The 288,358-nt window shown below is 38.8% G+C and overlaps 9 protein-coding genes, 1 long non-coding RNA gene and 24 other non-coding genes across 40 annotated transcripts in view; 15 read left to right on the forward strand and 19 right to left on the reverse strand.

The window, feature by feature from the left end:
- Positions 1 to 6,216: 6,216 nt before the first annotated feature.
- Positions 6,217 to 12,326, forward strand: LOC148416963 (fizzy-related protein homolog). Of its 2 annotated transcripts, XM_088426078.1 has the most exons (15): positions 6,217 to 6,340; positions 6,816 to 6,834; positions 7,161 to 7,246; positions 7,313 to 7,420; positions 7,761 to 7,824; positions 8,121 to 8,251; positions 8,344 to 8,420; positions 8,516 to 8,699; positions 9,020 to 9,085; positions 9,507 to 9,609; positions 9,920 to 10,104; positions 10,566 to 10,799; positions 11,422 to 11,526; positions 11,617 to 11,709; positions 11,781 to 12,326. In XM_088426078.1, exons 3-15 carry the CDS (start codon positions 7,178 to 7,180, stop codon positions 11,820 to 11,822), a joined length of 1,461 nt encoding a protein of 486 aa, XP_088282204.1. In that variant the 5' UTR covers positions 6,217 to 6,340; positions 6,816 to 6,834; positions 7,161 to 7,177; the 3' UTR covers positions 11,823 to 12,326. The 2 variants fall into 2 exon arrangements, with proteins under 2 accessions (XP_088282204.1, XP_088282205.1); XM_088426079.1 differs by lacking the exon at positions 6,816 to 6,834 and having other exon boundaries at positions 6,220 to 6,340.
- Positions 12,327 to 13,220: 894 nt separating this feature from the next.
- haus5 (HAUS augmin-like complex, subunit 5) lies at positions 13,221 to 21,044 on the forward strand. The gene is made up of 19 exons (XM_088426076.1): positions 13,221 to 13,319; positions 13,424 to 13,486; positions 14,007 to 14,039; positions 14,272 to 14,296; positions 14,383 to 14,515; positions 14,597 to 14,756; positions 14,859 to 14,952; positions 15,767 to 15,852; positions 16,103 to 16,157; positions 16,235 to 16,362; positions 16,453 to 16,534; positions 17,504 to 17,658; positions 17,750 to 17,912; positions 17,986 to 18,066; positions 18,160 to 18,305; positions 18,951 to 19,047; positions 19,285 to 19,423; positions 19,541 to 19,673; positions 20,769 to 21,044. The coding sequence occupies exons 1-19, from the start codon at positions 13,222 to 13,224 to the stop codon at positions 20,866 to 20,868; spliced, it is 1,971 nt and encodes a 656-aa protein (XP_088282202.1). The 5' UTR covers position 13,221; the 3' UTR covers positions 20,869 to 21,044.
- Positions 21,045 to 21,379: 335 nt separating this feature from the next.
- On the forward strand, positions 21,380 to 37,785 carry sin3b (SIN3 transcription regulator family member B). The gene is made up of 19 exons (XM_088426386.1): positions 21,380 to 21,851; positions 22,898 to 23,004; positions 23,218 to 23,371; positions 26,250 to 26,618; positions 26,756 to 26,911; positions 27,054 to 27,182; positions 27,286 to 27,375; positions 27,448 to 27,566; positions 27,978 to 28,191; positions 28,294 to 28,410; positions 28,829 to 29,067; positions 29,699 to 29,882; positions 31,084 to 32,002; positions 33,306 to 33,475; positions 33,554 to 33,727; positions 34,690 to 34,782; positions 34,862 to 34,956; positions 36,055 to 36,253; positions 36,729 to 37,785. Exons 1-19 carry the CDS (start codon positions 21,735 to 21,737, stop codon positions 36,963 to 36,965), a joined length of 3,882 nt encoding a protein of 1,293 aa, XP_088282512.1. The 5' UTR covers positions 21,380 to 21,734; the 3' UTR covers positions 36,966 to 37,785.
- Positions 37,786 to 40,022: 2,237 nt separating this feature from the next.
- LOC148416966 (small nucleolar RNA U3) lies at positions 40,023 to 40,237 on the forward strand. Its single transcript, XR_015867094.1, has one exon. It is a non-coding gene; the product is annotated as a small nucleolar RNA U3 (small nucleolar RNA).
- Positions 40,238 to 40,764: 527 nt separating this feature from the next.
- On the reverse strand, positions 40,765 to 40,878 carry LOC148416967 (U5 spliceosomal RNA). Its single transcript, XR_015867080.1, has one exon. It is a non-coding gene; the product is annotated as a U5 spliceosomal RNA (small nuclear RNA).
- Positions 40,879 to 41,793: 915 nt separating this feature from the next.
- On the reverse strand, positions 41,794 to 41,906 carry LOC148416968 (U5 spliceosomal RNA). Its single transcript, XR_015867086.1, has one exon. It is a non-coding gene; the product is annotated as a U5 spliceosomal RNA (small nuclear RNA).
- Positions 41,907 to 42,978: 1,072 nt separating this feature from the next.
- LOC148416969 (small nucleolar RNA U3) lies at positions 42,979 to 43,191 on the forward strand. The gene has a single exon (XR_015867100.1). It is a non-coding gene; the product is annotated as a small nucleolar RNA U3 (small nucleolar RNA).
- Positions 43,192 to 43,773: 582 nt separating this feature from the next.
- Positions 43,774 to 43,887, reverse strand: LOC148416970 (U5 spliceosomal RNA). Its single transcript, XR_015867081.1, has one exon. It is a non-coding gene; the product is annotated as a U5 spliceosomal RNA (small nuclear RNA).
- Positions 43,888 to 45,741: 1,854 nt separating this feature from the next.
- On the reverse strand, positions 45,742 to 45,854 carry LOC148416971 (U5 spliceosomal RNA). Its single transcript, XR_015867088.1, has one exon. It is a non-coding gene; the product is annotated as a U5 spliceosomal RNA (small nuclear RNA).
- A 421-nt stretch (positions 45,855 to 46,275) lies between these two features.
- LOC148416972 (U5 spliceosomal RNA) lies at positions 46,276 to 46,388 on the reverse strand. Its single transcript, XR_015867091.1, has one exon. It is a non-coding gene; the product is annotated as a U5 spliceosomal RNA (small nuclear RNA).
- A 420-nt stretch (positions 46,389 to 46,808) lies between these two features.
- Positions 46,809 to 46,921, reverse strand: LOC148416973 (U5 spliceosomal RNA). Its single transcript, XR_015867092.1, has one exon. It is a non-coding gene; the product is annotated as a U5 spliceosomal RNA (small nuclear RNA).
- Positions 46,922 to 47,343: 422 nt separating this feature from the next.
- On the reverse strand, positions 47,344 to 47,455 carry LOC148416974 (U5 spliceosomal RNA). Its single transcript, XR_015867093.1, has one exon. It is a non-coding gene; the product is annotated as a U5 spliceosomal RNA (small nuclear RNA).
- A 1,257-nt stretch (positions 47,456 to 48,712) lies between these two features.
- xpr1a (xenotropic and polytropic retrovirus receptor 1a) lies at positions 48,713 to 118,609 on the forward strand. 3 transcript variants are annotated; one of them, XM_088426359.1, is made up of 15 exons: positions 48,713 to 48,764; positions 65,138 to 65,189; positions 98,745 to 98,846; positions 101,553 to 101,773; positions 102,667 to 102,816; positions 102,888 to 102,971; positions 103,296 to 103,377; positions 103,493 to 103,680; positions 103,758 to 103,937; positions 106,608 to 106,776; positions 107,716 to 107,916; positions 113,694 to 113,860; positions 114,957 to 115,096; positions 115,289 to 115,510; positions 115,583 to 118,609. In XM_088426359.1, the coding sequence occupies exons 2-15, from the start codon at positions 65,150 to 65,152 to the stop codon at positions 115,638 to 115,640; spliced, it is 2,004 nt and encodes a 667-aa protein (XP_088282485.1). In that variant the 5' UTR covers positions 48,713 to 48,764; positions 65,138 to 65,149; the 3' UTR covers positions 115,641 to 118,609. The 3 variants fall into 3 exon arrangements, with proteins under 3 accessions (XP_088282485.1, XP_088282483.1, XP_088282484.1); XM_088426357.1 differs by lacking the exon at positions 48,713 to 48,764 and adding an exon at positions 56,958 to 57,066; XM_088426358.1 differs by lacking the exon at positions 48,713 to 48,764 and adding an exon at positions 59,823 to 60,271.
- On the reverse strand, positions 49,197 to 49,309 carry LOC148416976 (U5 spliceosomal RNA). The gene has a single exon (XR_015867087.1). It is a non-coding gene; the product is annotated as a U5 spliceosomal RNA (small nuclear RNA).
- LOC148416977 (U5 spliceosomal RNA) lies at positions 50,823 to 50,936 on the forward strand. Its single transcript, XR_015867089.1, has one exon. It is a non-coding gene; the product is annotated as a U5 spliceosomal RNA (small nuclear RNA).
- Positions 51,509 to 51,622, reverse strand: LOC148416978 (U5 spliceosomal RNA). Its single transcript, XR_015867084.1, has one exon. It is a non-coding gene; the product is annotated as a U5 spliceosomal RNA (small nuclear RNA).
- Positions 53,341 to 53,553, forward strand: LOC148416979 (small nucleolar RNA U3). The gene has a single exon (XR_015867098.1). It is a non-coding gene; the product is annotated as a small nucleolar RNA U3 (small nucleolar RNA).
- On the reverse strand, positions 54,169 to 54,282 carry LOC148416980 (U5 spliceosomal RNA). Its single transcript, XR_015867083.1, has one exon. It is a non-coding gene; the product is annotated as a U5 spliceosomal RNA (small nuclear RNA).
- Positions 54,651 to 54,864, forward strand: LOC148416981 (small nucleolar RNA U3). Its single transcript, XR_015867096.1, has one exon. It is a non-coding gene; the product is annotated as a small nucleolar RNA U3 (small nucleolar RNA).
- On the reverse strand, positions 55,447 to 55,560 carry LOC148416982 (U5 spliceosomal RNA). Its single transcript, XR_015867085.1, has one exon. It is a non-coding gene; the product is annotated as a U5 spliceosomal RNA (small nuclear RNA).
- Positions 55,931 to 56,144, forward strand: LOC148416983 (small nucleolar RNA U3). The gene has a single exon (XR_015867099.1). It is a non-coding gene; the product is annotated as a small nucleolar RNA U3 (small nucleolar RNA).
- LOC148416984 (U5 spliceosomal RNA) lies at positions 56,757 to 56,870 on the reverse strand. Its single transcript, XR_015867082.1, has one exon. It is a non-coding gene; the product is annotated as a U5 spliceosomal RNA (small nuclear RNA).
- Positions 57,241 to 57,445, forward strand: LOC148416985 (small nucleolar RNA U3). The gene has a single exon (XR_015867097.1). It is a non-coding gene; the product is annotated as a small nucleolar RNA U3 (small nucleolar RNA).
- On the forward strand, positions 57,976 to 58,189 carry LOC148416986 (small nucleolar RNA U3). The gene has a single exon (XR_015867095.1). It is a non-coding gene; the product is annotated as a small nucleolar RNA U3 (small nucleolar RNA).
- Positions 118,610 to 119,474: 865 nt separating the features above from the next.
- acbd6 (acyl-CoA binding domain containing 6) lies at positions 119,475 to 149,753 on the forward strand. The gene is made up of 8 exons (XM_088426686.1): positions 119,475 to 119,949; positions 120,056 to 120,120; positions 120,407 to 120,503; positions 124,409 to 124,485; positions 128,506 to 128,611; positions 130,355 to 130,444; positions 146,267 to 146,297; positions 149,151 to 149,753. The coding sequence occupies exons 1-8, from the start codon at positions 119,671 to 119,673 to the stop codon at positions 149,303 to 149,305; spliced, it is 900 nt and encodes a 299-aa protein (XP_088282812.1). The 5' UTR covers positions 119,475 to 119,670; the 3' UTR covers positions 149,306 to 149,753.
- A 7,698-nt stretch (positions 149,754 to 157,451) lies between these two features.
- lhx4 (LIM homeobox 4) lies at positions 157,452 to 173,844 on the reverse strand. Of its 2 annotated transcripts, XM_088425816.1 has the most exons (7): positions 173,800 to 173,844; positions 170,323 to 170,718; positions 167,277 to 167,448; positions 165,552 to 165,754; positions 164,392 to 164,546; positions 164,076 to 164,247; positions 157,452 to 162,709 (listed from the first exon to the last, which is right to left on the reverse strand). In XM_088425816.1, the coding sequence occupies exons 2-7, from the start codon at positions 170,399 to 170,401 to the stop codon at positions 162,321 to 162,323; spliced, it is 1,170 nt and encodes a 389-aa protein (XP_088281942.1). In that variant the 5' UTR covers positions 170,402 to 170,718; positions 173,800 to 173,844; the 3' UTR covers positions 157,452 to 162,320. The 2 variants fall into 2 exon arrangements, with proteins under 2 accessions (XP_088281942.1, XP_088281943.1); XM_088425817.1 differs by lacking the exons at positions 170,323 to 170,718; positions 173,800 to 173,844 and having other exon boundaries at positions 165,552 to 165,913; positions 167,277 to 167,403.
- LOC148416989 (uncharacterized) lies at positions 162,633 to 171,014 on the forward strand. Its single transcript, XR_015866995.1, has 4 exons — positions 162,633 to 163,175; positions 165,536 to 166,201; positions 167,298 to 167,455; positions 170,538 to 171,014. It is a non-coding gene; the product is annotated as an uncharacterized LOC148416989 (long non-coding RNA).
- Positions 173,845 to 179,316: 5,472 nt separating the features above from the next.
- Positions 179,317 to 211,055, reverse strand: qsox1 (quiescin Q6 sulfhydryl oxidase 1). Of its 3 annotated transcripts, none has more exons than XM_088425792.1 (14): positions 210,482 to 211,055; positions 209,156 to 209,256; positions 208,291 to 208,339; positions 207,129 to 207,231; positions 206,006 to 206,096; positions 205,775 to 205,920; positions 200,783 to 200,917; positions 200,577 to 200,706; positions 193,546 to 193,668; positions 192,160 to 192,298; positions 189,686 to 189,862; positions 183,354 to 183,515; positions 182,043 to 182,279; positions 179,317 to 179,559 (listed from the first exon to the last, which is right to left on the reverse strand). In XM_088425792.1, exons 1-14 carry the CDS (start codon positions 210,924 to 210,926, stop codon positions 179,498 to 179,500), a joined length of 2,100 nt encoding a protein of 699 aa, XP_088281918.1. In that variant the 5' UTR covers positions 210,927 to 211,055; the 3' UTR covers positions 179,317 to 179,497. The 3 variants fall into 3 exon arrangements, with proteins under 3 accessions (XP_088281918.1, XP_088281917.1, XP_088281916.1); XM_088425791.1 differs by having other exon boundaries at positions 181,716 to 182,279; XM_088425790.1 differs by lacking the exon at positions 179,317 to 179,559 and having other exon boundaries at positions 179,589 to 182,279.
- Positions 211,056 to 213,672: 2,617 nt separating this feature from the next.
- On the reverse strand, positions 213,673 to 239,738 carry cep350 (centrosomal protein 350). The gene is made up of 38 exons (XM_088425830.1): positions 239,504 to 239,738; positions 236,234 to 236,319; positions 236,101 to 236,144; positions 235,769 to 235,877; positions 235,509 to 235,659; positions 234,526 to 235,133; positions 234,348 to 234,449; positions 234,156 to 234,263; positions 233,662 to 233,778; positions 231,750 to 232,489; positions 231,527 to 231,645; positions 230,023 to 230,972; positions 229,756 to 229,882; positions 229,213 to 229,334; positions 229,009 to 229,142; positions 228,683 to 228,815; positions 228,210 to 228,373; positions 227,963 to 228,073; positions 227,787 to 227,861; positions 227,552 to 227,670; positions 227,373 to 227,444; positions 227,083 to 227,294; positions 226,778 to 226,968; positions 226,337 to 226,615; positions 226,099 to 226,248; positions 225,831 to 225,991; positions 223,464 to 223,586; positions 221,756 to 221,994; positions 221,433 to 221,623; positions 221,166 to 221,301; positions 220,535 to 220,695; positions 220,311 to 220,444; positions 220,179 to 220,237; positions 218,396 to 220,092; positions 217,521 to 218,057; positions 216,851 to 216,997; positions 216,637 to 216,759; positions 213,673 to 215,846 (listed from the first exon to the last, which is right to left on the reverse strand). The coding sequence occupies exons 2-38, from the start codon at positions 236,313 to 236,315 to the stop codon at positions 215,691 to 215,693; spliced, it is 8,883 nt and encodes a 2,960-aa protein (XP_088281956.1). The 5' UTR covers positions 236,316 to 236,319; positions 239,504 to 239,738; the 3' UTR covers positions 213,673 to 215,690.
- Positions 239,739 to 267,042: 27,304 nt separating this feature from the next.
- The window catches only part of cacna1ea (calcium voltage-gated channel subunit alpha1 Ea), a 64,544-nt gene continuing 43,228 nt past the window's right edge, over positions 267,043 to 288,358 (forward strand). The window contains exons 1-3 of the mRNA XM_088424894.1: positions 267,043 to 267,311; positions 275,521 to 275,626; positions 275,704 to 275,843. Coding sequence (XP_088281020.1) covers positions 267,043 to 267,311; positions 275,521 to 275,626; positions 275,704 to 275,843 — 515 coding nt within the window. The remainder of the gene's footprint in view (positions 267,312 to 275,520; positions 275,627 to 275,703; positions 275,844 to 288,358) is intronic.
- On the reverse strand, positions 280,745 to 280,817 carry trnar-ccu (transfer RNA arginine (anticodon CCU)). Its single transcript has one exon. It is a non-coding gene; the product is annotated as a tRNA-Arg (tRNA).
- trnar-ccu (transfer RNA arginine (anticodon CCU)) lies at positions 281,258 to 281,330 on the reverse strand. Its single transcript has one exon. It is a non-coding gene; the product is annotated as a tRNA-Arg (tRNA).
- Positions 281,551 to 281,623, reverse strand: trnar-ccu (transfer RNA arginine (anticodon CCU)). Its single transcript has one exon. It is a non-coding gene; the product is annotated as a tRNA-Arg (tRNA).
- On the reverse strand, positions 282,153 to 282,225 carry trnar-ccu (transfer RNA arginine (anticodon CCU)). The gene has a single exon. It is a non-coding gene; the product is annotated as a tRNA-Arg (tRNA).

Below are 288,358 nucleotides of genomic sequence, written 5' to 3' on the forward strand. Positions count from 1 at the left end.
TACATTTTTTAAGTGAACAGACAATAAATTTGTAAGTAATAATGAAATAATAAAATAAATCGTGATCGGTGTGAAAAATTCCATATCGGTCGGGCCCCAGCGGGGACTTTCTTGAACCTGCCAAAATCTACCTAATAATGCAGCTATTATCGCAAGGGAATTACAGAAGCCATCAATACTCGATGAACATGTAATAGAACAGCATGCAACTGTTCTACATACCTGCAAATAATCTTGAGTAGGGATGTTTGATACAACTATTTTATACGAGTATGAGAACTCAACTCTTAAGTCATCACCGATACCGATAACAAGCACCGATACACTCGTACTTATGCTATATAATACGTGTTTCCCAAAAACCAATGACTTATAAGCAAACACAAAATGATGCCCCTTTTAAGTGTTTTTCTTTGAGACGACACAAAATGAATGGCGATTTCCTATTACAATATCTTTTTCAATTTCTATACATATATTTACGGAGGGTTTTTTTAGTTACCGATCTGAGGATAAGCTGAGGAAGGCTCCATTTTACCTGCAACTCTAGTGAGGATAAGCAGTATAGAAAATTGATGAGTGCATTCTTTATTCAATGGCATAAAGATGAATTCTTCAGTTGAATTTGCTCATTTATCTATCAGACATAAGAGTGTCAAAGTGGAAATAATAAAAAATGTAAACAAGAGGCAAAAGATTATTAAGCAGAAAAGTGTTGGAGAGAAAATGATGGGGAAGCGGAGAGGAAGGTGGTGTTGAGGGGGGGGCGGGTCGTCGGAATTAATGATGGAGAAAATCCCCCAATTAGAGCGTTTTCCTGTGTTGCAGGATGAGTTCAGTGCGGGGTCCTTTGACAGCCCCGGGGATTAGTACCCAGGCCGAACCGGGCCGGGCCAGGCCTGAACGGGCACTGGCTAGCCGGACATCTTGGCACTTCTCGCTTGGGGCCCACTCGGGGCTGTGATCCCAGCCAGGGGCCGGGGTAGGCATGCGTTGAGACGCACTTAGTGGCACAAAAGAAAAGCATGGGAAAATAGCAACAACACTAAAAAGTAATTACATTTAACCTTTACTTACTGCTCGGCTCATATCTAACCCGTTTCGACATTTGAAAGCAATACAAATACATTCGATGTTATTCTGAACCAAAATACACAAAATTGTAAACTTTTAGAACACCATTGTTTTGTACCTCTACACTTGCTTCACAGTTTGTGTATTCTGAGGCTCTACTGGGTCAAATATGACCAATGGCCATTACCTTATTCAATCCAAAGATATTTTTCTACGTTATTTTTAAAGGGTCCTTCTTTTTAAAGAGTACTTCTTTGATTGTTTCCCATTTGTTTGGCTATAGGAAGTTCCAAAAAAGGCAAGTATAAAAATGATACAAACCCTAACGTAATCAATTCCTTTATGAAATGAATCAATTACTTTAGTACAGGCGGATTACCGATACCAAAGGGCAGTATTGGGCTTACTCCTGGCCTTATTTCAAAGTATTGTTACTCGCGATGGAAGCCAATAGTAGTATCAGCTGCTCTCTTAGATCAGTTTTACAATCACAGACTACAAATGACAAATTAGAAAAATATAAAATTGCCGTTAAATTCATGACATTTTAAGGACATTGCTATTGTCATTTGACTTGCCTTTTGGCGATGAGGGAAGAATTCCTAGTCCTAGTGGTATCGGTACTTTGTATCAGTATTGGTGACGACTCAAGAGTTGAGGACTTGTACTGGTATTAGTTTGGAAAAAAAAAAGTGGTAAGCATTCCAAGTTTTCAGTGCCAAATATAGAAAAGCGCTAAATAAGTGAAAGTCCATTTACCATTTTACCAATGTAGCAAATAAATTATACTTTCCCCCAAGCTGTTAATATATTTTGAAAAGATCTATAGTTCCTAATTAGATTCAGACAGAGCAGTAGCCATGTCACGTTTTTTTTTCTTGTGTCTGTTGCATACATTGCATTCATTGTTAGCTCTTACATCAATCACAAGCATCTTGCGTCTCCAAAACAATAACTAATCCTATCTGTACAATGGCACTGATGGGAGGATCAATTTGTCGGCTTATTGCGTCTTCCCATGCGCAAACTGACTTTGACTGCCTGTGGCCATTAGCGAATGACTTTCAACACAAAGTAGCTTTTACAAGAGTACACAATGGCACAGATGATGGGTCCAGCCTTCTGTCACAACAGCTAAGGCTCCGGCCAGGAGATTTCTTTTGACCTTGACGAAGCCCGTGCGCGAAACAACATGAGGTTATCGGTCACCATATGTCACACGTACGCTCGCTAGACTTTTCATTCGGTACACCCGCAAGTTATATAGATCTAAAATATAAGATTTGTATCACCATGTCGTCCTTTACAAAGAAATATGGAAATGATCTCTTTTTATTTAGGCTCTTGTTTACGATGGCGAATCAAAACTCAAAATGTTATTATGCAACAGCTTCAAGTAAAATTAAAAAATGTAATTCTACCAAAAAACTAAAACATCTTAAATAAGCCTGGACTTGAGTTTGTTTTCTATTTAACTGCACTTAAAATGCCTTGATGAATAAAACAAACGTTTTTTATAATTCTTAAAACATACAGTAATCCCATTTTTTCCGATATGATATGGGTACCAAAATTGTTAGTTCATTTTCAGCAATGTTTATAACAATGCCCTACTTTATTTAATACAGAGATGGAAATAAGAAACAAGAAATTCACTACCATTGACGGCTGTAGACGTCAAAGATCAATTTTTACCGGTCAGGCAATTAATAAGTTGATAATTAATGTTTGAATACTTAACTATTTCAGTTTTCGTGTCTTTTTTTTGTTTGGTTTGGGATGAATCACTTTCCTCGCATTACATAAGAATTATCTAAACTTTCGTTTGTATCTGTGATTATCCAGTGCAATCGTTACATGCAATTAGCTAGCTAATTAGCTAGCTACCTATGCAATTCCACTTCAACTGGATATAGACGAAAAAAATCGAAAGATCTGTCGATTGTGAAAATACTATTTAGATATTTGAACGCAATAATTTTGAACATTTGCTCAATAAAAACATAATTTCTCATTTATTCTATTCATTTAAATCCCTAAACGTTTCGATTATTGACTGACGTCAACAATAAAAATAATGTCGCGCAAAATGATTATCGCACTGGTGCCGGCAGAAAGTTAGACTAAGTTTTGCGTTTGACAAAAAGTGCCATCAAAACGCCACACTGTAACTTGGAGCCAGTTTATCATTCGGATTTCATTTTGACTGTTTCTAGTCTAAACATAAAATTGATGCCAATTAGACTGAAAGCTTGCTGACTAAAGTGTAAATAGGACAGCCACTAACTAATCCCCACAATGCACAACAGTCCTTGTGTCCATCTAGAACAACAGCATCCCTAATTACTAATTGATTAATTGTGCGGTCCATTATTTCACTCCGATGCCCGAGCAGATCTGAAAGGGCCGCGGCTGGAGTTAACAGTCTTATTGGGAAGACGCGTTCCTCGCAAAGGATAATAAGGGAAAATAGCGGAATTAATTGGGTTTGATTAAGAGAGCTTTTCAATGGGACGCAGCTTTTTCGCATGACATAATTAGAGGTCACTTGGGGGGTGAAGGTGATGATGAGGGAGTGTGTTGGGGATTTGCTGGTTGGCGCCAGTGTTGCCTGGGTGTGTCTGTGACAGAAAAAGAGGAGGAGGGGCATCATTCACACTTGTAGATCTGTGCATTTTCTATAGCCTCACTCACCATAAAACTTACAGCATAGTTCATTGGGTTCCTTTGTGCAATTATTATCACTACACTTGCTACCGCCAAAGATGTAGTGACAGTCATTTATGCTTGTGCATCACAAGTGGGTCGTAATGCGTCACATTTACTCCCTTACAATTGCCTATGTAACTTTTGGGATAAATTGGAGTTTCCGGAGTAGTTGGATAGAACATACATTTTTTCTTACGTGCATATTTTGTTAAGGACAAATGTAATTTTAAATTTGTTACACATTCTGCTACCAGCTTTAGTTGCATCAATGAGTATTATTATTTTTATTGTTTTATAAATTACATTATTCCCTCACTATAACATGGTTCATCTTTTTGCGGATTTTTTTTCATGATTTTTTTTTAAACAGTTTATGCTTTGTGTTCTGCGCCGTCATTGCTAAAAAATAGAAACCGTTTTTCGTTGTAAGTCATTATTAGCTAGGGAATGTTGGTCATTGTCAGTCATTCTCCATGCTATATCAGAGGAACAGTGGAATACAGAGCATGAGTCATCATCAACAATTTCCTAATTTTATAAGGGTAATCATTAAAAGAGAGATTTTTGGATCAATTGTAATGGGGAGACACCTTACTTTGTGTTTTTCACGAAACAGTCTCGTTGTGTGCAGTATGCTTGCACTCATGCAAATCACAATTGCCCAAACTTATTGTGAACCCTGACATATAGACAAAAATTACTGTATAATTATGTATAATAAAAAAAACACAAATGAAAATATGTAACAAACAAATAAAACTCTATACAAAAATGATACAGTATAACACTGAAAAAACTAAATAAAGGGCAAAAACATATGATGAATGAATAAGCAGTCATAATAAAAACACACTGTACATGAAAATATAAACAAAACAAATGAATAGCATATAGTAAATGGGAAATAAGAGAAACACTTCGAAAAATTAGTAGAGTTGTCTTTTTCTACTTTAAATAAAAAAAATATAAAACAAATGAAAAGCATATAGTAAATGGGAAATAATTCAAACGTTTAGAAAAGTTAGTGTTGTCCTTTTTTTGTTTTGCACAGAGACTTGTCCTGTGCATTGTCACGTGACTGGTTCAGGCTCTTGTTTGTGCATCTGTAAATGTATAAATTTTGGTTTTATATTATGTATATATTATTAGTAGCATTATGTCTGTCTCTGGACTTTGAGTATGTAAATTAAATTGAATTAAATTAATTACCTGAGTTAAGCTGTCGATTGATTAATGCAAGATCGATTTGGTGATCATATACGTAAGCATCATATTACCATGAAATATCAACTTAAAGCTTAACTAAGAACTATTTGGTAAAAGCATGATGAGTTCGACAATTTACCTCATCACTGGAAAGCACGGAATGGAGACAGTTAGGTTAGCACGCCACCTATGCGCGAATAAGAGACATGACATGTTTCAAGATGGCAGAATTAAAACCTCTTTAAAAAGAGAAAGTGTGCATTACATTAAGTAATATCTGATCTGAAAGTAATCTGTATGAGTTGAAGGATTGATAGCTTTCAATTGATAATTCATTATACTTCATTACAAGAAGAAGATGAGCAAAATTGCATTTTTGATAACGGGGAGTTATGCATAAAAAAGTGAAATAATGGGTTTTAAAATTATGTTGATTTTGATATAAAATAAAATGCTGGTGGGGCTTAACTGCTGCAACACAAATTTCTGATGTATTTTATAGCACACTACAGCACCCATGTGGCAATGTCCCTTATTGGGGTTGATTTAAACAGCGATTTCAAGTAATAAAGCACAGGGGAGATGCTCAATATCATCAAATAAAAGTAACGACAACAAACCACTTTAGTACTGTAAAAGTAAAGGGTCCAGGGTCCCTTTAGTATTCCACAAAATAAAGGTTCAATGCTTTTGCATGTAATCATTAGGAAACGTTAGCTTTGGTTTCGAGGAAGCTTTAGTTTTTGCATTTTTTTTTATATGCAATACGTTACATTTCGATCATTATTTAATCACATTTTTATTTTCAAATATTTATGCAGACTAGTTATAATATTCAAACTATTTTACTTTCTAGGAATTAAATCTCTGCCAAGGTTTAGTTAACACATAGGTCTGGCAATGCAACTGTGTTTCAAAGTGGTATTTTGTTAACAGAGACCAGAGCATTCTTTATTTTTTTCATGGTGTGAAATTTTTGAAAAACACAATACAGGTAATAGTAAAATATTATGTATAGTATTATGCACTGTAACTTCAGCGGTACCTGAAACACGGTGACAAAAGTTGTTTTACAAACAAATATAAATAGGAATAATAGGGTTTTAAATATCCAGCAAAGGCTTTAACTTCATTCAAACTATTTTTATGATTTCGTCTTGATCCGGGCTCTTGTGACTAAAAACTACTCGCAAGGGCTCGCTTCCGTGTTTACGTCACGTGGGTAATATCCCACGATGCAACTGCCTGTACCTCGCCTCACGACAACGCAATCTTGTTTAAGTCGTTTGGAGTTTTGGGGCTGTTTGTATTTCTTGGTGATGGTTCTGGGGATGGACTCTACACGTTAAAGGTAGGTGATCTAAAAGTCGTAGTATGTTGACACGACTACCCGCGCTATGTAAGATAAGGTTAGACTCAGTTTCTTTACTTGCCTGTAGCGAGCTGCTTCTTTGCATGCACGTACGCGCGCGCGCGCGCGCACACACAAGCGCACACGCACACGCACACTGTATTTGAATTATAGTTAGCTTAACCCCCATGTGGTCAGATTCTAAAGCTATGCAAGCACATTAACTCTAGGATCTAACTGTTCGATTTAAATACACCCTATGGTTCACTATAGATATACAGTACTGGATGTAGCACATTAACAAAGTAAAGACGTGCACGATGCAAAACATATTGGTTAAGTGATTATGTTTTGGGGAACCAAAAATACATTTATAACATTATCAACATCTTAAACCGCTTCGATTTAGGAAAATACAATAATATCGATTTTAACCATGTGAAATAAATAACTGTGGCATTTGTTGTTGTTTTAGCTACTTCTGAAGAAATAAGGTGAGTTTATATATGTATTTATTTATTTACTTACTTATTTAATAAAGCTAGAGTTGATTTTTGAGTTCTATAAGCCGTACTGCACACGTTACACGTTTTGTCCCTTATCTAATTATTTGTGTGTGTGACTTCATCACGTTATAATTGTGGCCACCTTATATTTTTATTTAAACAATTTTGATTATGGATAGGTTTGAATGAACATTCAGGAGGAATTGTGACAGGCTTTCCTTTAATGCATTTATGTATTTTATAAGCCTTGAGAATGGTACATTTCCTAAATATTGTATTAGATGATATTCTTTTATTTTTTTATGCATACCAAGGTCTCTCGAACTTGAAGATGGATCCACAATATGAATGTCGCCTTCTGCTCCAAATCAACATTCAAAATGACAACAGAAGTTTTACTGTGAGTTTCCCTGGCCTTATTACAGTTGCAGTGGCAATTATTGTATGATATATCTTGTGTTTCCAGAACACACCTCCCGCTGCTTCCTCAATAATATCACCTTGTAAGCTCGGAGACAGGTTCATTCCTTCGAGGGCAGAGGCCAACTGGGATATCAACTTCCGCACGCTCACTGTATGTACTCATCTGAAAAATATAGGAAGACATAATCATTACAGCATAACTCAAAGCCAAGCAGCTCCTGTGAAGAATCACTGAGGTTATGTTTGTAGTCACTCCCTATCCACTGTGTGATTATAGTGCCCCGTATAGTGAGGTTAACTGTTTGAAGTGCTGTTTGAATGCACGGGTTGGTATTGTTTATCTACTACATAATGCCCTCAATGCTTCTAAAATGAAAGTCAAATTTATCTCACAATGTATTGTGTCAATGCAGAAGCAATGTCTGATTTTTAGCGAGGGACAAATTCATGAGTTATGATCAGTGATGAGTGTCTCCTTTGTTTTCAAATAGGAAAAGAAGCAGTCAGCAAATCAAAACAGGAACGCCAAGGAACCATCTTCTGGTATTGTTAAAGGTGAATATGACTTTTCGTCATCCCGAGCAAACAATTCCATGCCTCTTTTTTGTTTTTTTTTTTAATTTTTAGATTTCGGTGGAACCTCCAAGGTTTAATACAACCCATTGCAGGATATCTGAGCTTCTAGGTAGTGAACTGATTCACATTTAGAATTAATCTAGTTCACTTCATGGTGTACATTCCATTCTTGATTTATATTTAGGCATGAGTGAATGCTGATATTAGGTACAAACAAGGAACAAACAAGGGAACGTTCTATATCATTATCAAATTCTAATTGTGCTTGAATTCAGCAGATTGTTTGACATACACTGCTCTGCTGAAAAATGAACTGCTTGGAGCAGGAATAGAAAGGATCCAAAACCCTCAGACTGAAGACAATCATTTGCAGCCATTGACACCTGAAAACCAAAGACTCTTTACTGTATGAATATTATATCATCATATGAGTAACACATCACATCCGACACTAAAAAGAAACCTTAAAAGAGATTCTTTCCTGTGATTTCTTTGCAGTACACACTCAAGCTCCAAAGGGGAGCCATTGTGACCAAACCCTCTCCATTTTCATTATCACCTGTCAGTAACAAAAGGTAAATGATTTTTATTTTATAGTCTCAAACTTGTAGAAAGTATACCATTTCAAGTTGTATGTTGCCTGAACATTTGGGACTTTCCTTCTTTGCAGTCAGAAACTGCTGCGATTGCCAAGAAAGCCAAGCCGAACAATTCCCAAGATTCCCTTCAAAGTCTTGGGTGCTCCGGAGCTGCAGGATGACTTTTACCTTAATTTGGTGGACTGGTCATCTCTCAATGTGCTCAGTGTGGGCCTGGGCACATGTGTTTACTTGTGGAGTGCCCGTTCCGGCCAGGTACACCTGCCATTCAATTAAAAGCTTTTAAATGCTTGAATATTATTTTGCTCCAGATTGCTAACTGAATCTAAGAATTGTAAAACATTGTGTGGTTAACATTTTTTCTACAATGAGGACATTTTGACCTTGGAACACATTACAGGTAACTCTGTTTCCATTATTTTGAAACGCTAAAGTGATACATTTTGATTATATTTACAGCCTGTATTTCCTGTGTGATGCCCCATAATGCAACAGTGTGTAAAGTGGGCTGTAGTTAAACTAGTATTTAGTTACGTAGTCAAATATATTAATCTTTTGAATTGTTTCTTTCTTAGGTAACAAGACTGTGTGATCTCTCCGCTGAGCTGGACTCAGTCACAGCAGTTGGATGGTCCGAGAGGGTAAGCACCAATGTATAATACCAGTCAAAAGTTTGGAAACACCTGCCAATTTATTTTATTTTTTTCAATATTTAACCATTTCCTCTATTGGCTTAAGTCATTGAAATTATGAAGCAGAAAATTATGGCGTATTTGGTCAATTATTTTTTGTTGTTGTTATAAAAACAGAATGTTTTATAATTTAGATTCCTCAAAGCTTCAAACCTTTTGCTCAGATAACAGATTTGCTCATGTTGGATGATTTATGACATGATATGACTTTCAGTTCATTGCAGCGCAGTTTTTAAAAGTTAATCGCTTGATTTTCTTCACTTTATAATGTGTTTCCAAACCTTTGACTGGAACTGTCAACTTGGACCATGGAATAGAGAAGCTGGTTGAGTTAGGTCTATTTTGCTGAAAGTATCTTTCATATTTTTAGGGCAACCTGGTAGCAGTGGGGACTCAAAAGGGCTATGTTCAGATCTGGGATGCTGGCAGCGGGAAGAAAATCTCTACCCTGGAAGGACACTCAGCCAGAGTTGGTCAGAATATTTGAGGCAAAATTAAATGATAGGCAGTATTCTAAGGATGGGTTGACACTGTACGTCCAAGGCCCAAATTCCAATTTATTGTCTATGTCGGCCTTTATTGATTTGATTTGATTTTTCTCTGCTTGTTTCATAATAGTTACACTACTAGTTAACCATATTTAGACCTCATGAAATTGCTTTGGATTTACTGTGGGTGTTTTTAAATGTTTTCCTAAATGTGTCACTTAGACCATGTTCTGTAAATTCAGCGTCACTGATGTATAGTCGTTGTTTAAATAACTGACTTTGTGTGTGTCCTCAGGAGCGCTAGCATGGAATGCTGACCAGCTCTCATCGGGTAGCCGCGATCGCATGATTTTTCAGAGGGACATTCGAACTCCTCCGTTCCAGTCGGAGCGACAGCTTCGGGGACACAGGCAGGAAGTGTGCGGTTTGAAGTGGAGCACTGATCATCAGATGCTTGCTTCTGGCGGTAATGACAACAAGGTTTGTAGTCACATTTTACGGAAATATTTGTTTACTAAATTGTTGTTTTCGCAGTCAGCCTCAAAATCTGTGATCTGGAATGACTTTTAACTCAACTTGATTTCTATAGCACTTTAAAACAGGTCTTCATGTGTTTGTGACCATGAAATTTGAAGCAGTTTCCCAACTTTGAACTCGTACTGTATATATACAGTATTCTGAAATATATAATTCAATATTAACATTAATTCTAAGTAAAGTCAAAGAGGATTAATTGTTTTCGCGTGAAAATAAACCGTTTTTCTCTTCTTTTTTTTTTTTTTAACCTAATCAATTAATGGCTTGTTTCTATTAGAACACAAATGCAGCCTTTGAGAGCTCGAGTTTACATGCTTGTTTTTCCATTGCTCTTATTTATCTCTTATCGCGTTTTTAGTCAGCCTGAGCATTTATTCTCTGAATGCATTCCGGCTTCGTTTCAGTTGCTGGTTTGGAATCAGTCCTCACTGAGCCCTGTGCAGGCTTACACAAATCATCTGGCTGCAGTGAAGGCCATCGCCTGGTCACCGCACCAGCATGGCCTGCTGGCCTCTGGGGGTGGCACGGCTGACCGCTGTATTCGTTTCTGGAATACGCTGACATCGCAGCCGCTGCAGCGTGTGGACACAGGCTCACAGGTCTGCAACCTGGCTTGGTCCAAGCACACTAATGAACTAGTAAGTCATCCTGAACATTTGAAATTAGCTAGGTTCATGAAATTGTAATTTAAATAGATTGAATGCACCACCTTCCATATTGTTATGCAAAGTAGTGATCCAAGACATTTTTAGGTGTTAATAAACTGAAAATAATCTTTTGTTGCATTTGCCGCATTTGGAGTTTTCATTTGCTGAAATTAAAATCTATTTAATTCCCCCAAAAATTATAACAGCAGCTGACTCAAGAGGCGTCAGTGCTTCATCAGGCATGAATCTCATCACAAGTCACTGGATGCAGAGAGTGCATGCACAAAATGTTGACATGCTATTTCATACACGATATAATTTTTAGTTGACAGCAAGTGCAATAATGTGTTTTCAAAAGTATTAATTGTACATGAAATATAATTAAGTAATAAAATTATTCATTGGTGAATTACTTAAGTGGACTATCCCTTTAAATGGCACTAAGTACTGTTGATGTCAAGGTATTTCAATGTTTTTGTGAAATAAGCTAAAAAAATAAATACATGCTTCAACAAATATAGCTAGGTTTTCAATATTGGGGTTTAAACTCCCCGCAGCACATTATGTATTCAGATTTTTTTTTTTTTTTTTGTCTTATTCTCTTTGCCTCCAGGTGAGCACTCATGGCTACTCTCAAAACCAAATCTTGGTGTGGAAATATCCAACACTCACTCAAGTGGCAAAACTCACAGGGCACTCCTACAGAGTTCTCTACCTGGTTGGTTCTTTTTATTTTGTCTTTTCTTGGGATGACGTTTGATGTGATGCCTTATCAACAATTACTTATGGTTTTCTGATGAAATGTCAGGCTATGTCGCCGGACGGTGAAGCGATTGTTACAGGAGCTGGAGATGAAACGCTACGCATTTGGAATGTGTTCAAAAAAACAAGATTTACAAAGGTTGGTGAAACATTGCTTTACAGATTATATCTGCCAGATAGCTCACTTAGTTGTTGTTCCTTTTCTTTCAGGAATCTGTGTCGGTACTTAATTTGTTTACCAGGATTCGGTGACATTGAACATTTATTGCCACGTTTCTGCTGCTTAACAGGTTATTCATGCAAGCTTGGTCTTGTGGAAGTAGTTGAACATAGTTGAAAACAAAATGAAAAAAATCATTATAATGCATATAAGTAAATGATTTTCATTTTGCTTTCAAACTATATAAGGGTATTATGTTATTTACTTGAATTGTGGAAAAAAATATACAGTTTTGAGAAAAAAATGTCATTGTGAATCAAAGAGGGAACCCTTTTATTTTGCAAACACGGTTGTGGGGATTGTTTAACCCATTTGAAAAATCACATCACTTAACGTTATTACTCACTTTTTTTTTGCAATTTGAACATTGTTCACTGAGATCCTGAAGTCTGGGTTTAATTTGTCTAATGCTGTGCATTTAAATCAATTCTACATAGTTCATTCTTTGCAGAAAATGAATAATATACTGTATATTTACTTTAAATTATCTGCAATATTTGTTGTTGCCTGTGGGAAATACAGTTAATTATGCACAACTTTGTACTTTTGTTGATTTTTTTTCTGGATTTTTCAAGGTGCGTTTTAATTGTTATCAAAATTTGAATCCTCAAATTTTGCAATGGTGTTTGCTTATTTAGTCCCATAAACAAAAAGGTACATAGCGGCATTGTCTGTTAAAATATTAATTCAAATATTTATTCATACAAATGAAAGGAACCATGGCAAATATTTTGGTTCAAGCAAAACATTTTTATACCGATGTCCTTTTTAAAATTGCGTTTGTAATCAAACAACATTTGCAATATTTTGTATTCTATTATTTGCATAAAATCGATTTAGTCTGTATTTAATTGGGTGAATAAAAAAAGCAAATAAAAACATTTTAATGAACCAATTTGCGGGAGAAAGTGCTACATTAAGCCTTAATGTAACATCTTCCCCTCCTAATGATTAAGGCAACATATATTACGTTGACAGGGTTGCCTACTTGCCGTATGTGGCTCGAGGCCATACGTTAAGAAGCAGAGTAATTGAAATATTTCAACACACCGTCGAAAATATTCTGACTAGAAGTGGAAGAAGTCGAATCATAGGTTGTGTAATTTGACGATATAGTTGAGGTGTGCAGTCTCCAAACTGGTAAGCTTGGTAAAAGAAAATGGGCAGGGCCGTCCTCATCATGTGACCATTACATGGCCGTATCCCGGAAGTGGTGTTTTGGGCGGGAACTTGAAACTTCTTGACTTCCTTAACTTAAAAAAAAAAAGTTTAAAATCCGCCTAATTGTGTATATTGTGTTTTCCGTTTTCAAGTGCGCAAATAAGAACCCACTGCTCAATTCGTTTCTTGCAACTAATAACTAAGAATGACTCGTCGATAGTTAGCTTTTGTAACTGCCGGCTACTTCTCTCGATTCCGACGACGATCAGGATGGCGGAAAGGAATCTTGTGCGGGATTTGAAACTTTGGGCGATAGAGGAGTTCAATCTTCCTCCAGAGAGATTGCCGCCTGACAGCTACTTCAAAACGTCAGTGTCATTCTAACTTTATTGTTTCTTCTTGTCACGGCTCATTTTTACACGTTACCGCTTAACCGTAATGTTATTTATTATTATCAATTTTTGCTTCCTAGGCTGTGTGTTGGAAAAGGAACAGCCATTTGGAAATATATCATCAATCACGTTTTCCAACAAAGGTTCGTCTTCAACATTGAACATTTAAGTTTATCTATCTATCGATCTATCTATCTATCTATCTATCTATCTATCTATCTATCTATCTATCTATCTATCTATCTATCTATCTATCTATCTATCTATCTATCTATCTATCTATCTATCTATCTATCTATCTATCTCTATCTATCACTACTTTGAGTGCAATTACAAATAACTACACTAGCACACATAGTTTTGCAATGCTAACACCTCATACCATTTTACATTTTTAACATGTAAAAACACATTTTTTCGGATGGTACGAACCAAGAATCAATGATCTTACTGTTGTCCTGATGGTTTACCACAGAAGAAGTACATTGCTGTCACAGCAGAGAAAACACTTCAATATCATATACACTATATTTTGATTAACTTAATATTTTAATGTGATATGTATTTTTTTGTTTGTAACATTGAAATCATAAAAAATAAATTTCATATGGCTGCAATACACTTCCATAATGCACATGAGCTCATTCACATTGTTTTTTCTAGGACTGTCAAGCTCAAGCGAGGCAATCTTCAGTGGTATCCTTTTGACTGAATAACATTATATCCCTTTAGGAACCACATAACTTGATTTGTGTCGTGTGACAACGTCAGTGTTTTTTAATTTAATTTATGCTTTCTTACTTTTTTATGTCATGCTTTTTATGTTGTGACATTTTATTTTAAGTCCTCCAATTTCCTCCCAAAAGATTTGTTAGATTTATATATATATATATATTGTGAAGTTTTTTTCTTTGATATTATAAAAAAGGTACAAAGTGCTACAAGACAAAGAGGTATGTCACAGTATGGTTAAACCTCCATTTATTGTCATCTCGGGACCAACTCAAAAGTGAAATTTCACATTATTTTGTGGTCTCAGGCAAAGCAGTGTGAGGGCCAGAGTGTGGCTGCTAAGCAGAGTGAGCTTCAGAGAAAAATTGAGCAACTCCGAAGTGAAATAGGTCACCTGGACTCTGAGATCACGGCAACTGAGGAACAGCTGGCCACGCAAGGTCAGTACATTGCTACAACAGTCAAGTGTATTAAAGTGTGAAGCGGTTACCCTCTCCCTTTCTCCCCCCCTCCCTCCACAGAGCAATCTATCAGTTATACCTGGGCTCAAGTGGAGGACAGTCAGCACAGGAATTTGCTTCTCCATGCTTTCAAGCAGAATTGCTTGTCTGGTCGCAGGATACTGTCAAGAGACATTCAAGAGATCAGTGGCTACTCTCAGTCTCTGGAGCAGATGGCCAAGTAGGCAGAAATAATCTTCAGAAAAGTGACACTCCCCATGTGAAGCAATCTTTCAGTTGCTTCTTTTTTGGAATGATGGGCTTTCATTGTTCTAAATTGCAGGAAAGCAGAGGTTGCAGTGCTGTTTGAAAATCAGCTTTCCAGCAACTGTGATGTTGAGTCACTCTTCAAAATACCAGTGGAGCCACAAGTTCTGGTGAAGTTCTTCAAAGTTCATTATTTAGGTCATAGTTTATCTAGGAATTAAGAATAGAAAACTCACCATTCACTCACTTTATGCGATTATAACCAGTGTTTACTTTTGTAATTTTAGATTCCTGTGTTTTTTATAAAGTCAGAACGTGCTGCTGCACCGGTTCTGGGTGTAGCCTGTCCACTGCCCAACAACAGCTGGGATAGGCTCCAGCATGCCTGCGACCTTAGAGAGGATAGGCAGTTAGGAAAATGGATAAAAGAATGGATATTGCCTGGTTTAGGAATACTGTATATTGTTTTAATCCATCTCAGGGGGTAGCCATTTTGCCTCTTGTTGTCAACTGTAAATAACATCACACTTGTTCAGAGCTCAGGTAATGACCAATCACGAGCTTAGCTTGTGAGCATAACATGATCGAATGCCGAAAACAGTAAAGTCAAGATTGGTTGTTCGCTGAGCCCTTAGCAACTCTGATGCTATTTCTAGGTGGGAGCTAGTGACAAAATGGCCATCCTCTGACATGGATAAAAACAGGTGAATTTTGCTGCTTTATTCGTGTTCCACAAACAAATATTAATCTGAATGTCGTTTTCCTTTGATAATTGCCAACCCAATAATTTTGACCCACTGTGGGTCCAGACAACAAATACATTCTTTCCATCATTTTGATTTATTGATCTTGTTTTAGAACTTATTCTAGTATTCAATTCCTAATGTGTGTGTGTGTGTGTGTGTGTGTGTATGTGTGTGTGTGTGTGTGTATGTATGTGCCTGACAACACTGCACTAACTAATGAAATGGTGTCTTTCTTTAGCGTCAAGTGAGAGAACTGTGTAACGACAGGGTTCGATTTTATCAGTCTTTACAAGAGAATGAATTGAAAGCAGCAGACTGTGGACGGTAGGAGACACACGTTATACTACATATATTTGTGTGTGTGTGTGTATATATATATATATATATACACACATATATATATATACACATATATATATATACACATATATATATATATATATATATATACATATATATATATATATATATATATATATATATATATATATATATATATATATAATTTATTTATTTATTACACACTGTATTTTCACCTGCTTTTTTACGGCTTTTTTTTTTCCTCTTGTCACAGTATGACCGGTGGGCAAAGGACTGCATTGTTTCAGTACTGGTTAAGTTCTGTGGAGGTTGGTACTTTATGATTACATATGCAATATTAGTGTTCTTACACGAATATGTGGAAAAAAAAATCTCATGTGTTTAGAACCTGGTGGAGGTTTATCCCTCAAATCACATCCTCTCTGCATTGCAACATTTGGCTTCCAAAGAAAAGAAGGCACTGGAGGAAAAACTGTCTTCTCTGGATGTTACTCAGGATGTGAAAGCTCTTGGGTAGGCAAAGCAATAAGTTCAATGGATTGTATTTTAATTGTTTTTTAAGAGTTTTCCCTTATGGATTCTGATTCACTCTTTCTATGATAGGTTCCATTATGAAAGCAACCATCTCCTCGACATATCCACAGAAGAGGATGACGACTTGCCGTCCGTTAAGTCCCTCCTACAGGTGGTTCTTGCAAATGCAGTTAATAACAATATGGGTTACCTTACTTATGAATACGAGCTATATGTACTTCCCTAGCCAATTTTAATTATTGATTTATTATATGTCTAACCTTTTTTCTACTACTAGCTTGCGAGTAATTGATGTATCTGGCCTGCTTGGCCAATAGTGTGAAATTATTTAAAGGTACTTCAAGCCTTTTATTGAAACTTCGAGTTAAATTAAATTAAAATTTTAAATTAAACGGAGTTTAACGAGAATAATCACCAGACCCCAAATCACGAGCTTAATGTCAGTGTAAAGTGCAAAAAGCCATAGGCAGGTTAAATATTTGCAGATTTGTTGCAGCGATTTATAAATCTTTGAACAACTTGTATTTTAAAGAGCATACAATATTACCCACGGGAAATTATTCTTTTTTTCCCTGAATAATTTTTGCGGTTCAATGGTTATCAACCTTTTTGGAGTAAAATATTTTTTTTCCAGCCAATTACCCCCTAATCAGTGTAAAGCATTTTTGGGTGGAAAAAAAAAGGCTTAAAACAAGACTGTTGTGTAATCCATGTCTGATATTTACATATTAAACTTCGGAACTACATTTGTTGTGTTATCTCATATTTTATTCAGCAATTCCAATCGATAGATCCTGTAATATCATCTGTTTTACTTCTGGCTCGTCTGCTGGAAAACGATAGAGTAGTATGGCTCTATAAAAAAAAGGAAAACAAGGAATATCACATTTTGCAAAAGAGTCCCTATAACACAATGTAACTATGCTGCATCATGTTCAAAATAATTTGAAAAGAAAAATGCACTATTCCTGTCACAGCATAAAACCCTTTGAATTAAATTTGCTGATACCTGCAGAAACTCTCATGTACCTGAGGTGCCCTCGCATACGCCAAGGTGTACCTGTGTTAGTGTTATAAATAAATTGTAAACAGTAAATAAGTGTTATTTGTATGATTGCAGGTTGCATGGCAGGAAGTAGAGGAGTGTTGTGTGGAATTATCTCAGACTCGCTCCAGAGTACAGCAGCTCCAGAACCAGCTGGTGGCTTGCAGGAAGCAGGCTGACCAGAAGGTGTCCGGTTTAGTTGATTACCTCCACAATGATACATTGGCACTGTAAGTTTACGCGACAGAACGCTTGTCTAACTGAGTTGGAGATTGTTTATCGAAGTTTATTTATTGATAAGTTCCTGTTTTTTGTGTGTAGTTCAGCTTTGAAACTGGAACTTCAGTGCGTGATGAAAGCTGCAACGAGGGATCATATTCATGAATGGTGCAATCAGCTTGACCAGCATGCCAGAAGCCGACAAGAGGCTCTCAGCAACCTTCGCAGTCAGTGGCAGAACGTTATGGACTTCAGACAGCTAGTGGTGAGACTTGATGAACAAAGTTGAGATTTGCCTGTGTGGATGCCCTCCAACTTGTGTTGCTACGTCTGGCCAGGTCCTCAGACAGGAACAGATTAAAAGTCTGATTAAGGGGAATTCATCAGCTAAAACCGAATTGATCCTGATGCACAAGCAGGTATCCTCTCCATCTATGATGGCACACTTTAGATAATTCACATTTTCAAAAAGGATAAGCTATCAATGATCACTTTTACTGTCTTTGATTTAGCTACAGGAAGTTCTGGAGGCCAAGGTGGTGCCACAGTGCAAAGATGTCACCGATGCTGCCAACAGTATAAGGAACTCCATCTCAAAGGAGGTTAAACAAATGGGCAACATTTCGCTTCAAGCTCTTGACCGGAGGACAATTAATGGGTAAAGACATGTGTATAAGCACTTTCTGATATTCACATCCACACCCATGAACACTGTGTCACATACATTTGAACTGTGAGGTGGACGTGCTAACCACTCTGCCACTGATCTGTGAGAATACAGTTTAAATAAATACGTTAAGACTTTAACATTCATCTCCTTTTTTTCTACTCAGCAGGTCATAGTGTCCCACTGTTTTTTGAACAGACCTGTAAGTTCCTTGTGTTGTCTTTTAGGCTAACTAGTACACACTGGCAACTGCACATGTGGACTTTTTTTTTTTTTTCTTTTGAAGACTATGTGCAGGCTTCCATCTAACTGTTTCTTTCGTCCTCCTTCTCCTTGCGTGCTAAGGAGGAATAATTCAAGGAATGCTTTTACTTGTTGAGATGACCAGTCATGGCTCTCCTGTTTTCTGGATTGATCATGTGATGTCCGCAAGCTTTTTGTCATTGCCTGAGCACATGTGATGTCATTTTTGGTCAAGTGGAGAAAACACATTTCTGGCGGTATAAATTGTACGGTAAAAATATTGAACACATTAATGACAGAAAAACAAATTACAGCACTGGTTTGGAATGCAAGTCATCTGTCATCTTCCTGAGTTTCACATAGTCACATTCTCTGCGTATTTTTTCACTTCAGAATGCAGAGAATTCCTGCATCATGGCTGTCCATCCATCGCTTGCAGTCACCAACCTTCCGCAGCCTGTGTCAGAGCATGGCGTTCCCTCGCTACAGGGTGAGCGCACAACACTTCCATCTGTTGAGACCAACTATTTGTTCTCACGCTGCATAGCATTCCGTAATTTGGATTCATTAGTCAGCGATTTATAACATGACTCAAAAAAGAAAATGTATGATGTCGTGCCTTGTCCAATAGCTTGTTTTGAAAAAATTCATACAAAAAATATTCTTCTGATACTGTATGTCCATTTTACACTTTTCTGTAATCTAATTTGGTCATTATTTTATCAAGGCTCCAGAAGAGCTGTGCGCCAAAGCATGCAGCGACCTGCTCGAGTGGCGTTTTCTCTGTCAGTTACTCCAACTTCACTCTACAACCCTGCGGAAATCCAAGGAAGAGGAGGCCCAGCTGCTTGCATCCGATCACAAAAGTAATCAAAATAAAGCAATATGAGTTTTATTGAGATGCATACTGTGTGCATTTGTACTGGTGCTAATATTTTTTAATTGCCCTGTAATTATTCTTTTTCTTTGTGCATTTTTTTAAGCCTTGCTGTCCAAGGTCAATGAGGAAGATGGGAAATTGCTGAACTCTTTGTTGCCAAGGGCCAGAAGTCTCACCCAAAAATGTGCAGAAAGCCTTTCGAATGTGGAGAAGTTTCAACTGGCTATTTCTGACTGGTGAGACGCATTGCTTGGTATTTATTGAATAAAGCACTCCACTGAATTATAAAGCAGAGGTCACAAAACCTGTTAAGAACTGAGAAGCTCTTTTTGGTACCTGTTTGATACACACTTTCTAAATTAGCTCAAATGTCCTTTAAATTTGTGATACTATTAATAATGAATGATATTCATCTGTGTGAAGACACTAAACATGTTAATGATTTCTCACAATTACCGGTATTATCCACAATGACATAGGGTCAGAAACAGACGAATGTCAATTTGCTACACTTTATTACGTAGCTCTACAAGTGTTTAAATATAAACTTACATGATCAATATTGACTTAACGTAGGACTGCGTGATATGGCTTAAAAAAAATTCTCACAAAAAAACATCTATTTTAACCAAAGTAATAATCCCAACATTTATTTACAAAATAAATGTAAAATAAATTTTGTGCACATTTTTTAGACAGCAGTAACATATGATTTTCAAAACATGTTTTAACACATACGTAAGATTCATAGGTTGTTTGCTTCAATGTCACAATAAAGAAAATAGTAATTATTGTAACCATGTCTAGTAAACTACCCATCCAGAATTGTATCACTTGCGCAAAACCTTGATTTTACAATTTAGCTACATTGCCAATTTTTAGATGAATGAATTCATCAAACTAATTTGAATTAGTGCAGAGTCCTACAATGGACCACTTACATTACTGTACTGGGTAAATCGTCCCATCTTTTGTGACCTACTTTTAGCACTGGCCCATGGGCTACTCATGTGGTCCTTGGGTGCTACCTCCATTTTCTTAAAGCATATTTCCATATCAAGGCAAAACATTTGAAGTTTGATGGATGTAAACAGAAAGAAAACGTTTCATTTGTTAACGTGGTTAAAACACAATCTGATCAATGATTTGTTATAGGTTGTCATGTGATCCATAGTTGAGTGAAAAATTGCGTTAGTGGTATATACAGTAATTGTAATCTTCACTATCATATAACATTTCTTTGCATTGTCTACTGCATGTTGTCATCATGAGTGTTTGCTGCATTTGTTTAACTCCTTGGTGTGTGTCTTTGTGTGGGTTCACACCCGTAGGTGGGATCAGCCAGCACAGCATGTCCTACCTGATGTCCGCAAGGGAGGAATGACTTTTCAGCAGTGGCTACAGAGGTGGAAACTAGCTGCCAAAGCCTAGATGAAAGACAATTACAAATCAAAAGTAGCAAACTGCTTGGTGGTGTTGATTTAAAATAAAAAATGCACAGGTTTCTGTAATTATCTCTCTTGATTTGTTTCGTCGTGTGTTGTTCGTTTTCTGTTTTGCCCGGGTGACTTGACGTTGTGCTAATAAACACGTACGCGTCGATCATATGTTCGTAGTTTTTTTTTTTTTTGGAATTAAGTATGTGGCAGACTTTCCGTATGGACCTGTATAATTTACGCACACTAAACGTATCGATGGTTTCCCCGAGTCGATGTAGTTATCGGTTCGTTGACAGGTTTGTAAACGGGATGTGTACGCTCCGATTTCTCAAGTGACACGGCTCTTTGTAGCAGTGTTGGGGGGAGTGGAGCTTTCTCATTCTTGCGAATTCAGTCCTCCCATGGGGGCGCATGCGCACTACGATTCTTCACTCCCTTTTTTTCCTCTCACTTGACTCGAGCTTCCGGACGCCGAGTAACGCCGCTGCCGCCGAATTTAAAGAGACAGGCGATAGTTATTTTAAACACGATAAACGGCAACCATTGTCCCTCGGCTTTTTTCCCCCCCGTTCTCGGATGCGTTTCGACTCCACTCGTTCAATTCGACGATGTTTGGCCAAAGTCTCGTCGAGTAGCAGCTTGTCTGTCATCTGCCTCCACTCGGCTGGATTTTCCGTCCGTTAGCGCCGTGCGGAGCGACATTGCCCGGGCCAGGCAAAGTAGGGCTTGCTTTGCTCACTGGTGGCAGGCTGGCTCCCCGACCGAGAGGACGCTTTGTCGGCTAGCCAACCCGCCGAAGCGGCACCGAAGCTTCCCTCGCAAGTTGGGCTCCCGCAGCCTCCCGTCGTCGCCGGGCTCATGGCGAAGATCCAGGCGCACAGTACGGCGAAACAAATCAACCAAACTCAAGACAAACCTTTCGTTATAACACAAAAGCAAGTGCAGCAGCAACAGCAACACTTCCAGAAGCTCAAGGTAAGGAAGACAACGGCAAAAGGGGGAGGAAAAGTCCCCCTCGGAGTCACAACCATTTTGTTTTATTACACCGGGCTTGCCTTGTTTCAGGCACCCAACGTCGAGTCGAGTCGAGACGAGTGAAAGCGTTGTCGGCTAACCCCGCGGAGCTCACTATTCATTTCTCAACAGCACAACATCCATATTCAATCTTAAATGTTGAAAGTGTATTTTGTATGAGTGGGCGTCACAAGTGGCAGTCGAGTGACACAGTTTTGCGCTACTTTCCCATTTAACTATGTCATCGGCGGCCACGGAGAGCAAATGTGAACTCGAAAAAAGCTCGCTTGTGGGAAGTTCCTTCTTGTTCCTTTTTTCAGCCACCCTGAACAAAGTGGAGGACGCCAGAAACGCTAGCCGAGAGAGGCTACCCCACTTCAATAGCAGCTTCTTAACACGTTCATACAAATTGCAGTGTTCGCATTTTTCTCCCCGCGAGGTTGTTAAAATGGGCGACGAATAAACATCGAGTGTACAAATGTGCATGCGTGTGTAGGTGTCGGAGGACTTATTGTCGTCATTTGACTGGCTAATGCTAACATGAGTAGCCCTGCAAATATATCTGCCAACGCTTTGTGCGAACAAACACTATCTTGTCGCAACATAATCCCAAACTTGCTTGTGGCAAACGAAGGAGGGCACAAAGCAGCGAACAAAAGCATCTTGGCGTGTTTTGGTAGCCACACATTCATTCATTTATTTATTTATTTACTTGCTGTACACCGCGTACGGCTGTTTACTTGAGTATTTGTTCAGAGATTTCGGATTGGACAACGACAACATACGCCGTGTTCGAAACATGACACAAGTACCATTGACAAAATTCCGCTGTGCATTTGTGTACCTACAATTCGTCGCGGTCATTTTCTAATGGGGCTCTCTCGATATCAAGCGTACGCTGTTGAACTGCAGCAGAGCTGATTCAGCATCCTGCTTCGATATTTGACCGTGTCAAAACGCTTCTGTAGAATGCTTAATGTTCCAAATGTTCTTGACGTGTGTTGCAGGTTGAAGATGCCTTGTCATACCTGGACCAGGTTAAAATACGTTTTGCAAACGATCCTGGCATATACAACAAGTTTCTCGACATCATGAAAGAGTTCAAGTCACAGAGGTATTTCCCATCTGTCCGCTCCCCAGCATCGTATTTAAATGCAAACACTTGGGATTGTTATGTTTGTTTGCAGATCAATGTTTACATTTCATTTATTGCAACATTTAAACGTTATATATATATATATATATATATATATATATATATATATATATATATATATATATATATATATATAAATTTTTTTTTAACACCCTCTCTTCTCCTCTGCAGTATTGACACCCCAGGAGTAATAAATCGCGTGTCGCAGCTTTTCCATGGACACCCTGACTTAGTATTGGGTTTCAATGCCTTTCTCCCACCTGGGTATCGGATAGAGGTCCCAAAGAATGGAATTGCCTTCCTCCAGTCACCCTTCTCCTCACAGGTGAGAGAATAGTTAGATGTGTGACAACTGGCAATGTCATTGGGTTACCTTCAACACACGTGGTGTGGGTAGTGACTTGTGAGCCTATCTATCTGTACACGGGTCCCGAACTTCACACTCTGTTCACGACATCTGGCATTCCACCTTAACACTTTGGAAATTTTGCACAAATTGAGCTCCATATTCTGATTATCTAAGTTAGAAGAAGAAACAAATGTTCTGCTTAAATGAATGTTTGACAAAAAATGTTTTTATCGTTGGTATTAAAAATATACGTCGACAGTAATGTCCCTTGCTCAAAAGTGTGCACAGAAGACCTACAATTAAAATGCGTGAAGCTGAAAAAAAGTTATAAAGTATCACTAAGAGACTTGATATTCATCAGTCCAAGGTTAGACAAAATGTTAATCAATGGCAAAGACTCAGCACTCTCGCCTCTCTCCCAAGGAGTGGTCCTCCTATAAAGATGGCATGGTGAAGAATATTCAGTGAGGTTAAAAAAAAAAAAAAGTAGTGTAAATTAAAAATCTCGGGCCGAGCAAGTAGATAAGGATCTTACAAATGTTAATATTTTTAAATCTCTGATAGAACCCTCAAGATAAGATTTTTAACAGTTTTGGCCTTATTGTGTATTTGGTCTAGACTGACTGTCAAAAACGAACTCCTTACACAAAGGTTCTGCTCTGCCACATCACTTATTATTTATCCGGTCGTCTGAGGCAGAGCTCTTGAATGATCCCGCGTGATCTCACACACACCAAGACGAACATAAAGTTCTAGGTATGCGTCGATGGTAGCAGAGTGTTTCCCACAAATGTCACAAAGTTGGCAAGAAAAGACTTTCTTTGGAAAATACTTTCTTCCATCGGTGCAACTCACTTTAATGAAAAATATGGCCATTTAGGTAAGCATGGTGAGGGGAGTCTTACATTATTGACATGCTTTGCTTCCTCATGACCTGGATCATTGCTGTCATCAATGGAAATGTCAAATTCACAAGTTTATCAAGATATTTTGCAGAATACCTAGATGTCATCTGTCCAACAGCTGAAGCAAAAAAAAAAAAAAGATGTGTTGTAATAAGACAATGATCCAAAATGCAGAAGGAAAATCAAAAATAAACATAATGACTTCAAAAGAAGCAAAGACTTGTTCTGAAGAGTCATGACGTAGAATTCCGAGTGGGACTCTTTGGCATGACCTTGAGTTTTTACTCGTATCAGAGACCAGACATTTGAGTAATCTTGCTGAACCTCAACACTTTTGTAGAGAGAAATGGTCCAAAATTGTATCCTGATGGTTGTTCACATTTGATCTGCAGGTACAGGAAAATATTTGGTTGGGAATTTGGCTGCCAAAGGAGGGGTCGTTATTTAAACCAAGTGTTTTTCTTAGCTTCTCCTCCTTGCCCTGAAAATGTTAATGTCTTACTTTCAATGAATTGCATGAAAACTAACATTTGTAATGTAAAAGTTTATATTTTTTTGCATGTTTTAGATGAAAATCAAACTACACTTTATCAATAATTTATGCAGAAATTTAAGACATTCCAAAAGATTACCATCCTTTTCTTTTTCACTCTATGGTCCTGCTGCCATTTTGTTCCAGGTTTCCTGAAATCTGAATATTTGTGTAAATACATATAATAGATAACATTCAGGATTTTTGCTAGAAAATATATTGAGTAAAAATAAGCCAACATATGCAAACTGAGATTTTACGACCGATTTCACAAACCGTCGTAAGTCTTCAATATGCAACTTGCCTGGGATGATATTTTTTCCTTCCTCTTGTTCCATGTCCAAAACCGCATTATACTCTATTCAGTCATAATATTCAGAAATATTCCCCCCACCCTAGTATTGTTCATTCTTCACTGACTTTGTTCTATTTCACATCAGCTTTTCTGTGGGATTTTCAAAAGTAAACAATTCAAATTGGCTTTGTGCAATCCACCAGACTGTGAACATGCAAAGTTGATTTCTCCCCATTTATCACAGCAAACATTTGCTTTCGTACTCTCCAGAAAGACAGAGCCACACTCGTCATATCCTTAGGGTTCTGTTGTCAACAGTCTTGTACTGTGTGGTCTCCTTCAACAGGACATTTTGGGGTCTTGAGCCTGCTCTGTGCACCACTTTGGCAGTTTGCTGTGGTAATGCTGCATTTTCAAAGCTTGTATGCTATAAATACCAAAATAAAGCAGTAAAGCTAAATATTGAGACTCAGCTACGTGATAGGGCTTTTTGACTGCAACCATAACAGCATGACACATTCATGTAGGGCTACAGTTTGCAATTATTTTAATATTTGATTAATTTGTCAATCAATAAATCAGATGACTAAACAACAATATTTTATATTGACAGTGCAATAACAAACTAAAATTCAGTTACCAGATTGGTCCATAGCATCTTAGACAAAAAGACAGAAGTGATTTTTTTTTTCTCCCAAGGTACAGGAAAATAGTTGCAACTCAGATTCAATCCAGTTATAAATCTGTTTACATCTTGGATTAATGAAATAGAATATTTACTGGTGAGAGGCTGAAATGATGAGAATTTGAACTATTTTAAATCAAATTGTCTCAAAGCAATTAACAAAAACAGCTATCAACTCATTTGATGATTGACTAGTTGCTGATTAATAGATGCAGCTCTACAGCGATGTTGGGTTCATTTCCCAGATTAATGCTCATTTGGAAACAAGACAATAGTAGGTGATGTAGTATCAAGGGTGTTAAGATAACATGGTTAAAATTGAGTTCTTTCTCTGGGTGATCTTTCACAGTCTCTTGCTTTTGTCAACGATACATATATATGTTACACCGTAGCACAGTTTCTCAGAGCATTTGGATTTCAATTTGTCATCTTTCCAGGTGTCGCCCGGCCAACAGGGGAAGATTGTCACCACCTCCACCGCGACATCGACCTCCGGTTCTGCATCCGCCACCACCTCTGAAGCCGGACCGGCCCATACCAGTGACGTGAAGTCAGCCTCGGCAGAGTCCTTATCTTCCTCAATTTCTTCAGCCGGGGCCACGGAAAACCACAGCAGACTGTCCCTTCCCTTGGCAAGCAGAGAGAATCAGAATCAAGCCGCCACTTCATCTGTGTCCCCGCCCGCCTCAGAGACCAGTCCGGTCGAATTCGACAGTGCCATCAGCTACGTAAACAAGATCAAAAACCGCTTTCTGGACCACCCAGAGATCTACAGAGCCTTTCTAGAGATTCTTCATACATATCAGGTACTACTCTGCTCTTCTTGAGTGCTGCATTGCACTCTGCTGTTTTTGCCAGTCATGTCTTTGCTGTGGCATTTTGTCTTCACTCTGAGTGACTAAGGTCCATTTTGGTAATACTCTCACTGCCTTCCACCTCCCAGAAGGAGCAGTTGGAGGTAAAGGAGAGCCGGGGCAGTCGAGGCACCAGCGGGATGACTGAAGATGAGGTCTTTTCCAAAGTTGCCAGTCTTTTCAAGGGACAAGAGGACTTGCTGGCCGAGTTTGGTCAATTCTTGCCCGACGCCAAGAGATCGCTGGTCAGTCGAGACAGAGCAATATTTAATCCCTCGCTTATTCTCGCAAAATGTCATGCTGATAACCTTGTCTTCTTAATAATGAGTTTGACACATAGCTTTCATATTCAGGCGAGCAATACATAATCCAATGTGTTATCAATAGTTCACCGGGAACTCGCTGACGGGTGGAAAAGAGCAGCTGAAAAGACCAGATGATGATGACCTGATAACCAAACAGAACAAAAAGAGGCCCAGGCCCATACTCCTTCCCCACATGTCTCCATTACTCAAGGTAGTGCACTCAAATATTTTACAACTTGTTCAACATCGATGCAATAGATGGTTCATTGGAATAAGCATGTCTGATTTTTTTTCTCTCTTTTTTTTCCATAAAGAAAAAAATGAAGTATACCTGTACCAAAGACCAATCCATCGCTTCAGTTGGCAAACATGGAGTCTTGCGAGAGTTCTCCTTCTTTGATAAGGTGGGGAATCTTTAACCTTTTTCTATGGGATGATTAGTTTACTGGTTCTATAACCTGCCGTTTGCCTTTTAGGTTCGTCGCCTGTTTAAAAGCCAGGAAGTGTATGAGAACTTCCTGCGCTGCATTGCCTTGTTCAACCAGGAGGTGGTATCAGGAGCTGAGTTACTCCAGCTGGTCACTCCTTTCCTGGGGTAAGTAGGTTATGGAAAATGACCCCAAAAGTTAATGAATCTCTAGATTTCTTTCATTTTGAAACTATTCAGTTATAAAGTGTATCAAGTATTACGTTGTAAATGCAAATCACTGCAGCTCATAGATAAAGCTCTCTACAAAGATGAGACATTTCAAAATTTTGCAAAAAACCCAAAACACAGTTTGGGTGATTTCTTTCATTTGAGAATTCCTTGGACCATGCAATTGTAATGCTTTCGCAAAAACGTGTGGTTTGTACATTACTATATTTCAGCAACAGAAAATTACACCATTTTTTTGTACGTTTCTTCCACAGCAGTAAATGGCCTAATAGTATTCGGCAAAAAAATGTAAACATTGTCTGGAATTTTGAAATTTGTCACTCATGATTGAATCCAAACGCTTTCCAGGAAGTTTCCTGAAGTGTACACACAGTTCAAGTCCTTTTTGGGAGACAAAGAGCTCTCTCATGCCATGTCGGGGCTGTCAGATCGCTACATGGAGGGAGGTGGAGGCAGGGAAGTGGATTATGCCTCTTGCAAACGCCTGGGCTCCAGCTACAGAGCGCTGCCCAAGACCTACCAGCAACCTAAATGCAGTGGGCGCACCGCCTTATGCAAAGAGGTGGGACCACATTCTGTTCAGTTACTCTTACAATCTGAAATTGATAGATAAATGCATGGTACAGAGAAACCTGTCACTGATGAGTTGCGCTAATGTGTTAAGGTGTTAAATGACACCTGGGTGTCATTCCCCTCCTGGTCAGAGGACTCCACCTTTGTCAGCTCCAAGAAGACCCCTTATGAAGAACAATTGCACCGCTGTGAGGATGAAAGATTTGAGGTACTACGTCGATATTTTTAAATATATGGTGTTTATTAATGTGTGATTATAGCGCGTGTACACTGCTGTATATATGGTACATGCACATGGAACACACACTCATGTAAGTTTCATATATAGCAAGTTTCATACATAGCAAATGCTTACAAATGTAATTTTGAGGGGAAAAAAAGTACAGATAGTGTAAGCAACCTGGCGTGTATATTGCCACTTTGCAATTTGTAAAATTGTCTTTTTCTACTTTTTTAAAATTATTGTTAAACATCCATTTACACTTTTGAGTGTTGATAGATTTTTTTTTTTATAATATACATCACAAATTACTTTTTGGTAAATCGTGACTCCTCATGGGATACTCTGCACACTATGACTGAAGACAGTTTTAATTAACAAACACATTTTGACATCTACCTGTTAGTTGGATGTTGTTCTGGAGACCAACCTGGCCACCATTCGAGTACTTGAGAGTGTGCAGAAGAAGCTATCTCGTCTCTCGCCTGAGGACCAGGATCGCTTCCGGCTTGACGACTGCCTGGGCGGCACCTCTGAGGTCATCCAACGCCGTGCCGTGTATCGCATCTATGGTGACAAGGCCCCTGAGATCATAGAGGGGCTTAAGAGGAGTCCAGCTACAGCAGTGCCTGTGGTGCTTAAGAGGTCAGAGCATCCCCCTCTTATACACAAAAAACAGCTGTATTGAAAAGTCACAAATTCATACACTATAAAACATCTGCTGCGATTATACATATCAGATGGTCTCTGGGGCGGCTTGGTGGAAGAGTAAATAGCACATCTGCCTCACAGTTAGAGGGATCTGTGTTCAAATCCATCTCGCTCTGGCCTTCCTGTGTGGAGTTTGCATGTTCTCCCCAAGCCCCCGCGGGCTCTTTTTGGGCACTTCAGCTTCCTCCCACACTCCAAAAACATGCATGGCAGGTGTATTGGACATAGTAAATTATCCTTAGATGTGATTGGGTGCATGAATTGTTGTTTGTCTTTGTGTGCCCTGCAATTGGATGGCAACCAGTTCAGGGTGTCCCCAGCCTACTGCCCAAAGCCAGCTGGGATAGGCAGCAGCATGCCTGCGACGTTTGTGCGTAGAAGCGGCTCTAGAAAACGGATGGGTGGTCTCTATACATGAGAAATGTTTGGATGTTTGCATAATGATGTAGCTTTTGAATGTATGTCTGTACTAACTGTGAAATCTGCCATCGCGGTCAATAACATACAGTAGTTGGTCACATTACCACATTAAAGTTTCGTAGTGAACCTTCGTTGTGGTTCACAGATTGAAAGCCAAGGAAGAGGAGTGGAGAGAGGCCCAGCAGGGTTTCAACAAAATCTGGAGGGAGCAGTATGAGAAGGCCTACCTCAAGTCCCTGGACCACCAAGGAGTCAACTTCAAACAGAATGACATGAAAGCTCTGCGCTCAAAGAGTCTCCTCAATGAGATAGAAAGTGTCTACGATGAGGTGAACATTTTAGTTTCTTTCTTGCATCAACAGCATCTGGATTCTGTGACAGTTTGATATCTTGAAGTTCATATTTTGTACAATGTTCAGTGCAGCATCACAGATACAACACCATAATTTAGCCATAATGGAAAGGTCTGGCTATTAATTTCTTAGCTCTTTGTCCATTCTCCAATAATATGAGCTCTTGTAGATTTCAGTTATGTTAAATGTTTTTTTTGGGTTTTTTTTGCTGTTATGGATCTACTACACCAAAGATGTTACTTTGTTTCATGTCTATTCGCTCAAGTTCACTCTGCAGACTTCCTTTTACACCTTGCATTACTGTGCTACCAGCTTCATATATATTCAGAAACCATCAGCCTCATTTGCCTCAAAGTAGTTTTTGAATTTTCAATGAGTAACTTTGCATGTATAAACAAACCACATGAGGCAGCTGCTGTGTGTTTGACCAAACACAGATTCCCATCCCAAGAGACTTCTGAATTTCCTCATCTTTGTATAATATACGCATCATAAGGCAAGAATAGAATTAGCCCTTTATCATTCCCGTTATGGGCAAAATCCGTAACAATAACAGCAAAGTGGACAGTGGCACACACAAAAACCCAAGAATAAAAAATCCCCAAATACTAGGCAATGAGAATGAATGTGAAGTAGGGAAAGACAGGTTATCTGCCAGGGCATTTATCAGTGCCACAATGGCTATATTTTTTTCAATTTATCGTTAACTTTATATGAGATCTGCAAATTCTGTTTTTGTTGAAATTTAAAATAGAGACAATTAAATGTTTAACAATTTTGTTGTTTTGAAAACTTTATTATAGAAAATTGATTAGGTTTATAATGTATTTTTAAGATGTCCTAATCACAATCAAAGGTGTGCTGTGAGTGGAAACTACTTGAACTTTTGGTCAGAATAAAAAAAAAAAAATAAGGAAAAAGAAGACAATGTTTTACCGAAAACAATTGTTTGATTAATGATGTTAGCAGCTTCCTTGGCTACTAATATTTGGTATCGGCAAAAAACAAACAAACGAAAAAATCACACGTTGATCTGTCTCCAAGGAGAATACAAATGCAAATAAACTTACATATCTTCTCACAATTCTGCTTTACAAAAGCTCCACACAATGTGATCTGATTTTATCTGAGGTTTGATCAAGGCTATTTAAAGCTCATCTTCACGCTTGTGTTTTAGCGACAGGAGCAGAGCACAGAAGAGGGAGGTGTTGGCCAGCAGGCTCGCAACGGCTCCAGTGCGGCGGTGGCCAGCGAGCCTCACATGGTGTTTGCGTACGAGGACAAACAGATATTGGAGGACGCCGCTGCGCTCATCATCTACCACGTCAAACGCCAGCCCACCATTCACAAAGACGACAAGGACCACATAAAGCGCATCATCCAGCACTTTGTCCCCGACCTGTTCTTCTCGCGCCGCGGTGAGCTCAGCGACACAGAGGATTGGACTGATGAGGAGGCGGAGCCAGACGATGGAGGAGAGCGAGGAGCGAGCGGAGCAGCACCGACAACGCCGGCCACAACAGCAGCGGCAGCAGCACCACCACCACAACCACCACCACCAACCGCTGCAGCAGCAGGGAATGCTAACACTTCTGATGCCACAGCAACTAGTGGTCAGTCTCAGCCTCAAACAGCCCAAGGTCAAGGCTCAGTCCAAAGCCAGCAGCAACTGCACAATGAATCCAGAAGGCGGCGCGGCAGCCCATCCCAACTGCCAGACACTGAGACTTGCAGCACTCCTGGCGGCTCCAGCCAAACTGTGACCACCACCGCCAACACCACATCTAACCCTGGATCCACACCAATGGAGGCCAGTTTAGGCGCCACTGCTGAGAAGGTGGACCTGCGTGACCCTGAAGCAGAGCACCAGAAGGAGCTGGACGACGTCTACAACCTGTTTTACGTCAACAACAACTGGTACTTCTTCCTGCGGCTGCACCAGACTTTGTGCTCGCGCCTGCTGCGGGTGTACCGGCAGGCCGAGCGGCAACTGTTGGAGCACCGCGCCGAGCAGAGCAGGGAGAGGTTGCTGGTGGCCGAAGGGAGGCGAGAAAAGGCATGCGACCTCGCCTTGGAGCTGCGCCTCAAACAGCCAAGTAAGTTGAAAGATAAAATGTAAAAGAAAAAAAAAAGACAAAAACATAATTAAAACTATCACAATTTAATATTTATTTTTGCATTTAATATTCTGATTTAAAATGCATTAAAGTGGCACTGTGTAAGATTTAGGTCGTTTTTCATAAAAAATGAATAAATACAATTATACATTTCAAAAACTTGTAAATAAATGTGTTCTAAACGACCAACAGTATGTTTTAAATATAATCGTAGGTCTAGGTACCATTAAATGATATTACATGGGGAGTGGCATTCCTCTGGAGGTCACATACTCCCTTTAAAGAGTATTACAAACTAATTTCCTGCCAGTTAGTTTATATACCAATTATTATTCATTTAGTATTGTTTAGTGATTAAAAAAACAACAACAATTTGGCAAAGTCGCCCAATATGTTTTAGTAATTGTTTTCTGATGGTAAAAGTACATTTTTGCAAATTTCTCATTTTTACGCAAAAAATAATCTGCCTGATATCATGGACTACAGAAATCAGAAAAATGACTGTTCAAATAATGAAATTGAAGAATTTTATAGAAACTAACTCTTAACCATTTTCAAGATAGTTGTTGATATGCTATTTTACTAGTTCTTGACGAATAGATCAAGTTTAACAGCTATCAAATATTTTTGCATATATTGGATTCATCACATTCCTACCTTGCTGTGAGGAGTCTGCATGTTTCCCCCAGTTCAAAATACATACATGTTAAAGAAACAGTTACAAAAAATACAAATTGTGCCTAGGACTTATTTGCCCATATTTCAAGTGTAGTCGCAACAAAGGAAAATAATCAAGGAATTGCTTGAAATTGTCATTATCATCTCGTTTCAGCCTCTCAGCGTTAATATTCATTCTCTTTCTGCAGTCCTTTCCAACAGCTTAGCATACGTACCGCTTTTTTTTTTAATCACAATAAGACATTACAAACATCTGGTTTTACTTCAGAAATCGATGACTTAACCAGTGACATTCAGTTTTAAAGCGGTTCGTGAGGATATAATTTGCTCTCATGTGGCATTGCTGAATTATTATTATTGTTCACTAAACTAAACCAAATAAAACATGGTTCAAGACCATGTTGGACACACGGATGCAATGTTATACAGTCGCACTAACCACTGTACCGCCGCACGGCTGCGCATTCACTTTAATTTTGGCTCGCCACCAAATGGCACGCTCCACTTTCATGTCCAAATGCTCTTGATATGTTAAGTACTTTTCCTACATCTACGGATCCCTAGTTTGAAGTGTAGTTGAGGTAAAACATTTTTGTATGTGCAGGTGAAGTGGAGTTAGAGGAGTACTACCCAGCCTTCTTGGACATGGTTCGCAGCTTGCTGGATGGCAACCTTGATTCCACTCAGTACGAGGACACGCTGCGAGAGATGTTCACCATTCACGCCTACATCGGCTTCACCATTGACAAGGTCATCCACAATATCATCCGGCAGGTAGGCATATTCTCACATACCGCACTGTGACTAAAAGTCCAATGCTCTATAACTTGAACTTTTTGTGTCCTACTCTAGCTCCAGCACCTGGTGAGCGACGAGGTGTGTCTGCAAGTGGTGGATCTGTATTTGGCCGAAAGGAAGCGGGGTGCCGCCGGGGGGAACCTCTCTTCCCAGTGCGTGCGAGCCGCCTGGGAGACCAGCTATCAGTGGAAGGCTGAGAGAGCCATGGCTGAAGAGAACTGTTTCAAGGTCAGTCGTCAATCAAGCCAATATCTTTGAACAAAGGCATAAAAACTGACATTTTGATACCACTCTTGACCTCGTTATACTATCTTCCAGCTGTTCCTAATGTCTTGACCGGCAATGGGCTCTTGGGACAAACACCATACGTGTTGAAAATGCAGTTTACCTTTTTCCAGTCAGGGGAAATATGACGACCGTGCACTCTTAGTCTCAATGTTATCTGCAAAGTATGAGGCATTAAAGCGATTTTTTTTTTTTTTTCCTTGCGGGGCATGAATGGTGCTTTGTACGTTTTTTTGGTTTCCAGGCGTTCGTGTGCATCAGATATTTACTATCATAACACATAGAAAGATTGGCAGGCTGCACTTCACCCCAGAGCAGGTTATTCAGACAAAAACCATCAAGGGAGAAAATAGAGAAGACAGAATTGTTCTGTCCCTTTATTGCTCAATTGAAGCCGCCAAGGCTGATTTGTTTGTCACAGAGTAACCAGACCTGATCAGCAGGAGATGATCAACCCATGGAATGTGCTCATGCCGTTGCTATGACAAATCACTGCTCTTGGAAAAAGTAGTTTACTAAAAAGTAAGGCGGACGTGTAATTGTTCTTACAGGAGAATTTACGTGGTTGAAAACCACAGTACTATTAAGGTTTGATTCATTTGTGAATTTGATACAGCGTATACACACTTTATCGCTAGCTTTGAATTTAATACTGTTGGCATTAGATAAGATGCACTTTGGAATACATTGATGATTGTTGTTTTAGAAAAGCCAAAGACAGTTTGTGATGATTTGTTTGGGCAGGTCCTGCAAGCAGTGCATGTAGCCATTTCAAATAACAATTTTTCGAACCCGGAAAAGACTAAGTTGGATTCCTGGCAATGCAGATTGTGTGCAAAACCACGTTTAACTATCTTTAAAGTATGGAAGCAAATGTCTTTATATCTATCTTTTGATTTTATCAGGTCATGTTTATTCAAAACAAGGGTCATGTGACAATGACAATTGAGCTCCAGGACACAGAGGAGGCCCAGGCTGATGACCCCTTGGATGTTCAGGTAAGTGCATTATTATATTATAAAGCACAACATCCAGTCATGCGATTGTCCCATTTAAGTACTGTCATTTATGTCTCAGTGCTTATCCACTTACATGGAGCAATTTGTTGGAACCGAATCGAGTCTGTGCTCACAAGCAGATGGCTACTTCTTCAAACCAGTCTTTCTTCCACGGTGAGATAGTTGAACTCACACTTTTTGTACCCTGTGAGATTTCAAACACTTTCTGCTCTCACATGCTGGTCTGACCTTCATTTCTTCACATGTTTATAACCATTTTTTTATTACAAAATAATGAACATTTTTCAATCTGTTCCAAGGCCGCTCCGTAGCAATCATAAAATCTTAATTACTGTACAGGAGTGTTTGAAGTACATAGAACCGGACATTTCACATTCATAACTGTCATTCAAGTATAAGAATTAATAATCACAAGAATTTCATTTTGTGAAAATAAAACACTTAAGTCCAACCTTTCTTGAGATGACATTTTCAGGGTCAAACTGATGCAGTCGTAAAATGAATGTCAAATATGTGACTCAAGCCTAATGGCAGTTAGATTTTTTAGCCTTATGCTGCGGGTGGCATGAACTGCAGTATTTAACTCGTCTGTCAACTATTAAGCTAACATATGCAAAAACTGTATCCTTGAATTACAACTGTAGTCATGTGTTTGTGTACTTTTTTGTGTTTTGACATGTTTTTGTGTGCGTGTCAAGATTTTTTTCTTTGTTTTGTGTTTTTTTATGTGTATGGGGTATGTGTTTTTAGGTCTTTCTGATATAATTTGGTGGATTTCCATCTATGTATTCGAATTTTCAAGAACTGGGTGAAAATAATAAAACATGAAAAGAAGTGTTAGAAGTTTGGATAGGAAAAAACAGGCCTACAATTCACAAAAATAAGAGTTTATATCTTAAATAAGAATTTTGGCTATGGAAATGTTTTTTACGCGTAAACCATGACAGGAACATAAAATGTTTTGATCACGGATAAAATTCTGGGTCTAAGACCCCTGGTTACATCACTCCTCAAGCACATAAGTTAACCAATTTATTCGCAAAATAAAATCAAATGGAAACAACATTAGTTAAATGTTTGTTTTGCGCATTTGAATGGAAACCTCATTATTGTCTATGCTCTTCATTCATAGTGTATTTGCTTGTATTTTGTGTTGTGTGTTATGTTTTATGTTAATCATATCAGCTTGTACCAGCTCTGGTTTTGAAATACCCGTAAGAGAAAAAGCTAATACTTGTCGGTCTTGCATAGGAACCTTCGTCGTTTCCGGCGCTGGCAGGTGCGTCAGGTGGAGGCCATGCGCTGCCGGCGAGAGTGGCACCGGCAAATGGGCGTGGAGAACGCTGGCAGCCTGGACTGTCGCTTCAAGCTGAACACTCACAAGATGGTGTTTGTCATGAACTCTGAGGACTACATGTACCGCAGAGGAGCACTTGTCAAGGCCAGAAAGGTATGCTTGCATGTCTTTTTTTTTTTTTTTTTTTTTTTTTTTTTAACTCTTCTCCATGGGCCTGATTGTCAACACACAGAATATCCTCCCGGGGCCCAGTCATATGTGTCCATTTATTTTTGGTGTCTAGATTTTGAGTTATCTAAGCTACTCTACTAAGTCCTTGTGTGCTCAGTAGAGGACATCCCAACCTTTCCATTGATGTCTCATATGTTTGGGTGGGATGCAAGTAGCGTTGCCCGTCTTGCCGAGACCAAATGGACACAACAGTGGACACAAATATTTGGGTCTCAAGAGGGTGTGGAAGTTGTTTTATGTATAACACTGTGGTTTTATGTGTACTATAAAAAGTCAAATTGAGGTGGTTTACTTACCACTTTTGCATTGACTAGTTGGATTTGGCTAAAAAGTTGCCCATATACTTGTTTTGAGATTGACTGCTTTAATCCATGTGGCCCGTCTTTTCCTTACCCAGTCTCAGCACAGAGTAGCGGCGAGCCAGCACGAGCGCTTAGCCAAGTGGCATCGGGGTTGGCGGACCGAGCACGTGACACCCTTGGCCGAGCGTGGCGTGCACAAGTGGCTGATGGGGGAGGACGAGGAGGACATGATCCCCTGCAAGACCACTTGCCTGTCCACAGAGCTCAAGGGCCAGGCCGTCAACAGATACCGCGTTCATTACAGCGGTGGCAAAGCCCCCGCCTCGCCTTAAGGGGACACGCATGAACATACTCACACTAAATACACAATACAGTACTTGTGTACGTTCACCCGTGTGTTCACTCGTACGCGCAGAGTGAGCATGTCGGGAGAAAATGTCATAAACTATTGTGGACTCATGGGGCCCATGAGACTCCCTCCCCCACCCGCCCTCCAACAAAAACCCTCTCACTCAGCATCAGCAGTATCGTCTGGCACTAAAAGTCAACAGGACTTGACCACATAATGGAAATAGATTCAGAAATGTGAATGTCTGTTTCATTTGTCTTTTTTTTTTTTTTTTTTTTAAATGAAAGTTTCGTGTAGTTTTTAGCTTGTAAAGCCAGATAGCCTTCTGATTGTTGGTGGATTTAATGAGCGTTTCTACGAACGAGATCATTGTATAAGCGCGCGTATGTACGTTTGTGTATCCTGTTCTTCATTATGACAAGTATGTGCATATGTATTTTTTCTATATACAGTATGCATTTACAACATCTGAAAATCATGTGGTTCTCTGTGTTTGCTGTTGGCCAACTCTTGATGTTTGCATTATGTTTTTTTTTTTTTTTTGCCCACGCCCCCTTTTTGTATCGTAGCTAAACGCGTTATTAGCGGCGCAACAAGGAGTCACTCCTCCAAGTTGATTGGTTTAATACTGAAGAAATTATGTATCATCTTGATTTCACTGAATGTTTTCTTTGTGTTGTCTTTTTTGTTTTTGTTTTGCATACTGACATTGAAAATAAAATCAAAAATATCAGTGTTAAAATAGAATGTATAACATTTATCCTGTATCAGTTATAAAAATAAACAACCTAGTTGTGACCTTAGATGTTGATGGACACGTCTTCTCAGTAACACTAAAATCTTTAGCGTGCAGGTTATTTGTTGATATTTGTTGCTGAGTAGCACAGTATATGAGTTCTTAGCGCATCTGCCTCAATTACGAGGTTATAGGTTGGAATCCGAACACCATCCCAGTTTGTGCTTCCTGTCACATTCGTTCGTTTGGTTTAACCCTTGTGTGATTTTGTCCGAACTTTGATCTTTACATCAAAACCATTTTATATCCCTGGGAAAGATTGAATTGCGTTGAATACAGTCGGGAGCTGAAATTTCACCCAAAGGTGGCATGTCAAAGTCAAAATGGCAGAGGCTACTTTGTAATCACACTGCCATGAGTGGCTTTTTTTTTTTTCAAGTCAGGCACTTTAATGCACTTGGTTGTATTTTTTTCATGTTTTAGAGTAGACTAAACTTTAATCTGTATTAACGCTGTAAAAAGTAGTTAACAGTAGTTGTTGAAGGTTAATTTATATTCCTTTTGTTAATGTTGAAAAGGCAGTTTTAGGTATCCTTTTGCCATTTTTTAAAAAATAATCATTTTTAGACTTTTTATTCTCCGATAGGGGGGTGGGCTTTGCAAAATATAATTGAAAAGCATTTTATAAGGGGAAGACAAAAATTAAATCAAGTCGTAGATATTACTTGATTTGATATATTTTATGTGAGAGTTAGTCAACGGAAGGGGGAGACGAGGAATATAATTTAAATTTGTGCAAACAGAAAACTTCCTCCCGAGTCTGGAAAGGGTCATTCCATAGATGGAGTCGCTTTGTTTATTTATTTATTTATTTATTCATTCAAAGTACAATATTTATATAGATTGATGTTTTTAGAAATACTAAAAAGTACTTTGGAGTGTGAAGTTTTTTCCTGCTGGATAAATCCATTAAATAAATTTGCTGCGATAACATAACAGGTCTAAGTTAACTGCGCATGCGCAATGAGCACATTTACGTAACCGGGATTTTACGTGATTGTAGGACTCGATTTATCTTTAAACACGACAGTTTTTTTGTTTGAATTTGTAATGAGTTCATATGTTCTATTCTTCCGTGTGCAACATGCTGGTGAGTCATTACTTTTTCAACAATTTCCGTAAAACAAGAGTACAGTACTTCATCAGCGGGTGTGTTAATTTCAACGCGATACAATTAGCTTAGCTAGTGAAAAGTTACTTTATAATGTGGTGTACGGATTTTCTGTTTATTCGTCTTTATATCGTCTTGTGCTTGTAATTGCTTGTGTGTGAAACATGTGCATTGATTTCACCCATTGAAATGATTAAAGTAGTGTTAAAGAATAACGTAACTAATTGAGTAAACTCGACGCATGTTAATGTAGTCCCAATTATATAATCCTGCCCCCTAGTGTCACATGAAGGAATAACAAGCCCAAAGCGTCTGCTGCCGTTTGGAGACTAATGTCATGTTTTACTGGTGTCTCCGATTTGACATAAAAATATCAGCTTCTTTTGGTGCATGCTTTGGTTGTATGAATTATCTTATTTTCCTTGGGGTCGCAAATGTTTTAGATTTGAACAACATTTTTACGGTACAATACTTCACTGTTGCTAAACCTTTTTTCCAACTTAACTGGCGGATCGTTTTAATGGACGCACCATGATTTTCTTTCTTCCACGTAAGATTCTAAATAATCAATTTTCTCAAATGCGTAAGTTAACCTCTTTAAATAATTTTGTACTTTAATTCCTCCTAACAATGTGGCTTCGTTAGTTTGGGGCTGCAACTCTTTTTTTTCTTCTTCTTCGGCGCTTCATTGTGTCGGAACTTCTTTATTTTCCGATTTAACTGCCGGAACTTTTAATAGACGCACAGTGGTCTTCTTTCTTTTACGTAACACCCTTAAATTAAAGATTTTTGCCAGGGGACAAGATATAAATAATAATGTAATCTTTAACTTTAATATTCACTGACATTTGGGCCAATGCCAATGGTTGCGCTCCAAAAACACATGATTTTCTTTTAAAACGAATTTTAAAAAAACGCACGTCGCTAAGCATTGTGGGATTTTAAAACTGTTAAACATAATCCGCATCTAAACTATACTAAATCGTCCAAATCGAGTTCATATTGACTTTAGCTTCGTTTTGTTTTTTCAAGTCGCTGTGTGGTAGGTTTGGAGTAAAATACATACAATGCTGCCCCCTGGGTAAAAGTAGTACTTTCACAAGTGACATTCCGACTTCGCGCTCTTCAACATCAAGACTATACTTTCAGGGATCATTTCTATAGTTTTTAACTTGAGAAATGTTTTTCTAAAGTGATTGGTCTCGCTAACTACGATGACGAGTGGCGATATTTCTTCCTGAGCGTGAAGCTAGCTGAGAATAATGACTTTGACATATGTTCTCAACTATTGATGAACGTTCAGTTCTTCATCTTGGAGCACAGAGGGAAGGAATATGTTCAGAGTAGTCAGTGAAATCTGTTAAAATCATTTCCGATCTAGTACTGGCTTGACTATATTAATGTTTTGACTATAATATATCAACAGCCATGTTGACCATACTAAGCATGAATGGGTACTGATATTTTAACCTGATGAAGACTGTTTGCACTATTTGCAATTGGCATTGTTCGTAGTTATGGACATGGTCGCCTCCTCCCATGTAAAATAATAAAACTAGACCTATGAATACAAGTTTGCAAGTTTATAAAAAATTGATTTGTTCCCTTTAATACTACAGTTCTGTCAAAACAGGTGTGTCTTTCTTGCTTTTTCATTTTTGCTGGCGGTTTCAGTCAAATGGGTCAAGTGATGGTCTTGACCACGTCTCAGTTTTAGCGCCTTGGCTAATAGTATGGAGTATTCTAAATATATATTCTAAATAGTATTCTAAAGTCTGTTTTTGTCGAATTGACGGAATGAAATTATTTAAACTGCAATTTAAAAAATTTCATGAATTGGTTAATTTCATTCTTTTTTGTCTTCACATATTAGGAAGCTCCGTTTTCACGGAGCATCAAAAAATTGAGATAAACTCTTGTTGTTCCTCCCCACGGAAATCTTTAGTAAAAGGCGAAAGATTTATACGATATGAAGAGAAACAAGAGTGAACTGCTGACCAATTGCTGAAACGAGCTTTGCCATTGCGTGCCTTACCATCCTAACAGACGGTTTCAGTCACCCTTTCGGTGACGTCACATTTATGCGAAAATTCTGAGTTAGCCCTGCCCCTTAATGTTTCGTTGGCTTGCCCCCTACTGGCGAAAGGCAAGGAGTAAACGTTAGCTTTGAAATTTTGATACGCGCACTTAACAGTAAAACTCGTGATTTTTTGTTTGTTTGTTTTAGTTGGGTAATGATGACTTTGTTAGTGATTGGGTTAGTGATTCGGCAGTTCTGAGCAATTGTGTCATGGTTTGGAAGATGTGCTTGCAAAGCAATTTTTGGCCATGATGTGGGGATGGCATGGTGCTCACATTTGAACTTGTTGCGTATGTTGTAGGTATTTTGTTTAATGTTCTGTTTAACATAAGTTTTGTAAGCTTCAACTTGTTCTGGTTTGTACTGCTGCATTCATCTCTCCTGCAGTAGACACTCATAAGAGGAAGTGTTTTGGGCAAATTGGGGGATCCTCTTTGAGGTTAAAAATGTATTGTACTGCATTGCATTACTCTCATTTGTAAATTATAAGTATCAGCCTTTTCAAATCGTAACATACCATTTTAACAGACAGTTTCACAGTCAAATGTTATCAACTGTTCTAATGTAAGGTTACGTTGGTGTTGGCGAAAAGCAGTAATGCACTAAATACACATTTTTATAATTATTAATTAAGATGTGTACTGTATTATTCCTTCATCATTTCTGGGGTGGACCTTTTATCTTACGCTGTTTAAAATTCAGATCCATTCATTTTTTTAAATGTTTAGTCACTAAAATTGCTGCCTTGTTGTAATTCCTGTCACCTGTCCAATTATTTGATTATATGGGGTGCTTTTCCTCAAATTTGTCTTTACAGTAGAACAAGCTCTGCTTTTGTAGAGCATCAAAAAATTACAATAAGCTCTTGTTGTTCCTCCCCACGGAAATCTTTAGTAAAAGGCGAAAGATTTATACGTTTTGAAGAGAATCAAGAGTAAATTTCTTAATTAGTGTTAAAATGGCCTATGCCACTGTCTGCCCTACCTTCTTAACTGACGGTTTCACAGTCGAACGTTATCGACTGTTCTACTGTAAGGTCATGACGGTGTTGACGAAAAGCACTCACACACGAAATACACATTTTTATGATTATTGATTAAGCATACTGTATTATTCATTCATCATTTCTGGGGTGGACCTGTGAAATTGTGAGCACTTTTATCTTACACCATTAAAATTCCAAAACCCAATTTAATGTAGCCCTTTCACAACGTATTCCTAACATGACCCATTCATTTTTTAAAAGGTTTTGTCACTAAAATTGCTGTCTTGTACTTCCTGTTGCATGTCCTCTTAATTGACTATATGGGTTGCTTAATATAGTCATTCCTCAGTATTGTTTTTACAGTAAGTCAAGCTCTGTATTCACAGAGCATCAAAAAATTGCAATCGGCTCTTGTTCTTCCATTCTAAAATTATTTGCTGTTTATTTCTGTCAGTTTACGAAAATCAACTTCATGTTCAAACGGGTTGATGTTATAAAAGTTTACGCAAAGAATGAACTTTTTTTGCCTGACTTAATACAGTTGTCCGTATTCATCACGATTTTTCAGGATGAGTTACACTCTATATTATGTTCTTTTTATTTTATAGTTCCTCACAAATATGTTAGTCGAAATATGTAAACATGTTTCTCGAAGGCCTCAAGATAATGTCTCTTTAATTACAGCTGTATAGAAGAAAAGAACTAACAGTATAAAAGCTGAAAAGAAAACAAGTTCAGAATTCAAATGTGGATTTCAAACCTTCTCGGTTATAGGTTTGAAAGAACAACTTTCATAGAAGTACCTCACAAATTTACAGTTGAAAAATTAATATTTAGAAACTTTTTTTTACTACTACTATTGCTATGATTATTCTTCATTCCTAAAAGTAAAATCAATTTATCAAATTTCCAATTTAAAATTTAAATGGGATTTAAATTGAATGTATGCCTGAACAATATTTGGACCTCTGAGTGAAAATGGTAGTCTTCCAGGTGACTTCCTGTCGTCTTGCATTGTGGCATTAAGACTATACTTTCAGGGATCATTTCTATAGTTCTTGACTGAGAAACGCATGCCTAAAGTGTTTGGTCTTGCCAGCTACGATGATGATTGATGATATTCCTTCTTGAGCATGAAATTTGTAGAAAACCTTGACTTCACTCATGTGTTTTCTGCCGTTGATGAATGTTCATTGCCCTTGTAGAGCATTGATGGAAGGAATATGTTCAGAGTATTATGTACTGTGGAACATGATTATGTTTACTTGTTTAGTTAATCTTGAAGTGCATTTCAAGCATATGATAATTTATTTTTTTGACTGAGCAATTTAATTGTGCAGAGATTATCACGTTCACCTCACAGTTCAGAAACCAACTGCAAAACACTTTACTCCAGCATTCCTATGTGGAGTTTGCTTATTCTTCTTTCTGGGCAATCCAGCTTCCCCCCACTCTCTGAACACATGTATTATAGGTGCGTTAGACGTACTAAATTGACCTTAGGCAATAGTTAGTATCTCTAACTAATGTCTATCTTTAAATGTGAACAAAGTAAACACATGACGGCCCCTACATTTCGTTGGGACATTTGAAAAATAAATAACAATACGCTATTCACCTTGCCTTTACAATGTTTCACACACCAATGCGCACCTCCCGAACGTTTTACAACTTCAATGCGTGTGTTATGTTTTTGTCGAATTGACGGAATGAATATATTTAAACTGCAATTTAAACAACGATTAATTAATACTTCAGCACACGTTAAGGGTTTCATGAATTGGTTAATTTCATTCATTTTTGTCTTCACGTATTAGGAAGCTCCGTTTTCACGGAGCATCAAAAAATTGAGATAAACTCTTGTTGTTCCTCCCCACGGAAATCTTTAGTAAAAGGCGAAAGATTTATACGATATGAAGAGAAACAAGAGTGAACTGCTGACCAACTGCTGAAACGAGCTTTGCCATTGCGTGCCTTACCATCCTAACAGACGGTTTCAGTCACCCTTTCGGTGACGTCACATTTATGCGAAAATTCTGAGTTAGCCTTGCCCCTTAATGTTTCGTTGGCTTGCCCCCTACTGGCGAAAGGCAAGGAGTAAACGTTAGCTTTGAAATTTTGATATGCGCACTTAACAGTAAAACTCGTGATTTTTTGTTTGTTTGTTTTAGTTGGGTAATGATGACTTTGTTAGTGATTGGGTTAGTGATTCGGCAGTTCTGAGCAATTGTGTCATGGTTTGGAAGATGTGCTTGCAAAGCAATTTTTGGCCATGATGTGGGGATGGCATGGTGCTCACATTTGAACTTGTTGCGTATGTTGTAGGTATTTTGTTTAATGTTCTGTTTAACATAAGTTTTGTAAGCTTCAACTTGTTCTGGTTTGTACTGCTGCATTCATCTCTCCTGCAGTAGACACTCATAAGAGGAAGTGTTTTGGGCAAATTGGGGGATCCTCTTTGAGGTTAAAAATCTATTGTACTGCATTGCATTACTCTCATTTGTAAATTATAAGTATCAGCCTTTTCAAATCGTAACTTACCATTTTAACAGACAGTTTCACAGTCAAATGTTATCAACTGTTCTACTGTAAGGTTACGTTGGTGTTGGCGAAAAGCAGTCATGCACTAAATACACATTTTTATAATTATTAATTAAGATGTTTACTGTATTATTCCTTCATCATTTCTGGGGTGGACCTGTGAATTTGTGAGCACTTTTATCTTACACTGTTTAAAATCCAGAGTCAAATGTAATGGGCCTTTCACAACCTATTCCTAACCTGATCCATTCATTTTTTTAAAGGTTTAGTCAGTATAATTGCTGCCTTGTTGTAATTCCTGTCACCTGTCCCGTTATTTGATTATATGGGATGCTTTTCCTCAAATTTGTCTTTACAGTAGAACAAGCTCTGCTTTTGTAGAGCAACAAAAAATGCAAAAAGCTGTTGTTGTTCCTCCACACGGAAAAGATTTATACGTTATGAAGAGAATCAAGAGTAAATTCCTTAATTAGTGTTGAAATGGGCTATGCCACTGCCTGCCCTACCTTCTTAACAGACGGTTTAACAGTCACGTTCGACTGTTAAACTGTTAGACTGTTATCGACTGTTCTACTGTACGGTGTTGACGAAAAGCACTCACACACGAAATACACATTTTTATGATTATTGATTAAGTATACTGTATTATTCATTCATCATTTCTGAGGTGGACCTGTGAAATTGTGAGCACTTTTATCTTACACCATTAGAAATCCAAAACCTAATCTAATGTAGCTCTTTCACAATGCATTCCTAATATGAGGCAGTCAGTTTTTAAAGGTTTGTCACTAAAATTGCTGCCTTGTTGTACTTCCTGTTGCATGTCCTGTTATTTAATTATATGGGATATAATTATATGGGATTTAATTATATGTCCTGTTAATTGCTTATTATAGTTGTTCTTCAATTTCGCCAACGGTGTTGGCTAAACGCACTCACGCACTAAATCCACATTTTTATAATTATTGATATAATTATAATTATTGATTAAGCGGTGTACTGTATTATTCATTCATCATTTTTGAGGTGGACCTGTGAAATTGTGAGCACTTTTATCTTGCACCATTAAAATTCCAAAACCCAATCTAATGTAGCCCTTTCACAACGTATTCCTAACATGAGCCATTCATTTTTTATAAGGTTTTGTCACTAAAATTGCTGTCTTGTACTTCCTGTTGCATGTCCTGTTAATTGACTATATGGGGTGCATATTATAGTTGTTCAGTTTTGTCTTTACAGTAAGTCAAGCTCTGTATTCACAGAGCATCAAAAAATTGCAATAGGCTCTTGTTGTTCCTCCCCACGGAAATCTTTAGTAAAAGGCGAAAGATTTATGCGTCATGAAGAGAATCAAGAGTAAAGTACTTAATTGGAGTTGAAATGGGCAATGCCATTGCCTTCCCTACCTTCTTAACAGATGGTTTCACAGTTGAACGTTATCAATTGTTCTACTGTAAGGTCACAACAGTGTTGGCTGAACGCACTCACGCACTAAATCCACATTTTTATAATTTTTGATCAAGCGGTGTACTGTATTATTCATTCATCATTCCTGGGGTGGACCTGTGAAATTGTGAGCACTTTTATCTTACACCATTAAAATTCCAAAACCCAATCTAATGTAGCCCTTTCACAACGTATTCCTAACATGAGCCATTCATTTTTTATAAGGTTTTGTCACTAAAATTGCTGTCTTGTACTTCCTGTTGCATGTTCTGTTAATTGATTATATGGGGTGCGTATTATAGTTGTTGTTCAGTTTTGTCTTTACAGTAAGTCAGGCTCTGTACTCACAGAGCATCAAAAAATTGCAATAGGCTCTTGTTGTTCCTCCCCACGGAAATCTTTAGTAAAAGGCGAAAGATTTATACGTATTGAAGAGAATCAAGAGTGAAGTACTGAATTGGAGTTGAAATGGGCTATGCCATTGCCTGCCCTACCTTCTTAACAGGCGGTTTCACAGTCGAATGTTATCAACCGTTCTTCTGAAAGGTCACAAGGGTGTTGACGAAAAGCACTCACACACTAAATGCACATTTTTTGATTATTGATTAAGCAGTGTACTATATTATTCATTCATCATTTCTGGGGTGGACCTGTGAAATTGTGAGCACTTTTATCTTACACCATTAAAATTCCAAAACCCAATCTAATGTAGCCCTTTCACAACGTATTCCTAACATGAGCCATTCATTTTTTATAAGGTTTTGTCACTAAAATTGCTGTCTTGTACTTCCTGTTGCATGTTCTGTTAATTGATTATATGGGGTGCGTATTATAGTTGGTGTTCAGTTTTGTCTTTACAGTAAGTCAGGCTCTGTACTCACAGAGCATCAAAAAATTGCAATAGGCTCTTGTTGTTCCTCCCCACGGAAATCTTTAGTAAAAGGCGAAAGATTTATACGTATTGAAGAGAATCAAGAGTGAAGTACTGAATTGGAGTTGAAATGGGCTATGCCATTGCCTGCCCTACCTTCTTAACAGGCGGTTTCACAGTCGAATGTTATCAACCGTTCTTCTGAAAGGTCACAACGGTGTTGACGAAAAGCACTCACACACTAAATGCACATTTTTTGATTATTGATTAAGCAGTGTACTATATTATTCATTCATCAATTCTGGGGTGGACCTGTGAAATTGTGAGCACTTTTATCTTACACCATTAAAAATCCAAAAACCTAATCTAATGTAGCCCTTTACAATGTATTCCTAACATGAGCCATTCATTTTTTAAAAGGTTTTGTCACCAAAATTGCTGTCTTGTTGTACTTCCTGTTGCATGTCCTGTTTTTTAATAACATGGAATGCTTTTATAGTCATTATTTGGTTTTGTTTTTACAGTAAATCAAGCTCTGTGTCCACAGAGCATCAAAAATTGCAATAGGCTCTTGTTGTTCCTCCCCACGGAAATCTTTAGTAAAAGGCGAAAGATTTATACGTAATGAAGAGAATCAAGAGTAATGTACCTGATTGGAATTGAAACGGACTATGCCATTGCCTGCTCTACCTTCTTAACAGATGGTTTCACAGTCAACTCTTCTTTTGTGACCTAACCATTGGAGGCGTGGCTCAATGTGGGGGGGAGGCTGAATGCTTGATTCCGCCCACTGTAGGTTTTTCATTGTTTAACTCAGGGGTGGCCAAGTTCGGTGGTACCCCTGGTAACTATTCACTTGGTTGTCATAATGATGTACATTGATTTTTGTGCCTGTTTCATGAAGTTTCTTTTCAATTATGTAAACATCATAATGTGTTGGGGAAAGGTTCATTAAAGAGACAATGTGTAATATTTGGACTATTATTCATTTTGAAAACCCACAAATACAAATATACGAATATCAAAAAGGTTTACCTAAATTTGTTCTTGCTACCAACATATATTTTTACATATTTGTAGATCGAGTCATTACTATTTATATTACGGGGGGCGAAGGAGGAAAATGATTTAAAATCAATCTATTTAAAATCACATTTTGAATGTTGGCTTTTGTCTTGCGTGCAGCTTAGCGAGTTTCTGGTTTGTATGTCAATCAGAAATAAAGACGTGAAAAAATGGAAATAGATTTGGAATAGATAGGTTTGTTTGCTGTCAGAGAAATCTCAGAAAAGAAGACTAGGACAAGCCTAGCTGCTTAAACAGCAAAAAGAGTAACTCAGACCAGCCAAGATTGACTTTTCTACGCCGGCGCAGGGAAAAAAGCTTGAGCAAATGTAACTCGTGGGTCTTCCAACGCCAGTTTTTTCCACTTGCCCAGCCGTTCCCCCCGGCTTTTATTGAATAGAAGCATAGCAGATTACAAGACACAACAAAAGAGCCAGCCGGGCGCCACCGGCAGCTGGGCCAAGGTCCCGGCTCACACTTTCGTGCGTCAACAGTTCTATCTAAGGACAGGGTCAAGATGAACTAGGATTGCATAAATGGGTAACAATGAACTAAGAACATAATGATAACAACCTAATATATGATTCCCTTCACATTTGCCAATCATAAATACTGTAAAAGAAGAAGGAGAAGGAGGCGCGGGGGGAAAGATGCCTGCTCGCTTCACAAGTTTCATGACTATGCAAGACGATCGGTGATCAGTTTTGGAGTTAGAATGACTAGTTATTGTACATATTTGAATTCACCCACCAAACACAAACTGCCAGCAAATACAATGTGATACAACTAGAATTTACCTTTGCCTGTAGGTTCCCTCTATGGCTGCTTGCATGCATTGTGTTGTTTCCTCATCTACCTGGAATGTTGTCCTCCATTCTACTTGACTGGTAAGATGTTGTGTTTTCATTTTATCTATGCCAGTGTTGTGTTTTGTGTGTTCCGCGCTATTATGCCGTGAAACCAATGGAGATTCCTATTTATATTTGGTGACTCTCACTCGCTTGGAGCATGCTTCCAATGCATGGATCTCTGTGATGCCGTAGTGCGCGTGCTGCATTCATGTAACACCAATATTGTGCAACTCAAAATAATCCGCAACGGTCTCTAACCCTTTAACACGACACAGCAGCCACTTTCGCCTGATAGTCTTAACAGGTAAAATGCCCCAAAACGTCTGCAATAGCTACTGCTTAAACATCACCATTGATTTCTCCAAAATTCTTAATTGTTTTGCCTAATTAAGATTTGAGAATAAAAATTAAATATGTGCGTATCATAGTGAGTAGTTCACATTTGATTTTGTTTTTACAGAACTAGAAGCTCCACTTCAGTAGAGCACCAAAAATTGCGGGTAGACTCTTACTACTCCTCCCCACGGAAATCTTTAGTAAAAGGCGAAAGATTTATACGTTATGAAGAGAAACAAGAGTAATTTGACCTGTTCACTTTGATACGGGCTATGCCTTTGCTTGCCCTACCATCTTAACAAATGGTTTCACAGTCAAGCATTCTATGTGTCCTAACCATTTGAGGTGTGTCTCAATGTGGGGTGGAGGCTAAACATTTATTTCCGCCCACTGCAGGTTGATTTATTTTCTTTGTTAAACTATTCCCATAGTGGCTTTTATGATATGCACCATTCTCATGTGATATCACAGTTATTATTTTTAACACTTTTTTGAACATTAAAAATTACATTAAAAATTCCAACCCAAAAACCAACTAATCTAGGCCAGGGGTCGGCAAACTTTAACATTTAAAAGAGCCGTTTGACCTGGATTCCACGGTTAAGACAACACTGGGAGCCGCAAACACTTTATTACATCTAAAATGTAAAAGATGTTAATAATATATTTTAGTTATTCACAATGATTGGTATTGATTAATATTCTGTAACACTAATATACAGTACATTTGACCCCCGGGGTACGACATCCCTGCATTGCGTTTTTTTTTTCCCTGCAACGTTTTTTTTGTCCCCTCTTCACAGTATTTTTCTGCCTTAACCTCATAAATAACTGTCATGACCCTAGGGTTTGGGTGTATTTGTGTCTTTTTATCTCCATCTTCAGACGTTTTTAGGTTAGTGCTCTTATTTTCTGGTTCCCATCAAACTGCCTGCGCATTACTCAGATACTGGTCTGCTATTGGTCGGTGTCACTGTCAAAATGGTAGCATGCTACGGACTGGATCCTGACTGAGTGCTTAAAACCACTATTTATTGTGCATTTTATTGCTTAATTCAAACTTGAATGGGTGAGCCATGGGTTTCAAGATTGCTAATGATGTTAAAGAGAGACGTAAGAAGATGATTTATATGGAAATGAAGCTGGAGATAATCAAGAAATACGAAGAAGGCTAAGGTAGCCTAGCCTAGGCGAGTTCTCACTAGGAAATATGGCCATAACAAGCTTGTCACATAAAGGTAAATAAATCGTTTATGTATTTTTTATTTATGATGTTTTTAATTATATACATGTATATTATATATACAGAGCACTTACTATACTGTTTTGATACTATTTTTTAATATTTAGATACATTTTTGATGTTTTTACCTGCATTAGCGAATAAACATTCGGATTTGGATTGCCCCCCATACAGCGAATTTGTGTTACGATCCTATACCATTAACCTCATAAACGGGAGGGGGGGGGGGTGGGGGGGCGGCACTGTGTGTGTGTATATATATATATATATATATATATATATATATATATATATATATATATATATATATATATATATATATATATATATATATATATATATATATATATATATATATATATATATATATATATATATATATATATATATATATATATGAGTAGCTTGATTGAGTAACTTTGATTTACAGAAAAAAAACAAACCTAGCTGTGAGACCATCTGTTAAAAGTGTTGGGCAAGGAATAAAATACCCCGGTCCTCCTGTATTCTGCAGTGCACTCTTGTTTCTACTCATATCGAATAAATCTTTCGCCTTTTACTAAAGATTTCCGTGGGGAGGAACAACAAGAGTATATTTCGATTTTTGAATGCCCTGCGTTAGCGGAGCTTATATAACTGTTAAGAAAACTATATGGAAAGCTTGCCACTTTAAGAGGTTACATTTATACATGTATAATTATTATAAATATTAATTATGTACATCTTATATTACGGGCACATACATTATACGCGTATAATTTACATGTACAATATTGTGTTGATATTGTCTTTATTTTGTGTCATCAAATACTGACACCTGCTGGACGTTAAAAATCCCTGCATGCAACCCACTTGACAAACTGACACTGATAGTTTGCAATAATATCTTTCAAGTTATTGTACTCATTCATAAAGTCATATTCATAATGTATTGTTCAATATCTTTAAATGTTAACAAACTAAAGTCATGATGGCCCCTTCAATTCGTAGGGACATTTGAAAACTAAGGAAATAACAATCAATATTCACTTTGCCTTTGAAACATTTCACATATATAAGTGCATCTCCCGATCGGATGTGTGTGTTTCTTCTAAATGTTTTAAGACTAAATACACGTCTAACTTAACATTGTGTAAAGTTGAACAAAGTTCTCGGTTATGTTCTTCGGATTCTAGATTTGATTTGTTTTCACAGTTTGGGAAGCTCCGCTTTCGCAGAGCATCAAAAAATTGAGATAGACTCTTGTTGTTCCTCCCCACGGAAATCTTTAGTAAAAGGCGAAAGATTTATGCGATCTGAAGAGAAACAAGAGTGAACTGTCGAACTTCAGTAGGACCGGGCTCTTTTAGTGCTTGCACTACTCTTTTAACAGATGGTGTCACAGTCGAGCGTGCTAGCGATTCATTTTTTTGTGTGAATCAAAGTCATTTCAATATACACATATAATGTCGCAATGCTTTTTTATGTCTCAAACTGCATGAAGCGAATTTAAACCTTCATTTAAAACGTTTTTGGCCTGAAGAATTGTGGATACGTATCGTGTGCGGGCCAATCATCTCGCACGGATTCATAAGTGAATGCATTAACAACGCCCCATAGCGGCTGAAGCCAGAGGGCAGCCCTTTTACGTTGCCACCGACATTCTCATATTGAGTTTATTTTTCGTAGGATTGTTTTTATGTCGAGATCCCGGCATGGAGCAACGAGAGCCCCTCAAAAAATCACACACTTTAGTTTCAGAGTATATCAATATCAATCATTGTGATTCGCGAATATGTTTGCATTCTGCGACAATTATTCCTAATTGGCATTGCTTACGTTTCATTTGTGATGGATCTACCATTATGCAGACCAGTCTGAATAAGTCAGAAACATGCCTCAAATCGGAGAAAAATAACAATCTTGCTTCTGAAATTAAATCTACTGAAAGCACCTTACAGACTCATTACTGAAGTACATCTCGTCACTAAATAATTTGTCATTTTTGCCGATGACGGTGGATAAATGATGTGAAAACACGTGTCAAAAAGTCCATGCGTTCAAGTGAGACAGTAGTTGGCAACGTAAAATGTCCGTTGGCGGATTCACTTCCTTTCGCAGCGAGTTCACGGAAATGTGAATCCACTCAAAAATCCGCGTCGTCGTGGACGAATCGCATGATGACGCCAGAAAGACGCGTTTTCCACACAGCGTCATCTACAGATTGGGCGATCATATTGATAGAAGAACGAATACCGAGTGATTATTTTTACGTTTATCAAAACTACCCTATTACCACCAAACGCAATGCTGAGTTACTGGAAAGAATAGCAAATGTAATAAAATAATAGTCAGTGTTGCTTCAAGCTAAGGGTTAGGGTTAGCATTTGCTGCTATATTTTTTCACAGTTAACTATATAATTGGGCAGCATCAACATATTGAATTCTTCCATTCTAAAATTATTTGCTGTTTATTTCTGTCAGTTTACGAAAATCAACTTCATGTTCAAACGGGTTGATGTTATAAAAGTTTACGCAAAGAATGAACTTTTTTTGCCTGACTTAATACAGTTGTCCGTATTCATCACGATTTTTCAGGATGAGTTACACTCTATATTATGTTCTTTTTATTTTATAGTTCCTCACAAATATGTTAGTCGAAATATGTAAACATGTTTCTCGAAGGCCTCAAGATAATGTCTCTTTAATTACAGCTGTATAGAAGAAAAGAACTAACAGTATAAAAGCTGAAAAGAAAACAAGTTCAGAATTCAAATGTGGATTTCAAACCTTCTCGGTTATAGGTTTGAAAGAACAACTTTCATAGAAGTACCTCACAAATTTACAGTTGAAAAATTAATATTTAGAAACTTTTTTTTACTACTACTATTGCTATGATTATTCTTCATTCCTAAAAGTAAAATCAATTTATCAAATTTCCAACTTAAAATTTAAATGGGATTTAAATTGAATGTATGCCTGAACAATATTTGGACCTCTGAGTGAAAATGGTAGTCTTCCAGGTGACTTCCTGTCGTCTTGCATTGTGGCATTAAGACTATACTTTCAGGGATCATTTCTATAGTTCTTGACTGAGAAACGCATGCCTAAAGTGTTTGGTCTTGCCAGCTACGATGATGATTGATGATATTCCTTCTTGAGCATGAAACTTGCAGAGTACATTGACTTCATTCATGTGTTTTCTGCTGTTGATGAATGTTCATTGCCCTTGTAGAGCATTGATGGAAGGAATATGTTCAGAGTAGCATGTACTGTGGAACATGATAATGTTTACTTGTTTTGTTTAGTTAATCTTGAACTGCATTTTAAGTATATGATAATTTATTTTTTTGACTGAGCAATTTAATTGTGCAGAGATTATCACGTTCACCTGACAGTTCAGAAACCAACTGCAAAACACTTTACTCCAGCATCCCTATCTGGAGTTTGCTTATTCTTCTTTCTGGGCAATCCAGCTTCCCCCCACTCTCTGAACACATGTATTATAGGTGCGTTAGAAGTACTAAATTGACCTTAGGCAATAGTTAGTATCTCTAACTAATGTCTATCTTTAAATGTGAACAAACTAAACTCACATGATGGCCCCTACATTTCGTTGGGACATTTGAAAAATAAAGAAATAACAATATGCTATTCACCTTGCCTTTACAATGTTTCACACACCAATGCGCACCTCCCGAACGTTTTACAACTTCAATGCGTGTGTTATGTTTATGTAGCACATGTATGTAGCAATCTCGCACAGCACGATTTTTCATCCTTTGAATTGAGTAGCACCTATTTCATGAGATGCTTTGAACTAAGTAGCACCTACTTCATGAGATGCTTTCTAATGTTTGTAATTTTCTTTATCTTTCGTGAAGCCCCGTTTTCGCAGGGCATTAAAAAATTGAGATAGACTCTTGTTGTTCCTCCCCACGGAAATCTTTAGTAAAAGGCGAAAGATTTATACGATATGAAGAGAAACAAGAGTGAACTGACAAACATAAGTAAGGCCGGGCTATTTTACTGCTTGCTCTACTCTTTTAACAGATGGTGTCACAGTCGAACGCGTTCGCTACTTATTTTAATGTCTCTGTGTGCTCTGCAATTGGCTGGCGAGCAGTTCAGGGTGTCCCCTGCTTGCTGCCTGGTCAGCTAGGATAGGCACCAGCAAGCCGGCATCACTTGTGAGTATGACTAGAAAATGGATGGACTGTTTTGTCGGTTTTTGTGAATCAAACCCCTGATCGTTATCTTGTAAGCCCAGTCACATCTTCTTTTCAATCCTTGGCAAAAGTAGGACCTCTGAGTGAAAATGGTAGTCTTCTAGGTGACTTCCTGTCATTGTGCATTGTGGTGTTAAGACTATACTTTCAGGGATCATTTCTATAGTTCTTGACTTGAGAAATGCATTTCTTAAGTGTTTGTTCTTGCCAGCTACGATGATGATTGGCGATATTCCTTCTTGAGCATGAAACTTGCAGAGAACATTGACTTCATTCATGTGTTTTCTGTCCTTGATGATTGTTCATTGCCCTTGTAGAGCATTGATGGAAGGAATATGTTCAGAGTAGTATGTACTGTGGAACATGAAATCGTTAACTTACTGTGTTTAATTAATCTTGAACTGTATTTTAAGCATTCCTTAATTTATTATTTTGAATGAGCCATTTAGTTGTGCAGAGATTATCACGTTCACCTCACAGTTTAGAAACCAATTGCAAAACACTACACTCCAGCATTCCTATGTGGAGTTTGCTTATTCTTCTTTCTGGGCATTCCAGCTTCCCTCCACTCTCTGAACACATGTATTATAGGTGTGTTAGATATACTAAATTGACCTTAGGCAATAATTAGTATCTCTAACTAATGTCCATCTTTAAATGTGAACAAACTAAACTCACATGATGGCCCCTACATTTCATAGGGACATTTGAAAAACAAAGAAATAACAATACACAATTCACCTTGCTTTTACAATGTTTCACATAGCAATGTGCACCTCCCGATCGTTTTACAACTTTAATGCATGTGTTATGTTTATGTAGGACACGTATGTAGCAATATCTTACAGCACAATTTTTCATCCTTTGAACTAAGGAGCACCTCTTTCATAACATGCTTTCTAATGTTTGTAATTTTCTTTACCTTTCAGGAAGCCCCGCTTTCACAGGGCATCAAAAAATTGAGATAGACTCTTGTTGTTCCTCCCCACGGAAATCTTTAGTAAAAGGCGAAAGATTTATATGGTATGAAGAGAAACAAGAGTGAACTGTCAAACCTACGTAGGGCCGGGCTAATTTACTGCTTGCTCTATTCTTTTAACAGATGGTGTCACAGTCGAACGCGTTAGCTACTTATTTTAATGTCTCTGTGTGCTCTGCAATTGGCTGGCGAGCAGTTCAGGGTGTCCCCTGCTTGCTGCCTGAAGTCAGCTAGGATAGGCACCAGCAAGCCGGCATCACTTGTGAGTATGACTAGAAAATGGATGGACTGTTTTGTCTGTTTTTGTAAATCAAATCCCTGATCGTTATCTTGTAAGCCCAGTCACATTTTCTTTTCAATCCTTGGCAAAAGTAGGACCTCTGAGTGAAAATGGTAGTCTTCCAGGTGACTTCCTGTCATTGTGCATTGTGGTGTTAAGACTATACTTTCAGGGATCATTTCTATAGTTCTTGACTTGAGAAATACATTTCTAAAGTGTTTGGTCTTGCCAGCTACGATGATGATTGGCGATATTCCTTCTTGAGCATGAAACTTGCAGAGATCATTGACTTCCCTCATGTGTTTTCTGTCATTGATGAATGTTCATTGTCCTTGTAGAGCATTGATGGATGGAATATTTTCAGAGTAGTATGTACTGTGGATCATGAAATTGTTTACTTGTTGAGTTTAGTTAATCTTGAACTGTATTTTAAGCAGTCAATTTATTTGTTTGACTGAGCCATTTAGATATGCAGAGATTATCACGTTCACCTCACAGTTCAGAAACCAATTGCAAAACACTTCGCTCCAGCATTCCTATGTGGAGTTTGCTTATTCTTTTTTCTGGGCATTCCAGCTTCCCCCCACTCTTTGAACACATGTATTATAGGTGTGTTAGACATACTAAATTGACCTCAGGCAATAGTTAGTATCTCTAACTAATGTCTATCTTTAAATGTGAACAAACTAAACTCACATGATGGCCCCTACATTTCGTTGGGACATTTGAAAAATAAAGAAATAACAATACGCTATTCACCTTGCCTTTACAATGTTTCACACACCAATGCGCACCTCCCGAACGTTTTACAACTTCAATGCGTGTGTTATGTTTATGTAGCACATGTATGTAGCAATCTCGCACAGCACGATTTTTCATCCTTTGAATTAAGTAGCACCTATTTCATGAGATGCTTTGAATTAAGTAGCACCTACTTCATGAGATGCTTTCTATTGTTTGTTATTTTCTTTACCATTCAATAAGCCCCGCTTTCGCAGGGCATTAAAAAATTGAGATAGACTCTTGTTGTTCCTCCCCACGGAAATCTTTAGTAAAAGGCGAAAGATTTATACGATATGAAGAGAAACAAGAGTGAACTGTCAAACCTAGGTAAGGCCGGGCTATTTTACTGCTTGCTCTACTCTTTTAACAGATGGTGTCACAGTCGAACGTGTTAGCTACTTATTTTAATGTCTCTGTGTGCTCTGCAATTGGCTGGCGAGCAGTTCAGGGTGTCCCCTGCTTGCTGCCTGAAGTCAGCTAGGATAGGCACCAGCAAGCCGGCATCACTTGTGAGTATGACTAGAAAATGGATGGACTGTTTTGTCTGTTTTTGTAAATCAAATCCCTGATCGTTATCTTGTAAGCCCAGTCACATTTTCTTTTCAATCCTTGGCAAAAGTAGGACCTCTGAGTGAAAATGGTAGTCTTCCAGGTGACTTCCTGTCATTGTGCATTGTGGTGTTAAGACTATACTTTCAGGGATCATTTCTATAGTTATTTTCTTGAGAAATGCTTTTCTAAAGTGTTTGGTCTTGCCAGCTACGATGATGATTGGCGATATTCCTCCTTGAGCATGAAGCCGGCAGCAATCTGATTTAGATTGTCGGTCATTGATGATTGTTCATTGTTCTAACAGAGCACTGATGGGAGGAATATGTTCAGAGTAGTTATAATTCTACTGTGAAAATATTTATCTTGTTAGACTGAGAATGAGTGTCACTTTAAGTTGAATTTTATCTCCAATTCTAACATTATTGTTAAGTGCAGTGTTAGGTTTCTACATCTTATGTTCCTGACATGTGATATACCATTATTATGCGTAATATATCTTGCCCTACCTACTAATAATTTACATTTTGGTCCCTTTCTTTGGTCCTTTTAATTTGTAAAATAAATCTAAATATAGATGGAGGGAATAGTAAGATAAGCGTAAAATTTGAATTATCTTTCAAAGGTTTTGAACTAAACTAGTGGGCCGGTTGGAGCCCCGAAAACTCCAGGATTGAGTACCACTTTGACCCTTGGTGTCAGCTTGGAAAATGACCGTTAATGCTAAACTTATTTAAATCCTTAAATTTAGTTTGTAGTCTTAGTTCTTTAACAACCATCAGGTGGTTTCAAGTTTTGGCGAAAATTGATACCCTGGGTGAAAATGGTTGTCTTCCAGGTGACCTCGGATCATCACCCTTTGTTGAATTAAGACTATACTTTCAGGGATCATTTCTATAGTTCTTGACTTGAGAAATGTGTTTCTAAGGTGTTTGGTCTTGCCAGCTACGATGAAGATTGATGATATTCCTTCTTGAGCATGAAACTGGCAGAAATCAATGAATTTGGTCATGTGATTTCTGTTATTGATGATTGTTCATTGCTCTAGTAGAGCTCTGATGGAAGGAGTATGTTCAGAGTAGCTAAACCAATAGGTAAAAGAAAATTTGTTAAAGAACAGTGTAAAATTTTGACTGATATGTTAATGTGTGAAAATATTTCTTTGGCTGTTATCTATGGGGATGCCTTAAAGTTGTGTGAGTCATGTGAGTATCTTGAATTTATATGTTTGCTGTCAGGTGACTCTTGGTGTTGTTTACTCACCTGTTTTTATGGTGTTTACTGGAGTAAGTGAAAATGGCTACTTATCCACAGCATCTTTCCACAGTGTCATTGTAATTTATTTGGTGCCTTTTCACCACCAAAAACATATATTTAGTTAAAGTGATTACCCAGGGGCATAAGTACCTAAGACCCTTCTTGGTCCAGCTAGAACCTTCAAGAATAAGGGCTGTAGTGTTGAGTACTGATTGGCTGGTCGAATTTAAGCTCTGTCTTTTAATTGCCCTTGTGTTATTCTTTAATACAATTAGTTTCTTGTAAGCTACAACAAAAGGCCCCCATCTGTTTCATTGTTACAGGAATTTCTCATGGTTTTACCATAGAAATATTCTCAAAACATCTAACATAGGTTTATTTCTTTAAAGTGCAAATATCTGTTTGTCTTCAAACAACTTTTAAAGTAAAACTGTCTTTCTCTGTTTTTGAGCTTATGGCTTTCCTCTACGAATGTTTGCAAAGGTAGCCGAGTTCAGCTTCCGCAGGAAGTTAAGGAGTTAATTTTTCTTAACGTTTTTCAAAATCTAAATCCTCCCAAATCTACAAAGGTAAAGCTTGATCAATCGACTTGCCAAATAATTGCAGGTACACATATCTTTGTTTGTCATAAAGCTACTGAGAAATAGTCATCCTTTTCATTTGGGCAACAGTTTTTCACATAATAGTTTGATCCTACAATTTCCCATGAAATGACTCTTGTGCTACTTTTCCTTATTTTACAGATGGACTTTATTTTGGTTCTTCGTATTTTATACTATAAAAGCATATAAAATGTAAAAAAATATATATATACATAACATTCATATACAATGATGATTCTTTGCACGTCTATAGATTGAAGCAGAAATAACTTTCACTTGAAATGTTTGAGTCGAAAATTGATTTTAAAAAGAATCCCACAATGGAATCGAATCATGAGAAAGTCAGGTTCCCATACCTAATATATATATATATATATATATATATATATATATATATATATATATATATATATATATATATATATATATATATATATATATATATATATATATATATATACATATATATATATATATATATATATATATATATATATATATATATATATATATATATATATATAAAGTGTCTTAATATTTGTCGATAAAGAGCTATTGGTCAGGCAGAATTCATTCATTCATTCAATTGCACATTTGGCCAATTGAAAAAAAGTTGCATTCTTAGCCACGCCCACCAGTACGAGAATGACAGACGATTTACGGCAACCCGGCCAGAAAACCGGAAGTGGGTTTTAAAGGAATTAAAGTAAAGTATAGTAATTAAACTATTTAATAATAATCAGAAAATACGAAACGTTGTATACACGTTGCATACAAAACGTTCTCAAAGAGTAATAACCTGTGCTAGTGGACAAAGCGCAACAGACGGAAGTAGAAGCTAGATGTCCCAAACAGCGGCAGCTTATAGCTCTGTGACGTAAACACGTCACTGATGGCGGACCGCGCACTCGCCCACAAAAACACTCTCGCCGAGGAGGGAAGGAGCAAAGTCACCGAAACGCACTTTCGCAAGCCCGTTGGCCAAACTCTTGCCGGACTGAACGCGATCCTTCCCGGGTTTGGACCGCTAGCAGTAGGACAGTATTTGAGTAGCATGCGGGACGGGACGGGACCGGTTCTGCGAGCAGAAGTGGAGTGAAGCAGGCCGCCTCGGGCTTGACATGCCCGCCGCATGTTGAGCCAGCAAGTTGACGGACATAAAAGTGGCGTCGAGGCGGAGGAGGAGAACCGGGCTCGGATTTAATATCACTTCGTGGAATCTTCCTTCCTTGCAACTATGAAATTCGCCGAGCACCTTTCGTCCCACATCACTCCAGAGTGGCGAAAACAATATCTTCAATATGAGGTAACTTTGATTTTTTTTTTGACGAATGTTATCATGACGGATAACATTTCAGTGTTTTGTGTAAGAGGCAGTTGTCAACCGAAAAAGTATATCATTTGCGCCGCAGAGTTCACTGACTCACAGTTTCTCTTTTGTATTACTGTTGGTTGATAGGATTTCATTCATTTAATAACACGTAAAACTAACAGTTGAATTAACCGCTAACGATGAATGAACGGTCCTAAATATTTTAGCGGCTTTCACTATGAATAATTAATCAGTTATTCGGCTTTTGATTGTTTGCTAAAAATATGAAACATGTCTGAATATAATTGTAAATTGACCGTTATTTTAAAATTACATTCTACATTAATAATTTTTTTTAGGACAATAATCTTTTATACGCTTGAATTTCTTGAACACAAATATTTATTAGAAATTGTTGACTTCTTTATAATCCACCACACGCACACACACACACCCTCTTTTCTTTGTTTGTACTAGACAATATAGATAGATCTAGATTTATTCAAAAAGTGTTTCAATTATTGTAAAAGCTTTTATTTAGTTGATGTGTTTTTTGTTTGTACCCACGTTCTTTGTTGTGTCTTGTATTCTTATTAAGAAGTATTTTCATATACTCACCTTACCTCTGGCCAACTATATGTGTTAAAAGCTTTGGCGCAAACGTGCAGTGACAGCACCATTCCATTTAACTCTATGAATTATAGACAAAGACCCCACTCACCTCTGTCTCAGTGGTCTACAGGAAAAGCCTTTTTGCAATTGTTTTATTTTGAAAACAACACCCTGTCATTGACTTGCTCAATTTTTAACAGAGAATAGTTGTATCAGTGTTTTCATGTGGATGTGTGTGTAGGTACTGTCACAAAAGCTTGCTTTGGCAACACTTCCACAGGTGTGAAAATATCCGATTCTTTATGTTTTGAACACACAGGGATAAAAACAGCTATTTTATTATGGCTGCAGTATGTACTATTCTTCTGAAGAGTAATATATTGTAATCTAAAGTGAGCCAACGGACAAATGTATGGTCATACAGCCATTTTACACCGTCGCTCTCCATTTTGCCACTTGCATGAGGGAATGGCGATGAATGGTTTTACAATTTTTGTGTAATTGTGCCTCAATTAAATCATATATACAGTACATTCCACCCGTCTTATTACTTATTAAACGAAATGTTTATAAATGCAATGCAAGCATAAAATCAATGATCCATTACTGATGTAATTAGGACTCAGATATATGTGTGTGTATTTTGGCATAACATTCAGCCTGACAAGCTGTAATGTTAAAAAGCCAGCGCTGTTTGCATTTGGCCATATTGGCTATATCTATAGGTTTCAAGCAAGCTTTGTTTGACATAATTTGCTGCGTAAGTAATTCAGCAGTTTCCATGCAATAAGCATACAGTGTATGTGTATACAGTGTATTTATTTATATTTATCAGCCTAATCTCCATTTATTGCCCAAAATGTGTCATTGTCCCCATTCTCGCTATGACCCGTACACTGACTCATTATTCCAGCAGCTACAAGTCATTTTAACCGTGACTCTCGTTCCTGCATAAATATGTAGTGCTGGAGTGTGTGTAAAAGCATATTTCCAACTTGACATGCACTGATTGAAAGTCTGTTTTATGTCTTCCTTTACGAGCCAGTTGGATTAATTAACCCGTGACCCAGTTTTCAATCTCCTCCTCGCTATTGTGTCTATTCTGACTGACCATGGTGTTCCCAATGGAGATAAGAAGGCTGCAATATCCCACTTTTAGTAAGCCCGGCACTGCATGTGAACACAAAGACATTGACAATGCGATTGAGTGATGGCCTAATTAGGTGTGAGCTTCATCCTATGGGATTTTAGGTATGAAGTATGGATGCGAAAAACCTTTTTGGTATGGAGAGTGTGTGCACAAAGGCCATTCTGGTGACCTCTTCCAAGAACAAAGATACAGATGGGAAGTCAATAACCTTAATTTCTAGGACGATATTTTTTCCCCCTTTGAATGAGCAAAAAATCAAATTCCAAGTAATACCCTATGGTGTCAGTCCACTTGACAACACATAGCAGTTTTGTTTGCTTCGGATTGTTTATTGCAGCTGCTTTTTTAAAGTTTTTCACATGCATTAAAAACAACCACATTTCTTTGCTGCCTGAAAATTTCACAAGCTTATTTCTGGCTCACAATATACAGTAAAATGCCATAGATGGGATAATGAATTGTATTAGTATTGCTGTGCCATATCTTTATTTACCTGACTTATTTAGCCAATTTCAGTAACAAAAAGTAAATATTGTGTCTAACTATTTTTTATTACATCTTTATTGTTCATGTACATTTAATACCTTTAAAAAATATTATGCCACTTGCTGTCAGTTGAAAATTATATCACCCAGAAAATAACTAAGCCATGATGCCATGAAAGATCATGTTTATCAAGTGAATTGTGCTTAAAATTAGTAAATAACTAAACTATCTTTTTATGCAAGCAACTTTTGAACATATATGGTGCAGCAACTCATTGAACACAGCACAAGAATTTTAGTCAAATCCACATCTGAAGTTTGTGATAAGTGCACATTGTATAAGTGCACGTTGTGTCTATCAGACCTTTTGTACCTGTTTATGTACAGTATGTGTGTGCGTGTGGGCGAACTTATGCATTTACCTCGACAGTAATCACTGGTGAACACTGACATAGTGATGATGATGAGGAGAAGTAGAGTGGATATGAAGGCTCCTATTTCCAATTCAGACTAGCAGAATGATGATATTTGGAATTAAAACAGGTGCTTTTATGACTGCAGTCTGTGTACTGTAGCCATGAATCTATGTCCACCACTGTTGTGATAAATTGCGTCTAAAGCATACATTATTCCTCATGCTTTTTGCAACAGTAATTTATCAGCATGTTGGAACAATATGCACATGATGTAGACAACAGGCAACTGCTGAGAGCCCCACCATCCCTCCCAAGCACCCTCCCTCCTTCCATCCTCACCTAGTCGTTCCTCCCCCACTGGGAGGACATCTGGTCCCAGACCTGCCCTTTCTCCCCCCTCCTCCAGCTCTTTCCACCGACCTGCCTGACTTCTTCACAGGGATCCACTCAGGATCAGAATCACTTGAATGCATCATTCTGAGCTGCAGAAGTCTTCTGGCAAACACATCATCTCGAAGATCTCAATCATTTAAAAATGATTTATTGTACCCTCATACATTTGTTGGCAGCTCAACATATCACAGAGGATTAGTAGAAAACTATGATGTTTCATTGACCAGAGACTGTAGTGTTTGGCACTTCCACAAGCATGTAATGTCCAGTACCAGTAAGCACACATTACAATAATGCACAGTCATTTCGAGCTGTGGCCCCATTAGGCTTGGATTAGTTATTGTCTACAGGTTACAACACTGATTACTGGCAAGCCTGCAGGTTTATCCCTGTTCCCCAAAGGGCTTCCGTTTCCTATCAATGCCATCACTATGGTAATGCTTCCTTCTTAATGACCCCCCCCCCCCCCCCCCCCCCCCAACTCCTGACTGGATTTGAATATCTTTTTTACTTAGATTCACTCTTGCTGCTCTCTTGATATCAGCAACTGGACTATGAGTGGTCTGATAACATCTGATTAGACAGTCCCTGCATGTTTTCATGATGACTGTTATTTGTATTCGGGCATTCACGTAACACCAGTAAAGGGCAACTGTAATTTATCCATAATGCCACTTTAACATATTTAATTTTTTTTTCTGACATGTATACTAATAAGTAAGTATTCTGGGCATAAAAAAATGGCTGGCACATTTCTTTGAATTAAGAAACTCGAGTTACTCGTTTCAGCCTTAATTTGCATGGGCTATGAATGTGAAAGTTGAAAGTCCTGTCCTGTTTTTCAATCTGCTCGGTTGATTAACTGTAAACACATCTTATTATTGATAGGAAACATTATCCAGTTTTAGCCATCATAAATTATTTCCACGTTGATTCATCCATTATCTTTAGCCATCAGTCTTCCTGCAGGGAAGCACTTAATTCATCTGCAGCAGCTGATCTCTCGCTTCAGTGTTTTGTCAGTTTATGCCAAATCTGCGGTTAGATTATTTTTGACAATATATTGGTGCATCTCATAACATAGTAATGGTGTCAGAGGAAAACTTTGTTTTTCCAAAAGTATCACTTTACAGAAAAGCTCAAATGTTGGTTGAGACACTTTGCATCGTCAATAAGAGCACACTTTTTCTATAATGTTCAGTAAGTTTCAAATGATTTTCACATTCAAATTTGCTTCATTATGAAACTAGAACAAATTCCTACTTCCCTTCTGAGTGTCATGGACAATGTAGTAAGACTGTATGCAAGCTGGCGGCGTGTTTCTAGTGTTACAACGTGGGACTGTAAACACACACCTTGGTGCTTTGGCCATTTTCCATTTTAGAAACAAAGTTTTGAAGAAAAACAAATAGTGAGTTTTATACTCAATCACATTTGTCAGTTGACTTGAGGTGCATTCAGGGACCACTGACTTAGTAGGGCATCTCACAAAATCCATTAAATATTCATTCCGCGCTCCAAACAGGAATATGCAGTCCATGAGCACATTGTAGGGGTTATATGCAAATGTTTTATCATTTATTTGATGAACCAAAATCAGAACCCCCTCGTACAATTCATTTGGGGGGTAACTACATTGCCACAACACGAAAACATAGCAAAAACATTGGTCTGAGGGTCAGTGCATTGACTGAGGTAGTGCTTTTGAAGTTTCACCCAAGATAGCATTTAACATTAACCAAGTTGCTTTGCTTCAATCTGTTTTTGCCGACATGTATATGATCTGTTTTTATTATTATTTTAGGCATTCAAGGATATGCTGTATGCTGCCCAGGACCAAGCCCCGTCTACAGAAGGTAAGAGTAGTAAACAAACCACACACACACGCATACGGTGGTGCCCAGTACCTTGTGTTCTGGGACACTTTGGGGATCCCCAAAATAACCCTTTTAGATCAGCTAAAATTAGTACCGATTCCCCTTTACATGCTGCATGCTCAAGCAACCTGAAGCTTCCCACACTATCACTATCTTCATTTGAATTGAAAAGTAAATTGCTCTGGTTCAATATAAACTTGGTGCAGTCAACAAAAATGTCTCAAAATAATGCCCAGTAAACTCAAGTGTCACGTCCTGTTAAGTCGGCATTTCACAATAAAGTGCAAAAGCTGCCAGTGCTTGTGAAAGAGGTAAAATGGTTGTAAATAATATTTGCCATTGGTCTGACAAAATGTAAAGCATTTCTTTTAATTTAAGGTCATTTTAATTAAGTTTGTTTTCTGCAAGTGGCTGGCGACTAGTTTAAGGTGTACCCCTCCTTGTTTGTACTTCCAGCTGAACATTATATAAATGTGATATGATCTGCATAGGGACGTGATGTGATACAATAAATGACGGTGTCAGAATTGTGTCGCTCTATGTGTCTGCAAGCTTCAATACTTCACACATTAGTGCTGTCTTCAATTTGTAGCAACTGGTGGGGCCATCAACTGTTAAGCTGGTTTCAGATGACATCTAAATGTTTGCCAACTTGTTTGCGTGCCTCTGACTGGAGAAATGTGATTTCTTCAATGCACACACCATGAGCTGCTCCTGATATTTGGCTTTCTTTATTTAATTGATTGAGAGCAGCATACTTATATTAGGGGCCTGGATGAGATCCGCCCGGAGTTCCTAAAGGCTCTAAATGTTGTAGAGCTGTCCTGGTTGACATGCCTCCAAAACATCACATTGTAAATGTTTTTTTTCCCCAAATTTCAAAATAGCTGAAATATAAAATTTCACTTATCTTGGTTTTAATCAAATAAAAGGCAAAAATCAGTTGATATTCAATAAAATACTTAATATTGGCAGCCGATAATCGGCCTAGCTGATAATTGTTCTTTTCCTGTTTTTATTACAATACATTCTATGCAGGCTTCAATTAGTCATTAATTACCCCCCCCCCCCCATCAATGACAAGGTTCTGATGTATTGCAAACTTCAATCACAACAACCACCACATTGTTCAGTTACTTCTCTGACAGCACACTTGTTTTGAATGTCATTTGGTTGTGCCTGTATAGCTCAGCTGGTATGATAGATTGCTTGTAATTTCTGGTAGGTGCATTGACCGTGCCTTTACCTCTTTAAATTTGTCACAAGACTGATAGTCATGTGTGGCTGTTCTGAACTTAGACTCAGTCAATCAGGAGCATATTACACCCTGTCACTCAGTTTTATGATGATGTTTTAATTAGAATTTTGACACAAGCAAAGAATACACATGCTTGAGTATCCACAATGCTATTACACTGGAAGATATTTAGAGATGTTATCTTTTGATAGATAGTAAATCCCGCCAAGTAGTTTTTGACTTGAGCCAAGCACATTTTCAGTGTCTGAGATAATGTTCCAGAAGACAAACATGATCAAATATTACGGCAACATTTTTTGCTTTTATACAGTGGACAGCGTTTTTCAAACACGATTAAAGTTGAATAAGGGCAAATTGTATTTGAAAAAAATGATATTGGCCAGTAGGTAGCAGTAATCAGATGAAACAGAAAAATACAATAAATAAGTTTCATTATACAGCAGAATGATTTTTCGGACACAGTCACCTTAATAAAATCTTACAGAGTAATAACTGCACAGGCAATTTCAAACTACTGTATACAGTAGTTCAGGGGTGCCAGTCTTTCATGGTGGATAAACTGAGGTCTCCTGGGGTACATGAAGGGCTCGGGAGCGAAGCTGATACCCCACTTTATGTCACATAAAGAAATAGCTTTGTGATTTGTTAACTGAGAACTGCAACCATAGATTATTTTAATAATTGATTAATGTGTAGATTATTTTGTTGATTACCGTAATTCCCCAAATATAAGACACACCTGTCTATATGATGCACCCTTAATTTTGGGGTCAAATTCTGGTTTTTGCTATCTTATTGTGTTTCACCAAGTGTATGATTGTGTGTCTATGCCAAAATAATAAACAATTAATAAAAGAGTCAAATGGAATACCTTTCAGTGTTCTCTAACCTGTCCATTTGGCTGCTTACCTTGCCACTCTGACCAGCTGAAGACTTCATAACTTTAACATGATACTCTCTGTTGTAGTCCTACTCTTGTGTGTGACCAAGAATGGACTCGGATGTTGGTTTAGTCTGCATGCTTCTTTTATATAAAATAATGCCGTAACAACCTCAACCAACACGGGCTGCTGTTAGCTGCAACATGCACCTGCTGCCAACACCCAACTGACGTCCTCTTCTAGCTCGTCCCGTCACGGTAATTATCGTGACAAAGAATATTAAAAACCGAGTAAAAACTCAGCTTATGTGGCAAATGGTTCAATCTTCCTTAAATGGTGTTGAATAATTGAAGTAAGTAAATAAATCAATGAATGAATTACTGTTCATCAGACTCACCCATTCTATTGGCTTTCATTTTGGGGAAAAACAAGTGCATCTTATATTTGGGGAGTTGCAGTAATCATTGAATTCGATTTATAAAACGATGTTTTAATTTCCATCTCTTCATTTAAAAAATTGACTATTTTTGTCAAATTGTCACTGCAGAAAATTAAACCATTTTTTTATTATTTGATTACAAGTTTGTCCCACTTTGCCAGAAAATGAACTAAGATATGAGCAGGGCTTTATGGCTCAAAAATAAAATCTCTCTTTTTTGTGTAGACATCCCGCACAATTACAATTTTAATCAAGATAATAAACTCAATAAATATTTATTTAAGAAAGAAAGTTAGATTAATTAAAAAAAAGAGTCTGTGCAAAACATTCAGACAACAATCATGTTTATTGATAATACATTAGTTTTAATGTCATTTAACATTTATAGCTTGTGCAAAACATAGCTATTCATAGCTTGTGCATAAGCATACATTAGTATCCATTATTAATATGTATAGTGAACCACCCACGCTTTAGCTAATTTTCAAATTGTCAGTTTTTAAAATGATGAAGTAATCTTTCTATTTATTTACTGCAGTACACATGCCAGAAAATAGGAAAAGATATTGAAAGTAGTTTTTTTTTCCAAAGAAAAAAACATTTTTGTGAAAATCTCTTTTTGATTAAACACTGTGTAAACAGTATGTTTTCATATAGGCAACAGGCTGAAATTCTGAGGCGTTGAACAATTTTAGGTCGCTAATCAATTATCAAAAATGATTATACATTAATTGGATTAACAATAGTTGTCGATTAATGGCTTGATTGTTGCACCTTTATTTCACTTTAAATGGTTGTAATACATAAAACACAAACTAGAGCTATTTTTGAATGGGTGTTTGTTCGCTCCATGTTTGGCCTTATCCCTGTTTGTGCAAGATAAAATGTTCTCTTTTGAAGAGCATTCATCACTCAGAATGCACCGTAATTAAGGGATCTTGTTGCAATCCGACGCAGACAAACACATACACATTACCGCATCCATAATCCCCCATTTAACCCTCTCGCCCCTCATTAAGACGATCTTGGCCTTCTCCCTTTATCGCTTATTGCGCAGTTGAAATTAATACACTGCTGTCCCACATGTTCTATGGCAAGCCAAATGAACGCTCAGGAACAGCTGGTTGGATCTCTGCTTCCTCCCGTTGGAAACCGTTATCATGAGTTATGCCTTTGTCTAATTCAATTAGCCCTGCTGACTATTTCCAAGCTGAGACCAATAGAGCTGCATAATTAAAACCCGTCTTTAACTGGTATCTGCCTACGAGTACACTTGCCGCACATCCCATAAACGTTTGTATTTATGAAGTGGTCCAATCTTTTAATTCACCCCCTGACTCATGTTCTCTTGTCACCGATTTATTGTGCCACTGCACAGACGCCTTCCCATATCATGACATGTAACAATGTGGTATTGCCCTCATACACATGTCTTCTGTGAAGGAGCCACATGAATGATAAGCCTTTGAGTCTCGTGGAGCCGACCAGTCAGGCCTAGCAAAAACCAAATTGTTGTGAGTGTGGTAAGTTAAAAATAAGAGTTGTAAACCTCTCCGTCTTTTTCACTGCCCTCCTGTGGCTCGTCTGTCAGCAATATTCCTTCAGGGCTTTTCAGGGTTTATGCAGTCAAATCAATAATGCTATAAAAGAGTGGAGCCATGGGTAAAAATAGGAAGCTCATTTTGCTATGTGTGCAAGGCTGTTGTTTGGCTTTATCATGTAGAGTAAAAATTCATGATATTTCCTTCAAATTTATGTTGCCTTATGTCACAACCCAGCAATTATACAAAATGGACACTCTCACTTCTGAAATATGGCACAAAATACGGGGTTGGTCCCAGTTTCAGTTATAACTGACTTGGTCCATTCTTCAGAAGATCATTTGTGAAATGAAAGCTTCAATGTCGTTAGGCCTCAAAGAAAACCTGAATAAAAACTTAACTTTTAAGGCTGTAGTTATTGAGTATTTCTGGTATCTAGATATACTACCGAAAATTAAAATCAAATTCTGAGTATTCTGATGAAAATAAAAAAAAATATATTTTTTATTTGCTTGGTAAAAAAATCAATTCTAAACATAGAAGACAATATAATACACTTTCCCTTAATAATGAATGAGATTTTTTAAAAATATATTATTGATGATAAATTCAAACAGCTATTAAAGTCTGCCAAGGCATTTGCAATCATTTATTATTTGTAAAACTAAGGTTTGTTTCAAAGTTAACAGTTATTGCTGTGATTCGATTGTCGATTTTTTTCTAACGTGGACATTAATAAACACGTATACAGAGCAAAAAAAAAATGTTGAGCAGTATTTTGAACTGAGGTTCATCCCAATTATGTTTAATGAACCAACTCCCTCCACTTCAAACTCATACAGCCATCCATCCAATTATGAACAGGAGCAGTCATGCTGGAACAGACAAAAGACGAAATAACTTTTTACCACTGAAAATGACAAACTAGTGGACTATTCCTTCAATGAAACTTCACAACAACAAGAGAAAATAAGTAATAATAAGTACAAATACGTATCCATTTACCCTTTGTAGTACATCATTATTTGAAGCTGTAGTTTTTGGAATCATTGTAGAATTGGAGAAAATAATGAATTTCAAAACAGAAACATTATGTCTGAATCATTACTTGAATGACTATGTTTTTTATGGTCCTCGTACCTTCCAGCCAGCAATGATTGAGATCGGCTATTGTTGCGCGCCTGCCATTTTGTCCCCCGATCAAAACGATGAGAAGCTGGCTGATTTGTATTCTGCAGGCGTATATGATGGAATTTTTGTTATTACCTTCGCAGTGGCACTCTTTGAGGTTAATCTTGCCTCCCCATGTAAAACAAACAAGAAAAGATTTCTGCACAATGGATTGAGTGTTTTTGTCTTATAGATGGCCATTATATTTTTTTACAATATTGTGTCATTAAGTCAGACATTTTTTTGCCGGTGGACTGTTGGACGTATGTAGTGAGACAACTAGACTCACAGGCTGTCAATCAAGTAGACCAATAAGAGTGCTCAGTAAGACAGGATCATACATCAGGCTGCATTATTGATGGGATTCTTACTTCCCATTGCTAATTGTTGGCTTCGCTACATTTCCTCAACATCCTGGTGCCATTACATAACAAGATGTTTAGAATGATGGACCAAGTTGAATGTGATGAGCCTCAACACCTTCCTCAAGACAATAAGAATATTAGGGCTTCAAAGGATTATTTTACAAAATTTAGACAATTAAATTTTATTTATTTGTTTTGAAGTGAACTTGAACTCATTAAGTCTTATCTTGTACTTGGTGTGCATATACATAAAAATAACTCTTAAAATATTTTTTTGGAGGGGGGTTTGCACTCTGGGCTTTTAGCATAATGCAATTTTTTGATAAAACTACCCTTTGTAATATTTCTGATAAGTTTATCAAAGGTTGTAATGTTTCTTTTGTCATGTTGTGGTTTATACACACACATGTTGAAGGGGAAACAACAAAATAAAGCAACATATTTTTATCTTATTACTTAGGTTAATAAAAAGTCCAGTTTTTGGTACTTTTTTAAATTTGACATTTGTTTTTGTGTTCCTTTTTTCTCATAACCAGAAAACAATGCTTTTTTTTTCTTCAATTTCCCTCCTCCGGCCATTAAAAGGTTAACAATATATTTACTTTTAACCCCTGCTATTCTTTTTATTCATTTATATATATTTTAAATTAATTACCAATCAATAGCCATCTGATTGCTAATCCACTTTATCTTTCTTGCCAATAATTGAGATCGGCCAAAAAAAAAAACCCAACAACTTCGGAACGGGCAGGCACTAGAGAATATACATTCAAGTACAGTAATTAAGCTTTTTATTCTTTTAAAGGGTAGCTTCACCATTACCAGAGCAGGTTTCAGTGCCATGGTAAAGCAAACAAAGCAGCTCAAGAGGGAGGGGACTTGTTTGATGCAGCTGTCTCTTTGATGAGGCTTCTACGGGTATTAGAGAGGAGGCGGGCATGAGAGGGTCAGGGTCAATTCAAGCCTGGAATTGCTCTACCAAGGTCAGTAACTAATCGAATGGAGGTAATGAACACTGAAAAGGTGATTGGTAATTGGTCAAAAAGCTGTCAGGCAGTCAACTTGTTTCTGTCTGATGTGAGAATTAGGTAGAAAAAATGAAAAAAAAAAAACAATGGAGAGAAATCCTAAATGAATCTCGTGGCTTCAGTGACCATTCAGGCAAAGAAAGGCATGGACCAAGAGAGAAGAGCAAGTGAGAGAGATGCTTCGGGCGTCAGACAGACAGACAGAGTGAGTGGGAGGTCCCTGGGCTCATCTCCAATGCACGTTGCCCTGCATTAGCACTACAGCCATCTTGCTTGTGAAGGAAAGGGAACCTTCAGTCTTATATCCATCCAGCAATCCATTATTCATCAGTGAATTAGATCTTGCCTGAATGAAGTGGAGGAGGAATAGCAAGGAGATCAGGTGGGGGGTAGTTGGAGTGCCGTGGTTGGCTTCAACCTTTAGGACAGAGTACGGATTTTGTAAGTTGATGTTTACCTGGTGTTTTAAAAATGAAGCCATTTGTCTGGAATGAGGGAAAGATTCACACCAGTGTAAAAGCAGGGTTCACCAAAAGGGGAGGAAAAATATACAGTAAAGGGCAGATGTGGAATCATGCAGTGATGTTGTTGATGCGTTTGGGGATTATATTGGATAGAGGTTAAAGAGAGGTCTACCTCAGAAGGTCAAGATCATACCTCTCATCTTTTAATGTGGTTTATGAAAGGTTATAAAGACTGAAGGCAAGTGTATGACTATGGGTCCTTGTTTACATTTACATCTCAGCCTTGGTTATGACCTCATCACCTCCTTATGAACATTTCACCTTATGTTAGAAGAGGACAGACTGCTGATCCCTTCAAATTGAACCCTAATGTTCTAAACCAGCAGTTGCCAAATGGGGTACACATGGGGCTATGTAACATTTTAACAAGGTTAATGCCAGTATCAGCAAATCTATTTTAATGCTTTTTAATGCTGTGACATGAACAAATTATTTTTCTTTTCAATTTAAGAGCGAATGAAGTGGAACATGAAGCAATTTATTTCTGAATTGTGGTATACAGTAGTGTCTACTTTGCAAAACATTGTATGTTTTTATTTTGTTAAGTTTTTTTTAATGAAACACATTGTCATTGTGACATGATTTTAAGGCAGATAAGCCAGAAATTAAACAGATGATGTTACACAATCTGTCTTTTGGAGTTGCTGGATAAAATACATCTTGAGATACCACTACAAATGTAGTTTATGCATGGATGACATGGGGACATGGATGACAAAAAACTCAGTTTCTAGGTTTTTTTTTTTCACAAATGCTTTGTGGGGTGCTTGGCTGAAAGAATATTTCAAATAGCATACATCATTGAAAACCACAGCTCCAGCTGTCATTATTAATTGACAAGTGATCAATTGTGATCAGCAGTAATCTTGATTTCCGCAGTCTTTCATGAATGGATGATGACACTGATTGTCGTTTGTGTTTAATCAAAATAAGACATTTGCAAACATGTGCTCTAACTTTGGAACATGATGACTGAACCAGTAAATCGGTTTCAAACAGTTTGGAGAAGTAGAATGGAACTCTCTGGGTATTTTTGTTTAGCATTCTAAACCTCTTTAAGTAGGATATCAACCTCTTCATTGAGGCAATTTATTATTTTTTTATCTGATTAATAAAGATTTTTGGCTGCTAGCCAGTTGTTGAACCATGTTCCGTTGCATTTGGCCCTTTCCAATTTTCCATCAGGTTTCATGAGCCAAAAGATCCAGACTTAAGGTGTCAAGTGAGCTCAAGCGCGACACAGATTGCCTCGTGTGATTACACACTGCTGCCACATTTCTATTTGGCAGTCCAATTCGCATTGTACAGTAAATTCAGGGACTTCAGAATTATTATTTTTTTATTATTATTTTTAACAATGAAATATACTACTGCTGGGACTTGGCATGCAACACACACAATTCAGAGTCCAGTTCAAACTTGTGCATAACGTTTTGTACAATTTTTTATAAAATTTAATTAAAAAAAAAGCAGTTTCTATGTTCTACAAGGAGCAGCACATTGAAAAAGTATAAGGAATAAAATATTACATTAAAGCTGAAGGTGTCGAGCCTTCACACAATTAAAAGCTTGTGCCGTTCTCCATGCTTTTCTTTTTGTTTTTATCTTTTCACACAGTAACTGCAAACACACGCAAACTCACTGTGTGTTACTAAAGGCGTGGGTGTGAACTATAGGTGATAACAGCAGCGCCATATGCTAAGATATTTCTGCTGCTTTTGAATATAATCAGAGCCAACCAATTAAATGAAATCTTTACAGTGTCCTCTCTGCTGTTAAGACATTGCAAGATAACATAGCATCGCTTAGCATGGCATAATAATATGTTAACATAACATATTATAGCATAACATAAGATACCTCAACATTACACACCAGACCATGATATACAATAGCATAGTTTAACATAGCATAATACATATCTATAAACATGATGAAAATTTAAAAAAGACCAAATTACTTCAATAAAATTGCCACACTGGACTACCACTGTCATATTATCTGGAATCTGATCGATCAATTTCCTTATTTCATTCCTGCAATTCAGAGGGTCTATGTGTCATTGATGGTGTCCTTCACTGCGGCATTCCTGGGAGGCTGCCAGAACCTTCTTCGCATTGGCTGCCATGCCAGAAAATGCTGTGAAAATGTACTAATGATATGAGATAGTACATGACTACATATCTTTTTTTCACCTAGTACCAAACCAATCTGATTCATTTTACTAGAAACATATTATTTTAGTGATGTACAACAGTACTGTCAAAAATAATTTAAAGATCTTGGGAATGAGTATGATTTAGTACTATACTACTGCACTATATCATACTACTTGAACCTGATAAATGATTGTGATGGTAGTTTGGTGCAGTTAATGGTAGTAGATATGTAATGATGACCGACATGGAGGCAAGAAATGAGGTGAGATTGGTGGTAATTGGAGGGCAGGAGACAAAAGCCCCAAGGGGCTCTCCTTCCCCAACCTTCTAATACAGCACAGCAGTGAGGAGTAAAAATAGAAAGAGGAAGAAATGATAAAAGGCTCTGGCTGCAGGCTTCAGTTTTGCCATAGTGCATATTTCAATTATTTCCAAAACTAACTAATAAAATTCCCCAAATTGAAGATTCTTAAGGCCTCTCAAAATACATAAATATAAAAGTATCCTTATTCTCCACTGTCACTGTCATCTTTCGAACAAGATTAGTGAGACAGATCAATAATTCACAACTGTTGTTCTCTCCCAGATTGCCTCTCTGTTTCTATATTAAATGTTGAATTATTAACAGTGTATAGAATTGGCAGTATGGACGAGCACCTCCCTGAAGCCACAGCTAAAAGCGCCATTTGATTCATTCTATATAGAAATCCGAGCACCTCTCACAACTCGTCCACGCTTATCCTGGAATCACACTCATATTTCCCTTCTTTGTTTTGAGAGACACCACTTTTGGGAAGTGTAAATCCTTCCGGTAAAAAGCTTTCTCATCCAGCTGTTCTTTGCCGCCTCGGAGAATATACATATTTCATCTATCACCAGTTTGTGGCACTGATTTCAATGTGCTTTAATGAGGGTCAAATTCTATATATATTTTCTACTATATTCAAATGTCTACTGTATCTGTCTTGAAGTGGTCTTCTCTAAGCTAGTGTATCATGGAGAGGGAGAGTCCTAAGTGTCTTTTGAGTAGAACAACAGTTGTCTCTGTTTTGCATATTGTCCTGAGGGCAAACTTCACAGCTTCCCCTTGACAAGTGCGATCTGATAATTAGACCTCATAATCACCCTATTAGTATGCAGCTCAATTGAGCATACAACTGCATATTGTTCCCCCGGCAAAGAACCGCTGACTTTTTCTAAAAGGATTATTGTCTATCTTGTTTGGGATTTCGTCACAATGCATTTTCAATCTCTGGATGCCGTCTGTAACTTCTAGAAGCCTTTTATTAGGAGATCACTGTTAGTTTCTTTTATTTCAGCTGTCACACAAAGCTGAGCTGAACTGTCTCCATCACAGTTACCATGGCACCAAAGAAAGAAAATGGAGTCATGTGAGCCTTGTTTGGTTCCTATGGTCTTCTGGAACTAAATGGAGGACTCAAGTTTGGTGTGTGAGGGTGAATTTTAATAGCCCCTGGGTAAATCATGCTGTTAACCACTCAGGAATACTCATGACCAAAATGCACCAAAAATAATTTTGTGCCATAAAATTAATTTACTCAATTCAAAATGTATTCAAGAGCTATAAACTGACAAACCAGATGGATTCTTCAGTTTAAAGAAATAAAATAATAAAATATAGCTACAAAATATTTCTGCAAAGCTATAAACGCTCGTTTCTCATTGACTTTGCTTCAGAGTAGGCATGGCCAATATTAGATTAGTTTTGAGGAAAACTATCATAGAATCTTGTTACTAAAAGTACAGCAAACAAAAAACAAAAAAACTGCTATTGCCATTTAATTATTTCCAAAGGCAGCTTGTTGAGTCAACTCTGCAAGCACGTGTGATACCAAATAACCAAACTGCACCACACTTCCATTAATGTCCACTGTGAGACACTCTAGACTTTGAAAAAAATCCTTATGCTATAATATATTTTAAAAATAACTAGAAAGCAAGTTTATTTGACTGGCATGAACATATATCTGTGTTTTTGATTTTTAAAAAAAGGAGCACTTTTTGCTACGCGCCATCATTTGATTTCAATTGATTAAACTTTTTGCGTGCTGCTGTTGGTCAGTGTACAGTATGCTGAGGAGTCCTTGAGTTTAAATTAAGTGATTTCAAATAGAAAATGAAAATCATCGGATTATTCCATCGGATTATGTGTCCGTGTGTTAATATTGGTGCACTACACATTTTTCCAAAAACAAAAATGACAGCTTGGATGACATACTGTACAGATAAAGTACTTCCCATTTTGATGTTCTTCAGAAAAAGTACTCTGATTCCAATGGATTCGGGATTTGTTGGCAAAATGTTAAAGCGAACAGCAACTACTGTTTTGGGGTGTGAGTCCAGGCCTTACTTAAGAGGTATTGAATTCATTCAAAAAGACATTTCTAGTGCTACCGAACTTGACTGCATCAACTGTTTTTATTGTACTAGAAAGTAAATATGATAATGATGTTGTCATCTTTAAAATAGAAACCTGTAATGATGCTTTTATTGATATGTATTGTTCTAGTAATCAATCTTTTTAGATTCTTCAGGTGCCATGGCCAGAGAATGTAAATCTATATACTGGACATCATCGTCATAACTTAGTGCTTTTTCAAATCCTCATTGAAAGCATACATTGATCGGTGAATATGAAGTGTCTGCTAGCATTTTCAATCACTTGATGATATTGAATGTTTGGTGGTGCAGTTCACGATCAATTTTGTGAGCGGGGTCACAAGAGAATACTGGACATATTACACGACTATATGTCCATAAGACACATGGCAAATATTTTCTGTTTACGATTATAATGAAAATGAAAAATCATTGATCGGGTCTTTAGTTGTCTTTGAAACAGTATACATTAACTGTGATTATTTTCCCTTTCATAAACAATCAAGGATTGTGTAATTAAACTTACGTGTTTCCACATGGTTATTGTTATCACTGTAAGCTCAAATAATAATGGAGCCTATCTTAATTTGATTAAATCAATCAAAGACGAGTCTACTCATCTGTAATTATTCCTCAGGACATTTTGTGACAGTTAAGAAATCTGGATGAACTTTTTGGAGTTTAGCATGTTTTGCATTAGAAGAGACACTGTGCTGGAACGACTTTCTGTCTCGCACATTTGCACGCCCATACACGCAAATCAACGACACACAAATCTCCATGATTTGTCGGCGTGTTTGTACCAAGGCTGTGTCCGAAAGATGAATGGGAACCGGCAACTCCACTGCTGTGTGTGGTGATAGAGTGTTTGTTTCTCTTCATTTCATGCTTCCCTCGAAGCTCTGTCTGTTGTTTACCTCACACTGCTGAGAGGAACGCACTCACGCTGCATGTCTCTTAGCTTGTTTGATTACAGGACGACCTCAAAACAGCAGGGCCCGCAATCATGATTCAGTTCATCAAATTTTATTTTCAGACATTATGCTCATCAAGCTTTATGCTATTAATAATTAAAATCACAACACAGAATGCAGTGAAAGAGTAATCACATGATGAAGTTGTAACTTCGTATTGTGAAACAAAGTACAAGTACTTCCTGCTCATGTAAATCACTGTAATAATATCATTCTAAAGCAGCGCAGGGTCAATATGCTCCTAATCGGATTGGGTCAGGAAATTGTTCCTGATCTAATAATGTCACGTATTGGATTGTCTCCTGCATTGCCTGAACAATAAAGGTAGAATGGACAGTAAGATGCCAAATTTGATTCATCGTGTTATAGTGATATAGGAGAAAGAGAAGATAAACTAAAAACGAAAACTTGAACTTGGAATACTGCTTACACCTTTTGTCAGTCCTGTGGTTTGGTTAAAAACATTGTGTGTAATTGTCTTTCTATTGTATATCATATATTTTTAAGATTGTGCACTGTCTGCTGTTGTGAAATATGCTGCTCATAACTTTTTTTTTTTTTTTCAACTCAAGATAAAAAAAAATCTCAAACCCTTATGGCACTCAAAAAAATCTAGATACCACTGTGTAATTATGGACCAGCCAGGACACATTTCATGGATTTAACAATAATGATTAGCTTTGAAATATTGAAGAAGGTTTCATCCCAAATATTCTTATTGTTAATTCCTCTTTTATCCCAAATTATATAACCAAACAAGCACATGACTACTGTATATGTCCCCGGCTTGTTGTAAAATGGGCATAGTTTGCAATGTTACTGTGACCTCTCACGGCTGTACTGTTTACAAAAATGCATTCAGAAATGTTTTAAACTGCTCCAAGACACCGTCTAGAATTATTCTCCTCTCTGGAGGAAAATGTCTTGTTTCATGTCAGCTAATCCGTAAGCTTTAGAAGAAATCCCATGTTACACAAATATGTCTTTTTGGACTTTTTCCTCAATCGTTTCTTCTCAGATTTGAGTTCATTTTGTCCTAAAAATGGAGTTGTTTAGTGTGAGTCTTATCAAGGAGCTGCAGCTGCTGCTGTAGCAGCCTTGAAGGGCGTCTTCACAATCACACGCGCTAATAAATTCACACACCTTGATTTTGCATGCACTGGGCCCAATGTACAACACAACCAATGATATCTGGTAAAGGAGTATTTGGTAACAGTAGAGTAACTGTGTCATTTGGTATGAAATCCTGGAAGAATTAGTTCATATAATTCTATTTAAGAAATTTGTCAGGATTTTTTTTTTTTTTAATTAATCATCACTTTTAGCTTGTGTGGTTGTCCATACTGGATTACTGCTACTTTATTTTTCAAACATTTTAGAGCACTTTTTAATGCAAATTTTCTCTTCATGAGATTGTATGTGATGATACACTGTGTATGTGGCAACACATGCTAAAGTTCAAAGCTACCCAAGCTGTCAGTGTGTTGGTGCAAACGTTACCGTTTTAGATTTTGTGTTAATGGCCTTTGTAGTTACAAGAACAATGCGCGGGCGGTCATTCCTCTTAGATTAGTGGCTCCAGTTTGGACTATTGACACAACACTTATCTTGTTTGTATTAGTCTCCGGGCTTCTATCTTTAAACCCGTGTGACATTCATGTAATAAAATGGAAGTTGATTTATTCTATCCTGTATACTGCTTGGTCAACTTGCAAATTAATCTATAGTCATTTTGGGTAATTGATTATTCATTTAGAAACCAAAATTGTTCAAATGCTCAATCGAGAATTTTAGTCTCTCGAATGATTGTCTTTGTGTTGAGAAAAAAAATTAATTTTATATATATATATATATATCCGTGTGTGTGTGAATGTATGTGTGTATGATCATATATTAATGAATATATTAATAAACAAAATATAAAAATACAATCATAGTAGTCGTTAAACATTCCACAAAATGTAATGTTGTCTGGACATATTATTTTGCATTCAACAAAGAACACAGTTGTGTAGATCCACTTAATTAGTTCCATTATTAATTAAAATGTCAATTTGTATAGCTTAATTTGTCAGTCAAATTACAGTATGTTCAAACATAGTTTGATGGTTAAGACTTTTTGTTCTGGTATCAATTACAATCCTTTTGTCCATGCCATTCAATTAAAGTCTGAATATTATTAAATCTTATGGGTACAATGAGTTGTGATTCTTGACAACTTTTTTGGTTGTCCACTTAATTGGTTCCATAATTAATTAAAATGTCAATTTGTATAGTTTAATTCGTCAGTCAAATTACAGTATGTTCAAACATAATTTGATAGTTAAGACTTTTTGTTCTGGTATTAATTACAAACCTTTTGTCCATGCATTTCAATTAAAGTCTGAATAATATTAAATCTCATGGGTACAATGAGTTGTGATTCACGACAACTCTTTTGGTTGTCCTATGTCTGTAAGGCTCACCTTAGTGATTAGTGTAAAGATATCCGTACAGTAAAGCAGTTCTGCATGTGATCACAGTGAGGCAAAATGAGAACGAGCGGGTGAGAAATCCCAACAGGATTTGCTTGAGGATCATACGCTTTGTGGGCTCGGAATGTCACAGGAGCCGCCAGACATAGTTAGGCTAACAGATTGCCTTACCCAAATATTCCGTATGTGCATTTGTGAGATACTTTGCGTCACCAGCAAGCCAGTTGTGTAACGATTCCGTTCTGGCTGCTGATTCCCACTAGAGCAAAGTGGAAATACTGCAATATCATTCCGCATTATTTTTATTTTTATGCAATTTCGCACCTCACTACTTTGAGACAGACTTATTTTTTATTATATTTCCACAGGGACAGGTCATATAAATGGCATCTGCCTCAGTCTTAGAAGAAAGTGTAGAAAGGGACATGGAATTCATAAAATTAAGTTTAATGGTTTAGAAATAAGCTCTCAGTAGCTCATAACATCAACAGAATTGACCGATTTCGGGAAATCTGTGGAGTAACAGTCGGGGAAACTAAACGAATGTGGTGCCCAGGTGCACATTGAAAAGGTCACTGCAATGAAAAATCTTGAGTGAAAGTAGGAGACGATGCTTGTGACTGGTTAATGGAGGTTAGAAATAGATGCTGATGCTAGCTGGTTGCCGTGGATACTGCCATTTTTCAGTGGCCTTGGCAAAGTGACGGGCGGCAAGTGCTCTGGCTTGTTCTAAGTGTTTTTTTCTGTGAATACATTTGCATTGTAATAATGTATATGCATTTTTTTTGTTTTTACTTTTTGTAAGCAACATTGTAGTTATTAGTACTTGGTGGGGTATTTTTCCCAGGGTTGTTTGTTGTGAGAGGATAGTATATGTTGATTTTTAAATAAGGAAAAGAAAATGGGGAAAAACTGCTCGAACTATAATCAAAGCAAGATTTCTAATGTCCTATGGAAGCACAAATAGATTAAGCAGTTAAACTTGATTGCCTCAGTGGTCAGTTGAGTAGCCAACAGAGCGTAAACAAACGTGATCCACCACAATTGGACTATGTTTAAATGCACCTATATACCATCCTTTACTTTTAACCTGTGGTTAGTCGAGAGTGTGCAGTGAATTCATGTGAATCCAGCCGTCCTTCACTTTGTACCAAACTAATCAGAATGATTTCCCATCAGCCCTTTCACTACTCCTCCGCAGCCTCCACCCATTCTTCTCACCATGATTGTCTCTCAAGGCCGGTGACACGTACCCGCTAAACCCTCGCTCGGTTACCTTGACGACTGACTATTCCCTCACTGGGTGTGGCACTGCTCCGATTCCCAGTAATGGCATGATAAGTGCTGCAATTATGTAAATCATGTCTAAGCAAAGTGTTTTTTTTTCCTAGAATAAACACTCCTGCTCCAGTTATCGCAATTCTATAAAGCAGTGGTTCTCAAATGAGGGATATGTGAAGGCACATTAGGACGTATGACAGATTTTAACATTCTCTGCAGATATCAGCAAATCTAATTGAATGATTCTTTTTCCCAAATTAAGAGCAAATTAGTTTGAACATGAAACAAATTATGGCTAAATTGCATCATGGTAGCTGCGTTTCCATTACAGCTTTTCAACAAAAGTAATATTTCGATCAAGTACAGTTTCAACATGTAGGTGTTTCCATTCAAATTTTTTTTCCACTTCTGAGGCACTAGCTATTGTGCGCAATGGCCTCTTGTGGAACAAAGTTCGACTAAGCCAGTGCTTCTCAATTATATTTTGCCAAGCCCCCCCCCAGGAAAGAGAACTTTTTGCCCCCTACCCAACTTCTTACTATAAATAAGATTATTATCCATAAAAAGTGTGTAAGTATACCTAAATCTGTATCATTTTTAATATTAACAAAAGAAAAAAGCAATATAAACAAACTATCAATAACTTATTTATTTTTTCACAGTTGTTTATGCGAGTTACAGCTCTGTCTAAAACAGGAAAAAAAATAACCAAGTGCATTAAAGTGCCTGAAGCGAAATGTATGCATTTTTTTTAAATTTTCATATGGATGCGCGTTGTTATTCATGACATAACTTTTCAGAAGATGACCAGAAATAAAACAGATGATGACACATGAGCTACTTTTCATAGTTGCTAAAAAAAAAAAATCCCACAGATACCACCATAAATGTTGTTCTGATAAGTCAGACAGGAGAAGCAAACTTAAATTGCTACCTTGACTTACAAGTTTATGAAGTTTAGTTTAGTTTGACATTGGAACAGTGTTGCCTCTAAGTCTTTGCTGTTTCACCACATCACTGGTGGTTGTTGCAGACCTTCCACTTCATGGTTTGCACATGCAGTTTCAGGAAACTAACATTAATTGTACTTAGTGTTGTATCTCCCTTAAAAACAAAGCATCTGAATCAGCCGCTGAATTGCACTCATGGGCAGGAATATTTCTTGCTAGGCAGCAATTTTGCAATGCTGATCAAATGTATTTAATGTGCTTGCAAAACACGTTAAATGCTGATGGCCTCACATCTGTCCCAATGACTCTTGAAACTACATTCAAAAAAGAAACTACTGGTTTTTGGGACGTCTTGTCGATTAAAACAGAAGGACTATAAAGACAAATCTTTTTTATATAGAATGTGTAAATTGATGTAAAATTTTAACTTTGATACAGTAGTAATATTCTTATCTCTCCTCTCCAAAGTAGTAGCTTATAAACTAAGATCCTTGGGGTGAGCAGCACTTAACTTGCTGGACGTTTGCTTCAGTGTTCTTGGGATGAGCAAAATATACACAAATAGGTTAATAAGTTAATGAGGATTCAGATAAGGTGCTTCTAGAATAATAAGGTTTTGCACTACATTTATTCGCAGTACACTTAGTTTCATTTCTGTGGCGTGAAATGAGGTGCTTGATCAGACGCAGTGACACACTAAAACATTTTGTAGTCGATTATTTGTCAAATGATCGTTGAACATCTTAATTAATTTAAGTGCATACAGAGTGTTTTTTTGTTTTTGTTTTCAGGAAATATTTTGTGGGATGCCTGGTTGAGAAGAATCATGCATAGCTTGCCAGAAACCTACAACTGATATGCCATTATAACTTTGCTCTCTGACCTTCTTGTTTTTACCCCCAAGATTGTTTGGTCTTGTGTGTGAGCTCTGTAAAATTATGGATGCATGAAATTGACATGAATATTGCATAAAGCGTCTCTAAATTATGAAGTTTGGACAAACAGTTGTGAAGAAGAGCTGTGTGTGTTTGTATGTTGTGTGTGCACATGATCTGTTGTCTGGAAATATCTATAATTTAGCCGTCTTCCATTGAAACTCACTCACCAAGTCTCTCAGACTCAAAACCGAACAAAATTCAACATAATGCTGCTGTAATGAAAAGGTGAACTTTGCTCTTTTGATGAGATGAGAAATAACAGAGAGATCCCTCAGTGCCATTCTGTACAGGACACAATGAAAGTCTGGACTGATTCAGCCGTATCCCAGGCTATAGAATGAGAATTCTGCCCATGACAAATAGTGTGTGGTCAGACACACGCTCGCACACACACACAGCTGTAGAAGTTATTATTTTATCAATATTTTCCTGGCTACATTATTTTTCATCTACATACTGTACAAGGAATACTTTTAAGAACACATTTGACCACTTGCTCACAATTGAGAATATCGTCGCATGTGCAAAGGCTCAGGTAATTGATCAATAACCAATAACCATTTTAATAATAACCATTTAATAATAACCATTTTCTGCCGTAAAATGTTAACAGTTAGGCTACGATTAATTTGACAAATACAGTATTTCTCATGTAGAATTGATACTTTGAAGTCAATAAATCCCAAAGAAGGTTTGCCGCTCTTTTCATATTCCAAACACACAATATTAATTAGCGTACAAAGACTTGTAAGGCTGCATTATTGTCAAGAAATTTGGTTGTGTTTTTAATGCACAATAGATGATGACGGAGGAATTAGGTTTATTTACTTAGGGACAGAGTTTGAACCAACATACTTTTTCTTATTCCTTCCTCTGTCAGCATCCAAACATCTCTTTAAACATCAATCAGTTTTCCAATAATTCTATTTTACCACAGGAAAAAAAAAGCACTGGATTTGCCTCAAAGTGAATCTGAAAGTTCCTGAAGTAACTCCCCCAGTAAGGTATACAAACCCTGTTTTTCTTTGCTGCTTTCTGGCTGCTGTCCACCTCTAGCAGGCCTTCAGGCCACAGTCCATTCAGCTGTAATCACTCTTACCTAAGCCTGATTGCCAACACAGGAATTTTGCACCGTCACTGCCCTCTGTTTGCTCAGCCAGATGACTTTTAAGAGCGACTTAGTTGGCCCCAGAACGTTCACAAGAATAACTTTCTTTGTGTTTACTTAAATTCAGACTGATGAGCTGGTGGTTTTGCCCCCAAGTGAGACTTGTGGGATGAAGCATCTTGTACACCAACAGGTTTACAAGCTCTTTCCTGGTGGCACACTTAAGTAAAACATTACAAGGGTGCCCCAGAAATGACCATGTGACTTCACATTACCTTTCCTAAGTGAAACATTAATAGACCCAAGCCCCTAGGCTGCTATTAGCTCTGCTACTGGCCAGATAAACACAATATAAATCAGATTGCCACAACGTTTAACAGCAAATGCACCAGTAAAGACCAAAAGTAAAGACCGATTTTCGTGAAGATCATATTTGGATTCAACACAGTCTGTTTTCTTAAAGGACTAAAAAAGTGATTATCCATCAATTTTCTACAGCCGCTTAATCGATGATTAAAAATAAGTTTTGCTTCATTTTGACGGTCAATTAAGCGTTGCTAGTCAATTAACTCATTCAAATGCATTGCAAAAAGTTAAATTTTATGTTTAAAATCAGCAATTAAGTTAACTGGCGTGTTACTGCATACTGGAGCAACCAAAAGGAAGTTCCTTACAAGACCCCCAAAAATATACTTAAAATGACAACAGTGAAATATTTAACGACAAGCAAGTCTGCCTTGATGGTGATCACAACGATGAGTCAGAAGATTCGACGTGTTGATATGGCAAGTACAAACATAACCTTCCCTGTCAGCCTTGGTGGAGGTTGTAATTCTTGTTTTAAAGGGCAAAATATTAAGGCTATGCTTGCAGTATGTTTCCGGGTGGCCATCTCCGTATGTTTTCCTGAAAGATAGGGGGACCTTGGAATTTTGACTATTTTAATCTACTTATTGTTTGTTAGGTTTTGCAAAGTTTTTTTTAACCGTATGTTGGGGCTGATAAATCGCAAGAGTTTCGACAATTTAAACTCATCGCATGGGTAATAACAGCAATCACAACCCGTGACATCAGTACCTCAACTCACAAACGTGTTTTTTGACACATGCTATACATTAATTTTTAGGTAATGTTTAACACTATAATAATGATTTGATTCAACATTTCCTTTTCTGTAAATCAAAGTTTTTATTCACTTATTTTTACGTTAATGTAATTGTCATTGCAAGCCAAGTTAATTCATTTATTAAAACCTAGTATTATTAGTGAGGTCCAATAAGATTGCTTTTAAAGTATCGAATCGATAAGCAGTATCATCATCAGAAGTAGTATTATTAAACTCTTCATGATACCTACCCATCCTTACTATCTATGGTAAAATGAAGCTGGGTGATATGGGCAGTAACTAAAATCTTGATTATTTTTTTAATTAGCTAATTCTCACAATTTTAAAATGGCAAATGAATAGAATTGGTTTGGTTTATTGCCCAGCCTTAACTCTTCCACTTGCTGTATATTTTAATGTTATTTTCAACAGTCATGTGAATCATAACCTGTATAGTTCAGATGAAGACAGAAATCTGTTTGACACAGATCGTAATTAAAAAAAAACAACATTGAAATGTATGATGAGACGACTGGCTCCATGCACACCATGAATCAAAAGATACGTTTACGGACCTTTACTCTAGTGACAGCATGTATGCTTATAATTTGGGAATAACTGTATATAAATACTCTTTTATAATGCATTAACTCACACTACCATGCATACTGGTGTGCAATTCTCTCTTGGGGCTTATACCTGTTGACGGGTTGAGCCGGTGTTGCCCCATCCATCACAATAAAGTCGTTTGTATGGAGCTCAGGTCTGTGACAATTTAGGGTCCGTAAAGGGCATTTCCAGCTTATTCTAATGAATAACGCATCAGCTTTGCGGCAGTTATAAAAGCCGCCAGAAGGGTCCTGTTTGTCACATCCATCATCTGTTGTTCAGCCCCAAAGTGCCCTCCGAGCCCAAGTAGTCTGGATGTCAGGTGACATGAGGGCTCCCTGTGTCCGCCAAGAGTCACCATGTGTAGATTCTTCTCATCATTGGGACACCAGAGGGGATTAGTAGAAGGTTTCAGCCATTGATGACAGATGAGATACGATTGGAATGAGGTGGGGGGGTGGATGCATTACGTGACAGGTTGTCCCGGACCGTGCTGCTTTGAGGGGTCTGACTCCCGTGGGACATTTGTCCATCAGCCTGACGAGCTTTTATTATGGACCTGATTAAATTCACCCACTTGCCCGTAATCTAGCTACATGTGATTTATTACACACACACGCATAGACACAAGACATGCTCACTTTGCGTAGGTGTTCTTAAATGCATATGGACACAATCACGCCGAGCTCCTGTGGACTCACGGTAAATGCCTTATTAGCATAATTGAGGTTTCACAGTAAGTGCTATTTGTCCGCCACTATACACACACACCTGCAGCAAAAGAGTGCTCCTCCAGAGATCATTATTAATCTCAGGAAGTAGATTATTTCTCGTTGTGATGCTACTACACAACATTTGTTAGTTGTCAGATTCTTTCCCAATGACATTTTTTCATAACCTGATCCAGAGATTTTAGGCTACACTCACACACTCAATCCCAGTGGGGCATTCAGTGTAAAAGGATTTTCGTGTTTCTGTGCCACCGAGCAACAAGAGTGTTGCCCTATTTATGTAACAGGTCAATATTACAAATAGAACATCATTGTTTTTGATGGATTGATTAATCATTTAGAGGATAAAATTGTCCAAATCTGTAGAATTTCAGCCTTTCGACAATAAATGTATGAAGATCTTTTTAATCCTCTTTCTGATAATTGTGTGAAATCAAAATAAGATACAGTATTTACAAACATTTGAATTGATTTGATCTGAACATATAAACAGTACATATAAACACAATACAAAAGAAAATGAAAAATATAAATGTAAAAACATCTGCTTTTACTTTTGGAAAACAATAACATTTTTGACAATATTGATAAAATGGACCAAACCAGTAAATTAATAATCTAATAAATACTCATTTTTAATTTGTACTCAGTCAATTGAGAACTTGTAGTGTTTTTAAATAAAGGGATGAAAATATTTTTCATTTCAATTTATTGATCAATCAATATTAATTATTAAACTAATCATTAATTGCAGCTAGGGCTGGGAATAAGGTTGACCAAGTTGGGTAATTCAACTTAAAAATATGTCGACAGAAAATATCTGTCTGCCAGAGCCATGTTTGCACCACTGGTCTACACGGACCTTTCTTGCTGATGACAGCCACAGAGAAAGCAGCTGCACTCTCATGGAATATTGTTGAAAAAGCATCTGTAAATGACTTTGAGGACACTATTAGATGTGTAATGCACAAATAATATTATGAATATGAACTAAATTGTAGTTGGTGTTTGTTGACCAAAAAGGGAAATTGTTCGCACACTCTTGCTAATTGTGATTGCTAAACGTTTAGCAACAGTAAATTTTGCTTGTGGCTAAAACTCTATATCTATAGAAGATAAAAAATAATGAATAGTTATACCCACTCCAAGTCACGGTCAATATTAGTATATTATTAAAAATAGAAAATGGAGGGTTGGTTACTTAATGGAATATTCCAAAGGATAATCGATTTTAAAAAGATTGGAGGGTGACAAACACAATTGCAACATTATTAGTTGCCAGTAGTCGGTCACTGTAGTGATTTTAAAGGGGCATTTGACATTCGAGTGCTGTCGACGGCTCTTTTCTTCCACTTCTTTGTGATTTTCACATACACGAAGCACACACACACACACGCAGGCCCAATCAGAAAGCTAACTATTGATTCGCAGGCACACGGAATGCAATATGTTGAGCAAGCTTAATCAACGGCTATTGATTACTCCACGCTGACCGCTTTCTTCCGGCCTGCAGTTTTGTGTTCAGCATGTCTGATATTACAAGTGTCACGTTTCACGCTGTTGTTTTGTCACTACCGCAATTTGATTGAATCTCACAACCTTTTATCATTGAAGCTGCATCTGATGCGATAATCAGCACAAACACATTCAATCATGTTTTTTTATCAAAGTGTCGTGTCCAGACGCGGGAACACCTGCTCATTGCCATGCGAGCACACAGCCACGCAGCGATGTGACGGCGATTGGCTGCCGCAGTGGCCAGGCCAACTCCCGTAGTTGGTTGCTAATGGCTACGGGATTCAGGCGAACGAGGGGGGTGGTGGGTGTCGATAATGACAATGTCACTCGCGGCCAAGCAGCCCGTTAAAAAGAGGAAGGGACACTCACACACATTTCACTCAAACATGCATGTGTTTCAGTGCACTCTCGCAGATACACGATCGTTTTTGCAGAAAATGGAGCGGAGCAATTTTCCTCCTACCAGGTGGTTGTCTGTTATTATAGCCGTCAAAAAACAGCAAGGTGCATTTGTGATTTTTCTCTTTTTTGAAGAACCAATTTTCCTCCACAATAGTCGAACCGTGTTCACATGTATTACCCTTAAATATTCATTTCCTTCCAAAGGTCAGCGAGGACGCATTTTTCCTACACCGTTTGCTTCTTTTGTATTAAGATTTTATCACATTCATTCGTTCTCTATTAGATTTTGTACTCGTAGAGAGAAACCTTTTCATTAAGTCTACTCCAGTATCTAATGGCACCTTATTTCTGAGATGGTTAATATCCTTTTTCCATTCATCAAGTTTGTGAGATCTTTTCAAAAAGCCCACACAAAATCTGAATGCTATGCCCACTAACTATCCTTTGTTCGAACATCTTTCATATCATACCAACAGTGGTGTGTTTTCGTCATTCATATTTATGATCCGAGCAAAAAGAAATGATGCAAGGCTGTGCAATCAACAGCACAGCCTTGTCATTTGTATACTTGTTCACACATTTTTTTAATGGCGCATAGTGCAAGTACAAGCTTGTAAATCACTGAAAAAGTTCTGTTAAATGTGAAGGGTAAAATTGCAAAAGCCCCAGTTTTAAGTATGCAATAGCTACGTATGTTGTGATGATGTTGGACTGCACTGCATCTTATTGAAAATAGTTTCAACTGAAGGCAAAACAAGTTCTCAAGTAATTTGAGTACCACAAGCATTTTTTTTTTCCTGCCTTGGGTACACGTTTATTTAGTGTACACTGTCAAGGACAAATCAAGCTGACAGCAGCAACAAGTGTTGATGCTAAGCATGGCAGTTACAGACCATCCACAGGGTGTAAAAGCCAACTTCAAAATAAACAAATCACAAATGGACATTAATGCCCCGATTTCTCATTTATTTTGAAGTAGAACCTGGCAGCATGTCGCTACATAACAGCTCACCTCACTCCTCATTGGCATCAACAACACTACATTGTCCTGAAATAAAGTTTAAATGCTAATGACAAATCCTCAATAAAATCACATTAATTACGCTTACATTCTATTATACAGTGCATTTTGCCAGTGATTGGCGCAGACTTAAAAGTTAGTGGCTACCACATAGGCTAGCGAAACCTGCTGGATTACATCCCTAAGGCAGTTCAATAGACGTAAATGAGAAATTACAGTTGTTGTTCCTACTGATCACTTTAAAACAAAACATGCTTCCTTGAATATGGCATTTCAGGCAGCAAAAATCACTACTGTGGTTTTAACATTTCATATACCAAATGGGGAAATATTTGCCTAAAATCTCTTTATTTCTAGAGTGTTTAAGTCTGTTGCTACACATGGTTTGAATTGAAGTAACTAATTTCTTGTTAATTTACAAGTAGGGCCGCAACCAACAATTATATTCCTGATTAATTCTTATTGATTATTTTGGTAATTATTCGATGAATAAAAAGATGTTTTAATTTCTATGCCTTTATTCAGAGCAGAGGCTTTCCCCCAAATTACCAAGGCATAAAATAAGCATGATTATTTTCCTTAAAATTTGTGCAAATCCTTCAAAAAGATCATTTTTAATACAGCAGTATTTGATCGGATGAGATTATACGTGTGGAATGAGTGTTGCCACAGTATGTAGATGTGCAATGCAAAGTGAACTAGAGTCAGGTGACCTTGACGACTTCATCTGCGGCCTCTCATCGCCGACAGGCTCCTGTTATTTTCCGTATGAATGCAGCGGGTCCAGCAAAGCCCCCTCATCACTTCCACTTGGTCGCGTGTGGCTCATTTTAACAACCCCGCTGGAGCAGAAAGACCAGGACAGTTGAGCGATGAAGATAGAGTGAAAAGAGGAAGAGGTGGATAACATGGATTGTGTGTGACAAAAAGCAGGACAAAGGATGACAGTGTAGGTTGACGATTAAATGAGACATGAAGCGCCCCGTATGCACTCGCCGCAGACAAGGTGGACATTATTATGTTTGTGGAGAGAGCAGAACATAAACATTATTGCAGTCTTAATGAGGCGTGACCATATAGACCACCACGGTTAATGAGAAAAAAACTCTTTAATGGATTCTGTCTAAACTGATCCTCATAAAGAAGTTTTCACAATTAAGTATATTGCAGCAAGAATATTTGTCGTTCTACGCAGAGGATAAATAATATACAGAATGTGTCTTGTTGTAGTGTCTTTCTACATGTATTTGTGTTCAGAGTAATAACTACCACAACGTCTAAGCTCATGCTAGTTTCATCAGCCAGTTGACGCCATTTTGTCTTGTGTGTTAATATTAAGCTCATGTCTGCACAAAAGTTATACAGTTTGGTTAAATACACAAGCTGTTATTCTCATTTAATGTTCAAACGTAAAAATAAACAGCTTGAAGTTTGCATTTCATGCCTATTTGTTGTAAATGTTACTGCCATGAATGATCCCTCATAATGCAAATCTTTGCTCGTGATTCTGAAATAAAAATCAGCTTATATTTCGAACAATTAATAAAATGTAAGTTATTGTACCACTGAGTAAAAAGATGTATCTTTTAGAGTCTAAAATATCGCTGGAGACTCAGTGAAATGCCTGTGAATTCACACCCTCCTTGAAAATGACCTCTGTGACTGACTCTCCTCCCTCTCCATCTTCCAGGTCAGCGTTATTTCTTCCTGTAAATTTCTACTAATTAAGTAATTTGATTTCCTTTCCTATAAGCATCATTTTTCCAGCCCGGTGAACCAATGCGTAATTAGCTGAGAACAACCTGCTATGCGGCCTCCTGAGGTCTGTTTCGCCATATTGTCGCATGCACTTATATCAAGTAGGAGACTTGCAAATATACTGCACAGATACTTGGGCAAATAAGTGTGGAATGCAAACTCATTGTTCCGACAGAGAATCTTTCTCTTCTTTTTTTTCCATTTATTTATTGATTTTAATCTCTGTACAGATAATAGGAATAAGACTTTTTAGATGTACCTCATGAAGTGGCCGGTGAGTGTTCATACACATAAAGATTGGCAGTGGCGGATATGCCTTTCCTAAAATCAGGGTTGGTCCGTTTGAGATTGGATTTTCTTCAACGAATGTTCAATGGGGTAGCCTATCTGTGTAATTCCTGAACTCGCTCACTGTGACATTGATGCTTATCTTCCATTATTTATTTGGCTGCCGTCACAGGGATTTAGTCTGTTTTATCCAAGCCATGCAGCCTTGTGAGGGAATGTGATATTGGCTTTAAATATCACATTAAAAGACTAGTTGAACTAGGAAAATTGGTCCTGAGATTGCAACAGTACACATTTGTTGTGGCACAGCTCTCAGGGTCTCTAGTTCCTTTCCGAGTCTAGTTTCCAAGGCTACATTTGGAGTCTTTTAGGCCAATTTCGAAGTCTTGTTTCTGAGTCTAGTTTGTGGTGCGAACTCTGGCTAGATTGGATTTTTGTGTTTTTAAAAAAATCTACTTTTCCACTCTTTCCCATTTGGTTCTGGTTCCAAATTCAGCTCCTCATGTTGCACTTTATTTGAGTTTATTTCCTTTTAAAAAGGGCTGAACAAAAGTTTGGTCCAAAAGTAATCAGCATGAATGCAGTAGACAAAAGAGAAATATGATTAAAGTCCAGGCCAGCATTTCTTCATATATTTATCTACATTTTAGTTTTATCTTAGTTTAACCTTATCAAAAGCTTTGTCTACATGTCAAACAGCTCTCCAGTAAACCTGCTGACTTTCTGCTCTCATCAAGTGTACATTATTAGGTCATGCATCCATGTCTGTTGTGTTTGTGAACGATTATTGCATGTCAGCAGAAAAAAATGCTTATTTAGACTTTACACCGAAAAGGCAAAGGACAAAAGACAGCTTTATAACAAGATCCTAGAAACCTGGCTTATGTCCTGACACCCAACAATAATTTCTTTACGTCTATCATGAATTAAGTATTAATCAATTATTTGTATTGCCTAATTGTGTATGTTTTCATGTATAAATGGCATGTATACTATAAATGAGATGAAACGTTTTGTTGAAAACAACGTTGTCATTTAGCCCATTAAGCTGTGACAATAAAACACCAACAAAAGTTCTTTCTTAGAATTTTTGTGCACTTTTTTTTCATTTGGTGTGTGACTCCATTGAGGACGGGCACCTAAAGTAAGTGGATTATTGCACACATATGCTAATGCACCACCTGTATCACATTCCCACATACACCAGACATGCAGCTATGAGCTCAATAGTCTCACAGTGCGGCGAGCATGTGATGTTGTTTGCACTTTACTTTGCCGGTTGATATTTGGGGCCTGCTGAGCTTGCAGTCTGCAGCTATAAAGAGTACACTATAAGAAGAACCGGGGGGACGCGGCTCCCGAGCCTGCCTGCGGTCTTGCCTGTCCTCTTGTGAGTGTGCATTTCTAATGCTCCCCCGGCCTGCATCGCAGACGTGATTGGAAGATTTAATTGTGGCTGCAGGGCCGAACGGGAGTTGGTGGTTAAAAAAAAAAAAATGAGACAAAAGAACAAGGGTGTGGGAGTGTGAGTTTTATGTGGTGGTGGGTTTGTTTCTTCTTTAGTGCCCGACAGTGGAGGAAGCTAAGTTAAATATATTTTGATATATTATGCACTCAGTAGGTTAATATTAGACTAGAGATAAGTCAGTCCTGCTTTTTCTTGCAGCACAGTTTATCTTTTGCTTGTGCGTGTGCAGGGAGGATCGAGATTTGGCACGGCAATGATAATGGAATGGCCTCCTTGGCGACGGTAGTATTGCCCTCATGACATAGTGAGATGCCATAAAGTGCAGTAAATGGAGGTGAGATATACAATTTGTAAGTGTCTGCAAGCACGTCATTTCATTTTGCAGGACTGAGATATATAAATGCCATTTTTCCACCCACCACAAATTGATAAATGGTATTTAATTGACCGAACCCTTATACTAAATACAACATTTGTATAAGTCAGTTGAATCCAAATATGTGAATCCTAATCTATATTGAATGCTCATGGAACCAATTGAGAATTAGAAGTGTGCAAACATGATCAAGTGCCTATAAATGACAAATAAATAATGGCAAGTTAAGTGGAAGAAATCCATTCTAATTTAAATTCTAATTTGTTTATTTTCCAGAATGTTCGGAAATCATTTTACTGGGGAGGTCATAGCAGTTACATGAAGGATTTATTTGCAAGAGAGATGGGGTCATGTGACAGAATTCCTGTATGGAAATATAAGAACCTGGGGATAAAGTGTGTATTTTTTGAGGGTGTAGTGGGGGGTGGTTTGGTTCAGGAGAAGCTGTCTCATCATTTATTTATACAATCTACAGAAGACGGGGTGAGCGAGGGAGGGAGTGGAGAGGGAGGCCAGTGCCGTCTACAACTGGCTCGCTTTGGGAATACTGGAGGTCAAGTCAAGAGTTGTTTTTTTCTGTTCAATTCTTTGTGTTTATGTGCTGCATCTGCCTGCAAGCTGTATTACATTTCTTTTTATGCTCTTACACTTGACTTGCCAATTACAAAGAATACAAACATTGATAAAAGAATGCTTAATACACTGATAATCACTGATCTGAAATAATATAATAATATATATATATATATATATATATATATATATATATATATATATATATATATATATATATATATATATATATATAATATAATAATATATAATAATGTCTTGAATTCTAATGCACCTGAAATACCCTTGTACTTAAATACAGTAAAAAAAATAAGTCAAAGTTGACTCACAGAATTTGACCCTAAAAAGTGTTAGTGTAAATAAATATGCTGAAGGTAATCTTGGGATTTAGTTGATCCAAATTTAGGGTCATCACAAAAACACACGTGAACACAGGTCAGAGCACAGGCAGTAATATATGAAGAAAACATGATGACGGCCGTCAGATGGAGTGTGTGAGTTTAAATTGTCACCACAGTACACACAGCAAGCAGGCAAAGATATATGTCACAATAAAGCCTTTGAGGGACAGAACCATTATAGTTCCCCTCTGAGACTCTTCATCATCATCACATACATACGCACACACACCAACACCGTCACATGTCCATGCACACTAGGAAACAAATACCAAGGCATTCCATTCCATACAAATTGCTAAAAACCTTTACTACAGTATTTGCAAAATTGAGATATTTTCGTCTTCATTCTCATTCAGATTAATAATTTCTTTGCAACATACAAATTAAGCGGAATCTGCATTGTATGTGATTTTGTTCATGTTACATAACTGAAGAGAAAAATAATTGAACAAAAACAGGCACAGGCACATTTTGTTGTTTAGTTCATATTCCAAAAACACAATATTAATCAAGATGCAATGTTCAGACTTTTAATAAGCACATAAACTATAGTATTTATGAATCTGTTTTATATACTGCATGCGTCACTCTTTTAATTCAACATTTCATTCATTCAGCCTGCGAAAATGAATTTACTTATGACTGCATTCCAATGTAATGAGAACGAGAATGCATCTTTCATATATCTGGTGATTAGATTGCTTTGTAATTTTTGGTTCCTATCAGATTTCATAATATTCGGTTCCAAAGAAATTAAGTAACATTCAAACTGGCGACCTCCCTTCGGTGTTGCACATGGAACTAAATCTCATCCAGCCAGATGAGTGCTAATAAGGAGCCATGGTGTGCAGCCGAAATAGTAGCTGTGACATTTACACGAAACACTCAGTTGATTCAATTAAAGATGCGCCATGCGCGGTAATCACTGCATGAATTTTAAAACTTTTGGTGATTGGATTTCATTGGATTTACGGGAACTGAGCTGAGACCAAGTAATGAACGGATGTTCATGCGTGCTCACGCAGCAGCTGAGGAGACCATAGCGAGACCATAACGGGGGCCCGTGCGCCGATTCAAAGATGACGGTCGCCTTTGTTCTTTCAAGGGAAATCTACACACACACACACACACCTGTGCGCACTGTGTGTCCTGAGGTCAGCAGAAGAACAGAGAGATGAAGCTTTCATCCTCAATTTCCTCGCTCACACTTACATAGCCTTCATGTGGGAAGGTGGTTGGAAATGTATGAATTCTTCCATAACTGATCCAGGAAATGCAGTTTACTGTTTCTGGTTTCCTCTTCCTCTCATCCAGAAAATAAAATAATATTGTGTCCTGACTGTAACATTCTGCCAATAAATGTCAGGTCGTGTGTTCAGTAGGGGCCACGGCCACTTGGCCTTTTCTTAGAAATCAATTCACCGGCTCTGAAGGTTGATCGAAAGCAATCTTCCCCAAACGTCAAGACCCCCCATAGACATGAAAGAAATTTCACACCACACAGGGTTGCAAAATTTCGGGGAATTTTTAAATTTTGGCCTTGAACAGGAATTTATATATAAGAAGATTAACAAATTTAACATGTAAATTGATTTTTTATTCCTATAAATTCCTTCTTACTTCCCATACTTTGAAATGTTTCAGGTATTTTGCGTCCCTAACACAGATATATCAATTATAGTCTAAATTTACTTGACATGTATTTTGCGTCCCTAACACAGATATATCAATTATAGTCTAAATTTACTTACAAATGGGTTCTAGGAAGCCAGGTTCATGTCAAATCAACTGCTACTTTACACTTTTTTTCAACAAATGCAAAATTAAGATGTTATAAGCAATCTAATCTAAATGAAATCAAGTTATTTAAATAAAATGACTCCGTGAGTTATAATAGCTGCTGGCCTTGCACATTCATTTGCCACGTCGGTGAACGATGGATGTCCCCCGCAATCGACAAATATTTTCCCAGTTCGTCCCTGACCATCAGGCTTTTCAGGAGGAAACGTTGACGATAATGAGCAGGGCAAGTGATATAGAAACTAAATGAATGAATGGGTTAGCATCACATTGCAAGGGACTACTTCATATCATTTAAAACTCAATATTTAGCCATTTCCTGCTGTCCTACTTTTTAAAAATCCCTGTGAATATGAACACTTATCAGAGATTCCTCCTTTGTGCCAATTAACAGCAGCAACCATCGTTCAAACCTTTTCAATACAAAATAGCAAGCTGGCCCATTAGTCACTCTGTTATTGCATATTGACTCCGTCAGCTACTTACTAATTCTACAAGCGCGTCAACTGGCCCAAAGGTCAGTGAGTGGAGTTGTTGACGAGCTTTTTAGTGCCTGAGCCTCACATTGTTAGAGACGCTCTCACTATAATAATGGTCAACTTTATTCACACTGTCAGAGATCTCATAATTTAGCATTAATGTCTATTCTGTCATAAGGCTCGTTAGCAGTTTTGATATTGAGAGATGTTTCTCATATTTTGGTTCTGTAAATTTTTATAGTCTCGCTAATCGTCCCTATCAACACATTTGCTATGCACTCTTCTCTGCTGGTATTTTTTTTTATGGTTATTTGCCATCTGTCCCATCATGTTGCATTATTAGACAATAAAAAGAGCATGCAAGGTGTGGTTATTATTCCTGTTTACGTGAAGGTGCTATCCCTAACTTCCACACAATATACTGTACTATCTGTTTATTTGAGTGTTTGTGGCTTTAAGGAAGTGGGGATGTGAGCTAGTGAGGGATGTGGGAGTCAGTTAATTCGACTTGTAAAAAGAGTTTGCTATTGTGGGCTCAAGTTTGCCGCTGACTGTTCATTTGCTAAGTGTTAGCCAGTTTGTGTATTGAGAGTAATTGTGTTTTTTTTCCCCTTATAAATTCTGAATTATTCAGGATATTTGATGAATTGTTTCGACCCTCTGTTAAAAGTAGCTTCTTTCCGTCATAGACCATCATCAGCTATTTACAATTATATCGCTAGCTCCCTGTCTCTATTTTACAACTGCACAACTATTCTCATTAAACTAATGATCTTGTTAGAATGGTGCTGCTTTCTCACTCCAAGAATACAACTCATTTGAGGTGAAAGGTTAATTTGTATTACAGCTGCTGTGTGAACTTCCCTTTTTCCTTAACCTATTAGATTTGCCCTTCTGCGATGGAGTATTTGCTCCTGCAGCTTCTTGTTTACTTTACAGGATTGAAGGCAGGATCTCATCATTTTTTTCTTCTTGTAAAACCTCTGGACTTTCAGGATGTTGTTTAATGTTTTATACGTTTTCATCAGGCTTGGCGTGCCAGTTGTATATGTGCATGCAGGGGATATTGACAGACTGCCGGAGGCATGTCTTTCTTATTACTTTGCAGAATGGAAATACATTCTTTGGAACAGTCTTTCCATTATAGCTGATGTTTATGAGGTTAGTGTTTATGAGGTGACATTACCATCAGCTCTTATGCTGCTGCTATTTTATCCTGCGCAAAGCTTTTCCTGTGGAGTACATTTCAATCCTGCCTTTATTTTAAACATGCTTCTTGAATGTGCTTTTTATACATTATTTTGGTTGATAAGTGAATTAGAGGAGAATAAAAACATTGCCTAAGAGTTGTTATTTAACATTCTGAATGGGGCAAATTTGCAAATGTATATTTTTATAGCAGATTGTTCTTACAATTTTGTTTGGTAATCCTTGCTGTAATTTATTTTTAAATCGACTTCTCACGATTTGTGAGTGTATAAGGCATGAACTGACGTGCATTTTTTTGCCTTTCAGTCACAGATGAGGACACCGTGAAGAGATACTATGCTAAATTTGAAGAGCGGTTTTTCCAGACCTGTGAAAAGGAACTGTTGAAAATCAACACTTTTTATTCAGGTAAATATAAGCAACCATCTGTCTACCTATATTTTTTTCCTCAATTAGTAGCCTCTACTCTAATAAATGATGTGCTGGTATTCATCATTGGTAGCATCATCCACTAGAAATGTTAAGATGTGATATCTTTTCTTTTTTACTAAAAAAATCAAATCAAATCAAATAGATAATTGAAAAGAAAGCTACTTGTAATTTAACATTACTAGTTAGTTTATTAATTTTAATTTGGATTCCGTCTTTTAAATAATTTGATTTGTTTTACTGCTTTATATTTGATTGTTTATATTTTTATGAACATTTTCTTCTACAAAACATCATTCTGTGTTAGTTTCATTACATTTCTGGAACTCTTCCACCTGACCATCACAGAATGTCTTATATAGAAAAAAAAAGTGTGAAGATGTTAATGCTCTACAGTGTTCATTTGTGACTAATATCTTTGAAACTACTAATCCAAGAGAATTTTGGAGACTGTTTAAAGTTGACACCAGAGATAGAGGCTGAAGTGATCAAATTCTTTTATGTGAGAATATTTCCAAATTCTGAGCATTTGGATAAGGTTAGGCCTCTGTTTAGTTTGCTAATCAATTAGTCATTGATTGATACATTGATCATTGCACCTGTAATTATAATATAATGTATAGGTGGATCGTTAGTTTCACTTAAATCAACGTAGTTCTTGTATTGGATCTCATTATACACATGAAACTGACGTGAATATTTTGTTTTAGATCTACTAGTATGTTTCCAACTTTTGACTTTTACCCATTAATACTGAGACCTTTTATGTCTGCATCCTCATACCACACAGTATAGCCATCTCTCCACATCCTCTCAGCACTGAAGAAATAAATTGAAAAGTCAGCTGGGTTACTTTATCTGATGCCAGTTAGGTGGGAGTGAGTCTCAGCAGTGAAGCCATGGAGATAAATTGTGTGCTGACTTCACATAACATTCGCACCTCTCTGCACAGCACTCTGTGAAAGGGGTTGTGACCTCTCTTAAGCTTTTGCGCTGTGCTGTGCTTAAATCTATGTCTGTAGCATGCATAACCGAACGAAAAAGCCAAAGGAAATCCCCTGAAATCATCCCATCTGTTTTTTTTTTTCTTACCTGTATAAACTTCCCTGAGAAATTTCCATTATGGAAAGGGAACTCAACCTCCTCCTGTCTGTTTGGGTTCATTAACCCATCCCTGCCTGGTCAGCTGTTGTGAATTCTGCTTTCCCACAGCACATCACAGGATCAAAGCCTTGACTTTCTCACGCCCCTTACTCCCGTCACATGCTGGTGCTGAGTCTGCCCATCCCATAATATTAGTGTCCCAATAGAGCATAAGCCAGGTAACGTGACATGCAGAGTGTGCGACAAGAGGATCAGATAATGCACAGTGCCAGCATGTGTCATACACAATAACAGCTCAACTAGAATGTCAAGGAGTTAAACCATTTATTTTTTGCTGCAATTCAATGGATATTTTGTTGCTCTTTCTGGTGAGGACAGTTTGGCCAACTGAGTCCTGTATAATCCAAACAAGCTCAATGAAATTTAACAACTGACCCAGTAAGCCACTGAAGTATTAGTGCTTTTTAACAAAGGATAAAAATAATTTCCCAATGACTATGGTTCTATTGGATAGTTACAGGTGTTGCTGCACCGTTTGTGTTCAAATGCCCATTGCCTAAAAAAGTTATAACATTGCTACACTGGTGCTTCTCATTAGCATGTCATTTGTTGTTGTGATTAAGCTTGAAAAAAAAAAAAAAAAAAACTAAAGAAAGGCCAATGACAATAATGATCCAAATCTCCAAGGTTATTCAATACCACTTTTTTTCCACATAGATACCAGCCCAAGTATGCAACGCTTGAGTCATTACTAATACCGATATATAGTAATGTTACCACAAGTTTCTTTGATAAACAAAAAATCTCCCCCCATGCTTGGTGACTTTTCAACAGTTGAGGAGTTGTCCTGGTATCGATCTGAAAAAGTGGTATCAAACTTCCCTAAGTAATATTCCATACATTCCAACCATCCATTTTCTGAGCAGAAATGATATTAACAATAACTATACATTTAATTTATAAGACGAGCCACTCAGTGTTACTATACAGCGCTATTAAAACAGTTATAATCCAATGAAATATACAGTAAACTAATGCATAAACTTAAGAATGACACATTATTAAGCAAAATGAAGTATATTATTTGCAGGATTTAACTACATGACAAGAGGACATGCAAAAATGGTCATTTAAGTCCAACACGAGGATTTACATGAGGAGAAATGCATTGGGGAGTTCATTCAATTCCATTTATCATCCCGAGCCCGTAAGATTCACCTCGTTTATCTCTGCGTCTGCATGTGGTAACCTATCTCTGACCCACATAATGATTCCTCTCACATATCACTTCAGAATAGACTAATAGTCTCCACGCTCAGGCTTCCTGGAACAGATGGGCTGAACGCAGACAGGATGTATAAAAAGATTTTTTTTTTTTTTTTGCTTTAATGGAACAGCAGTATTCATTCATACATCAGGATCACCAATGTCAAGCTGAAGCTTTATTTTACCATCTTGCTATCTAAATGTCAAGCTGAAAGTACAGTACAGAGAATAGTGACTGACAAAGTGGCCTTATACATTTCATATGTAATAAACCCACAAAGTACTGGAGACCGGTCTGTGGTTTGATCTTTGCAGAAAAGCTTGCGGAAGCCCAGAGACGCTTTGCCACCTTGCAGAATGAACTGCAGGCTTCTCTGGACGCCCAGCGCGAGAGTAATGCTCCGCCCGGGCTGCGCAAACGCAAGACGGTGTTCCACCTGTCGCAGGAGGAACGCTGCAAACACCACAACATCAAGGATCTGAAGCTTGCCTTTAGTGAGTTCTACCTGAGCCTCATCCTGCTGCAGAACTACCAGGTATCAGTGCACTTCTACGTGAACGGCAAAAAAAATAAACTGTTCAGTTCAGATTCTGACTATGCCCATGACTCATTTGTTGTATCAAGAAATCATTTAAATCTTACCTGTCAAAGTGATGTTGGCCACAAGGTTTTGCCAAGAAACATATTCTGTGGACAGAGTGACAAAACAAAAGTTTTTGGGGGTGGATTTGAGATAAAGGGAATGCCATGCCAACAGTCAAAACATTGGTGGCAGTGTGACCATCTTGGGTTGCTTTGCCCCTTCACAGCTTGGACGTCTTGCAGTTGAATGGAACCATGAATTGTAAATAATGAATGACATTTCTGATGTATGGTCACCGGTTTGCAAGTCCATTCTAGATAAGCCAAAAATAAAGTTGTGCTGCAACTAACAATTATTTCATTAATTGAAATATTAAAAAAATAATCATAATTTCGCTAGTCAAGTCACACATTTTTATTTTATTAGGAAAAAAAAAACATCAAGAGTGCAAAAACAATTATGATTTGGGTCCTTGATTGGTTTGTGATGTCAGAAAATCAGCTAAATTATTTCAACGCTTGTAAACTTTCAGTTTCATTCATTATGATAATAAATCAGTCTGCTTTCATAGAGTATGGAAAAAAAAATGAGAATATTTCCGATAAAGACACTGAAATTTTGAGCATTTGGACAACATTCGCTCTTTAAACGATTAATCGATTCACAAAAACTATGAGCGATTATTTGGCTTGAAATGTCAAATGCAAAATATGCACTAAAACAATGTTAGTTCCATGGACTGCTGTTCAATTCAATCTCCAATCAAATACAGTGTCAAAAAATGGATTGGTATTGATTTAAGGGGTCCACCAAATATTCACAAGCGTCTCTTTTGATGTTCGCAGAATTTAAACTTCACTGGTTTCCGTAAGATCTTAAAGAAACATGACAAGATTCTGGATACCTCCCGCGGGGCCGACTGGCGTGTGGCTCACGTGGAGGTGGCTCCCTTCTACACCTGCAAGAAGATCACACAGCTCATCACGGAGACTGAGGTGTGCATATACACGCCGACTGACTGGCAGGAACACATGTGGAATCTTTGATGCCTTGTTTGTGCATCCAGACGTTGGTGACCACTGAGCTGGAGGGAGGGGATCGTCAACGGGCGATGAAGAGGTTACGGGTTCCTCCGCTGGGGGCCGCTCAGGTCAGAATTGCAGCACAATCATACTGGCCAAGACCTTTTTCTCCGTTCGTGACAATGAATAGAAAATCTGAATTCTGAAACGAGCTACCACAATAATTCCCATTGGACTTCTGGAAGGAGGAATTGAATTAAAGTGTCGTTGCGCTTTTGTCTATAATTATTCGATAACAAAAATATTTTTCGCGTTCAATAGCGTCTATAAAACACATTTTGCCACTTGTTGGCGCACTTGTTGGTATTAATTGACGCCAAAAATGTATTTTTACAGATTTTTTTTTTTCTTTTTTTTTATGATGATACTAATATTTGTCTATGCTGCTTTAGCCTGCATTGGCCTGGACGACCTTCCGTGTGGGTCTTTACTGTGGCGTCTTCATCATTCTGGCTGCCGCCTTTGTCCTAACAGGTAAACTCCTGTCCACCTAAAAATGAACTGCATTTTCTGATCTTGTAGTTCTATGTCCAAGACTTTAAAGGATTTTCCGGTGCTTCCTTAACGCATTGTTTTGCATGTTTTCCAGGCGCAGTTTCCATCCGCTATGAGAACGTGTGGCCTCTGGTGCGGATCTACCGGGGTGGATTTCTCTTGATCCAGTTCTTGTTCCTGCTGGGCATTAATACATACGGTTGGAGACAGGCGGGAGTCAACCACGTGCTCATCTTTGAGATCAATCCTCGTAACAACCTTTCTCACCAGCACCTGTTTGAGGTCCGACTCAAAACATATCCGGTTACTGTAAGATTATTATTGTGGCGCAATCATGTTTGGCCTTTTTTGTTTCGCAGATCGCCGGGTTCCTCGGTGTGTTATGGTGTCTCAGCATCCTGTCGTGTCTCTACTCGGAGTACCTCTACCTCCCAATGCAAATCAACCCCCTTGTACTCTATGGCTTCATGCTGCTCTTCCTCATCAACCCCTTTAAGACATGCTACTACAAGTCACGCTTCTGGCTGCTCAAGCTTCTGGTCAGTAGACTTTCGCCTCTTGTCGCTAAACAAATATTAGTTTTGTCAATATCGATCCAGCTCTTTTTACTTAGATTTGTTGAATGCTGAGCAGCAAAAATGATCATAGACAAATAAATAGTAAAAATAAAATGTATGTATGTTAGGGTTCTTCACTAACATGGGCGACCTTCAGTAGACACTTACTTGAATTAACCCTTTACTGGGTGCTTTTGGCCGATAGTCTTAAACAGGCAAAAACGGCCTTTATTAGTCACACATTTTTCTATTTTTAAGTCCTAAACAGGCAAGAATTTCCAGGAGAAATTAGAAATTTAGAGTTGCTTTAGAATTTAAGGAATGCCTCTTACGGACACTTTTGGCTGTTTTGCCTGTTTAGACTATCGGCCAAAAGCATCCACTGTGCCCATTCAAGAGTTAACCCACTTCCCAATGAGACATCACATTTTTTTTTTACTTTTAAGTCTGGTAGTGAATGAGTACATGGCATAAATCAGGCATATTCAAAAAGTGGCTATCTATATAATTGTTGATTATTTTGTTTGTTATTATTTATTTTTAGATTACAATGTCAATTATTAATTACATTTGTACTAAATGCAATCCCTTTATTTGAAAAAGGCATATTTTATCAAATCAACAATGCAAAAAGATTTTGTCTGCTCTCCGGTTTGTTCCATAATTGTAAAAATTGGTATATATGTTGCGATTTTTTGTTCCAGTGTAAATATGTTTGCAAATGTTTTATTTTGATAATTCACAAAAATAATCTGTCAGCATTCATAGAGGACATAGAGGTCTAAGGACTGAAATTCTGGGCAGTCTGACGATTTAAGGTATCTAAACGATGATCCGATTACCATAAATATTCATAGATTAATTTTTGAATCGGTTAGTTGTCGATATTGTGTTGCACCTCGAGTTAGCTCATTCTGCAAATATTAAAAACAAAGTCCTCTGTATGCACGTTTTCTAGTGTGTTTGACAGTTATGTGGGTGTGCCTGTGTGTGTGTGTCTCAAAGATAAAAAAACTACATACAATTCATATCTGTATCTCAATTTTTATGTTAACAAAACCCTTCTATCTTGCTTTGCTCTTTGTCTGAGCTGCGCTACATGGCCACATTGTGCTTGAGCATGTGTGTGTTGAGGGATAATGCATTCTCATCCCAGGGGAGATGGGACGCTGTGACTGTGCAATCATTACCGGCATAGAGCCATCAGTATGCTGAATCTCTCAGCTCGTCCTCTCCCTGCAAGAGCCCCCCCTCATATTCTTGTCCTTTGCGTCAAGTCTCCCTGTGCTCTTCCTACGTGGTTCTAGCCAGCTAATCGTCTCCAATCCTAATTTATGACACCTGATAATAATAAGTCACATTTCATCAGAGAACATTTAGTTACATATTGTCAGTCAGGTGCTTGCAGTTGTGTGTTATTAAGAGTTACATGAGCAAATAAACATTGTGAGTGTGTGTTCATCTAAGCCATGTGTGAACTCGTCTGACAAAATGAAGCAAAGATCAAATATTTCATTTGAGGACAAACTGCAGCTCGATTATTATTATTTGCTAAAGCAATGAAACGACAGCCTTAGAGCCTTGAGACGTGCACACGCGGCGGATAGGCTCGATCAATACGCACTGTGATTGACAGGTTATATTGCTTATGTATTTGCTGACATTTTCAATGTGTCGGTGTATGTCTGTGTGTGTCTGTGTGGATTGTGTGTGTTCTTTGAGGGTGAGAGTACACAGAAAAGGTAGCTGCAACAAAATGTCACATGTGGCCCTAGGGTGGAAGCAAATTGAGGGTTAAAGCATTTTACAAAAGGTTTCAGAATTCTCCACCCAGTGGCAAATACACATCATTAGGTACATGTGATACAATACCAACACAGATCCAGTACACAAAAATGATTGACTTTTAATTGAACAATCTATAGGATTGTTAGTTTGCAGTGGTCTACAAACACACCTAAAAACGATGCCAACCCACAAGTTTTCTACCGCTCATCTGTTTTCCAAGTCAGGTCATTTGTCATTTATGAGGTAAGTCGTAATTGGTAATTATTACCTGAGCACTCAGCAACTGTAATGTCATTTTCAGTCTATAGCAAGTGTCAAAAATGGCCGCACCCTCCGATGGAAAAGAACTGTCACTTGCACAGGACTCAAATGTAGTCCAAGTGACACAAAACCATCCCCATTTAGCATGTCTTGTGGTGTGCTAATGAGGTATTCCATTAAGTGCGGTTAACTGCTTAGCACACTCTTAACAACAAGCAATCATGTGCTGATTCATTGTTCGCTACCCCAAATTGCCGTTTAACACCCTGCAATGTGAATACAATCGTATATCCCCCTAAGTACTTCAATAAAGCAATGCAATAATTAAACCGATTTGAAACCCTAAACCTAATTTGAAACCCTACTTTAAAACATTAACAGTTTGAAGGCGTTGCCATGAATAGACATCAACACTACCGAGAAATGCCATCGACTTCATTTATGGGAATTGGCGGAGAAAATGTTTGGGAATTGTATTACAAAGAACACAAATTATCTTTAAGAAGGCATTTTTTTTTCCTTCAACTGTTGTATTGAATCATGTTGGATTGTGAAGGTGTATCTAATGAAGTGTCTAAGACTGTACATCATGTGTGTTTCCAGTTCCGAGTGTTTACGGCCCCGTTTCACCGAGTGGAGTTTGCCGACTTCTGGCTGGCCGACCAGCTCAACTCTCTGGTGGTTGTCTTGATGGACCTCGAATATCTCATCTGCTTCTACATCTTTGAGCTGCAGTGGAGCAACAGCATGGGCCTGTTGCCCAAAATAAACGGTGCGTCAGTCATTCTTCCTCTTTCCAACTTCATTACGTCTAACACCTGTTGATGTGTTCTTTGTCACAAGATAACTCGTGGCTTGTTTTTGAACTGTCTTTTGTATAAATATAGATTATTGCAAAGCAATAACAGAAATACATTTGAATTGACGTACAGACATGCATGTAGCTTGTCAAAATCCCTTAATGAGGCACAGTAATATTACCGGTTTTCATTCTTTACAGAAGATAAAGAATACATGCCTGTAAGAATTGCCATATTGTCTTTCTAAATATGTTGAGCCACTTTTTGTATTGAAATAGCCACTGCTTGAAAGCTTATGACACTGTGGCACCAAAGCTGTTGATTATCTCACTAGCAATGTTTGCTAGCATTAACCAAAATGGAGATTATTAAGGCAAAGCCTTGTAGTTGTTTGAAAAACATAATGTGTAATTGTCCATGTTATATGTTTAGTTTGGCAGTAAACATTAACTTGGAGTGATAATGAATGAAGCACCTTTTCTGGTTAATTGGCTAATATGTCACCCAAACTCCTACTTGTTTTGAATTTAGTTGTGTTTACTGTCAGCAAAGAGTGCACTGATCTCAAATTTTTACTCACAATTCTAGGGGGGAAAAAATTGTCCAAATGAATTGGACAACTACTAAATAAAATTAGTTAGATCTCAAGTAGGGATGTCAGTATTAGTATTCACTCTTTCGGTACCCACTGATACAGATTACCGATACCAACATGTAATTTAACACAATGACGCAGAAGATGACTGCCACGATAAATAGTGTCAACCACTGCCAAGGAAGACTTACTCAATGCCAGATGTTTTTTTTTCTTTAAGTGTCAGTGACTGGTATCTGTAACCTCTACAAAAACCCAATTTCATAAAATAATAATAGCAAAAAGAAGTAACTGTATTTCATGTATTTCCCTTCAGATTCGGGTAGCTTTGTGTGCCACAGCTACTCGTACGGCCTGCGCGCCATCATCCAGTGTCTGCCCGCCTGGCTGCGTTTCATCCAGTGCCTCAGGCGTTACAGAGACACCAAGAGGGCCTTCCCCCACCTGGTGAATGCTGGCAAATATTCCACCACCTTCTTCGTGGTCACCTTCGCCGCACTCTATGCCACTCACAGAGGTAATAACACACACACATACACATCTGCACCATGCTGTTCATACACTGCAGCTCCTGGCTAAGATGAGGAGCGAGGCTATCCTTTCAAGCAGCATGTAAGCACACAGGCTTTGTACTGAGGTTGTGTGGGTATGAAGCAAAAGTGACCTTGAGAATATGAATGCCAGAAGTTGGCCTTCGTTCAGCTGACACTGCCAGCAGCTGCATAATATAGAAATGGAAAATGTTTGACTAATGCACCTATGGCTAAATAAGGTGTTGTGCTCAGTGTGAGGGTCACAGAGGTTACAGAGAAGAAAAGACAGACAGTTGGAGAAATAAAAGAAAAGGGAAGGAGCAAAAGCAGAAGCAGAAAAAAAAACAACATTGACAGTTTGCGGTACATTAAAAGTCAAGTCACACTCAATCACACAGCCCTGCAATCAGGCTGCAATTATTCTCATCTTGGAGGGCAATCGCTAAGGAGTTGCTCGCTTAGGATGCTCAAAGACTGGAAACGCTTCTCTTCGGCACTTTGTGTCGAGAATGTCTATCACATATTCTGGACCTCATGGCTCATTTCAAAGCATCCCGTTTTTCTCCTCTTCCGCTAAGATGTCAGTTTATAGATTTTTTTTTTTTTTCTTCAGACCAATTCGAGCTCTTCTCCTTTGGAACAAATGTGATTCCCCACTTTTATTTTCCGATAGACTGTACACCCATTTGCCTCTGCATTAGATACACCTGCAAATTCTGCCTTACAAAGATCATAATGTTCAGTTAAGTTGACGCTGCCTGAGAGGTATTGATTTCATAATGTAAATACTGGAATAAGGGAGGTAAGCTTCGGAATGAAAAAAACGAATCAGATGGTTGATGTTGCGTTTATTATAATAAAACACATATATATTTTTCTTTCTTCAATATCTGGCAACTTAAGACGATTGTACTGCTTTGTAGCCCTTAAAAATAATACTAAAAATATTAAAAACAACATTTTATTAAAACCCCAATCTATTGCCCTTGATTCCAATCAGCTGTGAGTGACATTATCAGACCCTATTTCCCATCATGTGATTGGGATTCAGACATCCCTAATCGCAATAATACAAACAGCAAAATTGGATCAAACATGGACATTGGCAAGGCTGTTGGCCCCACCCCACCTTTCACTCCAGTTATGCATTTTGATCACAGAGACTCTTCACTCTTCGCTTTTTCTCCCCCAGGTACATATGAAAGTATAAATATAGTTAAGTGTTATTGTAAAACACAACATTTATTGTATACATTCTATTGGTATGGCTAGGCAATTGCCTAAAAGATGTCACTTCTTACTTTTGTTAGAGCTTATTTGACCACATGGCTGTTATGATCAAATATTTTATTGGAACTGCATGCATAATAGTAATTGCTATTTCTATTAATATTTTGATGTAATCCCCTTTGCGAAACATCAGGGAGGAAGACACTGAGACAGGCCACTAGGTACCAAACGCAACCATTAAGTGACATCCTCCTCCCTCCTCTAGTCTGAAGCCCGTTGACTAATGGCCTCGCTTCATGTCTTATTCTCTATGAAGCTGCCTTTCATCCCACACAATATTGGAGACATGGACCTCTGGCTGGTTCATTGATGGAAGATGGTGGGAAATTGGATACTAGCACACATGCAGTGTGAATATTTGATGCTATTTCCTGCTTTAAAAAACACACATTTAATAATACACAGTCATGGAGAGATCATTTACTACTATGTTTATTATTGTGGTTGTAGTTTGCAGTGGCAGTTCTACAGCCTTGCATCATGCCGAAAGCTGGTTCTAATTTGTTGTTCCTGGATCTCTTAAACAACATTGCCACATTTATATATAATTGTGATTTGATAAAATAATGCAGCTGTATGAAAGTTACTGAAGTGTAAATAATAGCTGTTGTGTCTTTTGACTAAATGAAATCAGCAATTGATGTCGGAGAAGGCCAGAGATCACTGTTCATTTATTATCGGCTTGCCTGTGAGGACGTGTCACTATCATCGCTAAACCCAACACGGACTGTGGCGCGCGGATGCCGTTCGTGTGTGACCTCACCGCCTCGCTCCTTCCAGGAATGGCTCATGTTTATCTCCGGGAAAACATCGGAGGATGAATACTAAGAATTATAGTCTCTGTGTTCTATGAAGCCTTTGAAATAAATACTCAAATCACTGCTCTTACTATTGAATTTGACTCCCATTTTAGTAAAAAAAAATTCTCTTGCAACATACACACAAGCTTCTAACCAGTTTGATGCCAGATGAATTTAAATCTGTCACTATCTTATCTATTTCAAATCAATGATCCTATTGATTATTCCATCAAATAATCAAGTTATCGACCCCTCTTCCTCATATTTTTGTAATAATCCACTTTGGTTGACCATGGGTTTGATTGAGTGTATATTATCTTCTATACGTGTGAATTTTTAGACACCTACTAAATTGTCTATGCTAACCAGTTTGTAATCACCATTAGCATTATTAACTTTCTAGCCATTACCATTAAAGGTAAACAAACAATATTATTTAGTGTTATAAGAATGTTATGCATGTAGTAGTGCTTAAAGTAACTTACAGGCGATGCTTCAACATTATTCCATGAATAAACTTGAGTGGAGCTGTCTGTTATCTGCTATGAGGTCAATAACTTCCTGTTATTCTTCTTCCCCTTGCTGACTGAGCATGTTCCATTCATGACTGCCCCCTACTGGTTAAATTTAGAACAATTAAAAGCAAGCCACTTTAGTAGCAGGTCCTATTCTTGGATAAAACAGCCCAGCTGCATTTTGGGAAGTTCATTCATTTATTTTGAGAAGCTCCATGTGACATGCATATTTTCAAACACTGGAAAACCAACTTCGTAAAACCAGATATTTGCAGAACAGTTTGTTTTCCCCATATTTACAGTGTATTACCATTATTTTCTCTTCAATTGTTTGCAACATCTTAGTAACAGAGACCATGCTTATAGACTTGACATCACTTACTATAATATGTGAGAAGTCAATTTGTATTAAATATTCTGCTAAATACTGTGGGACAGGAGGAAGAGAGCCCAGAGGTTGAGCATGAATAGCAACTAGGCTGGACCTGGCAGCTTTTATAACTTCATTTATTACACTGAGCTCAGTAATGAAGCGCGGACGTGTAACAGCACACTCAAACACATGTGAATGAATAAAGATGAAAGACTCTGGATAAGGCCAAGCATGGTCCAGCCGCAGTTAATAATTCCGAGCCCTCTGAACCTATTTTATGTTGCAGTAAATAATCTACATGCTACTTTGCTGGAAAGTGTCTGAATTAATACATTTTGTGATATGTACAACCTCCAAAGGTTTTTAATTGTCTCAGTGATAGCTACGGGTTGCCATAGAAACAGTTGATTCCATTAGCAGTGACAGATTGATGATGCTGAGATAGAAGAGGACATTTTCGAACAAAAAAATGCCTTTTTTTTTCAGCAACCATTGCAAATTGCATTTTCAAAAGAACACTTAAAACAGATACTATGCCAGCAGTGTTTGACTTATTAAACTTCGGAACTGCATTAGTTGTAGTATCTCTATGTAGGTGTATGTATTTCATTCCGCAAGGTTAGAAAATAGATGTTGTATCATTTTCTGTTTTATCTCTGGCTCATCTGCCAGAACTTTGCGTCATTCAAATTAAAAGCATACCGAGTTTTGCAAATTAGTCACCGTGACAGTTTAGCTGTCATAATTATGATTTACTCTATGATTGGTGATATGATGATACATAACATTATTTGACCCCATATCCCACTGAGGAGCGAATATTGGCGCGTGCAGGCGAAGATAGCAGCTCTCCTCATTTTGTTAGGGTTCGATCAAGGTCACCAATGTTCGTCAAAACTTTACAAAATTTTCAGAGGTTGCCTTTTTTTTTTTTTTTTTTGTGCCGGCATAGGCGCTTTTAATCTTGTCATGGTGCATTCAAAGTTTATAAGGTTTGCCAAACTGTCACTAGAGGTTGCCAAAATGTGACCAGACGTTCACTTGTATTGCTTTTGTCGTTTTTTTTGTTGTTGTTTTTTTTTCCCACTGGTGCAGTTTGGCAAATGTTGGCGATGTTGGACACTCACCAATGTTTGCCTCAGGGGATAAGGGCTTTATCGTTAATCAGTTGTAATTTACAGTGAGCAAAATGGTGTAACGTGTAACTTCATGTTTCAGTTAATTTGCTCTTAGTTTGAAAACAAACCTGCACTTTGGGAATTCAATTTGGTATAAATTAGATGAAAAAGTAGTAAATTAGATTTGCTGTTCCCTGCAAAAACCCTGTTAAAATCTGACGTACCCCCAAAGTCCCTTTATGTACCCTCAGGGGTACTTGTAACCCCATTTGAGATTCACTGGACTAAACATTCAGGATAGCCATGTTTGTGATGTTATGTGAGCATTCCTACCACCAGTTTGAGACCCCGAACCTGACCAACATTAGCCCCGATGGCACATCTAATCGCTGTCCATTCAGCTTGCGTAACCTTTTAATCGTCCCTTGGCGGCCCAGGAAAGCAAAGGGTTAAATGCCTTGCGCTTGGCAGGAAAGAGCAAATCACATCAGCCCATCTTCTCCTGCGGCTGGAAAGTCTCAGCAGTGGTACAATGGGGACTTTGTTAGAAAAGCGAGCATAAAACGGAATCAGCGGCACGCGGAGCAGCACTGCGGGTGGGCACTGAGTAGAAATGTCAGTGTCCTGTCGCTTCTTTGGCGAGGCAGAGGACAAATGGCACTGAGGGATGGGAGTCAGCCAAGCCTGCCTATGCGTTGTGCATGCCGCAATCTGATGCAATTTTGCCAAGCAGGGACCAGTGTCGCATCCGCCGTGCTCACACCCAGATGCTCAGGTGGTGTTGAGCCAACGAGACACATTCTCGCGTCGCAAGTCACCACCGTAGCACTTAAGTGTCTTGTCAAATAAGGTGTTTTGCGGCTAGTTAGGGGGATGCACGCCTTGTTTTTTGCAGATGATTACTGTATGCAGCTGACTACTTGTACATACTACAAAAAAAGTATCTATCTCTACAATGTATTAATGCTGTATTCTTTTTATGCATGTTTTGTGATTATTTTTATTTTCAATCTAAATACCAGCATGGCTCAATAATGGGAACTCCTGACATAGAGTACAGACCTCCTCCAAGGCCTTCTTTCTCTCTCTCATTTTTTTTTTTTTTGGTTTGGGGCATATGTTTAAAAAATTATGAAATGTAAAGGCTCACTGTTCCACTTTAGTTCTTGTTGGTCAGTCTGCTACTTGGACTCTGCAAGTGGATTGAAACACTGGCAACATAGTAATGGCCAATTAGCTTCCACCTGTACAATCTGATGAGATCCATTGTAAAAGCTTTGTGAATTTATTGGCTTTACAAAGAGCTTTATGCTCATTTTTAATGAATATTGTCACAGAAGTATTCATTTTATTATTGCTTTTTTTTTCACCACGCTATGTGACTATCAAGTCAACCACTATATTAGGTACACCACCCAGAATGTCAAATCCTTCTTGACAAATGTTGACAGAGCTGACAAAAAGTGTAAAATATGTTTCACGAGCTCCTTTAATGTACATCCATCCACACATAAAAAAGTTGATTTTACAGAACTAATACGTTGATATCGATGACATGGTGGCTCCCTCTACTGGTGAACAGTCGTTGCTTGCCGACTTGTGGAGAGGAAGTAGAGATGGGATACACACAGCCCTAAATGTGTTTTCTGTCTGTGCGTGTTTCAGAGCAAGGCCACACAGACGCCGACATGTTCTTCTACCTGCTGATCGTCTTCTCCACAATTAGTTCGTTTTACACCCTGATCTGGGATCTGCGCATGGACTGGGGTCTGTTTGACCGCGGGGCTGGGGAAAACACCTTCCTCAGAGAAGAGATTGTTTACCCGCATAAGGTAAATTTGCAAGCACACACGTAACACATCCTTAGTCTAAGCGCATAATTGCCTTAAGTCTAATCAAGGCCAAGGTCAGTGACTAATAGTGTGCTGGCTCCCTCTAGTGGCGAAGTAATGACTGCCGAAGTACCGAGCAAAGCGCTGCGTAATGCAAATATAAATAAAACGTTTCTTATTTTCTTGTTTTTTTTTTTTTAACATTTAGGCCTAATAGGCTACTGCATTTTAATGTTGTTGTTTTTTAATATTTAGACCTACTGTATTTTATTGTTGGTTATCATGCTGGTACAGGGACAGCTTTGTGAATTTTGAGGTGCTACTGTAAGTCATTTTTAAACTAATGATAAAAATGTTGCCTCACCTCAAAATGTCTGGTTTACTCTGACCAGGATGATTGATGCTTGAAAAACCTAGTGTGTGTTTTCACTCAGAAATTCTGAGGACATTTTTTGGGCGGGGTGCCTTTTTTGCATGTTTGTTAAAACAATAAGTTGCTCACGTGAGAGAGTGACTATCTCACAACTTAAGTTAATTCCTCAACCTTTAGATGATTTTTTTTTTTTTTAATGAATGGGTAAAATTCACTCAAAGACCCGTATAGTAAAATTTACTTGAGTAAATAAACTTTACTTGTTTCTGTGTCAAGTAAATACCATTCCCATGTTTCAGTGTACTTCTTTGTAGATTATTCTGGAAAACCCTTACATGATTTGATATAATCTTTCTAATCAAAAGTTAAGTTATATATCATACAGATTCATTAAACATTTGGAAAGAAGTTTTTCAGATGACAATTTCCAACCATTTCTTTCTTTCTCACAAAGTGAAGTATCTCATGATTATTTTTTATTTTTTAAAATCAATGTAAAGATTGTAAGGAAAGTAAAATATTACTTTAGAAACAGTCCAAAAATATTCTTAACATGAAAATTGTCCTTATGAAAAGTCTTACGTTTGAGTCTCTATGGTTAATTTCTTGAATTAAGCTACATATTAGCAGCTATAGAAAATGGATGAACGAAAATAGATAAACCATTTTATGCTATGTGTATACTTTGAATGAGTCTAATGTCAGCCTCTGTTTTGTGTATAGGCTTACTACTACTGTGCCATTTTAGAAGATGTGATCCTGCGTTTTGCTTGGACAATCTCTCTCTCTCTGACCACTATGACCAAGATTCACTCGGTGGGCGACATCATGGCCACCGTGCTGGCTCCCCTTGAGGTTTTCAGGTACCTTTTCTCCATCAGTTTGCAACGGGGCAGACGTACAAAGTTTCGAGGTTGCAAACGATTTTGATCAAGGTTATTATTCTTAATGAAACCGTAAGGCAAGAAAAAACGCTGCCACCTTAGAAACAACTCTGTCGTAAACCGAGGACCCGTTTTTACCGGACTTCTAACCGGCGTCTCGGATCTCGACAGGCGTTTCGTGTGGAATTTCTTCCGTCTGGAGAACGAGCACCTAAACAACTGCGGTGAGTTCCGCGCCGTGCGAGATATTTCGGTGGCGCCGCTCAACGCCGACGATCAGACGTTGCTGGAGCAAATGATGGACCAGGAGGACGGTGTCCGGAACCGTTCGGGCAAGAAGACCTGGAAGAGGTCCTACAGCCTTACTCTGCGACGCCCTCTACTGTCCTCTCAGTAAGAAGAAAACACTAACTGACTATTAAGATGGACTGTGAGACTATTAATATATATATATTTTTTTTGTAGATCCAAAAAGGACACAAAGGTTCTAATTGAAGATACGGATGATGAGGCCTTCAGCTGAATCACCAGCAAGCAATCAGCATTGTATACAGACAGCCACGAAAACATGCACACACACACACACACACACATGCACACATACTTGATGAATAGTCTGTATAAGTTTGATCAAACACTTAAAAAAAAATAAAAACTTAAAAAAAAACAAACAAAAAAAACATGTCGCTGTGCAATCAAAAGCATGGAACTCCAACTTTTGTGGATTTTTGTTCAACAAAGTAAACACGAGTATAATTGTGAATTTTATATTATTTTTATTTTTAAAGTAAAAAATAATAACAAGAATATACAAGATGTCATTCTGGGAATTTTTTTCAACCTTTAACTTTGCCGTATCTTTTGTAGGAGATGCTGCATTTACCTTAATGCCTCTAAAGCTTACACAGGCGCATGCGAAAAATTTGATTATCCCTTTGAAGCTGAAAAAAGATGATTGAATGAAATGCATGTCTCCAAACGTCATGGTGGTTTTTTTTTCTTCTTAAACTAATATTGACGTTTAAATTTCACTTTATGTGGAGGTTGTTTTCAAAATATACTCTCAGATTTTGTTTGAGGATTTTGCAAGCAAATCTATAATTTGTGGATTTGCTTTTCTTTAAAAGATAACTAAATAATAAAAATAATGCCCAATCTGATGTCACTTTTTTCAGAGGAAAAACAATGTTTTTGCTTTTCACCAGATTTGGCAATACAATCCCTGCTTTTTATGGCTTTAGGTTTTCTGTTCAAAATCAAATTGGAACCCTTTGCTTTTAATTGCTCAGTGACAAAATCAATGAGGGTCTCACAAAGACCTCATATTACCTCATGTAAACACACACACATAAACACACATAACGTGGTGATATAACCTGCTGAAGCACAAACAAAGTTTTAAACTCGACTTATAAAAAAACTACTTACCTACAAACTGCCATGGTTTCATTCTCAGGGCATTGAATCAATGCCTCCCACCTGCAAAGTCCTCATCTGTTCACGTAAAACGTTTAGTTAGACATAAGCACCCTGAGATTGGTTTAAATGTTTTTTCAAGCCTTCGCTATTTCTGGGGGTTCCTCCCTTCAGCTCTTGAGGTAAAATGCATGCTCTATCGGGTTACGGTCTGGTTATTGACTTGGCCAGTCCCTTCCACACAGTTGTCATGGATTGAATGCCCTGAGAAGTAAATGACCTGGATAAATGAGAATATCCACAAGCATGCCATGGTTATCTTCCTTTCCCTTCCTTCTCTCTTTTCATTCATCATCTCCTTCTGTCTTTTCATTTTACCGTGCAACAAAAATCTAGAATATTTTTTTTTTTGTTTGTCTCCAAAACGTTACATACAATGTTTTTTTGTGTGGGTTTTGGATGAAAAGGAAAGAAATGTTCAAAGACAGCTGTGATTGGCACCAGCAAGCCCACGGCCCTTTTGAGGACAAGCGGTTCGGAAAAAGGATAGAAAAATGGAGATGAATGTTTTTCGTTGTTGTTGCACGGGTTGTGCTTTATTTCCAATCGAGCTACATCGACGACTGTTTACACGCCTTTTTGGACTACTTACAGGATCAACAGGGACAACAAGAAAATCAAAAGACTCCATAAAAAAAATACAGAAGAAACCAGAGGAAGGACTCAACATATCAGAACAAAACTGGTTTGACCTCAATAATGATTATTTTATACTCTTTTCCAGTTTTTCGTTTGTTTGTCATTTTGTTTTTAGTTGTTATAAAAATTTCAAAGTGCTGATACAATGTTGGAGGCACTTGCAGGAAAAGTGCATTTAATACACAAACTACTTGTACACGACGAGGGATGTTGCTTTGTTATATAATACTTTGATGTGCATTAATACTGTACTGTCCTAGTCCCAGTTCTGTGTCGTTCCTACTTGTGAAGTAAGCATACAGTCACTGATGGTTTTTCTAATATTTGGACTTTTTTGGACACGCGTTTCTACTCTATTTCTTGTTAAACCCCAAATCGATCTTTGCGAAATTTTATGAAAAGCTTTTTGAGCATTGAGTCCATATCCTTGAGGTCTATGTGCTAGTACACTCTTTGTCTTCACTAGTAAAACCATTCAGCGTGCTAGTCGAATGACTAGAGCGTGCTAGTAAATGACTGTTTTACTAGTGATGATTTTTCACTACTGTATAGCAGTTTTTTTTACACAGTAGTCAAACAACTTACTAGTGAGGCAAAACTGCGCGCAACTAGTGACCCCAAAAGGCCAGGATGAGCGTGCAATGTGCTTAAATGTGAACCCCCCCCCTTTTTTTTTTTTTCAAAACACAAGCCACTGCTTCCCCCAATAGTATGTTTTTGTACAGAGTTGCCTTGCCTGCATGCTGCTTATGTTCATTGATGTACATATGTTTTAATTTATTGTATTTATATTAGCAGCCATGATTGATGTTGCCATTTTGGACAAGCAGTATTTTGTAGCTTTGTTTTGCTTCGTTTGCGTGTGTGTGTATTCTAATCCTGCTTCTTTTCATGTGTGCTTATTTGTTTTTTAAAAAGACAAATCTGAATGTTTCTTTGTTTTTCTCAAGTGTACATCAGTAAATGTGCATGAAGCTATCGTGGCTGTGGCATGAGTTGTAGTAGATGGACACACTTTGACCCACCGGAGTTAAGAGGAAAGTACAGCAGATCTATTTTATCGGACACAATGTTTTTTGCTCCACCCATGATGTTCAAATGCTTCATAGTTGTGCATCTTTCCTCTTGTAGTTGTTCTCCTGTAGACTAGCTGAATGTGATGTTAGATGGATACCTAGATTGTGGCTAAATGTGATTTTAATGTAAGACTAAAAGAAAAATGAACGTTTCCTTAATGTAGATCATCCTCTTTCAATTGAGTAGTTTGTACATGTGGAGTGTAGAACACTGTTCTCTATGATGTATTTGTATTTCTGTACACACTTTGGTGATCCTGTCATATCTGGGTTTTATAAACCAATGTTATTTTTAAATCTCGCTCTGCCTCTCCTCATTTTTTCCCCCTGTGGAGATACATTTATTTCGATAGTCATCTGACGTTCACACCTTTTCCCCTGAGTCAATTATAATAGATTTTAGCATGGTATGCCGAAATTGGGATGAATGTTGAATAAAATGGGATAGTTTGGTACAATAATAATAAGTAAAATAAAACATCACTTTTATATAGCGCTTTTCTCGACACTAAAAGATGCCTTGCTATGGATACATTATTTACGCAAAATGTTTTAAGCAACACGCAATAACTACATTGAACGTGATTTTTTTCCATCACTGTAGTTAAAAAAACAACTAAGCTTTAGAGGAAAATGTAATATCTAATCATTTTCTGCCAGAGACCGCAACATCTTTTGTCACATCCGCGTCCGAATTCTGCAAACATCTCCACTAATACGTTTGAAAATGTTATGGATAGTCAAAATTCCACAATGCGTGACAGCACGAAGTCATTTGGAAGCCAACCATTTTCACTCTGCGGCCAAATTATTGCTTATGTTTATCCGAAACAACTAGCTGATGGCTGGTAAACAAAATGAAGAAATTAGTGTAGCTCTGCCTTCGAGAATTTCAATTGTTAAAATAAAGGTAAAAGGCAAAAGAAATAGTGAGAAAATAGTTCAAAGATTTGGCGTTACTGTATCGTTGGATTTATACATTTTATTTTATTAGTGATTTCCTAATGTAAAACAGTAAACACTATTACTATAGTGACTCGTGCATTTCGAAATTATTACATACTCGGGTAATTATATACACACTAAGCACGTGGAGGAGCTACAGCTGCAAAGTTAGACGGAACTTTTCTTACCAATCTGAGTTGTAGTCGGTGACATTATTCCAACGTACGGCTGACGGACCAAACACGGAAATGAACCTGACTGTCAACAATCTTATTACTATCGGTTTCTGAACCCGTCAGCAGCGCATACATTCTACAAACAACGGTCCTACCGCTACTCTGTCCTATCATTCCACAGTTTCCCCACGATTCTAAGCCGCGCGTCGTCGGTAACGGTCCACTGACACCAAGAAAAACAATGGCTTCCAGGTCGCCGTCATCTTCGCCGGACACTGCGACGGGTTCAGGTACCGACCCGGCCCGGCCAGATACCGGGGAGCCCCTCGGTGGAGCGGGTTCGGACTCTGACTCAGACTTGGGCTTGGGTAAAATCGACTACGGTGCGATGGAGGCGGGAGACCGCTTGGAGGGTGATGACCTGGTACAGGAGTTCGAGTCTGCCGCTGAACGTGTTGGAGGTCTGGTCCAAACGGCCAGCAGAGACCAGCTACTGTATCTCTATGCACGGTACAAACAGGTGAGTTCTGTCCTGTAAAACTACCGTTCACTGGCGTGGTGTATGACCTAAACCCTGATGACCACATTAAGAAATGAACATGTAAACAATATGCATGTCGTCCTAGGTTAAAGTGGGACAATGCAATACTCAAAAGCCAGGTTTCTTTGACTTCGAAGGACAGAGGAAATGGTACGTCGCTTCTTTCTCTCGCCATCCTCCAATGCTCAGGTCTTTCTCAAACACACACTTGATTTTGGTTCAATTTATACACTTAGCCCAACAGGTGTCCCCAAATGTTTTCCTCATGTGGATTTTTTGTAGTATTTTCTTTTCTTTTGGAGAACGTCCTTCACAAAATCACCACTTTGTCCAAACCATTTGTTAGTTATCTGCCAAATTTCTCCTCATTTGTGGATTGAAAAACACTTAACAATACCATTTGAAAACACATCAAGTAACACATTTTCTTTTTTAGGCAAGCCTGGAAGCAGCTTGGAGACATGGAGCCGGAGCAAGCAATGCGAGAATACATTTCCTGTGTCAATGCCTTAGACCCCGAAGGCAGCCGAAGGGTAATAATAGTCCTTACTAATCAAATTACGCCCACTGTGCTTGTAAACTATGGCGTCAAACTCATTTTTGCCACTGGCCTCCTTGTAAAGTAGTTATTAAATCCCTTTGAGGGAGTTGTGACTGTGAAATGTCCTTCTGACATGCAGTCTATTCATTTGTGTCCACTGTAGTGGAGAGTTTTTCCTCTATGTCTTTTGACTCATTTGAGCTACCTTATTTTAGGCAGTTTTTGACTGGTAAATGGGCAGCAAAGTTCTTTGTACAACTGCACAAGACAGTTTACTAAAAAGACAATGCTTAAAGTTCTTCACTGAGCTGAAATTTGAATTTAGAATATTTCAAAATGCATGATTAAAACCAAAACTAAAATAACATCTCAATCAATGGTACTAATGTAAAAGGGCAGGACTGTCCAAACACGGTTCTCTGCATGTGTTCTAGTTTTCTATCCCTGACACACCTGATTCAAATCAGCTCAGCAGAAGCCTGATAATGATTCTGATTATTTGAATCAGGTGTGTCAGAGAAAGAAATGTGGGAAACATGCAGGACGGTGGCGCTTGAGGGCAGACTTTGAACACCCCTGTTTTAAGGACTTGAAACTGACATTTTGTCACAATTTTCAGGGACCATCTCCCACCCCAGATTGTGTTTGATGGTACAGGTGTAATTTTTTATTTTTTTGTAGTTGCATAAGGTGAATTAATTTGTCTGGTTAATCAAAATGGGTGCACAAAGAGCCCTGCTATATATGACAATTTGTAATGTAAGCACAATATTCATCAAACATAATGGAAGTTGACATGTTTGATTTGTTTTTTTGGGCCACATAAATCTATGTGGTGGGCCAGATTGGGCCCCTCTACCTTGCGTTTGATACCAATGATTTTAAACCAACTTTCATGTTGTTTCAATTTAAGGTTTTTGGGCTTTTGTTTAGTTTATTGAAGAAAGTGTGTGATATGGTTGATCAGAGCATTTTTTTGTGTAATCTCAAACTAATATAAATAATAATCATGGCAGTATAGATACAGTAGATGGTTGTTCAATACAGTATGGCTGATTCTTTTTTTTTTTGCAAATAATGCAATGCATAGTTTCTGCCTTTAGGGGTCAGTCTCACTGCATTAATTGTAAAGGTTAGTTTTTGAAAAGAAATATTCATCACCATAGTTTTGAATCATTTGTCGTTTTAAATGGTGAATAATGCAAGATGTTGGCACAGAGCGTGTCTGATTGTAGTGCGACACAAGCGAGATGGTTGATGCTCTTGCGTCAGGAGAGTTTGTGTTACCACGGTGAAGGGAGTCAGTTCGGGGCAGCTGCAGACTTCTTCAGTCACGACTCACAACAATAACGTTGCGCTGTGAGGCTGCCCAGAGAAACGCTGCTCATGTCGAAAAGTGCGAGGAGGAAAATAACAAGACAATGGGAAGCCTTATAACCAACTGCACAGTATACAGTATTAGCCAAAAGAGAAATCACCCCAGAGGACAGGGATCAATTAAGTAGCCGAATTGCATGCACATATATATATATATATATATATATATATATATATATATATATATATATATATATGAAATCCTCTAATGTTTTCAATGAAATGAGTTGCTACCTTGCATTTGATCCTGTATTATAACAATGTCAGCTTTGTATTCAGAACTCTGTTGTTGGTATCAAAGAGAGTTCTCACTGGGATGCCTTTGGGAAAACTAGCAACAATAATGTGATTGTTTGTGCCTTAAAGCTCTTGGTGTGCTTTTGTTCTCTTCATGTAGACTTCAATACCTGTCCTCTTCCTGTTAATGTTGCCCCGCCCTCATCTCTAATCTTCCTCTCATTGTTTGCTCTTCTTTCTTGTTTATGTCACTTTAATGACGTCACACTCATGCACAGGACCACGCTTGACACATTCTTGTTCCCGGGAGGGGCGCGAGGGGGAATAATTGCTGACTGTGCCTCATCGCCACACAATGCCATTGAGGTGGTCGAGAGCGCTGCCTGCAAACGCACAAACCTGGAAAGAAGCTGATTGTATTACCGCGGCATGGCCATTATTTTGGAAGCGCCAGTAAATAAGTCGCGTATGGACAGAGAAACAGGGCCGAGAATAATAGCCAGAAGTCGACCTTTGTTCCCGCTTCAATTGTTAAGGGGAAACTGGCTTTAGATCCGATTATACGGCAGGGATGCGGGGACGGCGCATCAGCGAATATTCTGTTTCACAAGTGGATTAGTTTGTCCCAAAAGAGCACACGCCGTTCTTTCACTTGTTGTGTTTCTCCCCCGCTTTTTACGTTTTTACGAAATCTGATTTGTGGAGGTTTCTTTGGAAGTCAAGTTAAATCATTGAAGAATTGGCCGGGGTCGCATGAAAAAAACAAATTTAATGAGAATGCAGATGGGTGCAAGGCCAGACTTTTATCTCATGCATATCATTTTATTCGGATGCATGCATTTACCAAGACCTAAATAGTGGTACATGCATCTTAAGTCACATGCAAACCACAAAGTAATGTGCCAAGCCTCCTCTATATTTTGTAGAAGGTTTGAAAAGCGGGTATCCTCTCACAAAACTTGCAAGTTCATGAAATGGCTCAGCTGGTCTGAAGATCAAACTCAAAAATGGACATTACTTGAGCCCTGAGCAACTAGGATGTCATTTTCATTTGACTGCTAAATAGCCACCCTCTGAGTTTGATTTTGCTGCTTAATTAATCTAGTATTAACATTATTATTAATCCAATTTCTGGCTTGACATCTAATTAAAGGGATACTAAACCTTATTTAGCTATTTTCAGCTGTACAAACGTTGATATTTCGTCTATAATTAATTTCATAACATTATTTACCAAGTACAAGTCATACTTTTAGGAACAATTTTTTTTTCACTTGCTGTCGACTGAAAATGACATCACATGTGCTCAAGGCTCAGATAACAAACAGCCACGGCTCAATTTAACCCTAACCATGACCATCACCAGCCTTGAGCACATGTGAGGAAGTTTTCAGTTGTATACATGGAAAATAATATAGTTATACTGCTGAAAATGGCCTTTTAAGAGTCCTCCCATTTTAATTTTAACCTCTCTGAAGTTAGATTAGAATTCTTAACCGTATCCAAAACCCTTTTGTACCCTCAGTTGAGGCACACGTTGAAAATCACAAACAATAGTATAATACACCATTTAATAGTACAACAACAACAGAGCTGCAACAAGATGCATACTCAGTATGCGCTAATGATTAGCGTATGAATATTCTTCCTGTGGTTGTAATTCATTATTTATGAGGTCATGCCAAAAACCTGTCATGCATTTTTTTTGCATTCATCAAATATATATTAAAAAAAAGTCCTATGTTAGGGCCTGACTGGTATGTAGAAGAAAAAATACATATAAAAAATTAACTGATCAAGTGACCAAAAAAAATTGAAAACATTAATGTATAAATTAGTATTTGTTTCTTCCCAATGCGTTCCAATAGGTTTCAACTATAAGTGGACTTTCACTCTGCGTACGCATTCCCTGCAAACAGCGGTGGTCGACAGTAAATATATTTTACTGAGTCGGTAAAAACTATTTTTCAGATTTTATTACTGAATAACAAATGCAACACACAGGTATACATGAAGTGTTACCTTTGCTACTTTGTGGGAAAAAAAAAGGAGTTATTGATACTTTTGGATAAATGCACACGCATTTGGGTCATATTAACCCAGAGACATTATTTCTTTCTTGAACATAAATCACTGGTTAAAACAATATTGTGTTACTAAATAAGGCCCAGGTCAAAGTGACCCAGGAATATTTTCAAGGACTGTGGCATATTGAGAGCTTCAAATTTTCAATTTCCATTTCCCGTCCGTTAACTTAACGTGGGTGTGATATGTGTGCGACAGGAAAGCCGAGGAGCAGAGAGAAGAACGGGCTTTGGAGGAGCGGCGGTCAGCTCTTTGTACCAAGAGGAGACAATCAGGTAGTAGAATTGCACATATACAAAATCATAGCAAATTTATTTTAGCGCTCAACAAAAGAACGTAAAAAAAAAAAGTCAGTAAGGCTGCAGACTTGGCTGTGCTCACATCGCTTTGCTCTCGGCTTTGCCGTGTTTGATTACATTCAACAGAGCGTAACATACACTCCTGATTTATGTTAATGGAATATTTTCTCTCGTTTCATCGTGCATGGCGGACTTACTCAAGCTTAAAGAGCTCATCTTCTTTCCAATTGAAAAAAAGAGTTTTTTTTATTTTGGGGGGAGGGCAATCGAAATGAAATGTTGTAATCCTGCTGGTTTCTCTCGGTAATTAGTACGCGCAGTCTTCGGAGACATCGGCCAGTGTCTCCCCTTTTTAATTACGTTGGCATCGAAGGAAAGGGGGTGTGATGACGACACGGTGAGCACGGCGGAACATTACCAGAACTCCCCCCGCAAGTAACAAGCGCGGTGCCACCACAGCGTCCCCGATCGCGCCGGAAGCCGAGCAGAACTCGTCGGAACTGTCACATTGACTGCTTCGCCGCCTTCCAATTTCATCTTTGCTCACAAACACACACCCTTCAATATTCAAGAGCGACGCACCTGCCGGCGTTAATTGCATCGATCGCCCCTCACCTCGCTGGCGAGACGCGCGTTTGCGTGTATTGATAAAAGCGCCATTGATTTGCAATATGACTGCGCTCCCGAGCTGATCGGCGTGTGATTGAGGAGGCTTGGAGCGCCGCGTTTGTAATCCCCACGACCAGACATGCTGATCTACACTGGAGGCTTTGTTGCTCGCACCCCTTGAGTTATTTCACTTCTCACTGCCTCTTTATTGCGTGCGCGTTTGTGTACACGCGTGTTTGCGTGTATGTGTGTGTGGCCAGTTTGGTCTGATGGATGAAGGACATATCTTCCAGTACATCAAAGTAGACGCGCACACACATATACACAGCAAACATGAGCAGCTATTTTGATGACGGGGTAACTTGTGACCTTCCCAGCATGCATTGCTGCGCCGTTGATGTCACACTGCTTACAGGAGCCGCATTAATCATTTGTTTGTTCTGCCCGCGTGGACCTCTTACAGTGTGCAATACATTTACATGCCTTACAGATGTTACGTTCTATAAAGCTTTATTTTATCTTTGGTACTAAAGTGCACAATATAGGCGTCCCTGTTTGATCATTGACTAAAGACTGATGAGCTGGCCTATTGATTAGTTGCCGTGGGAGACGGATGGCGGCCACACATCAGGAACACTCGGGGTCACCGTGGCCATCGGGGTAAGGGGGGGAGTGGGCGTGTCCGAGCGGGAATTTTCATGAATATACATTGCGGCGGTAATCAGGAATATGCTAATGCATGAGCTCATACAAAAACGTCGCGGTGATAAAAGTGTAATGAGTTATTCATGATTCATCACAGGCTGATGGGCAGAACGCCGAGAGAGTGAGTGGAGTGAGATGAGAGAATCTGTTGGTAAAACAATGTGAAAATAGCTTTACTCATGCAACTAAATAGTAGCGAATCGATGGCGATCAATATTTGAAATGACCGATTTTGTATTCCAAAATCTGCACATCATTTGACCGGTATAGCAATTTCTCTTTAAATTGTTGTTTTTAAACTCATTCACTGCGATTCCAATTAAATCGTGTCTCTGACGTTTATGGCCGTCAATGGCAGTGAATGAGTTTATTGGTCAGTTACTATTAGTGCTGTCAAAAGGTTTTAAAAAGTTGAGCGATTAATTAAGATCTATAATGTTTTAGTTGCTTTAATTTAGATGTGTTGTCTTATTGTGGCAGATCAAAAAGATTAAACCAGTGCCTCTGTTATATTAATACGACACCTCCCTAGGAAAGAAAAAACACTTCCCCCCTCCCTCAACACACTGACTATAAATAAGATTATTATCAATAAAAATTGTATAAGTCTAGCTCATTTATCATGTGCGTTGCAAACTTGCTCAAACGCGGGGTGTTCTAGAGTTGACTTTGCCAATCATTTTTGCTATACAGTAGCTCAGATACTTTGACTGTGGCGACAGTCGACGCCGAGTGCTTTGCATTGATGTGGTTGGCTAAACTTCAACTGCTTCTGTGGTATGCAAACTCATCACAAAGAATGCTTATCACGCTACCTTTATCAAAGGTGCCAAAAGGGTGTTTCTTTTAACTTATATTAACCATTCGGACCAACAACTTTCATATGCTCTTCCATTTTCACGTCTTCCTTCTGCTTATGAATATGCCTACCCATTCACAACAGGAGCCTATTAGGTTATGCTAAACAAATTATATTACAGTAAGATGGTTAAAATCAGACACTAATTGTGACTGTAATTAATTTTTGTGGCAATGTATCTGTAATTTTGACACCCCTAATTTTTACGTTGTCATTTGAAACTCTCAATTTCTTTCGATTGCACTGGTCAACCAAATGATGTAACTTTGTTCCACTTAGTGAAACAAAGGTTCTTCAAAGGGATGGAACCTTGAAAATGGTGTCACCCGCTCCCTCCAATAAGCGAAATAACTCCACGGTTCTAAAGTGGAACGCTGTAGCTGCTGTGTGTTGGATGGGTCAAGGTGGGTTGAGCATAGAAGGTGTGGGACTGGCAAGGTTTTGGCCTTGGGGATACGGCAGCGCGTGTGTGGGCTGTCACACAATAGAGCACTAAATTCAATTAATTTGAATGGCCAGCATGAGTAAGAGGGAGGGGAAGGCGTAAAGCTCTAAATGAGATTTCGCCCTTTCTCTCCCCCCACCGCGACCACAACAGCACCCCCCCACACACACACTCACACGCACACGAGCGCGCACACTTGTCCCCAATGCCAGGAGGTGATTAGAGATGCAGAGATATAATCAGAGGTGGGATGGCGCCCCGACGTGTGTTTGTGTAGGCGTTGTACGTCAGCATTCCCAAGAGATGTGATGTGGCGTGTAAGGTTGTTGCTTGTGCCTGAGACAGACGCAGGTTGTGTTAGCTGTCTGTGTGTGTTTGATGTGATCTTTCAAGTGAGCAAACAAATCAAACATTTATCCAATGCATATGTTGGCATTTGCCTCATTGTTTTTGCTCAATTATTTGAAGAGATTCAATGATTAATTGATTTATTGACAACTAATCAATGGTCACGATTGATAATTGTTTTGATAATTGATCAGTCGTTTAGAGCAGTGGTTTTCAAACTTTTTAATTGATTGATTTGCTCTCTGTGACATTTTCTATCAGCCAAATATCCTCTAACCAGATTTTATTAGATGAAGGTATTCCAAAAGACGACATCGAGACATACAACGTTTTGCAATGGAGCCACTTTAGCACAATTTAGCGATGTTATTTCATGTTCCTATTAATTTGCTCTTAATCGGAAAAGGAAACTGTAATTGTCAAAATTGGATGCTTTAAACTTATTTTAGCCTTTGATCAATTCTCAGATTACTATAGTACATCATGAAAACCAACTCCTATCAAAATAAAAGATTTGAAAACGTTGCTTTTACTCAGGGAAACAGTGATGTTCAACATTTTTGCCTGTTTTATTTTCAGATGTTTCTAACCAAACCAGTAAGTTGCTTGTGTATTTACTGCTCTGTAGATTTAAAATATAATCTGCTATTTTTATGGGTGTTAATGGCAAAAAAACAAAAAAAATCCCCTCAAAATGTTATATCAAAACCTTTTATTGACTTTTTTTTTCTTTTTGTCAAAGTGCAATTTGTCATTTGACTTTCAATTTGACATTAGATGGGAGAATTTCTACACTCCAAAATAGTTTGGTCAAAAATAACCTAAGTATGGGTCAAAAAAGATTAGACCCACTGCATGGGTCCATTTGAGCATAATCAAAAAAAAATTACCCAAATACTCTATTGGGTGGTGTCGTTTACCCAATAATTGGTCTGTTCTTTACCCAATCTCTTTTAGCGTCTATAAGTTTAGGTAATTGCTTGGAAAATCATTTTGACTCGGGACCTGTCTTATTTTCTATTTTTCTCAGAGAAGAAGATAAGAACATCTTTGATTACTGCAGAGAAAACAACATTGAGCAAATCAGCAAGGCCATCAGCTCCCAGAAAGTGGACATCAACTCCAAAGACGAAGAGGTAATACAAAGAAACGTGGTGCACCGCAACTTGCTCGTCAAAGCAAATTCATCAGGATGAGTTTTGAACTCAAATTTAGCTGCAGTACTGACGTTTCACAGCAGAGGGCAGTAGTGAATTTTCCCATAAAGCCTAACTCCAGGCCAAGGACCTGTGACCATTTACGTTGCACTCTTCCCCACATGTGAAAGTTCTCCTTGTGAGGCTAAACGTGAAAGAAATACTTCTTGGAGGCATCAAACTTGTCAGTTTAATGATCTTGCAAATTAATCTTTAATTACTTTTTTTAAAGGTTACTTCGTGATAATTACAAGCAGCCATTTAATACAGAGGACGCCATAGCAGTAATACATCTTTAATTTTGTACACGAATATTATTAGGAATGGGGGGTGCGAACTTTTCAAAGTCATGCTTTTTGTTTGTAATGCTTAAACTCCAGTCTCTTAAACTGAAAGGAATTCTTAAATTGAGGGCATCTATGCTAGATTAAAAAAAGGTTCCTTTCTCATAATCGAGATGCTTATTCTGTCACTTTTAACTGTTTAATTTAACACCACTTCAGTACATTCCAGTATTATATCTGCCAGTTACCTTGATGCTGAATTTAATCTTGAGCCTGAGCACAGACTACTCCGAAGGGAAGTTCACTTTTTTGTTTTTAACACAATGCCCTGATTGATTCATGGTCATCCACTGCAGCCCCTCTAAAGCTCTCCACTCAATACTCACAGTACATTGGTCTGCTACTTAACTCTGGTCTATAGTGATGATGTAGGCATCATTCAGTGGCAGACACACACCTGAGGAGAGCAAGGAAGAAGAGGGATGAGAAGTGAGGGGCAAGCCAATTGATATTCTGGACCGTTTCATAAGTATTCATTCGAACACGCGGCTGTGGTGATCAATACGATTTAAGCAGCGGAATTGGACTTGAAGAGTTTGTTTTTACCTAATTGGCCGCCTGAAAAATGGACTTGATCTCGGACCGAAGGAGAGTCTATGTTTGCGTGTTGCAATATGATATAGAATGGGGGGCTGCTGACCTATGGAGTGTGGATGCACACACGCATGCGCTCACTCCACTACAGACTTGCCGTTTTTTTGTTATGGAGACTTCATTCTGCGCTTTTAAACCATACAAATGTAAACATTGTTTTTAGTTGAGATGCACCAAATTTTCAGCCACATTTATTTTTTGCCAGTTTCAGCTGCAAATTTCGCGGATGCGGTGATGATGCACGAACATCTCCCAACAAGTGTTTTGTTTAAATTTCACACGAGCACACAGGAGCAGGAGAGAGGGATCGCCTAGTTTGTACTTCTTTCTTTGAATTACGCTTGAGCCAAAAATGACTTACCAAGGAAGATAAACATCACTTCACACCACAACAGCCTGTTGCCAAGGCCAACTTCAAAATAAACACCTAAAATAACACATGGACGTCAGTGCAATTTTATTTTGAAGTCGGCCTTCCCAGCGATGGTTGCTGCGAGCTAACTTTAATTTTCCTTGCTGTTTTTATTGCCATTGCGTCACCTCTCTACCAACTTCATCATTAAAAGTATTTTCCAATAGCTGATTAAGGACACAAAAAAAAACGCCATCCAATTACACTGTCAATGTACGCTACAGCACAAGTCTCCAGCGTTAGTGCTTGCCGTGAACTACAGTACATGCTGCACACGGTGCATTCAAATGCAGTCAGACATCTTACTATGCTGACCCGTGTTTGTGTTTGCAGGGCCGAGCTCTGCTGCATTGGGCTTGCGACAGAGGCCATAAGGAGCTGGTTTCATTTCTGCTGCAGCACAAAGCCGATATCAACAGCCAAGTAGGCACTTTTTTCTTACCCCAAAACAACAACATCACTTGTATTTGTCAATTTGACAAAATTTTTGAGACTGGACAATCTTCATACCTCTTATGGCGGTCAACACACATTCAATCTTAGAGATTTCATTTTAGGTTGGCAAAACATAGCATAACAATTAAAGCTTTTCAATGTAGGTTTTGACCTGGGGAAGAATTTTGATGAAGGACGTCATTTTTATTTCTTTACACTCAGTATTGGCAATCATCAATGGGAATGTTGTCAGGACATTAAGGTCGTGCTTCTGCTGCTGTTTCTGGAGGCGACCGTCACACTTGGCTCCAATTCAAGTGCTTTGGTGACAAAGTGAAAACTTTCATTGAATCAGTTTTGTAGTATTAAATCCTTTTAACTTATAAACCAATAGCAGCAAAGCAATAATTTACCACTCATTTTGAGGAGTGTGTACCTGACCAATTTCAAAAGAATCTACACACACCGAAAATTGACATCAACTTTTGTGAGGAACCTGATGACTTTTTATTTTGTTTTGTTTTGTTTTTGACATTTTAACATTTCTGTTGTCATGGAAATTGAAAGACCTTGTTTTACTGTAAGGGCAGCACAGTGGAAGAATGGTAGCACATCCAATACACAATTCAGAGGTCCTGGGTTCAATTCAAGCTCTCTCCGGCCCTCCTGTGTGGCGTTTGCATGTTCTTCCCGTGCCCGCGTGGCACCCGGGTTTCCTCCCACAATGAAGGTCTGTTGCTGAGACACTCTATAAATTTTCCTAAGGTGTGATTGTGAGTGTAGATGGTTATTTGTCTTGATGTGCCCTGCAATTGGCAGACAACCAGTTCAGGGTGTCCCCCGCCTAGTGCCTGAAGTAAGCTGGGATAGGCACCAGCATGCCGGCAACCCTCGTGAGGATAAGCAGCTAGACACAGTGGACAGATAATTTACTGTAGAAAAACTATTGGGATCTATTGAAATGATTTTATTTAATTTTAAAACATGCCGATGACCCTGGGACCTCCCTGAACCTTTTGCTAGAATTTTACAGCCAAACTGAACATGATCTAAAAAGCATTTTTTGAAAAAACATGATGCAAATCTGTAAAGTTGTTCAAAAACATCTACAACCACCAACATTATTTTCTACTGAAAATGAATATTGATCCAAATATTTGTTGAAGGCATCCTCGTTAATCAGTAACAAACAGTAACAAAAGTAAAAAACAAAACAAAACCATGTAGGTTTATGTTATATGTGAAATGTATATGTTGTCTTTTTTAGTAGAAATACCCCGAACGTGAATAAGGAGATGCGATTGCATTTATCTCTACATTTACACGCACACAAGAAATGTTAAGCTACATTCTGTCCCTTTCCCTCTTTTTCTAACCCGAACCCCTGTCGGAAGGTCACCTTTAATTTAATGAGCCCCAGACAAATCCTCCAGAGCTTCATCAAAAAGAAGTGACTGGTCACTCGCGTAGCCTTCAGCCTCTCCAAGGTTTAGGAACATCCAGGAGGGCTTTAGCTTGGGCTGTAAGCTGGCTCAGCTGCACATCGGAGAAATTAGTCCTCTGTCTGCCCAGAAGGCACGACACAGCCACCAGGTTGCACACCGAGGCTTTAACCGTAAGGCCAAATCAATTGGAAGTAATCAGGCAAATTGTTTTACGTCGCACAAGCCACATAATCAGGACATTTCACAAATGACTTTGTGTGCTCATACGTGGCCTTTTTGTTTCCGACGATGCAGGGAGGAGGAGAGGGGGATTTGCTGGGAATGCTCCATAAAGGACTTAACTGAGGGATAGCTACAAAAAATATTAAACTGATCATAGATAGAGCATTATCAAGATACAATAGGAGATAAAACTTTCTTCTTTTATTGTTTTTTGTTTTTGGTAAAAGCAGCATACATATTTCTTGTGCTTGTCAATGGAATTTAAAGAGTGACTTTGCCGTTTCTGGGCAAAATTGAGAAGAGTCATTTTTAATCTTGCACAGAATCCTTCTTGTAGTTGACAGATAACAGCTGATGCCAATCTTCAAGGTTCTTGATAAGGGATAATTATTTGAAAATGAAAGAGAATCAATCAAAAGCCAGAGTTGTTTTATTTCTCCTTTAAGAAGTGTTTTCCACACTTGCAAATTCTCCTTACTCATGCAAAGAGACTCAGCTTTTTCAAAACCGTTTCTCCCGCTTAGCACCCAATTTCTGAGTTTGTGTATTGTACTAATGTCCATTTTACGCCATCCTTTTTTACACTCCTTAGTTAAAGAGACGCTTTACTCATGTAGCCATCTTAAACAGTAAAAGGTTTTTCAAGTGCAATGAGTACCTTCCAAAAACACGCACACACACGTTGCCATTTGCTGTCAACTCCGTGTCCTGCAATTGGCTTAGATGACTGGGATAGGCACCAGAAAGCCTGTGACCCTTCTGAGCGGTGAAGAAAGTGGATGGATGGATGAAAATAACATCACAGTTGCTAAAGACTCATTTAACAACCAATCATGGTTCACCTCCTTTCTTGATATGGCCATGTGATTTTCACATGCTGACCCGTGATTATTTCTTACTTGAGCCTTGAGCACATGTGATGTAATTTGCTGTCAACAAGAAGTTTCAAAATGCATTTTTAAAGGTATTAATTGGATGTGAAAAATAGTAGTTATCAATTATGAAATATGGACAAGTTGTAATTGTGATTGCACTGTTATTTATAAAATATATATATATATATATATATATATATATATATATATATATATATATATATATATATATATATATATATATATATATATATATATATATATATATATATATATATATTTGTCGCTAGAGAAATGAACTCAAGTACAGGGCCTAAAAGGAGCTGATTAGAGCGAGAGTCAAACTCAAAAGCGCTTTGCAGCACGGCGTCTCATTAGAGTAGATTCCAGAAATTAGACAAGCAGTGTTATTGGAAGCAGATTTATGAGGTGGCTGAGAGAAAAATATAGTTGTCTAAATCATACCACTCCCTCACAATGCCAAATTACCTCATTATTTAAAGCTTGGGGAGCGATGCCCTTCTTATTAGAACTTGCTCGAACCTCCTTTTTGTCGCTTTTCTTTTAATCAGAGAAGAGTTAATGAGAATCTGTCCTTTGCGGACAAAGTTCACGATGGCAAAAAAAAAAAAAAAAACATTTATAAGCGAAATGGAGGAATGTTTGTTTGTAGCTACGGGTAATCTCTCTTGACCTCCACCAACTGCTGAGCAACCAGTAAATAAAGATCAAACGTGATTTACGCTTAATTTGTTGATTAAAAAAAGTGGGCGGGGGGCTTTAGAGTTAAACAAAAAGTATTATTTTCCTGGCCGAGGAGGGAAATCGTTTGAAATTAATCAACTGATTGTTTGAGTGAATTGTTCCCAAACCCCGGTAACTTGCATTAAGGGCTCGTTTGATAGTTAATCCTGGATCAAGCCTGGGGGTGGGGCGCTACAATAGATGGGGGTGAGCGCGTGTGCGCATGTGAGATCATGGCTCTGCCACCTGCCAACTGTAGATCAGACCCCAGCCTCGCAATCTTGCTACTAGCCCAGGAAAAGTGGGACAGGCCACACAATGTGGGAAGTACACTATCACTTCATTTAATAATGGAAATTACAGCTTAACAACTGTACTTAAGCACAGTGGGCTGCTTAGAAGGTATTTAAGAGCCTGGATGCGACAGAGGATTCAATTCAGGGCATTTCTTTATATCACAACTGGAGTGAAAATGGATCAAATTGTCGATTTCATTAGTAATTAGCATTTCCCCCCTTGGATTTGCCGTATAATTTAAATATCATTTACTTATTACGTCATTTTATAACGGTGGTTGTATTGCCACTAAGCTTCCAAAATTCCAAATGATGCTGTCATGTTTTGTTTTCCGGATCGGTAACCTTTTACCAAGGGTCTGGATTGCAAGCTCTAATCTATATTTGTGGCCCGGTGTCAAATGGGGCATGGACCGGTGGTTGTGGAGCGTTCTTGTGGGAGAACTGGAATTGCATTCCCGATGACAAATGACCATGATTTTGAAGCTGTTAAGAAGCAAATATTTACCCTCCATTGTTGTTCTCCAAAATGGCTAAAATGTTTTTTCTTTTTTTGCTGCAAGAATACACAATACATTTTTTTTAAACTAAAACTGAATGAACTGTGATAATTATCTGACCGTGATATGCATCAATAGAACCGGTGACAATCTTAGGTGGCATCTCGACTAATGAATACAGTTTCAAAAAACAAAAACATTGTTCAACAGAAAACGATTGAGGGTAGGTTTCAGAAAAAAAATGAAAATACTTTAAGCATTACTGACAAAAAATATGGTATGTGAATCTGCGGGCGCCGTATGCTGAGTATGCTTGGTTAGTTTTAAATTGCACTGTAATATCAGCATTCACCACCATCATGACTCAGTTGCTGTTCGACTGGGTCTTATACTGCCTTAATCATCCTGGCCGCATTGTAATGTAATTACTAATTCCCTTTGAGGAATATATGAATCATATCATCCTGAGACCCAACCTATTTGTTTGTGTCCATTGTTGTGGACATTTGTTTTTGCCCAATATCTTTTCACTCATTCAAGCTGTGCTTCTAAGTCCGAGTGTACTCAGTAGAGCACACCCCTACCCTGCCTTACCACATTATGTCTCATATGTTTGGCAAAATGGACACAACAGTGAATACAAATCAATAGGTCTGTCTCAGGAGGATTTTCTATATTGTAAGTATGCCATTTTTTTGTAGATTTTTAATGATATGCAGGCATTTAAAAAAAAAAGTTTTCTCTATATGAATTTTACAAAAAAAGGACTCCATTTTTTTTTTACTTGATAAATGTTGTGTAAATGTTTCCTACCAGTGGGTATTAAGTGTATCTGACAAAGCAAGGGATGTGAATGAAAACAATGCCAGTTTTTTTTTTTTCTTGATGAAATATACTCCCACACATTTGAGAGTGAGCATTTTTAATGAATTGGTGATCTTGGTAGCCTCTCAGTTATATTTAACATCCAATGATGTGTATGTGCCTGTGTGGTCATTTTTCGGTCCGGCATTACTCAGGCATCCCACATGTACCCAACGTTTGTTTTCAGGTCCAAATTCCAGCCTCTTCACCAAAAAAAAAAATCCCAATAAGCCAGACAGTTGCCACGGAAACGTGCCCTTATTCATGGGAACTTGAGTCCCATGTTTCGGAGGCGATGCAGACTTTCACAAAGGTCGACAGCAGTCCAGAATGTATTTACACAATGTGGTACTCAGAGCGCGATTAGTGGGAGTAAGTGGCGGAGGCGCAGAGGGAAAGTTGGGATTAACCCGAGAGAGTGCAGGTTAACTCCACGCAAACACAACGGCAGGAAGAACACATTGTTCACGCCACACCAAGACGAGGCGAGCGGAAGACGAAGCACAGCAGGTGTCACATGCTCAGGCACTGTCTCACTCGCTATCGCCTTCGCCTACACTTTGTATTAAAACAACATGATCCATGAGACGGAAAGGGCGAATCACAGCACCGCTAATTCTAATTAATCCAGCGTGGTAGCGTGGCCGCGGCAGGACCCGAGCGCTCCCAGTCTATCAGATAGAAATTCATAACTTAATTGAGGTCAGAGCCCGGAGCCGACAGAACAAAAGTCTCCAGCCGGGACCGGTTAGATCAATAGTAATAAATATCTGACTGCAGGGATGGCCCGCAATTGGCGGCTGAGGAACACAAAACAACAAAATTCCACATGATGTTGCTCTCCGCCCTGCTGCTACTGAAATGAACTGTTTTTATTTATGGAGCCAATAGAGAGGCTTTAAGCTTAGTTTTAATGCCCATGATGTCAAATTGTGACTTTGTTGGCAAGATCTTTAACTTATCCAGTGACAGCCATTTTCAGACCCTCTTTGAACCTAAGTTCTTCAAAAAAGAAAAAAAAATAATAATTACATGAGATTGGAAGTCTGCACTTAAAAGACAAAAAAAAGACATACAGTATTTGGGATTGAATGAGGGGGTAATCTTTTCATCTCTCCTGGGTGTTGGTTTCTAATTATTTCACGCATCTCTCTAATGAGGCTTAATAGAGAGAAGCTAGAGAACATCAATTATACTAGGACCCTCAAAGTGTCGATCGCAGTCAACTGGTCCATCGACCAATTGGTAGATCACATGACATTGTTCCAAAAAAAAAAAAAACCACACACACACAGACGCAAACAACATGGCTAAAAGCTAACTGCAGATGCACACGTAGAACAGGTTAAATAGTACAGTATTCTATTCATTTAACCTAAAGGGCTTCTATTATTAAGAATAAGAATTTATACTTTTGAATTTATGACTATTTTTGCGTGGTTGAGGGTTCAATTAGCTTTTTTTTTGTGCTTCTGCTCGGGGTTCATTCGTCTGCCATCTTCATTTTCTGCCCCTCAACTCCACTAATCAATTTTACACACACATACATGTTTTTGGAATGAGCCACCAAGCCACCTTTTAGTCATTTATATAAATTCATAATGTTTTTTTTGTGTGTTTAACTACAATTAATATTATTTACCATAGAACAAATGAATTTGCTTTTCCTATCCCTATAATAAATATGGCCTCATTTTTAGTCAAGCATTTTCCCTTTCAGATTCTGTGGTCGCCCACACAATTACACTCACAAACACACGTACACACTAGATGATAGAAAGTCAATGTTGGAGACTTTGTTAAGGTTCCCTTCGCTCCCCTTTCCCAGCAATACCGTTTCTAACTAATGGCGCAGTCAAGCCAGTCATAACAAATACCCAATAAGATTCATCATAATTGTGTGGACCCAAGTGTGTCGTGTGTAAGTGTGCAGGTGTAAATGTGCAACCTCTCCTTCATAGCATATCCCATTAGAATGTACAAAAGGAATAAAAATGAGAAATGCACTTTGGAGAACGCGTAGAAATATCAATTCACTCTGCAATGTAGCACAATCACACATTATTTTTGTGCATGCCTTTGCTTCTGGATGTGAAATGAGCACATTTCAGCTCCCTCGGTGGCTTGACTGATTAATCCTGGACTCTGCTGTAGTTTGCCTCATACACTGTTACACATATTTAAGAGCACTCCCTCCGACTACCTCTTTATAATAGACCCAATGACAGCATTACTGTAAAATATTTCTCTCATTTTTACAAGTTTGCCCGCTTGCCGACTTTCCTCTCCTATAACTTTATGGCATGATTGCCTCTGATGCTTCCGATAAGGTCTGCAAGAGGCTTCTTTGGGGGGGAGGGGATTTGTTATGGCTCTTTTTGAGGAAAGATCATTAAGACACAAATATAAGAATATTTTTCCTTTGGATGTCCACCTCACAATTAAGTTTTATTTTATAGTCCAGTTCATGCACATTCACAGATATTATGAGGATGGAAGCAAGGCAAATATGTAAGAGTGGGTGGCCTTCATGAATGTTGTTGCATCCCAAAATGTAATCCTCACCTCTACATTCTAGCATTACATTGTCCAATAAAACCTTGTGAACTGGCATCTCTTCAGCAACAAAACCTCATTTGCATAGCTAGCCACCCTTCAGTTCCGCATCCAAGTATTCTCTTTAGCTAAAGAGATTGTAATGTGGCATTAAGAGATTATTTACCTCACTCAAACTGTGCAAAAATACTTTGAATTTCAATGTATTGCTATAAAACTCTTCAAAGGGTTCAAAGTAAAACTCCTTGTTTAAAGGGGTTTGTAGTTTGACATGTCTATGCTTATACTGTACCTCTACAGTACAGCTCTACAGCTCTACATATGTATTATTTATGATATATTTTGGGTGGCACAGTGGTTAGTACGCCCGCCTCACTTGTGGAGGTCCTGGGTTCAATTCTCCCTCTGGCCACACTGTCTGGATTTTTCTCCCTATGCCCGTGTGGGTTTTCTTCGGGTACTCCGGTTTCCTTCCACATTCCACAAAACATACGTAAATAAGTAAAGTAAATTATATTCCCCAGTTTGGGTTTAGCTCCGCAGCAAAATATATTTTCCCTTACAGCTACGATTCTCCTTCACGGGCTGTTTTAGCAAGCATAGTTAGTTTTACGAAAAATTCAAACGGCATATATCACACGTAATTTACATTTTTATGAACACATCTGTGAAACGGTCTTCTAGGATTCCTATTAAGTAGTGGCAACGCCGCTCGACTTAATGAAATGAGAGCTGTTGCGGTGTCAAAAGAGCCGTTCAGACATTCGCACGCTTATGAATGCATAATGCGAGCACTCAGAGGCCAGCGTGTGACTTGACAGTAATGCCGCCGTCCACGGACGCCTCGTAGCAGGTAACGGTCCTTGCCTTCATCGGCTCTTGTTTCTTTCTTATTGGCCACTCACTGGGCCTCGCCTACATCCTACTATTTGATTTCCATCGTTCTTAACCATCCACATAAATTGTCAGGAGCATTAAAGCTGTCCTCAGCCGCTTCAGACAGAGAGAAGGGGGTGGGGGGTAAGAGCTGGAAACAAAGTGGGTGGAAGGAAAAGAGGAGGGGGTGAGGAGAGAGAATAAACAAAGTAAGTGTTTTGCCTTCCATCAGTCTCCCGCAGTACTCAGCTTTATGAGCCCCCCACCGCCCCTACCCCCGCTGCCTTCGCCGCAGCTCCCGCTCGCCTGCCCATTGATTTTCATATTACACTCTTTTTTGCATTTATTTATTTCATATATTTCTTTTTGAACATCATCGATGAGCTGCAGGAGACCAGACTGTTGGAGGGGGCGGCAGGCATGTTAATTCCGGGCTTCAACCCTATCCTCATCTCTGATGGCCGTAATGGACGCTAAGGCGTCCCGCGGGAACAAGCGCGCTTGGTGACGCCAAGACGGGAGGGGGCTGCGCCTGGGTACAAGACGATGGATTTACAAACAAGAGCACATTCTGTTCTTTTTTTTTTTTTTTAATTGTGAAAAAGATCTAGCCAAACTGCAATTTTGCTGAACATTTAAATGATGCTTTCGCTGACTGTACAGTAGTGTTAACAAAAAAAAAAGCAGCCATTGCAACGCAATTAAAAAAAAAAAAAAAATCGTGCAATCTCTACCATCTTTAACTGGTACTATGATGTCAGCCGTAGGAGCGAGGGTGGGTGAGGGGGAGCCCCCGGGCACCTGAAGGACACTCCCAAGCAATGTGAAGGGCGGCGAGTTAGGCATCGGGCTAATTTGACCACGGGTGGCAGTCCTCACACGCTGAGTGGCAAGGTTACCGCGTGCCGCTCAGAAAGGAGGCTCAGATTCAATTAAGGATGCTCCACCCCGAACAGATCCTTTTAACACCGGGGCCTTCCCAGTACGTACGTAAAGCGTGCAGTGCGCACACACAAGCATCTGATTTCTCATTTGGAATTCCAAGACACACACGCTCACAAACAACTCAACTCTTTACATGAAGAAATAAACATAACCATTTAATTGACCTGCGTAGGAAAATTGAATATGTACTCTCAAAAGAGATGTTTGTGAATTCACTGCCTTGCTCAGCGGTAAATAATAGTCTCTGAACTGCAATTGACTTGGAATTCATCTAAAGAGGATACATAACCTGTATCAAACTAAGTAAAAACAAACTCCTTCTATTAGCGACAAAAGATGAACCACCACACTTTAACAGTGTTTAACATTTAATAATAATAATAAATTATAATAAAATCAAATCCATTTAATAATTATATTAATGAAGCTATTCATTAAATTATTGATTGTGATTAAGTTATTTATATTTAATATGATTAAGATCATTAAAACAAACAATTTAAATAATTAAAATAGTAAGTAGATAAACAAAAAATAAATAATAATCAAATGTAGGGTCTCATTGATGGACTTGGTCTCGGATTTGTTCTGCTATTGAAAACATTATTATTATCGGCTCGCATACTATAACTAAGTCAGTTGTTTTCATTAACTAGTTTAACTTAAAGCTATGCAAACATATTCAGATGTTCTAAAATTTAGCCAATGCTAGCGACCGCTTGGTTTAATAAACAAGAGAGATGAACTTACAAGAAAGAATAACAATTATTCATTTCTTTATTTTATTTATTCATTTAAGTTGTTTATTTATTATTATGCAAGTATTTATGATCTAATTATTACCATTGGTTTTTAGTCTCTAACAGAATAGATTAGAAGTGTATTAATTTGCCTAATATAAAAAAAGAGAGAGCGTCATTACCATCTACTGGAATGGATATGCAATTACACTATATATTGTTATGTATTTATTGTTATGTATTTATTGTTATGTATTGTATTGTTATGTATTTTACTACTATTTATCTATCTACTTCTTTACTGTATACATGATTGTGCTGCAACTTTACAATTACATTGCCAAAGGCTTAGGTGTGTTTAGGAGGTCAGTTCCGCAAAAAATCATAATGGCCAAAAATAGATGTTTCCAAAGATTCTGTCGTACATGGTTCCCCCTGTCATTAATCAGATCAAAGTGAAAGTAGTCTGTCATTGCTCATTGCTCGTACCTCCTTGTGTGTCTCACGGCCTTTGCAATCCATCCCAGTCACAAAAACTCACTTGGTATGTCCTGCGCTTTGGAGTCATTCATCATAAAATCTTTAAAAAGTGTATGACGCTTCATGTTTTTGGGGCCACACTTGCTGTTCTGGTTTTAGAAGGGCCCCGGTGTAGTGACCGGTATCTTCATCTCTTCCATCTTTCAGCTTTTTGATTAATGGCACCTGCTCTTCATAATGCGATCTGCCGGAATCTGCATGCCAATGATTCCAGTCGATCGATTTACCCAACACACGCGAGCGCTCCCTCCCAGCAGCTGTCATTATGAAAGTCAGAAACCGCTGCATGCATTGATCATAAATTATAATTGCTTGTCCGTTTTTTCCCCACTTGTTTAATGTTTCTGTCAGGGGCGGAGGGCAGACGGGAAATGGAAGAGTGTAAAGTTTGAAAAAGGGAAGAGAACGTTACGAGAATCTATGATGATCGCTCCAATTTACCCCCGATTACAATAGAATTTCACGACATCAAACTGAAAGCTGAATTGAGTTGCTGTTTGGTAGACTATTCACTTCTGGGTCATTTCATGCCAAACCACCTGATGGGTTTAACCGAGGCCATTTTAGTTTTGATGAAGCTCGGTGTACCCAGGATTTAGGAAGGGTAGTTTAGGAAGTTTAAATAAAAACACCCTTGAGTTTCCAATTCTTCAATGTTCAGTATGCTTTGTAACGCAATTAAATGCCTTCATGCACCATCAACTTAATGCCACCACCATGCAGCAAAATCATGTTAAATCTCTTAATTTATTACTCTATAAAAATATCACTTTATTATGCTCTCCTTTATTAAAATAATAGGATAGGCCGTTAGCACGTCGCAAACGGGAGTCGTCTACATAAAAGTGCGCACATGACCCCCCACGACCAAGAAAAAGCTTTTAATAGTACTTAAAATTGGACAACTGTCGTTACATCATCTTCCCCAAACACAATTAATCGGCCTCAATCTACCTTCGTGCCTGACCACAAAGTTTCCTCTTCACTGAACCATTCCAGCGATACGTTTTTAACCAAACGGCCTTAGTTCAATGTATCTCATTGTCAAAAAAAAAAAAAAAATGCTGTGGGGTATTACGCGTTCAAGAAATATTTTCTCAGGGGATTTTCACAATTTCAATTTGATTAATAATGCATAACCAGAACATATAACAAAGGAGACCATCAGACCACTATTGATTTGTAAAAAAAGGAAAAATAACATTTGAATATTCAAAACTTCCACCCAATGGCTATGATAGCAATATTTGCAGGGGTGCACACAATTTTTTTTTTTTGTGAGGTACTCACATGAATACCAGGACATAGTACAGTATTTGATACACACCCTTTCTTTCATTAAAAAGTTTTCTCAACGCCTTCTCAGTGTCACTCCCACATTAGCGGCGCATCATCTGTGTGCACACAGACACCCCGCGTCCTCGAAAAGTTTCTTAATGTTTTTTCAGGACCCAGATGACAATCTCCTTCACGAGAATAATAATACATGAGCGGTAAATCTTGCACCACATCTTGGAGCCACTTTTCAGGGTAAAAAAAATGTTTGGATCAGGCTCACTTGTCGTGGGTGAAAGTTAGGAAGGTACGCAAATGCGCAAAGTGAATCATGCGATGTTAAGCATCAGTGCATACTTGCATATCAGTTATGTGCATCCCTGCATATGTAAAAGCCATCTGTATATTATAAGGATGAAATATCTGTAGGATGAAAGGATGAAATCAATTGCCATTTGCTAACAAAGCCATGTTGTGGTCGTCTTCTGATTTGTTGGCTACTACCCTTAAGGCTAATCATGCCGATGTCTCAAATCGCAAGCATTGATTGAGTGATGAAAGGCACAGGCAGCCAATCACAACTTCAAGTACATTTGCAAAATCTAATGAGAGTCTTTGGAAGAGATGTTGCAAAAAAAAAAAAACTATTAGAATCTCCAATGACAGCAAAAGTATTAGCTACCACTCTCCATTATGTTAAATTCGTCAATTAATCATTTGCTATATTAATTGAATGAATGTTTTTTGTTTCTTTTGTTATCTATGTACACACTGGAGTTTTCTGTCAGCAGAACGGCTTGTCGCGCAAATACCACTGCTGCATCTGTTGGCTTTGCCGGAACAAGTTTTAACATCAACCTAAACAAATCGCATCCAAGGTTCAGACGCACAATCAGAATGAAATGCTGCTAGAGTGTATCGCAGACTCCGGGGACGTCTGGGCTCTATTTGTATCCCCAAACCCAGTTATGTTTTATGCCCTTGAAGCCACCACTTAATGCTGCTGTAAACAGTTTAGGCTCAACATTTGGACTTATTCTTGTCCGAGCGGCAAGAGATTTGTGGAAGCGGAAAAAACTAGTTCAGTCATTTTCCATGAATGACATTTGTGACAGTCCCTCTGTGTGTTTACGCTGTGAATAAGTTCAAGTACAGCCAGGAGTTTTATTACTTCCGCCTGACGGAATCATCTGACATTCCTCCACTCTTATCAGACAGATGATAGATGCAGTGCTTTTTTACAAGTCGACACAAAAATGTAAGTATGCAATCTCATCTTTTCCCCAGACCGATTCATTTGTAAGGCTTAAAAATGCAAACTGCATGAAGCGCCTTTTTTCTTTCTCCATCATTATTCTCTTACCTCACCTTGCTTGCGTCGTAGAAATGATAGATGAATGTCACTCACATCCAGCAATACTGCAATTGTACTAATAGACCGATCCCTATTCATACTGCACCTTAGCATATTGGTCTGGCCCATTAAGGCGATCCGCTACATGGTGCTGGAGCTCCTGCTATTGTGCAAGCGGATGCGCAGATGCTTTATTGAACACTCTGCTGACGTTTCTGCACTGCAAGGGGAAACTTTGGATGACATGGGAAAGCAGGGGTTTGCTGCAACATGCCTCGGTAATGGGATGGGAACAGGGGTGCACCTAAGCGGAGGGGGTGGCGGACGTAAGAGCGGCCGGTGTCTCTTCCAAGCTACTTCCAAAGCAAATGGAAGACAATCCAATTTCCTGTGATTCCATCAAGCCTGGGTCCTGGATCCTGGGGCATTAGGGAACGCTGAGAGGACAGGCCACTGACCCCTCACATGTATACACACACACACAAACACTGCCATTCTCCACATAGTGCCGTACACGTGCTTTTACCTTATGAAGTGTAACATTTTAAATATAGTAGTACACTCTTTTATTGTACATAGTTCTTTTAACATTCACTACTAGGCATTTTAGAGCATTTTTAAGGTCCACAAGATCTTGTGTTCAGGCTCATATTTAAAATGAGGGATTGATGCCATCTACTGGTAATGGTGCATCGGTAAAGTTGTTTCCAAGATTGTTATTTATAGTGTGGAGTAACAGCAAAAATTGTAGTTGACAAGTATTGTTTTGGCCTTTCATCCAAAGGAAAATTCAAGAAGGCAAATCCTTGAATTTCAAGAAACTCTATTAGAATCCTCAAAGGGAAAAACATTATTTTTCCTTCATTGAAGAAAGTTATTTTGCCTTCACAATTTAGATTCTACTACTGCATTTACTAAGTTTAGTAAATCTTACATTTTGCAGTATTGACACCGCACCAACAAACAAACTACAACCCGTTTACCACTTACCAGTTTAGATTTGCATCTGTGTTTAGGTCCACCCAGAGGGAATAGAAAGCTCTAATCCAATCAGAAGGTCCCCAAAGTGCTGCCCCTGAGACACTGACGGGGAGAGAAAGAGTGGGAGCATAACAATAGGATCACCATGCACCAAGAATGGAGGGAGAGAGAGAATAAGGGGAAAATAAGGAAATGGAGGGAATGACAACAGAGGGATTATGATGGAGGAGGTGAGTCTGTGAGGAGTGAATGGGAAAGAAGAAAAAGTTGGTTGTGGTAATGACAGCAGAGACTGGCTGGGAAAGAGGAAAACCGTGGCCATCAAGTCGACTTAAAAAATAGAACGACTGTCCGCCTCGAAGCTCTCATCCTGTAACCCTCATCCGGTACGTACCGGATTCAAATGTTCAGCTAATAAGCAAGCTTTGCAAAAGTCTGATAGCAATCATGGTTACTTGAATCAGGTGTACCAGATGAGGGTTACAGGAAAAATAGGCTGGATGGGGGCTCTCCAGAACTGGACTTGGGCAGCCCTGATCCATAGGATCTGGAGGAAATGTCACCGAGTCCATGGGAATTGAATCTACCTCCGATCACGTGAACCCGTTGGACTTTTGTTCTGATGGTGGCAGCAGCATTTTGGCCATTCATCATTTTCATGAGGTGCAAAGGAAGCCGAAACAGTGATTAGGAACTGAATCTTCTGTTGGTGATGCCTGTCATAGATTGGGTCTTATTATCACACACACACATACACACTTTGAGCCCTGTCCTTAAGTCACATTTCGAACAAGAAATATGTCTCTACCATTGACCCCGTAACCTGAATTATCATTTGTAACATTCGTACACACACACTACCACTACCACTGACTCTTCACACTCATCTAGCTTTTGTCGCTGGACCATTGTGTCCCCAGGTCACATAACCACTGGGGTAAAAATTCAATAAACATATAAAATGTTCAGTGCTATCAGACCTACCCCTGCATCTTTTGTTAGTTTGAATGTATTTTTTCATGCAATAATATAGGGATGTAAATGAAAGATTTTTTTTTTTTTATCCAATTCATTGTGGTATAAAACTGATAGCTGGTGTATGTTTTATAAATATAGAGTAGATGTAAATTGTTGTATTTTGTTTTTAGACGTGACTTCCCCTTTAACAAACAAAGGCTAACAAATATACTAAATTCATAATGAACAGCTCAATATGACGCTTGTACAAGAATATTATTTAAATACATTTATATTTGTTTGGAAAATAACACGGCTTATCTAGGGCATTTGTCAATCTCACCCTTTATTGAAATGAGTCAAACATATTTTTGAATGCATTCAAAGCAATCAGACAGACGATGATCTGGTTTGAATCACGTGCTCCCCCAATCAATACCTCATCTCCTCATAATCCCCCCGCAAGCCAATGAGACGGAAGCCCTCTAAACCTCATCCCCAACAAGTAGCCGCCGATTGTTATGCTAACAGGTGCGGTTTCAGGTTTTGCTGGCTGCAAATTTATTTCTGTGTTCATAACTCTGCGCTGATTTATTCTTCCCTCACAAGTGTGTTGAACATTGTCTTTTGCCTTTCACAGGATAACGAAGGACAGACGGCGCTACATTATGGTAAGAAGGCAGCTGTTGACGTGGGCGCCTGTTAACTTTTTAAAGCTTCTTTAATGGAAAGGTGTCCCCGACAACTTTTTGTGCTCCTTTTCCATGCTAATGAGCCTTTCCTCTCGTGCGAGTCCAGTCCGGTTTTGCTCCGTCTGTGTGTAAACGTGTGTGTAGTGTAAGTGTGTGTAATAATCGCCAGTCCTCCCCTAGGAAATCAGCAGCGGTCCTCAGACTCCCCCTGACCCTCTCATGCCCCAACGCACGCGTCCCCGAGGGGCGGTTCCCTCGTCCTTCTTAGGACGCGTGCGTTTGCTGGACCATCTGCCCCCCCCCCCCCCCCCCCCACCCTTTTCCGCGGCGGCCGTGTTGCGTCACCCACTGGCACACGCTCCCGCAAACACAGCAAGGTGGCATGTAAAACCATGACTAATAAACATAAGCGATGAACTTCCAGAGACAAATAGCAGAGAATGAAAATTCATTTCCACCTCTCTTTGCTCAGGCCGTGGCGGCTGGCAAGTGATTAATTGAGGGTTTACTGCTCGCCATAAATTGTTCTCCTCCTCTACGGCTCCCCCGAGGGCCAGCCACTCTTTTTTTTTTTTTTTTTTTTTTAACACAGCTCAAGGCTCTGGCCAGACGTCGACCACGTGCCATGCGAGCCATCGCTGTTAAAAAAATAAAAATAAAAAACACTCATCAAGTGCAGGGTTAGCTCATGGGAAAAAAGCAACATGCTTGTGATGGGACTTTTATAGTGAACCATTTACTGAAAAGAGCTGTTCAAAAAACTAGCTTTTTTTTTTTAAACATTTTTTTAAACTTTTAAAATAAACACTGGCATTAGTGATAACAATTCATGTCATATTTTAAGTTTTTGTTTCCAAGGACATGTAATTGTCTTCCTTTAAAATATTATGTTATTAAATATAATAAGCAGTGAGCACTTTTAGGCATGTTGGGTTTCATTTAAACAAATCAAAGTCTAAAAAACAAAAATTCAATAACTGTGGCCACTTACTGACCTCCGCGGCAGCTCTTCCGCTCCACCTCTGCCCCTCCCTGATGTCTCCCTCCGCTCAGTTCATGTTATGCTCTTTTTCTTGCGCTGACTCCAGAGCTAAAAACCCAACTTACCGTATGCCGCTAATATGCTACGATGACGTGATATGCGGAATTCTCAGGCCCTATTTTTCACAGTGAAGTGCCATTCAAAAGACTCGGTTCATTCGGGAATGTCACATCACTACCACGCGCTAATCTTGGCTGGCTTTCACACATGCACACGGCCAAGAACGCGCGGGAACACTCGCGTTTCCGATGTATCATCACATCTCGCAAACGCTCTTTCAGGTTAAGAGGCTTGACTGTCAATCAGTGCGCCTGCTGACATCAGCGAGCAGGGCCGAGCACGTCGTCGACTGTTTAAAAGCGGCAATTGATAGACACAGGCGGAGAAGAGCACTCAAGAGAGGGAAAGGGGGGCTTGTGAGGTACCAACGGGATGAGACGTTCATTGACAAAGGTCCATCAAAGATGGTGTAAGCACACATCTTTTTAGAGAATGAAAAAAGACCATTTTAGTTTGGGAATACAGTAAAACCCCTCTACAACAAAACCCGCATGTGCAAAAAAATCCCCAAGTGTGAAATAACATTGCGTTTTCCGTTTACTTACTTGCCCCTAGAAGGAAAAATCCCTCTGTTGCATAATGCGAAAGGGTTTTGTCTGCATTTGCCTAGCATTGAATTTCACTATAGCGAAAACAAGCCTGCAGCAAAAGTTTATGCTTGACGCACCGGCACGTGTTTTCCAGCGCTTTATACTCAGTGTGGCTTTTCCCCGCAGTCAGACGATATTCTCCCATACTGTAGGTGGCAGTAAATGGAGTCCACAGCATACAAACAACACCACTCTAGAACAGAGGTAGATTCAAATGATCTAAATTCTTCCAAGCGTTTTTAACAGACCCCTCATCTCTTCCCAACACGGTGCTCGTCAGGAGTCTTTTACGGTATTTAGGTCACGGTAGTCCTTTTCAACCCAATCCTAAAGGCTCTATATCCAGGTCCAAAACATGAAAACATCATGTTAACGATCTACATTAGTTTCCGAAAAAAGCTTCTGTTTCAGTTCTCATTGTAGTGATGCTATTCAGTGCAGGGGCAGACATTTTCTGGTGTGCTCCAGAGTCTCTTACAAAACCTTAAAAAAACAAAAATAAAAAAAAGATTTGACATGTGGAAAGATATTTAGGTAGCAGATTTTCAATAGCCATTACAATATAATTGGTCCTAGTCTCGCATGGGTGTATAGACGTTGTATATCTACTTAACATGCTGTCTTACCGATATGATACGTCCTGCGATATATGCAGCTCACATATCTAGTCCTAGTCACATCCTAGTCTCGCATGGGTGTATAGACATTGTATTAACATGTATTAACTTAACATGCTGTCTTACCGATACGATACGTCCTGCGATATACGCAGCTCACACAGCGTTCATAACGATCCAAATTTTCCTTGAAACTCAGCTGTATTCACTTAAGCTAACTAGATGCTCACCTGGTACATATGCTGACGTTAGTCACTCAGATTCTTACAATGCCCGTTGAGGGATTAAGGAAGCCTTGCAGTGTAAACAAAAGTATCGGAGGAAAAAAAAAAAAAATTACTGGATCAGCACATTTTTCTTGGCCAGCGCTAGAATTGAATGAATCCTTTGCTGTGCTACTCTAGCTTCAATTTTTTTTAAAACCCGGTAAGTTGCTTGACAAAAGCAACAAACTAACACTGTGAAGAATCAGCTTGACTTTCCCGGATACGGTTTAAAACTTTGTATTTTTTTTCCGTTGTAGCATCGGCGTGCGAGTTTGGCGACATTGTGGAGCTCCTGCTGAGCACCGGTGCGGACCCGTCCATCAAAGACATGGAGGGCTCGCTCCCCGAGGAGGTGACGGAGTCCGGCGCCATCTCTTCACTCTTGCGCCAGTACACCGCTCCCAAGGGCTAACGTGCCCAATTGCCCCTCAACTCCAGAAACCCCGCCCCCACGTTCTCATTTCATCAACTGTGACTTCCCAGCATCCCTCACTTCCCCGGTGAGAGACTTTGCAACCCCAGCAGTTTGTGTTTATTTTTTTTTTTACGCTCCTTTACACTTTTAGGTTAGTGGGCTTTGCCGTCTTTCTTTTTCATTGAAAGAATAATTTATGTTCACCCGCTTTCACCAATTCTATAGTGGGCTGACATGGTGCTGGATCCAAGAAATTCATTTGTCAACAGCACGGTCAGGTCATCAAATCTTGTGATGAGGCAAAAGACCTACTCTAATTTATCTTCATCCCAACTGTAGACGTTTCAGACCACTGCTGCAGGTTGATGGTTCTCTTCTGTTTCATTCCATAGAATGCTTTATTGTCTATCATTTATCAACATTAAAAAAAAATATTCTACTCTCATTTTTCCATGTAGATACTTTTTAGGTCAACCTGGGGAAATAAAATATAAACAGTTGAGATAATGTGGTTGCACACGCGTGCACACCTGTTTTCAACAGAACATGACTGTATTCAGAAGTAACACAATCAAATGCATCTTACATTTGCTTATCATCCAGCGCTTGCCAGAAATTCCTGCAGCTCCTAAAATGTAGCTCTCCCTCCCCCTCTTGTCGGCCTCACTGACCAGTTTTTTGTCTCCCCCTGACGTGCTTATTAAGCCATGACTTGTGCTTTAAAATTTGACTACAAAAACGACCTGCTCTCAAAAAGAAATAATTACGGTATAAATAAATATTTGTCCACAGAAAAATATTTTTCACAAAAAAATAAATCATTAACTTAATTACTAATAAATATATGTCCACAAAAATAATAAACAAAGAAAAGAAATAATTATGAATAAATATTTGTCCACAGAAAAATATTACAATCCAAGAAATGCAAATTAAAGTGTCCTCTTTTGGGATGATAGTAGAAATGTGTTCTCAAAAATAAATCATTAACTCGACAGGTAACGAGTGGTGGCATGTGACAAGTGGGGTTGAACCATTTTAATACGGGGGAGAATCTGGCTTTTTAAAATAATGAAATTGAATAACCTGCTGAACGTAAAATTTGTTTCACGGCTATTTTCCTGAAACATTTAATTACGTCAATGATTATTTTTAAAGGATTTTTGCATGTTTGTTAGTTTTATTTAAATTCCCGTACCCCCATTTGAGAACCACTTCAGTTGAGGACATCCTGGCCTTCCCACTGATGTCTCACATGTTTAGATGACATGCAATTCACTTTACTGTCTTCCTTAGACAACATTGACATGACAGTGGACTCCAAAAAAGAAATAGGCTGGGTTTTGAGCTTGGGTGTGCAGACTTTTTCTATCCACTGCAACTCCATTGTGCTCACCACACAACCTAAAGTATACATAGGAGGCATCCAGATGTTCTGCAGAAATAACCAGCACATGGTGCGCGTCTAAATCTGCTTTACTTGTCAAGCTGCTCTGATCAGTACAACACACACACTTGCTGACAGATGAGAATAGGCTAAATCTGGATTGCAGTTCTTAACTACAGCTTCCTGATGAAGACGCAAATACACAATGTGTACAGTGGCGAGGGGGCACGGCTTAATTCTCTGTGGAGCGCGCTGTCGTGCCTCTCACCCTTGGCCCTCCTCTCTGCTGTTTAACTCAGCTGTCAATCTGGCTTGATGGGAGGTGTTGGATAACGGTCTCGACGTATCTGTCTTGCGTGGGTTGTTGGAGCAAAACCTTTTTACCCTGGTACCTCGATTTACCAGTGTTTCTTGTTAGGAAAAATTCAGGTTATGAAACATCTTTTCGGAAAAAATGGTGTCTCTTGTTCTCAGGTAAAGCCAGGATGCGAAAGATGAAAATTGTTGCTGTATACGCTAGAGCTAGAGCTGCTAATTCTACTAGGCATGTCTTTATAATGCATTAATATGCTGGCTTGTCCACTTAGACACGAGTTCTTTGCACTGATGTTTACTGAGGTCTTTTCATCTTGACACGCTTCATCCACCAGCAACTCACACTGTAGAACTAAACGATCATAAAATTGACATTAGCTACGGCTACCATTGTACATATTCAGATAAAAACACATACACATCACTCCGTAAATAAAGTGAGAAGGCTGAACAACGTAACACATGGGAAGTACTTCGAATGACCTTAAACCACTGCTACTCAACTAGTGGGGTGGCCCCCGCCTGGGAGGGCGCATGGTGATGCCGGGGGGGGACGACCCCAGGGAAACGGTTTTAATTTTGTTAAGTGTAATTGCAATAAAATTTGATTTTTATTTTAGTTTAAGGCATTTTGATGCGCGTGGTTTTTTTTTTTTCAGTTTTAGACTAAGCTATAACCAGTATAAACGCTGTAAAAAAATACTCAGTTGTTGAAAGTTGATTTATTGTGTTTTTTACTTCTGTTAACATTAAAAAGGATACAGGTTAAGGTATACTTATACAATTTTTTAAGATATTAATCTTATTTATAGTCAGCACGTCAACTGGGGAGGAGTTCTCTTTCCTAGTGGCTGGCTTGGCAAAATATAGTGGGGAGAAAAGGCTTTGTCAAGTACAATTGCAATAAAATAAGCATTTTTTTTTCTCTCAGTACCACCTCAAGGCAAACAAACAAACTGCATTCATATTATCTACTGGGTTTACGAGTGTTTTTTGGGGGGCTTGGAACACATGACGCTATTTATATGTAAAAAGCGACCTCTTAAATCACAACATGACTTCCGAAATGAATTCATTTCATCAGTAGAGCTACCACTGTATTTTGCGTGCATCCAGTGACCTCTCACAGAAATCGCCTGACTCATGTCTGGAACGTTCCCTCTATAAATATTCCTAATGTTCGTTTTATGAAATCTGGAGAAGAAACGACGAGAGAAGCCTCACACGAATTGAAAGCTTTTCAGTATTCTGAGGCATGATTGGCTCCACTCCCACAAAGAGTCTCAGTGGTCATGTCATTCGTATGGATTCCATCCACAAGCGGCCATTAGGCAGCATGTGTTTGGCAAAAGCCTGTTGGGGGGGGGGGGGGGGGGGCTCCTTGCTAAGCCTGTAATACCGGCTTGAATTAAGAGAGGGTGACGGCAGCCACGCGGCCCCCCTCGGCCCGTCTGCAAGACTCTGACACTAAGCCCATTATGTTTCCATTATGAGCCTTCGGTTTTCTTCTTTTTTTGGCATCGCGGCTCCCTCCCTCTCCGCACTAAACTAAACCACCGTTCCGGAGTTTTGTTCAAACGCGTTTCACTTTTTGTCTTTTATTGTGGCTTCGGAGAAAACTAACTGAGGCTTTTCAATGCCGGTGTTTGCGTACGCGATGGGATGCTTGAAAGTGATTTGCATGAAACGTTTTGACATCATAGTCTACCGCCGTTGACGTTCATTTGCATCTGGGGTCAAATTTAGAAAAACTCCCACAAAAACTGCAAATGTCAGCACTATCTCAAAAATTCCTTTACAGTTACTCTCATTAATCAAATATTCATCTCACGATCTCAGGCTAATAGTTCCACTAACCCACTAAGCAGAGAAAGGACACATAAAGGTGACATGAAGTCTGACCAGGACAAAAAGTGCAGAGGTAAAAAAAAAAGGAAGAAAGCTAATTGCATACATTCTAGGGATGGGGACAAGATAGAAATTCCACGAGACGTCTCACGAGAATGAGTCCACGGGACGAGATTGTGGACTTGTTGCATAGTTTTGGTTTTAACTTCTAGAGCCACTCACCCTCACAAGGGTTGCTGGTGCCTATCCCAGCTGACTTTAGGCACTAGGCAGGGACACCCCGAACTGGTTGCCAGCCAATTCCACGGCACACAGACAAATACTACTGAATTGTCAGCATAGTTTAGCGTCAACTTCTTGATTCTGTTTCTGGTAAACCAGGTCCACAATTTTTCCGAGAAGAATGCTCCTGCAATATTTCTATCCGTATTCCCTCAGTGTAAAAAAAGATTCTTCTGTTCAGGCACTGACTAGCAAGCATACTATCCACTATTACCATTCCTTTGGTATTTGTCATGTTTTCCTCGCCGGTGTGGCCCCGCCTCCTCCGTTGACTTGACACGCCGCTGATATTATTGAGTGGGAAAAGGGCAGTTTGGCATTAAAACAGCACGAAGCTGAGCAACCTTGAGGCTGTCATTGAGGGGCCTCCGTTTGACTGCGCCTCCTCTCTTTAAGACTCACTCCATCACACGGAACATCATTGTTCACTAGATGGAGAAGGAAAAAAAAAAAAAGGCCCCGGTCTTACAGCTGCGAGACGGACTTTCAGGCCAAAACAAATCACGTCTTTTTTGCATGTTAATTTATTCATGTTTAATAAAAAAAAGACTTTCCTTTAGGAAGTTGGTAAGAAAAGCCCGGCGATCGATGATAATGGCATTTGTGCTCGTGTTTTTCGTCTTCTCAAAAGCAACGGTGGTGGACTTGCCGCAGATTTATTTGTATACTAGTCCTGTAAGTGGGGTGTAAATTATCCGTGTGGCTTTTTATCTTTGTACAGCTCTACTATTAGAAGCCATTCATAATGCCCACAGTCTAGCCAATCAATGCTTAAATAAGAATCAGCTCCGTTTGTGACATTTTATGCAAACTTCAACTGAGCTGACTCTACGTTTTTGTTGTTGTTATTGTTGTTGTTTGTATAATGCAAAAGGAATAGCTAAAACACACAGAATCAATATCACTTAGGTTTGGGTTTGCTTTGGCCCGCCCTCAGACTAATGCTTCACATTGCAGCATACAGATGAGCTTATAGAAGCATGCTGGGCTATAATTTCATTGTGTATCTATATGTTCTTCTTAGCCACTTAAATAGAATCCATCTTTTGTCTTTTGGCTTTTGAAACCGTCACTTAGTCACGATCCTCAACTTCTGGAAAGGATTTATTATGAATCTTTATTTACTGTATCTCAGCTATGGATTATTTTTGGTTCTCGTATATCCTAGAAAAAAATTCAAATAAAATACTGACTACTCCAATAAAAATATATGTATATTTTTGCCGGAGAAACAATGCAAAAGTGAAGACCAACTAACAAACAAAATGCATTATGAATGACCAACTTATTCAAATTTAAGCTGTTCTTAGCAGCACACTACTTTCTTCGTCCAAATCTACCCATAAATCTTGCTCTATGAGACAGATTTGTTGGCTGAAACAGCACATTTGAGTCTGTAGTGTTTGTGATCAGTAAAAACGGCAGTTCTGTCAGGCTGTCAGCATCATCGTGTGCAGAGCCATTCACTGTATCATGCCAGCCTATATGGAGCACTTGCACACTGATAATAGTGACTAATTCATGTTAAATACAGCTATATTGGAGCCCTAGTCATCAATAAACAATGGCAACAAGTGCCCTATGTCAGTCAGTGTAATGTTATTGTAATGGAATTGTTTATTAATACACTCGGAATTGGCGACTGAACCCGATTGTCAGAACAATGTCTTGTTGTTTGTAACAGCGATTGGGAGCAACAGTAGCACTTCGCAGACTTGTTAAGCTGCAAAACGCTACCAGGAACAACTTCAATATTATAGCCTATCAAGCCATTTTATATAAATATTATTTGGCTTGCTAAGGTTTATTTTGAAGCTTTGGTGGCGTGTTTTACTATCAGGCAAAAAAGCATTAATACCGTAATCCCCCGAATATAAGACACACTTTTTTCCAAACGTTTGGGCGAGTATGGTAGATCGTAACTTTTTTTTTAATTAATCACCATTTAACAAAGATTGATCCGTCATTCGCATAAGCCGAGTTTTGATGTACAGGTGTGCATTTTTATACCGCGTTAGAGAACACGGAAAGGTATTCCATTTGACCTGTCTATTAATTGCGATCTTTTGGCATATAAACACAATTGTAAACTTGGTGAAACACGGACCTTTTATGGGTAAATGAACTAAAACTGTCGCAAGGAAAAGGAAAAACAACTGCTTCGAGTGTGCATTCAACACTACACTGGCAACGCGTTCACTGACCGCTCACAATGTGGGAAATCTGAAACACTCTTAACGCTCAACAAATGTATAACTTGTGGATAAGAACACAAGAAAATATGAAGAGTTTATTCTGTTTTGCTATAGTTTTTACATTGCAACAGTGCACACACTCTTGGTAAATGTCAAATGTTTTCTAAATTGCCCGGTTTTTGTAAGATAAAGATGTTCTAGGGAGCTTTTTCTGACACCTGTCACCAAGGCATTAACATGGAATGCGGTGAAGACATCAAATGGAGAAAATATGGCACAACGGTGATTACCTACATCCGAAATTGATGACGCGCAAAAAACTGGTCAGGGAGGCTGCCAAGAGAGCAAAAGCAACCTGGAAGGAGCTGCTGCAGGAATTTCCGGCAAGTACTGGCTGTTTACTACATATGACGACTCTATCATCGTTTTATATATCAGTGCCGCGGGGTAAGTGGCCTCATGACCGGAGACTGTGATTGGAATCGAAATGAATTACGGACAGTTTCGAATAGAAGTTAGTGTTGGCGAAAAGGAAGTCAGGCTTATGCGAAAAAATGGAACATCTGAACTTTATTTGCAGTTCATCTGAAGCACTTTGAAATTTTGTGTAAATACTGCCTGCCATTTTGCCACTGTTCACCATCTCGTCACCTTCCTTTTCCTTTTAAAAGAACAATATACGACGGGATACAATGTGATTGTTTCCATCCATGCATTCTTAGTTTAGCTAGGCCATGTTTACAGATCTGCCTGCCTAGGGAGATTATTAACACATATTTCACAAAGCGCTGCACAATTAGTTAACAGCATGGGGATTAAAGCGAGCTCCAACAATCTGCTGCAGTCTCTTTAACACTGACAGGATCAGGCAGCTGTTTCTCTACTTGTGTTTTTTTCCTCGTCACGTCATGTGTCTTTGTGGTCGCCCCCACCCTGAGAGCGCATCAATCACTGTTAACTGACCCACCACTGTCTGCTGCTTCTGCTAAATGGATCTCCGCAATTCAATCGAGGTCTAAGTGTGTGGTAAATGCTCTCAATGGCTAAATGAATTTGCGGGTTAACTCTCTTGAAAAAGCCTTTCGATATGGCAAAAATAATACAAACACCTAGCGAGCACTGATTTTGATATACTGCGGGGATGGGCGACTTCAATGCTGAAGGGGGGGGCCAACGTTTTTGGTCAGGGATGCTCTGGGAGGGCAGCGTGGGACCGCACGCTTCCCAAGCAGATGTATGAAAAAGTGCTTTTTCAAATTTCAACCAAAATATGCGCTCTTAGGAGATGGCAAAAAAGCCACATACCGTGTTTGTTTTTTCCAGTACGTTGTGCTGTTTTGCATGAAAAATACCATTTAAGAACAGCGAGAAAAAAAAAAAACACTGAGCAACCTCATTAAGTGCAAGAACTCCTTTTTTTAGCAAACTCTCAAGGCCATTTTTAGCAATACTCAGTTAATATTTGTTTCTTTATTTCAGAACTAAATTATTTTTCATACACAACTAATTTCTTTAAAAACATTTTTCCACTAGCTTTCAATTCAAGGTAACCATCTGCGCTCAATGCTCTGCAACGACCAATTACGACTCACCTGTTGATCATGTGACATCACCAAGCCGACCTGTGATTCGTCATTAATTGAGACTTCGGTACGTGATGTCATTTTCAGTGGACAGCAATTGGCAAAACGTGTTTTTAAAGGTATTAATTTACATGGAAACGCAGTTATCAAGTTAATGACAGACAAAATATTAACTTTTTATTGTTGAAAATGGCTAAATGAACTCTCTTTTTAATATTATTTAAGTACTAAGTTTGACCTGCCTAACATTCCAAATCTGCAAAAAAAAATATTTGTCGTAATCATGTAATATAGTTTAGTATAGTACAATATCCAGCGCAACTGCCCTCTAGTGCTGAACAGTGATATTACAACTCAAAGCTATAGTCGCTGCAGTTCGCCACCTGCAAATTTGCATTTTCACTTTTTTTTTTTTTCACCCTTTTGTCCAGGACGTTTCACCCATTTACCTCTCATGTATAATGGAAATTTTGCATTATATCATGTTTGCCATTTTCATCGCTGATAAATTGTATCGAAGATACAGCAGCCAATTTAACCCAAAGGCAATCCATCTTTATTTTCCTCATATAGATTTGACTGTACACAGTTCATACCATTACACAGAAGGCATAAATGAACAAATTCAGTGCTCTCCTTTGCATCTTTTTCAAAGAGACATGTCAAGAATAATAAATAGCACTCATGAAACAAGACGATCAACACGTTGTCAAACTGTACACAATTTTACAACAATTAATATGCAAACTTCTGAGGCAACGCAGACATAAAAGCGGCCGTGATGTTTCGTACACGGAAGGGAAAGAACAACAGGGCTCATTTGATTCATCTCTTCAGTCAACGAAAGCACGGAGATCAAATTGTATGCAAATGTGTTCCCACAGACCAAACGAAAACTGACAATCCAATGCTGAAATATGTTCCCGCCAAAAACCCGACGGCAATTAGCTTGAATTTTCACGGTAAAACGTCATCTCTCAGCATTCGCACATCCCGTTGCTTGAACGATTGCACTTTGAAGAAAAAAAAAAAAAAAATCTCCTTGACTTTGCAACTGAACCGTAAGATATCTCGGCCCAGCCACGGTTTGCTAATCCCTGCGGCGTGGAGGCCGGACGGTCGGAGAACAGGCGGACGACACATCTGGCCTCCCTCCGTAAGTAGGATGATAGCGGGCGCTCGATAGACCCCCGCTTCGCTGAGTAGATTACCGAGAGAAGCCCGGATCAGACGGAGGGAAGTACAGAGCCGAAACAAAGGCGCGGATGCGCGCGGCGCATCGCCATGTGCACACGGCCCCTCGAAAACCGCTTCAGCTTTACTCAATGTTTTCCCATCCGGTGACTTGATGGAGAAATACTGAGTTGAACACATCAAAAATGCAGGGGCATGCGTATTAATTACCCAAACAAGCGCTGCAAAAATGATTGGATAGATAAATCATATGAAAGAGAAAAATCAAAAGACCGTTGCACCAGAATAGTGTTTGAATATGAGAACGGGGCCAATAGGAGGGGACGCAAATTTTACAGGACAGCGAGAAAAGAAGCGTGTCAAAGACAGTGGAGCAGTCTTGTCTTTTTTCACACTATTTGCGACAAAAATTGGGAATAAAGAATGCAACTGAATATTATGCTGCAAAAAGTTCTGCGTTTTTCCTCAAACTGAGGGTTTCCCGGAGCTATGGAATGAAAAAATTGTAGGAAAAAAAAAAGATTTCAACATCAGGTTTTCGGTGCATTGTTTAAATAAAGTGTAAAAAAAAAAAAAAATCTAAAATTTTCTCTAGCAATCCCGTACTATTGGCCCGTACCCATATTATTGAAAACATGTTTGAAAAAATGGTGGTCTATTTAAATACTTATAATTTTGCAAGTTCAGATGAGGAAAATATTGTCCACTTCCATTTTTTTGTCACATGATGTTAAAAATGTGGTACAGATTTAAGCAAGTGTAATGGAAATAGACACGCTTTTACGGGCCGCACGAAATCATATGGCCGGACAAATCTGGCCCGCGGGCCTTAAGTTTGACACCGGTGATATATTGTCAGCCACACACAAGAGCTGCCACATTGGCATTTGACTTTCATTTAAATTTTCCCATGGCATCGTGGAATTATAAGATTTTATTCTCAAAGCATGTTTTTTTTCTTCTTTGCAAACTTTTGTTTCTATATCTCCTTTAAAAGTTGAAAAAAAAAATATCCAGCGGGGCATCAATACTCATTGGTTACGTGGAAATGGCTGACATCAAAATACTCTAAATAAAATAATTTTCTAAAAAAAAAAAGAAAAAACTGCTTTGTTATCCGTACTTAATTAATTTTCTTAATTGAAGGAATGAATTATTGATTACCCGAGTCGGATTTATGAAAGCTAATGATTTTTGGGAGTGCGGCTGATTTAAGTCGCAACTAGTTTGCCGTCGAAAGAAGTCAATTAAGTTAAGCGACAGTGGATATAAAAAGTCTACACACCCTCATTTTTTTGCCAGGTTCTCGCGGTATGAAAAGAAAAGAGAAAGCTCATTCATTTCGAAAATTTACGTCACGGGTGTCAAACTCAAGGCCCGGGGGCCAGATCCGGCCCGCCACATCATTTTACATGGCCCGTCAAATGCTCATTATGATTAATTTTTCATGTTTTTTTCTTTACATCATTAATTTGACCTACATTTAACCTGTACAACTTAACAGATTTTTTTTTTTCCGAGGGAAACAACTGTAATGTGGTTGCACATTACATTACATTAATTCAAAAATAAACTCCAGATGTTCTAGTTGGCTGTAGAAAGCTTCAAGAGCAAATGAATTTAAAAAAAAAAAATTGTGAAGGGGAATTAAACACAATATTTGAATAGTTTTTTTATAGGCACTGTCTTTTTGTATCCACTGTACATCCATGCAAATGTTTCCTGCGATGTAACTATTAGGCAGCATTAGTCCGCTCCATGTAAAAATGTCATGGAAACGCAAGTTTACAACGTCCGCAAAGACCCCTTCGCGGGTTATACGAACGTTTTGGATTTGTAGAATAGGATAAGATGGGCAGGTCTCGTAAAAACTCACCACGCCGCATCCGTGCATTTGTTTAATAAATTAACGGTCATTTCAAATCGCTCTTAATCTTCTGCACTCGGGAACATTAAATACTGACGCACATCCTGCGTTACACAGACGAGAACAAGTCAAGCGGCCACAGATACACAAGTTTGAAAACATCAGCATCCCGCGTCCACCCCCCATAGAAAAAAAAGTCCACGTGGGCTTTTCAAATCGACACTTGTGCCACGGTGCTCGGAAAATCCTCTCCCGATGCGACGCTGTTTCAGCCTTGTGCGTACCCCTCGCCCCCGTTCTTCTTTTCCTCCTTTAGTTCAGTTGCCAGGAGAGTAAAGTGCATTTAAAAAAAAAAAAGGCTCGGAAGGGTCCGTCAGAAACATGCGGGCGCCTCCGAACTGGCGCTCTCGGCCCGAGCGAGCCTCCTTGCCCTTTCCCGTCAGTCGCGTGAGGATGAGCAAGTCGCCGTTTGCGAGATGCGCGCTTGGGTCTCGCTCGGGCTTCGGGGGTGTCCTCCTAGCCACACGCCAGCATCTATGGAACGCCGTTTCAGGGGCCATTCTACCGTCTGATGCTGATTGCTAATGTTAAGGTCAATGTAACCGTTTTGTGTATTTTAACCTAATTCCATTTTTACTTTTATGAAAGCAAAACAAGCCTTTTTGCTCATGGGGATTTTTTTTCGTCATTAACCCCTTGATTTTAATATTTCACTGCTAGCGCCTCCCGTTCCTATTCAAACAGAGGATAATGGTGACCTCTGATCTGAACTCCGACCTAACGAGCTACCTAAAATTTACTACAGCAACAATGAGTACTGGTAATTAGACGAAGAATCTTATTAAAGTCCTGAGAGGTAGAAGGTAAGAACATTTTCACATACGCCAGGTGTGTGTGTGTATACACATATATATACATACATACATATATATATATATATATATATATATATATATATATATATATATATATATATTGGTATAGTGCATATGTTTACTATGTATGATATATTTCGGTGAGCTATATTTGTAGACACTCACACTTACTTTACTGCTAGCATATCATCAGAAGGCACGGTATTCATCTGTGAAAACTGGTCGTGTTATTTTGTTGTTAAAATGTTTCAGCAAAATAGTGTGTATTAATGCACTTGGTTTTCTAGCATGTTGAAAAGGGCATACATTAAAAAAGAAAATAATAATAATTTTGAGTGGGGGAACTGGAATTCAATTTAGGGGTGCTTGAGCACTGCAGCTCCATGTACTAAAATACTCTATGTCCTCACTAGTAAGGCAATTCAGGATATTTTTCTTGCTGGTAAGATTGTTTTTCCCCCTTGCCTGTAGGACACATCAACTCAATGGTTTAGAAACTCCATATTGAGATTGGTGCTCTACTCGCACTACAAGTGAAGTGCTGGATAATAGAAGAATTCTAGAATGTCATTAGCTCTACCAGTAGTACACAGTTGTCAAATAGTGCAGTGTTTTTGAAGTTATCCATTAAATACCAAAGTTGTCCTCCTGTCGAGGACAAATTATGAACGTTAACGTTCATATTAGTTGTCCCTACTAGCTCTTCCTTGTTGTTTAGCTGTATAGTGTACTCGTTTAATTGTGAAGTAGTAAGCAAAAAGTGGCACCAGTAGCAAAGAAATATTACTTAAAGAGACATTCTACTAGTGAGGATTAAGAGTGTACTAGTGCATGGAACTTTATCAAGAATACCAAGCATAAGGTCCATGTACTACTGGTAAAACAATGCACTAGCAAAATGGCTTGGCTAAATAGTTATGTATTTTCTACTCCTGTATTCTACATTTTACTAGTATTGTCAACTACTGCATAGTTTCTCTTTACTAGTAAAATGTAGTGGTCCTATTAGTGAGGACAGTGCACTTGTACATGGACCTTAGGCTGTCTATATAGGGTATGGCATGCTAACTAGTTGGGTCGTGTAGTGTTACTAGTGCAACACAGTAGTTTGCCAAGAACATTCAATTCGTTACTAGTAGACCAAAAGTGACACTACTAGTGGACTACTAGTGTACAAAATCTGGTTTAAAATCCAGCTACTAGTATTCTATTTGTTAAGCAGACAGATTCAGCAGACTAGTAGAACAAGTAGGGACCGGGAGGCTACTAGTGCATGATACATCCCAGCAATTTGGGTCTAGTAGTGTTACCAGTGCACTTTGAGGTTTAATTCGTACTACTCGGCCATTAATTGCACACAGTCTGACGAGTGAGACCTACTATTAGCCTACTGTCGTGTCGCGAAAAAACGGCTTCCCATAACTGCTGGCGTGATGGAAACAAAAAGTCTTCCGCGTGTGTCATCCTCAGAACTGGGACTGTTCCATCTCGTCCAACCAGGACGCGGGACTGGTGGGGAAGTCGGGGTAACCCGTACTGCTCCCCGTGGACAGGTCTGAGGTCGGGCCGCCCGCCATGGCCCTCAGAGCCTGACCCACGCCGCCCGGCCCGCCTTGGGCCCCCAGAGCGTCCATGGTGAAGGCCAGGTTGTTGAGAAGGGGGGTGTGGCCGGGCAGGGAGGCGATGGAGGAGGGCGACTGCGGGAGACCGTAAGGGCTCCCGGCGCGGATGTCGTGGTAAGGTTGGCCCGCCGCGTCCACCGAGAAGCCGCCGTTCAGCACGGCGCCGCTCGTCATGTCGCCGACGCTCCCGTACAGCCCGTTACCGTGCCCGAGGTCTGACAGCACCTGGTCGTCTGCCAAGGAGAGATGGATGCGCGTGTCATGTGGGCACTAAGGAAGGATTTCTGTAATATCGTTGTTCTGCATCCCAATACTTTTGTCATTTCCTTTCGTAGTAATTCACTAAAAGTCTTGTGGTTTTTCCCACATGCTTCAGCTGCAATTTGAATGTCTTTTATAAGGTAAAAAGATGAGATAAGTTTCATCCAAGGAACATGTCTGGGAAGATATTACATTATAAGTTTGTCTAATTGGTTTTCATCCTACTTAGGAGCCAGTGTTTGGCTGCGTCAAGTGTCTGAGGAGTGTGAGGGCAATGTGAATCAACAGCGACGTTTCGCTTTTGCCTGAGAACAAAGATGTCAAGAAAATAAAGACGTAGACGAATGTGATGGCTGACGCACTTGAACATCTCGCAGTGTCCCCTCAATGCCGGGAGAAGGACAAGTCCGTCGCGAGAAGGTTCCATCAGGCCATCAGGTGCAATGGATAGAATAAAGCAGGGGTTCTCAAATTGGGGCCTCTGGAATCTAGGAGGGTCCGACAACAGCGCCCGAGGGTCCTCAAAATGAGTCGTTTATTTATTTTTTTTGTTTTGAAGGTTAACACCTACTCAAGGTTTGTACTAAATTAGTTCACCAATTACTTCCACGTACTCTGGGGCCATTAAAAAGTGCTGCTGTAATTGTGACATCGTCATTTTAGAGCAAAAGATATATGATTACAGTAATCGGTAACCTATTGTTTTCCCAAGATCTAAAAGTCCCGTATTTGAGAGAACCATTCTGCGGTATTTTTCAGAATTAGGCATAATATTATGAACATCAAACTATCAAAACTTTCTTCTCTTGTTAAACTTTAATACTGTCATCTTGTAAGGTTACTGTGGCTAAACACAACTATTTTCGTAAGGTAATACGTTTTTGTGTCTTTTTTGTGTGTTTTTATGTCTTTGTGTTTATTGTTTCAATGCCAAGCGTTATTGGAAACGGAAACCTCTAGAGGGCCAGTATTTTTTACATGTTCACTCAGCTTTCAAGGCCAACCGAATATTGTGTGCTATGTCTATGTAAATTCGGGTACCATCATATGAAAGCTTGACTTCCATTCCTTACTTTGAATTGCATGTAGATAATGGCAATGTTATAAGTGTGGAAACACTGCCATCCAATGGTCACAGTTATCACTACTCGCTGCTCAATTGGCTTATATCAGGTAAGCATTAGTCAAGGGTGAAAGCTCCTCTACATAAACGTATTCGACCAGATTTTTATTCTTTCTTCTTCTTCTTACGATTTTAAAGGGGGGGGGGGGGGGCTCTTGGAGAATGAAAAACACACTTCCCTGGACCCAAAAAAAATTTAGAAGCCTTTAGGTTACCTCTGAAGCTCAGCTCGCTGTCACTGAGTCCGGCGTCATCCGCCGAGCTCTCTTTCTCCACCTTTGACCCTCCTCGGCTACGTTTAACACTTTTGTAAAACTGAGTCCAGCGATGGCGTCCCGCATCTTTTTTTAGACGCTTTTCCTTCGCTCTGCGATTCTGGAACCAAACCTGACCAGAGAGGAAACCAAATACTATTCAGGATAACAAGTATCCCTGCGCCAATTCAAACGTAAATGACCTCAGATTGCATCTCATTCGTTGTCGAGAGAATAGGTTCTCCAACACTTTGGGGCCGATGTGTTCAGTGCTCACCTGCACAACTCGCATGTCGAGGCCCGTCTCGGAGGAAAGCTGCTCCCTGACGTGTCGTGCCGGCTTGGGGGAGTTCTTGTAGGCACTTTTGAGGGTCTCTAGTTGCTTGGCCGTGATGGTGGTCCTCGGTCGCTTGGTTCCCGCCTCGGAATCATCTAACAAACATCCACAGTCCAAATGGGTCCGTGATGGCTTGTGGGGACTTCCTTTTTGTATATCTTGGTTAATCTTTCTATGACAGTGACATTTAGTGACAGGCAGAACAATGAAATGCCTTCTAACTAGATAACAGAAAAACTTGTTTGGTGGTGTGTGATGAGATTTGATTTATTCTAAACATTTAGCCTCAGAAAATCCGCTTTTCCTCACAAGGGTCGCAGGCCTGCTAGTGCCTATCCCAGCCATTTTCGAGCAAGGGGGAGGACAACCAGAACTGGTTGCCAGCCAATTGCTGGGCACAATGGGACGAACAACTACCCATATTTCTGGAGTGTGGGAGGAAGCCAGAGCTCCTGGAGAGAACCCACGTTGGCTTGGGGAGAACATGCAAACTCCAAACAGGAAGGAGCCAGCTGGATTTGAACTCTGGACTCTGAACTGTGAGGCAGACGTGCGAAAACTTCTTCCAACTAGTCATCCTGTTTTTAACTTCATTAAATTTCTAATTTAACTTCATTTCTCAGTATTTAGTATCGTATTTGTCATGCGTTTATTTAGATTCATCATTAATTTTCATTTTCCTTCAATTTTGCTGTAAATTTAATTACATTAAAATTAAGGTCAATTCATATTCATGATTCTCAAATTTGTTTATATTATATCTACAATAGTATATGTATAAGTGTGTATATTGTTTAACAGTCATTACCATGCCCAGAATATAGTTACCTACAGCAAACCTCATTTCGTCTGTCTGTCTGTCTGTCTGTCTGTCTGTCTGTCTGTCTATCTATCTATCTATCTATCTATCCGGAATATAAATATGAAATAATCAATAATTAGTATAATTGGTCATTTTTTGTGGAAATGAAAAAAAACGACTTAAGCAATTTTTAGGAAAGTACAATGCTACAAAGTGGCTTGGCTGTCAGTCAGTGACGCGGATTTTTCTTTCACGCCTTCATGTTTTTTGTTGTCCTTGAAGGTCATTTGAGGCATACCGTTCTGTTTGGCTGTCTCGTAGTCCACCTTGCACACGAGCCTGCCGTCCTCCATGAGGTAGAACTCATCCCCGGTGGCCAGCTGCCTGCTGCACATGATGCAGGCGAAGCAGTGCAGGTGGTACACAAAGTCCTGCGCCTTCCGCACCACCTGCGTGGGTGGGATCCCCTGTTGGCAGGATGCACATTTTGTTCCAAAGCGCCTGCGGGGACAAAAAAAATAAGAGAAGAATGAGGACCACGACGGTGGAGAGCAGCTGTGATGAAAGTACTTTCCCATACTAGACGTCTACAATATGTATTTTCCTTTCAAGCGCAGTCAAGAGTGATGGTGCTGCAAGCCGTGTTAATAGAAGCTCCAGCTGTTGAAGCGGGAGGAGAAAAAAAAAAATCAGCACTGGAATGCATTTCTGTTAACGATAGACCTGTCTGCAACGTGATGGATGGAGAAGATCAATGCACTGCGGCCACTGCGTGCGTCCGTGCGCGTGCGCGCGTGTTTATGTGTTTGCAGAAGTGCCGGGGATGAAGAAGAGGAGAAAAAGAGGAGGGTGCTCCCGGTAAACACACCCTCCGGAGGACCAATAAAATACTGACTCAGGAGAGCCTCTAAATCACACCAGCGAGACTGAGACAGTAAAAAGTGCAAGGTGAAACCGACACACACATACACACGCGGGCCCAAATATCAAGTAGGCTTGCGTAAAGACAAAAAGAAATGGACACATTCGGCGCCCGTGTGTTAGCGTGCTAAACTGTTAAATGAACCAAAACTATCACAGTGTAAAAATCCATAAATGTGGAAAACATGTGTTCGAAGGTTGCTATTTTCGAACAAGGTTTTCTGAACTTCTTGACTTATCTTAAAGGGGCTGTGTGTGAGATTTAAAGAAATCTAATTGTGAACAAAAAAACAATAAAGTTCAGTAATATGCAAAAAAATGCATGTTCACTCACAGAAACGTTTTTTTTTTAAATAACCTCAGGTCTACTATGACATAGTTGGCACCTGCCAAACAGGAGGCTGACATGTTTAGCCACCATCGTTGCGCTACAGATATTCAAAGAAAATATATTTGATAGGGTGTCTATGGGACACCGCAGTGTGTTCTAAATTGTTGCATTCTCTTAGTTGACCATTAAATGGTACTATATTTCACATACTGTCCCTTTAAAAAAAAAGACAGTTTTGGCAATACCCTTTCAGACTATTATTTTTGTATTTTTCAACATATTGACTTGAAAAAAATACTCAAGCAAAATAAAATCAGTCACATGGTTTGGTTCAACCAAGAGATTGTATCGGTTCCATTTTACACAATCAAAATATCTTCTCAGATCTTTATTTTAGTTCAACTAGTTATTTCATTCAATGCCAGGGACGTACTTTTACATTTTTTTTAAGAGTCCAGATATTCATTCCCAAATAATTAAGTATCGATTTAAAACTTAAGTATCTGGAAATGAATGTACTTTACAATCTATTTAATAATGACATATGTGAGATTTAATGTCAGCAATCTTAAAAAACGTAAAAATATGCCCCTTCCATTGAATGAGTTAATAATACTCACTGCATTTTCTGAGTTCACCACTAGGTGACACTAACTTCCACACACTGCCACTTTAACTCAAATACTTCGCTTAATGTCAGCTCATTTGAGAATGCTCCTCTCAAAGTAATGCGGGCGAATACTTGATGAAAAAGTTGAATGAGTGACTGACTTGAAAAAGTCCTCCTTGCAGTAGACGCTTCCGGCCCTGGAGAAGCACTTGTCGGCCAGTGGCGCGTGGCAGTCGGCGCACTTGAGGCACTTGGAGTGCCAGTGTCTGTCCAGGACCTTCAGGATGAACTTGTCCACGATGTGCTGACTGCAGCCCGCGCACTGAGGGATCTCTGCCAGGTGGGAAACACGCACAGCTTCACGTCACACCAGCCATATTCATCCTCATCATTTTTCATCATTCAGAAAACATCGGACTAAATATTTCAGACATACTAGATACACACACTCATAATGGCAAATATTCATTTAATTATCTTTTCAAAAATGGGCTATGGTCCTCGGAAGACTTCAAATCTGCAAGGTCCAAGTCAGGTGTTAAACCCAAGGCTCGTGGACCAGATCTGGCCCAGCACATTATTTCACGTGGCCCTCAAAAGCCAAACTATCGCTTCCTTTTTTCGTTTCAACAAGGAAATCCCAACAGAAACTGCCTTCAACTTCACTTTAGCTCATTTCACAAGCATTGCGAAATCCCTTCACATAAAAGAGAATATAGTTGAAATCTAAACTATTTGCTTGCCTCCATTTTCTGAGTCATCAGTTTTCAAAAGCAACGTTTTTCAACAGTACCAGCCAAATGTATGGAAACGCCTTCAAAACTCTAGCCGAAATTCAAGCTATTAATGCTTCAAAATGTACAGATGTGAAATGATAATCATTCCACACCATAGAGCATCATTCACATCATAAAGCTTTCAAAAAAAAATACCAAAACGTGCAAAAGCTGTTATCCCATTCATGTATTCATTCGTGATTCATTTTTTTATTGCTGGTGGTCACTAAGAGTTAGGGGGTGTTTCCAAAATTTAGATTTGCACTATATTATAATTAAATTACAGACGTGTGATTTTCGTAACAGCATGTGTCAAACTCAAAGCCAGATTTGGCTCACCACATAATATTATACGCCACTTGTAAGCAAATAGTGTGTTAAATTGATTTTTTCCCCAAATGGATTTTCCCTTCTCGTTTTTTTTCCCCCCCGGAAAAGACATACTGAAAATCTCATTTATTTTTAACTGTAACCTATTTTTGAATTCATTTCCACCACTTGCCATAAACTGGACAATATGCGTGCTTTCTGTGACATCTGAGCTGAAATTAAATTTGCTGTTTACGAAACTGTATGCCAACAATATAATATACATTGACTGCAAAAGACTTTCACATACATCACGTATATTTCACACACTATGAAGATGATCCTGAAGCCCCTAAATGGCCGTGCAGGTCTCTCTAGTATATTCTGAATTCAAATGAAAATCAAAAAATACAAGCCTGTTTAAAATTGAAATCTAGCTAAATGAATTGTGGTAATCATGACACTTCAATGACAGTGCAAAATAGTAGGATTGAAATGCATCAATTGGCACTTTTTAAATCAAAGGTTTCCTAAAACAGATGCCTAATTTGATTCATTGTATTTTCAAAACTACACACTAAGGTTTCCACTTTGATTCGGTTTAAAATGACATTCTTCGGGGATTGGATTGGCACGTGTATGCCTCTGTCCATGGTGCTGTTTGACTCATACAGTATTTTGAAATATTTGCACACTTATTGTTAAACAATTGAGCGCGATACGGTTGTCGTAATTTCAAAGCGACACAATTCCCATTGATTTAATTGTCCTTTTTATTTTTTTTAAAGCAATAGCAACCGTTCCATTTATGTTGTAATGTGCTGCTATACAAAACAGGACAAATGTTGGTCAACACGATGCTGGAAAACAATTGCCTGATTTTTGTCGTTAATTTCAGAATACACAAACTTGCATAAACTCACCGGAAATGTTATTTTCATCTTGAGCCAAACAGCGGGAACGAATTCTTGCCAGTTAACTTGTTTACCGTTTCTCAAAAGGTTTTTATATGCAAAACGTTTGAAAATAGCTCAGCCACAAAGGACACCTAGAAATTGCTTTAATATTATTATTACTTTAACGCATCAGTACGCTATACTTTTGACTATTTTTGTGATTATAATTAAGTGTATTATAACTAATTAAAATAGTCATTGAGCAAAGAGAATGCTGCTATTTCTCATGGTATCCGTTGCCATGACTGCACTCCCCATCATCACACTCAGCCTCATCATCTTCATCACCTCAACTGTGCAAGAGGTCACGCACATGCATTGTAGACACATTTTCGCCCAGTCTTTTCTTTTTTCTTCCCTAATTCGTTGGTCTAGTTTTCACACAGGGGAAAACTATTTTATTCCTCGAAGAGAAAAAAAACATGCAGATTTAAAATCCAAGCAGGATGTTGCCACTGCAGGGGGCTGAGTGGCAGGATCTTTATCCAATCTTTTAATCTGCCTCGAATTATAACATTAAATAGCGTAATCCCACCATCTTGTTTGAAAAAAATATATATCATAATTATAAATGCATTCATCCGAAACGGTTTTTATTAGATTTACTTGGATTAAATCATGTTTCACCAATTCGATTGACAGTGAAGCTATAGAATTAGGTCACAGCAGAAATAATCGAAATCACGTTATTTGCCGGTGTATTAATCCACACACTATTACAGATTGTTCAAAAAAATGTTTGCTCTCTAATGGGACAAAATATGTTCGCAACGTGAAGCGCGTGTGAGCACGCAAAGGCCCAATTTCAACAAACACAACGCACGCGCTCGGTTTACAATATTACAGAGGCCGCGCAGTCCTTCTTTTAATATTTCAACAAAGGAATCGTATTTTTTTACAGAATTAAACGGAAAAATCAGGACGCTGCAAAGTTTGAAGCTCTTTTAGTATATGTATAAAATCCAACCAATATGAACGAACAATAATGCAAATGCATGCATTTTTTCCTATGTATGAACAGCATGAACGCGAGCGAAAAAAAAGACATCACGTACGGCTACAGATGTGATTTAGCGTCCTCGTAGAGCACTCATAAGAAGCAATCTAATAAAGCTAAAAGAAAATATATATTTAAATATATCTACATGATCTGTCAGTGTCCTTACGTTGCAGTGGCACTCCCAGGATGTCCGGTAAACTCTTAACGGGACTCTCTGTAGGGAGGACCGCCGCACTTTGCATCATCGTGATCCGACGCGCGCACGCACATACACCCGCAACACTGTGGGTGCACTCCCCCCTCTTGTGCCGTCAAAAATGCAGAAAAGCCAAAAAAGAAAGAAAAAAAAAGACGCGTTGCTTTTGCTTCCCTCGCGTTTAGGTCCAACAAGGGATGGCGTCCGCGCTTGTGCCGGGCCCTGCCGAGCTCTTTTTTGGACAGGATCAAGACAGGCTGCTGAGGAGTCCTGCAGGGGTGTCGGGGGCGTGACGTCATCGAGGCACAGGCTCAGCGGGGGCCAATGGGAGCGCTTCTCCATCATCACCCCCCTCCTCTTCTCCCTCTGAGCATCCTCGGGAGTTAGTCGGATGAGAGGCGGGACATTGAGATGCCGGAGCCCATAAATAGCTCACTGCAGTGTGAGTGGCCCCCAGAAGAACCCCCGAGGAGCCACAACAAAGGACAACCTCGCAGTCACGGATGTTTATTGGACCGCACAACTATCACATTTGATTATTTTATCCTATTGCTGTTATTTGTGATATATGAAAAATGATCATAGTTTGGATGCAGGATGTTCATGCTGAACCACATAATCAACCTGTTTATCTTTAAGCAAAAATATGCTATTATAAGTCATTTCCTCTTTTATTTTCTTAGTTATGTCAGTTACAAAATTAGCCGAGATCAGTCAGTTGATATATACCGTTCATTCGAAGTATGAGGTTCATAAGCCAACCTGTCGATAGTCTTGCTCTCCATAGGAATGCTTTGGCATGGTCCAAATTCGCAATGACTGCATGGGCATGAAACCCACAAACTGCCGGTTGCCAGACCACCACTCTGGCCGCCCCAGTTAGAACCGTTTTTATTTTACAAAATTAAAAAAAAAACACAATTGAAATAAAAAATAAAAATTAAGATATTAAAGAAAAAACTGACCGTATTTTTCACGAAAAAAGACTAGAATGCCTTATATGTATATGGTATGGAGTTTTGAATAGTTTGCGTTGCAAAATGAATAGACTTTTTTAATGTCTATGTATAGCAATTAATAGCATTGCAACCTTGCTTGCGCTCTAACCCTAGGTTGACACCATCTAGTCTAAAAACAGTTGCACAATAATTATAACCCAATTTGTGGTCAAAATTGTACAAGGCCCTGAGTTTGTGGTTTTGCACAAGACACCTGTAATTGTTATTTACTAAACAGCTGTAGAAAGCTGGGACAATTTGACCCAATTGGTCTTTTTTTTTTGTTTAATTTAACCCAACATTATTATTTGAGTTATACCTTTTTTTCAACCTGTTTTGCAGTATTCTTTGAAATCCAGCCATACTCTTGATCGAACCGTAGTCCTTGTTTAAAACTAGACTTTGAAAGCTTGATCCTGTAGTTTAAAACCCTACTTAGAGAAACCGTAGTCCTTGTTTAAAACTAGACTTTGAAAGCTTGATCCTGTAGTTTAAAACCCTACTTATAGAAACCCTAATCCTTGGTTGAAACCCACCTTTGAAGCTCTTACCCAACCATACTTTTTAAGAAATATAAAAGACAATTTAGGCCTAGTGTAAGTCAACCCCCCCCCCAAAAAAAACAACAACAACAAACAAACCACTTACAGCACAGGTGTCAAACTCAAGGCCCGGGGGCCAGATCCGGCCCGCCGCATCATTTCACGTGGCCCGCGAAATGCCCGTTTCCGGTCAAAATATCACATTTGTAAGTCAATTTGAAATTGTTTGGGGGGAAAAGCAAGCGCTTTTTGCCCTCACCCTCTCTCTGATTTCAAAACTAGTCGGAAGTGTAACAAATACACCCAAAATGTATTTGATCACAGTCATCTCGGCCCCCTGACAGAAACCGTAACTGCAACGTGGCCCTCGATAAGAATGAGTTTGACACCCCTGACTTACAGTATTAATGTTGTATTTTTAAAAACAATACAAAACAAAAACAAAATAAAACGTAAAACAAGCTCCTCTTTTAAAATGACCATAGGCATTCAAAATACAAAAACTAAAAAAGTAGAGTAGCGTTTTTCTTAAAACGACCATGTCAGACTTTACATAGAAAAATGTAAAAAAAAAAAAAAACATTTACTCGCTTTATCATTTAAAACCCTGAATTTGAAGCCACGCACTTAATTTGAGACTCCTCTTTGAACGCCAACCGTAACCCTGTTTTTTAAAATCCTAGTTTGAAGTCCTGTCCTGAACCACAGACGAGGCTTTAGTTTTGATGACGTCATCAAATGTATTTTGGAGTCAATGTGAAATAGATGGGCTGGTGGGTGAACTCTAGATAACCCCAAAATAATCTCTAAAAACTGGATCAACTCCTTCTTCCAAATCAAATGACCATGAGAGAAAAAAAAACCGACTCCCTCCCCTTCCCCCATCGATGACATCATAACAGTTTGGCACCAACGAGCATGCGTGACAGGTATAGGCTACTGATATGTGGTATCTCGCATTTAAATTGAAAACTCATTCAATCCCAAGGACGTGTTTATGCGTCTCTTCAATGTCAAGCCATGCATTCCCATTATACTTATATATATATATATATATATATATATATATATATATATATATATATATATATATATATATATATATATATATATATATATATATATATATATATATATATATATATATATTTTTTTTTTTTTTCAAGCTTTAGCGTAAAGGGTTTGGAAATGGAAATAATAAAGACATCATATCATAAAAACAAACAATAAGGAAAGTGCAAATAAAATATTAATACATTTTGATTGTTCCAAACATATTAAGATTATAACTGCTAGTCAAAATGATGCAAGAAATGTAACGGCCCTGTTTTGGGTGAGAACGGATTTTGAAGTAATAATAGCAATAATAACAACCTGCAGCAACAGTTCGGCTATGTTATATACAAGATTTACTTAGCCTACATACACGATTTTTTTAATAGGATCATTTAAAATATGTTGTATGCCCAATTACATTTAATGCAAAATGAGAGTTTCTTTCATCAGATAAAATAAAAACAAGCAATTCCGTTCATCAGCCACCCCCTTTTTTTTCTTTGCCACATATCGGCATTACCCCGAAACGTACTCGTAAACAATATATTCCGTAGGCGTGTTTTTGAAAAGAACCCAAACGGCGTCGAAGGAGGAAGCAGTAATTCACATTGAGGGCGACTCCTTTGCCACGGCCGTTGACCCGCCACCTCTAATTGGAGCTCATCTTTCACTTTATTGACATATCTGCACGCGCTCGCACTCACAGGCGCACCACGCCAATTTGTGCCACGATACCCCCGAAAAATAAGCGTCGATCCCGCGACAGCCGCTTTGTACGTGAAAAGTTGCGTTTTGCGCGCATTTCCAAAGACGAAGAAAATGCACGTTTGGGATCCTGCGCGTGCACCTACCTCACCTGCGTTCCTCCTCCTGCATGCTGCAAGTTGAAGCCGGAAAACTAAAGATGGGCGCCGCGCGGAAATCGGGAGAAGCGCCCGCACAGGGGAGCAGAAGAACCGCAAAAGAGCATGCAGGCAGGCAGGCAGGCAGACAGCCTTGCAGGAGGAGAAAATTAAATTGCACTTGGGGGGCAAATTGTATTAGGGAATAGTTATTGTCTCCTGACAGCTCCTGTCCATTTGGGTAATTAGTCGCCCGGATTGCTACAACTGTCACAAATGATATTTTGCCCATTCCCTGATTGAACCTGACCCTCTTGTACTGTACACCATTATACCGCATGCGCGCGCGTGTGTGTGTGTGTGTGTGTGCGCGGATGGGGCGTTAATGGGCTCATTGCACGCTAATAACTGCAAAGTTCAGCCAACTTGTCAACCACTCGCGGCTCACTAATCACTTGACCACCCCTTTTGATTTTTATTACAGACAAAACAAACAGACATGGCTAATTACTTCATTACAACTATATTGTTGCCATTTGCAAATTATCGTTGCTTGATTATTACCATGGTTGCGGTTATGATCATTTGAAATTGCAGTGGTAGTCGCAACAGAACTGGTAGTAGTCTTTCTTTTTTTTTCAATTCCGTTGTTTCAAGTTGACAAATTTCACGTGAAATAGTTGTAAAAGTATAATTCGAGTAGAATAATGAAGGTAGGGAATACACTGTATATTTCCTATATTATTTCTCATAGTAAAGTGTACAAGCTACCTTCATAATAGTGGTGTGCACGATTATCGTTTATTTTTGAAATATTAAGTAGTACTACTAGTTCTTGAACTGGAAGTATAGAGTCAGCATTAGTCATGTCACTAATTGTGTATTTTTCAAATAGCACATTCTTGCTGTAATTTAACAATTACATTGATATTATTGGTCCAATAGTCTCAGATATGACATTGTTTTCTTTTCATCGGTTTCTACTTGTATATATCAATTCCATGGAAAAATATTTGACAGCCAAACATTATTATTTTGATTTAGTTCAATCTGTGTGAAATATGGAACACTTGTGCAATGTTGAAAATATCTACCTGTGATTTTCATCTGTAGCCACAGAACATCACATAAATCAATGCATTTTATTTATTCATAACAAATGCACAAAATGTGTATATATATGAACATATTATTTGATATCTATTATAGACTTTTCTTGCGCGAGTTGATGGTGGCAATAGAATTAATGGCGAGTGCTTTCTTTTCTTCATCTAGTACTGAGCCCTTGGACTTGTTGGGAGGAATTATGAACAGCACAAAATATTAGTCTGTTACCTTCAGGTTTCTGCGAGAGAAAAATATGTCAGGAAGAGCCTACTCCAACAGGAACATCTTGTTGCTGCTGCTTAAGCTTGCAGGCCACATGGAAGAAAATCTATTCCCAAGTGGGCTGGACCAATAAAATCATGGAATACATATTTATATAAAATTCAAATCCATTCTTCTTTTTTAATACTGTCCCAAATAAAACAAGTACAAAATCACAATAAATCTTAACACATTAACATTACTATTAATCATAAAACCTTTTGTGTTTTTCATTTATTGAAGAAATTCATCTCATTTATATATTTTACATTACAAAAGCATCTCATTGGCCGGATTAAACAAATTTGCGGGCCAGAAACGGCCCGCGGACCATACGTTTGATACGCCTGTAATAGAACATCAGAGGAAATCGGAGTTGGTGTGTGCTGACGCCCTCAAACTCATTTTTTGAGATAATTTCTTAACTTCGCAAGCTGAAACGATTTTAAAACAGAGTTGTGCAGGTTTAAGGGCACTTTGATTGCAGAAAAAGCTTTTAAACAATTTAGTTCAGTCTCATTTTGTCAGATCACAAAAACGTTGGCATTTGAACAGTTGCGTGTGTAGACTTTTTCTATCCACCGTACTTTGGGAGGGACATCATCCAGTGAGGCAAGCACAAGGTGAGAGTTGAAAAGCAAGTAAAACGAGCAACACGTACGTTGGTGGTGAGACAGAAAGTACGACGTGGTTGAAAAGCAAGTTTGGGGGAGGGCGCAGTAAAAGCAGATGCATGTGACCCTAGTTGACTCCTGCTTTTAAAAGCGAGGGGGGCCCGGGCTTATATTTGGATGTGATATATACCAATACGATATATTAACCTCCTTTTCTTCATAATGTATTCAGCCAGCGGGGCCCTCTTCCTCGTCCTCCTCCTCCGCACTGGCCACAGCGGGAAGCTTTATAGTAGTATTAAAGCCCGAAAGAGAGATGACAGAAAAATGCATCGAGGTTCCCTCCTGCATCCTAATATCAATAGCAGCGGGGGTAATAAACACGCAGGCGAGGCTCATGGCGCAGGAGCTACTATAAAACCTTACATCTCCTAATTTATGGAAGACAACAACAGGCCAGCAAGGTGACGTTTTTACCCTTCACTCTGTGCTTTTGGAAATGTACAGAAAACTTGAAGGAACTTTTCCGACAATCTACTTTCCATGTGTTTTTTTGTTTGTTTGTTTGTTTTAACGAGCACACAATGAATTAATCTGTATTGTAACAACTCATCAGATTGGTATGCATGATTGTTTTGATTTTAGAAATCAGCGGTATGCAAGCTATGGCCCGGGGGCTATTCCCGGTTCACTGTCCACACGTTTGTGGCCCGCAGTATAAAAATACCTTTTGAAACAGCCTACGAATCTATTTAAAACAAGTGATGCAAATAATGGATGGTAGAAAGCGTTAGAATTGTGAAAAAAATATTCTAATTTGCCTCTGTTTGAAATCTTGACATAGCAGTTCTCGAAAAATAAGTACTTTATTTAGAACCTAAATTTGTTTAGGCTTGCAGGCTGCATAGAGGAAACACTATTCCCAAGTGGGCCGGACCAATTAAATCATGGTATAAATCATGGAATATATAACTAAAACAACAACTTAAAATAAAAAAATCAGCTCATTTTTATACTTTACAAAATCATCGCACGAGCAGGATTCAAGCCATTTGGGCAGAAATGGCCCACGGGCTTTATGTTTGACACCCCTGACTTAAGGGCTAGGAAATGCAATGTTCATGAAATGTCCCCCACCCCCCCAAAAAAAAACAACAAAAAAAACACATTGTGTGAGTGTGTGGCCTTGACCTGTGAGAACCTCTTGACCTTGGGGGAACATTTTGGTGGACCCCACAAGTTGGGACTTCTTTCTGAGGGTCAAGACTTGTTTTCAGAGTACACATTTGAATGCAAATTTGGTCGTTAGGGCTATGATTACGATATCCGTTGTTGTGATGGGCAAGAAAATGCAATGCATTATGTTAATGTTAATTTGACGAGAATTTTATGATTGACAAGATTATTTTGAAAGATAAAAATTCTTGTCCATGGTAGTGAAGTTAAAGTCATAATTAGCATTTTGCGGGCCACGTTAAATGCTAACCACCAGCCCAAAGCATCTGACCAATGCCAATGAAAAAATAATCCAAAAGAAATCGTCCCTTCGGATTTGAACGCGTCCTCGGAGTGAACCGCGCCTCCTCAGACTTGGCAGCGACGGCGAGCAATAACAGCGCCCGGCTGCCAGCTTGGTCGTCATTAGGAATCATTAGTTTGCAGCTCATCCAGACCCAAGTGCGCAGCGGGCCCCAAACGCAGGTAACGTTTAAACAGATTAGCAGATCACTGGCGTAGGACAAATGTGCTTAAGGGCAACTCTTGATGACTTTGTGACGGAACGTGAGCGACCTTTGGGAACGACCTTTGGCATTGGACTCGTTATCCATTCAGTTTTATCCAGTTATGCATGAAGGAATCCCACTGGGGAAAAATATGTGATTTAGTTTATGTCTTTGAAAAAATATTATTATACAGTATTCTCTTCAAAATGGTATGCATGGAGGTAGCTCAAAAATGGATGAAGTTACAGCAGTTGCCAAGTTGTAATCCCTAATTATGAAAAAACAAAACAAAAAAAACCGAAAAACAGATCATTGCTAACTATAATACCTTGCGCGGCCAGAAAGTTGCATCAATCTTAACTCAACCGCGCAGGTGATCTGAGTGTCAAAGGTGATTCGATTATTTTGCTTTTCAATGGGTACAAACTGTGATTTGAAACCATGCATTTCAAGTCTTCAGTATGCATACAGCAAAAGGCAAAGTTTTTGGACACACCTTGTCATTTCATCTTTAAAATAATGATGGTCACACTTTGGTTCATCGATTGGTTTTTGCCATAGTAAGAATTTTAAAATTGTCCATGATTTGATTTTGAGCAGTTGTTCTGCTTCCAACCTAACTTCTGCACACCACAACTGATGGTCCCAGTCCCATGGCTAAAGCAAGAAATTCCAAAAAAGAACCCTGATAAGGCACATCAGTGAAAAGAATTTCAGGTGTGCGCAAAACATTAGTTTGAGCAAAGGAAGGCAATTAAGCTAAATTAGAATATCAAACGTTTTTAGTTATTTCACATTTTTCATAACTTTTTGTGTGTTCATATTTGTCCTTTTTAGATTTCAGAGGACGACCAAGTTGAAAAAGAGCATCATGGGTATTTCAAACCTCAAACGATATCGCAAACCTAATAAAAGGAAAGCAAATATTATAGAAAAAAATATTAAGTGTGAATTCATTGTACATATGTCACATACACGCACCCGCACACAAAGTTGGGTCAAAATTAACCAAATTATGGCTTAAATAATAAATCATTTAAAAACAAAAATACAATTTGGGTCCAACTGAATGTTTTTAGACAAAAACGTTTCAGGTTGTCTTGTACAAAGGAAAAAAAAATTATGGTCTGTTGGGTCAAATAGACCCAAATATAATGTTCATCATTTTTTTCACCATAAATTGGGTTATTTTTCTAACCTGTTTTTAGAGTGTAAACAGACCTGTTGACGTGTTCACATTTTTACAGCACGAGACCAGGACGCCACGCACCAAGTGATTAATAATACCTTTTGAAGGATATTGGAGGTTAGTGACCACTGATTTGTGTCAACCGCTAGTTGCAACACAAATTTGGCGAGTTCAGAACAAAAAGGCAAATAAATGGACATTTTCTCATCGACTTTTTCCGTTGAGTTTCTTATGAGAGAATATCAACATTGAGCAGTTGGACACGGACAAGCGCAGCACAAGGCCAATGTTGCTTCAAAGCATCCCGATCAATGGGCCCGCCATTCATGTGGACCATTTGAGCATCCGGAGGCGTCACGCCGCTCACGCCCGAGAAGCGGATGAGGAGATGAGAGTGTTTGTTTTCATGAAGGGAGTCCAATCCAATGTTCCAGGAAAAACACAAAGCTCAAGATCACAAGCGTCCCCTCAGATGAGTCCGTCATAATCCCGACGACATCGGACCGCCGTCCATTTATCCCTTGTGCACTCTTTCATCCCGCCCCAGCCCCCCCACCCACACCCCCAAAGGGGGCCCCGGCGGAGTCCACCTCCAAGTGTGTGCGAGGGGAAGAAGGCCCATGAAAGCCGATTGCGTTTTAATAAAGTTTATTATCTGCGGGGAGCTAATCCTCCTGGGTAATCTCTCCCCCTAAAGGAAAGCTGGATTACTCACTTGCTTTAATCCCAATGAAATTGTTAGGATTTAGCCTTTGCCGCGCAGCAGATGGCAACAGGCTTTTTCCTTCAACCTTGTGATGATTTAACCCCCGTCACCTCCCATCACTCCCCGTTTCATGCAACATGCAACACCCTGCTGCTTCGTGCGCCGTATCTGCAAAACAATAACAACAGCGTCAAAAGTTCTGAGAAGACTTTTTAATGTCGCGTACAATACAGGCGTTTCACCTCTCTGTGTTCAAAATGAGCTGAAAAATAAAAAGGGGAACTTGCTTTGCACAATCAACACAAAGATTTTCAACGAGAGCATTAAGTCACTGCGCCCTTCGTGAGCGCAGCATCTGTCTTGACGACTCGGCGCTGTGATGTAATCGTCTCAGATCATTCATGTGTAACCATGTAACACAATGCAATAACGGAATTTAAAAAAAAAACATTCAAGACGAGTGGTCAGGTGTCAAAGGTGTCAGGAGTCAAACAAATATATATATTGGACTTCATTAGGTACATTGACACAAGATGGAATTCTTTCACTGATTAGCATTTTGACTCATTCGCTGCCACTGACGGCAAAAGACGTCAAGGATTCGCTTTAACTGGCATGGCGGTAAATTAGTTAAAAAAAACCTTTTTGGTACAGCTATTAGATCGGATCTCATTATTTCTTGAGTTCTGTGAGGAACATCTGGTTTAATTATGTAATTCCCCAAATATAGGACGCACCTGTGTATAGGACTCACCCTTAATTTTAGAATCACATTCAGGTATTTTTTTAAATTACCATGCATAGGACAGACCAAGAGTTTGGCAAGGGTGCAAAAACATATAGCAAAATAGAATTAATTTCATCTTTGTAAAGTCAATTGATCAATTCAAAACAAGACGGTTTTCGTAATATTTCTGTGTGTGAACAAGCATGGACTCGGACGTTGGTTGAGTCTGCTCAGTTCTTTTATTGAAAATGCCGTAGCAACCTCAGATAACACAAGCTGCTGTTTGCTACAACAGGCACGGGCTGCTAACAGCCAACTGTCCTCTGTCCTCTAGTTTGTCCCGTTATGGTAATTATTTTAAGTAAGAATATGGCTGACGAATCAACCTTCCTTGAACGAAAAAAAAAAAATCTATCTTTAAGTTACCATTTACAGGACGCACCCCTACTTTTGTTTTTCATTTTTTGGGGAAAAAAAAGTGCATCTTATATTTGGGGGATTACGGTATTCCAATTCTACTTACCTTGCTTGACTTGAATTTATCACAAGTACAATAGCTGTCAATTTGTACTGTATATGTCAACGACCTACACTGACAGGCAGAAAAATTCAATACCCTTCCACGGGGTAGTGGAAGGTACCATCAATCTATTTCCATACAACCATTCAACTAAATAGGCCCACTATACTCAGCAATAAATGCCAGCAAATTGAGACGAGGCCCTAATTTTACGCAACTAATATGTTCTTGCCCTCACAAACCAACGCAATAAAATAATTTATTATTGAGGGTTTTGATTTGGACAAAAGCAACCATTTGTGGAGTTTATCGGATATAATTATTTTCGAATAGAGGAGCATGGGGTATAATTTTTTTCAAAGATTAGATTTTTTTGTATTCACAGTGAGGCTTGGTCCCTCAATATTGGGGACATTTCTGTTTGGCGGTGTCACTTTGGCTCAATAAAAGTTGGTAAACACTGCATTAGCTTGTACAGGTGTATCTAACGTGATAACCCATAGCTTACAAAATGAAACACATAGTGGAAGTCTTTCGCCAGAAACCTAAAATAAAATGCTTTCAAAGTAATACAATTAAAACAACTAATACTGAAGTGAAATCACAGTAGAAAAGTTTGAGCAGTCGCATTGATTGGAAATGTAATCAAATGTCCTTCATGGCATAATAAAAACTCAGACCAGCTTAATTGATGAAAATAAACATCCATAAACACAAAAGTCCCATTGGACGGCGTTTGCTAAAAAGCTTTCAATGAGTGGAGGGCACCAGAAGTGCCTTGAAGTGCAGAACCAGACCAGCAAAATAACGGGTGTAAATGGTTTCCAATGGGAAGCAGTTAAGTGGGCTGGACTAATCTGGACACATCCACTTACAGTATTTGAACCTATGATGTAACGGAAAAGGCTTGAGATCAAGGCAGCGATGCTTTGGCCGTCCGTAAACGGAGGCGGGTTTTGAAAAAGAGGTACATGGCCAGGAGACACATGGAGGACAGGAAATAGAGGATGACGCACAAGCTGATGTCCAGTTTGGAGAAGCCGATGCTCAGCACGGACATCCAGCGGCCTTTCCTACCTGACGCGCCGTCCTCGCTCAAGCGCTGGGCCGACAGCTCTCGCTTGTGCATGCGCGCCCCATCGTCGGGACCGAATTCCAACCCGACCACGGCTCCAGAGTCTCGCTCCTCCCGCTTCCTCTGCAGAGTGCGTTGCTTGACCCGGTTGGAGGTGGCCACCTGCGCGACTTTGGCTTTGTAGTGCCGGTTGACAAACGAGTCCAAGTCTACAATGTCCTCCTGTGCGTCTCGCATCTTCATCCCCACAATGCTCGGTCTCCTGATGTTCCCTTGTTGATCCGAGCGCAGCTTTGTTTCCACCCAGGCTGTCGGGTCAAGAGTCTTACCTTTCGCTTGGGCAGCCGGCGGAGCTCGTCCGTCGTCCGCGACGTCCTCCTCTTCACTTGCCACTATTTCCTCTTCCTCCCCCTCCTCCACGGTAGCTGGAGTTTGAGCAGGAAGATTGTGAAGGTTCACAGGCTCTTTGGCCTCTCTTCCAACACGCTTCTGAGCATCCAAAATTTGCTGGTTGACACGTTTTTCCTTTTGCTTGGCCAGAACCTCGCTTTCATCTTCCAGGTAGTCTGATGAGGCAAACAACAAGTTGTTAGTTCGGGTTAACTCACTCACTGCCATTAACGGCTGCGGATGTTGAGATCCGCATTGTCTACTTTTGGGGATGTTTTTGATTTAGTTCTATGACTTCGGCTCTATAAAACTTGCTAAAAATTGCATTGGATTGTACAGGTGTACCTAACATTAGAGGTAAGTCACTGGAAGACTTCACTAAAAATGGACAATAAAATGCTTGCAAAAGGCTCTCTGGCTTCTCTTCCAACACACTTCTACATTTACAACAGGTTGACAAGTTTCATCTTCTCCTTAACCAGAATCTCACATTTGTCTTAAGTGCTTCAGGGGTATGAGGAAGACATAAAAATGGAAGAGCATGTGAAGCTTGTTGGTTTGATGAATGGGAACATTAACTTAAAAAGAAAAGTTCCTATGGCACCTTTGATCTTGGTACATATATTCTTTGTAGCAAGGAGCTTGTTAACCACAGAAGCAGCTCAAGTTTAGACTACTACATAAATACAAAGCATCCAGCTGCAACAGCAAACAGCAGCAACAAAGATGCTAATAGAGCAAGTCATAGCCAAAGCTTTCTGTCAAACATAACTCAAAAACATTTAAACATGTCTGTAATTTTTTACTTCAGTGTTTTTTTTCTAAATAATTGGTCATTGACAAAAGCAAACACAACCCCTCCTGCTGATGGTTGAAACTTAAGGTTGCAGCGAGCACTTAAGACTCGGCCCAAATACAGCAGAAGGTAAAAGCCTACATCTGCTAAAAAAGTCAATGACCGATGCCACTGTTTTGAATCAAAATGAAAAAGAAAAAAAACCTCTTAGGGTTTCTCTCAGAAAAGACTCATTAGATCAAGTGATTTCAAATCCTAACTAATCTCAATATTTTTAAATCTTTTGACTGCAGTACTTATTCTTACACAATGCAATGTCATTTTTTTCTTTAAAAAAACAACACAAACCAACCTTTTCACAAGAGTCATATGATCATGTTCATTGTCTACAATTGAAAAACACTGTTCGTCGTGTCAAGACGATACAAGATGGAGGACGGAGCTCACGTCTCACCTGTGAGTATACGTTCTACAGTGTAGTAGTCCTGGAGGAAAGACAGAACCTGGGGATTGTTCCACTTGTGGTCCCCGTTGTCCTTCACTGTGTGACAATCAGCACATATATCAGGTGGAGGCCACTGGATCTTTGGGAAATTGGGATCCTCGCTCAAAGCGCCTAGAAGGCAAGGACATGGGTATTTATTTATTTTTTTTTAAAGAAAACTGGATTTGTGTCCACACTCCAAAATTGTAATATCACTGAGAAAGCACAAGGTCACGCAAAGTTGTCGCACGCTCTCGTGCTGGCATTTTTGATTTGAGGACACCAGTGCTTGGAGGAATGGATGCAATCTGTGTTGAAGCCATTTCATCTTGTCACTCGCCTTCATAAATCTTGCTGCCTATATGCATATGTGCATGGAGGTCTTTTTAGAGTGTGTATGTAAATCACCTGTCTGTGTTTGTGTGCATGTAATCTACCGATTGATATTGGTGTGTGTGTGTGTGTGTGTGTGTGTGTGTGTGTGTCTAACAATGATCAATGGGCTTCAGGGATGTCCCAGTGGGAGGGGTGGCGAGATAATAGATGTGACCAAAGTGGACAGCTTCTCCACTCCTACGCATGCACGCACACACGTGCGGGCAGCAGACCTCAGTGGTGCAGACCACCTGTCTGGTCTCTTCGCAGCCCTTTGAAAGCGAAGTCCAATCTTCAAATTGAACATGAGAGGAGGAGAAGCCTCAGAGGGGACATATGCAGCTAATGAATTAAAAAAAAAAAGTCTTCTTTTAAATTTTGTTAGCACCATCAAACCACAATTGAACAATTCAGCCACGTGTATTCGCAAAGGTTTGGTTGGAAAATTGAAGGAAAATTAGACATAACATTAGTCAGGAGTACTGTTCGGCAAATTAGCATCGTAACACAATTTACATAACAAAATAGAGTGAAAATGAATATGTATTTTGTATATGATAGCACTTGTTTGCTGTTTTGAGATTTGCAAACAAATATAAAGTGCAAAACAAATAAATATTACGATTATTATTACTAAAACACACCTATAAAGCAGTATAAACGAGTAAATCTTCCCAGTAATGTAATGACCACTAAAGGTTGTCATTACAAGAAATGAAACTATCACAAAAGCTAAAAGGTTTAGACGTCAAAACATTACTGCAGAAAAAGGTTCTAAACCTAAACTGATTGTAATTCAGTTATGTTGTTTTTACTGCTATTTCATAGAATGTGGTCTTTTTAAAGATACTAACAGCACAACAGAACATTTTTCAGTGCTTTTTCTTTTTTATTCATTGTAAATGGAGAAACAATGTGCTGAAAAAGTGAGGTTATCGTTGTTCTATACATTTTTGAACTCCTTAACACAGAGAAACCGACATTTTGAGAAAACTGCACAAAAAACCTAAAAAAAAACCCCTTTGCAATGTAATACCCAGCTTTATTTTTATTTCATGCTTCAAAACTGTGGATTTCATAAAAAAATAGCAGAAAAAAATCAAACGACATCCCTCCACTGTCTTCGACATCGTTTCTTAGTTTTTCCATTCTTTTCTCACTCCCCTGTAAAATTTGTGTTCCCCTCCTATTGTAAGTGGTAACCAGGCGCTTGCTAACAAGACCCGTCCTAATAATAAAAAAAAAAGTAAATAAAACTACTTTTACTTATTCACAACCGTTCAAATACGTTCAGGAGGGTTGTGTGAAAAATTTCAGATTTTTTTCCCCCCCATAATAACCTGATTTTTAATTCAACTTACTGACGAAGACACACACTCACACCAAATATATTGCGAGGTAACAAGTGTAGTAAGCAGAAACTTGAACATACTTCTCTGCACAAATTCCTGCAAGGACACACACACACATACAAATACGGCATAATCTAGTAATAAATTGCCTGTTGTCACTTCCAAACCATTGTGTGTTTGTGTATATGTGTGTGCGTGCATGCACACAGCAGCTCTGTCACTTTACGGCGCCGTCAATTTACTCCCTGCATGCCGCTTTCCTTAAACTGCTGTGTGTGTATCTCAATCGCATGCACATGTGTATGGACTTGGCATACGGTGCTTTACATAAAATTTCGTTTTACTCTGCTCTGGTCATGCTGCTGCCAGTGAGCCTATGAGCAGGTAGTTGGAGGAAAGGGGGGGGGGGGGGGGGGGGGGGGGGGGGCTTTTATACATTTCAGCAGGTGAATTGCGGATTGACACACATGTACATTCTCCTCATTCTAATCAGACTGCCAAGTTTGTGCCCAGGGTGACTTCAGCCACATGGAGATCGCCACTATGGGATGTCATCACGATAACGCATACATATTCATGGGGTATAAATATGTATCGTGCTGGAAGTCGAACCAGACTCTGTTAAGTGAGGTTCACCAAGCAAGCGGCATCATGCGGCCATCGGGGTGAATACGGCTGATCTTTAAAGATGGCCGCAACAAGGTGGAGTGGTGCATGCGAGGCCCTCTTGGTTAAGGTTTGCATGTTTTCGCTGGGAGACCAACTACATGACTTGGGCCAATATTACTGTTAATCCATTCAATCAAGTTCTCCAGGATTTCAAAATGGAAATCTCACTTGGAATTACAATCTTACTTAGAAAAGCAAAAGGTGCAGAGTGCTTCCAGGTTGAGCAGAATATTTTATACTTAATTCCATTTTATTTATTCAATGAACTTAATAGTTTGACAGTGATCTATCACTGACCATCAGATTTTTAAAAATGACAGATGCCAATATTCGTCAAAATGCCAAATATCGACACTGAAAAAAAGTCTGGCCAAAAAACACCCTGGCCAAAAATCAGTCCAACACAATTTTTAATAACTGTTCCATCATTGATTTTGTTTAAATGTTAACTCATGCAATCCCAAAGACATAGTTTTACCTTTTTTTAAAGGGTTCAGACATACATCCCAAGGATATTTTCAAGTGTTTTGCTAAAGGAAGGTCGAGTACTAAAATAATAATTTACTTTAGACACTAACGTAATCAATAGCTTCCTTATAGAAATCAAGTACTTTAGTACCTAAGTACGAAAGGTAAGAAATTACATATTAACTAAAGTAATAGGATTATTTACTATTTGCATTTTACATCAAAAGTAACCAATTACTTTAATACTTCACTATCTAATGTATTTGATTACTTTTGTTCTTCATTACCTAAAGTATTTGATTACCTTAGTACTTATTTACCTCAGTAATTGATTACTTGAGTACATAATTCATTAGTAGCAGCCATTTTTAGACCCACCTTGCGCCAAACACTTAGAAAATATACAAGTACCTGAGATTGACTGTCTGGACACGCTAGAAAAAAAGTAAAAAATGTTCTTGGAATTGAATATGTTGATAAAATGTTGTATTTCCTAGAGACCTCATTAGAGCTGTTCTAAACCTGAACCTACTCTCTCAAACACACCTGATTCAAATGAAAACATGCAGGATTCCAGCCCTCGAGGATTGGAGTTCGACTCCATTGTTCTAAACGGTGCCCGGGGAGCACAAATGGTAAAAGAGCCGATTTTCTTAGTATTCCACCACCGTACACACAAATGCAAATACGGCGGCACCGTGACTTTCAAGTGCAGCCTGTAGAAACGCGTCTACCTCTCAGCCTGTTGACAAGCAGCGGCGAGACTGAGCCGCCGCCGCTCTTAATGCGGCTCGTGCGAGGCGGCGTCATGGGGCCCAGGGGCCTCTTTGTTGCCGGCTAAATTAATTGTTCAGCCGCTTTACAAATCGCTCCTCTTTCATGCATGGCAGCTCCTGAAAGGCGGCTGAACAGCTCCACTTTGGAGTATAAAAAAATAGAAAAGGCAGAGGAGGGGCTGCGTGGGTGAGAGAGCGGAACGAAAGAACGCGGACGCTTACGTCCTTCCCCCCCTTTTCTTGGGATTCGCCGCGCCGATCCTCGGTCGAAACGAGTAACCCTCTACTATGGCTACACCCCCCCTGCACAAGGGTGGGAGGATGGTGCGGCTTGGTGCACGTGTCGCGGTGTTGGCCACCTGCTGCCGCGCAGTACCTTGGGAATTGTGTGTGCGGGTAGGAAGAGAGGCCTGCTTCCTGGGGGAGCCATGCTGCCGGGGCACTGCGCTATCACTTGTCAAGCGGAGCTTATGAGTCCCAGGGGACAGAGGGACGGGGGTTCTCCACGCAACAGAGGGAGGGACAAGACACAGGATGAGAGGGAAGACGGATTGAGGCAGCGCGCGCTGGTCTGAATAGTGTTTAAGTGTCTGGAGAGTAGACGCACGCAGAGGCGGCTATCCCGCTAGCCCCTGCTGTTCAGGACACAAGCTGTCCCAGTGATAGAAGAGGGGGGCGGTCTGCACAAACAAAAGATAGTGATTTAACAAAGTGGGCTGTTAATGACGACGCTGGGCCTAATAAAATCACCGGAACAAAGACCAGGGAGGAGGCTTTTGCTCTTTTAAGAGTAATATACTTTGGTTATACAGTTAAACAAGAGTGAAAGTGCTTTTCTTTCTGTTTTACTCCCACTCGAAATTCAAAAAGGCCAGCCCACACCAAAAGGAAAAAAAAAGGTGGCTGTCAAAAGCATACAAAAGCAACAAGTGATGTTAGAAAAAGTCATTTTAGCTTATCTTTAGCCAGATAAAAAAATGCTTGGGGAAATAGCGCGACAAACTTACTACAGTTGAATTGGAAGAGAATACCGTATGCATGGGCTGATTAATTAAAAACTTCGTTATTAGTTAAAAAAAACAAAGAGAAAACCAAAACAAAATACCTTTACACACCTGTGGCACCTGTGTGACATCACGCAAATTTATCAAAAACAAAACAAGTTGTGCAATATCAGTGATGGTCATATACAGCATGTCACCTTTGTCATTTTTATCTAAATCATCTATATCACCTGGAGCACTGTTATTTTACTCTCATGACTGGTTTGTTCCTTGATGTATCAGTTCCCATGCTGTTTCTGTGGTCAGTCAGTTTGCTTCATTGTGTCATGCAGGGTTTCAGGTTTAGTTTCTGAGTCTACTTTTGCAAGCGTTCCAGGTCTAGTTCTAGTTTCCGAGGCTTGCATTGGATTTTTCTGGATAAAGACATTATACTTTTCCACTTCATTGTCCCATCTGCTACTTGGGTCCAAACTCAGCTCCTCACATGACACAAGAGACACATTTAAAAGTTTTCGTAAAACATCACTTTCAGTGGTTTTTGACAAATGCAAGAATCCACATAAAATCAGGAACAAATATTAAGTTAAATCAGTGAGCCTCAGTGAGATTCCTTAAAATCCTGAGGACGCAAAATTTTACTCGAGCAAGAGAGCAATGAGGAGGGGCAAAATAAAACGAGAAGCAGAGACTAATCGAAAACGGGCAAGCGATAGTGACAATGTAAGAGGACAAGAATGGGCTACTAGAGGGCGGCTAGGAGAAAATGAGTGAGACAGAGTGCAATGATACTCAAAGTTGTGGGGGTGGGAGAGCTCTAAGACATAGTGACAGCTGGTGTCTGATCTGAAGATCCGTCCTTCCACCACCCAGCACTGTCTCTAGTCGTATTAACACGACCCATTGACCACGTAAGGAGGCTGGAGCCTAAATCTACAAACTCAGTGAGGTAACTGTAGAGGTCAGCAGAGGATGTAAATCGGGGATGGGAGACATACCTGGGGGGACCCTGAAAATCCAGGGGTATAAAATCCAGAAAAAAACAAAAATGCAAAAAATAACACAGTTAATATGCAAATTTGCATAACATGGGAATATGCAGTACTGTAGATCGCAGTTGTAATATCACAATTCACCTTTAGATGGCGGGCACAGCTTGGTTGACTTACACTGGGTATTATTATTTAACTCTACTCCAATGAGTATATGAGTAGGCCTAGTAATTTTTGTGGATTTGGAATGATTTGTTGGACAAACATAATAACGTAATCATATTTTTTTGCGGTGAGTTGATATATTTGTAAAACAACGCACCCGTTCTGGTACTTAATGTTGGTTTGCCGTTCATTTTTGCTGCTCATTTTTCTGCCATTTTTTAATTTTATGCATTGTTATGGTCCTGTGTGTCCCCCTGAGTAGCAGTGATGGAAAAACTGTGTTCTATCATTTAAGTGGCTAGTCACTGGCATAGACCATTGAAATGACAATCTCGAGTCTGTGAAATGGACTAAAATTCAAAAGCCAAAACAATCAAAATATGACAAAGTCAAGGATTTATAAAGAAAATATATTCATCTTTTTTTCTTCATGTTTTAATGGTGCAAAAAACAACATCACAGCTAACAAACCTGTTTTAAAACCACCAAAAGCCGCAATCTTACCTGCGATTCTGTTGTTGACCCGATTGTGTCGTGACCAAAGCCAGAGGATGGAGTCAGTTAAGGTGCTCACCTCCGACAGGCTCTCCTTGGCCATGTTCTGGAAGTGTTCAGCGCATGGCCTGCAGCCAAAGAAATTGCTGATGTAGCCTGCCATCGCGCTCAGCACCTCCTTGGGATCTGGAGGGGATTTCATTCATTAATATTGCACAACAAAGTGAGGCGGCTTTAAGCATTGTGTAAAATTTGAGACAGGCTTTCCCAATAAACCAATGTTAGTGTACATTCAATTTCTCTCCATAATCGTTACACCAATGATCTTTTTTTCTATCGCGCTTGTTCTTCTTAGTTTGCTAATGCGGTACGACATCGATTACAGTATAGATGTACAGTATGTGCAGCCGATAACTCCCCCAGCTGTGGTCAAATGTGCGTAAAGCCACTTTCACATTGAGCCAGGTACAATGACGACATCAGCAAGTGTTATTGCAAGAGGCCAAATCCAAAATTGTAGCTTTAAGGCATACCTGAAGAGTGCTATGATGTTCTCACTTTAAATGGTAAACTTGTGCTATCTTACTGGATTCCCACGCTTTTGTGGGCTAATAGTCACAAAGAGCTGGGTCAACCCCATATTGAGATGAATAATCTATACCCAATCTGGAGATTAAAGGACGTTAACACTCTGTGTGAATGGTGGCCAGGTTGTCGTCTCAGAAGCTCGACAGTCCACAAACATATTTTTCCGGCAGTAGTTTGCTTTTGTTCTTGGCTTAGTGGCCCCGTCGGTTTAGAAGCCGCGCAGCCGCCGCCCCAACAATGGGAAACTGAGTTCACACCTGTAATGCTGCATTCAATGTGTGAGTTCATGCATGAGGTTTATGTCGTATTCAGCGGGTAGCACCGCATGTGCCCGTCTATGTCCTGTGAGATAGATGGTGGCTGTGGGGTACCAGATGGACGCCCCTTTTTCGCCAGTCCATCTGCAGGTCACATGATGGTCCATAAACCCCGGGATTAACCCCACTGTGTGTATATGTGCATGTGTGTGCTGAAGAGAGAGATTAACATGCCAGATAGAAGTGGAACTTCCATTCAGATGACTTGTTTTATTAACCTCTTGCATTTCAATAATCTAATATCTTCATATAATCACAAATAAGTTGAAATGAGCTGTATTCCCTTGTAAAATATTTTTTTAAACCAAGCATCCCCCAAAGCAGCGCAAAATATTTTTGGATGGGGGACTTAAAACAGTGCTGTGCCATCAATCCATGTTTGATTTAATAAACTTTGGAACACATTTATTTATTTCTCTGTGTATTTCATTTAGCAACCCTAAAAGATCTGTCAATTAACATGATCTTTTTTATTTTTATTTTTTTGACTACTAACCAAAAACATAAAATAACGGCATACGGCGTTTTGCACAGGATTCACTTTACCAATTCGTCAATAAGTCAATTCATGTTCCAATTTATTTGTTCTTAATTTGAAAAGAGAGATAAACTGTTCCCCTCCTGGAATTACATAGCGTAATATTTGATTTGCTGATACCTACAGAAATGATGTGACTCTCACATATCCCATTTGAAAACCGCACCTCTAGTCGCTTAACAAATTCAAGTTATACTTTTCCGTGTATTTGTGTATTAAGAGTTATTCAAGTACCTCGGTTCAAAAACCTAATTGAGGCATTCTTTGTCGCCTAGATACCCTCTCAGAAAAAATGTCAAGCCAATGCAACAACAATTGTTAATGCTCAGCATGTAAGTAAAAATCGCACGAGAAATGCAATTTCAAAATAAACCTAAAATGCATTGGTGCGCTTTTATTTTGAAGTTGTTCTTAGCCGCATGTTGAGGCGTAACAGCTCGACTAGTCTTTCCACAGCAAATGTTGCTTCCCACTGCCGATATAAGACGACACAACGGTGTTCTGAAATCACGTTCAATCATCCAATTGAGGATGCTAACAACCTCATTATGCTGACATTGACAGACGTGATAGACAGATAGATATCAATGTGTGACTCTCCACACATTGATCCTGACAACCCGACACTGATGCTCTTCCTACTCATCTCTTTTAACCAAACCATGCTGACACAAATATGTTGTTTCATCTCAGGGACTAAAATGTATGGGGAGAGGTTATTTCTCAAATCTAATATTTCCAGAGAGGAAAGTAGTGTTCAGACAGAGCTTAAATTTAAGTTTGAGAAAAAAAAAAGGTCTTCAAAAATTTCTGTCGAATAACTGAATACCAAAAATACTCAATAGGCGCAGCCCTGGTGTGTATGCGCGTGTATTCTGTGTTCAAACGGATTTGTGTTGCGTTAAATCAGGTCACTGTGAAAAGAGGCTAATTTGTGGACAAAGTCCCCCCTCGCCGCACTGACATATTTTAAGCCTCCCTCCTCCTTGTGAACTCTAAATGGCCCGCGGGCAGACAAAGTACGTGTGAGTTGCGTGCACCTGAGCCGCCGGCCTTCTTGGCTTGGACCGTAAGAAGGTGGAAAAGAGTCCACACGCCGCAAGGATAACGTCGGAGGTGGGGTTGTGACCCTTGGCAAGCCACCCACCTCACCCCCTCGGGCAAGGCAGCATCTGGAGCCTGGGGGAGAGGATAACATACGACTGAGAGACAAGGAAGTACGTTTTACAAGGGCCCGCTGTTTTGTGGCCGTCTTCTCGCATCTCCAAACCTGTTCAACTTAATGAAAGCCGCCGTGTGTAGTTTTTTTGATCAATGAGAAGTCAATCTCAGGTTAATGGCTCGCCCCCGCGCTAATGAACACGGGCAGTCCAGATATCTGACCGTGCGCCGTGGCTGAATCCCGCAACATATTCCATCTGACACAAAGTCGTTTCTCTCGCCGCCCTCTATTGCCGTCGCCGCTGTGATTGACAGGGTTACTCACATGTCAATAGTAAAGATTTTGGGCAAGCGCGAAGTCCATTTCCTCGGAAGTGAAGTCAATTCATACCTTCTCGTCGATTCATTGATCCATTGATCGGGCCGGCTAAAAGCTAATGATTTGAGTAAGTGACTCTTTCAATTTGCAAGGGATACACACTTCATTCATTACAAGGTTCATTATTAGTTATATCTGCAAAATGACATTTACTAAAAATTCCGAAAGCTAAGTTTTGACTCATCTTGGCAAAGAAGGATCAAGCTGAAATTTTGTAAGGTGGAATATTATGTTTTCATTGCTGTCACCTGGTAATTTGCCTTCATAAAGCGTTAGCACATGGACTGCAAAGAGCCCGTTCCATGTTGATGCAAATCAAGTAAATTGAGAAATTCATTTTCACTGTTCACCATTTAACCATTTCGGTCAAACTGGGCAGATCAAGCTGTTGTGAAAAAACTGGCTGTGTGTTACAGTTGGTAGCTTTTGTTTTTTTTAAATGCACGTTACTGTATTACTGCAATCAAAAAGACAGGCATAGTCAGAGATTTTTAAAAACATTTTTTGTCTGCGTTTTTAGTGGAAAATAGAGAACGATTTTTCAGTCCAGTTAAAAGTAATCTTTGACATCTGTAGCCATTAACGCCAGTAGCACTGTGAATGAATTAAATATATTCAGTGAATGAGTTCAATATATTCCTTCCCAATGCATTTCAATAGCTGTCAATCATACACAGATTTATTATTCACAGGACAGTCCGATCCAATCTCTATGAAGACGATAGGGTGTTATTATTCCGAGGCTCGAATTCCTCATATTGGATCAATTACCTTATATGATTGCGCATGTGTAAATAAAAAAAAAAATGTCAAATTTCTCGAGATGATATTTTCCCCGTTTAGTGACCTTGGAGATTTCTGTGTGTACTGTTCTGTCAAAACTCACCTGCGCCGAATTCTCCAGGATCTCACTGAACGCTTGATATGAAACTTGGTCACTGGTCTGGTTTTGGAGCCATGAATTGAGAGACCTCAAAAGGTTCATCAGCATAGGGCGGCCTGGAAAGTACTGCAGAGGACACACAGATAACTGTATGAAATCCAATGTCATAGCATGTATAGCGAGAGCAATTTTAGCGTAAGGATTCGAAGCATCTGTTTTCATTAAGTGGATGAAAAAGGTATTGCAAAACTCACGACACGTTAATGTTTATTTACTCCAAGATGGGAAGGACACGTTGACAAGACCTCCAAACTTCTGTGTGCCAGCTGCAAGATTTACCGAGCAAACTGGGCAAAGTGCATCAGACAAATGTACGACATAAAAAACAAAAAAAAAACATGACCTTGTGTTTTATGTTGAGCTGAATGCCTAATTTTGAAAATCAACACTTTTTCTTCACTGTGCTGGTAAAAAAATCATTAAAATGTGAAGAATGTTAAAAATATTATAGGTTCACCATCACAATGACTAATGTTTCTTTCCATATTCAAATCTGTAAAAGCTTTAAACTAGGATCAACGTTCTAATTGTACATTTCTAGTATGTTGTTTTAACCATTTTAGACAGTCATAGTCCGTCTGAGTTAGCAAATACGGCTAACAAGGCCTAAGGGTCAGTCTTATAGAGCGAAAGAGAGAGAAAACAACTTTCTCATCTGTCCTTTTCAACACAAAAATTGCACTAAATCAGCACTGTAATAGCTTGATTAATAGTGTCCCAAAAATCCCTGACAATGTTGTTTCCAACATTTAAGAGCTGCGCTTGAGTTATGGCGAGAGTGTTTTTCCGTCACAGCACCTTCCAAAGAATTCCACCTTTAAGCTGCTTCCTTGGTTCGGATCTATGACCTAAGCCGCTAACAACCACCAAACAAGCGTGGAAGCAGGGTGGGACACCGGGGCTTTCACCTGCGTGAGGTGTGTTGCTACCGTGGCGATATCCAAAGAATGAAACATGATACATTCGCTAACAAAAGTAGGAAAATGGCGAGGAGGAGGAAATCCGGATGAAGGCGCTGATGACAGACTAAATGCAAACATACACACAAAATCGTCTTCACATTTAGGGAAGGACAAAAGACTCACTTTAGGATTCCTTGAGGCACTTATACATTTGGGGAATGTATAACCATATCCACATTTGCTATATATATATATATATATATATATATATATATATATATATATATATATATATATATATTTTTTTTTTTTTTTAACAATTACCATTAAGCCTTGTGCAGTGCAGTAATCGGACCATTTTTGGGTCATTTTCTTCCACTCATTCTTTTAGTATTTTAGCAAAGGAATGGCACACTCCTGGTGATAAGTGGTTGAGCTCAGACATTTTGTCACCATCTGGATGAAATTTCAGCTCCCTAGTGTCTTTTTTTCAATGTTTTTCTTTTTGTGTGAAATGCCTTTGTTCAACGATCAAAGGTTTGGACAAAATAAAGCACAAGGGTTAAGATGATTAGATTAGGGCCTTTGAATGGTACGTAATTTATAACAGCACTGATTTTAACTACTATAATCGTTTTAATTTTTGCAAAAATTAGTGTTTACAAAAAAATGCACACAATAACCACTATGGTTCCCATTACAAAAGTGATTTAATGGAAAAGGTTTTTTTTTTGTCTTTCACCACATCAGATCTTTTCACTAATTACATATCTAACAATGGATGTAGTTTGTAAATTTATCTTATGCTTTTTCTGTGAGATCAGTTTTTTTTTTTTTTTTTTAAAGAACAAACACAAAACATGTATCGCCTCTTCCCCAAAAACGATACTAATTTAGATATCTGTATTAGGGCGTTTCTTCGGTAAATAATTCATATAATCACTGATTTTAATGCATTTATTTATTTTTGGAGGGATTACTGCTAAAAAAAAAATCACACTTTAAAAGCATCTGCTAAACGTGCTTCCTGTTCTCATAACCAACCTTGAAATAGTTTGTATGTCCCTCACACATAAACACATTTACAAACCTTTTGAATATACCGCTACCATGGTAACCTCAGCCGCGATTGCTCCAAATCCGAGGCAGGAATAATTTTGTATTATGTGCGACAGGTATTTCTAAATCAAAGTTACTAGCGCGAGAGCTTGCCAACAGAACATAGATCCAGCTATGGGTCTCAGAGGAGATTTAGAAAACGTCATCCAAAAATGTACTCCTTTTTATTTGTCGCCGCCATCTGTTCACCTAAGTGCACCTGCATATGGGACAATCTGGAGCTTCGATTCATCACGCTTTAACAGGATCTGGAAGTCACACCACTTAACTTAACCCCCTCTGGCTGGTTTGTGTGCCGCATTTTGTTGACAGTTTTATAGGGACGAGAGAAACTCAGGATATTGGAAGGTTTGGACGACTGCCGATGTTCCAAACTGCAGGAAAAAATCATGAATTATCGTAAATCCATGTTGACCAATAAATTCTAATAGTTCCTCTTCCACCGCAATCATATATAAAAAAAAATCTTAGCGGCACACTAAGGACTCATCGCAGCATTTGGAAGGGGCACACAAAAGGAGCCCAGTGTCCGCTACTCTGCTGCTGGGAAAGTGACCTAATGGGTTTAGGTGTGGATCGGAGGTCTGAAGAACAACCAATGAGGAAAGCTCATTAAACAGTCATATGAATTTAAGCAGAAGAAAAGAGGCAGGTGTTTGCCAGTAACGGGCTTAGCGCAGCATCACCACAGCAACACTATTCATGTCTTCATGCTCCGAGTGATCCCATCAGAAGCTCACCACGTTCCACCGGGTCACGCTGCTGAACCACTTACGTCATGTGACTTACTCATCGCTGATGGGGTACAGATTTGCCGTGGGTTTGGGGAAACTGTAACTCGGACTTTTGAAAACGAATTACGGTACCTTAATACGTATGTATATACATTCCTGACTCATTCACTCCCCAAAATTTATTTATACACTTTTACCGAGACCAGACATTCATTCTTAAGGTACTTTTTTTCCCCAAATCTTAAGGTAAAGGAGTGTTTGGAATTAGCTGGAACTGAATTTGTTAAAACTTATTAAATTACAAGGACATGCTGTATTTATGTCTTTTCAGGGCCCAAGCATCTTTTTTAAGCGTTATGGTAAAAGAGAAGCTGAAAATGCCTGAAAATAATTATGGAATAAGATCTGGATGAACTGATGGGGCATGGCGTAAGCAAGCACCATTTCAACAGGACAAAATACCATTTGCAAAAGTATCTCTGTAAACAATTTAGCAAAAATATTGTTTAACGTTCCAATGAATATGCTCCGAAAATAAAAATGTACTGTTCCTGCCATTGCATTGAAAAATCAAACATTAAATTAGATTTGTTGACACCTGAAGGACTAAAACCATCACAAGGAATTTAAAAAAAAAAAAAAAAGACATTCTTAGACCTAAAGTATTTTACCTTCCTCTCCGTGCATTTTTATCCAAATTGATTCTTTGGTGAAAAAACAAACAAACAAAATAACAGTTTGTTTTTTTCCCCTTAGTTTTCTAATAGGCCATGACAGGATTCCAGTAAAAATGCTATACTTGATGTTTGGGCTCAGAAATGAAAATTTTGCATCCCTTCAGATCGTCCCTCTCTTTTCATTTGTTGCCCCGTAGGCTTCTTTCAAGAAAAACACGTTGACGGCGTAATCCCTAAAAACCTCCCTTTAATGCCCCTGTGCATCCCAAGATCCACTTTTTTTAATCCTCATATACATGTAGAGAGGATTCATAAATCCGGCTTCAGTCCGACAAGACAGTAAATCTCATAAAATATTATGAGCATGAGCAAATAAGAAGAGCAAGCCAGTGTGAACATGTTTGGTTCGAAATGCAATAAAGGTTTGTCAGTGAATAACAAAGAAAGATTTCACGGAATTCTTGGACGAAGGGAGATTACCATAAAATAGCGACAAATCATCAAAAACACATTCCTTACAATAGCATAATATGTTACAGTAAGCCACACAAACACAAAAACATCATTGGCACCCAATAACACTTCTTGCTCTATGTTTTTCTTTTTTAATCAAACAACCTAATTGTTCGTTCCCTTCCTCTTTTTATATTTTGTTGTGACTTCATCATTTTATTTTTAAGCACTATTTCCTTAAAATTCTACACTTTTTTTGCCAAGGATGCTATGATTTTGTCAGCTTGGTAATGTGTTTGTTTTCTTTTATGACTTTGCGCTTAACTGAATTATTGGAAATACATAATCCAGTTGTATACATAGTTATTAAATTTGTTCTTTAATGGAATAATGTGTTGTGGCACAGAGAGGGGATAGGATGAACGTATAGGTTGTGTTATGTTATGAGATGAAAAGAATTGTGCTGTCTAGTAGATGCAATCACAAAAAAATGTAACGTTGGGTTTTACATTGCTGGCATTATGGTGTGGTCAAGATTTTTTTTGTATAAAAACTATTTTAAAAATAAATCTTATTTGGAGAAAAAATATATAAATAAGATGTGTCAAATGAAGGATGAGTTTCACTTAGATCAAATCAAATAGAAGAAATTTAAATTTAAGATTGCAGCGTAGTCACATGTAAATGTTCGAAAGCTTTTATTAGAATCCATTATTGTCAACACAGTGATATTGATGATTTGATAGAGTATCTTTCTTCTTTTTCTTTTAATACGTTACTAATATGCATAGATTTAATACAGTTTTTTGGAATCAGAATGTTGAGTAAATATCATGCCATCACCCTGTCAGAACGACTGACCCGACCATGAATCACATTTAATCTAATCACATGACTCACAAACTGAGCTCAGGTGTCCCATTTTTACAGGTTGTGTCATTTATCCAAGAGGACAGATATTTTCCACCATGGAAATTTCAAATGTAAAATAAATGCATTTCGATGCAGTCAATTTCAGACCGAGTCTAAGAAGAAGGCAGGGGAAATGTGCTCGCCTCACCCTTTGTTGAGCCTGATCAGAACAAACACCCCGCTTGTCTTACATTAACTGCGCCTAACAAGCTAACTGGATGAATGGATTGTCTTTGTCGTGAGAGCGTTCAGTCAAACGTCAACAAGGGCCCTCACAAGTAGCGACCGTGACAGCCGGCTTAGCCGCACAAAGCCCCGACCGGCGGCTGGGCCACTCTGTTTGGGGAGGGGGTGGCGGGCTAAAAATACCACTGGGACTTGCCGCTATTGACTAAACAAACGGGAGCTAATGGGAGGGCACGGCGCACGGCCCGCACAGTCACACGCACAGCAGCTTGCTACAAGGCCTCCCTAGAGAGTGAGATATAATCAGGGAGATTGGTGGCAGTGAGACAGCCTGGTGCATGGCCAATAGGGACGAGGCTAGCGGGTCGGACCTCATCATCGCAACGTGTTTGCCTGGCTGGCACACTTCTAGGATGCAAGGAGAGAGTCGTAACCAGAGCGGGAAAAGGGAGAGGACCGGCAAGTGCTATTCATAAAATCCCCCCCAAGAGGATTCAAGAAAAATAAATACGCACTGGCTGAGGACGTCGACTTCCAGGGGAAGATTTGTGGGTTGGTAGAATGGTCAAAAGTAACGAGCGTGAGCATTGGGAGACAAGGACTGTGAGGCAGGGCGTTGGGATGCCCGAGCGAGGATTTGCTTCTAATGAGGCCGCATCAATGCGAAGCTTGCGGGCAGGAGCCACGCTTCAATACCCCGGGGAGCCAAAATCAAGAGGGTCAACAATGCCCCTGAGAGTCTTCGTGCTCCCTCTCCAGTTATACACTTGAAGACCAACAGTGTGTGTGTGTGTGTGTACATGTATACTGATGTTTCTTAAGTAAACAAATACACGCACACATACATGCGTATGTGTATCTATATCTACATACAAATACAGAAATACACATACATATAAGGAATGTGTAAATACTGCATGAAAAATGTAAATTTACAATTACACACACATATACAGTACATATATTATATATATATATATATATATATATATATATATATATATATATATATATATATATGAGGTGCAATGATACTTAGAGATCAGTTTGTTTGAATGCGATACACTAATTGTCACAGTTCAATATTTTTTGGGATAAAATATTACAAATTTAGGAAAAAAGGCATATTGCACAAAACAGCACACAAGAAACCGTGACCATTGTCACCAATAGACACACAAACAGTACATACACATGGGTACAACTGAATAAGAATATCTTAGAAATGTTAATTTTTTTCAATTGAAGGGAAATTCATATTATAGATTAATTATATGCATAGAGAACTACTTCAGAGGACAATCAATGTTGAGTGTATGTATAATTCAAATTTCTTTAGAGCTTAATGCATTTTTTGTTAGATCTACTCTAGAATGATTAAAACTATCAAATGAAAACAAATCATGAAACGAATGTGCACAGGCAAACATGTTTAACACTTTCAATTGAACATTACTAAATTACATTTCCCACTGTATTTTGATTTAGAATAATACTGCGTGTTGAGTATTTAAGTTGCTCAGTCTCATATACTTACACTGCATTGCCCTGCTTATAGTTTGGACTTGAGGTGAATTTCTGCTCTTCTCCTGGCTTCTTTCAGAGTGGACAAGTTGCCCCTAATGCGCTCAAGCTTGAGTCTGACATTTTGCTGTCTCCCTCTCCATCTAGTGGTGACCTGAGTTAACTACACCAACATTCTGCATGGAGCATACGTTCTGAACACAAAAAATTCCACAGATGCAAATTGGTAGAAAAAAAATATTCTTCCAAATGAATAAATCTTAGACTGTGCAGACACTGAGAATAATTATGGGATTTCAAACATGGCCAGTCTGTTTACACTTCAGGTGATCTTCCTGAAAAGGTTTTACTCATATTTTTTTTTAATTAAATTTCAACGTGCATTACATATTTAAAAGGGAAAATTATTGAACCTGAAACAGTTTGCATGTGTGTGCGCGCTCTCTTTCTCTCTCTCTCTCTCCTACCTTTGCCAAGACGGAGATGTACTTTCTGAGAGAAGTCAGCGCCTCTCCTGCGATGACAGGATGAGCAGCCAGTTCCACGCGCAGTGAGTAGTGCAGCGTTGACTCCAGGTCGGCCATGTATACCCTGGACCTGTGTGCAAATATTAAATGCAGTTGAAGGCACTGCACCAAGGCAGAAAAGAATGAGGAATGTTTCTATTTCTTGCCTGTTGAAAGGTCTCCAGAGGTTTTCTGCATGTGTGCTGATGTGGTCTGTGGTGTCCTGCGCGGACTTTCCTGAACGCACCACGCCTGGAAGCCCCTGAAGAGCGTACGAGTAGAAAGTACGGGCCTCGATGTTGCTGTGCGTGGAGAGAGAAGACTTTGTTTATTTAAACAGGACAGCACCATTTGTACAATAGTAGTAGGAAGGGTAAAGAGGAAGTTTAGTCAAAAGTTTTCTTCAAGGAAATGTTCTATGCACCCCTACTATTCCAAAGCCAGCTTTATGATTAATATCGTGTTCGTGGAACATGAATTAAGCGACAAAATCTCCTCATTTTTATACATTAAGAGGGCGGACTTTCTGCCACTTGATGTTGACAGAAAATGACATCACCTTGCACAAGGGTTTGGGAAATGACCAATCATGGTTCAACTTTTTTTCCTGAATTGGTTAGGTGAATTTTGCAAGCTGAGCCATGATTGGATTGATTACCTGTGTTATTTTCATCAACAAAGTGTAACAAAATGGCTTCCTCTTGAAATGGACAAAAACAAGTGGGTAATGCTGCTTCATTCATATTCCACAAACACAATGGTAACCAGGACACACTATTTTGGCTAGGGTATCAAATCTATTTCTGTAGAGATAATCATTGACTTGATATCCCCTTTATACTTATTGTAGACAGTTTAAAAAAAACAACAAAGGATGGGTTTGAATATTCTTTGAGTAACATCATCTCAAAATAATAGCAGGGCATCCAGTTTTTTGTGTTCATCTTGACATTCAATTGTTTATTACAGGAGTAGGTGAAACTCTGTTAACGCTTTAGGAATGTGAGTCCACTATATTTAGCGTTTGAGAATGTTGGCTTTCAGCCACAGTGAGAAGCCAACTTTTAATCAAAAGAAAGAAATGAAACCCAACCCTACATCAAAATGAGCTGCAAATTAAATATCATATTAACTCATTCAACGGCCAGCTATTTTTAGACCCTCTATTACCGTCATACATGAAAAAAAATGCTGTACCTAGGATTGAATGCCTAGACTCTGTAAAGACATATAAATGTGTCTTTGGGATTTAAAGAGTTAGTCATTGATTGATATAATGATTGTTTTGCCTACTTAAATAACAAAACAGACGAAAAAAAATGACTTTATTTTAAATTGACAGTGCAATAAAAAATAATCTCAAATTCAGTTTGTGGTTTGGGCCATTGCGACAGAAAGAAAATGTGGGATAGTCTTTTGCCAAAATAAAAGCAAATGTGTTATTTTGATTCAACACAAAAATATGAAGTCCGCTTTTGTGGGGGAAGACATAAATAAAACTTACTGGCGGAAGGGGGGGAAATTCCAAGGATTTGAACAATTTAAAATTAAAGTTGACCACAAAGCAATTAATTCATTATAAAAAAAATATCTATTTGATAATTGATTGGTGTTTGATTAATCATTACAACCCTAAAATGGAGAACACACTGTAAACACAATAAGTTCAATGCATTTATTCTTGTAATTTGTTGCTCCGCATCCTCAGATATTACAATGTTGCAACTCTTGACAAACCTGCACAACCAATAAGTCACCAGAAGTGGTTTTCATCACCCATTACCACTCTTGACTTGACATGATTAAAACCTCAGCAAACCAGCTCCAAGAAATTTGCATTACCTGCTTTTGCAAAGATGGTACAGTACAGATCTCTTCTTGCGGTATGATCCAAAGTTCCGCAACAGAACCACCTTGTACGACTTTGTTAAAAGCCCTCGTAGTCAACTTTGGGTTAAATGAGAAAGACCTCATCATGCCACTCTAGCGCAAGACCCTTGCCAATGACTGGCCGCAAAAGAGCTAATCCCAGAGGAGCCGAGACGTTTACAAGCAACGCATTTGGCAACGTGCATCTTATTCGCCAAGCAGGGATTGTTAAACAAAATGCATTGGACTCTTTTTGTTTTCAAGTCCAGTGTTATAAAAATGCTTTATAGCCTCTTGCGCCTTTTTTTTGTGGCCGTATATTTTAAACACTTACTGGAAAACGTTTGCGACGATGGGGCAGATGGTGCCAGGCTAGCGCGGGGACGGAGGAGAACATCGATTATGAAGCCGCGCGATGAAACGCCGCAGCCTCGGCCATTACCGCGCTCGCTCGTTCCTCTCCCCTCATTGACTTTCTCCCCTTGTGCAGGACGGAGAGAAGACAGAGCGTCGTAAAACTGGAAGGAGATGGTAATAAGGCGGATGGATGCTAAAAGGAGGCCCGTGCTCACTCGCACCAGCCTGGGGCTCAATTACACCTGTGGGCCTGCTGGGAATGTTGCACATGTGGAGGGGGGAGCGCCATTTATCCAGTTGTCCCCCTGGGCTGGTGTCAGCGCGGACTGGGACGGGGGACACGCTCACCTGGGAGCGGTGCACATTACACGCATGACGGATGTGCGCATTCTTACACAGACAACCAAATGCGTCTCTCCCAGGATCAATCAGACATTCAAGCGATGATGGGATGCCATCTGCCGCTGGGCAGGTGAAGCCAGAAAAGCTTTGTTGCATTGTTTTCATGCAAGAAATTAAAAAACCTCCCCCCCTTGTACAGTGATGGAGATGAGGGGGGTCCAAACAGCGAGGGGGGGTACAGAGAGGAGGGTGAATAAATACATCGGCAATAAATCATTTCCTCTTTGCATTTGTCAACTAAAAAGAGTCCCCTTTTGCATGCCAAGTTATTGAAAGCGCCAGACAAAGAGGCACAAGCGGCAGATGGATTTGCGAGGTGAGAAAGGATCGGAGCCGCTTTATGATGGTGAATAATGGGAGCAATTTTGATGCTCTGATCCCATTAAGAGGCCAGATGTTTAAAAGTAGTCTGATGAATAGAGTTCAGATAATGAGGACGCAAACTTGTTGTGTGCTAAACAATTCAAAATGCGATGGCAATGCACTTGTGGGTTGTCGATGGAGGTAAACGTAATTTATGTTATCGGGGTCATAACAGAGAAATACTTTATTGCTGCACTCAAGTAATTTTGGGGGTATGAAATATTCATAGTTTTGGTAACTTTCACTTGTACCACTCCAAGTGAAGTCAAGTCAAGCAATTTTTTTTTTTTTTTTTTACATTGATATATGCACCTCTACTCTTCTAAACAGGGGGTTCTGATTAACTAATTCAGGAACAGCCACTTTCAGGTCATCTTTTATCCTAATGCTTGAAAAAAAGTGAAAAAAAACTCATAATATTACAATTATTATAAGATACTTGTGGATTTACAATTACAAGAACTCTTGGGTACTTTTTAAAAGATTGCAAAGCTCGACCCAAATCTAAATAAAATGTCACCAATGTTCGATTTGGGGTTGTCACCTTGCTGTCGATCTTATTTCTTCATTTTGGGTAAATAATAAAACTCTCCTGATTCATTCGGAAATTTATATTTAAAAAGTTAGCGAGGGATAATCGTTCACAATTGCTGCACCTATTTCTGCTGTGTTAAAAACCTTTTCATGCATTATGTAAATTTGTAATTATATACGGTTGTGGCATGAGTATTTGCTTTTATTTTGTTTTGTTTCACTTGTCCGCAGACATGTTAGCATTGCAATATGGCCAGGTGTCCAAATACCCGTACTTTTATGCAATGTACAAAACAGGGCTTCCCTATTTTCAGTAAGTCTAAACTCTCATTTTACCATATCCATCCAAGTCGCTTAGCCTCACTAGGGTCGTACGCCTGCTGGTGCCTATCCCAGCTGACTATGGACAGTAGGCGCAGGGCACAGAGGGATGAAAAACCATACACGCACCCAATCACACCTAAGGATGATTTTGGAGTGTGGGAGAGAGCCCATGCGGGCTCAGGGACAACATGCAAACTCCACTCAGGAAGGCCAAAGCAAGGTGGATAGACACCCCATTTTGTTTTATCCGTTATTCAAACACGTATTGAAAAGTGTCCATCTCAGCTGTCAGTTAGGTGCGGCGATATATTTACCAGCATGTAAACACATTTTTGCTCCCAGTTTGTGCATATAAAGGTTACACAAAACATTACGTATTTTGGCTATCAGCACCGATTTAAATCAATTGCTAGTCACTTTTGTTTGCTGCTTGTCAATTTATTGGCTTCCGCTTATAATGAATGTGAAGTTGCAAACAGGAAGTTGCAGCTGGAACTTGGCCACACAATGCATTCCTGTTAGGTTGATTTATGAACCGAAACAGCCATCACTACATGACAATCCTTCATAACAATTTTTTTAGCGGCCGCTGTCCGATCGATTAGTGTTGAAAGTGACATCACTCCATGAATCATGTTTGGGAATGACCTAAAACTGTTGTGTGCCCTTGACATTTGAATAAATATTGAGGTGCTCTGCTCGAGCCGTCAGATGATTAATATTTTGTTATCAAAAGTCCCAAGGTCATTATAAATTTGAGAAATTACATCAGAGTAGGTGAGATTAGGTTGTGACACTGGAAGAAAATTTGCCAAGGTCCGGTTTACAAATGAAAAGGACAAAATGACCGCCCTCTGAGGAACAAAACAAAAAGGTTGATATTGTTGTTTTGTGGCTTACTTCATATTCCACATAAGAAATATGAATCAGAGTGCCGTGTTTAGACAAATAATAGCACACTACAAATAATTCTAGAGCACATTTCTGGGTTGAGTTCCCCTTTAAGCAGCAGTCCACCTATTTTTATCCAACTCAGGTCACAATCACTTCACCACTTGCTGTTGACAGAAAATTACATCAGAGTTGTTCAGGGTCAGGTAACGACCAATCATGGCTCAGCTAGTGAAAGTCACATGACCAACCTCTGAATTACCTGAACAAACTGTGATGTCATTTTCAATCATCCACATAAGGCAAAAAGCCTGCCTCATTTTCACCATTGTGAAAATGGTGTAGTATTGAAGTCCCTCTATAAATAAAGCAATTCAGTGTCTAAAATAGAGTGAAAGCTCATCACTTGGAAAACTCACACTTTGAGCCTGGTGAAGTTGCCTCCAGGAAAATACAGGTAGCAGGATGGGAACTCAGTTACCCCCAATTTGGTTACCATGTCGTTCTCAGTGCTCAGGACCCGCCTCACTGCAATGTTCTCAAACTGTGACAAGTCCAAGGTGACCTAAGGCATACGGGGAATACCCAATGTGTTTAAGTGTGAGGATACCCAACATTTTTGTTAGAGAAATGATGAAAATGGTTATTACTTCTCTGCCAACGTAGGAGCTTGCATCCTCAAAGATGAGGGCGAGGTGTCGAATGTTGTTCGTCTCCAAGAAGATGTCGATTTCGGCTTGGCTACGGATAAAAACATAAGTTGCATTTGCTCAAGAGGAAACGTTCTACATTTTTTAGATAAATGCTTGTTATTCAATAAATACATGTTTATGGATCTTATAGTGAGTGAAATCAATTTTTTCATGACACAAATGAGAAAATCCTGACTGAATCTGCCTTCATGTTTTTATTTTCCTTAAACATCAACAGTAAAATTTGCATGTCACAATTACATGTGAACACAAGGATCCCACGCAATCATCTAACAACTGTTGTCGAGCAAACAGTGAAATAGCTTGCGTAATTATTTTTTTATTTGACGAGACTAAACAAGCATTACAGTTGCCTTAAGCATCAGACAAGAAGGAATACATTTAAATGTTAACAGTAACTGCTCGAGTATATATACACAACATCAAATACTGGAAGACTCTTGTAGTTTCAAAATGTACATGTGCTTTAACATGAAATGTTCCAATTTAAATCTGACAAGTAGCTCTTTGTGGCCATTCAAAACTATACTCAACTTTACTACTATATTAATCCATTTTCACAAATAAAAATATTATAATTTGCATACTGTATATCTAATTTAATAAGTACTTTTTTCAAGTACAATAAGCCCTTAGAAACATATTTTGACAATTGCTGCCGATTGAAAATGACCACATTTACTCAGGGCTCAGGTAACAACCAGTTGCGGGTCAGTTTTGAATGTCACATAACCAAACCTAGAAAACTGAAGAGCCGGGATTGGGCGTTAACTTTTAGAAATGAACTTTTTACTGCTGAAAATGGCTAAATAAGTTTAGCATCCGTTTAACTTTCAGTTTTTCGTTTTTGTGCATCGATGCCAGGGATATGTCACTTTAAAGATGCTCATATCCGCCCATTGATGCACAGCACACATGCTGCTACCATGCATGGTACTAGCAGGCCTATAGGGATTATATGATGGCTCAGTGTATTGCCCAAATAGACTTGAAAAACAGGAAACTCTTCAGTCATTGGATGATCTGTCCTACCAGCTGAGTCAGTGTGCTTGATGTCTACCTGGTGGGTTCAAGTGGTGGGCAGGCAGGAGGCCATGGGTCTTGGTGTTTTTCCATGAGATCTACAATATGGTGACGGAGCGCTGGTACATCATGTAGCACACCTGGAGGTCAGTGAACATCAAATATTATTGTTTGTTTTGAGACGAGTGCTAGTCACCCAGTCGCAAAGTGTGCCCCGAGTGAGATGACACTGATACTAAATCCACATCTGATCTGTGCACCTCGAGGGCCATCAAGATTTGGGACACTTTCACTAAATAGCCACATGCAATGCTTCTCGATTATGTTTTGCAATGCGCCCCCTAAAAACCTATCAAACTTTACGGTTTGCCCCAAAACAAGATTAAAAACTAAACATATAAACAACATATAAAACGATAAAGAAGATTATTATTTATAAAAATTGTATAGGTATACCTAAAACTGTATCCTTTTTAACGTTAACAAAAGAAAAACAGCAATATAAATCAAATTTCAACAACTGTTACCTATTTTTTATACAGGTTAAATGTTACTGTAGTCTAAAACCGAGAAAAAAATAACAGAGTGCATCAAAGTGCCTGAAATAATAAAAAAAATGCCAATCATTATGATATTGCGATTACATTTCACATGACAAATACAAAGTCTTTTTCCTGGGATCATACCCACTATTTGAGGACCGCCCTAACCTAACATTTTCAGCACACAACCATAACATTTAACTTTGCACACTGCAAATCAGCTTGCAAAGCAAATATTCACAGTTCCTCTTAATCTCACCGCATTACTGATAAGAGACCACTCGTACTGAAAAGAGAATTTCGTGCAAACAATCCCAAAAAACTGACAAAACAACACCTCGTGAGTAAGCTAACTGCTGTTTGTCATCATGTCATACCAAAAATGAGGCTGAAAAGTGGCTCTGAAGTTTGGCAGCAACAAAAAATAAACATAAATACACACAAGAAAGAAAACAAACGCAAATTTACTTGCACTGTTTCAAACTTCAGTGGAAAAATAGAATTGTGGATCTGGGTTCTAAACTACAACTACAATAATAGAATGTAGAATACCTGTAACAAATACACTCTTAGGTCAGATTTCATTTTATCGTGAAATAGTATTGCTAGGCATGGTCAGTGATTATTTGTGAATGGGCTCTCCGTACACAAAGATACCTTTAAAAGCCTGTCCGGCAGAATCCTCTCGGCTGTAGGCGTGGAAGAACTAGGACGTAAAACAGAACAAGAGAGTTTTGGGTTACGGTGAAAGCTGAGGATGCAGAGAGATCAAATCAGGCAGTCCTCACATAGCCATGAGAGAATCAAAGCCACGTTGTGTAAAGTTTGGCTGGCACACAGCCATTCCCTTCTGCCCGCCTTGACCCCTAAATCCTCACTGGCTAAAATGACTTGCAGATGTTTAAACCGCATTGTGAAATGGTGATGAAGGAGCCCTTTGTTTCATTCAACATCTCTGGTGGACAGTGCGGGGAAACACTTGCAAAGTTTGGGTGTTTCAATGTTTTGAAGCTGACTTCTTATTCAAGATGCTATATAGTAAAAAAAAAAAAAAAAAAGCCATCAAGTTGATTCAAATTTAATGCATTTTTTTTCTTTATGAAATCCAAATTACATGGTAAATAAAAAACAAAAAGTAGTAAAAGAAATTAGAATATTTGTAGGGTCGTGTGGTGAAATTATCATTTTCTGATAAGATGGTGATCACAATATTGAGAGAAAAAAGAATGTTCTCTATGGACCAGATCATATGCTTCATAATAAACATTTTCCAGGCCACCAAATGTTTGTTAGAGATGTCAAGTGGAAATGTTATGCTTCGGTGATCATGATCACAGTATTGTGAGAAAAGGGCTTGGTTGCTACCGATGAGGTGATACATAATTTCACCGTTTCACATTCAATCAATTGTAGACAACAAGAGCAGAGCGCTGAGACCGAAGATTCATGCCATTAAACCTGACTTCAACCTGTAAGGTTTCAACTTAACTAACGCTAGCAACCTGTAAGGGAACTTTGTTACCTTCAAAGTCGGATATCCTCTGATGCCAAAGCTCATGCAGACTTTCCTGTTATTCTCATCAGCACAGTCAATGGCTGCCAGGTCAACAGCGGGCTTCCACTCTGAAAAACAGAACATCAAAGCACACAACAAATAGAGAGACGATTGCAACGTATTTCCCCACGCACTTGTTGATGATGCTCTGGTGTAAATCACACAATTTATTTGATTTCACGTGACGTTTATCAGCGATTGCTCGCAGACTTTCAGTCGCCAACGACTCCCGCCTTTTCTACCGCCGATATGAAGCTGTTGACCTGCCAGTTTTTGCCCGCATGCGATGCCTCAATGAGGCAAAGGTGGCAATTGCGAAAGAAGAGTTTGTTTCAATGGAACGTTTGAGCATTTTAAGGCATTCTAATAGCTCGTGGACCTCATTCTTGCACATGGTTCCCAAAAAGGATGGTTCCTAGTGGCCTTGTGGTGATTGTGTGTGATCAACTTCACAGCATATGACCAAACATTCAAGATTTTTATGCGCGTTTGGTTGGCATGAGGTTATCATCAAGTTCCAGTGCATATGGATGATGTGCTCAAAACTGCAGTGATAGCCCTGCATATTTTGGTCTGAAGGGGGTAGCACGGACTTTTCTGCTGCTGAAATTTTGCATGACCTCAATTTTGTGATAGCCTATCTTGATGACATTCTGGTGACCATCCTTGGTCACATCTGTTGCACTTGGTGCCAGTTTTTAAGCGCCTTCATTGAATGCTTAACGAGTGCAGGAGCCAAGGGCCTACCTACCTACTGAAGAGGTCTCTCTTGGCCACCCTGCCTAACAGGTTTCACCTACATCCCTCTAAGATGGACTCCGTACACATACACTGTAATGCTAACAAGAAAAACAATAAAGCAGAACTGTCATCCTCAACCATAACTAATATGAGGAAGATATTAAATATGACACACAACATCTGGTGATATGTCCCCCCAAAAAAGACAAAAAACACAACAAACGATTGGACGAGGAGGTAAAACACAATAGCATAAGGATTAGATACCATCACAACTGTAATATAACGACTAGCTGCACTAAGATACCATAAATAAAGATCAGATACATTAAGAAACCATACCAAATGATACCATATCATAGATTAGATATAGATAGATAGATAGATAGATAGATAGATAGATAGATAGATAGATAGATAGATAGATAGATAGATAGATAGATACATAGATAGATAGATAGATAGATAGATAGATAGATAGATAGATAGATAGATAGATAGATAGATAGATAGATAGATAGATAGATAGATGTTCAGTGGCTTGGTACACACCTTTGATATCTCTCGCTAGACGTTTATAGACTGGCGAGAAAGAGATGCAGTGTCCACACCACGACGCGTAGAACTCCACCACTATAGCCGAGCTGGAGTTGACCAAAACAGACTTGACATTATCCGGGGAGAGCACGACGATTTGATCCGACTCAGTGTAGAGTCCGGCCTCCACCGCCGAGGACAGCAAAAGCAGGAGAAAAGTCAGGCAGAGCACTGCGACGTGTCGTGGATATTTGTTGATTTCTCCGTTGAAACGGGACGTGGCACCGCTGAAGCGCCGCGCCATCTTCCCCTGGGGCGTAAAGTTGACAAGCGCTAAGAAAAACTTTTGAACGGCTGCAAATAGCCCACAGCCGCGCTCAGCATCCGATTGTTCTGCGTGCACAGTTGCACTGGTTTTTACGGTAAATGCACGGAAATTATCCGTGAGTGCATTTGTCATATACAATGACGAATCGTCGCCAAATTCCTTGTTTTGACGTAACCTCGTTCGGTTTTAAACCTTGGATATGGCTGATCATAAACTTGTAAAGCGACACCACACAATCTAGCATTAATCGTAGCTCGTTCACGACACGTACCCCCTTTTATTATTGACAAATTACGGAAATATACAGGTAGCCTTATCCGGTTTTCAAAATAAGAAGCCGGACCGGGTACGGTACATTTAAAGACTAAAACAACATATACACTAAAGATTGCAGTATTCAAAAATACCTCAACTACCATCATCACCGCTAATATTAAAATGCAGTAAAATCATTTGTAACCAAATGTTGAAAAAAGAACAGCTCTAAAAGATTAATTGCAAATGTTTTATGAATAAACGTTAAATACAACCAAACAATATTTTGTAAATAAACCACTGACCTTTAACACTGCCAATTTATAACGCGTTAACACAGGCTACTGAGTATAGAAAAGGTCAATTATATTAATAGTTAAGAATATAAACAGAACGCTGTTATCAAATTATTAAAATGAAACGTTGAAAATGAAGCCTCTTGTCCTAAATTCGCAAGGATGGGCTTTCATTTGAACCTAATCTGAACAAGTGCTACTGCAGGGGTCGCCAACGTGGTGTCCGCGGGCACCAGGTATCCCCCAAGTATTGTATGAGTAGCCCGTGAGCCTGTTCTGCAGATATTTGACAAAGAGATAGAAAATTGGTGATTTTCTATAAATTTTACAAACAAATATACATGTATTACATTTACATTCCATATTACACTTGATTTACTACAGCTGTTTCTTAATTATTGTGAGAAATCAAGAACATGATCACATAAACCGGCAGCTTTTCGTATTACTCAGTACCAAAGTAGCTCTCAGTTTCAAAAAGGTTGGTGACCCCTGTGCTATTATGTTTTTTGTTATTGATTGTTTAAATGTATTTTTTTTCTTATTTTAAACTCCCAAATCGAAGGTTTTTTCTTCTGTCAACACAGTGTCATTTGAGCACATTCTAAATGGGTCAGCATCACCATTCAGCAAACATGGGACAACACACAATCCCAAATGGTGAGGGTCAAAGGTGTTGTGTGGTCAGAATATGGCCTATTGTTCAATTATTAGTACACTATTCAAGGTTATCAAGTGCAGACTGTGAAGGGACAGTTTCAGAAAAAAGTGGTTTCTCATTTGTTGACAGTCGTGTATGTGTGTGCTGCTGCTGCAACAACACGTGCCAGGAGCTCTGGACTTTTGCCACCAGTCTTTTGCTGACATCGATTTGGTTTTGTAATGATGGAAACGCTGATGAAGACATCAACAACCTATTACGTGTCCAACCTGTCAGCTCCACCTCAAGCTCTTTGTCGCTCATACATTGTATGTACAGCACAGTACAACGCCCATACGCCTCAATTCAAATGCCTGTTATATACAGAATAAAATAAGAATGAAAAATATACCAAATTTGATCTACCAATAATTGGACCGACATCTTGTGCAATTCTGTTGAAAACAGAGAGAGAGAGAAAAAACATTCGTTAGTATAAACATCGGCATTTATTTGCGGTCAATGAGTCCAAATGGGGGCAGCCAGAGGTCCCGGGTTTGATTCCAGCTCCAATCCTTCTCTGTTTGCATGTTCTCCCTGTGCCTGCATGGGTTTTCTTTGGGCGCTCTGGTTTTCTACCATAATCCCCAAAACATGCTTAGTTGCCTTGTTGAATGTGTGTGGTTGTTCATCTCTATGTGCCCTGAGATTGGTTGACAACCAGTTCAGGGTATTGTCGGCCTACATTCAGAAAACAGTTGGGAGATAAGTATGCCAGCGACCCTTGCTGGCTATAGAAAACGGATGAATGGATCCAAATGGCGGAATGTTTGCTAAGGGAGTGCACACATGAACCACAATATTTCCATTATGTTTACTTCCCTTCTTTTTTTTCTCTCTCAGAAGATATTGGGCACTTTGGGAGTTGAACTATAACCCCCCCAAAAGTCAATAGAACAGGGTGTGTAGAGTTTTTAATCACCTTTGCTGTTCAAGAAGCTGAACAGCAAAACTAAAGAGGTGTTTGACCCTTTAAATGGCGTTATTTCCTGCTTCGTTTACAATTTTTAATTCATGGCAAGCAGTGACCCCTAGTGGAGCACAGTTGGTTTCGTTCCACAAGTAATGTAATATACAAAAACTGGGCTTCCTATTTAATCATTAATAAATGCTCTAATCTCTAATTTTGTTTGAGGAAACCTTTGAAATAACATGGCAATTTTGAGGCATTCTTACAGCGATGAAATTTAAAAATATTTCCTTGTTATTTACACTTTCAGTTCAGTACAAGTCTTCCTATGAGGTATTATACATGTGCGAGAGCCACAACCCACCATCTGAGTTGAGAAGGAATTTCACAGCCTGTACACTCAATAACACATTGGTGAGGTAACCCCTGCACATATTTCCATTAAACTGTCCACACATACCATTTAGTGCTGTTTTATGAAATCCAAGACTGGTGCCCAGAATTCCACATTTATAATTGTTTTTTTTTTTTTTTTTAATGACTCAGTATGATAATAATTGTTGTAGTTTGAAGTTTAGTACTGGTGAATATCATCAGATTTCTGATTTTGTTGCAAAAACAGTGCAAACATTGACGCAAATTACAAAATACATTTCAGATTAAATGATGCTGTACTTAATGTAGTCTTGTTTTTAATCAAAGGATGCAACAGAGCGCTGCTTTACAAATGAAGCTTTATTTACAATTCCAATGTCTACAAATATGTACAAGTTTGCAAAGTAAACCGTTCATTCGCCAACAATCACTGACGCCAGTAAGAGTGTGTCTGACAGGCTACAATATATTTACACCCATAAAAGTATTATACAATACAAGTGCACTTGGTGCACACTCACAACATATTATAAATATTTATTTCAAACAATAAAAAGGGGAAATTAGCAGGATGGGGTTAATTTAATAAATCCGACAAGGACCAGCTAATAAAGTTGACTCGTCTCTTGCTTCAGAGAAGGAAAAAACACTCCTCTACGTCAAGACGATGACAGTATTAAGAGGAGAGGTCTAAAAAGGTGTTCAGTCTACTACAAGAAGCACTGCATAGTTACAACAGAGAATGTTACTTTCTCCAATATACAATCAATTCAAGAATACAATCTGGGAAAGTTGAGGTTGGCAATCACATTTTTGGTGCATTAACTAACCAGCGGCTATTAAAGAAATTGAGGGTAGAAACAGGTTTAAGTTAAGGTCACTTCAGCTTAAAACAAGTCAGAGGAAAGACCTACTGTAATCTTGCTCATTACAAGCTAGAAAAAAAAGAGAGACAAGAATAAGGTCACACCAAGGCCTGGAGAATGGTGAGAGACGTCATGGAAAATGATTGGAGACCGTTGTTTAGTGTGTCATGGTAACCACTCCAGTGTCTACGTACCAAGCTGGGGCACGGCGACACGAGAAGGTTCAAAACAAAACAGAAAGCTTGGACATATCAGGATCGATAAGGCTCAAAGTGAAGTCATGACGCTGTAATTGGAAAATCGGTAAAAAGTGGAGAAGAATTCAAATGAAAAAAATCCTTTACAGCAGTTGGAAGAACATGACATTCAAGGGAGGTCCAAAACATGATGAGCAATCAAATACAGTGTTCTTACAACATAAAGAGGCACTTGAACTGAATTTTGACCTCCGTCACCTGGCTACGTTCCTGGCTGCTGTTTTTCAATCTTAATGTTTCGCAGCACTGAGGATGAGGAGACGCTGCGCTAACTGCGTTGTGCACTTTGAGAGAAGCCGGCGTTCTCTCATGTCGTCAAAAGGAAAACCACGAAGAACGGGAACGACTCAAATCCAGCATTCCGGTACCATAGAACAGTACGTTAATCTTTTTTTTTTGTGTGTGTCCCACTTTCACGCTGTATGCTAATATGTAGTGTATCTACTTAAGAGTATCCTAAACCTACTACATATTGTTAAAAAAAAGCAACTAAGAATCGCTTAAAAAGCGCCCCCAACCCCCCCAAAAAAAGCATCAGTAGTATTTTACTTACAAGCTGTATGAATAGTTACCATTAACACGCACAGAGATAATATTAACACCCAGCACAAAAGTGGGACACAATTATCTTTAATGTGAGCTTTAAATATGTTCATTTATTTAATTCTCTAATATCTCAGACATAATGTCTATTGCCATGTTCACATGACTTGTGCTTTGACAATTAGATTCTCCTAAATTTGCTTTGAAAAACATTAAAACTCTCCTTATATATTTTGACAGGATAAAACATCACTTTTCCATTTGTTATTGTACATAATAAATAAAATACTTTTTTTTGCACATGGTCATATCTGTGATGTCCGAAGAGAGCGCAGTCTATGAGTTTCAGATCAGTGACACATTTCAGATACTGAAATTAAAAGAACATGCTGTAAGATGTTAAAGTCTAACATGTCTTGTTGGGACCATCGCGGAGGGAGGATTACTGACAGTAAAATGAGTTTAAGGCAATGCCCCACTCCCTCCACGCAACTTCTATTTAAAAAAAAAAAAGAAGACAAAAAAAAACAACAAATGACATCACTGATTGTAGTGTAGTTTGGACATAAGAAAATATGCCACTGATCGACTGTCCACCTACATTGTTTACTAAATCAATTTTTTGTTGCTATTCGTCTCTATTCCACGTCTCCAACCCATGTAAGTATTTACAAGATTTAACAGTGGATTGCATTCAACTGACGGCAACCTTCTTGGTGATGAGACTCAGCGTGTTTGCGGTGTCTTTCAGCAACAGGTCGAAGATGCTGTCTGCCAACTGCATTTTGACTGACAGCTCATCTTCTTCATAGCACACCCACTGAGCCTCCTCCTCGTGAAGCTCCTGTACCTGCGTATCACATACGCACAGAAGAGGTTACGGCTTGTTGATGTTTGTTTCAAGATTTTAAAACCACAAATTCAGAATGATAGCATGTGAGTTTTACACATGTGGCCAGCATTAAGGCACGGGATGCAAAACTGCCTTCATACAGTACAATTATCAATGTTTATCTGCAATTTGGCTTACCAAACACTTACTGTAATGGGATAAGCTAGGGGGTGGAAGTCAGTTGGCTGTTAGCAGCAAGTGCCTGTTCCAGCTAACGTCAGCTTGTGTTAGCTCAGGTTGTTATGTCATTTTTTTTTTTCAATAAAAGAGGTGAGCCAATTGAACCCTCAAAGTTTATCCTTGGAATATTACTAAAACGGAGAGGATCATGTAATAGTTATGATGTCTCCAGCTGATTCAATTAAAAGTGGCAAGGTAAGCAGGTGAGTGCTCCGGTTAGAGAACATAGAAAGGTATTCCATTTGATTTGTTTATTAATTGAGGTGATTTGGTACATACACACAATCCTAAACTTAGTGAAACGCAAATGCTGCACAACCGGGTATTTATGGCAAAATGAACTTGAGCCGCTGCGCAAAGAAAAGAACTGCTTTGAAGTACATTCAAGTGAATAAATGCTCTTGTAACATTACCTCAAGATTGTGTCCAAGCAAAAACGTTGATTAAGGCAATTTTTGCAAACTCTGTGTACAAAGTCTTAGGTGCAACTTGTATTAAACATAACATAGTGTACGGACGTGAACTAAAACTCCTAATTCTACATGGTGCTGTAATTGTGTGTACTTACTAATATTTGATCAACTCTGTCTCGTTTCTTTCTGCCAAATTTCAGCATCCTCTGCCAGTCAGACTTTATGCTCTTGTTTTGGGCCAAACCGTAAAGTTTTAGAACTTCTTCTGTGACAAATTCCTGAAAGACAGACAACATAGGGGAATTAATTTCCATGAGAAACATTGTTTTGATGTATGAAGGTGTTGCGGTGGAAACAATCAAATCATACCTGCACATTATTGATATCTCCTGGCGGCTTGATTCTGTGGCAAGAGGTGGACCTGACTCGCTGTGGCTTAACCCATTCAGGCTGATTGGCATTGGGGTCTTCGGCATAAATTTCCTGGAGGATCTCCCATGTCAGGTCATATACAGCCTATGCGAATGCAAACGTTTTCTTACTATTTGTTTGCATCCAATACTGATAGTGGTGCACAACAAAATTGTAATATGAGTTTAAAGGGGCTGTAACAAGAAGTCAACTTTTTGGAGCTCTTAACCATGCTCCAATATTGACTTCTCACCCGAAACACTTCCAAAGTGTTATTTTTTTTCCTTCACTGATGCGTTTCTAAGGAGTCTTTGCTTATTCTGTGCTCCTGCACAGGTCCCACTCGTGCAGATGAAAACTGCTTGAAGTGCACTTATGACAAGAGGTGCAAGACAGCAGCAATTTGCACTTGCCCTACAATTTACACAAATATTAAATTGTCAATGTTCCAAATGTAATGTATATGCACATAATACCCCGTGGAAAGAATAGAATATCATGTTACAGGCCCTTTAAATAACTTTTGACAGGAACATATGAAACATTTACTTTGAGTGTTTGCTTTTAGTGCCTATGAAGCAAAAACAGTGTGCAGTCATTCGACAACTACTGCGCACTGTGCTATCACCTGTTTGTAGCTGCGGATGGAGAGGGCTTCCTGGTCTTCCGTGCTATCTTCAACACACAAAAACTCTTGAGAAGGTTTTGGACAGGCCATGTGTGATAGGAAAACACCACCGTCCTTCGTGAGGCCACAGCTCTCCCAGATCTCTTGAACAGCAGCATGGACCATCTGTTCTACCTCACCGGCTGTGTGGGGCACCACCATGACAGGTTCTTCTGGAAGTTTAAGGGGGAGGGGAAGAGGCAGCGCGGGTCTCGGTGGCGTCTTGGCTGACAGGTCCCCATCCGGGTGTGATGCCAGTCCCCTAAGGGGATCTTCAGATGATGAAACGGACCTTCCTACGCTTGCTCCCAGCCTCGTCTCTTTGTCCCTCAGATTCTGTTGGAGTCTCTGCTGTTCCCGACGTGAGCTGAGGCCAAAGTCCTCATCAAACCAATCCTGATCGTCACCGAACTCGTCCAACAGATCACGGTTCAGTTCCAGCTCAGCAAGTCGCTTGACAAGCTCTTCTTGTCCACTAGCCCCCAAAATTGGACTCTCCTGTTGTAAAAGAAAACATGTTTTTATATATTCATCTGTTCTTTCTCGGCACAGATACAAGACTGTCAGCATAGCTTTGGACTTTGGTTGAAAAGGCAAATCAATTGAAAAGGGCAAATCAACAAGTTATGTTTGCCAGAAGTCTGTAACATCTCATACATCTCTCTAACACTGTTATTCATTGTTTTGTCCATCTCCTATTCAAGTAAAATCCCTAACTTTTGCCCTGCCGTTTCCCGTCAACTCTACATTTCACACGTTTAAATATTTCAATTTTTCGTTATTAAAATTGATCACATTTTAAGTTAAGACTAACAGAGGGAAAGAATCGGACTCACCGGTCGGTTACAAAACTCTGGCGAGGACGGCTCGTCTTCAGGTAAAAAAGAAGATACGCCATCATGTGGTTCCAGCAATGAAGGAAGCCCTTGTTCACCTGACTCAAAGACATTGCCTCTGTTAATCTGATTGGAGGCTTCAATCTTCTGCTCTTTCTCTCTTTTTAGATGAACCAAATATTGAACTGTGTCAATCACAAAGCTACTTATAAGTTTGTCTGCTAACGTGTCTGGAGAAATTTGATCCTTCGGCTCATTCTTGTGATCACCAGCTCCATGGGAAACCTCAGAAAATATCAACTGGTTATCTATTTCTTTCTTCTCAGCTAATGCAGAAATCTCCTGACTGACGAGTGGCATATCTTGGTCTAGCACGTCATCGTTCTCAGTTATTGCAGACATTTCCTGACTATTTCTTGATGTGGACTGGCAATGTGAGTCATCCTTCTCAACTATGTCAATTTTTTGACTAGATGGCGGCAAGTACTGATCTAGAACATTGTCTTTGTGAAGAATGTTTATCTCCTGATCATTCTGGGGTATGGATTGGTTGTGATGTTGGGAATCGCAGTGTATTTCAGCTATTGGTAGTTGCTGGCTATTGAGGGTTTGCTCTGGGCTAGCAATCAACTCTTCAATTACATGATTACAAGAGGTTTCTTCACTTTTCTCCACGACTTGCATCTTTTCTGATACATCTTCATTGCTTTTCTCCAAGATTTGCATCTTGTCTGATATATCTTTATCCCGTTTGCGTTCATCCTCACTGAGATCTGAAGCATCATCAGAGTACGAGTCGTCGTGTCCTGCAGCGTCAGTCAAGATCTCAAAATTGTCAGAGAGATGAGTGATTTTTTCAGGAGGAGCGAAGATTCCATGACGTTCTGGGCACTCAAAGTATACAACTCCATTGTAAGTGCCACAATTGCTTCCCTCAGACTTGTCTAACTCCACACCAGCCCAAAAGCCTTCAGCAAAGCTGGTCGAGCCTTTAAATCTTAGTGTCCCAGGTTGGACGTTACCAACAAGAACACGGTCTCCGACGTTAAAATTTGGCATTTTATCTTGAGTCAGAGAGAGAGGGGTATGGGAATGAGAGACAGGTGCTGGGGAGGTGGACTTAATGTCAGAATCATTGTCAGATTCTTTTGGTTGCTGAAAACCTAGTAGTTGACCAGATTTATGGCTTGTGCCACTAGTAACAGAACAGTGACTCAAATCATCAGCAAGCTCCTCTTCAATCTCCTCATCTCGACTGCTCAACTTTGTCTCAGTATGGCAACTTGAGTCCGGCTTGGAAATTTGCTGCTCTTTCCTGGATGAAGAAGGTACTGCTGATTCAAAGTCACCTTGGTAATCTGTCGGAGGGGAAGAAGCCCGGACATCCGTAATCGTTGCCTCCTTCACTGAGGGGATGACATCCAAGTCCAGCTTACAGGAATGCTCAAGGGATGGGGGTTTGTCGTTAGCATGTGCACTAAAGTCCGATGCTGCAGAATGTGATTCCAACATCCTGTTATCCTTCTGAGGGTCTATTATTTGTGATTGGGCATCTTCAGTAGAGGGTCTTAAAGTAGAGTCTGGTGATTTATATCTCTTTTGGCCGGAGGTCAGGAAATCTGGACTGCCTTGTACAGGGGATGGAGTCACAGTTTCAACATCGAGCTCTTCGGATACAGAGGTAGATTTGGTATGATCTAAATGACGGCGAGACATTTTTTATAAAGTCAAAATACTTAAGTAATGAATCAATACACAATTATGAAGAGCAAAACAAACATACCTAGGTGGAGTGATGGATCACTGTTCAGCCTCACAGGAGGCATTTCATTGGTTTCAGACCTAAAAATATGATGTTTATGGTTAAATTCTAGCAGGTTTATTATTATAGATTTGATTTATTAGAAACGTGTACCTTTTCACAGGAGATGTGAGGTCCGATTGTTCTACAACTAAGGTGGAATCGTTCCTCTGAGACTTGCTAGGAGGGGTTGGCTCAGGTTCTTTGTTGAGTTCTGCCTTCGTTTTTCCAATGTAGTTGTCATAGTTCTGAAAATAAAAGGGGATGGGACAGAAAAGTGACTAACACAAAAACACAAATGCCAAACATTATACCAGAAGAAAATACTTAATATTTACCTTTAGTTGTTTGAGCAGACTGGCCTCTTGTGCCTTCAGTCGCTCCTTATGCCTCATCTTCTGCTCCCTTTTGAGTTGACTCGCCATTGACTTACGTTTTCTCAGCTCCTCTTTCAGGGCCTTGATACGACTCTCGATGTCACTCTGCTCTGAAATGGGTTCTGGAAAGCAAATAAAAAAAATTACACCAAAGAATGCAAGAGCAAAATAAGACCTCTGTGATTAGCAATATTTAATCCAACTTGGGCACACTCGAACTTAAACCTAATTCTTTAAGGATTAGTGTATGTTTTCTTTATGTCTAAAGTTCACTTTTAAGCTACTTGTCAAACAATTTCTAATGCAACAATACATAATATTCTAAAGCAATAATACAAACTAATTTAAAGTTACAAATTTTTATAAATTAGTTTGTTGATTAAAGCACAGCAATTCGATACTTTGGTAGGTTTATTTACTTATTATTTTTGTTGTACTAAGTGAAGTACTTGGTGATCTTGTTAATTGCTTATAATTCTTTATATTCAACGTTTTCACTCGCCCTCTTCCAAAGTGGAGTGCTAGTAAAGCTATCATACTGGGTTCAGGTTGTAATGCTTACATGCCTGACTTAGACCGTGAACAAACTCACCAGCCTGTGAAGGTGTTTCTGTGGGACTCTTTGGAGACTGCGGGGATATTTGGAAAGAAGAATGAAGTCGCATCTTGCTGGCACTGCTGATATCAGAGAATGAGGCTCGATTGTGGCTGCCTTTGACTGGAGAAGACTGAGGAACATGGCGTACAGTTTTACGATGGCAAAATTACTTTGTAGAAAATATATGTAGTACCAAAATTTTGCACAGACATTTTTTGTTAACACGTCATATTAAGAGTAGTGAAGTGCATTTGTGCGAACCTGTTTGCTGCGTGTAAGCGAAGCAAAGTCCTCGATATAATTTGTTGGGCTGCTCAAGTTAGAGGCAAGAGTAATTTCAGCCTCTGATGCAGGTTGTGCTGAGGATGGACCTCTTGGTTCCAGTAAGTGTCCTTCTGTGTGTATGCTGCACTCAGATGTTGCTGAGGAATAGTCGTCCTCAGTCACATACTCTGAAAGAAAAACATATACATGAAAAAGTAATTACAGCCCTCCCCAAACTATAACCTCAGACGGATTTATATTAGGTATATTACTGAGAATAATCACAAATCCCTTATTTCATAATCAAAGAATTTGATCACCTTTTTCACTTTTTGCTTTTGCTTCTGAGTTTCGATGATGACTGGACTTGGGGATCATTTCCAAGATTGCCTTGCTCCGCCTCTCTGATTTGACGCAACCTTCTCCCCAACTAGCCAGGGCTTCTTTTTCGATTCTTCGGACCTCGGCCTCCTCTTGATCAAGACGCTTTTTCCACTGCAGCAACTCTTCAGCATGATGACGCCTCTGCATCAACTGCTGCTCCCGCTTAGTCAGGAATCTAATGGATGGTCGGAATAATGCCAAAGAACAGGAGCAAGAATAGGTGTGTGTGTGGAGGGGAGAAAGGAGAACAATTAAGCTTCGATTAAAGACAGAAGAAAACATGGAGGTATACTGTATATTGGCAAATCGGGGAAAATTACAATGAACCAGCGAGAGAAAGATGTTAAGCATAGCAAAATAAGTACAAAGCAGGCAGAGTCAAATCACCAAGACAACCGTTTTCACAGCAACACACTTCAACCATGCTTATTTACAAGTACTTTTCTAAATAATCAGTGATACAAGTGAGGAAGACATTAACCAAAGCGTATTAAAAAGTAGCAAGAAAAATGATTCAAGCAACAAACTTAATCCCTTACGCCATAACACTCTCCTTTTACGTAACAATAGTGTAAAAACAAAGTTAGAATTGGGTCAATAATTTTTTTTTTTTTTTTTACCCATAAATGGGTAAAAGTGGTCAGTCTCCATGTGGGTATGTTACAAATAATTGATCTCTTTGACAGTACAATGTTAATTATGGATTTGTATCAGCAAAAGACTTTTAATTCAGCGTTTCTTTGGTTTGATCAAAGCACTATATTAAAAACATTGTACTGCCCTCCAGTCATGTACAGAAGTTGCATAATGTGAGGTCTCAATAGCACAAATGCCATTACACCATAGAGTTTATTCTAGATCTAATTTAAGGGTTACTCTGGGTTCCTAATTCAAACAGACGACATATCAGACACTGAAGAATTATTGTCCTATTGTCTTACAGAAAATGGCTTTGTATTTATTAGCCCAAGCTGTACAACAGTCATCCAATAAGGAGTAACAGTGAAGCTATATCTGGTTAATTAACAAGACATAAGACTGCCTCTCCACTATTGTAAAATTAATTCTTTTAACTCCATATGATAGTTTGGTTTATTTCAAAAGCTTTACTATTTCTAAAGAAACTGAATTTGCAACTCTTGTAAACCTGTAAGCTGAGAAAGAAAAGAGTGATTTAATTTCAATCAACACCTCAGAAATAAGCATAAACCTGCAGAATGGAGTCACAATTTCCTATCCATCAAGGAAAGGTACAATGAAAATATGCATAACCTTTGACTTTTTGAATTGTCCACAACCCATTACTTCAGAAAATCCCTTTAGAAAACCAGAGTAACAAAATAAATAAGCGTAATAAAGTTTAGAACCCTGGAAAACATTTGAAATCCTGGGTAAAACTGTCAAAGGTTTAGCTTTTTTCAACACATCTTTCCTTGGACATTTAAAACGACTTTCACCGCAAATGCCATCCTGCAAAGGAAACTCATCACATCAGACATCATTCTCGACATCCTTGTGAAGTCCCAGTGCCAGTGTTGAACACAAGCTTTTCCAATGGGAGAGAAGGGGGCGAGTGTGAGTTGGGGTTAGGGGATCAGGCTAGATGCAAGCGTGGCAGAAAATGTAGTGAGAACTGCACTGTACCTGTCCAACTGGTTGTAGATAAATAGCTGGAATTTAGGGTGAAGGTTGGGAAGACAGACACTAAGGGAGGCCCAGTGCTGGGCCGTAAACACAGAGAAGAAGCAGTGGACGGGAGAATAGTTTCTACAAGACAAACATGCAGCAATGCAAAAAACAGACATGGGAAATAGAGGGGAAAACGCAATGTGATAGGAAATGACAAGGGGACAAAGGGAAGGAAACAAGTAGAGAGAGAGAGAAAGAGAGAGAGAGAGAGAGAGAGAGGGAGAAAACAACCACATGAGCATGTGTTTTATGCGTATTGTTGCAAAAAGGTAGCTGTCCGCAGGAATACAATTCATTTTCAAACTGTAAGGCATGCAATAATCATAAAAATATTCCTTTAGTTAAAAAAAATAAATGGTTCACTATGCAAGCAGGAAAAGCCACCATGCCCATTTCAGGAGGATGCATAATGGGAACGGCAACATATTGCCAAAATAGAGGAAAGTGATTTTCAGTGTGTTATTCTAGGCACAGAGAGCAAGGCAATGAGCAAATGCATGCCAGTGGTAATAAAATAATGCAGGAGCAGACCAATTACGTCTAAACAACAAAGGTCCTTAATGAACGCCTGATCAATTACTGTAGCGTTCCAAACATTATATCACACATTAATGACCATGCAGGTAAGTTAATGCTGTACTGGTACCAATAATTGGAAAGTTAATAATAGACAGAATGACAGAAGTCCATGGCACTGAATAAAAGTGAATAATTTGTCTAAATTATTTTGATAAGCCTATTATTTTTCATGTAAGTGGAAGGCTTTTTTTTTATTGCAAATTCTACACAATTTGGTGCTCACAGCACTTCACAAAGACTCACATTCACCTTTTCACAAAGACATTCATACACTAATTGAGACTGCTGCCATGCAGGGTGTTGTCAGTTCCACAAAGACACTTCAACATGGTCACCAGGGTCATAATCAATCCCATAACCTTCAAATTGGGAGACAAACACTCTACCACAAATTCACGTTGTACCCATTTAGGATTAAACCTTTAAACTCCATGCTGCCACTTGATGTTGACTGAAAGTGCCATGACAAGAATTCACTGCTAAATCTGGGTTTGTTGATGTGACATTTGCAAGCGCAGCAGTGATTGGTTGTTACCTGAGCCTTTTCAATCAACAGAAAGTGTCAAAATGCACTTTTAAAAGGTTTTAACTGTACATGAAAAGAAATGAAGTTAATTTATAGACAAAAGATAAAACTTTTTACTCCTGAAAATGGCAAAAACAATAAATCACATGCAAATGAAGAATTAAGCCAATTGTTGCTCCTACTCAGCTGTGAAAGGCTCTAGAATTACCTAAGCTGATGGCTAAGACAAAAAGACTAATTCCAAGCACATGCAGCTACTGGTCAACAAAAACAAGTAGGAACAGAAGGAATTAGGGATGCAATGATCACATTTTTCAGACCAAATGCAGCACAAGTACTTATATTTGAGTACTTGTTGATACAAACTAAAGGTACTTGATGTTGCCATTAAGTCTTTCAAGTGTGATGAAAATTGGTTATTTAAATCAAATATTGCTCAAAAGCAGAAACCCTTTTCAGAACTTTTGTGTGTGTGTGTGTGTGTCAAATAAAAAAAAAGAAAGAAAAAGTATTTTTCTAATTTTGAAAGAAAAAACAAACCTGCCTATGCATATATGTGGGTGCCAAACTGCGACTATGAAGTGGTAGACAACATATTTTAAGAGCTTGCTTGCTTGTCGGATGTCCAGCACTGATGCAATTTTGTGAGAAGTAGCGAGGTTGCCTTCACCGAAGGCAAGCAAGACATAACAAATGGATGATTGGGATTGACAAACTTGATACTTGTCAGTCAACTCGCCACCAAAACCCACGCGGGGCAGTGCTATCTACATCATAAAAATGTACATATTGGTCAGCTTTAGTGTTAACTTAATTTACCTTACACTTTTTCCATATAGCTGACAAGGATCGAGCCTGCAAGGCTGGTTAAGTGGGACAGATGTTGTAGTATTGGATCATTTTTATCAGTACGAATACAAATGATATTGTTATCAGTGCGTCCCTAATGAAAACAATTTAAAAATCGGAAATCCACCCCCCCATATAGTATTACATGATTAAGTGGGGCAAAGAATTTGTGAAAGATGGTGTAGTTTAAAAGAGGAAAATGGGGCATTCTTGTTTTTACATACACATGCAATTAAATAATTATGAGGCTAAAGTTGTTTAGGTTCTAATCTGATTTTAGCTCTCAACACTACACAGACAATTACAAAAATCTGAGGGAGGTTCGAAAAAACTAACTTAAAAAAATTGTGATGAAAAAGAGCATTTACTTTTCATCCATACGAGAACGCATCTTCTTGAGCTTCTGCATGATGCTTCCTGTCTCGCTTGCAGAGATGGAAGGGGATGGTGATGGGGTGCGGCTATCATCAGTAGGTCTCATGTTGGAAGGTGCAGCTTCTGACACAGGCGTTTCTGAGACAGGAGATTCCTAAGGAGGGCGTATTGTTTTTTTAATTCAAGTTTTAAAATTCAGGTATTCTTTTCTTCACGTGTTGTTTAAAGTGAACTACTATGAACAACTGCTGTACAACTTACCATTGGTGCTTCACACCCTGCAGACTTGAGACGCTCCTTTAGTCTCTGCGTTGAGGTCCTCATTCGCTCAATCTCCTCTTGCTGCTTCAATAGCAATTGCTTTTCTTTCCTTGCTACTTTATTCGCTTCTTGAAGACGCTTGATCTCAGCCTAGTGTTACAACAAATATTAAAATACATGTGCACTATGTAAGGGTCACTAGATTTTAGGACACTTTTGCGGTGTTAGCTGTAAGTACCTGCTCCTCCTGAAGTCTTAACAAAAGGCCCTTCTGCTTCTTCCTGATAGGTGGCAATTTGTCATCCTCGCCCTTGTTCCTCAGCTGCTTTTTCTGGTGCTCAAGCCATGCCAGTTCAGTTCTGATCTTTTCCTTGACAGCTTTCTGACGTAGACGCAGCAGTGCATTCTGATGCTGCAGTCGTAGGTCCTCGTCTTTCATGTGCTGACGCACCATGTCCATAGTGAACCGAGAGAAGCTGTCCTTTCCACCAGAAAAGGACATATTTGGATTCTGATGCTGTGGGGAAAAGACACACATTCTGAAGCTACAGTTGGGGAAAAGAAAATCTAAAACACAAACGGCAAGTAAAATATAAACAAGATGAAGGGAAACACAATTGTGATACAATGCATTATGAATGCAGACATACGATGTGCAGCTTCATTAAAGCTTCATTACCTTTGTAACACGATGCGACCCTGAGACTAAAGTTGTGCTGTCATCTGGAGCTTCATCTTCAGAATCCTTGTGGCGTTGAGGACTGTTCTCCAAAGAGCTTCGGCGGTGCACCTTAGACGGCAGCAGAGAGCTGAAGGAGCGCTCTTCGACCTCATCCTCTGTTTTTGAGGAGTCAAACTTGAAAGAGTAGTCTGAGAAATAACACAAACAGTGTTGTACATGATGTAATTGATAGTGGAACACAAGAATGCTGTTCAAAAGCAGTGTTGGGAGCTTAAAATTCAATGTTGTTTTTTAGGCCGTACCCTTGTCATCAGCTACAGAGGGGATGCTTTCACTACAGAAGGAGTCGTTGTACTCAGTGGGGCATTCCTCCTCTATTGAATTGCTTACTGCTTCCCTCTCTGCTTGCTTGTCATCTTTCTTCCATGTCAATTCTGTTTCTTCTTTGTTAATCTCCTGGATCTGTTCTGTAGACGTCCGTGAGGGGCTATTGGGACAGCTATCTCCTGCACCACTGAAGAAATGAGAGGGGGAAACGTGTTATATTGTGATTCAGTGAGACTGTTGCTATGTAAACAAGTTTAGCGAGTACATGAGGTTGGGTCTTTGCAGGGGCCGTGAGTCAGTGTGACTGAAGCTTCGACTTGACTCGTCTCTTTGGAAGCTGTAAACATAATGAAATTCAACTCCATATTAATGTTCATCTCAGTAATATGATAATCTAGCAAAATAATATAATAGTGTGCCAGAGCTTTTTCAGGACGTTCTTACCTGTCGGAATCCAATTTTCCCTGCTTTTCCCGATGGTGCTTGGTTAGAATCGAAGAGTCAGGCGCAACAACAGGCACAACCAGAGCTCCTTCGATATGAGTCCGTGTCAGATCTGTCAACTGGAAGACAAAAATGTACATTCTGATGACACATCTTGTGCTTGCATCTACACTAGAAATCATATATTTATTGGGGAGACCCAACAATCAGTCAACTGTGTTGAAGGATTGCTAACCTCTTTAATTTGACGAGCCGCTTCAGCTGTCTCTTTTTGAGTTAACACTAATTTTTCCAGTAATTCCTCATGAGCCTACGCAAACATAAACACCTCATTTTCAACTGGAAGTTTTTTGTTGCGCAGAAATAACAGATCAACAGAGGAACATCTTTGTAAAAAATTCTAATTTGTACCCGGGCTGTTTTTTGCCTGTCTTCTTCTCGCTGAAGCTGAGCTTCCAGAGCCTTTCTTTCAGCTTGGATCTTCTGCTCATAAAGGTCATTCTCAAATTGTTGCTGTGAAGCCTGTAACATTCGCAAAGAATTGCACAATGAGGTTGGCATAGAACACTAATTAAAGGGGTTAAATAATTAAAAAGCATTGTCAGCATTATTGATGTGTCCTTATTATACTAAAGTAAAATGCAAGGCATTGCTTCACCTTCAGCATTCGTGCTAATGAAGGGCTCTCCTGCTGAGACATGGGCACCCACATCATTCTCTCCACATCCCCAAGCTGTCTCATGGACTCATCTATGGACTCCTGGTACTGGAGCTCTGTTGTCATATGAAGATGCAGAGCAGCAGGAGAATACTGAAGATCACCTGAGAGAAGGAACATGGAGAAAGAGGAACGATGTGTAACGCTGACCTCATGACTCGTGAGGCAGGAAAAACAAAGAAACTGTGTGATTTGCTAGCTTTTATTATAACATTCACTCATTGAGGGCTAGAGACATCAAACATCAATTTGACCTGAACTGAGCTCATTCACTGACATTAATAAATATATAAGTAAAAACGTTCTTTTAACTGAGCAGACAATGAATGTGTTAACAAAAAAATATTGCAAAAAGACTAAATGTAAACATTTATTTATGTATTTTTTAATGTTTGGAATATGTGATTATTTACCTGTGTCTCTCTTGCTGGCCCCAGCACCAAAAGTATTTCTTGGAGGGTCAGTGCAAAAATCAGCAGCTGGAAGGTCCAGAAAGCCAGAAGGAGAAGTTCGAGCTCTAGATGGTGAACACTTTTGCTGCTTGGCCTGGAATGTTTTGGGAAAGATTTGATAATGGACGATGGAAGTAAGTTGGATAAAATCACTTGCTAATTGAGAGCATTTATGAATAAATAACAGATTCTTCATCAACCAGACTCAAAACAATGACATAAAAACAAAGCTGCAAAAAATATTACTTTTATTAATAGAATAAAATCAAGGCAAACCCTGCGCTAACCTCTGGAGTCACGGGAAGACCCAATATTCTCTCCACAACATCGAAATGTCTAAATGACTCATCTATGGACTCCTGGTACTTGAGCTCTGCTGCCATATACTGTTGCAGGGCAGTCGGTGAATACTGGAGTTTACCTGAACAGACACAGTTTATGTAAATATCCAAGGTCAAATAACACACGATGCCTGTGGCTTGTAATATAACCATTTTTTCGAGAATCATTCTTGAGAGAGGCTGAAGCTTGAGACAAAGCCAAATCAGGATAGTCAGAAGGCGAAGCCAGTCTTCCTCGGGATGGTGGAGACTTTTTACTTTCTGTTGCCACACTAGAAGGGAATACAAACTCATTATAACCCATCCTAAGAAATAAAATCCTTATAAACATCAAGTTTGCAATTTTGGGGATAACGCTATGTATAAACTAATTAAACATTCCACCAGAGGACAAGGCTGACCACAGGAAAGGCATTGATGGCACTACCTTGCACGTTTTTGATAAACCATGATAAGAACAGACACACTGGGATTTGAATTATCAGGGATATATCTCCTGCAGTTTGATTTGCTTAGCAGATATCAGAGGCCATTAAAGGTTATCATTTATTTGGTGAAAAAAACCCACAAAGAAACCTTAAATCTTATTAAACTGAAAAATCCTCAATATTTTAGAGGGGAATGCTCCAGGACTCATTTTCTTATTGTGACGTGAATGCCACCTGGTGGTCAATTTTAAAAGCAGTCAATTACCTGCGTGGACTAGAACCGTTCATTGACTGTTGGCTAACTCCGCTGCTATGAAATGAAACAAAATCATCATCATAGGATTCTGAGTTTCTGTGGGAATCTCCAGAGAAAGAGGCATTCCTTTCATTCACTGTAACACAAACAAACAAAAAACAAACAAACAAACAGATAATTGTTCAGGCGTTTGTCGACATTGCAAGTACTACCCGTGCACTTCATTATATTTTGGCAAAAGGAAGCATCACACAAAGGTAATTATGATGAACAAACCTTTAACATTGAAGTTCTTTAAGTAAATGTTGATTACACTGAAGGGGTCTCCTTTGTTTAACTCCTCCCAGGGCATCTTATTGCTGTTCTGAGGCATTAATGGTGACGTTAAGGGCAAGCACTTCGCGGCCTCCTTCTGGAAGTCAGTGAGGCGTTGCAATTCCATTTTATGCCCAGCAGTATCACTGGGAGAGTCTAGTAATCTTGGAACCTGATTGTTGGTCGGAGGAGGAGGGCTCATTTCATCTTTACTGAAGCTACCCTCACTCAGGATGGTACCCTCACTGATAGAACCGCCACTTAAGTCATGCAGATCTGTCCTATTCTTAATGTTGTCCTCAACTGCTCCGTATGATCCAATAGGAGACATATCATCTCTTCTTTCTAAGCCATTGACTTGGCTCCTTTCTCGCCCATTGCAACAAGAAGAGTGCTCTGTTCGATTAGTAATAATTTGTTGTGCTTGATCTTTAAAGGTATGCAAATTCCCAGCTCCTGGAAGAGAGGTACTGTTATATGGACTAAGACCAGCAGTTGTTATAAGTCTCTGGATCCTTGATGTCAAGTCGGCATTTTCAAATGTGCCAGCTCCAGGTACTAAGCCTCCCTCATCAAGAACAGCCCCAGTAGACATTGGAGCCAAAATATCCCCATCCAAAGAAGTTGCCTCACCAAAGTTGATTCCCACCCGGGCAATCTGCCGGGCTTCACTCTCTATACGGTTGGAGAGAGATATGGCTGTAGCTTTGAGCGCGTCGATTCGAGTCCTCCGTGACCGAGACCAAGTTGGGGTTTCTGCGATGCTGGGCTTGATGTCACCAGCTGCCACTGTGTTGTCAAACCTCAGAGGGTGAGAAAGGAGTGGGTCATAGCTTGTACTTCCTAGTGCATCAACGCTGGAGGTCGACAGAGACTGAACGACAGGGTTAGGCTCAACATCCAAATCAACCCTAAAACAGAAATCACAAAACAAGTTTAGCCTACATGTATGTCTGAACCTATTTGAACGTACATTCAAATGTATTTTAAAATACATTAAAACTTACTTGTAAATACAATTGAACCCTACTTGCAAAATCAGTTAAACATCAGTTTTTACTTTGGAAAAAAAAAGCTCAAGTAGCACAAATAAGGAGTACAAGAATGAACATGAAATCTGTGTTCTTTTTAAATCCGGTTCATTGAATAAACAAAAAAGATTGACAAATTGATTATTAAAATGATTAGTTGACACCCTAGTTTAAATAAGATAATCATATGAGCAAAACCATGAAAACAACAGGAGAAAAAAAAAAAGTAACCCGCCCCCTCACCTCAAAAAAAAAAACAGATTATAGCGAATTCAAGAAAAGGTATAAGAAATATAAATGTGGTGTCAAAAGACATGTAAGACTGTAAGACAAAGTAAAGTTAAGGTAATTACATACAATCCTTTAAAAAGGGAGAACACACAACGCCAGTTGTTATTACTGCGTAAATGAAAGCACGCCATTTTGCTTGCTACCTTGCCAATTGGGGGGATAGCTGATCAGGCAAAGACCTGTCACTGCTTGAGGGACTCTGTGGTAGTTCCATTTTCTTGTTCTCTTTGTCAGACTCTCCAGAGGGTTGGTACATGGGTCTCTGTGGTGCAAAGTTGAAACAAGAAGTGACCACATCATCAACATATTTAAAAATGCATTTAAGAACTAAACCTATGAAATGGGTTTAATGCTTGTCATAAATACCAGTTGATTTAACAAAGCAGAAGGTTGCATCTGTATGGTGTCTCCGAGATAGGTCTCATCCATTGCAAGAAGGTTGTAGGTCGCTTGTCGATATCGTTTCTGCCAAGGAGTCATATTTGCCACAGTGGGAGTGACTACATTTTTAGCCATTTCCTTTTGCCTTCTGTAAAGCTCCTGAAGCCTCTGGTTTCGTTTCTCCGACTCCTCTTTTAAAGATTTATTTTCTTCTGCCCGTCGTCTTTTTCTCTCCTCCTTTTGCTTAACAATATACTGACGGATTTTGTCTGAATCATAGTGGCGCTTCTTCTCCTGAGTATCAGCCACATTTGAAGAACTTGGTCGGTGTGGAGAGGGGTTGGCACTCCGGCAGCCCCTTGGCGGGCCATATGTTGGCACAGTAGTTCCCCAGAAGGAGAGGGGAGCCCTTGTTTGAGATAACGATCTTGCTTTTCCCTTCTGACCACTCTTACTTCGACCAGATCTTGGTCTAGGCCTATCCTCTTCCTCAGATGCTTTGCATGCAAGTCGTGGGTCATCAAGTATGGCCTGGATATCTGCTGACAAGGGGTTTTTGCCTAAAGGCACTGGGCATTTGTCTTGACAAGCAGAAGAGGGGCAAGAAGTGGATGTGGAGCGTCTTTTGGATTGACCTTGAAAGGCACCAAAAGTCCTGTCTGTGCTTTTAGGAGAGTGATGATTTGCTTCACGGCCTTTGTCAACACCGGCCTGCCGATGGGGAACTGTAAACAGGTGGGGTGTATATACATTTAAATGAGAAATAAATTAAAGTGTATTCCAATAGGTTGCAAGCATGATATAATTTAAGATCGAAAAGAAAAAGTTGATTGCAGACATTTGTCACATTGTGGGTCCACTTTAATGATATGTGCCATATTTTTTTTCTGAGAAAAAGACCCTAGACTGTGTTTCTGCTCTTGATCTAGCATGTAAAGACAGCTCATAGAAGTTATAAGACTGGGGTTTTGCCATGCAGACTTTAACCCGTGTCAAATAGAAATTTGTTGTCTAGATTTTAAAGAATCTAATCCAGCTGTGAACCATGCTCTGTTGAGCCGAACTTTACTGGATGCCAATCCTACCCTGTCACTCCCCAGGGTCTTTGCCACAAACAGTAGGAGCAACCTCATCATCAAATCAGGCCACGACTCATTGCTCACCCAACCAAAACAGCCAGTCGACCTAAATTCCTTCCGGTCAATGGCAGTTAGTAGAGGCCTAGTTAATGAGGCAAAAAGACTTTGGCCCAAACAATTTGATTTTTTTTTTTTTTTTTTTAAAAGATGAAGCTTTATCAGTATTTGGCCAGAAAAAATACAGATCACCAGTTAATCTTCTGATTATTTAAACAAATAAATAACATGTGTAAAATACTTTTTTGGAGGCCCACTTGAGAATTTTTCTTGAAAATTACTCAAAACATGATGATTTTCTATATACTGTTTCCATAAAAGACCCAAAAGCAAGCAAAGTATATTAAGAGGCGCAAAAACATTGGACCACAGACATATAAAAGTGAGTGCAGTGAGGACAAAGAAGAAAGAAATAAAATGAAAATTCTCTTAAGCAATGAAGCCTTGTCAGACACATTGTTGATGTAAATAATGGTAAGGCGTATTTATGACATCAGTGACACATTCTGAGTGGCTGCTTAAAGCACTCCACCCATTTGTCACTTTTTTTTTTAAATCCCTGCATTCTTTTTAGTTTTTGACAAACTGTGATACTCTGCCAAGAAGTGCAAGAAGATCATTTGAGAAACAGCAAAGATGGCAAGTTTACTGTTGGGCTGAGTCAGCCGTCTATACTTCAATGGCGTGATGCGTTTAAAGAAAAAAAAAACAAACAAACTGTGTGGCACAATATATGGCTTGAGGAGTTCACTGGCCCCAACCTGTTTGTTGCAGTTTGTCATCGAGGTGAGGCCTCTTCTCACCGACTTGCTTGGCAGCTGTACCAAGTACCTTGTTCACCAGCTTCAAGCCCTCCCGCCAAGAAGCAGGGGTGATCACTGCAAAAAAAACCCCCAAAAGATATGAATACTGTACTGGCTTGTCTAGTGGAATAAACATGAAATAAAAGGTGCTAAGGGCTCTGAAAGATGTCATTTAAAAGCCCACAGGCATTTTCAAGGAGTTCCCGGTAATCATGATGCATGTCGACAAACAAGCTTCTGTTTGAACCAATCAGAAGAATCACATGAACTTGGCTGCAGATTTCAGTGCTATTTATGGCACCATGCCTCATGACAGAACTCATACAAGCCAAGTTGGAAGAGGTCATAAAAAACATAGACACCAGTCGTGAGGCAGAAAACAGGTTTATGCCAAACAATCTACTGTCTACCAAGGTTTTTGTCAAAATGCCAACTTATTTTCCTATTCCTACCAGTTTTTGCAGTTTGACCAGAGACAGCTTTGTGAATTTTCCTGGTTGGTTTAGTTTCTCTATCTACAGAACGATGTTTTTCCCGTTGAGGCCTGGTTGCTGAGCATTCTGTAGAGACAACACAACAAATACCTAAGACCTCTCTTCCAGAGTGTCTAGCTTCTGACTTCAATTGTTTATGTTGTGTCTTACCAGCAGATGGGTCTTTACGCATGTCCCTGTTTAAAGTGGGATCCTCTTTTTTTGACAAGTTTCCATGCGTAGTACGGGTCCTCGCCTCAGTTTTGCTGAATCCTAAAAAGAAGAAAACAACTTTAATCTTTATTTGAGGAAAAAACATTTCAAAACTGTACTACAGGGTTAAAGATACCTTTATAAGTAGGCGCTTGTGGTGCAGCTGCTACCTTTCTTATTTTGGTTGTTGTGCCGGCTCTGTTAGTCTTGTTGGGCATGATGGGCTGCTCAAGACGACCTAATGTCTTTTCCTTCTCTGCAGCCTCCTGATGTTTTACCTGCCTTCGAATACGCTCTTTCAGCTTTTCCAACTTGTCATCTGGTTGATGTCGCCTCAGGTTTTCCAAACGCTGGGAATCGGAGCCTGGACTGGTTGAAGGAGTGCTTTCCCATCTACAAATCAAGTCCGAGGCAGGAGGTAGAAATGCAGGAGATTTTTCAATATCCATGCTCTGGGTGCTTTGGGCCTCAGGACTGATGTCCTCGATTGCTGGATCTAAACTTGATCTGTTGTTATAAGTCTGCAGGGTATCTACAGTGGGCGGGTCATTAAGGTGGCAGGCCTCTGCACTGTCTGTTGAACGTTTGATGTCCTGGTGCCCATCTGTCCACTTGTCCCAAAAGTCTTCTTGTTCAACGGGCTGGCTAAGCGAAGTATGTCTAGATGCGGACAAAGGCTCTGACGTTGACTGTGGCATGTAAGCCTCAGGCTGAGATGAGTGTTGTGATGAAGGGGCGGTCTCTCTGGTGACAAACCAGATTACATTGGATCAGCAAAGAGGATCAAGATTTAGTTTTAATTCAACATTCACACATATGAAGAGTGAGGTCTCATATGGATGGCCACATTTAGAAATGCTGTTTATGTGAACATTCCCTCTTTAATTAACATTGGAGTCGCATTTCAGGTGATCTGTTATTTGCAGTTTACAAAACGATAGCCACTTTTTAATGTGATATCAAATATAGCTCTATCTTAACAGTACATTAGTGTTTTTTGTTTTTTTTAAACAGGACTTTCATTTCAATCCATTTAATCATAATATACTAGCACTTTGGAGGACCACAAGAAACAAACAACATCTGACAGAACTCTTTGTACAAATTGTGAATACCAACCTGGATGAAGCCAACTGTTCCCTGAGCGCCATACTGTTGTGCTGGCTGACATTACTGTCCTGGGTGGCATTTCGAAGTGGACTGCGTGAGCGCCTCTTTTTGGAACTCGACTGTCGACGTTCTTTGAACTTCGAGGACCCCCTCGTCTCATCTGTGATGATGACAAGGCGCTCTTAATATCTCATACGTAATGACCATTGAAGTGACATTAATTCTCAATTTGTTAGAACGTAATCCAGCAACATTTTGAAATAGCCAACCTCTGCTTCGGACCGACACAGATAGCTTCTTCTTGGGCGGGTCCATGATAGAAAGGAGGAGTGCTGTTGTCCCAGGAACAGCTTCCACATGATTTTCTATTCGTCGTAGCTGCACACAATAATATCATATAATTTGCTGTGAGGTATGTCTTTGATCCAATTAATTAAGGATCACAACTGCCTTAATTAGAACGAATAACTATCATTCTGTATGAATCATGCAATATAAAATGTCAACTAAATAATCAAAAACACCAACAAAAATGCAACCATTATTTTACATCTTAAAGGTCTAGAGTTCTGCACCACAAACTAGTTCTTTGTATACTTACAGCGGCTTTGGACTGAGGCAAACTGCTCCACGCACTTGTTAAATCTGTTGAAAGATAGTTATGACAAGAAATATCAAATGTTATGTACAGGACACATCATTGCTTAAAATTTAACAATGTATTCATTGCACACCTGTATCAATGTTGCAATCTGTGTGCTGATGAACAGGGACACCAAAGGGCGGAGCCCTCTTACTACTTCTCATCTCACCCATTCACCTACAAATAGGGTTAGACAAACGTAATCAGAATACTTGAGATATAGAATAGAAAAAAGGCAGAAGAAACCAGTGTAAAGTGTATTTATTACTGTCTGTACTTATTTTTTGGCAACTGAAAAAAAATTGCTTCAGTGCACTGCCACAAGAGATTTGAAATTGACTACTGAATTGTAAGACTGGAGTTAGGTCTTTACATTTTACCACACAAATGTGTCATTTGAAGATATTAAAGACTGCAATGTACTGAAAAGAACTTGTTTGATTGTGTGCAATGTATGATATGGCAATATGATGCTCATCACAGATACATTAGAAACGTTTGTACACTTCTAATTACCGCTTATCCTGTAATAAAACAACTGACAGGACAGCTTAATTTGCGGGAGAAAATCTTTTACTTAAAAAGAGACTGCATATATTTACATAAAATATCTTGAAATAAAACCATGTATCGGTTTGATAGGGGTACTTAGTACCAGCATTCACTCATCCCCCAAAAATATTCTTGTAATAGTTGAACTACATATACAGTATATGCAAATAAAATAATTTTTAGAGGCGCATCAAGTATTAGCTGGGGTCAATTTCATATTAATACTCAAAACACACTTGTGACTTCCAAAACAATGGGCTTCCTCAGACCAAAAGGGCAAATTAAAATCATAACAAAGGATAACAGAGGGAAGAGAAAAGAAGTCAGCAATTCCAAACAAGGAAATGAATCATCTATCCATCCTCTCATTTTCTAGAGCCGCTTATCCTTACAAGGGTCGTCTTTTGCCAAATCGAGATAAAGCTGTCCTTGATGTCCATACATAAAAAAAAAACATTTATGCATCCATTTAATTTCTATAGCCGCTCATCCTCACTAAGGTCGCTGGCTTGCTGGTGCCTATCCCATGAAGTACATAAAATGAGCAGTCTTCTCGTAACTGCCTATACCCTCTGCTACAACATTTATTTTGTGCAGCACAATGTTATGTCAACTTGTCATTTAAAACGGGTTTTACAACAGTGTGTTCTCCTCTGCAGATTTCCATGAGGGAGGGGGAATGATTATCAGATATCTTGAGTGTGATGTTTACAAAAGAAAACCTGTAATACAAGATTGTGGCAGCCATATAGAGTCCAAGGTGTCAATTTGTTTTAAAAACACAACAGCCTTTTTAGGGCAATCTCGTCTCAGCACACAACTCTGGCTCATATTTTAGAAATTAGGAAAAAAAAAAAAAAGAGAGAAACCTTTTAAGTTCACATTTTTTTTTCTAAGGGGCTAAAGATTACAAGTCATGCAGATTGATCATATGAATCACATGACACTGCCTTGAGCAGAAGACACTCCCCTTCTGACAGCAAACAGGAAGCAGCCGGTGCTACTTCAATTTCGAGCTTAGTCATGATGTGTAAACCTAAAACCAGTGGTGTCACTTCATTGACAGGGTAGTGCGAGCACAATATTTGACAATTGTTCTCAGATATAAATTTAATTCATTCTGTGGATATTGTCATTCATTTGCTCCAGCCTGCTCCTACTCCCCCCCAAAAAAAGACAGAGATGTCATAAAAAAATAACAATACTTTAGAAAAATAACACAGCAATTGCATGTTCAAATAAAATCTAAATATATTAAATAGTTTTGCCATGGACATTGTACAGGCTACAATGTTCATTGACTGCTGGTGACATGTCAGGAGCTGTAGCAAAATGCCAAAGAATTAGGGGGCCACCTGATGACCCAAAGGGTGTTGTATGCCATATAATGAGTCTATCATTGAATCTGACAGAATCGATATTTGGACCCAATCTCAGTTACTTGGTCATTTTTCACAGAGGATAATATGACGGCACCGTTTGAGTAATTTAACACTTTGAACACAGCAATGTTTTTTTTTTAAAGTGCTATATAAATTAAGCAAAATTAATAGTGGAATTTTTTTCCTTTCATATCCACTGAATACTTTAAAACAACAACAACAACAACAAAAAACATTTTTCCACTTTCAACTGAAAACGACATCAGATGCGTTCAGGTAATGGCCAATCATGACTAAGCTTGTGAAAGTCACATGGCCAAACTGGGAAAATGTATTTCAAAAAGGTACTCATTGCACATGAAAAAAAAACACGTGTTTTCAAACTAATTAAGGTCAGATACCACTGAGGGGTGAACATTGTCCATGAAGGTAGCCTGTCTTTCAATCTCTTCCAAGATTCATTTGAGGTCGCCACAACATCATAAGAAATTACTTTTTTTCCAATGAACCATAAAGACTATGAAAAGAGCTGCTACATTCACGGACACTCGCCAATGTTCGTCTCTCAGTGGGATACTGTAACAGCTTTTTAGAAAAATATTAAACTCTTACTGCTCAAAACGCTGCTCGGAATCATGAAACAACATACTATTGCACATTACATAGGCTATAATTTGAAATATTGTATTTTCACTTCATACTTCAGTACTGTTGACTAATGCATACGTAAAAAAACACGGACATTTCATAAATGCCTTGGATTTTTGAGTGTAGGTGGCTTACTCATACGACACAACGCAGAAATTATACCTTTTGAATACATATAAACAAGATAGCTAATACTCAAACTATATAACATTTAACGACATTTTCAACTATTTCTGCAAACATATACGATGTTGTGAGAGAATGTAAATTGTCATAACAAAGTTTAACCAAATCAAATGAGGAATTGGTTGATCAAAACTACTAGTACCACACCGATTGTGGACTCACAGTGGGTAACAAAAGTGATGTTGCTAAGCTACAAATCCCGATCAAATAATAAATAATGTTCCCCTGGAGGTGTTGATGATGATGTATTGAAAAACGAGTTGTTGATATACTCCTTTGAAAGCTTTTACATTGTAGAGAGCATCGCACTGTACTTTTCAACAAGGGGGGTAAACGTCGATAATCTTCTTAGGGCGTAAACGAAAGGTGGAATATCAAAAGTCCAATTTACGATAAAGCGATGGGCGTTTAGGTCTTGAATTTTTTCATCGAAAATATAAGGGCGCCGATTTCGACCTCTAACTTTAATATGACTCATATATTCGTCAGCCCATGAAATTACCGGAGAAGCCAACTCGAGTTGACGTTCGAGCTAGGCGCCAAGAAGTCATGAATGAACTCTAAAAAACAATGTTCAAAGACAAATTGCTTACCGTTTAATTTACTGATCCGATTCATTTAGACGCCCATATGTACGCTGGTGAAATGGAGATGGTAAAAGTCCTTACATCATTCGAAATCTTCTGATCGCTTCACTAGTCTGTTTGCTAATGTTAGCTTCAAGCAGCTTGGAACTACCACTTGTGCAATGGCAGCTTTTCCAGCGACGAAGCCATTGATACCGTTCGAGGCACTTCCCCGAGATGAAAAACTACTTTTGTCGGGATAGCTAGCGTTCCGTTAAAAAAAAAAAGGTGGCTACGCGCTTCTTAGTTTATCTTTGCCGGCTCACAGCAATGACCCTTTCGAAACCACTGACAAACGAGAAATCCAAGATGGAGCGCTTTGTGACGGAGAAGTCACCGAAATCTCGCGATATTTTGAATATGTCAAAAACACATGCGAAAACTTAACCAAAGGACCCCCAAACATAGTAAACTAATGAGTATATTACAATACAATGTGTATTTTAATAAGGAAGATTACTAGATAGTAGATAGTAGAGAATTATTGTCACATGTATAGCACGGAACCTCACATTGCAATTCTTACGCTGTTCATTTCACACAATATTCAAATGTACTGAGTTAAGCATGGATGCAAACTAGAAAAAAAGTTAGTTGTTATATCAGACAAATCCATCCCTCAATTCAATAATTATTTGATTTGCATAATAATTATATTTCTTCACTGAATTGCTGTAAATGTATATGTATTATTATTATTATTATTATTATTATTATTATTATTATTATTAGTAGTAGTAGTAGTAGTAGTAGTAGTAGTAGTAGTAGTAGTAGTAGTAGTAGTAGCAGCAGTGAATTTGGTTTCACTGTGCATCGATCGATCTTTTTTTTTTTTAAGCAATTAGTGTCTGTGGCTTTCTGGACCAAACTGTGGACATGGAAACGTTTTCATTTTTCGTTTGATCGAATATCTTGTTCATTCGTGTACAGTACAGTATTTGGTTGTTATAAAACAATTTACGTGTATGTACTGCCATCGTGCGGTCAGGATTCCCATTACACTGCATGAATACAGTATACCCATTACAATATCAGGGAGAAGTGTTTACAGGTGGTACACAAAATGCATCTCAATGGCAATACTTTTTTTTTTAAATTGAAGATGAACTTCGGATGTGTGGTAGGATAGTATAAATTCCTGTGCATTCAGTAATTCATCGGGTCAACATTTTAAATGAATAAAATGTGCTCAAAAGACATAGCCACCCCCTCGCCCCCTTCTGCGAAGCCCCCCACCAAAGCCCTTCCACGCTCTCGCTTCCCGACTGACGGACTCGGTTTTTCAGCCGCTGCTGCGCTTGCTCTTCATCTCCCGCAAAGGACACGACTCTAGGTAAGAAATCTTAAACATGATTTATTCTGGAGTGACGTTAAAGTTTTGTGCATGTACACGTCAATTTTGGGCTGGTTGAGTTGCATTCAAAAGGAACAAGGTGCAGAAATGTGTGAGTTCACCTAATGCGAAACAGGGAAAGGTGTGGAGCTATGGTGAGTTTTGGACGTAACAAAATTACGTTTAATAGTATTCCAGAATTTGCTGATTACGTCAATTTCATTTATTTAAATGCAGATTACAAATGTAGCTTCATTTATATTCTCTTTTTATTTTAATTACACCATATAAAATTTTATTTTGAAATGGATGAAACAAATAAATCCTGCTAAGTGGCTGACAACTGTAGAAGACACATCCAGTTAAGTTTAGGGGTTAAGGAATGCAGACATAAATGCCACAAAGCAGACTAATTTCCTAACCCTAAGAAAAATCAACATTTTTTTTCTTTATATATATATAATTCTGGCTTTCTTATTGGAACGTTGCACACACACTGCTTCCTATTTGGATTTTTAGTTGCGCAAGTAATCAATTAGAGAGAGCAAAGCCTATATCCTCATGCCATGGGAGCATGGCAATAAAGGGAGAGGCAGTTTGAATAATCAGTGCAAGGAGTTACTTGGCAGACTGCTGAAGGCAACAGTGTCACAAGGCACCTTCATCACTGCACAGCTTTTTATGTCTTTTGAAGTCTTTCGTGAATATTTTGGATTCACTTTGGACTTCACTCTTAAATATGTAGCAGTAGTACATTGATAAGTGTACTGCATTTGAATCTCACAGTCCATAGCTTGGGTCAATACATCTTAATGACACATCACAACGCTTAGTAATTTCCAGTATAATCAGGGTATTCTTTTCTTTTGATCTGCAGTTTTGTTGTGTGTAACAACACCCCATTGGGAGAAATGGAGCTATGTGAAATGAGCGTATTTATTCAGCACAAAATGAACCTGTGAAACTAACTATGGAAAATTGAGTTTATTGATTTACCCGCAATACATCATCAAGCCAAACTTTCATCCTTGAAATATCAAGTGTTTACATTGAAGTCTTGTTTCAGAATTCCTGCTTGATAAACATGCAAAGTGTTGAATTGACAAGCAGATTTTCTGTATTAATTGATGGTTCACACTTTTGCATGCCATGAAAAGTATTGCAAAATCATCCAAAATGTGCTATCCTCACTCCTGACTCAGGCTGAACATAACCACCTATTTCCGTCTGTAAGAACATGGGAAAAATGCAAATATACTGAACAAAAATTTAAATACAACACTTTTGCTTTTGATAAAAATTTCATAGGACTTTGAGAGAAATTTATTTCAAATCTAAATCGAGGCGGCTCACTGAATGAGTGGTTCTCCCCAAGTCCACGTAGCACTCGGGCTTCCTCCCCCACTCCAAAAACATGCATGGCAGGTATATTGGACACAAAAATAGTCCTTGGATGAGCTTTGGTGCGTGAATGCTTGTTTGTCTCAATGTGCCCTGCAATTGGCTGGCAACAAGTTTAGAGTATCCCCGCCTACTGCCCAAAATCAGCTGGGATAGGCACCAGCAAGCCTTTGACCCTTGTGAGGATAAGTGGCTCTAGAAAATGAATGGGTTTTATCTACAGTAAATCTGTTATGAGCGTACTTTATCTCCTCACAGGTCAATATTCTGATTCCATTGCATGATTATTACACAGGTGTGTCTTTGACAGTCTATATTAAGTGCCTTTATGTCCAGTATTTTAATATTTTTTGTTTTTATGTTTTCATTTTACTATATATTATATTTATTTATTTATTGTTTTGTTCATTGGTATAATTTGTTTTAACCTACTGTTTTCTTTACTGTGCCTATTGCATGACAAATTTCAAGACATGCATAGCACTTTGTACGCAGCAGTGACCGTTTTAAAAGGCTACTGTATATAAATAAAGCTGAGTTGAGTTGTGCTAACTAGGGCCAAGACAATTCACCTCATTAAATCTGGTGGGCTGCACAGGTGGGTCACCGAATGAAAAACGCGCCTTCCAGGTGGCAATTTAGTAACGCTGCTCCAACCTCATTGTCGGAGAGACATGGGCAAGGGAATGTTTCTGCTTGAAAAGGCATCTCTTGGAATGACACCTGAAACAAACCGTTTAATTGTATTGTATAGTCGCAATTACATTCAAACTGTAACAATCTGTCAATTCATTTTCAAAAGTCAAGAGAACAGCTCATTATGACCATTCATTTCCTTCCTCTTCACCTAGGCTAGCAGTGATTGGGTTTTACTGGTGTGATGCTTTTATTAGTAGTGTTGATCATTAGCAATACGACATGTCCCCGGTGTTACATAATGGCTTCATTTCCAGGAAGGTCAAGACCACAGTAGGGTTTCTTTGAGAAATGTCTTTTCATCATATGATGGGTGTACCCAATAGAAACCACGACCGCTGGCTATGACACCTGAATCCACTTAGCACCATACTTACACATGATGACAATTTGTAATCAATTGAAAGAGCAAAGGCTCATCGTTCTGTTGGTAAGAGGATTCAATGGTGAGAGAACCGTTTCATCGTGCGTTGATTTGAAAAACAAATGAAGCTACTGACAGTTGATGTTATGTTTCAAACTACATAAACACTGAAGGACTGTCTGACATATTAAAATTTACAACAAATTATTTACTTGAGACAGAGCCATAAGTTAGACTGAATGCACACCATCAAAGGTCTGTTATTCAGGCTTCATAGCAATTGATCCATCAAATCTGTTCAGTGTTTCTAATGCAATAGGCAACAGCCTCATGAAACTTTAATAAGCCCCGGCAGCGGTTGGTTGTATTTAATGGAACATGAAGGCGATGGATACTACCACAAAGAATCATGTGAAATAAAACAAAAAAAAGTGTTCTATGAGCAAAGGTTTTGAGACTCTCTAATTGATTCAATCAGTACCACAATGTAAATGGAAAATTCTATAAACTAAGGAACGATGCATACAAACATGCAGAAATAGCCGCCTGCAAGCAAAAAATGCAAATACATTGAACAAAAACACACACAAAAATTAAACCATAAACATGTATCAACCTTAACAGGACCAAACAAAACAAGTGCTAAAAAACACACACACACACCAAGATCAAAACAGCTACCAACTAAAAATCCAAATATCAAAAGAAACATGCTGCAAAACATCATCAACAACAACAACAAAAGCGATGCATAATTAGCTATGCATTCCATTCAGTTTATCCAGAAGCAAAACTTGATAAAATGATGAATAAAATCTGCAGTCCGGCCTGGGTTTACATGTCAGAAATTAATTTTCTATCCCCTGATATGCAGTATATTTGAAGGTGAGTTGTTGACGTATTTGCTAACCTGTCGGCCAGCAATTCAAGATGTTTGTCAATATTGAATAAAAGGAAGTTTCCAGGTTGAGAAACACTTTGGTTTGCTTTTGAATTTAATGAGATGTGAAGTTTAATGAGGCTCTTGTGTCGACTGTTGTGAACAGCAGGTGCGCAAAGGTCTCTCGCCTGTCAGAGAGCCTCCATCACTCCATATTAGCGACCATGCAGACACCTGGCTATACCTTCGACAGGATTAAAAAAAACAACACAAAGTTAGTTCTGGCCTATTGTCATCTTGACGACACATTCATCTTTTTTTTTTTTTTTTAATAGACTTTTATGGTGTAATGGCAGGCGGAAAGCTGTGGCTTTGAATGAGCACAATCAGCTGCCAGCCTCCTAAAAAGCTAATTAGGGGAAATTATTTCAAACCACTGTCAACTTGAGACTGAGTTCTTGTTGGAAGACGAGTAACCGTAATGGAGTAAGTGGCAACCAGGGATGTTTTTCTGCACATCATAGCAAGGGCACAGTTCGCTAATGGACTGCTGAGGATAAAGACTGGACATAGAAAATTCTGAATGTTAATGTTGCATCTAATATTTGTGTTTGTTTTTGTCTGTACACTTACACGTGATTGAGCATGGGTTTTTTTAGGAAATTTTTTTGGGGGGTGGGGGGGTGCTCAACCACCATTGAAATGGAATCCCATCCCAACTAAAATCGAAAATATTATTGGTATTTTTTGTTTTTTCTTTTCTTAGACAAGTTAGAGACAGTATTATACAGTACTTTGCTGAGATTACAATTTGCACAATCAAATTTTTGGGGGCCTATCACGATTGCTGATTAGCAAGTTTTAAATATCTTATCACGCATGCACGTCCGCCTCACAGTTCAGGGACCCGAGTTCAAATTCACCGTGCCTTCCTGTGTGGATTTTGCATGTTCTCCTCGAACCTGCGTGGGTTCTCTCCTGGCACTCCGGCTTCCTCTTACACCCCAAAAATATGCATAGCAGGTGAATTGGACATACTAAGTTGTCCTTAGGTGTGATTGGGTGCGTGAATGGTTGCTCATATCTGTGTGCCCTGCAATTGGCTGGCAACCAGTTCATAGCATCCCCCGTCTACTGCCTGAAGTCAGCTGGGATAGGTACCAGCAAGCCTCCAACCCTTGTCGGGATAAGCGGCTCTAGAGAATGGATGGATAGATGATCTGATCACAAGATGGGCAAATATGTCTGTATACTCTTTATAGAGCATCAACCAAAATAGTTTTATAGTATTTGTAAAATAAAGCATTATTGCCAACAAAAATAACGAGTAAAATAATGGTTGCAACAATAACTGATTAAATTACTGTATTGTAATTGAATTACAGTTACAAGTAAATACTGCAAATAAGGAACTGATGCTGCAGCAAATATCGCCATCTTATAACTACAAAATTGTACATTCACTCTAGAGCAAATAAATGATGTAATGTTACCGCTTTAATCATTTGTACAACATACAGTATTATTTGTGTAACTTATCAATGACAGCATTGTTCGTTCGGCAAATTATGACAATACAGCCTATTGCATATTTTGCATAAAATGCCAAATAGAGTCCGATCACGATCAAGCTGATTAGATTGGCCTACAGTCTACTTAACATGTTCCTAGCTTATTAAAAAAGAATACAGTTAAAAAAAAACAACAAAAAACAAAACTAGGATCGCACATACAGGTATTTTCAGGGAGCTTCCATTCACTCTAAGGGCGCTTGAGCACCCTCAAAAATGATCTAGACTCACCAATATTATTATGATCAACGTGACAGCAATATAGAAACAGTACATCACTACTTTCAGACATAAATAACAGTTTTAAAAACTTCTCCAAGTATTGATCAGGAGCATTTTGTCAACTGCCCAATCCTACTAATAAAGAGGAAAATACAGCATTAAAAACACTTTCCAGCAGAATGCGGTGCAGTTCTATGAGACCAGTGTTTCTCAAATTGTGGGGCGTGCCCCCCTGATGCAAGGAGGGGTGTAGATGACCCGAGGGAAAAGTCTATAAGGCAAACTATAAATGAGAAGCACTGTACTAAGTCACAAGCAGAAGCCTATCCATCAATTCATCCTTCCATCAATTTTCTGTAACGCTTGTCCTCATTAGGGCTGTAGGTGAGCTTGAGGCAATCCCTGCTGACTGGATGAAAGGCGGAGTTCACTCTGGACGAGTCGCCGATCAATCATATGCCTATGCTGTGGGCATAGGCACACAGCTATTCACACTTGACTGTGAGGCAGGCATGCAAACCATTACACTGAGCTACCTCTGCAAACTTCAACCAACCACAATAATAAACACGTTACAAAACTGATCCATTTCACTTATATAATGGGTGGTAAATATGCATGTCTTGGTGGAATTTGCCACCCCTAACTTATTTAAATTCCTCATTAATTAGTAAAATGTGCTCACTGCTTGACTTGATTATTTTGGTAAGCTTGTTCCTTTATCCAAAACACATTTTTTTCATATTAATTTCATTTCAGCACTCTGGTCCACTCTAATGCTTTCATTGTTTATATAAAGGGAGGGAAACAAATGCTGAAAACTTGTTGTCAGCAAAGTGATGCCTTACTCAAAGTAATTCCAGTGATCAAATGTTCTGAAAGTGAGCATCTTGATATGTCAGCTGATTGAATTGGCAGCACTGTCTTGTAAGTTTGAAAGCACAATTTACAAAATGGCTTCAAAAGATCAATGTCTGAGACCATAAGGACAAAAGTGCTACTGTTTTGTGGAAGTTTTGTTTTTTTATCCAATCATGTCAATGGAAGAATATTCTTTATGGACTCATTCACATTAAAAAATGTTTTTTGTTTCTGGAAAGCCAAATGAACTAAATCCGCTTTATATATAGCATTATTACTCTTTTGGTTGCAAAACAGCAACAATGTCCCGATCTGTCATTAAGACATTGGAAGTGTGAGAAATAATGGACTTCATCAGTCAGAAACAACAGCAGCAGATTTTGTGGCTGAAATAGTAATAAGTGTGTTCCACAGATTGATTTAGGATGTTGTTGATTTACAGTAAAGGCAGGGCAAGACATTCCAACCAGAAGGAACTGTGATGGCAGCTTCAAATGCGTTGCAATTGTTGTCGGCAGTAAAAGTTAGAGTACCAGTTGCAGTTGAACCCGCCTGATTCAGATCAGCAGATGTCTCCAGTGTTTATGGAGGTCATGAAACCTTTAAGATTTTTCAATATGTAGCTTCAATTGTCTCTTACTATTGTTTGTGATTGGCTGCCAATCAATCCGGTTTGTTCCCGCCTCATACCCAATGTCAGCTGAGATTAACTCCCTGTTCCCCACGATGCAATTGGCAACAAATGCTTCAATTTGATTCTTGGATTATTTTCACTCAGTATTTGCATTTTTTTCTGATGAAATTGTGGAAGATATTTTCCATAGTAGGCTTGCTTCAAACTCAAGAAAATAACAAAATCTCCAACTTGTATTTGTCAGCCCAGATTAGTTCTGAACAATATTACTACACTGGTGATACAACGTTGCCTCAGAGTACTTTCTGGCTTAGATGATACACTGATATTAACTAACCTAAAAAATAATAGTTCTGGCAGAATTTTATGGATGAGGATTAGGGCCAATGAAGAAAAATAGTGTTTGCAGGATTCTCTCTTTTATCTTGTTATTAGAATGCTGACTTGGTGTTTTAAAATTCTGAGTGAGAATTCTTACTTCATTCTCAGAATTGTGTCTATTACTTCTGAGAGTGAAGTCGTAATTATGAGGGTAGTCAGATCTCTTACTTTAAAATCATAATTCGGACTGTTTACTGGTTCAGACGGTAGAACAGGTTGTCCAGTAACCAGAGTCGGCTGTTCGAATCCTTCTCTCTGTGGGTTATGTACTTGGGCAAGACAACTCATCCACCTTGCTTATATGCTAATTCAGTAGGTGCAAAAATGGCAACCATGCTTCCGTGAGCCTGCCAAGTATTGTGTTGTTTTTGGTTTTGCTGGCACACAGCTCGTGTTGATACTAAATAATTCACAGTTTATATCAGACTCTATTAGATACAATAGAAGTGAGAGGACAAATTACATATGACTTTGCAGTAATAGTGCTGTATTTCTCTAAAAGTAATTTCCTCATAACTGTACTCTCTTCCTCTTTTATTTTCTTTGCTCCTGCAGCATTATGACAGGGGACCATAATACATTGGGCCTTCCCAGACCTCCAGGAAGACGACTTTGCCCAGAGGATGCTTTGGGTCTTTCTCTGGAGCCCATGTGTGGCAACAGCACGCCCAGACACCACATCCTCCATCCATCCCACGCGGACTGTGAGACCTGGCAGAAGCATCGGACGGGGCTGGCCGGAGGTTCCAGCCTGTGTTCTGGCTCCCCTTCTCTCCTTGAGCCCCACAGTCTCTCAGGCAGTCGCGACACCCTCTACCTCTCCCACGTGCCGGGACACAGTCCGCCTCTGCACCAAAACAGAGCTGGCCTCACCTTGGATGTGACCTCAACTTTCGATGTTGGAGGTAGCATGCTGGTACTTGATGGAGATTTGCCCATTAGCCCCAATGTGATCAAGAGACGTCGGGGAGGCATAATTGAGCAGAAGGACATAGTGAAGGCCCACCAGGCCCATAAGATCCATAGCACTCCTCAGGCACGCCGCAAGGAGTGGGAGTAAGTATATAGATTTTTCATATTTTTTTTTAATTTATCGACTCACCAGCAGTTGTAGTATGGATGGTATTGTAGAAGTTAGTAGCAGTAATGCATGTTATTTTTTTGTTTTGCATCATTTTGTTTGTTCTGTGAATTAAGTTAAGTACGGTGTAGAGGATTCCTTCAATTAGGGGCGCGATTCGACGGCTGTGTGTCAGGAAACAGGCTTTGCTATTCCGCCGTGTAGTGTAATTGCACATCTGCGGCACCAGGTGGTGCCGTGGCGCTTACATTGTCAAAATCTTAGATAAAATATTAAGATGTTGATGTTCATGTTCCAGATCAATTTACATTTATTGAAGTTGAGGTTCGCATGTTGGCTTGGTTCTCAGCAAGCATTCCAGTTTCTCCTGTGGCCTTTTGCAAAATTAATTGCCCACCCCTCTAATGGACACACCCACCAACATGCACCTGAACTCACTGACAGTTTTCCACTTATTGATTGCACATGTTTTACTGTGTGCACATTTAATATCTCAGCATCTCAGCCAAAGCTTAGCTCTAATTGGTGTGAGAAGTCTTTGTAGGTCCCGTGATACCAGTAAAGTATGGATGAATGTAGTTTGTCGGTTCGTTGCCATTTTATAATCATGTGATGTTATTGGGAACAAATGATTGCCATTCGAGTGTCAAGCGAGCAACTGCGCCATGCTTGGTTAATGCAATTTCTGTTTACGCTCTAAGATTTCTCGCAGACCAATGTTCCATTTCCAAACAAAACTCTCTTTGTTAGTATAGCAGGAGAATTGGAAGAACTATACATCCACATGCTTGCATGTGCAGTATGTACCTATTCACTGCCCTGTGAGGCTGTGAAATCTCAAGCTGAATGGTAGGGGTCGATACCCCCCTTGGTTTCCCTACTGAATCTGGGGCTTTTCCTCTGGTGGGCCTGACACCCATTGTGTCTATCCCGCCTTCCTCGCCACAGGCTCAGCATGCTACAATCCATACTGAGTTGGTGTCTATAGCTTATAGACACTAGGTGGAGAAAACATAGGGGAGGTTTCATGTGAGGTGTTGATGTAAAATACATTAAAATGGCAATGCATGAGATTACAACACACTGATTTAAACGTTGAAAGAACAATTTGATTGATTTAATAGCTTTGGAAAGGGGCACTTTATTAAGATACTTGATTAAAAAAAGTTTTTTGACCATTCGCAAGTTATCTGTATAGGGGTACTAAAACTTAAAGAGACACTGTGTGAGATTAGACTGTTTTTTTTTTTTTTTATTGTTAGGGACAGCAGGAGGTTCTGCATTTACCATTGTCCATAGTTTTAACAAACACAGCAGCCTCTGGAGGAATGCCACCCCCCATATAATATAATTTAACGATAACAAGACCTACGATTATATTAAAAATATACAGTTGGTCATTAAGAACACTTTTATATGCAAGTTTAAGTGTCCCTTTAATGCCAATTAAACATGCTGTAAATACAATTTGTAGCCTATTTGAAAAATATTAAGAATGAAAAAGGTGGCTTTTTGTGATACATCACCAAGTAGTTAATATTTTTAGAGATAAAAGATAGCCAAGAAATATTTTTTAATGGTGATATTGAAGTCAAACATTGGAGGAAAAATATATTATAATAAATGCATCAAAAGTTTACTTTTGCACGTTTACTCTCCTAATAATATTGTGCATTTTAGTCTGGAACATATCTTTATGCTCCAAAAAAATACATTCTATAAAATTAAGCCTTTCTGTTCACTTCATTTAAACTTAAAACATGTATCTGTATGACATGTATCTGACAAAATAAAACACATTTTTTTCCGGAGTTATGAAATAATTATTCATACAGGAATGTTAGATTTTCATATTTCGTGACAAATATATCAGATCCTCCTTTAACTGGTTCAAACCTACAGTAAAACAGAGAGGAGCCGATAATTGCTTAAGTATGTTTGTAAATCCAATTCAGCCTCTCTACTGGTTTTTAACACATAAGACCATTTGACAAATGGATGAATGTGGCAATTGCATGATTACAAAGCCTGTAGAGATGTTCGGTCATGGAGCAGGTAACTGTCCTCTGGCCTGCCTACTATAATTAAAATGAAACACTCATGTCAGATGGACGCCGCTGCAGCAGATAGAAAAACGACTGGAGTGAGTCACAATGTGTTACAACCGTGAAAATCCAACTCTCAGATCTACTGGGGGACAAATACCACCACCTCGTAGTGGCTTGGATTAAAACAGTTGCACCTGAGCCAACATCTACATCCGTTTTCTTTCCAGGATGATTTCAGAACAACAAATAGGTTATGATTACTTGAGTTGATCTGGATCCATGCCCAGCAGAAGATTTAATATGATTTATTTAAGGCTCCTTGCCAGAGCTTAAAAAGAAAAACAATTATTTAAACACTTTGCTCACCAAACTTGAAGAACAAACTGATAGACGAACGTTTGTAAGTGTTGGCCAAAGTAGCAGATGTTGCGTTCAGGATTTGTTTAAGGTTGCAGAGGTTCTCTAAAAAAAAAAAAAAAAAAAACATTAAAAGCATTAACACTGTTGAAAAACATCAGGAGAACGTTTGAAGAATGTTTCCGACATTGAACAAATCTTGAGGAACCTCTGATTTGAATGCGCATTTTCTTCCTTGGCCAACACCCATAAATGTTCGCCCTCCAGTGGGGTACAGGCGTTAATGATATCTTTTGGTTGCTCCTGATAATAACAGCACTTAATGTTGCCTTGGTCTAATGTCAGTGATTAGGTTGGCATTTGAGCTACAGCCAGACTGGACACTAGCTACAAACAGCTGGGAACAATAACATGTTGGTCTTTGTTTGACCTCTGACCTTTGGTGGGTTGATGGTGGGTTTTCATGTTGGGGTGTATGTCCTATTTTCTGTATTTATCCTTTTCCACTTACTTTGTCTTCTTGACAGTTGCCAGGATAAGCGTCTCTAGAAAATGGATGGATGGATGCGCGCAGACAGATTTGGAGTTTTGTTGACTCATGTCGTAGATTGTCTTAGTAACAGCATGCATCAAACACTCAATCGTTGAAAAATGGGCTGGGTAATATATGAATAATGGTCATATAAGTAGAACGACTTTTTGTAATTGTCGTTTTAACAAACCTAACCTTTATACCTTGTGCATAAATCTTACAATCACGTCTTATAAACCATCCATTCAGAAATATGCCACTTGCGAATGCTTTTTATTTTTACAATAGTAACATTCGTAAAAATATTATTCATTATTATTCTCATTCTTATGATTATATTCAAAATCATTTCAATTTGCCGCTGCAGAGCTATGGAGGATAAACGTTCAATCTGCCCAAACGCAGACAGGATAGGCAGCACGACTCTTGTGTGGACAAGCGGTTAGGAAAATGGATGGATGGATGGATGGATGAGAGAGAGAGAGAGAGAGAGAGAGAGAGAGAGAACGGTAACGAGAGGAGCAATTTGAATTGACTTTGAATCAATTTAACTATGATCACATCCACAACGACGCTCCTTTTTTAAATGTACAACATTGTGCCCGCTTGAACTTGCCTTTGAAAATACCCAAACTTTGTTGAGCCCGCCCATATGCAGATTTAGACCACGCCTCTTGCCAGAATTTCACTTGGGAGAAAATTTGAGCCAAGATCTGTCAGCTTTTGTTGTGGGATCAGTGAGGTAAAGAGGACTGTAAATAAAGTGAACAAAGAGGATCAAAAGTGAAAGCAGTAAAGAGTGACCTGTTGCGTGGGAGTGCTGCATAATTGAAATGCTGCAAGCCAGGGGATTGTGACAGTTCGATTTGTTAAACCTGGCAGCCTGTGCAAAATCTATGAGTCATTTAGCCAAACTTGAAAATGAGCAGAGTAGATGTCTGGGCAGAATCCATGTCCAGAATCCTGCACTACTCTCCCTGCAGAATCTATAATGGTTGGCAACAATTTTTTACTTTAATTAAATTTTAAAGATTTTTTTGACACATCTCTAATATGAATGTCAGTCTTTTTTTTTTATACTCTCCCAAATTCACAATTGACAACGGTGGAATTATTTTCCTTCTTTGAGTTCTCATTATTTACTGTAGTAATGGATGGCTACACAAAGATCACATGATCACATTAGTGTTGAAAGTGTTGATTCTGCAGGAACCCCCATAACATTTGTTTTATTTGTAAATTTCTTTCCACATTCACATTGCAAACACGCTGCCGTCAAATCGACAATTTGTGCAAAAGTTCATGGATGATGTGTATAGTGAAAACGCCTTGGTAGTTACAGTTGTAAGATGAAGACATCAGCACATTATGATTGTTGTTGCCAATATATATTGTCCAGTATACTGTATGTGTGTTGGCTTTTCATTAGCAATCTTTTCAGGCCGTGTGTCCTTTTTACCAGCTGTTCTCGGCAGGGGTGTGGACTGACTTAGACAGGCCCCGTGTGTGATCTCCGTGTCGTCTGATCACAATGTGATTGGAACACTCTGGCTGTGCCGCTGGTCATCCATAAAGCGTCCGCCAGTCGCTGCTCACAGCTAACGCTTGGAAAATTGCCCGTTTTTCCATCCCCGAAGGCTGAACCGCAAGCCTCATTATCTGTTCACTAACACTGAGGATTTGAGATACGATTTCAAGATCGGAATTGACTACACAAACTAGCATGGAAAAAAAAGCAACTTTAGATGCTGTATCACACGATATCAAACACATATCATACAAGAATACCCACCATGTTTTTGGAGTCTTCTGCTGCAGAAAGTGTCCATTTTCAAACACATTGCTGAGGAGGCTGAAAACCGACTTTCAAATTACAACCCTAATTCCTATTAAGTTGGGACATTTTGTAACATGTAAATTAAAAACGTACACGATTAATGTAGTGACAACCTGTGTTAAATGACAATGGTCCATTTTCTAAAGTGATCCTGTGCTCATGCTGTAATATCCTTCATACAGTGATGTCAGTTTTGAATATAATGCCGATTGAGGAATCAAAGGTCACGGGCATTCAATCTTGTTTTTTGGCCTTGACGTAAAAAGTTCTCTATGTTTTCAAAATCTTTTGAGGATATTACGGATGTGGACGATGGAATCCCTAAATTACCATAGTTGGAATTGAACATGGATAATCATTGTTCTTAAACTGATTTATTTTTTTCATGCAGTTGTTCATAAAGTGGTGAACCTCGCTTGTGAAAGGCTGAGCCTTCTGTGGATGCTTCTTTTATACCCTATCACACAGGTTTGAAACTCAAGGCCCGGGGGCCAGAACCGGCCCACCACAGTTTTATGTGGCCTGCAAAATACTGATTTGACTTCATGTTTTTGGCTGAAATACCAACCTTGCAAGTTATCTTCAACTTTTAAAAATTTGGAAGGAATAAAACAACAAACAATTTATTTTTTGTTCCCAAGCTCTCTTTTGAACGTTTTTTTACCAGTCTCTGGTCTCCAAATTAAGCGTGTGATGAACTCACCTCTGACAGAGACGATTAGAACAATGTGGCCCACGATAAAAATCAGTTTGACACGTTCACCTGTTTCCAATTAATCCATTCAATGCCAGGGACGTATTTTCACGTTTTTTTAAGAGTCCAACCATTAAATCCCAGAAACTTAAGTATTTATTTGATCAATACTTATGTATTCATTCATAATATACATTCATTCAATCTCAGATACCTAAGTATCGATTTAATACTTAAGCATTGAGTATTAAATACTTAAGTGTCTGGTAATTAATGTCTGGTGAAAAAAAAGGTCAAAATACGTCCCTGGCATTGAATGAGTTAACCGGAATATTCCAAAGAGGTTTTCTTTGAGCAAATAATGTTGAACAAAGTCAAAGTTGCATGTTACTAGAAAAAAATAGCCAAAATATAAACATGCTTTACAGTGGAACAGTGGATTACAGTTTTGTGACAGTTAGCCCCCCCAAAAATCCAGGAAATACATGAGAAGCTGAAAAAAAAAGGAAATGTGTGAGGCATATCTGAAAAACAGCTACAGAGAGATGAAAAAAAATAATTTAAAATGTCTTCATTATATAACTTGTGGCTGACACTGGAGCGACTTAATGATATCATATTTTCTTTGCAGACTCACCAATCAGCAAGTCAGAACTTACCATTCTCAACCTATCTATGCTTTTTCTCAAGAATAATCATTTTCAGATCAAAACCAAGTGCAATTTTCAATTTGATGCACCAATGCTGCACAATGGATTGCGTGGCTGCTCTCCAGAAGCTAAACGCAATTTTCTGTATTGTGGGAAACTCTCTTACCACGCCGCCTTATTGGTTTCTGTGTTTGTTTGCCCCCCAGTTATTAGCGTCTGCACTGGTATTCAGGTGCACAGCCTGGTGATCCACTAACCTGACAGATTTATTCAGCAGAGACAATGTTGAGCTTTACGCAAAGTTTTAAATTGCTTATTTACATTTGAAAGCTGAGGCTATATTATGAAATTGCCTTCAGAATTGCACAGCGAGGCATGCAAGCTACCATAGCAACAGTAATCCATTCTTACCAATTATTTTTTTTACACATCCAGTGCCAAATTCCTTTTTTGATTACAGTGCTTTCATTCATTCATTAAACTTTGCTGGCTAATAGAGTAAGAGTGAAGTATCCTCCAATATCATCTTCCTGTTAGTGTCATAGTGTGGTGTAAATGTCAGACCTGTTTGACATGGGTGAATTATTAATGATGACATGCTGAAAAAGACAGTTTCTATGCCTCAAATTGACATATAAGTTAAATGATGTCCTGGATAGCAGAGGTGGGTTCATAAATTTGCACTATAGAGTAGGTCAGGGGTCACCAACTCCGGTCCTCGAGGGCACCTATCCAGCATTTTTTCAGTGTAACCCTCCTCCACTGCACCTGATTCATAGGATGTGCTCATCAAGAAGCTCTTCAGGAGCACCAAAATGATCATGATAATTTGCATCAGGTGCAGTGGAGGAGGGTTACACTGAAAAAATGCTGGATAGGTGCCCTCGAGGACCGGAGTTGGTGACCCCTGGAGTAGGTCAATATAGGGCTTGGCAATAATTTAAATACATTTGATGAATTCATCAAGTATCAGGATGCTGGATGGGTGGTTTACAAGACATGTTTACAATAGGTACTAACTATTTATTAGTGGCACATACAGGGAAGGTCCCCTAGTTTAGCAATTTTAGCTGTAAAAAAGTTAATATTTTGTCTATAATTAACTACTTTATTATGATATAAATAATAATATATTACTCTTAAATTCATGAAATTACATCTGTATGATTGAATCAGTTAAAATTAATAACAATGTTTAAACTTTTTAATTTTAAATCTAATCTCATCCAAAAACCTTAAAATATATTTTTTCATTGATTTACAAACAGCTTCTGGATTCATTTTATAAAATCGTGCTTTCTTTTACAAAAATCCGCCTCGACCCAATATAAATTCCTTTGAAAATCGGAGCCGACTTATCATATAAACATTTCAAACGTAGTGATCAGAATTTTTAATTGCAAAAAATATATTCATAACTAAAATGCAGAAGTAAAAATGGAATAATTTACATGGCAAAGTTATTTTGTTTTTTCAACCCCCAAAAAGGAAAACTTGCAGTTTATCTGAGGCACACGGGATTATAGGGATTTGAGAAAATTGAAGGTTTTTAGGTTTGATTTATAGTGCGGAAAGTACGGTAAATTAGAAGTATGAAGTCGGTATGAAAACAGAAGTATGTTTTTGGTTTAATACTACTACACAAGTAAAACTTGGAATGCTATTTTTTTTAATCTTTTATAATAAAGAACAATACAGTACTTGCACACTGTATAAGACAGACGCGCTAACCAAAAAATAAAGCTACTTATCAATAACTGGTGGCCGCACCAGCATCTCTTTAATTTGTTTGTGCGTGTATATTGTAGATCGGAGCACCAACAATATAGCTGGCCTAGATTTAGTCTCACCGGGGTGCCCTAGTTCCCTTTAATCCCCATCCTTTTTAGAATTACAGCCCCCAATATGTTGATACCATGCAGTGGGGGCCTGTGCCCTGCTTTCCAGACAGCATCTATATCTTACAAGGAAGCGCTGTAGTGAAATATGGTCATTGCTTCTTCTGTTCAAAAATGTTCAGCGTTAGCACACACGCCCTTCTTGCGTGCACATTCAGATTTTATGAGTCCAAACATTCATCTACTTGCATTGATTATTGCTGGTGTTTAATCATTGATTGGCTGATAAGGAACTTGCTACAAAAACGCACACGGCACGGTGATTACATACAGTACTTCATTTTACTTTTTTTTTTTTACACCGGTCCGTCATTTACAGTCCCATCAGTGCTTGAACACAATTCTGTCGTCGTCTGTCCTTTGTTTTTGTACGTTTTCCCAAACTGTAATTGTTGAACCGAAGCCAAAACGTACAGCCTTCCCTTAATTCACTTAATTTTCCCATTTGAGTAGACACGGTTATAACAAAAAACACTCAAGCCACACCACAATACGTAGCATGCATACATCAACACATTTACTGTACAAACTTTGATCCGCCAGTGACAGACCAACAGACAGTCCATCTGTATCTATTGCAAAGTCCGCTTGGACAGTTTTAGCAGTCAAAATGTTTACTTTGGCTAGGAAAAAAAACCATGATGTAGCGCAAATCTGCTTATTATTCGATTCATATTGATTTTGAACTGCTCCAGATGATGTATGTGGTACAGCGGTAAGATGATCAATTTCGTTTTTGTGTGGTATTTGTTATTTCTATTATTGCAATGTGATAGTAGTGGTATGAAGAGGTGGATTCTGTTTTGGTCACAGATGTACAGTCTGCCCCTGCTCAAACTGAGTATGAACATTCAGAAGTATTCATACTTACAGTAATGGAATTGAGAAACATACTCACTGTCAACATTTAGTGTACAGTATGTACCGTATGTTACTTCTTGAAGGTTGATCTTTGTCCCTGTGAGAGGCTTCCAGGTTCGAACTCATTTCTCCTTGCAGCCGGCCTGCAGCACTCTGTGTCAAACTCCCACATTGCCCTGTGATATGAAACCATTTTGGACCAGAAGCAATGTGACCCTTCAACTCACCCTGTATGTGTTTGCTTTGAGATATGAACCATTGTTCTTCTAGCAATCTGGGAGCAAGCAGTAAGTGAAATTACACACAAAACGGATATGACTCAGGAGTGAAATTGCTGTTGTAGTGTTCTCACATGCCAGTGTAAAGCTGTTAGTTTATTGGTGCTTTGTAGTGTGACCTGATTGCTTTTCGAAGCTGTTACTTTCATGGGCTAGCTTCACATTACGTACTTTGTGTGTGTGGTCAGCATCAGCATCCACCTCAGAATTAAATGTCCTCTGAGCTAATGCACTGAAAGCCATATAGGCTACTGTGTATGTGTGTGTGTGTGTGTTCAGTACTATTCATCACTTGCACTCCCTCATTCCTCACCAAAGGAGCCCAAATATTGCAGCGGCCTGACTTATGTTCCTTTTAGAAGGGGGCAGTTTTGACAAACGACAGGGAGGTGCTTGGTAAGCAAACTTCATGCTCATAAATATCCAGGCGCGTAGCAGCAAAAACTGGACTTTATTGAATTCACTGTGACCCCTACTGGAGCCAGTAGGAACTGTTGGTCCATTCGCGATCAGTCATTGATGATGGCCGTCCATCTGATTATACAGTATAATTTGAAAGTTAGTATCGTTAATGTGAACCTCTTGTCAGAGTAACAGAGTGGGGTCGATATAGAAGCTCCTTTTGAGGATGAATCACATCACTGCTGTGAAGATGAACAGGTTTGGTGATCTTGCATAACTGGCACCCAATAATAAGCAAATGCAGGTACAAACTACAAGCAACGATTAAACGTAAAGGCGAAAACGGTGTTTAAGCAAAAAGATGTTTTTCTACAAATACCTTATAGAATATTTTTGCTTTCAGTTCCAGAGTGTTTTTTTTTCAAGATTTTCTTGTTAAATTATTTTAGAAGTGTCCTTGTTGTGTAGCAGATGTCCTTGGCTGGCATCTGCTATCCAGATGTTTGTGTCGATGCTTTTGATGCTGAGTTCAACATCCCTGGGACATGGATGACCTCGAGTGGGGTTTCATTAACTTGAGCTTTAAAAAAGTAGTTCTTCGAGGAGAACACCAAAGTACGCTGACAAAACTCAAAGATTGACAAATACAATAGAAAACCGAATGCATGGAAACCTAAAGCTGCTCTTTGATGGAATTTGCCTAAAACTATTTTCCAAAATAGCTTTTTGTATGTGACTAGCAGATTAGCACCTGTTCGTAAATTGTAGTCTTGCAAGCCTTTGGCCAATAGTTTTCAGACTGGATTCGGCTTTGAAATTCCCATTATGTCTGCGGACGATTAGGTCATGCCCATGCAGAGTTGGGCCATGAACATGAGGAGCAAGTATTTCGCTATGAATAATATATTCTGCATCTGCTCGGAAGATATCGCCCCAGACACCCACATTCATTCCAGGAAAGGCGAAAAAAAACAGAAAAAAATATTAAGTGTCACGAAAAATGTGAACATTTCATTATCACTGACATATTTCAACATACAAGTATTCATATTTTTACAAACATCATTTAGTAAGCGCTCAAATAAATAAGAAAATATTTTAAAATTAATCTGCGCATTGTTTAAGTTTTATTGGCGTTTTAAAAGACTGTGCCTAAAACCATTGAATAATTTAGTCATCTATATCAATGCAGAATTATATTTTGTCACTAGAGGGAGTCATTGCATTTCTTTTGCCCGCTGCTTCACTCAGGACATTTTACCGTGTATTGAATGAAGCAAGGCAACGATGTAAGTTTATGGATAATAAATAAATAAATAAATAAATAAATAAATAAATAAATGCATTCTTCTTGCATATGTTTGGTAGAAACCACCTGGTTATCCTAAGATGTGAGCAGTTAATCATCCACAGAGCTTCAACCCTCCCTCCCCCTTTTTTAAGAGCTTTATAACCAAATGGATTGATTTTGTGTTTAAATATCTGTTGCTAAATGATTATAACTATCACAACTCAATGCTAGTTTCGTTAGCCAGTCTGCAGCATTTTACGTTGCGTGTTAGACTTAAGCTAGTAGAGGTATGTAAAGCAAAGTTCTATGGTGTGTTGAAATATGCAACATGTAATTCTTTATGCTTTGTTTTGTTTTACAGTCAACTGGAACTACTTGAAGCAAATACCTTTTTGAAGAATTGGTCACGACCTGCCAAATTGCTGCTCACAAACTGAGTGACTTCTCAGACCTTAAATTTATAAGTTGGGTCAGCCAAAAGGCTTGTGTATGCTCGTGTTAGCAAGGCTTATCGAATTTTCTGGCAGAAACGCCATCATTTGAATCCATGTTTCTCAATAATTTGTGGTAATGTTTTAATTGCACTATATTTATGGTAATGCTTTATTCGCACTCCACGCAGAGTTTTGCTATAAATGGGCCGACCTGGTTTCTGTCCTTTTTGAACACTGGATATCCACTTTAATCCATTTTGAGTAAGATGTAACAAAATGCAGAAAACCTTAAATTGTGTGATTAATCCAAAACTGTTATATTTTTTTTATTTTTTTGGAGTTCAACAACAACAACAACAACAACAAACTGTTGCATGCCTTCCTCTGAGCATGCAATGTGTTCAAAAGACGTTTGGAGCCAGCTTTAAAGAAAAGCAGTCATCTGTATCCCATGGGCATCCTATATAGGTTGTTTCTTTGTAATGTAGGGTTACGGCAGCAGATTCACTGGGAATAGAGGGCATGTCAGTTGTGTTGCTAGGAAACGCAAAGGAGGAACACAACAGTGGGAAGGAGGATTCTCGGGTTGGAATAGAAAAAAAGGAAACTGGGGTGGCAAAGATAGAAGAGGTTAATAAACATGAAAATAAACAATGTAGTGCACATATGTGGAAACAAAAAGAAAGCCAAACACATTCTAGACCCCACGAAGCAAATATATTACGTTTATGACGCAGCCACTCTTATGCAAAGCTGCACATGCAAGGTCCTCTCGTGCTCCGACCATTACCATCTCAATGAAGCTAAATATAGTCCTGTCCCCCCACCCTCAGCGCCTTCATGTGGCCACATCAATAGGCCTGCCTTTGTTGTCCGACTGTGCTCGTTTGTTTGGCCAAGCTCTGTCACGTCACTGACTATCCTATTTTGGCCAAGTTTTTGGCAAACTTTAAATGGCAGGGAACCAATCTGCCAGTTGACAGAAGCAGACATTTTAATCATGGATTCATTTTGTGTTCTATCCGTTGATAAATGGTTACTTACAACTACCAAAAAATCATATTCCGTCAGTTAATTTAGGTAAATAATATTAGACATGCTTAGCCACTAGTAGTTTCAGCAAATCGAGATTTTTTTCATCATATTTCTAACATAGTTTTGTTTAATACTAAGTTGTAATTCATTCAGTAGTGGAAACAAAACAAATATTGTTGTTTGGTGGGTTGGGCAATGTCCATATGGTTTCTCTCTGTGATCCCATTGGTTATATCAAGAAGAAAGAAATATAAGAAATACATTTTGCCTTTTTTGTAATTGTCACTATGGTATTTCGATCAGGAAAACTTCTGATAATCCATCCATCCATTTTCTAAAACTGCTTATCCACACTAGGGTAGCTGGTGAGCTAGTGCCTATCTCAGCTGTCTTTGGGCAGTAGGCAGGAAACACCCTGAACTGATTGCCGGCCAATCGCAGGGCACACAGAGGCAAACGAACACTCACACTCGCAAACACGCCTAAAAGCAATTTGGAGTGTCCAGTACACCTACTATGTATTTGTTTTGGGATTGCAGGAGGAAACTGGAATAACTGAAATTTCTTTTCTGATTCCAAATGCTTACAAACCATGTTCCCAAAACATGATGATGTCATCAGCACTAATGTTTATGCTGAGCACTTTTTTTTAGTATCTATCTGCAACTTGATTCACGCGCAATCCGAATAAAAATAATCTACAATTTCATCATTAATTATGACTTATAGTTTGTTTGTTTATTTGTTTTTTTTACACAGTCCAAAGCAAAAGGAAATCCATATTTCAGAGGCTATTTTCTGCCTTGCATCCACCAATCTGTGTCTGAGAAGCAGGTGCAGATATACTCAATTTGACACGAGGAGCGGAAAAAAATTCAATCGTGTATTCTTTGGAGAGCTGCTGACAAGGAGAGCTGGTGCTTGTAATAAGTGAAAACAATATCTGAGTGAGCAAAACAAAGAAAAGCAGACATGCTCTTGTGACTCATTGCAACTATGTTCAACCTCAAGGGGAATTTCATTGTAGGTTGCTTGACTCCACATTAAGAAGGTGCCCTTTGCTCTTACTTTTGGGGTTCACATTAACCCTTGTGGACAAACTTTGCAAACTATAGTCATTGCAGTTTGTCCTAATTTTATAAACGCTTTTAAAAGCGTAATAATTTAAGTTATTTATGAATGTTTTTTTTCCTTCAGCCACTCAAATTATTCAGTGGCATTAGTTCAATCCATCCACAGTAGGTTAGATTTTAATAACACCCACAAAAAATTAAAAAAATGGTATGGTCTGTCTTTGTAGTCTGCGAAGTGATGATCACACTTTAAAACATAGCCATTAACTGGTCTCTACCGCCACCTACTGTCATGCGGTGAGACAAGTCAACAAGTATTTTTCAGTTTTCTGACATAGTTTGACTGCCCTCAATGGAATGTTGCAAAAAAATCTCAGGAAAATCAATGTAATAAATCCGATAAAAATACATCTCAACAATCGTAATTATAATGGTTTTATATGGTTCAAAATTTGGACAATGATTATTTTTGGACACCAAATCTCGCACGTCCAGCTGCAATCACATAGACATGTCATAATCATTGGATTTTTAAATTTTACATGTTTTAATCGTTTGCTGGAAATTTTAGCCCCCTACTGTTTTTTCCTATTGATTATTTTATGATATAATTAAAAAAAATCAAAAGAAATCCCATAATTTGCAAAATAATGCCACAAGGGTTAAAATGCTAGTGTCTATCAATTTTTTATTGCCGCCCGCATATTTGCTTTTAAATGCGCTGGGTCAAAACTAACCCAAATTTGATACTTAATACATCGTTGGGTCCAACAGACCAAGCTAATGCTGGATTATTTATACCACTGATTTGTTTTGAATACTTTGCTTGAGGAGAAATATGACTCATATCATAGTAGTTTATTGGATAAAGGTAGAACCTCCAAATTCCTTTGTAAAACGAAATATGAATTTGGGTAATATGGTACCTTCTGTAATTTCCACCTTTCCCCCATGCTGTCTCTATGGAAACTACTTTGACAGTGACAGATCATTTGAACAGTTTGCAGCTCAAAACTAAGATCCTGCATAACCTACGCTGAAGATGTAATTTTTTTTAACCATCCAAGTGGAAGTCAGGCAAGAAATAATCGGTAATTAAGTCAAAGCATGTAAAAGACATTCAGATGCAGGGTTGAGCTAACATTTGTGCTTAAGGGCCATCATTTGTTTTAAAATGGGCAGATGAACAAAGAACCATTCCTGAGGTTAAACAAAGTTCAAGATGTGTATTTAAAACATTTAAAAGAGGTTTTTTTCAATGAGCTTCATCCTATACACTTCCTGACATCTATGCATAATGTTCACTTGTGCTTTGACCAACTATTTAGTGAAAAATAGAAATATGCGAGAAAGTAGTTTTGTTTTATTATTCATTTAATAATAAAGCAATTAAAAATGAGGTGAATAAAAAAACACTGAAACCAAATACCTCCCGCTGCCTGCATGTTGTCATCAGATGCATCTGCATTACAGATGAAAACGTGTTGACAAATGATGACACCACACAAACACACAGATACATTCCTTGTTTGATGTCACACTGTAGTGTAAAATCCCCATCGTGTTTTCTTAATGATATAAATGAAAAGGTTTTTTTTGCTTTAGTAGTGTTTTTTTTGTCATATAGAGTGTTATTGTGTCCATTTATCCACTTCCCATAGTATTTGTCCTCATCACAGTGATGGGCAAGTTGAGCTGTCTGGTCGTAAAATACTTTAATAACTGTACAGTATGCACTTATAATGGCGTGAATTTTATTTCCGAAATTGTTCAAGGAGTGTGATATTTGAAAATTTTGCACACTTTTGCACAATTTGGCAAACTTTGAACTGAATATGACAGTAAAAGTTTTTGTTTTCAAAGTAGTGTATTTTCTTTTTCTTGTTAGAAACAGATTCCTTGAAACTTTGGAGATGTATTCGCTCTTCCTCTTTACATTTGAGTTTCCATGTCACTTGTCTGCTGACTGTTGCCCCCATGAGACAGAGGCTGATTTTGTTAGAAGCCTTCTAGACAGAAACAACGATAACGACCAGCTATCCGACAAGAGCCTGCCAGGTATATATCTGCGTCCGCGTGTTCTATTTTTGGATCGAAATCTTTGCATCTCAGTGCGATGTGCCGCTAAGTCCTATAACCACTGCCGACACTGTCAATTTGTTGTCAAACATGCACTGTGGTCACCCTGGTTACCCTCTTTTTTATTTTATACTATAAACTCATCACAGTCAACTCCAGTGAAGCTGGAAAAAGTAATAATGTCATTTCAGTTCATTTTAATGAGGAAAAGATCATTGGTGAGTATTGAGTTGCAAAAAATGACCCAGATGGATTAAATGCACTGAAGTCACAGTTATTAAAAACAAAACAAAACTAAACACTTTGTTAGAGTAAGAGGAAAAAAATAGAGACTCCGACCGTCAATGTGCAAGGGGGAGGCTGCAAACGCTTGGCTCAATGCTGTTTTCCCCAGGAAGTAGACATCATCCTTACTCCCTAATCATTCCTGCCGGCAACACCTAATTACCATAATAACCTCTTCACCTTTCAACCAAAAAAGCTGTGAGCGCGGCACACTGTCAGCCTGACACGAGGACAATGTAGTGCGATCATTTACTCTCGTTTCAATTACACTTGTAACCTGGGGGAACCTGTGGAGGATGGCGATCCTCTCATCTAACTGTGGGGAACAATTCGGACTCCATTTTTGATATTAGCGCGGTAATTGGGAAGAGGCAGCACACACACACACACACACACACACACACACACACACACACACACACACACACACACACACAACATACCCTTGATCAGCGTCTTTGTCACCAAAACATTGCGTGCGGAATCATCACAACTCTGAAATGATCTACTGATGAATACCAACATCATTAATCTTCAAAGATAAGTAGTGACAGAAGATTCAGATTTTCATAAGACCCCGCATGAGAATTCTCGTTTTGGGATTATTTTTAGCTGCGGGTTCAATCAAGAATGCCACTTGGCCCAAGTATTCATCATAAGCAAAGCAGGCTAATTTGTCATGTTACTATTGGAACATACCGGTCTATAGTCATAGTTTAATATAGTTTATACCACATCAAGAACAGTTTAATATCATTCTGAAGTAGTTTTGCAACAAAATTAAAAAAAAAAATATATATTTGTTGTGCTATGCAGTTGTTATGGTCATGAATTTTTCATTATTGTAATAATAGTCATGTATTTGTCACCTTTGCATATGAATATATCATATGGGGTCCTGCAATTATTGTGGTGCCTGGTGGTAATTAGTTTGATGAGTTTGCTGCTTGTAGTTGTTGCAATGTAGTTGCTATGGTCCATTAGTTTGCTGTATTATGTCATAGGCTTGATGTCTGACAATATTTAATCACTCCACTCTAGAAATGATTGGGTTACAAAACTATGCTGGAAAGCACATAAAGAGAATGTGAAAAGAAAGCTATCCAAAACTATAGGTATTCTCTTTAAAACAAAAAAAAGAGTTTTTAAACAAAAAGTCCTATTGCTCATTAATACTGCCACTCTTGACTGATTGCATGGAGATATGGGGAAATACCATACATATAATGCAAACACTCAGCCTGTCTACAATTTCCAGAAAAGATCCATATGAATTATTAGCCGCCCAAAATGTACTGAATCAACCCACCATCTGTTCATCAAATTAAATATTCTTAAATTTTATGATATAGTCAAAGCTAAAACAGCTCAATTAATGTATACGGTAACCAAGACACAACTTTGTAACAATATGCAGAAGCTGTTAGAAATCAGCAACGAGTATTGTTACGATTCAAGGGCTACTAGTCATTTAAAAAAAATAAAAATAAGAACAAACATAAAGCAAATGTGTTTCTATTAAAGATGTCAATTTATGGAACAGTTATGAAATAGACCTCAAAAGATGTAAATCTATGGCTGTCTTCAAAAAGAGTTTTAAAAATAGAGCACTAGCAAAATACAAAACATTATGTATAAACGGAATAAGAACGGATTAATTGCCTTTTAATCATTCCAATGGGTTATACACTATGATTATAAACGCACTTGATGCTATCCTTCATATTGTTGTGTAAATGATAACAGGTGAATAATTCTTTGCTTCGCAACATCCAATGTTTTCTCTTACCTTTGGAGTTGTGTTTGCATATTAATTTCTAAGTCAAATTGGATATGGACCAGGGAAGGGGGGCGTGATATATTTGCAAGGAGACGAGCTGTGCAGGTCCCATGTCGCGATTTTTATGTGGAAAGAGTGGAGGAGAGGTGGTGTCCCTCCCTCCCACTGCATTTCGGCTCACTGTCTGAGGAGGGGGAAATGGCAAAGTTTATTTCTCGTCCAGCGCATTTTGTGCACGAGCACTCTTGCTGGATTCTATCAAATCTAGTCGACTCGATGTGACCTGTTGCAGCTTATTCGGATTTTTTTTGGGTGTGCGTGGATTTTAGGTTTTGCTTTTACGCACAGCGGTGGAACGTGGTGGTCAACTTGCTTATTTTTGAGCAGACGAAAAGAGCAAAGCTGAAGATGTCTTTCTGTTGTTTTCCAAGCGAAAACTAACGATGGACTAATTTGTCAAGGAGCAATCCAGCGCAGCACCGCGCCCTTTTTAATCACCTCGATTCCTATAGCGTGCTTTTTTTTTTTTTTTTTTTTACCTGGACAGAATGGCCCGTTTTGGAGACGACGTTCCGGTCTTGTTGAGCACCGGAGACGGCGGCTCGGAGCGCAACAGGAGCCGCGATGGAGCGGCGGCGTCCACAGGTGGCGCGTCCCCCGCAGCTTTCAAGATGACCAAAGCGCAGCGTGCCCGCGCCATGGCCTTGTACAACCGAATCCCCGTCCGGGAAAACTGCTTCACCGTCAACAGGTCTCTCTTCCTCCTTGGGGAGGACAACGAGGTCCGCAAGTACGCCAAGAAAATCACTGAGTGGCCATATCCTTTGCTTAACATGCCTCGCACGAAGTCACGATACACGTGTGATTTTTCCAAACATTAACTCACAAACAATTTAGAAAATATATCAGACACTACGACAATGCGCACAAACCAAGAAGACACGCAAAATTCAGCACCATGGACAGCATGCACGCAAAACGGTAGGATCCAGTTGGAACCTCAGTCAGACTTTTTAAACTGTAGACTCAGTTTTGAAGATATACTAGTAGCTCTCGTGAAAATGAGTACCCCTGAGGTGTGAGATTTTAACAGGGTGTTTGCAGGGATCAGCAAATGGAGTTTAATGGTTTGTAATGCGGTGATAGGAGTAGTTTGTTTTTCTTTTCAAATTAAGGGCAAATCAATTAAAAAGTGATGCAACATATTATGTTTTAGTGCAGGGGGGTCAAACTGATTTTTATCGAGGGCAACAATAGATGGAGGTGTCAAGGGGCAGTATGAATGGGAAGTCAAATGATTTTTAAGTGTTTATCACACATTTATGTAGTTTTGAAATCAGAGGCCAGGAGAATCTGCTCAAAAGAGACATTGGGAACAAAAAAAGCCTGTTTTTTTTTCCCCCAAAACGTTTAAAAGTTGACAACAACTTGCACATTTGTTCTTTTTTTGCCAGAAAGTTGAAGTCCGATCAGCGGGCCATATAAAATGATGCCGCGGGCCCAATCTAGCCCCAGGGCCTTGAGTTTGACACCCGTGTTTTAGTGACTCTTCTGCAAAATGTCGTACGCCATTATTTTGTTGTTTTTTCGCGATGCAACATTTTCAGTAGGAATGCAACATTCTGGCAGGCGAGACAGACACAAATCAGATGATGTCACATGATATATCTTTTGGAGTTACTGAATAAAATATGCCAAGAATGATCACTCTAAAAAAATTGCTATTATTGATTAAAAAAGCAGGGCCAACATTTGGATCTATTTGACACAACCAGACCCCTAAAATAGATAATTTTGTTCAAGACAACCCCAAAATGATTTGATCCAGAATATTTTGGTCAACTGTTTGAAACAGTTTGAAACAATTGTTTATGGTGTACCACTAAAAATATAGTTCCAAAAGTTTAATAAATAAGAAATGGTTGGCATAGCACTCTGATTTAGGTCTTTATTTTTCCATCCTAAATTACTTTTCATTAGTTAGGGAGTATTTGGCTGAAAAACGTTCATGGTATTCTGATTATTATTGCATTTGTGGAATGTGAATTGGGCTGCACCTCATTATAAGCAATCTCAGGAGGCGGCCATTTTACTTCTTGCTGTGAAGTGAAAATGACCACAGCTGCTCAGAGTTGATCACAGCTCATGTGTTTCCTGACTTTGGTCATTTCATATTTTCAAATGGAGCTGTATTAAAAAAAAAAAAAAAAAGGTCTGTATAAAGTAGCTAAATATCCAGATGATATATTTGTGCTTGCAGTTTACATTCTCCTCCCAATTTTACAGATGGGTGGTGCCATTATAGATTCTGGGGGGCGGACAAGGCGATGTTATTATGTTCATAATGACTCAAACAGTAAAAGTACATCTCCAAATTTAATGGTTTAATGCATTACATTATTCACAATGCCCTCATTCATGCAGACACTCACTTGGAAAGTAAAATATTTACATATATTATGTAAAATGTTCTGTATCTAATCTGTTTAGAGCTATTTACTCATTTTCACTATGACGTGACTTCATTATTCAATCCGTGACCACCTCCTAATAGACATTGGTGCATGTGTGCATGTGTGTGTGTGTGTGTGTTCCTGGTGCAGCTCACCAGGTGTTCAGGCCAGGTGTAGCCTTTTGTCTGCTATTGTTGTGCTCACTACAGCAGCCTTTTAAATAACTGGATGACCCACTATGCCTTGAAAAACAACGCAAAAAAGTCTTTTGTGAACGTTATCCTTTGTTCTTTCGTCTGCATTTGCTCATTTATAGGCATTACTAAAAATGAGTTGGAATGACAGCTAATCAGCAGGTGATGGGAACATTTTGAGTTTTTTCACCATCATCTAGTCTACAATTGGCTTTAAATGAAGCAGGCCGACTCTCGTGCAGGTTAATGTGCTGTCCGGGAGCGAGTGTCCTATTTCATCTAATGAGCTCTCCTGTGCGTGATGAACAGAGATTAGAAAGAATTATATGTAAAGATCTAATCGCTGTGTCATATAGTATTGCAACCAGCCGTTACTCACTGCATGATATGGTTAGCTAATACCTTTTATGGAGGAGGGATGCTTGAATGGTGCTGTGACACGGAAATTGTCAAGGAGACGCCAAATGAAATGATTAGCCAATATTTACGTGCATTGATTCAAGGATAAGTTTAAAAAACATGATAATGGATGTAAAACGTTCTCGGACAAATGCATGAAAAAAAGTTGTTCCTACAGCGCTTCCAACGCCTCCCGTTAGAAACCAACTGGCCCGGTGATGGGCAATTCTTTAACTTGGTCAGATTGTCAAGGTTCCTGCCGGAATATTACTATACAAAGTGAAAGGGATGTGAAAGAAAGGAGAGTGTGCTAGAAATGATCATCGTAATCCTTGTTTGAGTCTCTGTTCCTTTTGGCAACAGAGGCTCTCCACACTTCCCTTTTCACAATCTAAAGTTGGATTAAAAATAATAATAAAGTGTAGGTCCAAAAAAAAAGACCAACCCAATATTTGGGTTAATTTGACCTGTTTTGTATACACGAGTTATTTTCTATAAAATAACTCAGAAAGTAAAGTCAAATTGAGCTAAATATTGGCGGAGTTCTTTTTTGACCCACAACATGGTTATTTTTTACCCACCTACTTTTAGAGCGGTTGTTTTCCATTACCTTGAAAATATAACTCCCTGATTATTATTTTTTTTTTACAAGTGAATAGCTTACCCTATTCAGCAGTTTGTTTAAAAAGTAACTAAGTTTGACAACATGCTACTTTATTAGTAATGTTCAGCAAATGCTGACAACATGGTTTCACATTCTATTATTTGAATGGAAGTAGGGCTGCACGATTATGGACAAAATAATAATCACGATTATTGTGGTCATTATTGAAATCACGATTATTAATGGTCAATATTCGCTCCTATTGAATGTGAGCTTGCTACCAAAGTTAAATACTCCTTTAAATTGAGCGTGATATTCGAATATCATTTTGATTCAGATGCCATCTATCATGAGAAAGATATTCCAATTTAATCGGAAGGTAAAGTTACCTGTCCAAAAGTACATGGTTAAAACTGCGAAAGCAGGTGCACTCGTTCAGTCCCTGCTGTAAATCTCCTAAAGGTCAACTGCGTGCTCACTCGACTATCACAAGCTTCACCGTGAGAGGATTTTTTATTAGGAGTACTCATCGAATGTGAATGCATCACGAGATCTATTCAGCATTAAAAAACATGTGAGAACATATCTTCATGAATGTTCTGATGCGCGGCAGTTTTTCTGTCTTCTGCGTTGGGTGTTAATACGCAGAGAAATTACTCTGGCTCTAACCAAACACCCAGGAGGAATTAAACGTTGAAGGCCTAGGGGAGACTGACAGCTGCTCTTCCTTTTTGATCTCCCCCGGGTCTCCCTGTAGCGGGAAGTATCCCATTGAGAGGCTAGCCCTTTCAATAATTGATTTTCGGAATGAGCAACTTCATTATTTTCGCAAATGGAGGTTTGCCCGGTTTTCGAATGTTCAGTCCGATAGATTAGGATGACGAAATTTGTTTATTTAGGATCAGAGTTACCCAATGTATTCTCACACTAATATACAATGTAGTGTGAAACACTACTAAATTTAACTGAAATTGACAAACCTTGATGCCATGGACATTTTTTAATATAAATGTCATTGCAATAAATGTTTTAAGCATGTTAGGCGAGGCTGATTTTATAGTCATTCAATTTCAAACAAATTTTAACAGAAAGCTTTTCTGACACACTCACAATAAAAAAACAATCCTCAATTAATTTTTTTGCAACCTTCTCAAACAAGTTTTTAGAATGGCAGGAAACTCAACAAGAGTATTGTCCTCCTTACACTTTATATTTAGTGCGCTTAAGCAAACGCCATGAAAACAGCAGGGTCCATAAAATGAACCCAGTGGAGCACCGTAAGGCAATGTGATTACAGTAATGACCTTTCCTTGGCCGTCGTTTAAGTTCCAGACCACTTTGCAAAAGTTAATACCGAAATATAGAATACCATATTTAAATACGGGAATATTTTTATTGAATTTTTTGCATGTTTTCACGGTCTTTTAGCACACTTTTAAAATAATACAAACACATTTCAACAGATTATGTTAAACAAAAACTGTAGTGCACTGATGCTTCTGTAGGATTTGACAATCAGCAAAAGCTAGGCGCTTCTGAAAAACTTCCCTTGTTTGAGATTTATGCAATGCAGGATACAGTGTGCAGCCATCTAGTGGACGGCATTGGAATTACAACTAAACAAGAAACACATTAAAAACGTACACTAGTTACCATTATTCTCCTTATATAAGATGCACAACTTTGGCTATTTATGGCAAAATGAACTCGAGCTCCATCGAGAGGAAAAGGAACAACAACTGCTTGGGGCTCATTTAACGTTCCACTGGCTCTGCGTTCACAGACTGCTCACAATGTGGAAAAACACACTTAACCTGCAACAAATATTTAACTTACAAACGTGAACACAATAAAACATGAAGAATTGACAAAGATGAGATTTATTCTGTTTTGCACAAGTGTTTACATTGTTGTCAAACTACTGGTGCGTCTTATAGCATAGAAAAAAACAGAAATTGACTCTAAAATTAAGGATACGTCCTATATACAAGTATGTACTATGTTTAGGGGAATTATGGTAATTATAACTACAATTCACCATAACGTTAAATTTACTATGGTTGCTATATTAACGGAAAGTCCTTTTTTCTTGTCATTGAGCTGCTGCCATCTTGTAATAATGTGAAGAGAATGACACTCAAAGTGTCATTTTTATATCCACTAGCTTCTATAACTTTCCTATTTCCAATTTTTCCTTAAAAAAACAAAAACAAAATTTGTTCACATTCGAAGGGCGACATTCCGTTTGCCATGTTCTCTTTCTTGGCCTGAAGTTACATGAGAATTGACTTTGACTTGGGTGACTTCATTTATCTTCAAAATGGATTCTCAGAAGCAACCTACTGATGTGTGAAGGTGATGCGTCGGAGAGGATGACTGTGTCAAATATAGTTAGCGCTGCATGATTTTAGTTGCAGTCTTTCATAATGCCGCACCGTTTTCAATAGTTCAGCCTCGCAATAATTAGCTGAAAGATATTGTCCGCCTCTTTCAGTTTTCAGTGTGAGGCAAAAAAATAAAGCATTCCATCCCCATTTTCACTTTTGTGAGCGTGTGGATGTGAGCAGGAGCTTGAGCACATTGGTGGTTGCACACGACATCGTGGCACATCTCCACGGCCCGTTTCTGCGTCTATTTTTACATGGCGCGTGTTTTGAGGAATTGCGGCATGGTGTGAGCGTCACTGTGACTCACAGGATCGCTCACGAGGCGCTTGACTGATGAATCTGCATGAGGCGTGAGACTGCAGCACTCAGGGAGCAACGGAGACACTTGATGAGTCTCTTTGACTTGAGTAGAATTTTTTTATACTTACAGTAGTCTTTATATTTATTTTGCACGGCAGTGTGCCGCTGTTTATGTGGACATTTTTGACGAGGAAATAAGTTTGAACGTACTGTCAAATACAGTTGAACGTAATTGCAAATATGTTTCAATGAAGTTGTTAGTATCTTTAAAAGTATTTTTAAATACGTCATGTAAGTAAAACGCTACAAAGTTGAGATTTTTTTTCCATAATGGCGCAGTTTTGGCACAAGTTGAAAGAATGACACTTTTTGGCATTTGGCTTACATTATACTGTAATGTTCAAAAACTAACGTGAATATTGTTTGTTGGTAATTTTTTTTTGGTTTTCTTATATGTCCGCTCAGGGTAAGAACAAGTCAATACCTCTTGGAATTATGGGGAAAAAAATGCTACAGTAATGGCATTTAGCCATCTGAGTGCAAATATGTTTGAAGCTAATTGTAAATAAGCTAAATACACAGCATCTTTTCCCAATAACGCCACAGGGATTTAGTTGTGCATGCAGAAGTAAAAAAAAACATGTATTTTTTTTTTTATTTGTTTGGTTTCCATTATATCGAAAAAGCTTTATTAGAAACTTTTATGGTTGTATTATTTTGCAGCTTTTTTCCCCACAATGCCACAGGTTATGGGCATGTCAATACCTTGTTTCATTATGGCAAAAGAGGGTATGATTTTGGTATTTAGCTTCTACATTGAACTTATTTGCAAGTATTAGCCAGTCAAGAATGTATGTTTCACATCGATAAGACACACTCCCGTAATTGTTAAATTTATTTGATGCACATAAAAACGGAGCCACTGCCTTCATGAAAACAATGAACTCGTCAGAGTAAAGTCATGGTACAAGTTTATTTGTACATAAGCAATCAAAAAGCCCATTATGCAATCACATGAGAAAGCTTTGGCGCGGATGTCACCAGAAACCAGCGAGGTGTTCTGAATGACATAACTCATTCACTGCCATAGTCGAAGATCCGATTTTCACAAGGCTGGCAGCGAATGAGTTAAAATCACAATTTCCAACCCAAGCAAGAATAAGACGAGTTAAACAAAACAAAAAATAATAAAGAGAATCGAGATTATCCTGGCCCAGTAATCACCTCGGAGCATTGACTTTTGGTTCCAAGAGAAACCTGTTGCCGTGGATACCTCCTTCCACTTACTTCCTCCCTCCATTACATTTCCTTTCGTCACTCCCTCCTGTTGACTGCTGTTTAAGGACATGCAGGCAGCATTTATCTTATCAGCGTGAGTTGAAGAATACAATAAGAATGAAGACAGAACCTCATGCCGAGGCAGCTATTATGTCATTAGGACTTTTTCATGTCTGTTGCTTGCTGATGGCCTCGCAAATGCATTGTAGCCCACCTGAGCTAAGCCGCCAGGGCCCACCACGTTCAAGATAGAGTCGGTGGGTGTTAACATTTGTATTTGCTCTTTTTATTCAGCCTCTCATAACTCACATGCCCCCGAGTAACCCCGCTGGGTATCACCAGCCGCGCAATATCGATCTGTCCGGTGTCAGCCTAATTTGGTATCATTGCCTCCCACTCCTCCTCCTGCTTTTCCTCCTTCTCCTCCTCACCCCGTGTTTCGCAATCTTCTCCTCCTTCTCAATCACTTTCTCATCTGTCTTTCCGTCCCTATTATCTCTTTGACGCCACCTTTCTTCATCCTTTGCTCTGGCTTCTTCTGCACAGTGCCATGTTTGTGCCACGCTATTTCATCGTGCTAGCAGCTGAGATAAGGTCTCAATCTGACTGGGCTGGTTAATTTTCTTTTTTGTCTTATACAGAGGAACAGTAAAAGCCTTACTGTCTCGAGCTTATCATAATGACTTTGTAATAGCAGTGTCACTTTGTGCTGGTGTATCTAATATTATGGGCAGTAAGAATCCATCCATAAGTGCACTCAGGTGCGTGTAGCCTCATAGATCATACTGCACTAAGCTCATATTTCACTCCCCAATTATTCCTTGCTCCCAACAGAAACTGACTTCTAATGTGGTCTATCAAACTAATGAGAACCTGTACATGCTGCCTTGAGAAAAGCTATTGCATTCAGTTGTGATTGACTTGCTCAGAAAGATATACATTTTTATTGGTGTGGTTATGGATGGATGGATGGATGGAAGGATGGAAGGATGGATGGATGGATGGATGGATGGATGGATGGATGGATAAGGCTAATGACTGGATGATGAATGTATGTATGGATGAGTGGAACAATTAATTGGTGGATAGATGGATTGATGATGAATAGATGGATAAGAAATTATAAAGAAATTCCTGACTGAAGATTACGCAAAAACTAAAAAAAACAATTTCCTGCTTTGTAATGTTGAAGTACCTATTCAATTTTGGCACGGATCAACTAAGGGCTGGCTTATAGATTCAAAAAACTGTCATTAAAATATTCATGACTTTTTCCATGCACCTGGTCAGAAAGTTAATCATGTTATGCACCTCTCTGCTTTTGTATTGCATCATTTGATTATTGACTGTTTTGTTGCTACCTTAAATGAATAACGTGAGCCAACATGGTTCCTTAACTTCCTCCCGTCACTCCGTTTGAGTACATGATCCTGGCCACCATCATCGCCAACTGTATCGTCTTGGCTCTAGAGCAACATCTACCTGGAGAGGACAAAACACCGATGTCAAAGCGACTGGTGAGGCATAACATGAACATTCACATGCACTTGATGAACTGTTGATTAAGACCATCTTGCTTGTTTTGCACCACCAGGAGAAGACAGAGCCCTACTTCATTGGAATGTTTTGTTTGGAGGCGGGAATAAAGATCATTGCCCTGGGCTTCGTATTCCATAAAGGCTCCTACCTGAGGAATGGCTGGAACGTCATGGATTTCATTGTGGTTCTGAGTGGGTGAGTCAATGCCACGTGTTCTCGCGAGAAGTTCGAATTTACGACACGGTGACCAATTTGCCCATTTGCCTCAAAATTCTGATGCTTGATTCGTGGTTATCACGTCCACCTCACAGTTCAGGGATCCGAGTTCAATTCCAGCTTCCTGTGTGGAGTTTGCATGTTCTCCCCCAGCCTGTGTGTGTTCTCTCCACTCTGGGTACCTCCCACATGCATGGAAGGTATATTGGACACTAAAAGAGTTCAGAGTGTACATTGCCTCTTGCCTGAAGACATTTCAGGGGAATCTACCAAAAAATGAAAACTAAACCTAGCTCCAATAATAAAGTGGTCATTTTTACAATTAAAAAAATTACCAAAATTACATCGAATAATTACATTGGCAAGTTTACCATAGCATAGTATGGACACCCCAATCAATCAACCAATCAATCAGTGAGTCAATCTATCTATCTATCTATCTATCTATCTATCTATCTATCTATCTATCTATCTATCTATCTATCTATCTATCTATCTATCTATCTATCTATCTATCTATCTATCTATCTATCTATCTATCTATCTATCTATCTATCTATCTATCTATCTATCTATCTATCTATCTATTCACATCTTCATGCATTCACATCCACACTCACGTACATGCCCGTTCATGAACACAAATGAAATATTAAACAATTCGAATGAAGTGCGATAGGAATCTGACGTCCTTCTTAGAGAATTCTATATGATTCTGGCGTCTTCCATTATTTATGAGTCCAATTGAGGCTCGGGCTCAAGGATGCTCTTCTCACTGCAGGAGAGAGGAAGGATGCGAGGTCGGAGAGGAGATGAGAATGAGAAGGTGGGGTGAGTGGGGTGCAGGTTGTTGATCAATTGAAATCGCTTGAGGAGAAGTCACTGTTGGTCTAGAATTAGAAGCTTAATTAAAACACGGTGAGACAAGCAGTTGGTAATGGATTGTACTAGTAGCAGCTTCCTGCACACGCACAAAACGAGAAAGGAGTAAGACCACAGAGGCTCCCAAGGGGTGACGCGTTGTAATCAAACTTGCTCTGCATTAGCTACAGTAAACGGATGGATGATCAATGAAATGCTTCTGAAAGAAATTTCTTTTTGCACTCCTATTTTCATGCATTTCTCTTATTATGGGTTCTTTAATGTCAAATCATCACCATAAAGTGCAAATCTGCATTATTTGTTTTTATCTCCTTTTGAAGACAATATTCCCGCACGTGGGAAAGGAGAGTCACAATTGCTGATGCGATTTTGAACACTTCATGGAAACCTGAGGGAACAGTAAAACACACAGAAACTGCTGTTGGCCACAGCTCATGCCCAGATACACGCACATTTGCCATAGCTTGCCTTGCTTCTTTAAGGCTCATACTGTATCTAAAAGACAGCTACTCTTCTGCAATATTTGTTTTCTACCATTGGGTCATTCCAAAATTGAAGGACATTTAGCATCCCACACCCAAAAAAAATCCAGATACAAATTATGAAACATGCATTTTCTGAGTAATTGTACTTGTCCTGAAAGCAAATTTAAAAAAAAAAAAAAAAAAAAAAAGAAAGTTTGTCCTCTTGGTCAACAGAAACAGCTAGCCAAGCAGAAACTTTCAAGTCCTGAGAGACGATTTGCAATCCTGCTATATGCAACACTGTTACTATGATTATTATTATTTTATTTATTCATTAAAAAGTGTAGTAAAAATGGCAATACTGATCTGTAAACCTATGGTAGTAGAATAACTATTATTGATGTGGAAGAAAGCCAGTCAAGTGAAGGTTAACTTTTGAGAATTCTGAAGCCAAATGTCTTTGAATTCCAGAATGACCTATGTTTTATGTTTACTTTTTTTCTGATAATTGATGTGTTAAAATATTATGTTTGATCAAATTGAAATGTAGAAAGGGTTCAAGTATTACAAAAATTATTTGCTTTATCTACTGTATCTCAGATTTGAGATGTGAGCATGGACCATTTCTCTCGGGAAAACTGAGAGTTTACTGCGTAAACATTTGTGTTTATATCTGCTTGCACACTAAAATGTGTAATTATCGACCATAGATGGCGGGTTACATTATGGCTGTGTGGCGATGCACGTTTCACACTCATTACTTGGGAGAAGTATGGCAAGACATTTTTGCACCGTGTGTGTTAATCAACTATTCATGACTTTGGCATGATAGTATCAGGTTTCTTTCATTAAAATTTACTTCAAAGAAGAGTCTCTCTAGATCCTTGTCCAAATGATCATCGCGGGCACAGGAGTTGGTAGCGATGGGAATGTTCTGACTGCAGTCTCGCTTTCCATTCCAGTATGTCACAAGAGGTGCACAGCCTCATTATATGCTGAAATACGCTTCTGAGATACGCTGATGATATTAGATGAACACAGACAGTGCTGCCACTGAGTTAGTGATTAGGTAGAGGGTCTCTAAAACAAGCATATACTTACAAAAGATATTTAATTAACTGTCTTTTTTTTCTTTTTAAAATGAGTGCCTTCCTAGATGAGCATTTGATAGGATGTATGGAAAACTGTTGTAATTGGTAGCCATATGACTTATTTGGTGGTTGGTTGGAAAATTGTAAATTATTCATGAGTCCTATGAAATTTTTCTGTACAGTACTGTGTTTTGACCATATTTGTGAAATATGTTGCATTAGAACCTGCCATTGTTTTTTGCCATTATTTTAGTATATACACTTTGGTGCCATTTTGTTTGGTGGTGCGCTGTAAACCGTATGATATCAAGTGTAAAATATGTGCCATAGTTGGAAAACACGTGTTTACTGTATGTGATACAGCATTAGGAAAAAAAAGCAGGTCTTTAAATCAGCTGCAGTGTAATATTACCACTTTCCATTGTAAATTAGCATTACTTAATTAATTTTACAATGAGATAATTAGGAAAAAGATGATATCTGTGTTTGGTGACACACATAAAATACTTAAAACAATATCTTTCTACGTATGGTGGGAGAATTGGCCTCAGAAGTTGGATTGATATATTCCAACTTCAACAAGATGGTGGTAGAGATGGCTTTTTTTTATTCACAGATCAATTTAGTAATGCTATATGGACAGTATTAAGAAATTGGACCAAAAAAGATTTACTTAAGAATTTTGCTGGCTACCCCTTTAATTCAGTACAGCAAAAAGTCCAGTTACCAATGTAAATTATTTAAACTGAAATACAAAATAAATGTAGTTGCATTGGAGGTTTAATATTTAACTTATGCCAGCAGAATCCTTGCCTGAATAAACAGCGTAGTAGCTTTTTATATTACTGCGTGAGCAAGACATAAAAAGCCTTCTCTCAGCGGAAATCCCTGACTCACACTACATATTTGTATTGATGTTGACGAAAGCATTTGCTTACTGTATCAACACTGGAGGCCACCATTCCCTTCCTTAGATGTCTCAGTGCTTTGCGATCCAGTATTTTTCACAGATGTCGAGTCAGATATTGAAGAAATGCAGACAACATTCAGACAACACTTAGAGGTGTGTTTTTACGGGGCGAAACCACAGAAGAAAATCTGATGATATCACAGGAGAAACTAGCAGATGGAAAGAAATGATTAGATAGATGCAAAGAGAGGGAAAATAAGGTTAAGCTAGAGGATATGTGGAAAATGTGTCCATGCGTGATCTTACATGCTAATTGGCACCTTTGCAGTCTTGCTCAGTGACAAGCCCCCCATTAGACCGACAACGGCTGGCAGGAAGAGACACCCAATGTGTACTTAAGTCGCCACGATGTACAAGGCAGTTTACAGACTGTAAAATATCACGAAATATTAACTTAGTATTATTTTCAGGGAATATTAAGGTTTTTGTTGGTTGATATCAGGTGCCTATCACAATGACAGGGAAAGGAATATACTGAATAGTATGACTGTAAAAAAAAAAACATTGAGTGCGCCAAATGGAGCACTATTACGTGACTTTGAGCCAGCAACGCCTTCTGTCGGCTTGGCAGTGGTACACCTGTAGCACTGAGTAACACACTCACGTACACAGAAAGCGAAAGGGAGAAGAGAGAGGGAGAGCCGTCTCCACCAATCGTATTCCCCCTCTTTCATCGGATCAATTGATGACATAGGCGGCCTGCAGCAGCGATGCATATGTCCTCGAGAGCCGTTGCCGTGGTGATAGAGGACCCCGCCCTAGGTCACGCTGTCACTGGCTTTCCTACTCAATATCATACACACGCTTATCTTGCCTCGCCATCATGAGTCATTCAAGCTCATTGCCACGTTTAAGCGGATTTGTGAGTGAAAAACAAGTGTGTTTGTGTCTGGTGAGTGACGTGGCTCTTTAAACGTTGGCGGTGGAGTTGAGGAAATTGATAGTTGTAACAAGCCGGCTGTCCCTGTTTGCCCGCTCGTCTTCGTGCCACCATAAAGAGGCTGAGTGGGCCGTGAAACAAAGCCCATCGAGGGCATTCATGTCTCGTCAGCGGCGTCTCGTTGTGATCACAGACCCTCAAGTGCTGCAGTGAGATGAAAGCAGCCATCGTGCAGGCGAGAATTCAACTCCATTCAAATTAAATCACTGTTTGAATTTGCATTCATTTTCGCTGCAACAAAATGTAATTATTGTACTTTTAATAACTATAAATAACCATCTTTTAAGGACAATTGTGTCACTGTTGTGGCTTGGTGTCTCGGGAGCATAATGGTATCTTGGAATTTGACACATTATATTTTAATGTGTTTTTCAGAAGAAAAATCAAACTGACCTTTTCCACTAGTGTAAGAGACCCAATAAGTTGCTGTACACATTTTGTTTGAAATTCATGTTTTAATTCATTACACGTATACAACTGTAAGTTTACACATATAAATGACAGTTGAAGTTCATCAACACAGTTCATCACTTCACCCCAGATGGGACTTGAACCCACAATCCCTGGCTTAGGAGGCCAGTGCCTTGTCCATTAGGCCACTGGGGCACATTTTTGGACTGTTTTTTGGTATGAAAAGTGAAATTCTGTTTGTGAAATCTTTTGTCAGTCCTCCCCTGAAATGTGGTAATGTATGATGTAGTGTAAAGAAATAAAACATATTGGAGTAGTAATCAATACCAACAAACAAGTTTTCATTGGCTCTTGTTAAAAAGAGTTCTCGTTCATGAAACATTTTTTACTGACCTACCAAATGGGATTTTAACTCATAGTCTCCGGTTTAGGAGGTCAGTGACTTAACCAATAGGGTACTTTTTGTAGCACCAAATATGAAATTCTATTTTTTGTTTTTTTTAATGCCTTGCCCTACAAATTGTAATTTAAAGAAACAAAAGTATCTGGTATAAAGACATGACACAACTCGCCAACAGGTCTTGCAAAGACATAAGTGAGACCTTGGTTTTTACCTAGAAATTAGGTTGGCGTTCCACCCCAGATGGGACTTGAACCCACAATCCCTGGCTTAGGAGGCCAGTGCCTTCTCCATTAGGCCACTGGGGTACATTTGCACATGTATTTTTATGTTATACAAAGTGGAATACTGTAATTTTTCTCCAAAGTAGGGCTCTGAATGGTGGTAGTTCATAATGTAGTTTAAAGATATAAAATCTAATGGAGTTTTAATCAAGATCGCAAACAGCAACTTGTCAATGGCTCTTTTTAAGAAGAAAGATGATCTTGCTTGTGGGAAATTTATTGCTTTTCTAGCAGGTGAAGGTTTAACCCCAGATGGGACTTGAACCCACAATCTCAGGCTTAGGAGGCCAACACCTTATCCATTAGGCCACTGGGGCACAAAAATGCATAATGAAGGAATTCATATTTCGTTAGTCTCACCTTGTGATCAGAGACAAAGCTCTGGAGTTAGCTGAAAGCAGCCATCATGCAGCTACATTTAAATAAATTACTGTTTGAATTTGCACCATTTTTGCTTCAACATAATAACGAAATTATTGTAGTTTTAATCACTGTAGATTACTGTCCTTCAAGAGCAATTATGTCACTGTTTTGGCTTGTTGTCTCAGGAACATAGTAGTTTCTTGAAATTTGACACATTACACTTTAATGTGTTTTTGAGAAGAAAAATCACACTGACACAAACTTTTTCCAATACTTTTAGAGACCCAATAGGTTGATTAGGCGGCTTCTTGCGTGAAAATGATCTCTTACTTTACTTATTTGCTGTATGGAGTAAAGTTATTCTCTAACAAGATTGGTATAATCCATCTACTATAATGACTGTTAGTGTGGAAAATGATATTGTTTTTGATGCTTTCATGATTTACCTAGTCATAAAACATGTGTTTCTGAAGATATGGGTGTCACCCCAGATGGGACTTGAACCCACAATCTCTGGCTTAGGAGGCCAGCGCCTTGTCCATTAGGCCACTGGGGCACACTATAATAGAAAATTATGTCATTTTTCTCATTTCCTACCCTGAACGGAGGCGGCACAAACCTAAGTAGTAATCAAGACCAACAAACAACAGGTTGTCAATGGCTCTTGTTAAGAAGAAAGACGTTCTAATTTGTGGGACTTTTGTTGCAGGGAAACTGCACGCTAAGCAATTTGCTACAAATTACAAACTACATGAAGTTTCTGTCATGCATTTTTTGGCCCAGGTTTTATTTCCTGTTGATTTATAGTATATTGTGTCAGATTTCGTATATAATAAGTACAACAACAGCTCAATCACTGTTGAAAATGGAATGTCGTCTTATATTCTTTTTGAAAAATATACCCTAAACCGTGCCACAGCTATGGGTTAGTAGTTGTAGTCTCAAGATGTGCACTTCACAGTGGTGATCAAACTGGCCATTTTTCACTGTTCACTATAAAACCATCAAATTAATTTCTTCCTCCACACTGTCAAAGCCTTTTGCTTTTTCAATTTATATTGAATGAGAAAAGCCGCATCCATTTCCATGAAGCGAGTTAGATTGTACGCCCACAACAGCGCATATGCCCATTTCTAACTGTGTGCACCTGTGAAAATACCTAAAGAAAGCAAACGCCACCAATATTCAATGAGGTGGGCTATGTCTCCATTTGCACTACGCACACATATACTAGAACCAGCAGTTTTAATATTCTGATGCTCACAGAAATGAGGACGATATTGCGCAAAATGGCAGTTTACTTTTTGTGACTTTTCAGCAGAAATCATCACAGAGGTGCTTAACAAGACAGGGTTGTAAGCCCTCACAATAATTGCCCACAAGTAGTGGTTTTATGACACACTGAAGGAATGTTTTACAGTGGATGTTTAAATGGTGCAGAGAAGTTGTTATGGCTGCCATTTGTCACATAAAAATGCAATACATTAAATTCGTGTTGAGTTTTACTGCATTACTCAGTCCTTCCGTAGATCATACAAAACTTAATCCACCTTTTTAGGTAGCACTACTATCACGGTGTAATTGTGGAAACCATTAATATACAAAAATGCAACATAACTCATGCCACAGTGCTTAGTTCATAGTCCCTGTGCTTTTGCATGAAGAATTTGTGAAATAATGTTTAAGGGGAGGAATTTCAGGCAGGTTTTCCGGGATTAGCTTGCTACAAGTAGGCTAAAAAATGCTTTAACTAGTCCCTATGCGCATTGTTTACTAAAAAGTTATTTTACTCTTTGACTGCCATTTTAACCTTTTGGCTGCTGGGAAATGAAAATAAAGACTTTAATGAAGGTATTGGAGAAGTCTCAAAATCGATATATTTGAGCACCTGATCTATTTTTGTGATTATGTGAAAACCTATTTCCCTACATACATGTTCTTCGGCCAGAGTGAGTCACATATATGCATCGCTAATAAAGTGACAAAAATGCAAAATATGTTTATACAGTATACACTATATATCACACTCATCAATTACACTGATTACAAAATAATGGTGAAAATCTGGACTTTTTTAATGTGTCCAACTTGCCCATGTACAATGTACATTGCAACGTGATTACATTATATTCTGGTCCTGCGAGGACAAATGAAACTTCATTGGTTTAAGATATCTGTCCTGTCGCCAATTGGTTCAAATTACATTGCCATTACTGCTTATTACAAAGATCTTTAGCAGATAAAACTGACATGACAGAAGGTTGAAATTGGACCAAAAAATGTATCATTTCCATGAATTATGAACAGAATAAATTGTGCAGTTGTACCTTCATGTTGTGGGTGTTGAGCGTGGCGTATTCTATGTGGGTTCACATCTTGACAGTGACATGGCGCACAAGTCACAATATTGTCACTCTCAAGGCCTGCTGGTTGTCCCAGCGGATTTTTTACGCCGTGTGGCGGCGTCATAGACCCTCACGTCATGGCTGACAGGTGTGACCGGCTTACTCCAGTCTCTGCATCTCTCTTTACAACTGCCTCAGACTGGTACTTCTATTGCTTTATTGAGCCAAGGCATAAATTTTACATTACAAAAATCTCTCATCGAATTAAAAAAAATGACTCAATATGAAATATATTGCAGTACACTGATAATAAAAATTTACTCCCAAAATTACTTCAATGTTAACTTTGAAATGGACCTGTTTAGTTCAACTTAAAGCTGTTATTCTCTTGTGTAAATGGCAACAGTTGGATGCCATTTGTAGCATTGTATTTCATTTTAAAAGAATATCTATTATATATTAACAAGTAGAGTATAATTTATAACAAAATGTACCGTTATCAAAGTTTTATGATGGTGACAGTTTGCCCTGGAAAAAATTAATTAAATCCATTACTTTTTTTTTATCATGTAAACATGATAGGCTGGGAGGAAATTAATTTGAATTTGACCCATTCATCCATTTTGACCCCAAGATGAACTCCAGGATGATTAGTGAACAGGCTCATGGATATGACCCTCTCCTGATTACCGTAACTGTTCACACAAATGTCTGCAAGGGACCACTAATGAAGGTGTGACATTTAATATTTTAAAGGTCATCATAATACAGTGAGCATTCAACTGCCATTAATGTCTGCATTTAATTGCATTCATAAAGTGTTCATTAAATTCAACTCATAAAATTTGACATGAGAACATGAAATAATGAGCTAACCAAACCGGAAGAGAAACAAGTCCTCAAGTAATTCAAGATCCTCCGTTCAAAAAAATGCTACAGGCATTTTTGTTGTGCTTTGAGCACATGTTATTTGCGTGTACACTGTCAAGTTAACCACAACAACAACCAACAACAACTAACTGGGGGAGAAAGCCGACTTCAAAATAGACCTTATCTTCTCAAATTACATATGGAGAGCATTGCCTTTGAAGTCTTTTATTTTGAAATAGATCCCGACACCATGTCGCATCGTAACGGCTGACAACTCATTACTGACATCCAAACTTCTCGGTTATCCTGAAATCAAGGTCATTTGCTAATCACGCACATTAATAAAGGATGCTTAAAAATGACTCAGTTACACTGGTGGCTGTTGCCAGTCATTAGTACTAGAGTAGCATTGTTAGCGGCTAGCAGCACTCAACTGCCCCATATATACTGACGAGAGCCGTCAAATTACTTTTCAAAAAAGTTTAATTGATATAAATGATTCAAATGATGTGGTTGCCATTCCTACTGATCACTTTTCAACAAACAAGGCTTACTCAAATGTTCTGTTTTTAGCAAGTAAAAATAGCTCTAAAACCAAATGAGGACATATCTGTCTAAAGTCTCACTAATGTTTCCAGAAATTAAGCTAATCAGCTGCTAACCAAAGTTGAAATTAGTTAAAAAAGAAGTTATCTGAAAACAAAAGATGTGCATTTATTAGTTAACAGTAATGTGTATTATTGTGACTGTATTCATAAGTGTTGTTTAATGTAAAAAATATAGATACTTCCTTTATTTTTTGTCCAAATACCCAACATCCTATCACATTTTCATAAGAAAATTTGAATACCAAAATATGTTACTTGCTACAGCCCTAAAACCAAACAGCTCACAGCGTGATACAGTGCTGGAATTCTACCTGAATGGCTTCTTTGAACCAACATGACAAACTTCTTGTTCAATTTGCGGTGTGAATTCTTGATATTTTGTGTAGTCTGTCATGGCCCATGACGGCCGCTAAATGTCTCTAAATCTGGCTCTTGTCTACAGAATTTAAGGGAGGAGAGAAAGGACTTGAAATGACTGCACATTGAAATAGATACTTTTTAAAATGTACCCGCCTGCAATAATTGTTTTGTCTTCCAAACTAGAAAGACAACTTTCTACAAGTAAGCATCATTATAGTTGAAAGAGCTGAATTTCAGTTACAGATGTTGTTTTGGCTGTCTAAAATATGTACGACTTTAATGAGGTAGCCTGTGAGGGAAAATACAGACTGATAGTTGGTGAGTGAGTAGGGCCCAGCACAAACAAGGCAGCAATTTCATTTATTATAATCATCTTATTGTGGATAAAACAATTTTGGCTCTTACTTTGGATTTTGCCAGACATGAAAGAGCACAAATAAATGAACAGCCTGTGAGTGAGAGAAGGCGGGAGGACACAAAACATGAGCCAAATTGTTTTGTGCCAATCCAAGCATGTGTTTTTACTCCCTTGGCTTATTTACATTTCGCACTCTCCGCTGCCAGACTTCCAGCTCCAGACGGCAAAGCTGTCGCACTTAATGACCGCATACAACTGATGGCGTGTTTTTTTTTTTTTTTTTATTATACTGCCGCCGAATACCCAACAGTCCGGCACTAACAAATCATACGCAACATATTTTCCTAATAAAGGACCGCACATAACAGATATTTTGTTAGCTGGTAGATTTTGGGAGTGAGATCCACCCATCCACTGACAGACTGAACTAAATGAGGGTGACATTTTTAGAACTCCTCTCCGTTTGTCGCCATAACAACTAAAGAGCGGTCACAACGGACTAATGATGTGAAGAAAGGCGTGAGAAAAGGGAGACGTGCAGGAGGTGCCAAATGACATGACAACAAACCCGAGTTGTGGAAAGCGAGACCATGAAGAAGAAGAAGGCAAGAGGGAGGATAAGGAGCTTGGGAACAAATGAGGCTGAGGGGAAAACTCCACAGGGGGATAGTTGAAGGTGTGAAGCTCATGAGGATAATTCCATTTTTATATTTGTGGCGATGATGATAATGACGACGATGATGATGGGGATGAGCTATTTCAGTCCTTCACACCCCATCTGACTTTTTTCAGGCTGATGTGTTCTACCTCCCATCTGCTCTTGTTTTAATGACTGTTAAAAAAAAAATCATGTTATTAAATAGTAAATGAAGTGCAAATTTTCCAACAGTAATCACGTCACTACTCTCACACTTAATTTCTGCTTTAGGAAATGTTCAGAACAAATTTGTTCCTTTATCTGGCAAGATAAGTTCAGCTTTCTTGCATTAAATGCATATACACCTTTTCACATTACATCAGCAGAACGTCGGCACTGGCGGACGCCCGTTTTGCTGGCGAAGTGGTACATCTTGCACCGCATTTAACTCTTTCAGTGCCATGAACGAGAAGTATTAACAATAATAAATAATAGAATCCTCACCAAATACGTTTTTTATGGAGGGCAGCTGACACCGTTGCTTAATGCTTACCTAATATATAAGTCGATTGAGCACTGTAGTGATAACTGTGACCATTGGATGGCAGTGTTTCCACACTTATGACACAGATGTTGCCTACACGCAATCCAAAGTAAGGAATGAAAATGAATGTTTCGTATGATACCATCCATATATACATAGATATAGCGCATAATATTCTGTCGCCCTTGAAAGATGAGTGAAAATGCTAAATATATTGGACCTGTAGAAGTTTCCATTTCCAATAACGCTTGGCACTAAAACAGTTAAGTGTGCTTCAAGCCACAGCACTTGTTGGAGCAACAAAGAAAGAAAAAGCTCAGGCTCGGTTGTTGTCATGGCAGGGTACACAAATGCGCAAAGTGCCGCATATATATATATATATATATATATATATATATATATATATATATATATATATATATATATATATATATATATATATATATATATATATATATATATATATATATATATATATATATACACAGTGTGTATATATATATATATATATATATATATATATATATATATATATATATATATATATATATACTGTGTATATATATATATATATATATATATATATATATATATATATATATATATATATATATATATATATATATATATATATATATATATATATCTAAGTCAAATATTAGAAAGTTACGACATGCAGATTACACGGGCCACTATCATGATGATATTCATTTTTATTTTTGTTTATTAAGCAGCTCTATTTACCAAATAATCAAATAAAGGGTTAGTTTGACCCAATAATGTGTTTTTTCTCACAAGAATCTTATTAGGATGATGAAATAATCCAACTGTTTTTGAGTGGGCAGGCGACCCCGAGTGTGAGACGTAAATGTCAAAGAGTTCTGAGGTATTTTGCAGGTAAAAAAAGAAAAACGTTGTTTCTGTAAATGTAAAATGATCATTGTCTGTGTGCAATGTGTGACTTTGA

The sequence above is a fragment of the Hippichthys cyanospilos genome, chromosome 10 (genome assembly GCF_059441005.1).
Source record: "Hippichthys cyanospilos isolate Australia breed blue-spotted pipefish chromosome 10, RoL_Hcya_1.0, whole genome shotgun sequence".
Classification (NCBI taxonomy): Eukaryota; Metazoa; Chordata; class Actinopteri; order Syngnathiformes; family Syngnathidae; genus Hippichthys; species Hippichthys cyanospilos.

Coding starts and splice junctions, on each gene's coding strand:
- LOC148416963 (XM_088426078.1), top strand. CDS start 7,178: ATGGATCCACAATATGAATGTCGCCTTCTGCTCCAAATCAACATTCAA. Junction 10,800..11,421: donor CCAAGCACACTAATGAACTA/GTAAGTCATCCT, acceptor CTTTGCCTCCAG/GTGAGCACTCATGGCTACTC. Junction 11,710..11,780: donor AAAAAACAAGATTTACAAAG/GTTGGTGAAACA, acceptor CTTTTCTTTCAG/GAATCTGTGTCGGTACTTAA.
- haus5 (XM_088426076.1), top strand. CDS start 13,222: ATGGCGGAAAGGAATCTTGTGCGGGATTTGAAACTTTGGGCGATAGAG. Junction 14,953..15,766: donor CAGTGGAGCCACAAGTTCTG/GTGAAGTTCTTC, acceptor GTCTTTCTTTAG/CGTCAAGTGAGAGAACTGTG. Junction 16,363..16,452: donor CAGGATGTGAAAGCTCTTGG/GTAGGCAAAGCA, acceptor TTTCTATGATAG/GTTCCATTATGAAAGCAACC.
- sin3b (XM_088426386.1), top strand. CDS start 21,735: ATGGCGAAGATCCAGGCGCACAGTACGGCGAAACAAATCAACCAAACT. Junction 33,476..33,553: donor TCCACAATATCATCCGGCAG/GTAGGCATATTC, acceptor GTCCTACTCTAG/CTCCAGCACCTGGTGAGCGA. Junction 33,728..34,689: donor CTGAAGAGAACTGTTTCAAG/GTCAGTCGTCAA, acceptor TGATTTTATCAG/GTCATGTTTATTCAAAACAA.
- xpr1a (XM_088426357.1), top strand. CDS start 56,965: ATGTCTCTGTGTGCTCTGCAATTGGCTGGCGAGCAGTTCAGGGTGTCC. Junction 57,067..65,137: donor CCAGCAAGCCGGCATCACTT/GTGAGTATGACT, acceptor TTATTATTTTAG/GCATTCAAGGATATGCTGTA. Junction 65,190..98,744: donor CCAAGCCCCGTCTACAGAAG/GTAAGAGTAGTA, acceptor TTTGCCTTTCAG/TCACAGATGAGGACACCGTG.
- acbd6 (XM_088426686.1), top strand. CDS start 119,671: ATGGCTTCCAGGTCGCCGTCATCTTCGCCGGACACTGCGACGGGTTCA. Junction 124,486..128,505: donor TACCAAGAGGAGACAATCAG/GTAGTAGAATTG, acceptor TATTTTTCTCAG/AGAAGAAGATAAGAACATCT. Junction 130,445..146,266: donor AAGCCGATATCAACAGCCAA/GTAGGCACTTTT, acceptor TGCCTTTCACAG/GATAACGAAGGACAGACGGC.
- lhx4 (XM_088425816.1), bottom strand. CDS start 170,401: ATGATGCAAAGTGCGGCGGTCCTCCCTACAGAGAGTCCCGTTAAGAGT. Junction 165,755..167,276: donor TGCAAGGAGGACTTTTTCAA/GTCAGTCACTCA, acceptor TTGTCCCCGCAG/GCGCTTTGGAACAAAATGTG. Junction 164,547..165,551: donor CGAGACAGCCAAACAGAACG/GTATGCCTCAAA, acceptor GATGTTTGTTAG/ATGATTCCGAGGCGGGAACC.
- qsox1 (XM_088425790.1), bottom strand. CDS start 210,926: ATGACAAATGCACTCACGGATAATTTCCGTGCATTTACCGTAAAAACC. Junction 208,340..209,155: donor GAGGATATCCGACTTTGAAG/GTAACAAAGTTC, acceptor TTTACGTCCTAG/TTCTTCCACGCCTACAGCCG. Junction 193,669..200,576: donor ACATCTCCGTCTTGGCAAAG/GTAGGAGAGAGA, acceptor TGTCCTCTGCAG/TACTTTCCAGGCCGCCCTAT.
- cep350 (XM_088425830.1), bottom strand. CDS start 236,315: ATGGGTGAGATGAGAAGTAGTAAGAGGGCTCCGCCCTTTGGTGTCCCT. Junction 235,878..236,100: donor TGCCTCAGTCCAAAGCCGCT/GTAAGTATACAA, acceptor TATTGTGTGCAG/CTACGACGAATAGAAAATCA. Junction 230,973..231,526: donor CTATCCCCCCAATTGGCAAG/GTAGCAAGCAAA, acceptor TTTCTGTTTTAG/GGTTGATTTGGATGTTGAGC.